The 263,103-nt window shown below is 41.9% G+C and overlaps 1 protein-coding gene and 1 pseudogene across 20 annotated transcripts; both read right to left on the reverse strand.

Annotated features, from left to right (window-relative positions):
- Positions 1 to 6,403: 6,403 nt before the first annotated feature.
- On the reverse strand, positions 6,404 to 179,712 carry AAK1 (AP2 associated kinase 1). 20 transcript variants are annotated; one of them, XM_061432868.1, is made up of 22 exons: positions 179,531 to 179,708; positions 178,844 to 179,231; positions 106,262 to 106,380; positions 86,979 to 87,087; positions 85,375 to 85,517; positions 74,664 to 74,785; positions 73,259 to 73,340; positions 72,627 to 72,759; positions 69,584 to 69,687; positions 67,833 to 67,912; positions 63,301 to 63,455; positions 61,584 to 61,873; positions 55,802 to 56,062; positions 51,524 to 51,756; positions 49,840 to 49,997; positions 48,252 to 48,356; positions 42,090 to 42,185; positions 31,246 to 31,347; positions 30,089 to 30,190; positions 28,598 to 28,708; positions 26,918 to 27,028; positions 6,404 to 16,420 (listed from the first exon to the last, which is right to left on the reverse strand). In XM_061432868.1, exons 2-22 carry the CDS (start codon positions 179,007 to 179,009, stop codon positions 15,306 to 15,308), a joined length of 3,897 nt encoding a protein of 1,298 aa, XP_061288852.1. In that variant the 5' UTR covers positions 179,010 to 179,231; positions 179,531 to 179,708; the 3' UTR covers positions 6,404 to 15,305. The 20 variants fall into 20 exon arrangements, with proteins under 20 accessions (XP_061288852.1, XP_061288853.1, XP_061288856.1 ...); XM_061432869.1 differs by having other exon boundaries at positions 51,524 to 51,753; positions 179,531 to 179,707; XM_061432885.1 differs by lacking the exon at positions 6,404 to 16,420 and adding an exon at positions 17,644 to 26,006 and having other exon boundaries at positions 179,531 to 179,711.
- Positions 179,713 to 189,507: 9,795 nt separating this feature from the next.
- Positions 189,508 to 191,995, reverse strand: LOC133256595 (small ribosomal subunit protein eS7-like; annotated as a pseudogene).
- Between the last annotated feature and the right edge of the window lie 71,108 nt (positions 191,996 to 263,103).

The following is a 263,103-nucleotide window of genomic DNA, read 5'->3' on the forward strand; positions in this document are numbered from 1 at the left end:
CAGACACGACTGAGCGACTGATCTGATCTGATCTGATCTGATGCTTGATCAGTGAAGATGTATATATTTTCTAGTCAAAAATTATATATATACTGGCACCTCCCCTACCTCTTTCGAACAGTATTCTCCGAGCTACTCAGAGGTGGTTTCTCAAGCTATAATCTTTAGTTTGGCTTGAATAAAACTCTCTTCTATTCTTATTTAGATTGTTTATTGATTATTTGCAACAACACCTGATTAAGACAGTGTATAAGCTCCAAATTCTAAACACCTCCTTGAGTTGTATTTTTCTATTAATGCCCATGTAAGTACGTGAATAAAAATCTTTTCCCTGTAATAACCTAAATGGGAAATGAATTTGACAAAGAATATATACATGTGTATGTATAACTGAATCACTTTGCCATATACCTGAAACACATAATATTGTTAATCAACTATGCTTTGTGTACAAAATCGGAAATAAATGCCAATATTAAAAATTGTTAGGTAAAACACAATCTCAAAGGGAATTGTGATATTACCACAAGGTCGTGCCATTACAGCTGGTGAATCAAATAGAAATCGCTTACATTGATTGAGCACTTACAGTGGGCCATCTTTTCTAAGCACACCTCGTAATGATCTAGATCATGGACATTTAATGTCACCATTTTACAGATGAAGAGACTGAGCCCCTTAGAAGCTCAGTAATGTTTCAAGATCATACAACTAGAAAGTGATGGACAGAGTTGTTCAGTTGCAAAGTCATGTCCAATTTTTTGCAAACCCGTGGACTGCAGCACTCCAGGCTCCTCTGTCCTCCACTATCTCCTTTTGTGAGATATGTTTTCTGGGAATCTTTGCTTTGGTGTTTTCTTTCCTGGAGTTTGCTCAAATTCATGTCCATTGACTTGGTGATGGTCTCTAACCATCTCTTCCTCTGCCACCCCCTTTCCTTTTGCCTTCAATCTTTCCCAGCATCATCAGTATCTTTTCCAATGAGTCGGCTCTTTGCATCAAGTGGCCAAAGTATAGGAGCTTCAGCATCAGTCCTTCCAATGAATATTCAAGGTTGATTTTCTTTGGAATTGGTTTGATTTCCTTGCAGTCCAAGGGGACTCTCAAGTCTTTTCTGCACCACAATTCAAAACCACCTATTCTTTGGCAGCCTTCTATATGGTCCAATTCTCATGACTACTGGAAAAACCATAGCTTTGACAATATGGACCTTTGTTGGCAAAGTGATGTCTCTGCTTTTTAATATGGTGCTTATGTTTGTCATAATTTTCCTTCCAAGGAGCAAGTGTCTTTTAATTTCATGGCTGCAGTCACTGTCCAGAGTGATTTTGGAGCCCCCCAGATAAAACCTGTCACTTCTTCCATTTTTTTCCCTTCTACTTGCCATGAAGTGATAGGACCAGGTGCAAGCCTAAGCAGTCTTTTTTTTTTTTTTTTGGCCAGACCTCACAGCATGTGGGATCTTAGTTCCACACCCTGAACAGGGATGGAACCTGTGCTCCATGCATTGGAAGGTGGGGTCTTAGCCCCTGGACTGTCAGGGAAGTCCCAGCTTAAGCAGTCTTAACCCACGTTCCTCACCACCATCCCTCAGCACCCGGTGTCCATTGTCTTTTGTCACTATTATAGGAACCATTGTTAATTTCTCTTAGAATTTTGGAGAATAATTTTAGTGTCTGGACTGGCTTCCCATTTCTGCTGTTACAAATTATTACGCACTTTAGTGGCTTAAGACAGCAAACTTTTCTCGTACAGTCTGGGGAGTCAGACGTTGACAGTCATTTTCATTGGGCCAAAGTCAATACTTGGGCCACCTGATGTGAAGAGCGGACTCATTAGAAAAGGCCCTGATGCTGGGTAAGACTGAAGGCAAGAGGAGAAAGACGACAGAGGATGAGAGGGTTGGATGGCATCACCAACTTAATGGACATAAGTTTGAGCAATCTCTGGGAGACGGTGAAGGACAGGGAAGCCTGGCTGCAGTACATGGGGTCACAAAGAGTTGGACACGACTGAGCAACTGAACAACAAAAAGTCAGGAGGGCTGGTTCCTTCCAGAGGCTCTGAGAGGAGAATCTGTTTCCATCTTTTTTTTTTTTTTTTTTACCATCTAGTGGCTACCTCTATTCTTTGGCTTCCTCTATTTTCAAAGTATCACTTCAATCCTTGTTTCTGTCATCACATCACCTTCTTCTCTAACTTCTCCTTCATCTCTAGTAAAGAATCCTCTGATTATGTTGGGCCCACCTGCATAATCCAGGATAATCTCCCCATTTTGAGATCCTTAACTTTATCGAATATGCTTAATCCCTTTTGCCAGGTAAGGTTATCATTCACAATTTCTGGGGATTAGAACATGGACATTTTGTGGGAGTGGGGAGGTATTATTTAGCCTACCACAGTGACTATTGGTTGTTTTTTTTTTAATTCACTGGTACTATAGGGTAATTCTCCTTTTCTACCCTAAAAATGTCATCTAGTATTTGTTTGATGATATTACTAATATGAGAACTGGAGGGAAAAAAACACATCCATATCAATGATATTGGAATGCAAGTTAGATATAACAAGATATGGAGAAAGCTATTAAGAGAGATAGGTCTTTTAAGAAAAAATTATAAAAAAAGACTGGGGATCAGGTATGTTTTATGGGGGAAGGAGTAATACAGCTGTACTGTGTCCTTCAATTGTGGATCATTGAAGGTCCTTATATAAAATGAAACCCCCCATTCTTTAAAATGTATCTTTTGTTCTTTACACCGTGCTTACTTTTTTTTTTCCTTTTTTTTTACTTTACAATACTATATTGGTTTTGCCATACATCAGCATGCATCTGCCATGGGTGTACACGTGTTCCCCATCCTGAACCACCCCCCAACCTCCCTCCCCATACCATCCCTCTGGGTCATCCCAGTGTACCAGCCCCAAGCTTCCTGTATCCTGCATCAAACCTGGACTGGCAATTCGTTTCTTATATGATATTATACATGTTTTAATGCCATTCTCCCAAATCATCCCCTCCCCTTCCTCTCCCACAGAGTCCAAAAGACTGCTCTATATATCTGTGCCTCTTTTGCTGTCTCGCATACAGGGTTGTCGTTACCATCTTTCTAAATTCCATATATATGCGTTAGTATACTGTATTGGTGTTTTTCTTTCTGGCTTACTTCACTCTGTATAATAGGCTCCAGTTTCATCCACCTTATTAGAACTGATTCAAATGTATTCTTTTTAATGGCTGAGTAATACTCCATTGTGTATATGTACCACTGCTTTCTTATCCATTCATCTGCTGATGGACATCTAGGTTGCTTCCACATCCTGGCTATTATAAACAGTGCTGCGATGAACATTGGGGTACACGTGTCTCTTTCCCTTCTGGTTTCCTCAGTGTGTATGCCCAGCAGTGGGATTGCTGGATCATAAGGCAGTTCTATTTCCAGTTTTTGAAGGAATCTCCACACGATTCTCCATAGTGGCTGTACTAGTTTGCATTCCCACCAACAGTGTAAGAGGGTTCCCTTTTCTCCACATCCTCTCCAGCATTTATTGCTTGTAGACTTTTGGATCACAGCCATTCTGACTGGTGTGAAATGGTACCTCATTGTGGTTTTGATTTGCATTTCTCTGATAATGAGTGATGTTGAGCATCTTTTCATGTGTTTGTTAGCCATCTGTATGTCTTCTTTGGAGAAATGTCTGTTTAGTTATTTGGCCCATTTTTTGATTGGGTTGTTTATTTTTCTGGAACTCTTAACCCACTGCAATCAGTCCCCACCACTTTACAAGAATTGCTCTTGCCAGGATCAATTGCCTCCTACTGGACAAATCCAACAAGCATTTTTGTCATTACGTCTCTCTGGCATTTAACACCTCTGCTTATCCTTGAAATGTTTTCCTCCTATAACCTTGGTGTCACCTTCTGTTTTTCTGCCTATATTTGTGGCCCGGTTTCTCTCGTGGAATTTTTTTTTTTTTTCCATTTATGCTTTAAATGTAGATATTCCCAAAGGATGTTAGAAGTGCTCTTCTCCTTACTCTACATTCTCCTTCATTGATCTCATCTATATCTAGGCATTCAAATACCACTACCACTCACTGTCAGGAGTCTAGACTTCTCTCCTGACTCATACAGTAATGACTATCTGGACAACTTCACTTTGATAGCCCCTACGTAGGCCCAGGACATTTTGAACCTCTGTAGTGGTTTCATCGAATGCTTTTTGTTTTTAAAAGATTTATTTATGGTTACACTAGGTCTTTGCTGCTGCACAGGCTTTCTCGTTGCCTCTAGCAGGGGCTACTCTCAAGCTGCGGTGCACATGCTTCTCATTTCAGTGACTTCTCTGGTTGCAGAGCATGGTCTCTAGGCGCATGGGCTTCAGTAGCTGTGGCACGTGGGCTCAGAAGTTGCGGCTCACAGGCTCTAGAGCATAGGCTCAATAGTTGTGCCCATGGGTTTAGTTGCTCCGTGGCATGTGGAATTCTCCTGGACCAGGGATCAAAACTGTGTCCCCTGCATTGGCAGGTGGATTCTTAACCACTGAACCACCATGGAAGGCCCTTATCCAATGTTTTTGAATAAAGATATTTTAATTGGGCTAATATTGATGAATTTTCATCAAGAAATTCTATAAAGCAACTCCATTAAGTCAACTCAATTCTTGGATCAATTTCCTATGCACTGAATTTCCATTTTATTGTAATTCTGTTCATTGGGATCTGGTCTTTTCTATAAGCATTTTACAATGGAAATTTATTAGTCAATTTTTGGTTCATTTCAAATTTTGCCAATAGTTTCTGCTACTGAGTTCTCCTGCGGCCACTATATCTAGTAAATTCCAACTTCCCAAATCAAAATTTCGATTTAAATTGCCATGATTTCATGCTTTCATTAATTTATGTGTAGTTTTAGCTGCTTTGAATTTTACTTAAACTGAATGATATTCACTATAAACTGAAAAAAGGCTGACAGTTTATATTTAATTTTGGTTAAGAGAAAATTGTGATCAGTTCCTCCCAGATAATGAAAGCTTTCATTAGAGTGAAAAATAAAATATGTGCTTGGGGTCAATAAGTACTGCTCAAAAACAGGATGTGGTATGGGAGATCTGGTCCTTGTATAAAACTACTAATTTCACAATACCTGACTTTAAGAATTCCACACGCAGCGATGGTATTGGCCCCAAATCTCAGCCCTAGAAAACTGGGCTGCCTTCTGAAGAAAATATCTGGAGTCCTTTTGGGCCTCTGGGCTATGAAGAAGTACTTGGTTTCCTTCCATGAAAGGTGACATAATTCAGTACAAGGAAACATAAGGGGAAAGATCTTTGCCTTCAAATCCAGAGAAACAGGTCTAAACCATCAGCTCATGGCTTTCCCCCGGATCTTACTCTGGCTCCTCCCCCTTGGATCTTGATTAGGGCACAATATAAGGGCACTTCCTTCCTGGCTGGTCTCTCACCAACCCATCTCGGGGCTGGCAAAAGTGAGTCATTAAAGGGTGAATGAATGCAATCAGAGATCACCCTGTGGGAACTGGAGCTTTTAACTCTGGCTCTGGCTCCAATTACGGCAGAGCTGACTCACCACAGGTAAACTCCATCCACTTCTGCAGAAAGCTGTGACTCCTGCATCTCAGTGGGAGTATTGCATCTGAAAGGGTTTCCCCCAGAGCACTCTGAGTCACAGGTAAGGAAGACTGTGCTTTTGGTTAACTTGAGATACGAAAAAACCATAAGAACTTCACATTGTGGAATTAGGTATATTTAAAGATAAATGAATCAGATCTTAAAATAAATCTTCAGAAAAAGTAGGCGAACTCTTGTTTTACTCATGCATCTTATACCAGAGTTCTTTGGATCCCTGAATTTTCCTTGAACACCATACCTGTGAACTCAGTCCAGTGGGTGTCAGGCTCATCAAAGCTCTGTTATTTTCTCAGATTTGGAAAGGAAACAGGAGGCAGGTTTTCCTCACAGCATGAATTTTAAATTTCTTAGGTATAATCCATTTCCACCCAAGATTTCTCTTTCTAGTTTCTTATGGTCTCTTTTTAGAGATTTTTTTTTTGAAAGCTGCATGTTGATGCAGGTCACATTCAGGTAACACATTTTAGAAGTTCACAGGAAAGTTTACATATTAGGGAGCTCTGTGATTTTCCCAGCTCAGTCCTTAGGCTCCATTATCTTATTTCATTTATGTCTCCACAAACATCCAGATGAAAAGTGGGTCTCAGGAAATAACTGCCAGCATTGGAAACCAATTCACCAACCAACCAACCAAAAGCTGTTCTTTGAAACTTAAAAATGTAGAATAAAGCTTGGTACTAAGTGAAAGACACATATGGAGCCCTTCAGTCCTAGGAAGATTTGACTTAAGGAATAATGCAAAGTGTAAATCATTTATTTTAATTAGGTCCATTTTAATAAAGTGTACAGAAGTTTACATCTCAAACAATTATCCTTAAAAACTAGCAGATACATAAGATAGACCACACGAAGGGTGCAATAACATAAATCCAAGAGTCTGCAAAAAAGAGGTATTGCAAAAACTGTTAAGATTGACTCTATAAATGTCTCTTTCCCTTTCCCATGTTCATAGTCCTTGAGATTGCATGCACATACTGTTTTCTGAGGTCTGATGACCTCAATATTCTCACAGTTGAACTGACCTCCTCATTCAGTCAACTCAAAATATAGTCAGTAAAGGGAGTTCACCTCTTCTTCCTGGAATGAGCATGGTCCTTGGCCTGTATTCCGTTTCTGTCTCCTAATAAATGACGTTAAATGTTCCCTCTGAATTTCAAAGTAACATCTTACAGGCCTCGTAGTGTTCTAGTCACTACTGCCCTCCCAATACCACACATGAACGAGGTGTTTAGGTCAAACGCTATTGAGTTTCATCCTTGTGGATGAAAAAAGCATGCTTACTGTGGAAATGAGTCTAAAGCAGCGGCTGCTTTCTCTCCCCTTCATCTAGAACAATTCCAGTTCTAGATCACAAAGTTGTAGGTAAACAGCACTGAATTTACTCATTTCAAACATCTACTGTCACCTCTTGCTATTCTTTGGATGCCTTCATCAGGAGGTCTTTAACACCATGGCAGAAAGCACGAGGATACACACATGCACACACTTCACGCACACTCCTCAAGTAGGAGTCTTTGGTTGACTCAGAGTATAACTGATTTGCCATTTCAGAAACGAAAGGTGATATCGTCTTCTCTCGCCCTCAAAGTCTCACTTTAACTGATATTGGGGAAAAAAATATTTCTGCAATTCCTTACCAAAAGGAATCACACAGATCCGTCTAACATGTATATATGGTTCTCTTATAATGCAATGTAGATAACATTGACTTGATTTCAAGAACAAAACATTGCTATTATAAACTCAAGATACTGTCACTCATATTGAGATTGCTGAGAAGTAGCTCAGACTAAATTTCTTATGGAATTACAAATTACCTTTTACAAGTTGTTCTAGAGTCCCTTCATGCATAAACCTGCCCCCGTGTCCTAGGAGAGCACGGGGCTTTTGAGTTGTGTCTCTGAAGAGTAAGGCTGGGCTTCTGCCAACCTTCCTTCTAATCCATAAGATATGGGGAAGGTGAACCATTTCATTTTTATTTAGAATTATTCCAGTGTGATATTATCACAGGCTAGGCTGAAATTTAAGAAGAAACTGTTTAGAGTAAAAAGGAAGGTAAGTAAAAATCAACATGATCCTTCAGTCTTCTCTTTCATTCCCCACTTATTGGTATGGTTATAATAGGGGAATGTCAAATGAGGAAATGAGCAAGCAAGGTAAGCCACATAGACTTGCAGCAATAGAGAAAAACCAGAAAAGACCAGGTCTGTCAGTTTAAGGATGGGATCTTAGGCATTACACTTAGGCCTGATTCTTAATGAAGGTCAAGGTGCAAATGAGGCTAGCAGGACTGTAAGTCAGACAGCAGGAGGCATCCTGGCAACTGAGACACCGTCAGTGTGAATTCCCACAACAAGGGGGAGCAGCTAAGTTGTTTTCAACAACCTAGCAAATTTATCTTACAGTGAAAGAACACAAAAACAATCCCCAACTAGATACTACTTTTTATTTTCAAGCATTTTGAAATTTTCCGTTAAGTGAACTTCACAAGTTTGCAAGTGTTCTGCTGGTTAAAACCAATCAATCAACAAACAGATAGTTGACAGTCATTTGGAAACGCTAAGAATTTAAATTACATGATTCTGTTTAAAATCTTCATGTTTACTCCAGAAGGCAAGATTGGAGGGTCAGAACTCAGGAATGGCTGTGGGCATCTAGAAGGTGCTCCTATCTCCTTAGAAGGTCTTTTTAGTGACTCTCCTATGTACCCTGCATCAGAACAATCTGGTTTCATATAAAACTGCATCTGTGTGACCTGCAGCCATTCCAAAGCTGACTGGCCTGTGTTCTCCAATTTCAAATTCAAAGACACAGCAGAGAATAACATTTTTCCTTATTAAAGGGACCCCAGGGGCCCCAACTTAAGTAGTATCCTTCCCGCTAGAGTGAGTTAGATCTCACTCTTCTCTGAATTTTCTATTTGATACAATGCATACATATTATGTAACCTACGTTTTGCCAACTTTTCATTATGGAAACAAATATAGCATGAGTGAATTTCTATTGCCAGATCACTCTGGTGATTACACCTATCTTAAAGAAACTGAAATCTGTTACTTTATGTCAGTGAAATGTCCACCAAATAGTTGAAAACATTGATGTACATGTATTCTAAAACTTACTAAATAATGGGTCAATAAGATATTGGTATTTTTCTTAAAAGTTCAAAAAGTAATCTTGGTCGCCTGGCTACACGCAGACCTAATATGGGGGTGTAAATACGTACACACCAGTCCACACATATGAAATTTTCAACTCAACAATGAGTGAGCCCAAAATGAAAAAGAATTTGTGGCCAAGATATCACTGAATCCTGTCCAGCACCTGCTGTAGCATCAAATTTTGTTCATTTTCCATTTTCCAATCTAATAAGGATTTGAAGCTAAAGGGCTCTCGGTGTAAGCCTGGTGGCTCAGCCAGTAAAGAATTCGCCTGTAATGAAGGAGATGGAAGAGACGTGGGTTCAATCCCTGGGTCGGGAATATCCCCTGGAAAAAGAAATGGCAACCCACTCTAGTATTCTTGCCTGGAGAATCTCATGGACAGAAGAGCCTGGTGGGCTCCAGTCAGGAGTCGCAAAGAGTCAGACACGACTGAGTGACTAAGCACACACCCAAGAGTGGGCCTAAGAAATAGATATGCTAAACATTTTTCACCACACGTAAGATAACTTCATTAATTCAATACTGTGTGTTAGTCGATTAACGTGGATTCTTTAAGAGTTCATCAGTGTATGCTGTAGGTCAATGTTTTATGTCTAAATATATTGTGGCTCATTGCACTCCACTGAAATGAAAGGTCACAGGTTCCTGCATTCTGTTTCATATGTGTAATGCATATAAAACAGAAAACAAACTAAACAAGGAGTGCAGCATTTTGTTCACTATATGTTTTTTCTCTTTAATGTTAGCTTGCTGTAGTTGTTGGAAACATGCATTTGCTATTTAATTCAAAGCACTCTGAGCACTCCTGATTTCTTAAAGCTAAATTTCCCAGATTTCAGGATGGCCTCTACAAAAATCTTTTATCTTTATTTTAAAAATTTTATTATTTTTTTTGCCCGCACTGTGTGGCATGAAGGAGCTTAGCTCTCCATCCAGGAATGGAACCTGTACCCACTTGCATTGGGAGCAGAGTCTCAACCACAAGACCACCAGGGAAGTCCCAAGAACACTTTATCTCTACATGATGCATTTACCCTATATGATCCAAAGATGATCAGCACAGAATCCACTAGTTATTCGCTAATAATTAATGTAATCCAATAATCCAAAAATGTTCATGCATCATTAAGGAGACAAAAGTAATTTGTATGTGTCTATATTCATTTCTTGTTCAAAAAAGGTATTTACAGAGTCTCCACCCAGCATAGGTCTCTAGCAAGAATATAAAAGAATAACCCTTTTTTAGGGTTACAAGCTCAGCTTGACAAATAATTCAATTATGTAATAAGATCACCATTTTATTGATTTCATCTTGAGAACAAAAATGATCAGGAGGGATTGATCAAAAAACCAAAGAAAAGTAATTTCACAGGGCTGTTACAAAGGTAATCCTGAGTAGTTTCAAAGGGTGAATTAGAATGACCTTCTACTTTAAGAGTTTCTAGGATGAACCTTCCTTGAATATTCCCATCTTTTTCACTTCTGAACAGTATGAAAAGGCAAAAAGATAGGACGCTGAAAGATGAACTCCCCAGGTCAGTAGGTGCCCAATATACTACTGCAGAAGAGTGGAGAAATAACTCCAAAAAGAATGAAAAGGTGGAGCCAAAGTAAAAACAACATTCAGTTGTGGACGTGACTGGTGATGAAAGTAAAGTCTGATGCTGTAAAGAGCAATACCGCATAAGAACCTGGAATGTTAGGTTCATGAATCAAGGCAAACTGGAAGCAGTCAAACAGGAGATGGCAAGAGTGAACATCGACATTTTATGAATCAGCAAACTAAAATGGACTGGAATGGGTGAATTTAACTCAGATGACCATTATATCTGCTACTGAAGGCAAGAATCCCTTAGAAGAAACGGAAGAGCCATCATAGTCAACAAAAGAGTCGGAAATGCAGTACTTGGACGCAATCTCAAAAATGACAGAATGATCTCTGTTTGTTTCCAAGGCAAACCATTCAGTATCACGGTAATCCAAGTCTATGCCCCGACCAGTAATGCTGAAGAAGCTGAAGTTGAACGGTTCTATGAAGAACTACAAGACCTTCTAGAACTAAAACCCAAAAAAGATGTCCTTTTCATTATAGGGGATTGGAATGCAAAAGTAGGAAGTCAAGAAATACCTGGAGTAACAGGCAAATTTGGCCTTGGACTACAGAATGAAGCAGGGCAAAGGCTAATAGAGTTTTGCCAAGAGAACGCACTGGTCATAGCAAACGCCCTCTTCCAACAACACAAGAGAAGACTCTGTACGTGGACATCACCAGACAGTCAATACTGAAATCAGATAGATTATATTCTTTGCAGCCAAAGATGGAGAAGCTCTATACAATCAGCAAAAACAAGACCCAGAGCTGACTGTGGCTCAGATGAACTCTTTATTGCCAAATTTGGACTTAAATTGAAGAAAGTAGGAAAAACCACTAGACCTTTTGGGTATGACCTAAATAAAATCCCTTACGATTATACAGTGGAAATGAGAAATAGATTCAAGGGATTAGATCTGAAAGAGTGCCTGAAGAACTATGGATGGAGGTTCATGACATTGTACAGGAGGCAGTGATCAAGACCATCCCCAAGAAAAAGAAATGCAAAAAGGCAAAATAGTCATCTGAGGAGGCCTTACAAATAGCTGAGAAAAGAAGAGAAGCCAAAGGCAAAGAAGACAAGGAAAGATATACCCATTTGAATGCAGAGTTCCAAAGAATAGCAAGGACAGGTAAGAAAGCCTTCCTCAGTGATCAGTGCAAAGAAATAGAGGAAAACAACAGAATGGGAAAGACTAGAGATCTCTTTAAGAACATTAGAGATACCAAGGGAACATTTCATGCAAAGATGGGCTCAATAAAGGACAGAAATGGTATGGACCTAACAGAAGATGTTAAGAAGAGGTGACAAGAATACACAGAAGAACTACACAAAAAAGATCTTCACGACCCAGATAATCATGATGGTGTGATCACTCACCTAGAGTCAGACATCCTGGAATATGAAGTCAAAGTAGACCTTAGGAAGCATCACTCTGAACAAATCTAGTGGAGGTGATGGAATTTCAGTTAAGCTATTTCAAATCCTAAAAGATGGTGCTGTTAAAGTGCTATACTCAGTATGCCAACAAATTTGGAAAATTCAGCAGAGGCCACAGGACTGGAAAAGGTCAATTTTCATTCCAATCCCAAAGAAAGGCAATGCAAAAGAATGCTCAAACTACCCCACAATGGCACTCATCTCACATGCTAGCAAAGTAATGTTCAAAATTCTCCAAGCCAGGCTTCAACAGTAAGTGAACCGTGAAATTCCAGATGTTCAAGCTGGATTTAGAAAAGGCAGAGGAACCAGAGATCAAATTGCCAACATCCATTGGATCACTGAAAAAGTGAGAGAGTTCCAGAAAAACATCTATTTCTGCTTTACTGACTATGCCAAAGCCTTTGACTGTGTGGATCACAATCAACTGTGGAAACTTCTGAAAGAGATGAGAATACCAGACAATCTGACCTGCCTCCTGAGAAATCTGTATGCAGGCCAAGAAGCAACAGTTAGAGCTGGACATGCAACAATAGACTGGTTCCAAATCGGGAAAGGAGTACGTTAAGGCTGTATATTGTCACCCTGCTTATTTAACTTATATTCAGAGTACATCATGAGAAATGCTGGACTGGATGAAGCACAAGCTGGAATCAAGATTGCTGGGAGAAATATCAATCGCCTCAGATATGCAGATGACACACTTATGGAGAAAGCAAAGAAGAATTAAAGAGCCTCTTGATGAAAGAGAAGAGTGAAAAAGATGGCTTAAAATTCAACAGTCAGAAAACTAAGATCATGTCATTTGGCTCCATCACTTCATGGCAAATAGATGAAAAAACAATGGAAACAGTGAGAGACTTTATTTTTGGGGGCTCCAAAATCACTGCAGATGGTGACTGCAGCCATGAAATTAAAAGACGCTTGCTCCTTGGAAGAAAAGTTATGACCAACCTAGACAGCATATTAAAAAGCAGAGACATTGCTTTCCCAAGAAAGGTCCGTCTAGTCAAAGCTATGGTTTTTCCAGTAGTCATGTATGGATGTGAGAGTTGGACTATAAAGAAAGCTGAGCACCAAAGAATTGATACTTTTGAATGTGGTGCTGGAGAAGACTCTTGAGAATCCCTTTGACAGCTAACCAGTCCATTCTAAAGGAAATCAGTCCTGAATATTCATTGGAAGGACTGCTGTAGAAGCTGAAACTCCAAAACTTTGGCCATCTGATGTGAAGAGCTGCCTCATTTGAAAAGACCCTGATGCTGGGAAAGATTGAAGGTGGGAGAAGGGGATGACAGAGGATGAGATGGTTGGATGTCATCACTGACTCAACAGACATGAGTTTGAGTAAACTCCGGGAGTTGGTGATGGCCAGGGAGGCCTGGCGTGCTGCAGTCCATGGGGTCACAGAGTCGGACACGACTGAGCGACTGAACTGAACTTTCACTCCTGCTCATGCAGGCTTGTGCACTGATAATGACCAAGGTAAGAATTTGGGGTGCAAATTTTCATACTCGTTAGCCAAAATCAGTCAATTAGAAAGATAATTCAACGTCCACTGTTACACAGAAAATTCAGAAATGATCATTGGGAGAAAAGCCCAGTGAACATTTAGCATCCTCAAAAGTAAAGGGGCAGCACTGCTGAAGCCTCAGTTGGAAAAACCACTGCTAGGAGCCCTGACCCACTGTCAATTATTTACCTTTTAACTTGGACAGCTGAAATAGGTGGAGACTGAACTAGAAAAAGTCTTGAGAAGTATCTGTTTATATTTTACTGTCAAGTTCCCAGAATTTCAAATTTAAAAATACGACATTTAGTCAACGTCAATCGAGTCTGGCATTCAGGCTTGATTCTCGGATGAATTTCCCATAATTCTTAAGTCATTACTCTTGGTTGGTGAGCAGCTCTTCTAACTTCTCCAGCTAATGAAGAAATCATGAACATTTACTAGGAGTCACAGGGAACTTTCAAGTTGAAACATGAAATTCTTTAGCAGAAATCTTCTCACTGAGATGTAAGTTTCAACTTAAGGCACTAATAATAATAAAGGGCATGAGAACAGTCAAGAATAACTTAGAGCTTTCCAGAAATAGAAGACATCTCAAAAACTTAAGTCAAGCACCTGTTTGACCTGCTTCACCATCCGAGGGGACAAAGAATGGAAAGGTTCTTGTGGCTGACTGGTTCAGCTCTTTTCCATTCTCCCAAACTTATTTACATCTCAGGTTTCTACTTCCTCAAGGGGCAGACGAAGGTGACAAGGATGTGGAAAAACAGAAAGCAAATCTAGTTTGTAGCCTAGTCTCATGATCAATTAATTTTGTAATGACAGCATGGAGTGCTCAGACCTAAGATTTTTTAAATTACTTGATTACTTTTTAAAATTACTTAGACCCCAAACCCAGTGGTTGTAACTGTAACAAAGGGTTCTTTTCTATTGTTCTCAGGGGAAACTGTATAAGGATAATTTTTCAAGACTTTGTAAATGAAATTTGTTAATAGCAAATTCTAAAGGAAAAAACAATCTACTTAGAAAATTCCATTCCAGCAGGATTTTCCTACTCATTCCAATAAATTAAATTTTGCCATGAGAAAAGAAGGCAATAAAAACAGGGTTCAAGGAAGTTAGGTTAGGAGAACAAATACCAGCAAATGAGTGATTGTACGCAAGGTGGGACAGGATTTACCTAAAGGAAGAATGTTTCCTGTGCAAACAGACGTGTACACACACAGCTGTGCACTCACATGAATTTTTAAAGTGTGCACGTGGGAGAAAGCTCCACATTATCAGACACCAGCACAGAGATCTCATCTGTTTGCATTTCTACAAAGGAAAGGATCTAACACACGTTACACACCCACTGACACTCAGGCATGAGGACTAGGGTGGCCTACACAGACTCAGATCCAGAGCTTTCTAAGAGTTGCTGGTTTTAGAGGAATGATTAGTATCTTCGGGATCACACTTCCTTTTGATGAGCAGAATTTTTATCTTGTGTTTCCTTCCTGAAATGTACCCTTTTCAAGAGTATGAAACCAAGTCTGGGAGGAACTCATCTTAATTCATTAGACATGACTCAGAACAGGAACTACAGGAATCAAAGTAGCAATAACATGGCCCCTTTGGGAAGTTATTTCTGGATTTACTGACAAGTAGTTTGAGATTAAAACAGTTTCTAGGCACACAAGAGAAAGCAGAATTCTGGGTGGAGGTGAAGATGGACACGCTCACCGAAAGTCAAGAAATCAATATAAACAAAAGCAATGAGCATAACTTAAGGAGTTTCAACTAAGTATCACCTCGACTGAGTTTGTTGACTCAAGAAGTTCTGCTCTGACTCATGGAACTGAAAGAGAATAATTGATATAATCTTCTCAGGAAGGCTCAGCTGGGAGTGATGTGGTGGGTATTGAGGGTAGGGTAGAGACAGAGGCCTGAGGCTCAGGCATGGTTCCTAAGGTTTCTGTTTGCCTGATTTCGAAGGAAAGGGTGCTAAAGCAAAAGGATCAGCAGCTGGCAGCTCCGTAGTCCTGGAGGCAAGGGATGTGATGGAAACGGAGCCAGCTATCGACTGCTTATTGGTTTGCGAAACAATTTTGTAGGCAGCGATGGGCTGGGCTTCTGGATTCGGCTCATCTTCCGGGCTATAGTGACGGGAATATTTGGATAAAGACTGGGGGCGGAATGGTTTGCCTGCCACGGGGCCTGAGACAGCTTCTTTCTGGGGCTGAGGTCCTTTGTTTCTGTCATTAGGATGGGCCCCAGATTCCAGGGAGGAGCCCCTGGAAGAGATGCTGTCAAGATGGTCTGCTGCTTGTACAGGATGGGAGGGGAGGTTAGACGGCTGGGCAAAGCCAGCCATGGAATACTGAGCTCGGGCAGACGGGTACACGGCTCGATCGAGGCCCGGGAGCAGAGGGATGTCATCGGTCTGACTGAGGAGACCGGGCTGCTCCTGGGCGGGGCTCTGGGCAACTGCTGACTCCTCCATGCCTTTCTTCTTGGTAAAGGGAGCTCTCAAGAACACATCCGTCTCCTCTGGCTGGGAAGGGGCCACGTTGCCCTTGGAGACAAAGGGGGCTTTGGCAAAAATGTCATCAGCGGGAATCCTTGAGCTCCGGAAGGGGGCAGTGGCGAACACATCTGGCTCACCGAGTCCATCTGCAATTGGCTGAATGAGGGCTCCGAATTGGTTCTTCCTCCCACCTTGCGAGGCCTTGGCCTGCGCAGGAGTGACCTCCGGCTGAGTGAAGGGAGTAGCTCCTCCTAGCTTCCCCTGCGGAGGCTTGCAGCTCTCATCCTCTTCTTCTGACTCCAAAAGCAGAGGGCGAGAGCCACTGCAGTCCAGCATGTCCCCCTCGAGGTCGGTCCCCTCCTCTTCGCTGCTGTGGAACGAGCTGTTGCTGGAAGGGCCATCTCGGGCCAAGTAGTCAGATTCCAAACTGTTCTGAGTTTTCGTGCCAGGTACCCGGGAGGGGTCCGGGTATAGGGGAAGGCCTTTAACACCCGTCGATTCTTTAAAGTGCTCTACAGTTATTACAGGAGAGGAAATGGGCTCTCTCTGGAGACCTAGAAAAGCACAAAATGCAGAATTAATGCACTGGTCCATTCAACGCTCTTTGGAACACTCAATGGTCAACCCGCGGCAGGAACATTGTGGGACCAAATAATGGATGTTGAAAATGGAAAAAGGAAAAACAGAACAAGAAAAGTCAGGCAAGGAAACGGCACACAAATTGGAACACAACCAATCAAGGTCTCACATTTCGGAACACGAGGAACAATGTGGAGGAAAGGAGATGAAGGTGTTAGGCACACAGACATTCAGCGTTAACTATGCAATGCTCCTGCACGCGTGGGGCCAGGCACTGACACCTGCTCTACCTGACTGGCTCTGGATGGAATGAAAAACCCAGTCCCTCATCTCCACATCTACCGTGACAGTTCTGGCTGATGCAGAGATACTGTCTGGGGACAAACTCAGTTCAGATCTGATGTGTGGTCACCTGCTCCCCACCGCCTGTGACTGAAAACTGCACCTCCCCCCCCCCCAAAAAAAGCAGCAGAGCATGGCTGCTTGATAAATACACAATTACTTGATGATTGACATCATAAACACTACTTAGAGAGTATAAGAGTGCCCCAAATATGAATGCTGAAGGCACTTTTCAAAAGGGAGACATAATCAATATCACATTTAACAGATCACCTTCAGCTGGAGTTGCCCTGGAATTTTGTTTTCAGTCTTCCAAGTTAGCAAAGATCTCCTCTGCTTAAATGTATCCGTCATAAGCTTCTTTAAGCAAAAGGAGGAAAATGCACAGGTAATTACAGAAGTATTTGCAAATGCTAATATGCTAATCGATTTCTATCTAGGTAGAGGTGCCTCAGGGTGCTCTGGCTTTCAAGATCAAACAGACAATTATCAGAATGCAAGAGAGCTTACCTTCCAAAAATATTAGCAGGTTAGAAGTATGTCATTGGGCACATGTTAGCAAGAGGGCAGGAAAAAGGCATATGTAACTAAGCAAGAAGAATCCAGAGAAAAGGGTGATTGGGGGCAGAGGTATCATGTCATCATGGGTTTCCCAACCCACCAGGGGAAGAAATTACAGGTACCATGATTTGGATTCTATAGATGATTCAGAACCTCTGTACAGAAGTAATTCAATCATCCTCTCCCCACATTACCCTCTCCCCTTCTATGCAAACCATTAGCTAGTAGAAACATCTGCTAACAATTTTCCCCTGCTAAAGTTTCTGCTTGAATTAAGCACACAGAACACAGCAGAAGCGGCATCAAAATCAATTTATTGGGAAACGAGTTAGAGACATTACATTGTAAAGTGATGTAGAGAGTGATCTGAACATTTTAGGAGATATTGTACAAAAATACTATGTTTCTCTGAATCCTGTAATTTTTTTAAGCAGTGCTTATTTTTTATTTTAGTGCTTCTTTTTAAACAGTTCTGACCTTAAGTATTGTTTTTGGAAACAAAAGTGCCCCCCCCCCCCCGACCCCTTCTCTTTTTAAAACTGTGAATGTATTTGGTAAATTCCAATTTAGAAACTCTTTAAGTTAAACTCTGTACTGGTGCCAAAAGACTTTCTGAATAGTTTTTGAAGAGGATAAATGTTTCCTTGCACTGTAACTTTAATATGTGCACCTACACGCTGATAGGAAAGCGTTAGTCAGGGAACAGGAAATAAATGGAATATCTTCTCCCTTGAAATATATGTGGAGGGACATAACTCTGACCTCTCAAGCAAGCATACTGATATTAGATCTGTCACAGTGATCCCCAGATGATGGTATCTGGGAGGAAATTCAAAATGCAGTAGGGCAGGGAAGTTTTCCAAATTTAGATCTGCTAAGCAAAGTGGTAGGAACCACCCCTTCCAAACTCCTTGAACCACTTTCTAACATAGTATCAGTTGTACGAAGTTTTTAGTTCTCAAAACTAAGGCATGGCTTCTCATCTCCGAAAACAACCCTAAGTGCCGATGCAGTTCTGTGGGAGAGCAACATATCTCTTAGGAAAGAACTGACACATTTAGTCAAGCCAATGATCAACTCTGGCCACCATATGGACCAACAATGAAAATGAGCACTAATTTGACTGGAGCTAGTGTTTGGGGGAAATTTTAATGGAATGCAGTCAAATCAAATTGTAAGCACTGCCAAGTTGCTTCAGTCGTGTCCGACTCTGTGCAACCCCATAGACGGCAGCCCACCAGGCTCCCCGTCCCTGGGATTCTCCAGGCAAGAACACTGGAGTGGGTTGCCATTTCCTTCTCCAATGCATGAAAGTGCAAAGTGAAAGGGAAGTCGCTCAGTCGTGTCTGACTCTTAGCGACCCCATGGACTGCAGCCCACCAGGCTCCTCCGTCCATGGGATTTTCCGGGCAACAGTACTGGAGTGGGGTGCCATCGCCTTCTCCAACTGTAAGCACAGACCTCCAAAAAGCAGTTACCTATAGAACGTGGGCATCTTGGATGCCTGCAGAATTAGATGACATTTTGAGAGCTGGAAGGTACCAAGTAGGGGTGCCCATATCCAGAGTTGGAGAGGCTGGAAGGGCATTCCTAGCCTATATAAACTATTTATGTTAAAAAGCGAGTTCTTGGTCGACTGTAAATCTGCCAACTCCGAGCATATTCCTATGACTTTCATAGTGAATAATAGGAAAATCATACCTAAAGTTTGCAACAACTTTTTAAAAATGTACATAGTCACAAAAATACTATAACATTAAGTTTGACGGGAGAACTAGTATCCAGTTCTTCAAAGCAAGACCAGACCTATTTGATCTCTGAGCATAAATCTGCTCTATAGGATTGGAAAAGTACATTTAAAGGATTCTCCTGAAAAGGCCCAATCTGTTAACCTTTCCATTCTTTTTAGAGGAGGTGCAGTATGACCAAGGCTCAGAGCAACTGCCCTTTGTAACTCTCCAAGCCCGGCATTCTGGAGACCAGAGACAAGCGGTGGGTATAGGGTGCGCAGACATCCACATCCCCGCAGGGAATTTTGGTAGTGGCAGCCCAAGAAACAAAGCAGTCAAGAGAAGGAGGAATTCTAAATAAGTGTAAACAGAAGACAGACATTAAATCTTGTTGGCGGTTAGAGGGTTTCATTTTTTTTTCCCCTTAATATGAATGTATTATTGTAGGAAGGGAAAACATATGTTTTCAGGGTGAATAGTCCTTATATGTGAAGATAGCCTTGTACTGTTGGAAAAACATGTTGGAAGCCGTCTGCCTGTGAGCAATGAAAGATTTACACTAACTTAACCTCAGTGTCTTGGCCCATTTCCTTTTCGAACCAATGGCTATGCATAGCAGACATCCTGTGATCATAAAACTCAAAAAGCTAGCCAGTTGTTCTTGGGGTGTGGGGTGATGGGGCGGGGTGGCTGGGCTAAACCCCAGGACCTGACCTCACAGAGTCAGGGTCTCCCTTATCAAGCATAAGGATCTTCCTTATCATGAAGTTTAAGGTGAGGAAATTTTGTTCTAATTCTCTCAAATTAAGTCATGTCTCTCTCTCTCTTTTTTGGTTTAGCACATTAAATTAAGCAAGAAGTCAAAACACACTTCTTTTTCTTGCTTTGATGTAGGGACTATGTGAGAGGTAAGGTCAAGCACACTGTTCCAACGCTTCCACTAGGGATAACTCCATTTTAGTCTATTTTGAGGCTCCAAACTACATCAATTTCAGTAAAGAGCTTATATGCTTTGAAGGAAAGACATACTCACAAGCATCTGATGATTTTGCAAAGACTCTCACCAATCCCCCCTTAATTTCCCAAGCAACTCAAAGTGCTGAATGACTTAGAATAGGTTACCCCTGGAAATTTTATCTGATGGACACAGTGAAGGCCAATGTTCCCTTAAAAAAGAAAAATCGAAATCTGAAGACTGAAATTTCAGGCTGGATCTTCCTGAGTGCCATATATCATAGGTGACCAGAATTTCACTTTCTCCCATACTATAAAGTGAAATAACAATTAGAAGAAGCATCAGAGACATACTTCTTGCCCCAAACTGGAAATTAAGACTTGGGAGTATTGGAAAACCTTCTCAGTTAATTAGCAAATAGAAAGCAAAATACATCCCTTCCCAAGAACTTCAGAAATGCAGCACCAAATGAAATCCACACTCTTTCAGAGTTGAATCAGGGAATCAGGAGATGTGCTTCAAATGCATAATTTCCATGACCTTTTGCTTAGACAATAAGATCAAGCATTTGGTTCTACCATATGCTGTGGCGTTGCACTAAAACCCATGCCTGGGAGCTAACACTGGCTAGCGATGCTGTGTCTCTCAAGCCAATGGGGCAATTAAATGAGAGAGATTTCTCCTTGGGCATAAAACTGCTGTTGCCAAGACAAAATGTTTAATTAAACTGGCCTGGGTACATCAATGATTAAATTCAAGGAGGGCAGCTGCAAATGTGTGCTCCCTTTAACAACTCCACGTCTGGTCGTATCAAATGCAGGCTCACAGGGGTTTTCATCTCCATGACCACAGGTGAAGCCAGGGTAGGCAGGACTCATTAAAACGTCCTCGGCACGTCTCTCAGATGTGTTTGCACAGCACTCGTGCACAGGTGCTTATTGTCACTCAACAATGTGTTTAAATCCTTTCTGTAAAAGTGGCTTTTCAGATCAAGAAAAGAGCAGCTATTGTAGGTTATTTATAGCTCTGAACATCATGCTCCCCGTTGAACAGATAAAAGTCTTTATTTTTCTGTATGTTTACATAAGAAATTTGTTTACAGACTTTTTTTTTATACAATACTTGCGTAGCAATGTTAAAATTTCACATTTTTTACTGTATAAGATAGCTTCATGTACCTCTGTTTGCTTTGTCTTCTTGGGGAGGACAGGAAAAAGGTCTATGGTAAATACACATATACTTGATGAGGGGGGTGTGCAACAGGGCAGAAGAGACTCCCAGGGAAAGAGTGAACTGAGGCCACTACATCAGAGTGGGAACCAAGGAGACACCTTCCATTCTAGCAACACCACCACTTCATAATTCTGCATAGATCAGCTCTGACCCAGAACCTCTCTCCCTGATCATCATGAAAGGAAACCCAAGAGAAACAAAATAGTATCATGTTACAGTTCCTTGAAATGGAGGCCATCTGGGATTCATTCTGACTCAAGAAATCCAAGCACATCCAGCTCCAGGAGCATTACTAGTGGGGAAAAGGAAAAGGCTAACTTTGTGTTGGTAAAACTACAGTCTCTTGAGAGGAGTAAAAGATAGCTTTGTAATATCTGGAGTGTTTCAGTAAAGGTACCATGTTAAATATCCATCTAACAATTTCTTTATCCAGCAGCCTCTGACTAGCTGAATTCAATACTTTGGGGGCAATCCTGTCATTTTATCTCCAAACTTTAAGTGCATGGCTACAGAATTCTGAATCTTATAGACTGAGAAAGTTAGACTCCTGGAACTACAGCTAAACATTAGCATGGGAGACTTCGTTTTGGCCCAAGTTATCTACAGGGTGTATCTTGTCAGCTGACTTCATAGGCTTCCATACCGCTGGGCTGAGGTCAACCCCAAAAGTCCCCTCCTTCCCCCAGCACTGCTGAAGGCAGAACTGTTCCCGACCTGGGGAGAAAGCTTTGTTGGTTTGAATCATTTGTCAGGGGAGCTCCCCAAAAAGATCAGAAACAACACTCAATAGTTCATCTTGAGAAAAACAAGTTCTTTTCTGGGTTTGTTCCCCTATAATTATTAGCAATCCAAATTCCATAATTCTCACTTGGGAAGAGGCAAGTCCGGTATCCAATGACATTAAACAAACTGACAATCTCTTTCAGAGGTATTATAAAACCCGTATTTTTCAATTTTCTAAGCCATACTAAAGACAGGCAAAATCACACAAGTTCCTTTATTCAGAATATTAAAGAAATTAAGACTGATTGTTGTCACAGTCCATTATAAGGTCTTCTCTGGGAATTTTCAGTGGATTATTCTTCTGACTATCTTCCATTGTAACCACTCTTCAGTGTAGGGGAGTGGTTTTGCTTTTTTGGAAACATCAAATGTTACTTAGAACCAAGACTGGTGAAAAAAGGGTAAGAGCATAGGTTCAGATGCTGAAAGAGATACTAATTAGATAATAATACAACTGATTTTCTTATACTTTTAACATAAATGGTGGCAGCATCATTAAAATAAGTATTATTTTCCCAAGTAAAACTAGATGCCTTTGAAGGGAACACTCAATTAGATGTCACAATTTTGATATGTCTGCTAAAGAAATCACTAACTATAATCATATTCACAAGTGTCCATTTAAACCTTATCTCCTCTGAGGCCTGTGTTTTCACTGGGACTTGAATTTGGTGATCTAGTTATCTGAATGCTGTAAAGGGGAAAAGAAAAATCCAATTTGTGATATTTTTTGGTTTAGTTACTATTTTGCACAGTTGGAATATATGCTTACAGTACTTGCCCATTTTAAAATAGCAGATCCTTGATTACACAGTTTACAATAATTGAAATCTGACACTGTTGGAATAGGTAGATGCATGTGTGTAATATTAAAAAAAGGAAAATCTGTCCAACATTCTGTGATGACTTAGGGGTCTCTTCAGGTAACCAAGAAGCAACCCAGGTTAGCGAAAGCCTATTGTAATTCTCTAAAATATAAATACTACTATAGTAATAGTAAGAGCTACGGAAGATAACTGAAGGACATCAGGATTATCTAAATCCTTCATAGTCCTCCTAAAGCATCAAAATAAACACTGAGAACCCTAGAATTCTATAATCTTAAAAACCATCTGGTTCAAAGTCATCACTGTAGTAAGGAGCAGTTCTAAGAAGTGAAGCTCCTGCTGAAGGCCACTTGGCCAGGGACTGGCAAAGGTCAGGAGGAGCTCCCAGGGGGCCTCTCCTGCCCGGATCTCTTCTCCCACCACCCACATCTATGAAATGAAGTGGATGAACTAGAATAATCTCTAAGGTCCCTCTTGTAGCTCAGTCTACAGTTTCAAAATTCTATCAATTATTAGCATACTATGCTCATCTCAAATAAACCCTTTTAGCTCAGGGATGGTGCTATAAACGAAAGGAGGCCCCATTTATTGAGTCACTCACATGTTTTCTTTAACAGAAAAATAGTTCTATCCTTTGAAGACTTACTCCTAAAGAACAAACTCAAGATAATTTCATGTCATTATCCCCCTCAGGCTTCCTTTCTCCACCCAGTCTCTCTGGTTTCTAGTCTGTTCATTTTTATTAACATTCTCTATTAAGCTTTACTGAGCCAGATGACTAGATAATATATCTCAATGTAATTATGGGTAATACATGAAAAGGACAATTGAGAGACAGCTAATTTCTAAACTGTACTCTTCATGGCTTCAATTACATTAGGAAGCTAGATATTTCACTGTATTTCTAACATGTATGTATGGAAAAAAATCAGATTGGGAAACACAGGCATAAAACATTATTCTTATTTAAAAATAAACTATCTCCTTCATTAGTTTACATATTCTTTCTATGTCTGGGAAAAAGTATACCATTTTGATCTTCAGTAATAATCCTGTCCATAAAAGGGCAAACCAAGTCCCATTTTCACTGTCCAGTCAAGGAGAGCTTTTCAAGCATATCTTTTTTAACTCTCAGTAGGAAGGTTGTACCTCCCTCAATTCTGGGAATGATTCGTTATCCTAACAGAGGCCTGTACGTCATGCATCTAGTTTCAGCTGGCACGGATGTACTTAAAGTCAGAAGGAAAACTGAAAACTTCTGACTTTTCCTCTGCTGCCTTTCAAAGGCTTTTGAAGCTTGACCTCTGGGGTCAAAGCTTGACCTCTAAAGTACAGTGTGTTGCAGGCTGTTGTTGCTGTTCAGCTTTCTTTTTTCCCCTTAAAGTGCAAACACGAGGAAGCAGAAACAAGAGTACTAGACAGGGAAACAAGCAGATGGACCTGGAATTTTATTGGTACAATCTGATCAGCTAAGAGGTTCCCTTTTGACCGTGGAAATGGCACTCTAGGAAGAGAACCAAATGGGGCTCTCTGTGCCCACCTCTTATCAAAGGATGATTTGATATAACTGCTTTGCATGTAAGGAAAAAAATATACTTTAGTGAGGAAGGACATGTACAGAGGGTGACCATGAGGCATGTTGTCACATCAGTGCAGGGGCCTTTATTTATTTTATGAACAATATTCTAAGGTTAGTGAGAAACTGCTTTGTTTTTTAATCTAAGAAGCCAAGGAAAACCAACTGAACATATTTCACTGGCTGTATCCTTCAGTTCAAACATCAGAGAAAGAAAGGTAAGTAGCCAGAGTCAAATTGTGCCTGGTGTGTCTGCATACTTATTTCTGATTATCTGAAAATAAACAACATGCTTATTCTACAAAGACAGAGGACCTGCTGAAAGCTTATAGCAACACACAAGTCTATTCAAAATGATTCCATATGTTACACTGTAGGGCTGCCGTGTAGTTAGTTATACAAGGGAAAGAGATCAAAACCCTGTACAGACACCTGATATCGGACTTGAAACGCCAAGTGGAAACAGAACTATTCAGTGTCTTCATTTATACACAATTTACAATATTTGATTCAAAATAAAAATCACAAGAAAAATACATCTGTTTCTGCTACAATTCCTTCCCTTCCCTCATCCACCCCCCAGTGAAAAGTCTTCTAATAAAAGGTATCATATTACCATATTGTCTTGTTTTGGTCTAATTCTGAGATCCCGGCTTGGGATAGTTAAACACTAAAAGGAATGGCAATACTTGGAATTTATATAATGTACACATTTTATCCAAGGATCTCAAGTACTTGCGGTCACGTCTCCAGATCTGAGAAATCACGGTTCAATGGAAGCCAGAATGCTGGAAGGATGCTGGGCAGGTTGCATGGGGTGTAAAATCTCTTGGCTAAGTCTATGATCAAACAAGGTCAGAGTTGGTTGGCTAGAGCTGGGCTCAATTTCTCTTTCCGGACATAAACCATCAGTCAGTTTTACCCTCTCTTAAACCACACACCCATCTCTAGGTTACTGCCTAGAGTCAAGACCAACTGAAGAAGCCATGTCCTCAGGATAATGCAGCAGGATAGAAAAGCAAAAACAGAGAAACACATTCATCAGCATCTGGCCAGAGGAGATGGGGTTGGGAGGATCGATTTGGGAGGCCATTCCTAGCAAGAATGAGACAAAGGTGTCAATTCACTAGTTTCAGTTACAGTTAAGCTTGTGGTGGAGTCGACTCCAGCGGAGGTGAAGCTCATGGCATCTAGCGCTTGATGTAAGATAATGCTATTGAAGACGGGTAATGAGAAAACACAGCAAACTAACAGGGAGGAACTGGCCAACGAGTATCTGGAGGGCCAAAGTGATTTTCTTTCCTTATCATTTCTATGGGAGAAGGCAAGGGATAGAAGATCAGGGCTAGAGGGCCCCTTATTTGCAGATTAAAAAAAAAATCATTTTCTTATAACTCCATAATGAAAATGTATATTACGGTATGAAGGTTACAGAACTGCATCTGCTACTGGGTCACGGCTACAGGTCTATGAGCTGATCCACCAGCAGCAAAGACCTGGCTAGGTTGGGAAGACTGGACTCAGAGCTCCCACTGCTGTTTCTAGAGTGCCCACCTGGAAGTGGAGAGATAGGAATTCAGTACAAAACACAGAGGGTTAAGGTTTAGATGTGCAGAATAAGCAAAGGAAAAAAAAAAAACAAATCAAAACAAAAAAATCCTGGAGAAGCAACAATTTACATTTTGAAAACTCTTACATGTTAATTCTTAAACATATAAATTAGTTGTCCACCACCTCCCACCAAAAGTTCAGGCACTGTGTGCACACCACACTGTAGGCAGGAGATCTTGCAAAGAGCATGCTATTTTCAAATGAGTATCTATTTTGCCTGAGAACTGCTGGCTGTACATAATTTCCAGATAATATCAACTCACTTCCCTGATAAAGTAAAATCAGTAATTTTTGATTTGGGGAGGAAGCAGTTATTAAGACTACTGCAATAAAAACATGCTTTAAGAATACATAGATGGTCTTATGGCAATTCAGTGCTTTATGGCATGTTCAAATAACAAAGAGGAAAAAAAGGATACTCCACAAATGTCTAAAAGATGCAAAATGGTGTCAAAGCACCATTATTAATCTCTTTGGAAAGAGTATTTATCACAGATTGTTCTAATTATGATAAAAAATGTTCAGTTCATTTTTTGATATAGATCTTCAGGTTTCCATTTACTGAAGATCACTATTTTTAGCTTGATACTTTGTAAAAACCAGCTTTTAGTCAAACTATTAAATACTTTCCTTCTCTCTAAATAAATACCACAGTCATGCTTTAAGACACCTATACTAGTATCTTCATGTGTACTTCCCTCTATCTATACTGGTCCAGCCCACAAGGATTGTTATGACCCCCAATTTCTTTCATTAAATGTTAATGCTTCCCCCCCTTTCTACATTAGGTACATTACTATTTTGAAGAGAGCTGATATCAAGCTCTTTTCTTTTCCCCAGCCTCTCTTTCTTACCTTGTGGGTTTTTGGTTATCAATACAGGAATAGGGTCAAACTCATCTTCTGCCACCTTGTCCGAGCCCTCGGGGACATCAAAACCTGAGATGAGATTACTATCTTCCGCAGCTTAACACAGAACGCAAGTACACACGCAGAAACAACAGAGGCAGAGATCAGCAAATGAGAGAACACATCAGAGCAACTGCACAGTCACTGTTGCTTTTAAAGATGAAAATGCTTATCCTCCTGCGTTGAAATAAAAGTAGTAAAGCTGGAAAACTTGAGGAAATAGAAAAAAAATGCTTTAGAGCTAGCCGTGTTAAGACTTTTATAAATGAGAAGGGAGAAGGGTTACAGGAAGAGTTCTCCCTACCTTTATATGGTCATTAAATATAGTTATTGTGAGAGATCTCTTCAACATCAGTAATTCATAAAGGCATGGGAGTTAAGTCATTTACCTTCTTCATTGAGCTAACAGAGGCTGGACTAACAACGCTGGAAAAACTCAAAACCAGAGGTAGCAGGGAGATAATTAGTTGCCCTTTAAGAAGTAACCACTGTACGAGCTAGTGCTAAGTCACTTCAGTTATGTCCGACTCTTTGCGATCCTATGGACCATAGCCTGCCATACACAGACAAAACAAAACAACATACTTCTGAAAGGCCACACTGCCCTGTGATTGGGAAAACAGAGATTTAAGGCAGAAGTTTGCTAGAAATTCTTCTCCATTCTACAAGCAAGTGCTAGCTGAGCACCCGTTTTGCAAGTGATGCTTCTCTGTAATTATGCATCACAGCTGACACACTCCTGTCAGACATAATTGGCTAAATAGGAAACTTGTCACTACACATTCTATAAAAACACAGTCATTTTAATGCTATCAAGGATAAAAACAAAAACTCAGCTATTACCATTGCAAACTAAAGGCTAACTATTTTTCAGTCATATCAGGGAGGCTTCCTTCCTACATTTCCCTCAGAAAGGACTTAACAGCTATTCCTTTTATATGTATTTGCTCCTTCTAGAAAACCACTTTCACTGTCTGAGCCCAGAAAGTTTACTGGATGCCCATGTTCTGTGTCTGCCACTCTCACAAACCACTCAATGAACAGAACTCAATTCAAGCTATTTTTCTGTCCAGCAGAAGTTCAAACCAGTATTAACACAAGGCAAAGAAATAAAAATAGTAGACTAGAGAGAGAAATATAGTAATTAATCATGACTACAAGGTTAACTAAAATTCAAACCTTTTCTGAGTTCAATCTTTGAGGACTCACTTTTGAGGAACAGTGCTTTTTTCTTTATTATAGTAATCATTACCAAAAAAACTTAAAATCTGATTAATGAAACAGTTTTAAGTTCTAAGGCCACCCAGTATCTAATCAGAGCCAGTTTGTGGACAGTCAGTCATCTCCCTGAGCTGACTACAAAGGCATGTAGCTGTGTCTTTACAAGAAAGCATGGGATATCTGCATTAGAGGTGACTGTGAGAAATCCACACCTCCACAATCTGCCATCCCAGCCTGATTAAATATTCTTAGTGAAAGGAACTTTAACACAGGGGCTAAGAGTACAAACTCGAGTTTTCCACTCAAGGAGGTGGTTAGAAAACTTCACTAGCAAAGACTTTTGTTAAGGGAAATTCTCTTCTCCTCTAAGGATACATGTGGGCTCGAGAAGAGGAAAGTGTTTACCTTTATGGGCCGGAGCAGAGATGGCTATGGGGGCAAACTCTTCCAGAAGGTCAGTAGTGGGGTTAGAAAGCAGAGAGCAATCAATCAGGGAATCTTCCCCGGTGAGAGAATCTGAGTCCAGATTAACAGCATCCCAGGTCAGTGACGGCATTAAATGGCACACACAACAATATCACAGGTTAGGTCTTAGCTTTTGAGTTATTGCATTTATATCATACATATGAGCCAAGGCGGGAGGAAGAAAACCAAAAGAAACACGTTAAGCACTCTGGATTTTCATCTATAGAAACATGTATTTCTAAACTCTTAACAGTAATATATAAATATGGAAGAATTTTTTGCTTGGAGGTTACTAGTTAAGCAAGTAAATGGTTTGGATGCCAATAAAACTTGGGCAACTCAGTTCTCAGCAAATGCTGTTTGGGAAAAAGGACTCTGCAGCTAGAGTTTCACTTAAATCTTCCCTAAAAGTTCACTGAAAACATTTATTACAGGATGAGGTATCCAAGCTGACAAGAAGTGGGTTATCCCTGGCTTATTATTAGCAGAATATGACATGATTAGACAGCACCTTCTAGAACTCAACCCGATGCCCATTCAAAACAGAATTATCTCGTCTCTTATTAGTACCCTTTAAATTTGAATTGGTCCTCTGAGCACATGACTTTGCTTTTAGTTAAGGAACAGAGGAAAGATAAAATTCAGAGTTCCAAGTATTTCAACATATGAATTGTTTCTGCAAAAGTTTTCTAGGAGAAAACAGCCAAGTAAGCACAAGAAAAAGAACTATATTGTCTCCTATCTTAATTCTTTTTTAACCTGGTTGAGTTTATTCTCATATTTCCCAGACTTCTAATTGTTTCTATTCCAAGTTGGCATAGTGGACACTTTTATCAAGGTAATTATGGACTCGACAAAATGAAGGTTAGCAAATCTCTATTTAAGGAACTGTAGTTAAGGAATTCTACTAAGAGTGAACTTTGAAATTGGGTTAAAAGCAATGACAAAACTAGGGAAGATTTCGATTTTGCCTAAAATTTAATAACAAATCATCTAGATATGATCAAACTCTGGGCTGGGAACAGAATGTTAACATACATAGCATGAGTTCCCATGGACATGACAGATACTGTTGAGAGAAAGACTGCTCAGTACCCTGGAGGAGTTAAGGGTATCCTTACAGCACAGTTCTTTCATTAAGAAACTAGAGGGAACCTGAACCAGTGAAAAAATTCTTAAGACTGAAACCAAAGAAAGCTCAGGAATCACTCTATAGAGAACACGGCCTCAAAAAGTGCTCCACTCTTTACCAAGGAAACACATCCCTCAACATCTAGAAGCTGGAGCTATAATGATGCAGAGCGTCATTGTGGGAGGAGCTAACCAGGCTGAGAAATAAATAAGCCCAGGACCACTGGCTGCAGGCGGAACGTCTGACTCAGCGCTGCTGGCACTGACCAGTCCCTGCAGCTGTAGAGACTCCTGACTGACCTGTGCGGTTCGAGGTCACAGATTCCGTCTGAGATGGAAGGCGCTGAGGCACCGGGGGCTCCAGTCCTGGTATCAGACTCTCAACAGCAACATCAGCTTTTTCTTTTGTGACAGAGCATTAAGAGAGGAGAGGAAAGGGTGAGGAAAAGGGAATCAGAAGGTTCTTGGGATGATTCTGCAAAGGCTTTCTTCTGCACTTCTCTAAAATGCCCATCTCGGGCAAGATGGAAAGCATGTTAAGATTCTTTCTTTTTCTTGATTTGAGTGTCTGGGCTTCCCTGACCAAGCAGGCACTACTGTGGTTAACCATTGTGTCTAATTTTGGTGATTCTCAGTTTTCATAAATAAATGCAGAACGGGAGCCACCCCAGCAGACCTCTTACATGTCAGAAGACATAGGCTGAAGGCACGTTAATGTCTTCCGGGAATTGTGCTTTTCTTAAGGGATAAACTTAGGGCAAACACGTTCTGTGTCTTGCAAAGGCAACTGGTCCATCCTGAGTCCCATGCCATGATGTAGCTGGAGGTACTCTTTACCATGCGACATCCCCCAGCTGGAGGCGCATCTCTCTGAAGGGTCATGGCATTTCTGAGTTCTGGGACTTCGTGCCCCATAGTACAGGGACTCCAGATATTTTATGGGTTTTGCCTGCCTTGTGGTTGGAGCACAAGAGAATGTAAAAGCAAGCAGATCAAGCCACCAGATCAAGATTCTACTCCTGGTGCTTCACCAGGGGGCAAATGTTTTCTCAGTTATTGACACTTGGCACATATGGAGGCCTTCTAAAGAAGAATCTGCTACAGGCAAAGACCACCTCAAAAAGCTTTTGCAATGAAATGTCAATTTTCCCACATTCCCCTTCATTCATAAGAAATTCACTCTAGAAATCTCAGTGTTTCAAGAAAGGCATAAATAATAGCACTCCCTTCTGCTGCAGGGAGGCAGAGAAAACACTCCTTTGGAGTGATAACAAGGGAAATCAACTAACCCTGGCTTCTGGTTCAGCAGAAGGCAATGCTTCAACACCAGGAGGCTTTTTAGCATTTCTACTCCTCTGCAGGGTTATTCAGTAGGGAACTGGTAACCAGTGGGTTGCCATTCTTGAAACAGACACACATCTCATGCACAACAGAAGACACAAAGAGAATGACTTTACCAATTACAGCATCAGAAGTGCTACCAAAAGGATCTGTCATAGGCAAGAGGTCAGGGAGCAGAAGAGAAGTGTCAGGAGATTTGAGTCCCTCAATTAGTTTTTCTAGGTTGGGCAGAGAAGTAAAGAGAAAGCAAAAATGCAATGAGATATTCAAGTAAGCCAATCATTTACCATATCCTATGCAAACATTTGAGGGATCAAAATTTTATACAGGTTCAGCGTAAAAACAAATAACTGCTAGTATCTTGTTAAAACCATGCTCTCAAAGTTTAAAAATGATTATTTCCCCAAATGAACTAGTCACTTTGTAAGGCATTCAAGATGCTGCCTTAAATTTGTTTGTTTTTAAATTTGCAGTATAATTTACACTGAATAAGAATACAAGTTACCAATTTTAAGAGTACAATTTGATGAATTTTGACAAACGTACACACAAGCACCACTGAAATAATGAAGCAGAAGGTTTCCATCACCCCAAAAAGGACCTGTGTGCCCCTCTCTGGTCAATGCCTTCCTCTGAGCCCCAGGCCCTGGCAACAACTGATCTGCATTCCGTCCTTGTAGCTTTGCTTCTTTTCTGATGTCCTTCATTTAGCATGATGCAATTGAGATTCCTCCATGTTGTGGCACATATCAGCTGTTTGTTTTACTGCTGAGTGTCACTGTATGAATGCACTTCATTTTGTTGATTCATTCATCAGCTGATGGACTTTCGGTTATTTCCAGCTTTTAGTTATTAAAAATAAAGCTGCCATAGGGATCCCTATAGCTCAAACAGTAAAGAATCTGCCTTCAGTGCAGGAGACTCGGATTTGATCCCTGGGTCAGGAAGATCCCCTGGAGAAGGGAATGGCAATCCACTCCAGTATTCTTGCCTGGAGAATCCCATGGACAGAGGAGCCTGGCGGGCTACAGTCTGTGGGGTCATAAAGAGTCAGACACGACTGAGCGACTAACAACTATTACTACTAAAGCTGCCATAAACATACACATATGAGTTTTTTGTGTTTGTATCTCCTTCTGAGCTTAGTTTTGAATCTCTCCCCTTTTTATGAACTTGCACTTAGAAATGGTTTATAGCTCACCAAGAGAAGCAATGAAACCACACCTAGGTTTAACTTCAACAATCATTTACTGTCCGCCAACTTACAGCTTGTGACACTCCCAGTACTCATTATTAAACTGTCAAATCTTATAAAATTCACTTAAGCCTGCAGGTGGATTACTTCTGATGTCTTTTGGCTAAAGAACAAAAGGACATTAGAAGCCACCAGATTTGTCACACCTGATAACTTAATGTGTGATAACATGCACACTGTTTCCTTCCAAGACAAGTCTTTATAGACAACTCTTTCAACAACTCTCTACCTTTTAAAAGTAGAGCATTAACTTGACACAAAATAATGAATCACAGATTCTTAGAGAAAGAAAGGAATTAAGAGCTCATACTTCCTTTAACTTACAGAGACTGAGTGAGACCACACAAATTCTATTACTTGCCTAAGTAAAGGCCTGTCAACAATGTCTTTTCTACCTCAGAAATAAAGTGCCATTAAAATAAAACTAAGACATCTAAGAAAAAGCAGTGACAACTGTGTGTATATAATATCTTAATCTGTATTCTTCTAGGCTATTAGGAATAGAGATAAGCAAAGATGAAACAGATATTCACTGAGGGACAGAAGCCAGATTTTAGGTGACCTGTAATTGAGATGATCTGTAACTGCACAGGTGAAACAAAATAATGGATTTTAGTGTCTAGGCAAGATAACTTGCTTTGGTACAATTAACACTGCAGAAAAAGCCATTTTTATAGGTGAAACCAATTTACCATTTTTGGAAAGTATAATATGTGGATATATTGGAATTAAATACCAGTAAGCGACATTTCTCATTGATACCTAATTTATATTGAAGGAAGGAAGGAAAGAAGAAAGCAGCCTCTGAGCAGCAGAGGACGAAACTCAGGGTTCTAACCAAGTACACGAACATAATAACATCAGCATTACTCTTGAACTACAGATGACATGGTGAGAAAAGATGTTTAAAGTTTCTTGGGCAATTTTCTGCATACTGGCAAAAGTAAGATGGTTTTCCCCCCAAATCTAATTTTTCATTATTCTGAGCACTGGCTTTGGTTTTATTCCCCCCTAACAAGGACCTTTCACGTTAAAAAAAAAAAAAAAGTGATGATCTGCTTTTTTCACTTCTAGCACTCAGACATTTGCAATCTTATGAAGTCCTGGACAAAAGGGAAAGAGCCCACATGTCTTGCTTGTCTTTCACCGGAGGCCTGTTTGTCTTGGCCTGTCCAGTGAGTGGGTGTGACTCTGGGGCTGTTCCTGAAATGGATCTCCTTACCTGTAAAATGCAGACAGCTACCCCCAACCTTTTCGTATTAGTCACTCAGACATCATCTCTAAGCCTTTCCCCACACTCTCTGTCACAGTAGCAACTTTCTGGAACACTCTGCTTTCACTTCTCTTACAGCCCTTGAAGGCAGGGAAGGTAGATTCTTAATTTCTGATCCCCAGTTCCCAGTTCCCTCTCGTCCTCTGTCACATCTCTGCCTTTTGGCTTCATTGGAGAGGTGGGGAGGACAGAGGATCGATGGCAGAAAGGCAGGTCCTTCAACAAGAATCTAATTTTTTATTAGCCATTAGCAAAAAACATGAGAGGGTAAAAGAATATGTGTGTGCATGCGTGCATATGTGTGTTTATGGTATTATATTATGGGGTGGGGGTGGGTTAAATGGCCATGTTTAAGAAGGCTTTACTGACCAAACCTCAAAGTAACAGGCTGCTCACATAGATAACCTGTATGGTCACTGCTACTTAAGAATATTCAAATATGGGAACTAGGGAAGGAGAAGCAGGGATCAGAGTTAAAACTAGGCACAAAACACGGAGTGAGAGTCCAGGCCACAGCCTGTGCAGAAACAGCTTCTTTCACTACCAGCACTCTTGCTGAGAGTGGGCAGTCCATTACTCAGTGCTATTGTAACAAAGGTTGTCGCCTGCATTTGCAGAGTTCAATGCCAAACATTCTCATTCATTATTCACAAAACCCCCTGGAGTTTGGGAATATCCATGCAGTTGAGAATGGACATCAGAGACCTTGAGAATGTGTGACCTGTCCAAGTCACAGATGGGACATGGCAGAGGCTGGACTTGACTTCAAACTTTCCTCCCCATGCTGCACAAAGGGTCTGCCTAGCTTCATTACCAGAGAAGGGGTTTTCACAGACATGGTCTCATGAACAATGGTTAAGTTATAAAAGATATGTTAACACTGGAAAGAACTTCAGATCTTATCCAATTAGCCTTCTCATTTGCAGATGAGGAAACAGCTTCAGAAACGTGAAGCCACTTGCCTAAGATCTTCTAGCAAATAAGTCACAGAATTAGCTAGGACTAGGACCCAGATCTTTACATACAGAGATTCATCCTTCTGGTTTAACTAAGGCTTCAACTGCTTTAAAGTGCACAGACTCAGGATTTGCCTGGTGGTCCAATGGTTAAGAATGTGCCCACTAATGTGGGGGACATGGTTCAATCCCTATCAGGGAACTAAGATCCCACATGCTTCAGCTAAGCCTGTGTTCTGCAACTACTGAGCCCTCGTGCTGCAACTACTGAAGCCTACACGCCTACAGCCCATGCTCTGCGACAAGAGAAGCAACTGCCACGAGAAGCCCACGCACTTCAACCAGAGAGTAGGGCCCACTCGCCACAACTAGAGAAAAAGCCTGCACAAAGCAGTGAAGATGCAGCACAGCCATAAATAAAAGTGTACAGACTCCTAGAAGATAAATTTTAAGCTGTTACTGGTCATTTCTGGTCACTGTAAATGGAGAAATTGACAAGAAATTATAAGAGAAATTAAAAGAAAGGCTACAGGAGGCTGACAGCCTCTAAACCACAGCCTAGACGCCTCCCAAGTGTATCAAGGTCTGGTTTTGATATCCCTCATTTTACAAATTATTGCCTCTCTCACATTTTTATAAAAACACTCTGAGGCTGTATATTATGACAGAGGAAAGAATAGAGAGGGTGGTGAATCTAGGAAACTGGGAAGTATTCTTTAGGATTCAAAACCTTATGACCAAGCCCCACACCACCGTATGACTTGTTGCCATCTAACAAAGAATTCTATAGTTTAACTTGAATAATGGGAAGTGGCTTCCCTGGGAGCAAAAACAAAACCCAAATTCTGGGACAGCTCATACTTGAAATGCATAGAGGCTCACACTCTATTTCCCAATTACACAAAGTGACAGACCAGTGAAACCAAGAAATAATTCATAAATTGCATTTTGCAACGATCGAATCATCCCAAGAAACATTTTACAAGAGTTTTCAATATCTTCTGTGTTAGAATCAAAAGTCCATGACTCCATCTTATTGCAGTATATGTGAAAAGCAGTGGACAATTATGGATAGAAGAAAATGATCCAGTTTTATATCAGTTCCTAGGCTGACTCTGATATTTTCAGATTCTACATGTGTGTTGGAGGGAAAGGCGAGAAAATTCCTGGATTTGAGGAGGTTATTATTTATCTACTCTGATTGTTAATACTGTACATTTTCAGCTGGAGTCTGCAAAATCCTCTCAAATAAATAAGCAACATGAAAGAGCCAAAGGGCCTGAGTTTACATTAGTTACCTAATTTTTCTAAGCATCAGTTTTCTCACCTGTAAATACAGGTTAAGAACTACTTTAAAAGGTTGTCAGGATTAAATGGGCATATTTATTAGAAATTAATGTGTGTGTGTGTTTATAAATTGAAATACTTAGCACATAAAAGAGGTGTGAGATTACAGTAGTGAAAATGGGTGAAATTCTAGAATTTTCTCAAATGCCTTGGTATGAGAATAGAATAAGCAGAATTCCTTGAATAATGTGAAGTGGGAGGTGGAGGCAGCATGTAGAGAGGAAAAACAGGTGAGGGAGGTGGGAGGGGGGTTCAGGTGGAGAGGACACACATATGCCTGTGGCCAATTCATGTCAATGTATGGCAAAAACCATCACAATAAAGTAATTATCCTCTAATTAAAACAAATAAATTGATTTTTTTTAAAGAATAACATTAAAGGTAAAAAAAAAAGAACCAGGGGACCTGGGTTCTGCACAAAGTTTGTGTGGCACTTTGGGCAAATCACTGTCTCTCTCTGGATCTAAGTCTTCCCACCAATAAAATGAAGATAAACTTAAAGATGCTATCAACCTCTAAAAGTTCAATCATACAATATGAGGGGAAAACCAGAAAGTAGGAACTGGTTGCTTAGAAGACAGATAGCTGAATGATGACACTGGAGCTCTGAACTGGTACTGACGGCAGAGAAGGACACCCGGAGGGCTCCTCAGTGACATGGGCAGGAGCTAAAATGAGTGGCCCCAAGGTGGCAGGTTTTGGGCAATGCAGAGAGCTGTTCATCCTGCAAACTCAGCTCAGACATGCCCAGCCGGGTGAACAGGGAATGAGGCTGGGGGGAATATCTAAACTTGCTTCTCATTTGAAAAAAGAACAAATTGCAATTTTTTTTTACCCTAGTATAAAAATAATATCTGTTTACTGTATAAAATTTGGGAAATATAAATAAGCTACAGGATAAAAGTTAAACTACCCCAAATTTCCCTTGTAGAGATAGCCACTGTTAAGTGTTTTTTGGGAAGATATATTTATTTTTAGCTGCCCAGGGTCTTCGTTGCTGCACAGGCTTTTTTTCTAGTTGCGGCAAGCCGGGGCTACTCTAGTTGCAGTGTGCAGGCTTCTCACTGCAGCAGTTTCTCTTGTTGCGGAGCACAGGCTCTGGGACACGTGGGCTCAGCAGTTGTGGCTCCCGGCTCTAGAGCACAGGCTCAGTAGTTGGGGCTCACAAGTTTTGTTGCTCTCCCTGACCAGGGATCAAACCAGTGTCTCTTGCATTGCAAGGCAGTCTTAACCACTGGATCACCAGAGAAGCTCCACTGTTGAGTTTTAAACAAATACTCTTTCATTCTTTTCCTATATAAACTGATTGTTCAATGAATATTTAAGCATACTCATGTCTTCATGGAGATAATCTATTAGAAAGGAACTGCTGTCAATAAGGAAGTAAAATCTCAAAGACCACGTTATCCACCCCGAGAGCTGTACTAATGATGTTCCCACAAGCAGGATCAGAGTGTGTCCATTTTCTGATCCCTTCACTAAGCATGAGGCACTGGGTTATTTCCATCTTTACCAAGCTGACAGCAGAAGCTGAGCACCTCACTGCTTTATAATTGGTATATTATATATACCAATTAAATGATAGTGAACTTTAAAAAAATATTACTTACTGATAATTCATACTTTATTTTATGAATTGTCTGCTCTTATTTTCCCGTTGGTGGTATTTTCCTATCACATTCTCAGTACTATAATCAGTTCTTTCCCAAGTCTCTAGGCTTCTCAAAAATGAGTCAGATTAAGTCCTTGGAAAAGCACTGAAATCACAGTTAAAAGACTGAGAAGGTAGACTGCTAAAGAAAAATGGATGCAGAATTAGTTAGCCTGGACAGTGGAGACCAAGACTGCTTTTGAAGGAGAGGACTGTTAGAACTTAGAAATGAAGGAAGGAGTGAAAGGGTCTTCTCTGAGCACCACCCCTCTCCTTCAAAGTAAGTCAAATGGCGTCAGGGACTAGGAGAAGAGAAGAGAAGGCAACTGCTGGAGCTGGGGGCAGGAATTCATCCATTTCAGATGTAGATCCCTCTCCTCTCAATAAAGGTTTAGTTATTGAAAACATATATCACAAAAAGGGTAATAAATTCTTCATAAACCAGTCTAAGGATAGATAATCAGAACCACTTTCTGGCATGAGACCAGGGAATACTGCAAGTTGTAAAATTTCTCTCTTAAAATCTCAAAAATGAGGATAGATATCTATTTATACAGACTAATAAGACTAAGGGCTTGCTCAGGGCCCATTCCAACCCTAATCAGAAATAGGCATGAGGAATAAAGCAGAATGAACTTAAGACAGAAGAGCCAGATGCAAGCCTCATCAAAAAAGATGATATGGCTGCTCCAGCTTTGTGGCTTTGGAAACTGTATGTCGTGTTGACTTGGGGTGTGAGCCCTGAAGTCTTGTAACAAGAGATGCTGTTTTTAGAATTTAGCCACTCTAAACAGCTCCTATCACTGAGAAACCAGGCACTAAACTGTCTGTGACATCTGCACGCTGGAATCAAAAGTCAATCTCCATGACGCATTCTAAGTCCATTTTAGAGAACTGAATCTGTGGGAAGAAAAACTTTCCAGAGTAAAGACACGCACTCTGATGTACTTTGGACCTTTTAATATCACAAGATGGCAGTAGGAAGTGAGGAAGATGCCAAGCAAATAGCTCTGAGAAGAATGCCAATCTTAACAATAAACTACTAAGGAAATGCAGCTTCTCTTGCCTGCTTGTCGAAAGAAGACAGAGGGCTGTAAGCCAAGAAGTATTTTTTTTTTAAGTTATTAATTCTAGGAAGTAGCACTCATGGGGCAACTAATGCGTTCTTGCTTAGTCTTGTGGAACACTGATGTCGAAAGCTCAGTATGAAGGGGTTGCTATAAAAATCCTTTCCTCAAACTCTGAGCACTGCTGGCAGAAATGTAAAGATGTATAGTCACTGTGGGAAACAGTATGGCAGTTCCTCAGAAAACTAAAAACCGATTTACCGTACGTCCTAGAAATTCCATTTTCGGGTACATACCCCAAAGAATCTTCAGTTTTGAAGAGACATTTGCACAGTCATGTTCACCGAAGCATTATTCACAACAGCCCAAAGACAGAAGCAAACCATGTGTCAACTGACGGATGGATGAGCAAAACACAATAGAATATTATTCAGCCTTAAGAAGAAAGGAATTTCTGACATATGCTACAATATGGATGAACCATGAGGCATTATGTCATGTGAAATGTTAGTCGCTCAGTCATGTCTAACTCTTTGCAACCCCATGGACAGTAGCCTGCCAGTCTCCTCTGTCCCTGGAATTTTTCAGGCAGGAACAGGGTTGGAGTGATTTGACTAAAACCACCTAGCTACTAAGTGGCTAGAACCAAGCTCTTACATGTTCAAATCCGTTCCTGTATTTCCCTAAACCTTAAGGTGAGCTCTCTAGTCAAAGGCCTGATTGACCTGGGATGGATGCAAAGGAGACCACTAGCTGCCTTGGGCTGTGGGCCAACAAAGAGCAGGGAGCTCAGTCACACAGAATTAGGGCCTCCCTCCCTCACTCACAAGGCAAGAGACTGCGTGACACACCCACCCATTTGTATTATCTGTAGGCTCAGAGGATATTATATGTGTAAACATTTAAAGAGCATAAAATAAATGTCAAGTCATAGACACAGTTGTCAGGAGACTGAGGTTCCATGACTCTCACCACCAGGAAGGATGAGTGTGGGAGGGGAAAGCACGTATGTAAAACCAACCAACCAATACACCTGACCAGTGTCCACCATGGGGTGGAGAGAGTGACCAACTGCTTGCTTTGAGGGGCAGGAGACAAACCCGCAGTCTGCCATGGGACCAGAGACCCTAAATTCTCAGCCCTTTCCTCACTGCAGTATTTCAAGATGCTGCGGAAGGATATGGGGACAAAGAGCTATAACTGAACGCTGAATGTGCCACAGGCTGGGCATTGAAGTAAATGAAATATTCAGACACAACAGTCACATGCCATCCTTAGCCCAAATTCCAGACAGCAGCATGAAAAGAGGGAACTGAGGATCTGCTGAGCTTAGCTACTACTTTCATCCAGGGGTTTGGCAGCTTCCTGACATGTGGGCTGTGGGCTGTTTATATCTCCTCAAACAGTGGGTAGCAGGCCTGGATGGGGGTTGGCAGAGTCACACATGGAAGGCTATGGAGCTAGGAGTCTGGGGTTCGGTGTTTGGGGACAGAAATGGAGAGTAATGGGACAGCCAAAAGCCTTTCAGCCTCAGGTTTTGTTTAATTTATTCATCTGATCTGCAAATACTCAGTGAGTGCCAGCTATGCCCAGCACTATTCCCGACACTGGCAGTACACTGGCAAATAAGACAGACAAAGTCCCTCCCTCAGGACCTGATGTTCTGGTGGGGACTGAACAAGCAAACAAGAGGCAATGAAGAAGCAAAAACAGACAATGTCACGATAGGTGCTGTGAAGAATAAAGCCAGGGAGCGTGACTGACAGTGCCCACAGGACCACATTGGGCCTCACTGAGAAGACAGCATTTAAGCTCAAGACCCAAATGTCGACTGACAAGAAGGAAAACCTTTCCAGGCAGGGTACCAGAAAGTGCAAAGGCCCTGGGGTGGGAATCAGGTCAGCTTACTGAAGGAAGAAATGAGGGGATGAATGCTCTGAGCTCAGGGCAGAGGGGCAGCCAAGGGCCAGAATCATCAGGGCCTTGTGGGTGTGGTAAGAAGCCTGGATTTTTTGCTCAGTGATTTGAGAATTCAAAGGAGTAACATGTATGATTTATGCTTTCATCCTCTGGCTTGTGCCAAGAGGCCACCCTTCCAGCTTCTGCAGTTCATGGGCTATCTGGGTAAGAACAAGGCATGAACCTGAAGGGGTATCTGCTTGAAACTGGCCTGTCTAGGCCCTGCCAGGCATACCTGAAAGATGCAACAGAGAAAAGGACCTCCATTTGACACCTTTCTTTTCATTTCTTTAACTACCCTCCCTGAGTCATTCCTTAATTATTTTAAGTATTTTTGACCTACCTCCAGGTCCAGCCAATACACAATACTACCTGATTAAGGCAAATTTCTGCTTCTTCTTAGAAGGGTCAACAAACTATCTAAAGAAATAAAAACTGTCTTGGTACCCCTAGCTGTGGGTCTGTTTTGTAAGTAGAGGATTTCCACATCACAATCCCTTCCAATTATGAAGCAATCAATCAAATAAATCCCTCTGACATTTTGAGAGAGAAGAAAAAACCAAGCAGATTCTTTTAGTTCAAGAAATCGACAGGAGTAAGAATGAGGAAAAAGAAAAACTATCAACAGCAAAATGACCTCCAGTTATTTCTAAGGGGCTGGATCTATTTGCTTTTTGAAAGGGACTGATCAAGAAGGAAAGGGCAACTTCTGTCCCTCACATCATGCGCCTCTTCCCCTAAGAGAATGAGGAGGGGAGCAAAGGGAAATCTTTGGCATCATGAACCCCAACTGGAAAGCATCCAAGCATTGTTTTGAAAGCTGTTTCAATCAGACCACGCTAACCGTTTCTTACTTTTGCAGACTGCTTACTTAAAAATCAGTACACGGCAGATTGTATGGGAGATGAGAACTACTTATCTTGATGATGAAAAGTCAAGCTCAGACAGTGGAAAGTAGTGGAACCTAGGTCTCCTGACTCATTCCCTATCAAATTTTATTATGTATTTTTATCTTATAAAAATCAAAGCACATTAGAACAAAACAGGAACAGGAAGTCACTCATAATCCAATCAGTATACTATACTATTAGGATTTTATTCCTTCCATCATGTGCTTGTAGGTTCCCCCGCACATACACTGTTTTCATCACACTGGACTATAAGTTGTTTGCAATACACAGGCCCTTTACATCACCATTAACACAGTCGAGGATATGAAACTTAACATTGGTATGATGTGGAATACAATTTGGTATAATTTGAGCTGAATTTACTGTCTTTGCTAAGGATAAGTGCCTTCCAAGTGAATTTTGTCCCTTTTATTGAGACACAGTAAAAATATACAACAGTACCTATTATTAGGTCTTGGACTGCAGGTTGTTCTCACAGTGTTTAAAACAGAACTCTCAAGAGGCCCTGTGATGTAACTTAACTTCAGTTTTATTTACCTACCTGGTGCATCAGGTACTTGAAGAGGAATGAAAGGATCAGATACACTTAGAAGAGGAAGGCTAGAATCCATAGTCTGCCCACCCTTCCTTTTTTCAGCTGGAGTTGGTTGGAGGGGAAAGAAGGGTCAAGGAGACAGGGAAAAAAGAGAAAAGCAGAAAACATCAAGTAAATCTAAATGTATTTACCATCTATTAACCCAACTCAAATTATAAAGTAAGTCTAAATTTAGAGACAGAATAAAGAGAAATGAGTGGATATAATTCAATGTAATAGCAAAATACGTATGAGATATACACTCTGGTCCTTGCAGCACAGTCTGAGATGCAGTTAATGATAAAACGAGAATAGCTGTACATCTGAAATTTCTCTTCTTCCTTAGATACTGCAGTCTAGAGTGATCCCTTTCAGAATTCCTACAGCAATACTGGCCCCATCACACATTTTGGTAGGTAAACAAACTCTATTGTGTAATCTAGAATATGTGTATAGGTACTTCTTTTGTACCCATTTCCCTCTTGAGGTCCTTTGGGGACAGAATCCTGTTCTATCACCAAATGTCTAATGTAATGCTAGGCAAACAGAGAGACAGAAAGAGATTTCTTGCCTATTGCAAAGTTAGACAAGCCCTAACCTCTGGACAACCTCTACCATACTATTGGCATTCACTTTGTATTTGGCAAACTTACAGATTTACAAAAAATCTATACACCTTAAGGAATACCAGAGCTTGAAGGGATCTCAGGATTTTCTAGCACAATTTTCTTATTTTTCAGAAGAGAAAATGAAGCCCGGAAGTTAAGAGACTAACCAGAGGTCCACCAGCAGATCCATGATCAAAACACAAGTCTCCTAGTTCCTACTTTACCATGTTGTACCTTGCATTTTAATAATCAGTTTGTTTCTGAATTAAAATCTAATCTAGCCTTTTATAAAGTGGATGTACAAAAAAGTTTTAATTTTCAAATAATTATAGAATCATAGGAAGTTGCAGTACATAGAACCCTGTGAACCAGCTTCCCCCAGTGGCGAGTTCTTATAATTGTAGTTCATTATCATTGATGCTGGTGCAATTCTGTTGATTAACCTCTATCCCATTTATGTAAATTTTCACATGTATTCATTTGTGTGTATGTGTGTGTATACACACAGTTCCTTGTAATTTGATTCTATGTATAAATTAGTCTAAATACCACAACAATAATACACAACTGTTCTATCAGACAAAAATCTTCCCTGTACACCCACTCCTTACTCTTCTCCTAATCTAATTTTGTCATTTTGAGAATATCATTAAAGTGGGCTTCTAACTAAGCTTCGTTAAAGGCTGATGGAGGAAGAGAAGGGTAAAAATCACAGCTTTTAAGTCTTTGAAATATATTAAAATGAGATACAATGAAATATATTCAAAGAAAAATAACAAACTATGAAAAAATATATATAGCATAACTCAATGGCAACCCACTCCAGTGTTCTTGCCTGGAGAATCCCACGGAAGGAGAAGCCTGCAGTCCATGGGGTTGCACAGAGTCAGACATGACTGAAGCGACTTAGTAGTAGTAGTAGCATAACTCATTTTGAAAAATGTATGTATGCATGCAGAAATAAAACTATGGACATAAATATTGTAAAACGTTAGCAATGCTTTCCTCTTGGAGTGGGGTTATGAGTTTCTTAATCTTGCTTCTTTGGGGTTTTAGCAAATGAATGTATATAATTTATCAACCAAAAACTATTTTAAAAAAAGAGGTACCATGTCAAGTTTTAATCATCTGCCCGTTTCTCCTCTAATGTCATCTGCCCGTTTCTCCTCTAATGTATGGACATAGTTTAGTAACATTTTTGCAGCTTTTACCATAAAAATGTTAATGATAACCCTTGTGTCATCCTCCCCACCTCATTGCCACATTTCCTGCTTAGCTCCTCCCTTGGTTGGTTAGAAGGTCTAAAATCAGTGAACCATCTGAGCTTGATTAGAAACCTTCCAGAAAATATTGCCACCCTGAACTTCATCAAATGGGGACATATTCATTTCTGGGACTTAGATATAATTTTCTTTCATTTGTAAAGAATGAAGATTCTTCTTCATTCACACTACAAATATGAACATAGAGAAAATACCAAATGTTCACAGAAAATGCTGCATAAACTGAGAGAAAAAGACGTTCTGTTATGTCTGCAAAAGCTTAATGTCATTGATTTATAAGATTTCTGAGATGTGTTTATGACTACAACTACTGTGCTGGGCTCTCAGGTACAAATCTCTACTCTGTCATTCTCCACCGGGGACCTTGGGCAGGTCACTCAGGCTCTTGTGGGCTGTTGTGAGGGATCACTGGAGATAAAGTGAATAAAAGCACTTACTGGGCTTAGTGTGTAGCAGGTATTCAACATATGTACACTTTTATTACAGCCCTAATTTTACTCAAATATGTGTTTTCTAATTGTTGGGCCTTTAAAAAAACTGCTATTTATAGTCTTCAAAGTAAGCATAAAGGGGAGAAGACACAAAAATAAAAGCAAAAAACAACTCTTTAAAAAAACAGTTTATACAGACAAACAACAAAACATAAGATATATAATAAGTTAGAATTAGGCATTAAAACTGGAAGTGGATGGAAAATGATTAGGAACCTTTGTCATTAACATTGACGAATCCAAGCTCCTATCCTTTGGCAGAAAGCAACTCCTTTCCTTCACTCAACAAGACTGTACCGAGCCAAGCACTGTACTAAATGCTGGGATTCAGCAACAAAGAAGACTCTCCTAGAGCTATCCACAACCCTCTTTTCCTACCCACACCATAACTGGTCATCACTGTGATGTTTCATCTCAAGGACAATGACCAATGCTTTATACATCTGGTATAGTCAAACTAAATATCCAACCCTGAGCACTTTAAGCCAGACCAAAATACCAATAAACTTAAAAATTCTACAGACCAGACAACAAAGCTAAAAATAAAAAATAACGCACAAAAAGTTTTAACTATTTAATATTTGAAGTGTACACCTTCCGAATAACTCCAATGCCTATTTCAAAATACTGAAAACATCATATGAAGACTTATGAGATACAATTAAAACTTGAGTTTTTTCTTACAAGGGAAACACACAGCTATTAGAAAGCACTCTCAATAACAGTATAATCCTCAAAAGGTGGGGTAGGGTGGGCAACTGGAAAAAGGCGACAAGGGAGTAATAAATTATGTGTGAAAAAGTCTTCCTGGAGATTACAGTCTCCCTCCCCACACTCACGCTGGTTGAAAATCTCTCTTATATTGAGAGAAAAACTCTAAATTTTTTTTTAAAGAATTAAAAAATTTACTATGTATTCTTTTTGAAATCAGCAAAGTGGGCCTAAAAAAGGGAACTGTAATCAAAAAGATAACGGCAACAGTCAAAGAATTAGAAGACAGAAAAACAGTTCTATAGAGTTATCTTTGAAAGATAATAAAACAGCAAATCTCTAGTTAGAGTTACCAAGAAAAAGAGCAACACAAATGCATACAATAAAACTGATGTATGGCAAGAAAATACTACAAAAGATTTCAATGCGCTCTTCCACCTTATTAAAAAAATTTTGAAACTATAGATGATTTTCTAGGAAAATATTACTAAATTTGCCTTATTATGAGGCAGAATACCTGAGAGAGGAAGTTCTAGAGCCAAATGTTAGGACACTAGCTGTCCTAACTCTGCTATTTACTAGCTATGCGACTCTGGGAAAGAGACTAGTCTGTACTCAGTCACCTCAACCATAACTGATATGCAGATGGCATGGCAACCTTCGAGGGTTGTTGAGAGGGTCAGATGAGACAATACTTACATAGGACAAATGACAAACTGTAGGATTGCCTACAATATATGACACATGAAGTGCTCTTACATATTAATAAGAACAAAACAAACATAGAACAATAAAAAAAAAGGACACAAACAACACAAATTCCAAAAGTAATAAAAATGGCCAGTAAACAGTGTCCTCTATCTAAAACCTCTAAGCTGGTCTGGGTAGGAAAATGAGGTGAAAATTACTCATCTATTGTTAATTGAAATAAAATTTGATTAGCATTCTTGGAAAGTGATTTGGATATAGGTATCATAAAGCCTTAAATACATATATATCTGTTGATTTAGCAAATAATCTCCTAGAAGTTATCTTAAGGAAATGGTAAAGGATATAAATAAAAACTTAGCTTCAGGAATGTTTACATGGTGAAAATTAGTAACAACCTAAGTATTCGTCAGGAGAAGGAAATGGCAACCCACTCCAGTATTCTTGCCTGGAGAACCTTGTGGACAGAGGAGCCTGGTTGGCTGCTGTCCATAGGGTCGCATAGAGTTGGACACGACTGAAGCAACTTAGCACGCATTGAAGAAGGAAATAGCAACCCTCTCCAGTGTTCTTGCCTGGAGAATCCCAGGGACAGAGGAGCCTGCTGGGCTGCCGTCTATGGGGTCGCACAGAATCAGACACGACTGAAGCGACTGAGCGGCAGCAGCAGCAAGTATTTGTCAAAAGTGATGTTAAATACAATGCTATTATTCTTCCACTAAAAATCATGTTATAGACTAATATTTATCAACATGGAAAACTAATTCCCATATAATGTACACAAAATGAATAACAAACTGGACAACAGAAAGCTCCTCCATAGTAAGAACTACCTCTGTAGTTACAGAGGCCATATTATCACAATGCAACTAAAATATATCTTAAGTAACTTTAGGGTAAAGAAATCAAAACTTAAAAATGTCCAGAAAACAAGAATAAGACAGCATTACATATTAAATATTACGGAATGACAGCCAAAGTTCTAATAAGAAATAAATTTATGAGGTTAGAAAAACTACTAACACACATAGAGAAAGCAGGAAGAAAGAATATAAAGAGTTAAAATCAGTAATTAATCAATATAATTTAAAAGATCAATTTTGAAGGATATCAGATTCCATATCCTACAAAGAACATAGTCAAAACCTTACATCCATTGCTGAGGAATTTATAACAGTAAAATGTTGACATAAAATTAACGTTTAAGAAAGAGGTACTTGGTTAAATATATTAGGATATATCCACATAAAGGAATTTTATGTAGACAATTTAAAAGTTACATTCGAGGAGTTTCTCTAATGATATAAGGGAAAAAATGCTAAATTTTTAAAATAAAAATCAGGCTTTAAAATGTGACTATAAAAATGTATGCTGGAGTCATAAACTGAGGGTGAAAATTGTGTACAAAACTGTGGACACCTGTGTGTTCATAAAGAAGAAGATCCATAACTTTCCTCAGATTCTCAAAAGATCTCTGTGACCCTAAAAGGATTAACTGCTACTGACAGACATCAAAATGGTATCCAAAATGTTATTTCTTGTGTTAATTTCTTGGGGATAAGATCATGGGGCTTTTAACTTTCTTCTCTGTACTTTCCTATAAATTACTAAATAAAACATATTGTTTATTAATAAAAGGGAAAATTAGGTTTTTACTGTTACTTCGAGAATTTTTTAAAAGTCTCATTTAAAAACACCTCTCTCGTTCGATGCACGATACTGGATGCTTGGGGCTAGTGCACTGGGACGACCCAGAGGGATGGTATGGGGAGGGAGGAGGGAGGAGGGTTCAGGATGGGGAACACATGTATACCTGTGGCGGATTCATTTTGATATTTGGCAAAACTAATACAGTTATGTAAAGTTTAAAAATAAAATAAAATTAAAAAAAAAAAAAAAAGACCTCTCTCTCTCCCTAGAAGCACAGACACACATGCACAAAAACAAGCACAGCAGAATCTCAGATATAGGACAGAACATCTAATTCTCAGAATCCTCCCAGTCATTCCAAAGAACCTAAGCAATTACAAGACAGTAACAGAGTGATGTTTCTGAAATTTAGAAATATTTGCTTAAAAACATGTCTATGGACTTGAGAGAACAAATCCTGTATATTACTGCCAGATCATTCTGACAATCTAATTCAAAGAAACTCTAGATCATTTTTCAATCCCCATCTTTTTTTAGGAAATCTTTTGAATGAAGGAAAATATGTTAACCCCAGGATCTGGGGCTCGCTGGCATGCCAGGGTCATCTGTGGACTGGAACCCAGTAGTGGGAAGGTAACAACAGTGAAGTCTTGAGTTACAGGTGTCTGCCATACTAACCAGTTCCAGCAGAAAATGAGGAAGCAGCAAAAGCATCACCTTGGGTTGGTTGAAAGCCTGGGATCAAACTCTCAGCAGAGCCTCCAAGCTTCTCAGGATACTTGCCTGGAGGGACAAAACACCACTCAGTTCATCCCAGGAGAATCCCATAATGCACACCCAGGCAGGAGGTGAAGAGCATCCTCCAAATTGACATCACTCTTGACTATTTTTACCGCAGAAAGGCAGCACCTTGGCTATTCAAAGGTCCTTATCTAGCCACTGCAGTAACTGAGAAACAGCTGAGCAAAGAAAGGAAGTCTGAAGCCCTGAAGCTTGAGCATATTACTCACAGCAGAATGCCTTCAGCCTTCACACTGAGTCCATTTATCTCTACATAATTCTAATGAGTGTGATAATCTGTTTTCCACATTAGAAGCAGTCAGGAGAGCGAGTGAGAAGAAAGATGGCAGTACTGAGATGTTATGAGGGATGGGCACAATGACAACAGCTTAATGTAAAAGCCAACAGCTGAATAACAAGAAGAGTGACAGGAAATTATTAAAAAATAGAGACAAGAATTTTAAAACTAGGGCGTCACTTAATAGAGTGCAAAATACTAATTTTCAGTAGTCCATGAAGGTGTTTCTATTTATAATCTAGAGCAATAGGTGGTATACATAATGATAGCACAAACTGACAATGAATGTCAAAGGAAATTAAATCCTATTCCCTATGAAGACTAAAAAGAAAAGGGGGCAAGAAAGCATATGGATTTTGTTGTTGTTTAGTCGCTAAGTCGTGTTCAACTCTTTTCGACCTCATGGACTGTAGCTCGCCAGGCTCCTCTGTCCATGGAATTTTCCAGGCAAGAATACTCGAGTGGGTTGCCATTTCCTTCTCCAGGGAATCTTCCCAACCCAGAGATCGAACCTGCATCTCCTGCACTGGTAGGCAGATTTTTAGCACTGAGCCACCAGGGAAGCCTATACATATTTTAAATGATGTCCATAAAATAACAAAACTAAAATGTTTGATCAAAGCTCTTATCATTCACTCTATTCTGATCATTCTTTTAGCCTGTGCTTTTGTTGACACTAATGTACTTTTTTTTGAACTGTATCATATTGGAGAATTTTTCCCAGGGTATATACTGTTGTTTTCTGGCAAGGAGGGAGAGAGAGAGAGAGAGAGAGAGAGTGAGTGTGTGTGTGTGTGTGTGTGTGTGTGTGTGTGTGTGAGAAAGAGTGTGTGTGTGTGTGTGTGTGTGTGTGTGTATGTAGGCATCCTGCCTTTCATATTAGCCGGTGGATTTGAGGGTGCTACTGTTTGGAGATGCCATCACACACCTCTAAAGAGTAAATGTACTTGACACTATCATACTGATCTCTGCTACCAAACCTGTCCTAAATGTTTCCAACTCTCCCTGCTGCTCCCACAACACAACCAGGACTTCCTGAGGACAAAAAGACTTCGGCGCTCTGGTGAAAATATAAATTGATTTGCACACATACTTCAAAGTCAAGTCTTGGGTCCAAACCTACATTTTCACAGGCATACCCCTCTAGAATTAAGGTTCAATACCCTCAAAAAGATACTGATTACTCACCTTCCCCCAGCTTGGCAAAGTCCTTGTTTAGCAGTTCTTCAGCTGTCAGTTTGGAGAAATTGTCGTCATCAAAGGGATTCCAGGTAGAACCTTCTGAAGGATTATAAACATTTTGCTGGGAGGCCCGAGGGGAGCCTGAAGGAGTGGTGGTTGCAGACCTAGGTAGGTTCCCACCCCCACGAAATAAAAAGATACATGAAGGTTTGAAAAGGGTCAATCTATTCTTCTTGTTTCAAGATTAAATTATTTTCTAAGTCTAACCAACATCTTCCACAGTATTTTTCTAAAAGGTCTTCCCGAGGCAATGGAAGTTTCCACAGATGCCCTTTCCACTGTGTGAAACAAACATCTCTCTTTCTTTTGTGATTCACTATCTCTCATTACTTCTTTAATCTCTCGCTTATTAGATTTTTGGCCTCATCTGTGAGTTCTTTCATTCAGGATCCCAAACCAACCTGTTGCTGGGCTCGTTCACCCTGTGGTGACCACTGTAACAACTGGCCCCAGAGGGGCTGAGGCCTATTCTGGCTGCCTCACATCTGTCAGGGTCCTGCATCAGTGGACACCATCACAGTTAAAGAGCAATAGAGACAGTTTCCACCATCCTGGGGCTCCTGGGTGTCATTACCTAATTTCCTCTTAAGTCTCTCTTGATGCCCTTTGCATTTAGCTAATGACTTAAAGATTTTTAACTTTAGCACATGGTTCCAAGAAAGTGGAGAAGGCAGTGGCAACCCACTCCAGTACTCTTGCCTGGAAAATCCCATGGGTGGAGGAGCCTGGTAGGCTGCAATCCATGGGGTTGCTAAGAGTCGGACACGACTGAGCGACTTCACTTTCACTTTTCACTTTCCTGCATTGGAGAAGGAAATGGCAACCGACTCCAGTATTCTTGCCTGGAGAATCCCAGGGATGGGGGAGCCTGGTGGGCTGCCGTCTATGGGGTCGCACAGAGTCAGACACGACTGAAACAACTTAGCAGCAGTAGCAACAATGACTTAAAGATTTTTAACTTTAGTACATGGTTCCAAGAAAATTGAGGGTTTGACACTGCATTTACACAACAAACACTCATTGCGATCTACTTGATGTCAGGCACAGAGCCTGTCACCAGATTTACTAAGCTTGGTTAAACCATGGTGCTTGTTACGGACGAACCTACAGGCCAGGTCAGATAGACATACAAACAAGTAATACAGTGTGAAACATGCTCAAAAGACAGTTCAGACAAAATTATATATGATACCAGAGGAAGGGTCAAAGAGAAAATAACTGTGTACATGGATCTTAACGAACAAACAAGCAGTTCCTAAGTGGAACAGAAGGAAAGTGGCAGTTCTACCAGTGTGATATAATAGGCCTTGATCTGTTAACCAGTCAGTTCAGATATTATTCCACAGAAAATGGGGAGTCAAGAAAATGTTATCGGCATGTAGAGATTTGGTCAGATCAAGAATTTAGAAAACACTCTATACGGTATGGGATGGATGAGAGACTGAAACAGTGAGGCAAGTAAAAAAATATTTTTTAAGATCGGTCTGATCTATGCACTACAGGAAAATTCAGTTTCTCATTAAACCCAGACACGCACCCCTAAACGTACATCTATACACAATTATGTACATAGCAAAAATTATACAGCAATGGCCCCCCAGCAGCCCTTGCCCACAGAAGCAGTACATACTTGGACTTATTGAGACTGGCCTCAGCTGCAGCTGCTTGGAGCAGCTGGGTTGATTTGCTGGCAGGGACCCCAAAGACTGCGCTGTGGGTCACGTCGCTGAGAATTCGCCTGTGCCCAGCACGCTGGGCTTTGGGGGATGATGGAGGAGTGAGAGATCCGAGTTTCTGCCCCTGGATGGTAGGAGGTGGGGTTGTCTGAACCTTTGGCTGTTGTCTTACTGGGGCTTGAATCTGCTAGGAAGAGAGATGAAAGTGTTCAAGAGAGGGGAGATGGGTGGGGGAGGAGAAGAAAAACAAATAAGCAGACAAGCATAACAAAAAATGCCATGTGAGAGCTAACATATGGCTCAAATGGCACAGTTTCTCAATAACACCCAGACTGTCTAGGCTTCCTTGACAATCTGAGATGCAGCCTTGAGCCTGACACCAACAGAGTACTTACCTGGTGCTTATATATACATTTCAGTCTTCATCAGCAATAATAAACAAGGTAACCATACGCAAGTCGACCCAAAGACTGCAGAAGTCATCCCTAGGTCTAAAGATCTAGAAAGTTTCCTGAAGGACAACTTTCTGCTTTCAAAATTCGTTCAGAATGCCTCCAAAGGGTAGGCTTCAAGCATTCCACTACCAGAGTCACAAGCCAACAAAGGCTCACCTCCAGCTAAAACACGATTGAGCTGAGTGAGTTCTGCTAGGAGATCCCTGACTTTCTGACAGAACACAGACTACTAGTTAGAAATAAGTGAGACAGAATTTCACTGTGATTAAGAAATGGCAGTTCTTTTTTGCTTTTGCTGTTAACACTCTGTTTCGTTGACAGGATGGGTCTTATAGGATTCTGTTTCTGCAGTGACCTCTGAGAAAATGTAAGCACGGGGGCAGTTGGATTAATCTGTCAGAATCTTCATTTTGGAAATGGCACCAAAGAACAAGGTAGAGGATACAATAAGAAAAAAATGTTAAAGCCCTTGATGATGACTGACCTAATAATATGAGATGTGGGCCTTTTTTAGAAGGAAGGCAGGATGCACAGTCACCAGAGAAAAAAAAATTGGAGGGAACATCCTTGTTCCCATGTGGTGAGTTTTTAAGCATAAGCCATGATCTACAAAGTTCCATGTCAAGAAAATGATCAAATTAAAAAGGTTAAAGAGGAACACCTAATCCTTTTCTTCCTAACTGTCAATCCAGAAATAAAGGAATTTAAGACTATTCAATGCCTCAGGGGTTGAACTATCCCTTCCCTCGTCTCTCATCTCAGACTGGAGCTGTCCCTCCATGCTGCAGGTCAGTTCCTACATTCTATGTCTTCAAAGGCTGGCCCTGGGAGAGATTCCAGAAACTAGTGTCCAGCTACTTGGGTCAGGATGCTGACAGCCTGGGGGTTTCTGTCCTTATACTGACTCAGGCTTTAATTTTACTGAGGCAAGCTATGTGCATGTAAGAGTACACAACCACTCACCAACTGAATGAATGAAATAATATAAGGTTCTAATGTTGATCAAATTAAGGTCAGAGGGTAAAGCACTTTGCATCTCTGAGGGAGAAGCAAAGTGCTCTGTGAAGCAGCCCAGAGCTCCAGCTCCACAACTTCCTCAGGGCTCCAGGAAGCAACAGCCAACTTAACTAAAGCCAGTCCCCGCAGGGACAAGAAGGGATTTAAGGACAGAACTAGATTTGTTTATTTCTTGGAGTTTAGGACATCCATTACTCTGAAAAGGGTACTTAACTGTTGAGGCCCTTTATTTTGAAGAGTCCAAACTACTCGGAGAACATTTTCCCTTCTTCTCACCTATTCTCCGCATGCCGCACACTGGAGAACACATGCTTCTGTCATGACGACACCTTATCCTACCACAGCTACCAATTCAAAGTGGCTGCAACCCATCCAGCCACATCCCACAACAGCCTTATCAAGCAGTTTTACTTCCCATCAGAATCTCAGACTAAAGACTCAAGAGGGATCTTAAGACAGCACGGATTCCAACTCCCTCGTTTTAGAGACAATAAGACCAAAGCCCCCTGAGGTTAAGTGCTTGCTCAAGGTCACAAGGTCAATTGAGGGCAAAATCCATGTCTCGACTATCGCTCAGGACTCTCTTTTTTTGCACAACGATGCTTCCTCATCCAAAAATGAGATTATAAAGGAGGAGAGAGACACGTAACACAGGGGGAGAGAAGCAAGGTGGACTCAACATGTCTATCTTGCCAAAGATTTTTTAAAAAGCAAAACTATGAAAGAAGTATAATCACATCAAGAAATATAAGAATACAGACAAGGGGAGAAAAACCACCTCAACTTCCACTCCACTACTCTAGTACAATTGTTCTTATCTTCTATTTGGTATCTTATATTTATGTCTATTTTAAGGACATACTCTTCCTGTAATTTCATCTCTCCTTTAGCATTACCCCATGAGCTTTTCCATACTGTTGTACAGACTTTTATAACCGTGACTTTTAAGGACTGCATAGTTAGGTTGTTGGAATGAGGAATGTTGCTTCCATGCCTGTGCTGATCATTAAGACTGCAGTAAACCTCTGTGGGATACGGCCACATCCCTGCTGCGAAAGGGCTGCACGGTACAATTTACATTCACTTACCTGGTTCTCTAGGTAAGTCCTATAAAGTCATGGGAAGAAGGGAAGGGTCAAGGCCAGGAAACTCTCTGGCTTCTGGCTGAAGCCCATTCTGCTCTTGTCCCTTCTCCGTACTCTTAACCAACTACCCCTGAACAAAGTGCCCAAGTATTTTTTCATTCAAAAAACATGGAGAAGGATCACAGTTCATTCCCAGAAAAGTGGATATTTTGTCCACGGTCAGCAGAGAGGGTTCCCGTGAGAAGTGTACAGTCAGTGGCAGCACTGTCATGACCCTGGATGAGCACTGCTGGTGCCCTTGAACACAGATCAGGATTCTTCAAATCTTGCCCCAGCTCTGCTGCTGTCAGTCTGTGTATCTTGGGTGATTCCCATTCTAGCCTGGACCTCAGCTTCTAATTCCATTACAGGAGGACTGGATGAGACAAAATCTCAGCTACATGATATGATAATTTTTTAAAAACTGTTTTTCCATTAGCAAGAGGAACTCTGTTACTTGTTAAAAAAACAGAGAATGGTCGTCTACCACACGCCCGCAGGAAGATCGAGCTATTTCAGAAATGAAGGTGTAAAGACACTGAGCACACATGTAGCTGAGACTCGGAGAAGACAATCTATTTATGGCGCTGCTTACTTTTGAAGGGATGTAGGTTTTCTGGTTTAAGATCGGTGACAAAACTCTATTAGAAATCAATCCTTAGAAAGACAGTTTCTTACTTTTCCTTGTTTCTCTGTTGGTTGGACTTGCCCGGGAACGATAATAGCTGTGATACTCTATCAACTGGGGATGTAAAATGCCCTTTTCCATCACTATAAAGTTTTCTATTACTGTCACTCTGTGAGTACAGAATTAAGGGCACTCATTAAAAGCCAAAGTATCATGTGCCTGAGGATATACCCGTGGAGGTGAATCAGAAGAGCGTGTAGAGGTCCTGATTCTAAACTCAGCCAATATATAGAAGTGAACATGCCCAATTTCTAAACTGACAGGATGGCTCAAATAACAGTCAGACACTCTGGTGCCCAGAGGGGCATCAGGCCACAGCAAATGGTCTCAGCAAGCAGGCTCTTGAAGGTACTGCATACTCATATGAAGTGACCAGTAATGTCATTCAAGACAAAGAATAAGCACAACACGGTCAGAACTCAGGGTTAAGGTGGGGGGCCTCCATGAACCTTCTGAGACTGGCAAGGCCACAGTGGTCACACTGCCCTCTAAAGACAGGACAGGGATTGGCTCTAAATCTACTTTGGTCTCTGACTGCTTGACACTGGCACCGGTAGACACAAAGGACAGCTCCTCCCACTGGTCTAATATTAGGGTGAGAAACAAGAAAGTTTGTCTTCTATTGATCCCACACTCCTAATTTATCCCTCTCCCCTCCTTTCCCCTTTGATAACCATAAGTTTGTTTTCCATGTCTATGAGTTTATTTATGTCCTGTAAACAAGTTCACTTGTCCATCAGCAACTTAGAATCATTTTTCTAAAACCTTAAGCTTCTATAGAATACTTCATCCTTTTCCTGGATACACTGGGAAAAGATCAAACATTTTAACCACCAGGGTGGAGAGCAGCCAAGCCTTGGTCCAGCAGCTCCCTCACCAGCTGCTGCCGCCTCTTGCCCACCCTTTCCCTAGCCCTCACTGCGGGCTCCTCTTCTGGCTGACTCTCACCGCTGGCTCCTGGGCAGGGGCTGGCGAGGCTGCTGCGGCTGGCTGTGCTTGGGGCTGCGGTGCGGCCGCTGCTGTCGTCTTCTGCTGCAAGGCAGCCTGCTGAGTCAGCAGCTGTTGCTGATGCAGGGCTGTGGCCAGCTGCTGCTGCTGCTGCTGCTGCTGGTAGAAGTTCTGTATCAGCTGCTGTTGAGAGCTTCCTTGAGATACCACGGGGAACTGAGCGATCACTGGTTGCTGGGCTGCTGGGTGTACTGCCTGAAACTGAGTAGGGGAAGGAGGCCAGGAAGGAGGAGGTGAGCAAAAGCCTGTTTCAGAACCATACTCCACAGAGGATGAAAACGCCTCAATGACAACTGAGACCAGCACGGAAGGCAAAGGCAAGGGCAGGCAGGCGTCTCGTGGCTTGGCCGGAAAACTCACGAGGGGAACCGCAGGGCACCGCGCTTAAACACAGCAGCGCCTTCCGCTGCCAGGCTCCAGCCACTGCCTACCTGCCTCCTGCACTGCAGGCTGGCCTCCAAGGGGTTTCCGTGCCTGGCCTGAGGGCATCCATCTGACTTACATCTTGTGACTCCACATGCTGCAGTGTAACAGAAGCTAACAAATGAACTCCCAGTCACAGAAGTTATCCCTCTTACAAAGGGATTTGGAAATAGCCAGGATTAAAATTCTTCCCTACATGAACTGGGTGAAGCAATGATGACACTGAAGAGAATAACCTAAATGTCAGCCCAGCTAGTAAGTCCTCTCAAGCCCTTCTGAAAATTATTTCCAAATAGCTCTCTTCATTAAACTTCCACCTTTAAATATTCAGAACACTCAGTATACTCTACTACTTAATGATATTTTGTCTCATACTAGCAGCATGGTTTCAAGTTATATTCTTTTGTAAACTTCCTAAGGATAGGAATGCTTCTCTTCTCCCCGCCGCTAAGGACTGTGTGTCAGACACAAAAACACAGCTTAAAAAATGGCCTACTGATGCACAAAAATCAGGATCTTAGTTTTGAAATCCCAAATATTGTTAGTTATAAAATTAACTGGGAAGATACTGTTTGTCTACTTGGGCAAAGTTAAAAGAGTTAGCAAAAAAGGCAGATGTCAATAAATAGCTTGCTTACAACAGCAAAACGCTAGAAACAACCAAATGTCTGTCAACAGGGAGTGACCAGATAAACTACGCTAGACAGCCTTAGGAACACTCTCAAGTTGTAAAGAGAAATGACGGATACCTCTATATGCGGGATGGAAGGAACAGAATACTGCAGACTGAATTTTGAAACTATGCAAACGTTTTAAATTCTCACAAAACAAAATTAAAACAAAATTACAAAGTAACAACTAAAAAGCAAAACAAAGCAAACAAACTTGTATATCACATAAAAATATAAATCAACTAAGAATTATGTTAATGTTGTTAGGAATCAAGATTTCCAGATGAGACAAATACAAATAGAAAAGCCAAGAAGTTAAAAATCCTGTAATTACAAATCTGCTTTAGAAATATAAATTCGAATTCATGATATACATTTTATTAAGAAAAAACCCAAATACATGCCCTAACTGTTCACTGAAAAGGTCTAAAAATAATAACCAACCTATTAGCAAATGGATATGCCTAGAAAGGGAAATAGCTGAGGAAAAAGTGGAAGCAGTGACAGATTTTATTTTCTTGGGCTCCAAAATCAATACAGATGGTGACTGCAGCCATGAAATTAAAGGATGTTTGTTCCTTGGAAGAAAAGCTATGACAAACCTAGACAGTGTATTAAAAAGCAGAGACCCATAAGACTGTTCTATACATCAGTGTCTCTTTTGCTGTCTCGTACACAGGGTTATTGTTACCATCTTTCTAAATTCCATATATATGCGTTAGAATACTGTATTTATGTTTGGGAGAGGGTGGGAAGATTTGGGAGAATGACATTGTAACATGTAAAATATCATGTAAGAAACGAGTTGCCAGTCCAGCTTCGATGCACGATACTGGATGCTTGGGGCTAGTGCACTGGGACGACCCAGAGGGATGGTATGGGGAGGGAGGAGGGAGGAGGGTTCAGGATGGGGAACACATGTATACCTGTGGTGGATTCATTTTGATGTTTCGCAAAACTAATACAATTATGTAAAGTTTAAAAATAAAATAAAATTAAAAAAAAAAAAATAAATAAAGAGTAAATGCAGATGGCCCATAGGCCCATGAAAAGATGCTCAAAATAGCTAGTCATTAGGGAAATGCAAATCTAAAGCACAATTAGATATTACCTCACACCTGTCCAAACAGCTATCATCAAAAAGAACACAAGTAACAAATGTTAGCAAGGATGTGGAGAAAAGGGAACTCTGTTACAGTGTTGGTGGGAATATAAGTAGGTGCAGCCACTGTGGAAAATAGTATGGAGTTTCTCCAAAAGATAAAAACAATTACCATATGACTCAGCAATCCCATGCCTGGGTAAATATCTGAAAAAAAAATACAGTAATTCAAAAAGATACATGTAACTCAATGTTGCAGCACTACTTACAGTTGCCAACATATGGAAACAACCTATGTGTCTATCAACAGTTGAATGGCTAAAGAAGATGTGATATATATATATACAATTGAATACTAATCAGCCATAAAACGAATGAAATTTTACCATTTGCTCCAACATGGATGGGAGAAGGCAATGGCACCCCACTCCAGTACTCTTGCCTGGAAAATCCCATGGATGGAGGAGCCTAGTAGGCTGCAGTCCATGGGGTCGCTGAGAGTTGGACACAACTGAGCGACTTCCCTTTCACTTTTCACTTTCATGCATTGGAGAAGGAAATGGCAACCCACTCCAGTGTTCTTGCCTGGAGAATCCCAGGGACAGGGGAGCCTGGTGGGCTGCCGTCTATGGGGTCGCACAAAGTCGGACACGACTGAAGTGACTTAGCAGCAGCCAACGTGGATGAACTTGGAATGCATTATGCTAAGTGAAGTAAGTCAGACCAAGACAGATGAATACCATGTGATATTACTTATACATGGAATCTAAAATATGCAACAAACTAAAATATATAACAAAAAAGAAACAGACACACAGATATAGACAACAAGCTACTGGTTACCAGTGAGGAGGTGGGGAGGGACAATATAGAGGTGGTAGAGAGCAGGAGGTACAAACTATTGATTTTAAGATAGGTTACAATGATGTATTGTACAACATGGGGGATATAGCCAATATTTTGTAATAACTGTAAATGCTCTGTAGCCTTTAAAATTTGTAAAAAATAAAATCATAATATGTTCAAGGCAAGGGATATGGTGGTAAATAAAATGAACAACAGTCCAAAAAAAAAAAATAATAAAAATAAAAAGCAGAGACCCTTTGCCAACAAAGATCTATACAGTCAAACCTATGGTCTTTCCTTCAGTCATGTATGGATGATAGAGTTGGACCGTAAAGAAAGTTGAGTGCTGAAGAACTGATGCTTTCAAACCGTGGTGCTGGAGAAGATTCTTGAGAGTCATGTGAACTGCAAGGAGCTCAAACCAGTCAATCCTAAAGGAAATCAACCCTGAATATTCATTGGAGGGACTGATGCTGAGGCTGAAGCTCCAATATTTTGTCCACCTTATGTGAAGAGCTGACTCATTGGAAAAGACCCTGATGCTGGGAAAGATTGAAGGCAAAAGGAGAAGGGCATGACAGAGGATAAGATGGTTAGATAGCATCACCGAGTCAATGGATATGAGTTTGAGCAAATTCTGGGAGACAGTGAAGAACAGGGAAGTCTGGCATGGCTGCAGTCCATGGGGTTGCAAAGAATCGGACATGACTTAGTGACTGACCAACAACAACAAATCCCTAGCAGCAAGACTGTGGTCTCTAAATACCATTTCCATGAAAGGGAAACAGCTCTTTAGAGAAATGGCTGACTCCAGGTCAAGGGAAGAATGATCCTGGAACAGCCTGTTACATCAAATAATAAAGGCATATTAAAGCTTCCTGGAGTCAGAGCCAAAGGACCCAGGAGCCAATTTGAAGAGACTTTCACTGGCCAAACCTGGGACAGTTAGAACAAATTTTTTAATAGTAATGTACGGAAACATATCAAATATATTGGGTTGGCCAAAAAGTTCATTTGGGTTTTTCTGTAACTTCCTACAGAAAAATATGAATGAACTTTTTGGCCAAGCCAATATTAAGATGCATGAATTCATAGTGATACTAAGAGCAAACAAAATCTTCATTGTTCACCTTTGGATGGTACCAGGAACAAACTCATTATTCTGAAAACTGGGAAACACAGGGAAAGAGTCATGCATTTTTTTCTGCCTTTTCTGTACAAACAGTACCTCAGGATAAGCAAATACTTGATGAAAAAGTTCTTTACAGAAAAATTCCATCCCCTAAATGAAGATAAAATGCTAGAGTATCAGCACATTATAACCTCTAAGGAATTAAGGGACTTAGGAAACAAACTGAAGGCGAATATTAAGTGACTGGATCACACAAGACAACACCAAATACACTGATTGATCTTAATATTAATAAAATAGAGGACAACCAAACTGCAGTTCTGCTTTCCACAGTTTCAGTTACCCATGGTGATCAACGATATGAAAATATTAAATGGAAAATTCCAGAAATAAGCAATCCGTAAGTTTTAAATTGCATGCTGTTCTGGGCAGCGTGATGAAACCTTGCACCATCCCTTGCACCTGCCTAGGATCTCCAACCATTGACATCATCTGCTCCAGACACCCAACCGTCAACATGGCTCCATGATCCAGGATCCCCTGAAGCATATGATCCTCCCTCTGACCCATGGTTAGAAGATCAACAGTAGCCTAAAGTTATGTCACAAAGTCCATGTCATTCACCTTACTTCACATCATCAAGTAAGCAAGAATATTTTGAGAGAGACTACATTCACATACTTTTTATTACAGTATATTATATTGCTATATTTTATTATTAGCTGTTACGTTAATCTCTTACTGTGCCTAACTTATAAATTAAACATTGTCATAGGTATGTATGTATAGGAAAAAACATATTATATATTGGGCTGGTACTAGCTATGGTTTCAGGCATCCACTGCAGGTCTTAGAACGTATCCCCCACAGATAAGGTGAGACTACTGTATGTCTCCTGATGTGATGTAACCCGAAGAACAAAGAACTATCATCCTGAAGCAAATATTGAGAGGCCTCAAGAAATTACCAGTTTACACAGGCGGTGGTGGGACATATTAAACAGCACCATGGGGCTGCTATCCACCAAATTCAGGATGTGGGAAATTCCACAGTACAAATGACCCAGGTTCTTAAAAAAAAAGGGGGGGGAGGGGAGCTAAAGGAGGAAAAAAAAGAAGAGAAAGGCACCTATAGATAAAAGGGGACATAAAAATGTATGATTAAAAAACGTGAAAAAATATACAAACCAATTTAAATTAAGACACATCAGAAAGAATTAAACACTACTGGATGATAAGAAATAGCTGTTTTTTTGGCTCAGTTTGAGAACAGTGTCATGTCAGGAAAAAAGAATCAAAATTGAGCCCTGAAAAACCAGCTCTCTTGCTGAGGGTCCTCAACAAGGTGCAGAATTCCCCATGGCCTGAGAAGAAGAGGGGGAGAGGTGCGAGTGATTCAGCGAGGGCTCCACTATATCAGGCTTCAGTGTCTACCTGTGTGTGACAACGGTTTGTCATGGCTCTGTCTTTCCAGGGCTTCTCAAGGAAGACCCCTGTGCCTAGTGGACCTTGTCACAGATCAAAGTGAGGGTCAGATTTACCACCTTACCTGTGGAGCCTGGGCCTGCTGTTGTGGCTGCTGGTAGAACGTGCCCGCTGGCTGCTGTGCGGGCGGCGCTGTCTGCTGCTGCTGCTGCTGCTTGAGGAAGAGTTGCTGCTGGTGCTGGGGCGTGGCCTGGGCCTGGGTGGGCAGAGCCTGGGCCGGTGCGGAAGGCGGCTGCTGTGAGGTGGGCGGAGCCTGAGGCTGCTTGGGCTGAGACTGTGGTAGGGGTTGACTGGGTGGGGGCTGGGTTTTTGGTTGAGGAACACTGGCTAAAAGACCAGGCTGATTGCTGGATCCTGCAAAGAGAATAAACTCCATATAAGGGCTCAAAACTTTGAAACTCTTGCCAAAGCAATAAAGAAGGGGTGATCCGTGGAGAGATAAATCCCATGACCCATGGGCTCCTCACTGTTCTTGCACCTGCAAGTCTCTTCCTTCTTGCCAAACAATGTGCCTCATATTTTTCAAAACACGGTTCATTAACAGGGTTCAAGACCTGTCTCCAGAAAGTCCTCCCTATTCGCCGTCCCATTTAGTTAATCACCCCTTTAGTCAGCACCCTGAAAATCTACATATTCAACTGGCCTTTGATGCGACCATACATAAACACAATCTTTGTCAGCCTGCTGCAGCACAAAAGCATTCTTTGCTGGTTTACATGTATGTTTCACAACCCCAGTCTGCATGTCTGATTGTTAGTAAAGCAGCTTCCTGGAGAGTGATAGCTGTGTTCAGTTACTTATAATTTGGATCAATCCTCTTCACAAAAATAAACTCAGTCAGCTCATCAGAAACAGAATGTCAAAACATGAAGAGGTGAGAGATACCTCAAGAGACACAGCATTAAAGAAATAATTCGTCCGTGTCAAAAAAAAGTTTTGTTTTTTTTTTAAAATATGAAGTACATGAAATAGAGAGGCAGGTATGGGATGAATGGACCACGGGCTTCCCAGGTGGTGCTAGTAGTAAAGAACCCACCTGCCAATGCAGGAGATGTAAGATGGCTCAATCCCATAAAATCAGGGCCAAGACTAGAAAAAGTAGAGATAACAGGCTTCAGTGGCCTTGGAGATCCACTGGAGAACTCAGTGACAGCCTTCCCTTTTGCTGGTCACTTAATGTACAATTTCAATGGCAGCTCACCTCTTGTTCCTCAAGGAAAACCTTTATTCCTTTTTAAAAAAAAAAATTCTTTTTTGATGTGAACTATTTTTAAAGTCTTTATTGAATTTGTTATAATATTATTACTGTTTTATGTTTTGGATTTTTGGCTGCAAGGCATATGGAATCTTAGCCCCCTGGCCAAGAATCAAACTTGTAGGCACTCCCTACATTGGAAGGTGAAGTCTTAACCAGTGGACCACCAGGAAAGTCCCAAAGTGTAAAAGTGAAAAGTGTTAGTTGATCAGTCGTGTCCAACTCTTTGCGATCCCATGGACTATAGCCCTTGGGGGTCCTCTGTCCATTGAATTCTTCAGGCATGAATACTGGAGTGGGTAGCCATTCCCTTCTCCAGGGGATCGTCCCAACTCAGGGATCAAACCCAGGTCTCCCATATTGCAGGCAGATTATTTACAGTCTAAGCCACCAGGGAAGTCCCAAGGAAAACCATTATTCTTTATGTGCCTCTAGATTTCATTCCAGGAAAAACCAGGTTTCCCAAGGCTTCTCTGTCCAGGATAACAGAGAGGTGTTCCACGTTTCAAACAGTCTTGTCACTGACCTACGGCCTGAGGCGGGGGCTGAACTGTGGCCCTCTTCCGAGGGGTCAGGGCTGGTTGGATGGGGAGGATTCCTGGGTTGGGCTGAGTCTGCCCAGCTTTAGGCCTCTGGCGGGGTGCAATTGACGTCTCTGTAGTGGGAATGGGATCTGTCAGTCTAGAAAAAGAAAAGGAGGGGAAAAAAAGAAGATTCCAGTTAAAGTATGGGAAAATGGAGAAGGGGTAGACAGAGTATATAATGGATAAGCTTTCATCTCCACATTTACCGAAACCACCCAGATTCACTTAATTGACATTTCCCAAAGGATATTTCACAGGATGTTATATTACTATGTGTTATGGAAAAAAAAAAGTGGGCAAATAAGTTTTAACATATTGATCAAAATACACCAAGCAGATTTCTGACTAGCAGAACATTTATGTGTGAATGTGCATAGAAAACCTCAAAGAGACCATTATATAGAATGCAGTGTTTCTCAAAGCTTTTTTGATCTTGGGACCATCTTGCCTAATATATTAGTTAACCAGAAGTTCCTAGAATATACTTTGGTGATGATGCAAAAAGGGGTTTAAAGTAGGTGGTTTTCAGATGCAGAGGGACTCAAAATTGATTAGCACTAGCTGTCAAAATGGTCTCTTGATAATAAAAAGCATCAACTGAGTTAATCCAATAAGGCAACTAAAAGGAACAAGTAAGTAACTCAAGACACAGGATGTGGGGAGTCTGACAGGAGCTCCATTTCTTTCAGTACACATATTGCCTTTTTTCATAGTAACAACAATTTTTAGCTGGGCATAGGGTCACCCATAGTAAAAATCTCATTGCCCAGTCTCACATGTAATCAGGTATGGCCATGCATCTAAGTTCTGTTTATATCCCTAATGGGATATATACAGATTGTTATGGAGCAGTTTCTGGAAACTTTAAGAAACTCCATGCATGCTCTTTGTCTTTCTTCTTTGGCTATTCCTTGATCCTACTGCTTGGAAGAGGGATGGCCACAACTGCCATATCAGTCCATGAGGGCATGGCCACAACCACAAGGATGGTAGAGTGATGAGCTTAAAGCAGCCTGGGTACCTGACGGCTTTGTCTAACAGAACTCTGTACCAGCCCTGGACTACTTTGAGAAAGAGAGAAAAAAAATCTACCTTATATAAGCCACTGTCATTTGCACTTTCTGGAACTCACTGCCAGACCTAATCCAAGTAAGTACAGAGTGTGGTCAGCTTGCTCTCTGTAATAGTGCTGCCACTCAGGTGGTAGCTTCCTTTGATTCTGAGCAGTTCAGGCAGCTGGCTGCTACCTAACTCAGGTCACAGCGACTGTTCTTTGCAAATACACTTCTGGGAGTTACAGCCGAGATGAAGGCCAAAATAAACAAGCTTCGTGAATATTTCGAAAATATGTCTGGCACAGTCTCCATAAAATTCAAAATAGGAAGTCAGGCAGAGCTGGTTCTTCCTCATGACATACCTCCAAGACAGGTCCATTCCAGACCCTGAGGCTTTTCACTAGCTTCTTGCTTTCATGCTGGGGGCGGGGCGGGGTGGGGGAAGAACTGGTAATACAAAAGCTACCACACTGGGGGAGGCTATGATCTGGAGAAGGAATCAGGGAGGAAAACGGGATAGATGTTGGGGAAGAGGAGAAAGGGGTATGAAAGATCAAGTTCAGGGTGAGGGAGGTAAACAGGCTTCTGTAGAAAACCAAATGCCAAGAACTTCTGTATTGGTCTTCTAAGGGCAATATTTTTTACAATCAATGGAATTTGGAGTCAGAGAAAACTCTACTTCAACTCTCATGCTTGTGCACAGCCGCCAACTCTTTGCAACCCACCAGGCTCCTCTGACAACGGGACTTTTTTTTTTCCAGGCAAGAATGCTGGAATGGGTTGCTACCTCCTTCTCCAGGGGATCTTCCTGACCCAGGGACCGAACCTGTGTCTCCGAGCTCCCCACTAACTAACTGCGACAACAGGCGTGGCATCGAACCTCTTGGCCTGGGGTCCCTTATGTATACAGTGGTGTGTGTGTGCTAAGTTACTTCAGTTGTGTCGGACTCTTTGAGACCCCATGGACTGAAGCTTGCCAGGTCCCTCTCTCCAGCGGCTACTCCAGGCAAGAATACTGGGCTGCCATTTCCTCCTCCAGGCATACAGTGGTGAAAATAATGCCTACATTATGAGGCAGATGTGAACACCAAATGTATCAACAACTGTAAAACCATTCCAGAAACTGAAGAGTGCTCAAAATGTCAATTTGCATGGATCTCAATATGTTGTACGAAGATACAGTCTTGAAGACAGGAGATCTGGCTCTATACTGCCTTGTGTGATCCTGGGCAAACCACTGCGTGTGTGGAGGAGAAAGAGTGAGGATGCTGGAGCTGTGGGTCTTTCACTAACCACATACTGACTGACGACCTGGGCAACTGACGTATACGTCTCACTTTCCATATCTTCACTTGTAAAGTGAGACCAGCAACAACCTCACAGGTTTGTCTGAAGGGCTGAAGGTCACTTGACATATGTAAAGTACCCAGTATGGTATCTGGTGTATATGATGCCTCCATGAATAGGGCTACTTTAAAAATAAAGTTTGAAAGAAAAACCCACCTCTTAGCACTAGGGAGTGAATATGATCATGGAAATGAAATCATAGCATATTATATATTGGACAATGTAGACCCAAATCTCTTGGCTCTAAGATTTGCATATTCTTTCAGCATTACTGAGGTCATACAAAACAATAGTTTGGGCATCATGGAGTTTACAAAAGTTTGACAGTCACAGGTAGATTCGATGTTCATGTCTGCCTCATGATGTAGGTATCATGTTCTCCATTTTACACAACAGAGTACCACTCAAATGTCAGCGGGTGATAGAATTCTTACAAATGATTATGCTTTAGTGGGAACGGATCTCTGTGTAGCCTCTGTACATACCATACCTGAGCCGAGTACAAGATTACCATAAGACCAAAATCAGCCCCAAAAGCAACTCCCAAAAGTGAACATGGCAGACTCACTTAAGATATAAACAAGCTGCAAACAAACATCATGGAAGCAGTTAGCTAAGTTTGTTAAAAACCAGTCTTATTATTTTACTACTACCTCTGGAATAGCCCCAGGCATTTTATAAATGTTCAAGAATTTTTTAAAACATAGAAGTTTAAAAGATACTATTCTATTAAAATTCACACATCTCCACCTAGGGTGCTTTGTTTGTTTTTATATCATTTTATTCATTTTTGGCTGTGCTGGGTCTTCGCTGCTGCTTGGGCTTTCTCTAGTTGCAGCGAGCGAGGGCTATTCTTCATAGCGGAGCGCGGGCTTCTCACTGCACTGGCTTCTCTTGTTGCGGTTCATGGGCTCTAGGGCATGTGGGTTTCAGTAGTTGAGGCTCGCGGGCCCAAGAGCACAGGCTCAGGAGTTGTGGGTGCATGGCCTTAGTTGCTGCAAGGCATGTGGGATCTTCCTGGACCAGGGATCGAACCCATGTCTCCTGCTGATTCTTTACCACTGAGCCACCAGGGAAGTCCCAATAGGGTGCTTTGTTGATACAGTCTGTGCTAAGGTGCCTTGCCATGGGAGTATGGTAGGAAAGTGGGATACAAACATTTTTCCAGACCACCATGAGAACCTACCATTCGGAAGGCATGGCAGCCATTAGGATGTGCCTTGCAGACCTTCGACTACAAGGGTGTAAAAGACCAAGAACCGAAACTGAAATCCACTAGTGCTCCTGAAATCCACTGCACTGTGTGCTCTGAGGCCACGCTTCCCAGAGGCTGCTCTCAGCCTTCATGTCCTAGCCACAGGGTTATTAAGCCAGGCCCATTCCTACAAGACAGGATTCCCTGATGATGCACCTTCCTTACATTGTATGGCAGGCAGTCCACGTCACTTCGAACCAATCTTCAACTCCCCATCTCTGGGTCACTCCCTCACTGTTGGGAGGCTCTCTGATGGCTCTCCCAGCGTCCTTGGCACCCTCTCTATTTTCTCTCACAGGGGCATTTCCCCTAATAAAATCTTAGCTTCTTAACTCTTCCCTTGGCCAGCTTCTTAGAATATGGATTAGTTAAGATCCACAGGCTTTTTTGCTCTTCACAACTCAAATGCTTTTGACCTGTCCTTGCCCAATGTGGCTACAGCCACAGAAAGTAAGAATTCCTGGAGATTAAGGTGGTGGACCAGGCTATGCAAAGGCCAGGACATGAGTTTAGGACAGACTTGTACTAGCAATGTTTAAGATCTGCTGTTGCCCTGTTCTGAATTATCTGCACCTATTCCCATGCAAAGGGAACAGCCACAGGGCTCTTGATTCTCTTTCAGATGTAGATCACTGTATTTTATTGTATTCCAACTGGCAGTCCCAAAGAACAGTTTCTGCCTGGGGGAGACAGAGCTTCCTTTCCTGTTCTGTGCAGCCTCTGCCCTGGCAGTGGAAGAATCAAGAAACACTAGGCGCCCTCCCCTACTACTGGAGCAACAAGCAGTAGGATACTTGCTCACTCAGGCATTTCTTACCTGGCCTTTGGCTGGGTCTTCTTTGCAGCTGCCTCACTGGCTTTCACTGGTTCAGGGAGCTTTGTAGGAATGGGAGAGTTCTAGAGAATTGAAAGAAAATTTTAAAAGGATATCACAGACTTTTTAAAAAAATTGAGATGTAACTGACATACACTCAATTAGCTTCAGGTATACAATAGCATTGATTTGATGTTTGCAAATATCACAAAATAATCACCACAATCTTTGTCTAGTTAATATCTATCATGTGGTTATAAATTTTTTTTTTCTGGTGATGAGAACTTTTAAGATTTACTCTCTTGGCAACCTTCAAATGCAATACAGTATTATTAAGTAAGTATAGTCACCATGCTACACATTACATCCCCAGGACTTACTTATTTTATACCTGGAAGTCTGTCCCTTTTGACTCCCTTCTATTTTGGCCCACTTCCAAAACTTACTTTTTAAAAACAAGTTACCAATCTGAATGCTTGCAATTCTAATCCACGTTATTTAACATCATGAGTGAGAAAGTGAGACAGCAAAAGATATCATATCGTGTTAGGTTAGTGCTCAGTATCCCGTTTTAATCTGAGAAACCTGAACTATGGAAAACTGGTCATGAAAGTAGCTTTTAGGAGGCGCCTCCATTTCATTCAAGCTTTCGGGTGTGGGGGAGGGTGATTCTGCTAGGAAATTTCTCCTCATTTCTCTCCCACCTCACAAACATTCTTCTCCCAAGGGAAAGAGTAGCTTACTTGACTGATAAGACTGGAAGAGAAAAGGGAGCTAGCCTGGCCACCCTCCCCTCCCCTCCTTTATGAAAGAACATGTCCCTCAGGAATAAGGGACACTGCTCAGTCATGCAGAGCTAATGGTAGGGATGCTGACTGGTCAAGCCACACTCTCTGACTCAGTTTTATTCGTAATGAAACCAATATGCTGAGCTCCATCTGAATGATTCCCACGTCTGATTCCAAATGTGGCAGTGAAGGACAAGTGTTATTTATTAGCAGCTTCAAACCCTAGTAGTGACATCAGAAGTTCACCACTGGAGAAACTGGCAAGACAATTTCCAAGCAGAAATTACTTATTACCGTGTCTATTAGTAAAATACTCAACAAAGTTGGATCATACTATGACATGAGAAATATACCAAGTCTGTCAAAAGCATGCCTGCAAGCACTGTACTCAGAAAACTGAGTGTAGAGTTTAGGATGACTACGAGCAGAAAACCTTCTGATGGCTGCAAAGTGTGTGGGGAGGGTAGAAGAAAAGCGTGTGGGGTACAGACTGGTCAGCAACAGAAGCAACATCGGGAAAGCTCCACTACAACGAAGGAGCAAAGGGACAACAGGCTCACGTTCCACCAAGCGCAGGGGCGAGTCCAGGGCCTCGCCTTTGGAAAGCAGCCTGCCTAACCCCCTCTAGGTAAATACATGGGCCAGTGACTCTCAGGGAAGTATGACTGCTGACAGGGTAAGGCTGGTCAATCTTCACCCAAAGTGTTCAACTCAATTCCTAGGGTGCTTGGGTGTACGTGTGCTTAGATGTATGTATGTGTAATTGCCTCAGTTTTATAATTAAATTCTATGGGAAAGCTGGATTCTATTTAAAGCAACTGCTTCATAGTTAGCTTTGTTTGAATGCCCCTTACTAGAGAAAGCAAGGAACACTTACATTCATTTTAAACAGCTGACTATTACCCCAGGAACACTAAAGGACAATTCAATCATGTTTACTTCCCCTAAAAAGTACCTCTCACATACCTGTACATTTGGAATTGGGCATTCTTTCTTGAGTAGTTTAAATGAGAAGTAGGAAACCTGGTAAATATCCGGCCTTTTGTCAGGGTCTGGTTCCAACATGTACCCTAAGATAAACAGACATGAATTTGTTTAATGATACCCGAAGAGTTATTACATTAGCTAAGAGGCATAATTTCTCTATTACCAAAATTCTGTTGTTTTAAAATTACTTCTCAGAAAAGTCAGAGAGTGCAATTAGCCCTCTTCCTCCCCTCTCAGAAAGGGAAGCTCTGACTTTCCTAAAATTTTAAATATCCACAAGAAAATAATGCTTTTGAATTGTAACAAAAATACTTTAAGTTCAAGTTCTGTGCACTGCACAACAGGGACTCAAGTTCTCAATGTGGAAGTTAACACATTCATCTTCTGGTTCCTAGGAAATTCTGGCCTCCTTCTTTCATACTGTCAGCTAAACAAATGATTGTTCTTGATAATTATAACCTAAACTCAAATTTCAAGAGTGTACTTATCATTCTTTTGTTGGAGGTATTAGCTGGTTTCCCATCTAAAAGAAATTGCAAGATAACAATACATCTCTACTTTTATCGTGATCTATAGATCATGTGTCTGTCTCCGGTCTTTTAAACTTCTGCCCTTTCTGACGCTAGAAAAATCCCCGGGGGAAAAAAAAATATTGAGAAGACACACACACACACACACACACATACATACAAACAGTAATGTGAGGCAATGTATTGCTTAAGTAATCAAATGAATGGTTTGGACACTAAGTTGAGAAAAGACTGATGAGGCTGCATCCTGGTGAAGGGCTTTGCAGAAGAGGCAGGAGCTGAGCTAGTCCTTGAAGGCAGGAAAAAAATTTAGTGAGTCAAGGGAAACACAGAAACAAAGAATTCCAGGTAAGAAAACAGTCTGAGAAAAAATGGACTGGGAGAAAGGCAAGAGAACACTTTGTTGCAAGGAACAGATGAGCCAAGAGGACAGGACAGAGGTTTCCTCATCAGAGAATAAAGGGAAATAAGGTGGGGAGAACGAAGCCAGAATACGCGGGACCATTGACAAGCACGAGGTTTAACTGAATAGGGACATGATAGGGTGGCATTTTATAAGATTAATCTAATAGTGAAGAGTCCCTTGGACTGCAAGGAGATCCAACCAGTCCATTCTGAAGGAGATCAGCCCTGGGATTTCTTTGGAAGGAATGATGCTAAAGCTGAAACTCCAGTACTTTGGCCACCTCATGCGAAGAGTTGACTCATTGGAAAAGACTCTGATGCTGGAAGGGATGGGGGGCAGGAGGAGAAGGGGACGACAGAGGATGAGATGGCTGGATGGCATCACTGACTCGATGGACGTGAGTCTGAGTGAACTCCAGGAGTTGGTGAGGGACAGGGAGGCCTGGCGTGCTGCGATTCATGGGGTCACAAAGAGTCAGACACGACTGAGCGACTGATCTGATCTGATCTGATCTGAGGGTGTGCTGGACAGACGGAAGGAGGGGAGAGGCTGGCCAGTTTACCAGTACATGCATGAGCTGACAAGGTTGGAATGTATTATGGTGGCAGTGATGAGAACAGAGAGAATGTCATGAAAACAGGAGAAACTTCAGAGAAAGCATCAATGCTACCACTTAGGAAATGACTGACTCCCTTTTATTCTTGCTGGCCAGATCCAAAGAAAACGTCACATTTCAGTCATCTAGGCTTGGATGGTGACACCCCTGACAGAAACTGAAAAGCGGGGGAACCTTGTGTTGGAAGTGAAAGGGTATGCGGGGGGGAATGATGGAAATGTATGAGTGAGGGTGACAACGGGCTCTTCCAATAGTTTGTAAAGTGAAATAGATCAGAGTGTAGGAAAGATGTCATATTATACACATTCATAGAGTTGTTTTTCCTAATACAAATTTGTTGCACAAAAGTAAAAAAAAAAATTTATCAAAAAATACTACCATTCTAGCAACAAATTTGGCCGTTTTTTTGCATATTTCTTTCCAAGCTCATTTATAAAGCTGCCATTTTAGCACAGATATAATGCTTTACCCCCGAAAGCAACCCAACAACCATTAAATACCATACTCCGTTTCTTCAAATATTGCCCCTACTTTTGTATTAATAAACAGAAGAGATTAATTGATAAAACTAGTATAACGGAACAGGTGGTCACTTAGAAGCTAAAACTATCTTAACTTGGGTACAATACCTATCCTTTTTGAGGTACTGTTTCCTTGTTTGTAAAATAGGGATAATAATATTTACTATATACGGTTTTAAGAATTAAATGAGGTACAAGTAGGCCTTCCACAAATGTCAGATGCTCCACTCACACTGGCTTCATCTGTTTTCTCCAGTGCATCCCCATTTAGGATTTACAGTCTGTGATTGTTAAATGTAGATACTGAACGTCTTGACCAAAGTAAAAATATAATAAAAATTTGTTACTTCAGCATTCCAGTACAAGGGTTTGAGTAAAGCTTACTTACTCTGCCATCTGATTAATGAACATTAGTTCATATGCTTACTATGAAGGTACAAAAGAGTGAGGAATCTTAAAATCTTTTAAAACATTTAAATGCCTCTTATCGAAATCCAGTGATGAACCTAAATGAGAGAAAAAACTAGTTCCACTGAGGTATAGTCTCAATTATGAATTCACTTCAGCCAATGCATTGCCATCATTTTAATTTGAGTTGCTTCCAGTTTTGCAAAGACAAATTTCTTATCACTTGATCTGAGTCAGCTGGACTCCTTTGGTACCGGAGCTTTCACACAGACTGCAAGAGAACAGAGCAATGCTCTGCAATGCTCAAAGCCCAGTAAGGATTTCTGCTTGGGTGGCCGGCCCAGGTGGGAAACCAAGCGGCAAAAAGACTCACAACTCTAACTCAACACCGTTACATGATCTTTGAGCAACCAATCATTATCAATTGATTTCTTTATTTTTCCATCCAACTTATCACTCATGGAATCTAACCCCTTTATCTTCCATTCCATTTCTAGAGATCAGAAGTAAAAATGTGAAACCAGAACCTTAAAATACTTACTAATTAGGCAGTGCATGTCTTGGGAATATCGAGAGTTATCAGGAATTGTGAAGTTTCCATCACAAATTGCCACTTGACTCTCCCCAAATGGCAAAGTGAAGTAACATAATTTATACAACAAACATCCGAGAGCCTGAAAAAATAAGAGAAGCAGAGTGCTATTAGAGGTTTATTTACCATAACTGAAAATGGGATTACTGAGAGATACTGGCACCATCCACATTTACTAGCCGATCTAAACACTAGGCATTATTAACCTATTTGAAACTTGAATTTAGAACCCAATATCACTATTTACCTGCCATTATTTCTACCATCATTACCCAATTGTGCTTCAAAAGAGAACAAGTATTCAGCTGGTTCTGCCCTTAAGAACTAGTAACACATGTGAAGACCACCTAAGTAATGGGCAGGTGACCCGAATAACTTTCCCAGAGGTCTGAAGTCATTGTCTTCGACAGGCTTCAAGAAGCAGTGGCTGATCACCTCGAGGCAAGAATAACCCTGAGGGGTAAGTAGACAGGGATGCGGTACAGTGGCTTCTCTGGCTAAGGCACTGTCTGGATTAGGCTGGGGAGTTTACAGCCAAGACTACTGACATCTGAGATGCAGATAGCTTTGTTGACACCTACCCAAATGTCTGCCTTCGTCGTGATGACCTTGCCACTGTACAGGTTGACCATCTCTGGTGCGCGATAGGACAGCGTTGTGTACCTACAATCAAGAGATTCATTTTTTTGTTAAATATGTCAATGCTATAATTAAAAACCAGGGGTAGCAGAATTACTTTTTAAAGAATATATGTATCAGTACAGTCAAGTTCCCTGGGAGCACTCAGGAGAAGAGAGGACGGGACGTTAGTGCTGGTGGGATGAAGAGCTGTCTTTGGCACACACCACACCCTTGAAGTGCCATCCTCTCACTCTAAGAGCAGGTGGACGCAGACACTAAGGCTTTAAATAAACCCTAAAAGCAACTTTCCATGGGTCCTTAAATAACAAAATTGTCTCCTATAAATCCTTATTGTCTGACACTATATTTGGCTGGTTTGTTTTTTAAAATATACAGTAATCCCCTTAGATGCGGCTCGACACAGAGATGTGACGCTGGCTGGGACACTCAGGATAGAAAATGGGCCCTGGCTAGGCAGGAAGTGGGCCCGGAGCTGGATGGGTCTTTGCTGATGGAATAGGGCTGAGACAACAGCTTTTCTCTCTTCTCTGGCTCAAGAAAAGAGAAGTAGAAGTTCATCTTCAAAGTGAGAGTTAGTGTTACCAAGCCTGCAATTTGTGCTGCTTGAGCCTCTAGAGCCCAGAGGGCTCTGTGGCTTAGATGCCCACCAGGGCCTTGGACCAGAAGCCCTCCTGCCCCAGGCTGGGTTGCCAAGGGTGAAGCAGGAAAGGATCAGGATATGGGCGCACTCTACACTGCTGATTTTTAGCAGTAACAGTCAGCGCTGCTGCCTCTGAAAAATTTAACACTCTGGACAACAGGGGAAAACAGCCCAGGTTCTTACTGGAGTAACAAATCTAAACAAGCTGTTTCTCATGTAAGTCAGTGATTCAATGTCTGTAGAGACTTTAATAGCCCTACTCACCATTAATTCCACTAAATTGCAGGTTAGCTCCTTATGAGCAGGAAAAAAATATACAGCAATTTAGGGTTCAGTAAAAAGCACAACCGACTGACTGGTAATGTCACAGCTGCTGTGATCCCACTGAAAGACATCACAGTACTTCCATGGTGTGTGAACCTTTTTAAGGGCTCTGGGATAAAAATCAAAAGATCTATGTACCACAGGACCATTGATAAAGTGCTATAAAATTCCTTCGTTTTAGTCCACCGATCAATGATTGTGAATCCCCTCCCTATCCTCCACCTAAAAATCAAGCAACCCAACTGCTAATATGATGTTCTGAAATGAGGGACAACTGACTGGCACCACTGTCTTTTCACCATGACCCTCTCAATCATAAGCTGAAAGTAAAACTGTTGATCTGATAAGGATAAAACTCCGAGAAAGGAGGAAAAGCTTACTTCTTAATCTCATCTTCTACTGCATTGACTCCTTCTGTTTGTGGATTCTGGAATTTGTTGGTAGCACTTCCAAAGTCACACAGGACATAGTGGCCTCGGTCATGCAAGAGAATATTCTCAACCTGAAAAACATTGTGCAACCGCCCATTCCAAGATATTGTTTAATACTGGTTTGAAAATTTGGTGTACATTACACATAAAGGTTTTATTTCTGATAATCTCATCAACATGCATAGGAAAGTTATTCTCCTCCAAGTATATCAACAGGGGTCATTCCAAGTGAAATAAAAAGAGATGCACAGTAACAGAGGAAAATGAGAGTGGGGAGCGGAGTGCTGAAGAGGAAATTCCACAGTGGGAAAGCCAAGAGTTCCATTTTTCTGGATTTCTAGCCACACTTCTCACCTCTGCAGAAACAGCCCTCCTACAGTACTTTCAAGACCGTATCTTTTCTCCTGCCTTTTTTTCAGTCTAGAATGCTTCCGATGATCACCAGCTCCTTACCCAGCTATCAAAATCCCATTCATCTTTCAAAAGTGAAAGGGAAACTGTTAGTTGCTCAGTCATGTTCGACTCTTTGCAACCCCAAGGACTAAAAACCCGCCAAGCTTCTCTGTCCATGGGATTCTCCAGGCAAGAATATGGGAGTTGGTAGCAATCCCCTTCTCCAGGGGATCTTCCCAACCCAAGGATTGAACCTGGGTCTCCCACACTGCAGACAGACTGTTTACTGTCTGAACCACTCTAGTTCAAATGCCACTTCTTCCTTGAAGCCGTCCTCAGAAAAATGTCACCCTTTCCCTACATTCCTTCAGTACTTGGTTCTTCCTGATATCAGTGATTTCACTTAGACCTTCTAAACATACATATCAATTTGTTTACCATGGTAGGTAAGGATTTTCTGAATTAATAAATATTTGCTATATTTTAGTTATTTCTCAAAGTGATTAAAGGCCTGTGGGCAAATGCACAGTTCTCCTGTGAAAGTACCATCCTTCTATTTTTGTAGATGTATTCTCTGGGCAGTGAGTTAGGAGTTCTGGGTAGGAGGGAGCTTCCAAAGACCAGAACCTAGAGAAATTCTTGGTGTCAAAGGATTCTGCCAAAGATATAACAATTCCAAAACATGGGCACTACCGTACTCAAGATGCATTAATTTTTGGCAGAGGTGAATTGAGCTGACTGGTGTTCTGGAGGACAGACCTGGCTATGTGTGGGCAGTAAAATGGTAGCCAAAAAATCTTGTTAGGTCAATAAGTCCGTGGCCTCCATTGTCTTTTGTCTTCAGCCTTCCAAAGACTGATCACCTTTGGAAAACAAAGGTAAGAGTAGACTAGAAGCTCCTTAAGGACAAGCACAGATATTTGTCATCTTCTCTACCAATGCCTAACATGATGCTTGGAATAGAAAACGTTTGTTGAATGGAATAAAGTGAAAAAGAGAAATACATATGACACACTGTGTGTGTGTGTGTGTGTGTGAGAGAGAGAGAGAGAGAGAGAAAGAGAGAGAGAGAAGCTGTCGGAAATAAGACAGGAGCCACCAAATACCCAGGCCCCGACTACTAGTGGTTCTTTTAAAAATATCTTCCCAACTATGATGTCTCCTGTTTCTATACTTTAATTTTTCTAGGATTATAGATTATAAAAATTATAGTCTGCATTTTATAAATATAATACCTAAAGTCTTTAAAAACTGACTCTACAGTTTATTATTCCTTATTCCAACTGAGTGTCACTCACGATATATTATTGTGAGAGGCTCTGCCACTGTTGCTGTTGATTCGTGCTCCTCAGAATTCGTCTGTGGGAAGCCTTAAGAGGCCTGAGTTTAGGTCTATTATTCTTCCAGGAATAACCTACTTATGCACCTGGGGCACTAATAACCTACAATCACTTCACAAAATTGTAGGCACTACAGTTTTGACCTTGGGGTTTTAGCCCTTCAGGCAGTGTGAACTATGACCATAAACTTGGGCGGACATGCTGTTGTGGTTAAGAATTCTTAGGAGAGACTTGTTCCCCAAAGACAAGACTGAATCAGGCAAATATTTCTACCATCTACAGCTTTTTATAATGCTCATCAGTTTAATCTATTTACACAAAGTGAAACAGTCAAGCTATCCTGAACGCATACTCACTTCAGGAATCTAAAGTAACTCCAACAAGGCAACACTAATATTTCCAGTGGAATTTAGAGGTTTTAAAAAGAATAGCTACTATTTACTGACTGACTGTCTCATCGCTTTACATGGATTATCTCATTCAATCCTTACAGTAACAATATAACAATAATCCCCGTTATACAGACAGAGAAAGTGAGGCTCACAGTGATTAAGCAAGGAAGTGCACCTAGGCAATCCAACTCTAGAGAAGGACAGGTAATTGCCTTTCTGCCAGGGCAGGGGGCAGAATAATTACCCAAAGCCCCCCATTCCCACCCTCCTACCTGGTAGGGATGACTACACTCACCCAGTGTCCTGGCTACAAGCGTAAGGACAGGGGTTTCTTAATTCTTTAAGCTCAGAAATGCCCCTATAATAGGAATCCAGTCAATGAGGAACCAAATGTCCAAACAATAGTCAGGCTGATTTGCTCAATGTCTCCTAAGCATTTCCTACAATGACTAGTTTGTCTTTTTATTCAACTGCTCCCTCTCTGCTAGTCAACTCCTAGCCATTCTTCAAGGCCTTGCTCAAGTCATAACTCCTCAGGAAAACATTCCCTGGCCACCCTACAAAAATCTACAGAACTTGCTACGGCTAGAAAGGATTGACAAAGTGAGACCTGGCCAAACCAAGCAATGCCCATAGGTTACCTGGCCTCTTGTCTATGGCTGTTGTTTTGCTCCAACAGCAGAGTCAAGCAGTTGAGACAGAGCCTATACAGCTGACAAGCCTCAAATATTTATTCTTTGGCCCTTTGAAGAGAAATTGCCACCTCTGGTCTTTACACACATAAGGGACCTCTAACTCCTTTATTCACTGTCTGTCAGCAACAACCCTCCTTGTTGGCCTCTGCCACCCTACAGGGATCAAGTGAAACCATGTTTCTCCCATTGGATATGAGTAGTCCCTTCCCAAATCAGATGCTATACTTCTAATCCTAGAATATACAATCTAGAAAATTGAAAAGCCAACTCATATCAAAACACAAACAAGGTCATTCTAGGGACCAAAATCTCTGTTGGGAAAGGGAAGAAAACTGAGTAGGCAAGGGACAGAATAAAGATGATGCACAATGAGGCTTTGTTTTTGTTTTCTACCCAGACCTTAAAAACTTGGTTTGTATTTCTGGTTAGTTTGACTGATAGAACTCAGGAATTATGCTACATTTAACCTGGTCCCCACCCTGCCTTCCTCCTTCCCACAAAGATACCACTGTACAGAACTATATTCATAGGAAAACCAGAAGAAATTAACGGTGTGTTCAAAAACAGACAAGAGAACCAGAGATATCAATGGAGTGAAAGCCTGAGAAATATCAAAGAACTATCGATGCAGATGAGAAAAGTAATCCCTGCTTTGGCCACCGTGAAATTCTGCGGGGAGGATCAGGTGAGATTACGGAGGTGAAATCGCCTGGCAGCAGCCACAGCTCCACCCCCTCGCCATCTGTCCCTGTGACCTGTGACACTAGTTAGTGACAACCTCCAAGCTCAGGCGGCTGCTGCCCTCCATCAGCAACAGCACCGTCACTAACAAAACACTTAGCACAGAGCACAATGTGTGGCAACCACACTGGACTTGGGGTTCAGAAGACCACGGGGACTATTTTAGATGTTTGGCCTTGAATAAACCTTTAAACCTCTTTGGGCAGGTTTCTTATCTGTAAAGTAAAGCTGGTAATAATTCTATTATTGTTCTTATGAAACAAGGAAGAGAATGACCATGAAAGCACACTGCAAGTCTCCCTGGACACATGTAAGATCATTCCTTTATTAGAGAAATACATTTGAACTCCTACTACTGCCTATTATGTGCCAAGTACTTTTCTAAGTTCCACAAATAAGGCTGTGACTGGAGCTTAGGGTCCAGCTGATGATTTAAAAAAAAAAAAAGTGTATTTGCCTGGTACTGATAAACATTGTGGGGAAAAAAACCCCAGCAGGTTAAATATATGTCAGTTAAGACGGATGCCACTGTAAACAGCACATTCAGGAAAGGTCACTCTGGTGAGGGGAGCCACCATGAACAATCTGGGGGATGAGCATTCTCATTAGAGACCGGCCAGCAGGAAGGCACGGTGGTGAGAGCACCTGTAGGGAGACTGAAGGAGACCGAAGCAGAGACAGGCCTCTGTGGCTGGGGCAGCACAGTCCTAGGGATTGGAAACTAAAGACGTGGGACCGGACACACTATGGGCTAGCACTCTCAAGAATGACGAGACGAGATAATGCTGGGCCTTGGAGAAAGGGCAAGACGCAGGTTAAGTGGAACCAAGAACAGGAAGGCATGGGGGGGTGAGAGTAATAAAATGGTGTCAGCAACTAGTAGCACTTAACATGTGGGGCCCAACCCTGCCCCACGTACTTCCTGACATTCTTCCAAGGCCTCACTGTCCCACTTGATACGTGGGAGAACGGAGTGCAGGCAGAGGTCACAAGGCTGTGGGGGCAAGATTTGGGCTCAGGCTGCCACACCGCCGGGACTGCACCCTCCCCGGCTGCACTGATGTGCAGAAAGGAGACGATGAGGGCAGGTACGACTCTGCAAGTGTGAGATGACCAGGGCCGAGAGGGATTCAATGAGGAAGGTCGATAACCAATTGGAGGTTCATACACCAGCTTCCGGAAGCTTCAGAGAACCTGCGTGGTGACTTTGTTTTTGGCCAGGTCCTTTAGGAAGTCAGGTGAATGCTGGTTACCTTCGCTCACAACCTCCCATCTAGAAGCTTGTTGAGCGTTCAAGCTACTGACCTTATTCCGCAATCAGCCTGAGAGGATTATTAAAGCTGTCACTCCCGAACTCTGCTCAGAGCTTCAGCTAAAATGTCTAGAAAGCCACCTCCTTCTGACCTCTTCATCTTGATATTATCCCAAACAAAACAGCATCCAGGCATTCAGCCACAGAGTTTATTACCACTAGAAATTGTGGAGCACTAGGTGAATGCAGGTTTTCCAACCTGTGATTCAAAAATAGGACAAGAATCTTCATGCTACTGTACTTCATGAGATCCAAAACCTCTTTTCTGACAGATGAGGAGACATTCATGACTTTTTCAACCTAGAATGTACTTACTAAGTCTTATTCCTTTTATCCCCCTTCTTAAATGCTTGGGCAAACGGCATGGTAAAATATAGCAAAAACCAAACAAACAGAAAACACACTGAGGGTCAAAAGCCTTGGCCTTTGTTCTGGTTTGATCAATGAGTTTGCTGTGCAGGTCACAGCCTTTCTGAGCAGAGGATTCCCTGTTGGTAAAAGGAAAGCGCTGACTTACGTGACCTTCCCAGGAACATAATTCTATTATTTGCAATGAAGACCTCTGTCAGTCCTCAGAGAGACAATTTTTAAAAAGGGAGGAAATAATGAAAATGTAAAATAATGTATTTGAGGAGAAACATTCAGTAAAGACTAGAACTTCTGTTTTGGTTATTTTTCAGAACATATGCTGCTTAAGGACAGGGACTGCTGTCAGCTTATTTCCTCTCCGGAATTTGAAAGAAAGACCAAAAAAAAAAAAGAAAGAAAGAAAAGACCACACACGTGGTGGGCAGGGCAAGAGGGGCCTTCTGAGTTCCCCACAGGTGGCACTGGCTCAGCACCCTCGTCCACAGCTGGCCTGGTCTGTGCTCCTTCCTGTGTCCCACGGACTTATTCCCAAGGGCGCCTCCTTATCATGTGGTAACTCGGGTCACACAGAAACAAGAGAGACCAGCCACGGGCACGTTCTCTGACCAAGAGGAGAACAAAGAATTTCTTGGCTCTGGCCACCGCTAGGACCTTGCTGGCTGGTACCAGCCATGATAGGGAGCGCAGAGAGGCCGAGGCCTTGTGACGCAATGACAGAGCCAGGGCAGCAGGAGGTCCAGGGGACTTCTCACTCCCGCCTAGCAAGCTGGCACTGCAGCAGGCAGATGTGACTGCCCGCCAAGCACATAGCAGTAGAAATCAACAGAATCTAATAGGCCAGCAAAAGCGTCCAGATGGCACCTAGATTTGGGGAGTTTGGGAAAGCATTAAAAAAAAAAAACACAAAAAGACAGGTAGGAGTCAATGACTAAAATCAACAGCAACAGGACTCCTCTAGACCAATCACAGGGGCCCCTGTGTACGTTTTGTTTCCAAGGTCAAGGAGAAGAGGAAACAAAGTCTCCCAAACCACAAGTGGCAAACCAGTGGCATACCCAGTAGTCTTCAGTACTGACTGAACACAATTACTGTGCTCCTAGACTGGAGTGACGGGTGACAGAGGGGCAAGGGCCAGGGCCTAAGGCAGGCTGGGAAGACAGTGAAGCAGCCACTCACTCATGGCCCGGCCTCACCCTCAGAGCCCAGTGTGCTCCCAGGTCCTCTGCTCAGACATCTCACAGGCTGCTCAGAGCAGTCAGGAAAGAGTCTGGGCTCTGGCTGCTTGAGACCAACCACCTACTGTGTCCCCAGGTAAGATGCTGAACTCTGCCTCAGGTTCCCGTCATGGGCAATCTTCTCCGCCACCTCACAGCAGCACCACGGGGCACTAGTATGCTGGCCACACAGAAATTGGGCAGGTGCTATTTATGGGTGTGAAGTGATGATCATTTAGGCCTTGTTTAGTCCAATAAATGTTGGAAAAGTGACAATGAAGGAAGACTTTGTTTAAAACGTACGAGTAGCACTCTCTAAAACAAGGCTCTGTAGCCCCCTTGGCCTCTTCCCTGCTCTCACCTCCCTGGGTGTCTGCTCAGAATTTTCTGAGCCAAGGATGTGCCTGCGCACTGATGCGCATGTTCTCCTTTAGCCCCACCCAGGCCCTAACAAGGCTGGTGCTGTTGTCTCTGCTGCACAGACAAGGAAGCTGAGGCTCTGAGGCCAAGTGATGGGAGGAACAACCCAGGAGCCTGAGGGTCTAGGAGAACACGAGGTCAGGGAAAAGTCACAAAGGAGTCAAAGACTACAGGGAGGAGAGCAAGACGGGGATGGAAACAGGAGGAGAACAAGTCGGAGATGGAAACACGTCCTGTGCATCTGGAAATATGAAGGATGCTTATTACCCACAGAGCTTACAACTCGGTTGGTACCAGTTACATGGCTACAGAACCAGAGTTCTCATATGAAATCGAACCCCATCTGATGTGGAGGGGTGGAATGGGACTCTGGAGGGACCCAAGCTCATACAGGTCACAGAAGTAGTGTTGATACAGCCAGGCCATACTTCTCCAACCCTTTTCTTGGCCCCTCATAAACTGTTCTTCAAGATAAGTGGCAGGGACAAAGATCAGGTCCTAAAATGTTGGTACTCCTGCTACTGCTAAGTCGTTTCAGTCGTGTCCGACTCTGTGTGACCCCATAGACGGCTGCCCACTAGGCTCCCCCATCCCTGGGATTCTCCAGGCAAGAATACTGGAGTGGGTTGCCATTTCCTTCTCCAATGCATGAAAGTGAAAACTGAAAGTGAAGTCGCTCAGTCATGTCCGACTCTTACCAACCCCATGGACTGCAGCCTACGAGGCTTCTCCGTCCATGGGATTTTCCAGGCAAGAGTACTGGAGTGGGGTGCCATTGCCTTCTCCGAAAATATTGGTACCATTGCTTATTTTGAAATATACACTAACAGGCCCAAGAATTTCACTCAATGTTAAAACAACTAGGAAAAAAGTGTCATCACCTGAAACTAACACAACACTGTAAATCAAGTGTATTTAAAAAAAAAGGAGTGTCATTACATTCTTAGAGAAGTGGCCTACAGTCACTCTGGCCTGCTTTGTAACTAGCCAGGTACCAGGCCCTTACCCACCTCCTCATCTTCAAACACCTTCTTGTTCCCTCCCCTCGGCAGTCCTTAGGCCCTGCTCTCTGCCTGAAATACTCTTCAGCCTCTCTGTGACCACCCATATCCCACCAGTCTTTCAAAATTCAACATTTCCAGAATATCCCAATCACCACTGCCAGATCTCATTATCTGACCACATACTAAGAGACTTTGTATTTCACTTCTTTAAGTTTCAGTTCCAAATATTTCACTTATATGCTCTCACCAATACTTTTACATTATGAGCGTAGGGACCATGTTGTATCTGCACTGTCCTCACAGAATTATGTTTTGTATGATGTGAGGCTCACAATATTCACGGACGTATACTCGTTCTGTCAGAAAAGGGGCTGACTGTGAGCTGAGGTGCACCGGAGAAGGCTGTCTTAGGCATTTGGAGACTTTGCACTCAACAGGACAGAAAAATAAAATAGGGCAAAATCATGAGCTAGTGTGAAGAAACTGGAACCTTGTAAGTTGCTGGCAGGATGTAAAATAGTGCAGTTCCTTTGGAAAATAGGCTGGCAGTTCCTCAAAAAGTTAGAGTATCCATTGCTACTGCTAAGTCACTTCAGTCGTGTCCGACTCTACTCGACCCCATAGACGGAAGCCCACCAGGCTTCCCCGTCCCTGGGATTCTCCAGACAAGAACACTGGAGTGGGTTGCCATTTCCTTCTCCAATGCATGAAAGTGAAAAGTGAAAGTGAAGTCGCTCAGTCGTGTCCGACCCTCAGCAACCCCATGGACTGCAGCCTTCCAGGCTCCTCCATCCATGGGATTTTCCGGGCAAGAATACTGGAGTGGGGTGCCATTGCCTTCTCTGAGAGTATCCATATGACCCAGCAATTCCTCTCCAAGGTGTGTACCCAAGAGAACTGAAACTATGCGCTCACGTGAAACCTAGTACATGAATGTTCACAACAGCCTGAGTCACAACAGCTACAGCAGAAACAACTCAGATGTCCACTAACTGAGGAATTAACAAAATGTGATATGTCCGCACAATGGGATGTTGTCACAAGAAGAAGGCAGTACTGACATACGCTACAACATACATGAACCTGGAAAACACTGCTTGTGAAAGAGGTCACATACCATACAAGCCCATTTAGGTGAAATGTCTGGAATAAGCAACAGAAAGTAGACTGGTGGTTGGCAGGGCTAAGGGAAGAATAAGAAGTGACCCCTAATGGGTACAGGCTTTTGGGGGTGGTGGTGATGAAACTTTTGATGAAGCTTTTGTGGGTGGTGGTGAGGGGAGATGAAATTTTCTGGAATTAGACAACGGTAATGGTTGCACACCCTTGTAAATATACTAAAACCCACCAACATGTACATTCTAAAGGAGTAAATTTTATGGTATGTGAATTATACCTTAATTAAACTAAAAACCATCCTCATAACAGAAAAGCTAGTATGCTATTGTGATCCTCAAACTTTGAAATATACAAAAACCAACTGGGGTGCCTAAGATAAAAACTCCCAGGCTTCCCTGGTACCATCACAAACACTGTGGCCCGGAAGATTCAGTGGGGACCTAGCAGCCCGCATTTAACAAGCATGGGAGGGGATGATGATGTAAATGTTAGCCATGAAGCATGTTTCAGGAAACATAAGTATAATCAAAAGAAATTGCAATTTAGAATCAGAAGAGCTGGATTCAAATTCTGGTACTCCTCCTTCCCAGTTATACGACCTTAGTTAAGTCACATAACCTCTCTGCTCCTAAGTTTCACTGACCATAAAATGTTAACAGGACAGTCTCTCACCCAAGAGACAGTGCGCATGCAGTGTCAGAGTACACGGCACACAGTCAGTGCTCCAAAGATGCTAGTGAACCCTGACCAGGTGCCAATTCCATTCAACAAACGTCATCAAGTGATACAGTCTGAAAGGTCCAGTGCAAGGGAACAGTAATTCAGTTCAGTCACTCAGTCATGTCCGACTCTTTGCGACCCCATGAATTGCAGCACGCCAGGCCTCCCTGTCCATCACCAACTCCTGGAGTTCACCCAAACTCACGTGCATCGAGTTGGTGATGCCATCCAGCCATCTCATCCTCTGGCGTCCCCTTCTCCTCCTGCCCCCAATCCCTCCCAGCATCAGAGTCTTTTCTTAGCAGGACAAAATTTTTAAATTATCAATTAATGGATTTTACAAAATATAAAATAGACTTTAAAGACTAGGCACTGCTGTTTACAAACTTTAAATTAGCATATTACTACTCTTCATGACTCTAAAACAGTGAATTTTGGAGTTTATTAGGAAAAATAACAAAGATGTGTTCAGGCATATGGCAATTATAAAGAACTTCTGAAAGCTACTTAATAATAAAATTGATACTATATTGAACTGTATGAGCATGCATGCTAAGCTGCTTCACTTGGGTCTGACTCTTTGTCACCCTATGGACCGTAGCCCCTCAGGCTCCTCTGTCCATGGGATTCTCTAGGCAAGAGTACTGAAGTGGGTTGCCATGTCCTCCTCCAGGGATCATCCCTCCACCCAGGGACCCAACTTGCATCTCTTATGTCTCCTGCATTGGCAGGCAGGTTCTTTACCACTAGTACCACTTGGGAAGCTCTATTATACTGTACTGTTCTGCTATTTTTTTCTCTGTGCTTTCTCTCCCCAAGCAGAATGTCAACTCATAATTTGGTACCAAGCCTGACACTTTTCCCATACCCTCATAACATTTACCCCACTCCTGGAGCAGGTAGAAAATACTCTGTAAGAAAGCTTCAGGGTGATCTGTTACCTTCAGGTCACGGTGGATAATAGGAGTTTTGCACTGATGCAGGCGGGCGACAGCTTCACAGGTGTCACAAAATATCTGGAGTACTTCATTTTCTGTAAAACCTGTTTGCAGGCGCTGGTTCATTAGGTTGACCACTTGGCCTCCTGAAAGGGGTGCAGAGCAGAGGAAAGGTAATAAACATTCAGCCCCTTCACTTATTCAAGAGAATGAATGGCTGTCCACAGAGGAGCAATCTGGATTCGGCTAATTACTGGCTGAGCCAGGATTAAACCCCAGTATCTTGATTCCCAGCCTGCGACCTGTTTTCTACTGCTTCAAAACAGTTTCTTCATTTTATAAAGCAGCTCAGATGTGAGCTGCCCTCATTCTGTCTTCAAGATTAGCAGCAGAACTGACAACATGGTCCTGGCTCTGGTTGCCTGGTTATACTGTCCCTGTTGTGCATCAGATGGGGCCACAGGTTCAACTTGCTGTACCTTTTAGTAAGAATCAGATTGCACAATAGACCCCAGGAGGAGGAAGAAGACAGTTTGATAGCCTGTACTTTAGGAACAGCTTGGTCTCTCTGGCTTTACTGCCTGCTGCCTGGCCTGCAGAAATGCTACATCAACACTTAACCCCTAGGACTGAAAGACTGATGACCTCGCTTAGAAAATTACCCAGCTCCCTGGATTCTCCTACTACCTCATCTGTGAACATTTAACTGTCCAAAAAGGAATGGCCAGGAGGAAACAATGCGGTACTATTTTATAAAGTCAGGCTAACAGCTGTTACAGTAAAGGCTGGAATTATTGGTTAACATCATGTTTTTAGGATTAGCAACATATTTAATTTATGGACAGTGTCTTGAAAGGCAAGGACAATGTTAGTGGAACCAAGGGTGATTACAAAACTGGGCACCAAACAGTGAAAAAGCGACCCAAGAATGTAAGTGGCAGCTGCTAAGACCCAAAAAGCTGAACCTCCAAACAACAGCTGTATGAAATACAGTCAACTCTGAATACATTCATGCTCCAGCCTGGGTTTCCCAAGATAAATACTGCTCAAAATGCTAAGCTTTCAACTACTTAACTACTGTTAACAGCAGCATGATTTGAATGGAGCCTTATTGGCAATCCAAACTGGAGCAAGAAGAGGAGGGTCATTTCCATTAGACAAAAAGGATTCTTTCCCTCCCAATGCAAGGATGGTGGTGTGGGTGGAGAAGAGAACACACGAGTGAGGGAAGCTGAATTGTTTCTTTAGTCCATCTGGAATCGGGTCTTTATTATGTGCCTTCATCATTTGCTTTAAAGCATCACAAAGAACACATTCATTCTCATCCTCATACATCCACATTCACGTACAAGCACCAAACCTCCCAAAACCTAACAAAATTAGAGTTCTGTATTATCCACCAGTATTTGTGCCACTGATCTTTGACATTGTAAGACTAACCAAGAAGTCACAGGAGGCTCTGTCTCTCTCAGCCTCTTTGTCTTCCCATCCTTACAACCAGAACAACATACATTAGAGTACAGTTCCTGTTAACTGCAATGACCCCACCCCCTTGACAATCAAAGTCCTAGAGAAATGAAAGCGTACAATCTGGCTCATGTACTTACCCCTGCAGAAGTCCATCAGGATGAGAACTTCCCACACATCACCGCTACTCACACTATTGATACTGGAGTCAATGTAACCCACGATGTTCTTATGCCCCGACAGGTCCCTCTGTAAAGAGTTGAGAAATAAATGATTCGTTACAGACACCAATAGAGACAGAACGAGCCAGGTTTTTCCATTAGCACAGACAACTTAAATACACAGACCAACATTGACAGTGAGCAGAGGTCAGACTAAGAAACAGGGTCAAGAGAACATTTCCACTGGTCTCTGAGAGTCATGGCCATATCTTCAATAGCAATTCTACAATCCAACTAAACCATAATGCTCTCCTGAGTTCAGTTCAGTTGCTCAGTCTTGTCTGACTCTTTGAGACCCCAGGGACCTCAGCATGCCAGGCCTCCCTGTCCATCACCAACTCCCAGAGTTTACTCAAACTCATGTCCATTGAGTTGGTGATCCCATTCAGCCGTCTCATCTTCTGTCATCCTCTTCTCCTCCTGCCTTCAATCTTTCCCAGCATCAGGGTCTTTTCCAATGAGTCAGTTCTTCACATCACATAGCCAAAGTATTGGAGTTTCAGCTTCAGCATCAGTCCTTCCAATGAATATTCAGGACTGATTTCCTTTAGGATGGACTGGTTGGATCTCCTTGCAGTCCAAGGAACTCTCAAGAGTTTTCTCCAAAACCACAGTTCAAAAGCATCAATTCTTCAGTGCTCAGCTTTCTTTATGGTCCAACTCTCACATCCATACATGACTACTGGAAAAACAACAGCCTTGATTAGATGGACCTTCGTTGGCAAAGTAATGCCTCTGCTTTTAATATGCTGTCTAGGTTGGTCATAACTTTCCTTCCAAGGAGTAAGCGTCTTTTGATTTCATGGCTGCAGTCACCATCTGCAGTGATTTTGGAGCTCAACATTCTCTTGAACTAGATTCTAAAACCAAATGGTCACAGGCTGCCTACTTGCTCAGGGCATCAGTCTTCCCTATAAGCCAGAAGCAAAGACTCTCATCTCTAGAAACACTGCAGAGGGGCTTAGAGGACAGCACAGTACAAACTATTTAAATATGTGAATTTTTAATTCAGAAAAATGAAACTGATCATTTTTTTCCCCGGTTGTAAGAACAACAAGTGAATTCAATTTGACTTTCAAACTATTCATACTGTTTTTCTCTCTTTAGGAAATATACGAAAAGAATAACTGCTTTTTAAAGTTTTGGAGGGACTACAATGGCAAGCATTTTGCTCACAATTAAGCCTTTCAAGCCAACCAACTGGGATAGAAGATGGGTTGTTTCCAGCTCTCTGGTTAGAACAGCATATCTCAGGGCTGCTGAGAATTAATGTTTCAACGAGTACATATTGAGCACTTCTCATGTTTCAGGACCCATTCAGACACTGGAAGTTGCCTCATCCCTTGGTATGGTTACTTCAATATCCATAGAGGCAAACCTTCCTGAAAATGATGTTCAAAATCCAAGGTCAGTGAGCAAAAACTGAGCAAGCTGGGTAATAGAATTTATGCACAAATACAAAGTAAGGCCCTATTTTTAAACTAGTTTTAATAAATTGTTTTACTTCTGTTTAATAAAAATACATGGGAGGGAGGAGGCGAGAAACATGTGGTTCTGTAAGAGTTACCACAAATTTGGCAATTAGAACCATGAGAATAGTAACCCCCACCACACTGACTGGAGACCTCAGCTGTTCCAAGTGATAAAGTCTCTTTTAACGGGAAAGTACATACCAAAACAAGAGGAGGCTTCACAGTATCAAACTAACACACCTGAACTCTGAGCATACAAATGAAAATTTCTTAGCACTTTCCTTGGAGTGAAGGAGTAAGAATGACTACTGCCTCAGAAAGGTAGAGCAAAGGTAGAAATGGGTCCGCTTCTACTGGCAATGGGGAAATCACTGGAGATCTAGACAAGAACAGTTTCAGAGAAGGAATAAAATGAAAGAACAATGGAGCTGGACTTGCAAAGAACAGGAGTGGCGTACGTAGAACCAGTGACTAAGGATGACTCTTTCCGAACATTTTGAGCCGAAAAGGAGCAGCACTGAGGGAAAGGAAAGGGTGGGAGAGGACTGAGCACTGGAGAGTGGCAGGAGCCAGGAGAGACAAGCTTTAAGATACAGAAGAGGATGGGGATAACTGATGCAACAAGGTCCTCTGAGTAGAAAGGGTCAGGATTAGGAACACTGTTAAAGGAACTGGTCTTTCAAAGGCATTTCTTTCCTGGCAAACAGGAAGGAAATAAGGATGGATATGCATATTGGTTTAAGGCTGAGGGAAAAAGGGAATTTGAGGGAGTTCAGATCCATTGTTCCGTTTTGGGGTAGAATGCAAGATTATCTTCCAAGCGTTAGGGAATGAGAAAGAAGCCTGATGAGAGAAATAAAAGGATTCGAGCAACTGCTCTGGATAATTGACAAGGGAGATGATGAGACAGAAAAGCAGCCGCTGGAACTGAAGTTTCTCTAAACAGAAAGTGATTTCAGGGCTCATGTTTTAGAGGACTGTGCTTCTCCCTGCTTCTCAGTCTTATCAACTCTTCTAGAACTTGTTTCCATTTACACAGTGCTAGAAGTAGGAACATGTAGACAGAATTTCTTTGAAACTAAAATGGAGCAGAAGATTCTGTTCTCCAAATGTTCACAGAAGGGAATGAAAGACTAATGTTTCTGTATTTAACTGTTTGGGAAAATAAAAATTAGCAAACTCACCTCTGAGTTTCTCTCACCCCAAGAGGAATAATTAAGAATCTGGAAGGAAAATAAAAAGCAACTGATAGAGCCAAGAGGAGGTCAAGAGCTATTAGAGGACACACACTGGATAATCAATATCTGTAGATGGCATCTCAGAACAGTATGCCATGACGCTGGATGATTGGTCCAAGGCCAAATTCCCATTCACCATGTCTTCTGCAAAGATCTAGAGATACGTTCAAGTAGAAAAGACCATCTCTTTGGAGGGAGACGATGGCATTTTACTTTTAATGGCTTGGAGTCCAGAAACATCTCAGATTTTAGAGTAAAATGTCACTGGTTTGTATGTGATAGAGAAGATCTGTTTGATTGGCTGGGAAATGTAGAAAAAGGTCAAGAAGAAATCTTACTACAAGTTGAGATAGGCTCACATTCAGGGTCCAAGTGACAGCACTTCTCAACAGCAACAGGTGAGAGGATATCCAAGCTTTCCCTGGCTTGAGTTAAAAGATCAGCCCCACACTTACAGGAGAGATCTGGGCTGGAACCCACAGGGGAGGCACCTCAGTTACTACCTGTTTACTCAGGAAAAGGCAAGGTATAGGAAGATGCTCTGATGTCCTCGGTTACTACTATTATTTGGAGTATTGAGATAAAAGTCTACTTGCTAAGTCAAAATCTGATTTTCAGGGGAGTGGTGAATGTTCGGCTAAACTATAATCAGCTTATATATTACATTAAATCATGGAAGCGGTGATAAGTCTAACGACACTGTATTGTCATTCTAAACTATTTTCATTTATTTATTTGGCTGCATGGGGTCTTAGTTGTTGCACTCTGATCTTTGTTGTGTTATGTGTCCCATCTTTCAAGGCCACACAAAGACACTCTAGTCGTGGCAAGCAGGCTCAGCAGTCGCAGTGCATGGGCTCAGCTGCTCCATGGTATGTGGGATCTTAGTTCCCCGACCAAAAATCAAACCTGTGTCCCCTGCATTGGAAGGCAGATTCGTAACCACTGGACCACCAGGGAAGTCCCTAAACTTTAAATTAACATTAAACCACACTGATAAACATTATTAGAAGACCTACTTTATTGAATATGTTAGGGGAAGCACACTGACTGAAACCGCCCACCCTGGCCAGGCCCTTTAGTAACCATTCACATGAGTTGTTTTATGACAGGAGATCCTGGTAAAGAATACGGAACTAATAAGCCACCACCAACTGGAAGAGTTCGGGAAAGGTCAAAAGGAGACACCATATGTCCGTCCACTTCCCGGAATCCCTCTCGCTAGCATCCATCTTGGCTGGGTGATGCGAGCGCCACCAGGAAAGACTCTGAATTAGAATAACTGGCCAAAGACAACCCGGAAACCAATCCATCACCATAAAACCCGAGACTGCGAGCCACGTGGCAGAGCAGTTCTCCTGAGTTCCCTTATCCTACTGCTCTCCACCCAGGTGCCCTGTCCCAATAAAATCTCTTGCCTTGTCAGTACATGTGTCTCCTCGGACAATTCATTTCCGAGTGTTAGACAAGAGCCCAGTTTCAGGCCCTGGAAGGGGTCCCCCTTCCTGCAACAAATAGATATGTAAAGTGTTTGTAGTTAACTTAGTAACTTTCATAGTTAAATGCTTGAAGTGATGACAAACTTTTTTCATAAACACACACAAACACTACCATTGGAAAATAAGGCCTTCTACCGGATCCTACAGATGATCAGAAACTTTATCTGTGGTCCTAATTAATGGTCATTCATTGGAAGGGCTGATGCTGAAGCTGAAACTCCAAAACTCTGGCCACCTGATGCGAAGAACTGACTCATCTGAAAAGACCCTGATACTGGGAAAGATTGAAGGCAGGAGAAGGGGACAACAGAGGAAAAGACGGCTGGATGGCATCACCGACTCGATGGACATGAGTGTGAGCAAGCTCCGGGAGCTGGTGATGGATAGGGAAGCCTGACGTGCTGCAGTCCATGAGGACACAAAGAGTGGGACATGACTGAGTGACTGAACTGAATTAATGGTGCTTGTAATGCAGAACAGCATTCTATCCCGAGCTTCAAATTTTCTGCAGCAGGAAATTCCTACTAAGAATCTTAAAGCCTTACAAGAGAACAGAGGCCTCAATTCCTAAGTACATCTATAAAAACCTTCATTTTTATGTTCAAGAAAACAAAGAAGACAGCATTCTAAGTAGCATATCAATAATGTCACTCACCTCAAAATAGTCAAGTGAGTATGGTATGTAACTAACTCCCTTATGTATCTTTTGCTCAGACCACTCTTCCTTGGAACATCAGCATGACAAATTCCTGCAAATTCCTGATGCTGATAGTGCTTGCATTTGCATACAATAAGCTTCCAAAGAGGTGTATTTACCCAAATAGTCAATGATTTCTTATTTTATGACACAGCACTATTGCTGCCAACTTCTAGCATTGCACTGTGATTTCACCAACAGTTTGAACCAAAGTTAGCTTCTTTCCCAAAGTTGCTTTGTAAAAGTCTTCTGTCTTACTATTCCTCTCCCACTCCTCTTCTCTATAACTCTAAATTTTCTCTGTACCTATTCTCTATAACTCTAAATTTCCTTTATAACTATAATTCACAAGCAAACAAAAACTATCAAATCCGGTGCAATAGTGAAAAGAAACGCTTTGAGATCAGGACTAGCGCTGGAGTTTCTACTGAAGGCTGTCGTATCTGAGGCCCTTGTGGATTTCTACCACATGAGTCCCAGATATAATCCTGCCTACACTTACATTTATGCTCCCTTTTCCAAGTCTTACTCGTTAACTAATCCTGTATTTACAGAACAGATCTTTAAAGTCACTTAGAGTCTGATTCTAGAGTCATGCTGCTCAGACTTTAATGAGCAAGTGAATTACTTGGGGGCTGGGGGGTGGGGTGGGGTAGGGTTGGGGGGCTTCTGTTTGAAAACAGATCCTAATCCAGTAGCTTTGGGATAGAGACTAGGGTGTTTCTGGTCAGTGGCACCTAAAGTGCCAAAGATCTAGGGCAGTACTCCTCAAAATGTGGTCCAAAACATTTTCTGAGTAGAAACAAGTTCATAAGGAGATAAGAAGCTTGCTCCAGGACATAAATCAATCTGCTCACTAAGATGACTTTCTTTTCCTAGTGAGACTCCACCCATGAGGGAAGCAGTTCATTGATTTATGTTCTAGGACAAGATCTTCGTGAAGCATACATTGATCGACAACTGATTTTTGACAATGATGCCAAGACTCAGTGAGGAAGAGGACAGTGTTTTTCACAAACTGGTGCTGGGACAACTGACCATCTATATGCAAAAGAATGAAGTTGGATACCTATCTCACACCATAAACCTCACAACTCCTCAAAATGGAACTAAGGAGAACCGTGCAGGGCACGTTCCCCCAAGTATAAAACCAAGCAGTTAATGATTAGGACAATAGAGTCACAGACTCAGTGTCTGATGCACACTCCTGAGTTGATTTATAAATACTATAACTGCAACCAGAGGAAAAAAAAACTAACTGCATGATGAACCAGACTGTGTCCATGACATAAGCTGCTCCATCTTGAGCAGCACTGAATCTATGTTTAGCACAATTCTAAGAACAGGCCTCAAGAGAATGGGATTAACATCATTGCTTGTAACAATCTGAATCATTCTGGGCATTAAAGTAATTGTAGCTTGCTCTGCCTGTCTATATAAGTAGGCAACTAAAACTGTCAGCAAAGAAATGCTGATATCTTCCATTCTGAGAATATGGTTCCCTATGTCAATTTCTTCTACAAAGAAGTTATAGAAGATGAACCTTTGCCCCTGCTGCTGCTGCTAAGTCGCTTCAGTCGTGTCCGACTCTGTGAGACCCCAGGGACGGCAGCCCACCAGGCTCCCCCGTCCCTTGGATTCTCCAGGCAAGAACACTGGAGTGGGTTTGCCCCTAATTCCACAGAAATGGAATGACGTTGCACCGTAGGGAACTGAGGGCAGCTCTTTTGCTCCTTTCCGGTTTGCTCATTTCTCTTTCCCTCCAACTTTGAAATAAACTAATTAACCTGTTGATTCTTTTCCCAGGTAAAAAAAAAAATAATTAAGTAGTTAAAGAATGACTAGCTCTCTATCCCCAACAGCCCCCTTAGCAGTCTTGCTCGCAGATCACATGCCAAGATAACATCTGAAGAGTCAGCGGCCTGCATACAATGGAGAAAGATGCAGAACCCAACCTCCTGCCTTAATGATTCACTGAGATTCTCCCTCCTTCCCCCACCTTCCATCTCCTGCTTTATGAACTGTCATGGTTGACCAGAACCTTCAGAGTTGGTCTCAGGACATATTCTCCCCAGACTGGCCACCTTCTCCTGAGACTGTCAGCTTTTCTGATTAAAGCACTTTGCTTTTCTTCTTTGAAAATACTTATTTATTTGGCTGTGCCGGGTCTTAGTTGCAGCATGCAGGCTCTTTTAGTTGAGGCATGGGGATCTAGGCATGTTTGATCCCAGGGATCAAACCCGGGACTCTTTCACTGGGTGTACAGTCTTAGCCACTGGACCACCAGGGAAGTCCTTAAAACACCTTTCCTTTCTATTGACATTTGCTTCTCAATTATTTGCTTTTGAGCATTGAGCAGCCAAACCTGAATTTAGTAACAAAAGTGGACCACAAATCTAAAAAATTCCTCAAAGAAAATACATGTGCAAATCTTCATGATGTTGGGTTAGTCAGTGATTCTTAGATTTTGACACCTAAAGCATAAGCAATCAAAGAAAAAACAGATAAACTTCATTTCATCAAAATTAAAAACTTTTGTGCTTCAAAGGATACTATCAAGAAAGTAAAAAGACAGTGCAAAGAATGGAATAAAAACTTGCAAATCATTCATCTGATAAGGTGCCAGTTCAGTTCAATTCAGTCACTCAGTCATGTCCGACTCTGCGACCCCATGAACTGCACCACGCCAGGCCTCCCTGTCCATCACCAACTCCTGGAGTTCACTCAAACTCACGTCCATCGAGCCGGTGATGCCATCCAGCCATCTCATCTTCTGTCGTCCCCTTCTCCTCCTGCCCCCAATCCCTCCCAGCATCAGAGTCTTTTCCAATGAGTCAACTCTTCGCAGGAGGTGGCCAAAGTACTGGAGTTTCAGCTTTAGCATCATTCCTTCCAAAGAAATCCCAGAGCTAATCTCCTTTAGAATGAACTGGTTGGATCTCCTTGCAGTCCAAGGGACTCTCAAGAGTCTTCTCCAACACCACAGTTCAAAAGCATCAAATCTCTGGTGCTCAGCTTTCTTCACAGTCCAACTCTCACATCCATACATGACCACTGGAAAAACCATAGCCTTGACTAGACGGACCTTTGTTAGCAAAGTAATGTCTCTGCTTTTGAATATGCTATCTAGGTTGGTCATAACTTTCCTTCCAAGGAGTGTCTTTTAATTTCATGGCTGCAATCATCATCTACAGTGATTTTGGAGCCCCAAAAAAATAAAGTCTGACACTGTTTCCACTGTTTCCCCATCTATTTCCCATGAAGTGATGGGACCAGGTGCCATTATCTTAGTCTTCTGAATGTTGAGCTTTAAGCCAACTTTTTCACTCTCCTCTTTCACTTTCATCAAGAGGCTTTTTAGTTCCTCTTCACTTTCTGCCATAAGGGTGGTGTCATCTGCATATCTGAGGTTATTGGTATTTCTCCCAGAAATCTTGATTCCAGCTTGTGCTTCTTCCAGCCCAGCGATTCCCATGATGTACTCTGCATAGAAGTTAAATAAGCAGGGTGACAATATACAGCCTTGACGTACTCATTTTCCTATTTGGAACCCGTCTGTTGTTCCATGTTCTAACTGTTCTAACATGTTCTAACAGTTCCAACTGTTGCTTCCTGACCTGCATATAGGTTTCTCAAGAGGCAGGTCAGGCGGTCTGGTATTCCCACCTCTTTCAGAATTTTCCACAGTTTATTGTGATCCACACACTCAAAGGCTTTGGCATAGTCAATAAAGCAGAAAGAGATGTTTTTCTGGAACTCTCTTGCTTTTTCAATGATCCAGCGGATGTTGGCAATTTGGTCTCTGGTTCCTCTGCCTTTTCTAAAACCAGCTTGAACATCTTGAAGTTCATGGTTCACGTATTGCTGAAGCCTGGCTTGGAGAATTTTGAGCATTACTTTACTAGCATGTGAGATAAGTGCAATTGTGCGGTAGTTTGAGCATTCTTTGGCATTGCCTTTCTTTGGGATTGGAATGAAAACTGACCTTTTCCAGTCCTGTGGCCACTGCTGAGTTTTCCACATTTGCTGGCATATTGAGTGCAGCACTTTCACAGCATCATCTTTCAGGATTTGAAATAGCTCCACCGGAATTCCATCACCTCCACTAGCTTTGTTCATAGGGATGCTTTCTAAGGCCCACTGGACTTCACATTCCAGGATGTCTGGCTAAGGGTCTAGTATCCATTTTATACAGATGACTCTTATCAAAGAGCATATGATAAGAACAAGGAAAGATGCTAAACACCATTAATTACTAGGGAAATGCAAAGCAAAATTATAAGATTATCACTTCATAACAACTAGAATGGCTGTAATAAAACACAGAAACAATAAAAAGTGTCAATAAGGATATAGAGGTTGGAACCTGCATACATTTCCAGTAGGAATGTAAACAGTGGTGCTTCTATGGAAAATAGTTTGGCATTTTCTGAAAAAGTAAAGTTACCATTTTGCCTTGTAATTTTACCCCTAAGTATATATCCAAGAGAAATGAAACATTATGTTCACAAAAGCTTGTACACAGATGTCGGTAACAGCATTATTCATAATAGTCAAAGAGTGAAAAAAACCCAGCTGTCCATCAGAATAAACAAAATGTGGTATATCCATATAAAGGATTCCCAGGTGGCTCAGTGATAAGAACCCGCCTACCAATACAGGAGATGCAGGAGACATGGGTTCAACCCTTTGGCTGGAGAGATCCCCTGGAGGAGGAAATGACAACCCACTCTAGTATCCTTGTGGGATAAAATCCCATGGATAGAGGTGCCTGATGGGTTACAGCCCATGGGATTGCCAAGAGTCAGACACGACTGAGCGATTGATCGTGCATGCACGCATACCCATAAAATGGAACATCACACAGTCACGGTAAGGAATAAAGTACTGAAACACTACAACATGGATAAACTTTGAAAACATTAAGCTAAGTGAGAGATGTCAGACACAAGATCTTATTGTATGAGCCCTTTTATAAGAAATATGCAGAATAAGTAACAGAAAGCAGATTAATGGCTGCCAAGGACTGGGGGCAGGTGGAATGGAGAGTGACTGCTAGTGGGTGTGGGGTTTCCTTTCAGGGCGATGGGAAAAAAAAATTCTGGAATTTGATAAATGGTGATGGGTGAATGATATTGTAAGTAAAAAAGTCCCTAAGTTATACTTAAATTATATTTATATTTAAAAGGATGAATCTCAATTTACAAAGAAAAGTAGTATGACAAGATGGGAAAAAATAAAATATACAAGGGGGTAAAGAAAAAGAAAATAAGATCTTTTGACTAGCACTGATCTAAAGCAGTCAGGCAGTCCATGCATGAATCCCTGCTCTAGCCTTTTGACCAGAAATTTTCCTAGATTAAGGTGACTTTCTTGGGCCTTCAGCCCATCTGCAGACAGCCATTGCTGTTGATCTTCTTTCAGTTCAGTTCAGTTCATTTGCTCAGTTGTGTCCAACTCTTTGCAACCCCATGAATTGCAGCACGCCAGGCCTCCCTGTCCATCACCAACTCCCGGAGTTTACCCAAACTCATGCCCATTGAGTCGGTGATGCCATCCAGCCATCTCATCCTCTGTCGTCCCTTTCTCCTCCTGCCCCAAATCCCTCCCAGCATCAGGGTCTTTTCCAATGAGTCAACTCTTTGTATGCGGTGGCCAAAGTATTGGAGTTTCAGCTTCATCATCAGTCCTTCCAATGAACACCCAGGACTTATCTCCTTTAGGATGGACTGGTTGGATCTTCTTGCGGTCCAAGGGACTCTCAAGAGTCTTCTCCAACACTTCTTTACAGCCAGCTAAAAACTTCCACCATCTGATTCTAGACTGTCTTCTTCAGAACAAAAAGAACAAGCTGCATCTATTTTTTCACTTTCCAAACAACTGAAATATTATTTAGACTTATTATTATTGAAATATTATTATTTAGAAAAAAATTAGCAGTTTTTTTCTTCTCTAGGTTAAACAGACCCACTTCCTTTGACATGGTTTTTAGTCACACCACCATTTTGGCTGCTCCCACACTTAAACACTTCATTTTGTCTATATCCTTTCTGTAAGACTGGCCCCAGGGAATGAATGAAACATGCAGGCCTGGTCTGACTCATGAAAAGCTGACCAGCACTGTCACTCTCTATTAATTCCATTAATGTAACTAAAAATTATATTCCTTTTGGGGGGCATCCACATCATGCTATACAATCATATCAAGTTAACTGACCACTAAAACTTTTAAGTCGTTTTCTATTTGTGCTGCTTTTAATCTCTACCTTCCCAGAACTGTGCTTGTAAGGTTGATTAGAACAAAAAAACCCCAAGTATATGACCTTACCTTGCTATTTCATCTCATTATAATCAGTCCATTGCTCCAATTTTAAGGATAATTTTGATCCTAGTTCTATCATCCAATGCAGTTATTATATTGTCCAACTTTATACTTGGCACACAATTAATAGATATGTCTTCTACTTCTTTAGAGTAGAAGCTATTTATTAAATGTAAAACAACAAAGTTAATGGTAAGCTGCAGTGCTTTTTTCTTAGAAAGTTCCCTCCAAACTAGTAGCACATCACTGATCAGAGACCATTACAAACAGTAGCAATTACACTCAGTATCCAGCCTAGACTCTCCATCTTGCTCACAGATCTCTGGTGAATGCTTTTATTCAAATGACACAGTCCACAGTCACTGGATCTATGGCACTCCCATGAGCTCCCTATCCAAAAACCTTCCCAAAGGAGGACATGATGGTGATAGCTTGTCCTTACTCAACCTGAAGGCTCTTTGGATCCTTTCTTACTCATCTAAGTGACTATAAAACAGCTTAAAATTTAATTAAAAAATGAGTAACACATTAACTTCAAAAACCAAAACATAGCAGACAAGTATTTTCAAATCCAGTCCCCATCTCCTTCAGGGAACCCTCCCCTTTCTCTCCCTTCTTCCCTTCTGCCATTCCTCTTTCTCTTCCATCCTTCCAGTGTTTTCTCAAGCAAATTTAAATGATATGTATTATATACACATATAACTCAGAGAGGTAGGGCTGAGCGTCTATTGGACAGAAGTTGGAGTCTGCTGCTGCTGCTGCTAAGTCGCTTCAGTTGTGTCCGACTCTGTGCGACCCCAGAGACGGCAGCCCACCATGCTCCCCCGTCCCTGGGATTCTCCAGGCAAGAACACTGGAGTGGGTTGCCATTTCCTTCTCCAATGCCTGAAAGTGAAAAGTGAAAGTGAAGTCGCTCAGTCGTATCCGACTCTTCGCGACCCCCTGGACTGCAGCCTACCAGGCTCCTCCGTCCATGGGATTTTCAAGGCAAGAGTACTGGAGCGGGATGCCATTGCCTTCTCCGGTTAAAAATATTGCACAGGACTTTTGATTAACAGTAGTAGCAAATTGTTTCAAAAGTTGAATACGTGTATTTATCTCTGCTTCCTTCAAAAGCCTTACTAAATGATGTAAAGTATTTATTTTTAGAAATGAATGAAGTAATTTATTTTTGGCTGCACTGGGTCTTCGTAGTTGCGAGTGAGCTTTCTCTAGCTGCAGTGTGTGGGCTTCTCATTGCAGTGGCTTCTCTAGTTGTGGAACATGAGCTCTAGAGTGCATGGGCTTCAGTGGTCGTGGCCCCCAGGCTCTAGAGCGCATGGGCTTCAGTGGTCATGGCCCCTGGGCTCTAGAGCACACAGGCTTCAGTGGTCATGGCTCCCAGGCTCTAGAGAGCACGGCCTTCAGTGGTTGTGACCCCCAGGCTCTAGAGCGCATGGGCTTCAGTGGTCATGGCTCCCAGGCTCTAGAGTGCACGGGCTTTAGTGGTCGTGGCCCCCGGGCTCTAGAGAGCACTGGCTTCAGTGGTTGTGGCCCCCAGGCTCTAGAGCGCATGGGCTTCAGTGGTCGTGGCCCCCGGGCTCTAGAGAGCATGGGCTTCAGTGGTCGTGGCTCCCGGGCTCTAGAGCACACAGGCTTCAGTGGTCATGGCTCCCGGGCTCTAGAGAGCACAGGCTTCAGTGGTTGTGGCCCCCAGGCTCTAGAGTGCATGGGCTTCAGTGGTCGTGGCCCCTGGGCTCTAAAAAGCACAGGCTTCAGTGGTCGTGGCTCCTGGGCTCTAGAACACACAGGCTTCAGTGGTCATGGCTCCCAGGCTCTAGAGAGCATGGGCTTCAGTGGTTGTGGCCCCCAGGCTCTAGAGCACATGGGCTTCAGTGGTCGTGGCCCCTGGGCTCTAGAGAGCACTGGCTTCAGTGGTTGTGGCCCCCAGGCTCTAGAGTGCATGGGCTTCAGTGGTTGTGGCTCACGGGCTTAGCTGCTCCACAGTATGTGGAATCTTCCCAGACCAGGGATGGAACCTCTGTCCCCTGCATTGGCAGGTGGATTCCTATCCACGGTACCATCAGGGAAGTCCAAGTGTTTAATTTTTAAAAAGGCATAAACAGAAGACTTCTGCTTCTGGGAAGGTGAAGTAGATGTACTTTTTCATTTCCTCCTGCTAAGTACACTTATTTTGTACATAAAACTGAATTTAAAATAATTGACTTAATAACAAAAGTCTGAAATGCTGAGTAGAAAGCAGACTGAATAGGAACTTTGGGGCCCAAGGAACAACACAGTGGTGAGCTGCCTGGGTTTTCTTTTTGCCGTATGTTTCCCCGACTGAAAATTGAAGAAGCCAGCAAACTGAAACCACCAATGGGTGCAGACCTAAAAAGTCTGCCCTCTCCAGACAGACCCAGAAAAGGGGCAACCCAGTAAGACAGAACTCATAGAAACTAACTGCTCTATGCCAGCCAAAAGCCATGGAAAAAACCGACAGCCCTGACCCAGCCATGCCAGTAAAGACCAAATGGAGAGCCTAGACTTCCAACCTCACTAGTCTGCAACAAATCCCTCCAACCTTCCCTTCCGGGTAGGCAGTGTCAGGAGAGGGCTGAGTCAGGACCTTCAGCTCTGAGGTGCTAGGAGAGGAGGCCAAGCAGAGAGTCAAGACTTCCACAAACACCAAGTAGTAACAAGGTCAACTCCCACCACCACGGTATCCACTGAAGCCATAGAGGGGATAGCAGCAAGGCACTCCCACTTCCCGGCCAGGGAAGGATCGGTGCAAGCCTAACAGGAAACTAGAACTTTTACCTCAATCCAGTAATAATGAGAAGCACTTTCTGGGGTGAAAACAGAGGCCCCACAGGAAACCTGAACTTCTACCTCCACCTAGTAGTAACAAGAGGGCTCTTTTCAAGTCCCATCAATCCTCCGCCAGAGCAGAAGAAACCAGGCAGAACAAGAGGTTGACAGACGATTCAGAAGCTCATAGCACAATATGAAAGTGTTGATATTGTCTGTCATACCAAGAACTAGGAAGATCTCAAGCCACATCTATTGACAAGACAGCAGTCGATAGATGCCAAAATGAAGGTGACCAGGAAGACAGATTTGGGCTTCTCTGATAGCTCAGTTGGTAAAGAATCCACCTGCAATGCAGGAGACCCTGGTTCGATTCCTGGGTTGGGAAGATCCCCAGGAGAAGGGAAAGGCTACCCACTCCAGTACTCTGGCCTGGAGAATTCCATGAACTGTATAGTCCATGGGGTCACAAAGAGTCGGACACGACTGAGTGACTTTCACTTCAAAAAGACAGAATCATCCAGTTATATTAAGCAGTTATGACAAAAGTGCTTAAACCAGCAATTAAGGACATGCTTGAAACAAATGAACAAACAGAAAGCCTCAGCAAAGAAACAAGAAGTGTCATCAAAAACCCAGAAAACCTAAAGAACCACCAAATGGAAATTTTAGAACTGAAAAATGCAATAACCAAAGCAAAAAGCACAATGGATGGGCCCATCAGCAGAATGGAAGGGAGACAGCAAAGAATCAGTGAACTGAAAGATGAAACAACAGGAATTACCCAGTATGAACCAAAGATAGCAAACAGATTGAAGGGGGAAAAAAAGGACAAAATTAATATGCCTAAGAACAAACTGATATAAATAAATGATTGAGTAAATAATTAAATGAGGGAGATGTGCAGTAAGGTTAGAAAAGGAAGTTAAAGAGAAACATATCAGAAAGGAAAAAATAAAACTGCCTCTATTTGTCAATGACATGGTGGCGTACATAGAAAATCCTAAAGATTGGAGAAAAAATTCATAGAACCAGTAAACAAGGTCAGCAAGGTTACAAGATACAAAATAAACACAGAAAAATCAACTGATTTTCTACATCCTAGCAGTAAAAATATGAGCACTGGAATTAATTATCCCATACCATTTATACTCACTCAAAACAAAATCCAAAACCAAGGTATAAATCTCAGAACACATACAAGGCCTGTATGCTGAAAACTACACAATGTTGATGAAAGAAATCAAAGATGTAAATAAATGGAGAGAGGTGCCATATTCATTTACTGGAATACTAAACAGAGAAAAGATGTCATTTCTCCCCAAATTGATATACCAGTTTAATGAAATTACAGCAGAACATTCTGCAGATATAGATAAGATTATTCTAAAATTTATGTGAAAAGACAAAAGAATGAGAATAATTAAGAAATAATTTTCAGAAAAAAAAGAAGTAGGAGGAATCAGTCTGATTTCAAGATTTATTATAAAGCTATAGTAATCAAGGCTGCATGGTGCTGGTGGATGAACAGACACAGAGATTAATGGAATAGAACAGAAAATAGAGAAATGTCTGGAGATCAACCCTCACAAATAAGCTCAACTGATTTTTTACAAGAATACTCAAAGAAGGAAAGATCACCTTTTCAACAAATGAACACCCACAAACAATAAAATAAACTTCACCCTAAGTCTCAAGCCTTAAAGTTAACTCAAAATGGCTCACAGACTTAAATGCAAAATGTAAACACTTACGAAAAGAGTAAATAAATAAAATCTTCAGGACTGAGAGCCAGGCAGAGTTCTTAGAAGTTACACCAAAAACACAATCCCCCAAAGGAAAAACTAATAAACTGGACTTCATCAAAATCCCAAACAAAACAAAACCAAAAAGAAGGGTCTTAGAAATTAAAAAGCCTGATATATAAAAAAATGCAACAGTTTGGTTGAATACAAAGTTGAGAAAATTTGCTGGAAAGTAGAAGGATAAGACAAAGAAATGAAAAATAGAAGGAAGAAAACAAAAAGTCAGAAAATCAGTTCAGGAGAACTAACATCCAAATACTAGTAGTAAAGGAAGACAGAAAAGGAAACCATCAAATGAGACCAACTGAAATTCTCCCCACACAAGGATATGAGTTTGTAGATTAAATGAGACCACCAAACAACAAACATAATAAATTAAAAAATGCATCCACCAAGATATATCATCAATTTTGTAACACTGTAAGCAAAGAATTTACAAATTTCTAGGGAGAGAAAATGGGTCACAGCCAAAGGACAAGGTATTAGAATGACTTTGGATTTCCCAAACTCAACAATGAAGCTAAAACACAGTACAGCAATGCTTTCAATATCTCAATGATACTATTTCCAATCCAGACTTTTACATGCAAACTACCACATGTGTGAATGTAAAACAAAGATACTTCCAGACCTGCAAGTTATCAAAAACTGACCTACAGTACATCAGGAAGCTCCTGGAGGACGAGTTCCACCAAAAGGAGAAAGCAGAGCGAAAAGAGGAGGCGACAAATCTGACAAGAAAGAGAAGCAAAAAGAATGGCTAGAAAATCCCAAGATAAGACAGTAAACTGTCCTAGAGAGCAACCAACTCAGATTTCATCAAGTCTGAAGACTGACAGAGATCTCCTCAGGATGATAAAACAGAACATGTTCAGAAGTATTTTTAAAAGGATTTAAACAACTTGGGGGAGAGTTTGAAATTGTGCAAAAGCACACAGAAAACTGAGATTTAAAAAACCTAAAAAACAAAAAAAAGACAATGATTAATTCCAGTGGGGAGAAAAAAAAGAAAGGAATAGTCATCATAGTCCACTTAGAAGATTCGGCAAAAACAATGTTTTCTTACATAATAATGTAAAAACTAATATTAACATAAATGACAGATTGCCAAACTTATGGCTATTTTGGAAGAATAGAAGTGAGAATAATGAAAGTATTTGGAGGGAAGGGCATGTAGGGATGAAAGAACGCCAACTTTTTACTTTGCATAGTACATATCGCCTAAAATGGACGGGGAGGGGAGAACAACTAGCAACATCAGCTTGTTACTTAGAAATATATCAAAAGAACCCACTAAAAGTGGTGGCCTCGGGGACCTTGCAATGGCACAGGAGGACCCCTCAGGGAACTGCTTGATGTTTTTTGTAATAAGCTTACTCCAATTATTTGAGTGTTCAAGTTTTGGAAAAATATAAACTAAAAAATCAAATTCTCATTGCTAATACATGGCTGCCGCAGAATGTGAACCATATAATTTAATTCCAAATCAGGTCCATTAATTTATGAGCTCCTAAGGGGCCCACGACTTCTTAGTTGCTTTACTCCAACACCTGCCTACCACAAAATAAGCCCTCCAACCTCGTTTCTGAATGAGTGGGAGAAAGTTAAAGAGTGAGATTAACTCTAACACCTGAAAATGAATGAGAAAGGCATTTTGGGCAGAGGAGAGAGCAGAAGCGAAGAGGGGAAGTGGAGTGTGAGAGCTGAGCAAGGAAAAGGGGCGGTGGGGGTGGAGGAACACCATCCAGGAAACACTGGGTGGAGAAAGGGAAACACAGCAGCGTGGCTGTTGGGAGCCAAGTGGCGGGCAGCGGGAGGACACTGGCGCCTGAGGACAGATCCACACGGCCCTGACTATATGTCTATCAGCCTTGGGGGTTTTTTTGCTTGCTTTGCAATGATGACAGCAACATTTATTTCTGTCAACAGTTTCTTCCCAAATAGTTTCAGCTTTATGGAATCTACATATCACCAGGCTCTCTAAAGTCCTGAGCTGTACCACTTGTTACTCTACAAGCAGCCACTGAAAGGGCAGTCGCGCAATGGCAAGCAAAGCCTGGGGGATCCCCACGTTGCCACTCACCCATTTTCTGGACCTCTTTCTTAATGCGCTTACCAGGAGCATTAAAATGCAGGGTACAAAGGAGCCATCACCCCTAGGTGACATGTGCGTCTGCTACAATCATTATTCATATATTCATTTCATCCAAAGTTTAACTAGTTCCTTTATGTTAGGCAATGTACTGGAATACAAAGTCTCTGGTTTCAAATAACTTACTTTCTAAATTACTTATAAAATAACATAAGAAACATAACTGACACAAACAAAAGTACTGAGGAAACACAAAGGCATAATAAAGGACTACCCAAATTTCTTAAATGTGTAATGTCGAACAGAAGTGAAAGAAAGCGAACACTCCAACAAACTCCCATATACACATCACCCTGCTGGCCTGCTGGTGCAATAATCAATTCATTGCCAATCTTGTTTCTCTTCTAAACCCACTCATTTGATTTCAAGAAATCACATTATTTCATCCACAAATATTTCATCAAATATCTAACAGATGGGGTCTCTTTCTTTAAACACAAGAAGAACCTAAATCCTGAAAACTGAGGATTTATGAAGTGAGATATAATTAATATATAAAAGGCACAGATTTTAAGGTGCCCAACTGAGGTCTGACAATTGTGCAGCCATAACCACTACCCAAAACAGGATACAGAACAATGTCCGTGGCCCAGAAAGTTCCCATATACCCCTTCCTAGTGAATTTCTCACAATCAGATAGCCACTTTCTGATCTCTATTACCATGGGTCACTTTTGCTTATTCTTAACCTTTTATAAATGGAATCAGAGTATGTATGCATAAACATTTCTAGGCAAAAAAAAAAAAAGAAAGAAAAAGGAGAAGCATTCTGGGGGGAAGGATGACATGGACAAAATACAAAGATGTGGAAGACTACATCATCATTCACAGAATGATGAAGGACTTGAGAGGGTTGAAAACTAGGACTGGTAGCTGATAGATGATAAGACTACAAGAAGAGATTCGTTGGCAACCTCAGATCTCTGTAACTATTAATAATTCTGGGAACCAAGCTGTTAAGTATGTTTTTCCCAGTGCCTCAAACTATTTCTCTGACCTGAAAACTGGTCAGTTCTCTCAATATGCTTCTACTCCTCAACTCTCCAGCTGAGAATGACTGAGGCAGGAGCAACACCCTATGTCCCTTGGCTGTTCACTCCCATCTTGGGTGAGGCCTCACTGTCATCTCAGGGAAGGAAAGAAGCACCCCCCGGGGCTTTCTTATGAAAGGGCATAGTCCCTCCCCAACATTTGAACAAGTGAGCCCAAGTCTGATGGGCAACCTTACCATTATCTGGATTTCTCTCTTGCACACCTGGAGATCATGCTCGTTGTTGACAAACATGCGTTTCAAGGCACATTTCATTCCATTGCTCGTCCTCACCAGAAACACGATGGCAAATCCACCTGGGAGAGAAACACACACACAAGCTCTTGTAAGTCATGTTGTAGAAGTCAGTCGAATGACCATGAGGCTGCAGGCTGCTGATGTCACTGCTAATGGTTCTGATGCCATCGTCAGCTAGGCCTAGGGCTGGTCTGGCACAAAATGCATTCTTAAGAGTCTGGGACTCAGAGGTATCGTTTGTGGGATAGGGTAGCAAGAATCAGAAAAACTGTTCCTGAACTATCTAAAACAAAACAAAACAGAACAATAATAGATAAACAGATGAATGAAAAGATGAAAAAAAAGAACCAACTACATTCCAACTGCTCTCCTGGGCACTCTGTCGTCGTGAAGTCGTGAAGTCACTCAGTTGTGTCCGACTCTCTGTGATCCCATGGACTGTAGCCCACCAGGCTCCTCCATCCATGGAATTTTCCAGGCAAGAGTACTGGAGTGGGTTGCCATTTCCTTCTCCAAGGGATCTTCCCAACCCAGGGATCGAACCTGGGTATCCCACATTGCGGGCAGACGCGTTACCGTCTGAGCCACCAGGGAATCACTCTCCTGGGCTCTCTGAGCTCTTGTTAATTCATACCACAATCCTATGAAGCCAGGTGATATTCTTCCCTGTAAGACAATTACTCTCTGAAGAAAACAGAGGCTTAAAGAGATTAGATTCAACCAAGGACTTCTTTAAAAGGAAAAAAAAAAACACCTAAGTCCAATACTTAAACAGAGAGGCTTGGAAATTATTTCAAAAACCGTTTTAAGATAGTTGGCAATCAATTTCGAGAATCTCCTTCCCTTCCTTTCTTCTCATCCCTCCTCACCTCATCCCCTGACTAATCAACAATACACTTGGAGGATTACTTCTGCCCTCCCTACTTCATGGGCTGTTGAGAAGACACAGACACAGTTAGGAAAGAGCTACTCTACACAGCAGCCACCAGGGAAGCACGATGATTACTGGGCAGATTTTTTTAATGTCTGCTCTAACCCTTCTCTAAAACACAGTTCATAATTCATTAAAAGAGATTACTATAACTCTAAAAGGAATCCTTCAATGCTCTAAACTGGTTATACTTTGGTGTTCCACAAATTCTTAGAACCCCTAACCTTGACCTCACTCTTCAAACACTGTCAGAGGCCTTCAGTGCCACTGTTAAAAAGAGTTTGGGTAGATAAGGTGCAGCAAAGCTATCAAAGGTGAAGCTTTGGGATAAGCAGCAGTTACATCAGACTTAGTCTATCTGCCTGCTCACACACCTGCATTAACTTAGCTTGTACTACCCTGCACATTGACCCTGGGTACTGAAAAAAACTGCTAGGCTGTTCTTTGCTGAGCTACTAGGGAAGCCCTCTTTGCATGGAGGTGATGACTAATTGGATGGAGCTGAACACAGAGAGAAGTCAGCAGTACAGGAACTTGAGCTGGGGTTATGGCATAGTCCTGGGGTGAGACAGGGCCATTAGTAGTGATTATAGAGACCTCAGGCCTGTGATATAAGACCCGGGTCCCAACCATTCCACTCGAAATCCTTGAAGACCCAGCAGCCCTCCAGCAGCTGTCTGTCGATGTTCTCAGTATTTCCTGTTGTATCTTTATAATAACTGTTCTTTTTCAGATTAACTTGAGTAGGATTCTGTTCCATGCAACCAAAGAGAACCTTAATCATGCAGCATTGTTGCATTTTTTCATAAAGCACACACATAATTCTGTGTTAAAAAAATTTTGAACAGACTCAAATGTTCCAAATGTGCGTTTTGATAATGATTTAGCAGAGACTGCAAGTTTGTGTATTTCCTGTCATGGTGCTCTTCAGTACTCAGATAAACACTACAGTTTACCATCCAGTCTTTCATTTCAGCTGTCATCTCTCTAATTTTTGTACCTCAATAACATTTTTCATTTTCTTATAATAAAGTCCACTCACACTGCTCAACTGTCGATTTAATTCTACAATTTTGAGTACTTACCATAAAAGATTTTTAAAACCCTAGCATGCATCGACAATAGATAGAAGTCTAACACACATGCAAAAGAACGCAATTCTAAGATGCATATTTTTACATTTTAATTTTTAGGATCAGAATTTTCTTCTAATAAATATGTACATTTAATGCAGTACTATTTGTCTTCCCTTTCCCCCTCAAAAGCCATTAAATTCATGATGTCTCTTATAAGCAATTAAACTTGGAGAAAATAATAGTATTAATATAAATGATAAATTATACAATTTCCACGCATAATCATAATTGTTGTGTGAACAATACAGGTAGGTATTTCTTTTACAGATTTTGAATTTCTCTTTAAATCACAGAACTGCAGACTTTGCACCAGCCATGCTTCTGTGCTGTGCTCAGTTGCTCATTCATGTCTGACTCTCTGCAACCCCATGGAAGCCCGCCAGGCTTCTCTGTCCATGGGATTTTCCCAGCAAGAATACTGGAGTGGGTTGCCATTTCCTTCTTCAAGCAGTGCTGCTACAGAGTGTTAAGTCCTAGCATTTTGCTTTATGGGGGAGGAACCACATTTTTAGGACCCAATGGCTAGTTGTGGGCAGAACCTGGACCAGTGTTATTGTCCTAATTATCTAAAAAGTGTTCTTTCCACTTAGTGAAAACTGCAATACTCATTTAGATCACAAGGAGACACGTGACAGCGCTGCAGAACGGAAGCTGGGAATGACCAGTTCCTACGGTTCTGACATGTGGCACCACCAAAGGGCAAGGTGAGCCTGGAGGAGCAGGCTGGTGATGTGGCAATTCGAGATAACTGCCACCAGGTGGGAGCAGTGCAGCTTTCTTCACCAGGTAGCCAGATGACATTTCCAGACAGGACTAGAGAATCAGTTCCAAGGCCTATGGCAGGATCCAGTCAAGCGTAACTGGTTGAGAAATGCCAGCCCAGACTCTCAAAATCTGTGACCAACATTAATCTACAGACAAAGAAATGAGCCGCTAGGCTTCCCACAAACAGAACCACGTTTTAGGCATCTATGCCTATTAAGGGGCTTATCTGCAGGCACGTGCTGCATGCTAAGTTGCTTCAGTCGTGTCTGACCCTTGAAGACCCTAAGAACTGTAGCCCGCCAGGTTCCTCTGTCCATGGGATTTCCCAGGTAAGACCACTGGAGTGGGTTGCCATGACCTCCTCCAGGGAATCTTGCCAACCCAGGGATCAAACCTGCATCTTTTATGTCTCCTGCATTGGCAGGTGGGTTCTTTACCACTAGCGCCACATGGGCACTTGCAGGTAAGAAGCATTTAAATCACGGCTTAAAAACTAAAACAGAAATAATATTGTAACAAGGACAATAAAGACTTAAAAAAATGATCCACATTAAAAAAAAAATCTTGAAAAAGAAAAAATCAAAGCCTGATAGGATTTGTCAGTTTAAAGATGTTAGTCACTTTCACCACATGGCTGACTAAGAGGAGTGTAAATTTCAGGTAGAGCGCAAACAGCACGAATCTTCTTCACCACAGGCCCACATCTGCCACGCGTATCAGGGTGAGAAGAGGCTCGGCCACAGCTGAAGAGGGTATGGGGATTACAGAAGGCAGCTATCAGGCTTCAAGAGAGGTGCTTACCTAAGACTGAGTTGCATCCCTACATCTTGATTAAATGGAAAAATCTAAAGCTGAGCTGGGGAGAGTTTGCACAGAGGGAAGAAAAGCTAACATTCAGCAGAGCCTGTGCCAGTCTGCCCACTGGAGCCTGTGCCAATCGCTCTGCCTACTGGCATTTTTTAAAACACTAAGATAATGTTCAGGATTTTGCTGAAATCCATTTCTTAGGAAAATTCATGGATGTATTGAATTGTAACAGGAAAAAGGATCTGACCCATTATGTGAGGTAAGGGAAAGAGGCAGGACAGGATAACTTTGACAGACTCACTTTTACCAATTCATTTTAAATCCAAAAATATTTTTATTTCCACAAAGAAACATGCTTTCTCCCACTTTCCCTAAAATACACAGTACTCTTGGCCTCACTTTCTCCCTCTAATTTCTGATGATGCAGATGGGTACTTTCCACTCACTATATGAATTAGAGGTTTTGTGTTTGGTTCCCCTCTGTATCTTCATGCCCAAGAACAGTGCCTGACACATAGTGAGTCCTCAAAAATGAATTAGCTTTCCTCTTAATGAGGAGAGATTAGAAAAGACTACAGAGAGTGGTGGAGATTGTGGAAAACCAAAGTATATGGTCCATGTAAAGGAGCAGCTTCTATACAACTCAAGTTAATTATTGCCCTGTCACAATGCAAGAGATGAGAGACTCGGGTTAGATCCCTGGGTGGGGAATATCCCCTGGAGAAGGAAATGGCAACCCACTCCAGTATTCTTGCCTGAAAAATCCCATGGACAGAGGAGCCTGGTGGGCTACAGTCCATGGGGTCTCTAACAGCTGGACAGGACTGAGCAACTGAGCACACACGCAGAGAGAAATATGGACCCTGTTCTAATACCAACACTTGGTTTTATTGGTCTTCCTATTTTAGCCATTCTGTTGAGTGTGTAGTGATATTTAATTGTGATTTTAATTTGCATTTCCCAATAGATCGCTTATCTTTCAACTTCAGGATTACCTGCTTCCTACCACTGTCCTGATAAAAGGCTTTAATGAGCACAGTATCAACGAGTCACCAATGAAATTACTGAGATAACTTGGACTTCTACCTCTCAGGCAAAGATGACAGAAATGGCTATCTATCTCTGAGGGAAAAAAGGAAAGTGAGAATTTGTAATACATGAAAGAAAAAGTGAAAGTGTAGTCGCCCAGTCGTGTCCAACTATTTGTGACCCCCTGGACTCTAGCCTGCCGGGCTCCTCTGTCCATGGGATTCCTCAGGCAGGAATACTGGAGTGGGTTGCCATTCCCTTCTCCAGGGGATCTTCCCGATCCAGAGATTGAACCTAGGTCTTCGGCACTGCAGGCAGATTCTTTATCATCTGAGCCACCAGGGAAGCCCTTTGTAATACAAAGAGAGGGGATTATATAATTGCTAAAATCTTGTTCAACTTTAACATCAACAGGAGATCATGGTCATCAACATCATTATCTGGACTGAAATCTTTTAAACAGAACCTTCTCAAGGAGCCTGATCATGCTATTCAACACTGGCAATGGGGCTTTTGAAGTAACTGTAGTACAGCTCCTGGCTTTATCTAAAATAAGCAATCATGCTAGGTGGTACCAGGCCCTGGGGGCTCTTCTGAATGAATTAAGACACCAGTGACTCCACTTAGCAAGGAGGAGTGAGGGATGGGGAGGGAAGGTGAGTGAGAAGAGAAGGAAAGCACCAAACTGATGATCTGAGCAGTGATATGCACAGAGATAGGGAACAGCTGGGCAGACAATGAGAATGATTAGACCGTGAAACAAAGAAGCCCATCATGGTGCTGAGGCAGGGTTTCTGGATTTGCTGCCAAAGAGGTTTTTGGTGGGTATTTAGCAATCGAGCCTGGAGTCTGGGTTACCAACATCTGCGGCTTGCTTATTTCCTGAAGGTAAAAGGAAACTTCATTTCCTATCATGGGTCCCATCCACACCTTGAGGAATGGCTTCCACTTGTGTGAGAGGAAAGGAAACAGAAACCAGAGCCAGAGGAAACTACAATGAGGGAAACTTCACCCAGACCCACACTCTGCTCACGTCCTCCACTTCTCCACCCTACACGTTCTGTGTTTCTCTTTCTAAATAAGGTTTAACCCAATGACTGCTATTTACTTAATGCAGTTTCTCTTGGAACTAACAGAAAGCTAGCATAAAATAAAACAGCTTTCTGAAGCTTCACTGAAGAATCAGACAGAGAGAGGACTTCCCTGGTGGCACAGTGGATAAGAATCCGCCTGCCAGTGCAGGGGAGTCAGGTTCAATCTCTGGTCTAGGAGGATTCCATATGCCTCCAAAGAGCTGAGCCCACGCCACAACTACTGAAGACCACGTGCCTAGAGCCTGTGCCCCACAACAAGGGAAGCTACCGAAATGAGAAGTCCACCCTCCGCCCCTGAAGAGTAGCGCCTTACCCCAAAACTAGAGAAAGCCCACACACTGCCATGAAGATCCAGCGCAGCCAAAAATTAATTAACAAATAATAATCAGAGAGCGAATCCAGTTAAAGTGGTATTAACCCAGGAGATATAAAAGAAAGGACAACACTGGATAAGTTACTGGATCTCTTTGGTCTCCATTTCCTCAACTGCAGAAATTAAGACCAAATTAGTGGTATTTAAATGAATGGGTCCCTCGGAGACTTAGGATTACAGGAGATGCTGCAGTGGCTCTACATACAGCTTCCTTTTATCTGCTGAATATTCATTCTGAAAAAAGGGGGGAAACTCTGCTTTAAAGGAGAAAAAACCCAAAGAATATTCCATATCCCTATATAAAGGTAAGGAGTACAGCACTGTGAGTCACACAAACAGCCTTTACCTACAAGCCTACCACTGACACATATGTGCACAGGCAGCTACAGAGGTGGGAGTGGGGGCAGGGCCACCAGATCCACTCTATACTGAGACCATGGAGTATTCCTGTGGAGTCCAGCAGGTTAGGTTCAAACCCTGGCTCAGGAAAGCCACGGTCTCCCTGAGGCCCCATCCTTCCACCTTTCAAGGTCGGCTGAGATTCACCTCTTAGCTTTGGGGAGGACCGAATGACAGGCGAGACACCATCATATCCATAGGAGGGACATGATGATACAGGTTGTCTGGCCTTACCTCCTCCCCACCCAAATCCTCTGTATTTATGGTAGATACCAGTGGTATCTAAATGAATGTCATTCAAGTTTTAAATCTGGAGTATCTTCTTGAGATAAAGGGCATAAACTCAAATACCTACAGGGGCCAGACAGACCATCTAAAGCAGGGAGATAGTGCAGGCATAACAAAGTGTTCAGAGGGAGCCTGCTGATGGGAGATCATGAGCAGGGGCGGACCCAGGCAAACCAGAAAGGGCACACCCCGTTCATGAGGCGGTGGCTTCTCAGTGAAGGCCAGCTGTTGCCATGGAGGAATGTGGACTGAGGGCTGCCAAGTTTTTTGATTTCCAAAAGAAGCTCGATTTTTAGGAGAAATCTCCTGATTTCCAAATCCTGGCTACAACTGTAGAAAAGCTCTTCACCCCTGTGCAAGTCAAGGAAACCCATTTCCAGGCTAGGACTGAACGAGACAGCCCAACTTCAACTTTTACGAGAGTCCTGTGAAGTAGCGGGACATGTATGACCAACTCTACTTGACCAGCTGGGCAACTGAGGCACAGAGAAAAGCCCAAGTGGCTTCCCAGTGCTGCCACCTAGAGGAAGGGCCAGAGGGCGGCAATCCAGGCACACCAATTCCTGGCCCTGACTTTGTCCACTCTCCTTCGCTGCTGACTTTCCCTCCCCACAGCAGACCCTACAGGACACCTCCGTTACCAGGGAAGGTATGGGAAAAGACATGGTGAAAGGCAAGGGACCTGCCCAGGGCTTGGCCTCCCTCGCCGGCCTGGTGGGAGGGAGAACTTGGGTGCAGTGTCTGTGAGTTCCCGCAGGGAGTGACAACCAAGAGGCTGACAAACACCCATCCACAACTGATTCACATTTTGCCAAAAGTTTCAGAAGGAATAAAAGTTTTCTAAACTCTATAACAGATGGCAAGGAGCACAGCAAAGATTCTGCAGGAGAAAAGGTCAATCAGCAGCATTTGTTCAACACTGATTTCAGTGGGGACTTGGGGTTTGTTTTTTTAACGTCAATCTCGCCTAACTCGCCTCAAATTAAAAATCGCCATGTGCCAGCTTCCTTCTGGGGAACGTGTCAAAGCAGTCCCTGCCCCAGGCAGAAAGAACACCCAGATGGGGGATGACTGGGGTTTCTCAACCTCCTCTCTCCCCATTGGGAGCTGTGGGCACAGTCAGACACTGGCAAACTCTGACAGTGCTCCAGAAACATCAACAGAACCCAATCACAGCCACAGCCCAGGTTGAACACGGGGCAGCTGGCAGCTGGCTCTTCCTTTCTAGGACTGTAACAACTGGGGAACATCTGCAGTTCGGGGGTTCTCTCTAGGCAAAATTCTCCTCCATCCCCCAAAAACTACCAGAGAAGGTACCTGCCTGTGTGGAACAAAAGGTCAGAGTTTAAGAAATTAGGAGGAGGGATAGTTGAGTTTGGGATGAACATGTACACACTGCTACATCTAAAACAGATAACCAACAAGGACCTACTGTATATAGCACAGGGAGCTCTGCTCAACGTTATGTGACAGCCTGGATGGGAGGGGAGTTTTGGGGAGAATGGATACATGTATATATATGGCTGAGTCCCTTTGCTGCTCACCTGAAACGATCACCACATTGTTACTTGGCTATTCTGCAATGTAAAATGACAAGTTTAAAAAAGAAAGAAAGAAAGCAGGTTGGCTCACACATAGCAGAGGCTTGTGAATTACTGCACGTAAAACCAGAGCACACTGGGCCTGGACTGTCACCATCGGAGATCGACCAGACAAGGGCCTTTCCCAGAGCCACCCAGCCGTCTTGTCGGAACTGTTTCCATGGCATTAGCTGTCTAGCAAATGCAGAAATGGTGAGAGACATCAGCAGGGCCGAGGTCTTGGTTCATTGATATCCTCAGGTCATGCTGAGCCATTTTCTCTTCTCTATACTACAAGCCAGGGTGATCTTATAAAAACAGAAATTGAGTATCATTCTCCTGTTTGAAAATCCACGTGGCTTCTGGCCCTCCTTAGAAGGAAACTCCAAAGGCTGACATGGCCCGCAAAGCACCCCATGATATGATGTGAGATCTCTCTCTCCAGCCTCATTCACATCATAGCCTCTCACTGCTCACTCTGTTCCAGCCATGATTGCCTGTTTTCTTCCCACATGTTGCTTGTGCTCCACGCTACCTAAAGACGGCTATGCATATCCCTCCCTCTGCCCTATTCACCTCATTCCTGGCCTAAGCAGCTCCCACAAGCCATCCTTCATGTTTCAGGCTCGATGTCATCTCCCTGATGAACCTCCCCTGACTGCCCCAGTCCCCACTCCCTTCCTCTTCTGATCAGGTTACATACCTTATTATACACACACCCTCCTCTTTTCCTTGTGAAGGTATCAGGAGCATAATTCAATACTTAGGTAGCTAATTCCTGGTTTGATGGCTTCTTTCCCTGAACCCTGTAAACTGCACAAGGACAAAGATGACAACTATCTCACTGTGGCCTGTGTCATGAAGCACAGTGCCCGCTGCATAAGCAGTCCTCAGGTGTCTGCCCAGCACCCTAAGGATACCAACAAAAACAAGCAAACAAAACCAAAAAGCCCACACCACACCAAACTGAGACACACTACACAGTGCCAGCTTTTCAGGAGGTTAGAATCTAGCAAGGGGAAGAAGGGACACATTTTGAGAAGGTCCGTGGGTGATGAGGCAGCCCATCCACAGAGCAAAACCAGAGTGCACAGCCCAGCACAACGATGGGTCCTCTGAGACAAAGCCCACTGGATGGTATTCTGGGGTAACGAGTACAGGTGCAATCTCTACAGAAACCTCTGCACTGTCAGAGTGCCACTTGTTCCATGAGTGATTCCTTCTTTTAAAAAGAACACTTGAGCTGAAAAGAAAAACCCTCTTCAGTTGAGAAGGAAAAGAAATCAAAACCCCCGTGCCCACTGCTGCCTCATCCCTCAGCTGAAGAGGTGAAGAGCCTCTTGGGCAGGAACTGTCTCGCCCCCGCCCTCCCTCAAGCCATCGGTGCCAGCTGTCTTCTAGTAAATGGTGTGCAAACCTGGAGAGCAGCTGGGACCGGCCAGAGGGCGCAGAATCTGTGCCCAGGTTTGTCAGCCCCCACCACAGACACCCAAGCCTCAGCTCGAATCATTTCCACCAACACTTTGTTTTTAATACTTGTTTTATTGTTGGCTGCCTTGGGTCTCAGCTGCAGCGTGCAGGCTCTTCACTGCAGGGCGCAGACTCTAGAGCCTGTGGGCTCTGTAGTTAGCGGTACAGGAGCTCTCTAGTCAAGACATGTGGGCTTAGCGGCTCTGAGGCATATGGGATTTTAGTTCCCCAACCAGGGATCAAACCAGCATCCCCTGCATTGCAAGGAGGATTCTTAACCACTGGACCACCAGGGAGGTCCCTCCACCAACACTCCATGTGTGTTACTCGCCCACTTTCTCCAAAGAACTGCGAAGTCAAAGTTTGGCTGACATTCTTTTAGCTTCCAACTGTTAATTCCAGAGCATTCCATTCTAACTTCATGCTTCAAAGCTTACTTCAGTTTCTGCATTTTGTGCTTTCAGAGTAAGATCAGGTTAACCAGCTCTGTTTCAGAAAGAGCATTTTCTATTGTGGTGATTTGAGCTCAGCAGCCAGGCTAAGCTGTGTCTTTTGTTCTCCTGGGACAGGCACTGACATCAAAGGTACATAATAGAAGAGTTTTCAATTCTTTGGTTTCATTAGAACTGATTTTCAAACACATCTGCTTTGTCCAGGTCACCCTAATCTCCTCGACCCTCCTGGTTATGAGGGAGACAAGTCCCCAACCTGGAAAGCAGGGTGACATTCTCTCAGCTCCCAACAGTTAATCACAGCCCATTCCAACTTCATTTCATGCTAAAGCCTTTTTTCTGAAGTTCAGGATGTCTGACTGGACTGCCCATCACCGTCCACCAGCTCCCAGGTCTTGGACCCCTTCCCCAGTACCTGTGCACCAGCTCCCAATCTCCTTACCACCCCAACTCTCACCATTACCCAAGTCTTAACAATTCTATCCCTTAAATCTCTCTGGAATTCACACTGTTCTTTCACCCCTGACACTCCTTCATACGCTTCTCTTTTCCTATCGGAACTAAAATAGAGTTCTTAGTGTCATGCCTTGGATCTCTTTCCAGTCTTAAATTCGTATCTAAAAACTCCTCCCTCTTAAAAGGATTCATTAACTTCCCCAAGTCAGAATAAAGACCAACTTCCTGAACGCAGCAGTATGCTAAGAATCTTTATATTTTCCCCCATTTTGAAGAATTTCAAACACACAGCAAAATCAAAAAGATCATACTTTCATATGGTGAACCTCCCTATGCTCACCACCTAGAGTACAAATTGTTAACATTTTGCTACACTTATTTTATCACATATTTATCATCTGTCTATGTAATCATCAACTCATATTTTTGATGCATTTCCAAGAAAGGTATAGACCTTGGTGCACTTCACCCTAAACACTTCAGCATATCTTTAACTACTATTCAGAATTTACAGTTCTTTTGGAGGGGCTGGGTAGAAATAAAATCTACTTACAGAGAAATGTATAAATCTTAAGTATATTATTGGATACGTGTTGATGAATGCACAGTCAAGTAACCCAAACCCCTAACAAGATATAAAACCTTTCAATCACAGAAAGTTCTCTCAACCCCTTCCCAGATAATCCCACCCTCGTATCCCCCATAGATGCAATCTACTTCTAGTTTTATCAACTTTAAACCTTCATATAAATGGAATCATACTGTATGTGCTTTTTTGTGTAAGGATCTCTTATTTAACATAATAAATTTTATATTGGTACCAATAAAGTTTATATTGGTATCAGTAGTTCGTTGCTCTTATTGTTGACCCATGTATCTTTTCTCTTACTGATCGACATCTGGGTTATTTCAAATGTGGAGCTATTATGAACAAAACTCTAAACGCATTCTTTTACAAGTCTTTTTGTGTCATATGCTTTTATTTTTCTTGGGTAAATACCTAATGGTAACCCACTCCAGTATTCTCGCCTGGAGAATCCCATGGACAGAGGAGCCTGGCAGGCTACAGTCCACGGGGTCGCAAGAATCGCACACAAGTTAGCGACTAAAACAAATAAGAGTACAAGCGCTACACCACTGAGTGGGTGTACGTTTAGTTTTAGAAGAAACTGCCAGACCTTTTCCCAAAGTGGTTGTACCACTCTACACTCCCACCAACAAAATATGCTCTAGACCTTGATAACCTGAGTACTTCCTGTCTTCGCCCAGAATCTATCTTCCCATGCTCTCTCCTCTACCACCAAGCTTTCAGAACTAGAACTTTTTTGCTGCATGTCATTCCCTCTGCAGAGAACATTCTGACCCAATCCTCTGCTAGATAAAAGGAGTTTAACATTGCTAAAATAACACCTCTTCCATGAAGTCTTCCCTTTCCCTGATAATTGCCCCCCTGGCTTTCTTTCCCTTTTTTTTTAAAATTAGAGGATAATTACTTTATCCCCCTGGCTTTCATTATCACACATTTGGCCTGTACTTTTACTGCTGCACTCAGCACAGTGTGTTGTGACCTCCTGTGACATGCTCATCTCCCTAGGAGACAGGCTAAAGCAAAGAAGGAACCACTCTTTCTGCCTTGGCAGAAAGACCTGTTATGTCACCATAGTACTTTATTATATACTATATGATACTTTGTATTTCTTCATAAAGTATACTATGTATACTTTAAGGCTATCATTAAACAGGGCTCTTAGGACTTTGAATACTATGCAAGTGTATGAACAACATTCCACATTATTCTCTAGGTGGGGCACTTGAAAAATGAGTCACCAAAGAAAATTAAAATGGCAAGAAGAGCTTCTTGTTTCTCCTGGAGTCCTCAGGGCTAGCACGGTGTTCGGTACGTTTGCTGCTGCTGTTCTTGTTGAGTCACTAAGTCGTGTTCGACTCTTTTGCGAGCCTCTGTCTGTGGGATTTTCCAGGCAAGAATACTGGAGTGGGTTGCCATTTCCTTCTCCAGAGGATCTTCCTGACCCAGGGATCGAACCTGCATCTCCTACACTGGCAGGTGGATTCTTTACCACTAGCCACCAGGGAAGCCCATCTTGGTACACAATAGATGATTAATAGATATTTCATAAATTAATAGCAATGTGAGAATGCTACTTCCCTGCTGACAATACTCCTCTAGCCCCAACCACCTACAAGATGAAATCCTACCCTTAATGTAGCAGACGAGGCCCATGAGAGTCTGGAGCCCACACAGAGCTGAGGGACTGGACGGTGTCCCCTAGTGCCTCGGTGCTTTTTGCTCATGTTCTGTATCTGGAATGCCTGCCTTCTCTTTAATTAGTAAACGAGTAGCTGTTAGTCCAAGTGCAACTCAAACCTGAGCTCCTATGTGAACTTTGACCTAACAGAATGCCCATCCCTGCCTTATTTTCTAACCCTGATTATATCTCACTTGTCTGCAAACCAGTCTTTGAGGACTATAATCTTTCACTCACAGGGCAAAGATTTTACTTTATTTTTATTCACTGTAGGAAACACATTGGCCTAGCTTACCACATGCTCTACCCCATGCTGAAATGATGGTCAGATACATTACATCAGATGGCTGCCTCCTCCTGGCCATCACTACCCAGACCAGGATCAGGCAGCAGCCACACACTCTCTCTTGAGAATCTGAGTACCAACTTAGGAACTGGAATCAAGACAGTGTGGGACAACCATGCGGACCAGGCTGGTAGCTACTGTCAGTCATATCCATGCTCACAAATAATCAGAGAAGAATGTTTTGTCAAAAAAAAAAAAAAAGGGCAAGACATCAGAGCAGACACTTGGAAGAAGCTGCAATTCGAGACTATGAGGCTCCAAGAGGAGGGAGATGGGCAGAGACACCTGATAACTTTCCAGTACTCACAAAATCCAGCTTCACTTCCTGCTGTTGGGTTCTGGAAGGTTCCTTTATATTTATTCAATGCATTCCTTTTGACTTACTCTAATTTGAATTAAATTTCTGTTCCTTGCAACCCAATGACCCTAAGACACCTTGCACCAATATGTTTATAAAATACATAAGCTCTGATACAATCTAAATTTTAATAATTTTAACCATACAGTTTCCTTTAATAGAAAACATCCAGAACAGAGTATTAAAAATTATACTTGAAGAGTGAGAATTCTTAAATTAAAAACTAGATTTAGAGATTTCCTTGGTGATCCAGTAAGACTCCATGCTCCACTGCAGAGGGCCTGGGTTCGATTCCTGGTCAAGGAACTAGTCCCACATGCCGCAACAAGAGTTCATATGCTGCAACTAAGACCAACACAGTGAAATAAATAAATACTTTAAAAAACAAACAAAAAACTAGATTTACATGAAAACAGAAGCTGCATTAACATACAAAGCTCTAAGTAAGAAAATGATGAAAATCCATCTGGGAAAGGGCAGATACAGGGCGCCTGAACAAGGGAGATGGTCTGTGCTGCAGCCTTCCTTGGGCTCAGAGACCAAGGAAGTTGGGGAGTTGGGGAGATAAGACCCCCCAGCACTCAAAGCACTCATTACTTGGGGAGGCCGAGGAGATGGTTTTTACCAGAGATCATCAGAAAGCAATCATAAAGAAGAGGATTTAGTTCTCAGACGGAGTGGGGTCCTCAGACTGACAGGGTGGAGTCGTTCACATTAAGTGAAAGAAGAGCCCAGCCATGGACCACCCTGGGGAGGCCTGTCAAGAAGGTTAAGTCTCTGCAGGGCCCTGGAGGACCCGGCACCACACAATGCACTGAATCTACGTGGGGAAACTTCCTCTACCTTTGGTGTAAAGCCAGGGTTGAGATTAAGGTGAGTGGAGTGAGATACTTGCTATAGGCACAAAAAGACAAAGTCAGTATTGATGATTTTGTTCCTTCTGCCTCAGGCTGCAGTACAGCTGGGTACATGCATGCCCAGTCACTTCAGTCGTGTCTGACTCTGTGTGACCCCATGGACTGTAGCCTGCCACGTTCCTCTGTCCATGGGATTCTCCAGGCAAGAATACTGGACTGGGCTGCCATGCCCTCCTCCAGGGGATCTTCCTGATCCAAGGATCTTGTCTCCTGAGTTTCTTGCGTTGGCAGGCAGGTTCTTTACCACTAGTGCCACCTACAGCTAGGTACAGCACTATTAAACTGATACCGGTTTTATTTTAAAATATTTATTTATTTGGCTGCATCAGGTCTTAGTTTCAGCATGCAGGATATTTCGTCATGGCACATGGATTCTCTAGTTGCAGCGTGGGCTCAGTAGTTAGGGCACTCATACTCAGTTGCCCTGCAGCATGCGGGATCTTAGTTCCCTAACCAGGGATCGAACCCACGTCCCCTAGATTGCAAGGCGGATTCTTAACCATTGGACTACCAGGGAAGTCCCTCTTGTATTCATTTTTATCTTTTAAATATTACATTAAAACACTGCTGTTGACAACTAAGTTTTTGGGTGCTCTCTTCAGTTCCGCACTGAGGTGAGTGTCTCACCCTAGCTCTGGCCCAACATGAAAATGCTGTCTGTACATTAGAGAAATCTGCCCGGGCACCATACTGTCCTTCCCTTCTGCCCCAGGGAAGACCTGAGAGCTCAAGACATTCCTCAGCGGGAAAAGAGAAACTTGGTGAGGGACTCCAAAGGAAGTGGGAGCTGGGAAACCCAGCAGAGAAACAGAGCTGTGGAGTCAGTTTCTGGCTCTCAGTGGGAACTACAGTGATGCTGTTAAGTTCCAGGGATGGCCAGCTCCCGAGCTCCTTGGCCACAGCTGAGATCAAACTAGACCTAGGAGCCAAACAACATAAAGAAACCAAGCTTCACTGAAGCAGAGACCAAGTCTGAACAGTCCAGACACCAAAATAGCATAAGCTTATCAATTAGATCAATAATGAGTACCAGCTAAAACAGAACAGAGCAATACGGGTTAGGGAGAAAGAGGAGTCTTCTAATAATCAGGGTCTTGGGGGCATCTCATCAAAGGGTTGAAGGAAAAGGCTATGGGGTCAGTGCAGAGCAGCCAGAAGCCTAGGGGGAAAATACCTGAAGCTTAACTAGGAAAGTGCTCACTCACTTGGGAGCCTGGACAGACACCAGGAGAAACCAAGGTGTCACAGGGTTCTAAGATGTTTATGCCCAACAAAGAAGGGAGAGAGATCTGAAGAACAGATCCAGCCAAACGGGAAGTAAGAGTTCTGGATACCACCCAAGCATCCAGTTCTGTTAAGGCTACAGTTCAAATAAAGTTGAGGGGAGGGAAAAAATGAGAGCTGAGTATTCCCCAAGCTATATCAAACAGTCTGAGTTAGGCAGCCATACCTCCTGGTAGGAACGTCAGCTGGAATTGCTTGGAAAGAGACATGGAAACATGTATAAAAAGCCCAATAGATCTTTTGACTCCAAAATTTCACTTCTGGGAATCTATCCTAGGGAAATATTCTGAAATATTCACAAACTGTGTACAAAAATGCTCAAGATGAAAAAAATTAAAGCATGAAAAATGGAAATTACTTAGATGTCCAATAAGAAAAGATTTGGTTTAAAAAAATGAAAGCTTGTTCATATAAGAGAATACTACATAGCCATTAAAATACTGAACATTTTTAATGTTAAAATGTGCACAATATATTCAATAAAAAGAATAAGATACAAAGTTCTGAGTTTATTAAGAACAGCTATGTAAAAATGCATATCTGTTGTGAACAGACTAGAAGAAAATACAACAAACAAAATGCGATGATTAAAAATATGCAAAAAATTTTCTAAGACTGAGTTACCTGGGAGAAATGACATTATAGATGATTACTTTCTTCCTTATCCTTTTATTTTCCCGATTTTCACTAATGACCATATATTACCTTTCTTAAATTATTAAAAGAAAAAAACAAAACAAAACACACTTTTTGTTGTTTATTTTTAAAGAAAAACCTGTGCTCCAAAACCTGGGAGGCATATTACAAAGGTATTTCCATTCCTAAAACAACCAGGAAGGAGCACAGCAAAATCGACCAATGAATGAAAATCCATGGGGACAAAATTTCTTCTGCCCCTGGGGTAAAACCAGGACTGGGACTGGGATGAGGAGAGTGAGGCAACAGCCTGGGGCATGAAATTTATACAAGTGCTCAAAAACTCAATTATCAAGATACATAGCATTTTAATGTATTTTTAAGTGCAAATAATGGCCAAAAAAATCCAGAATGAAAAAAATTTCAATTTTAAATAAAGACAGGATCAGTATTGATTTTTTGTTTTGTCTTAGACTCCAGTATGGCTGGGCACAGGGCTGTTACTGATCCTGTCTTTACTTTAAATTCTGGTATTTTGTTGATCCTGACTGGCTAATTGCCTAGGATTTCCCGACCCTCCATGATGGTCAGGGCAGTGAGGTGGAGCAGTCCCTGAGTGCTCCGATGGCGGTACTAGGTGGGAACCAAAGAAGAAAGATGACGGCCTTGAGAGGGTAAGTAAGTGGTCTTGAGAGGAATCTAGAAGGCCCCATGAACTCTTCCAGGTTTCCCCAGACCACGAGTCTAGCTCGACTTCTCTTTTCACTGACTTTTCATGATTAAAATATATGACTGACACCAACCATAAAAGGAGCATTTAGTCCTTAACAAAGTACTATTTTTAAATATTTATATGTTGGCAATTATGCTTGAGTTTCATTGCGATACAAACAAATGATACACACACAAACATTCAAAAAGTGAATGCCGGTGAATTATAAAAATCAGCTCAATTAACCATGCTTATGAAAAGTTCTTCAAGGCCTGAGTTCACTTGGTGACAGACAGGCACACAGACCTAGAAAACAATGACCTCTGAGTTCAAAAACTCAAGTCATTCACTGACCAGAGGCATCACCACCCTACACAGCTGGCTAAAAAACTTCTCTGTTGTTAACACCAATGTCATCAAAATATGAAGAGAGAGAAACACACATACAATAAAACACGCCACAGCATTAGGGCCACGTGGCCTATGCTCCATCTACCTTTGCATCTTCCATCTACTTGACAGCACATCTGTTTAGGACACATGCAAAAATAGCACGATCGAGATTCAGCTCTGTGCCAGGCATCTTTGCACGCACCCACTAATTGCATCCTCATGACAACCCTGTGAGGCAGTATTATTATACTCGCCTATCTGATGGGGAACCACAGGCTCACTCTCTAAGCAGGAGAACCTCAATAGCCTAGGCATGTGCCCTGTGCCCTGGATGTGTGCCTAGCAGGCCCATTTCCTAAAGCCCACCTACACAGCATGCTTCTGAAGTCTCCTCCAAAGACTTCCCTGGTGGGCCAGGGGCTAAGACTCTGGGCTCCCAAAGCAGGGGCCCTGGGTTCAATCCCTGGTCAGGGAACTAGATCCCATACGCCACAACTAAGAGTTTGCATGCTGCAGCTAAAGATCCCACATGCTGTGACTAAGACCTGGCAGAGCCAAGTACATAAATAAATACTAAAAATAAATAAATAAATAAAGTCTCCTCCAGCACACTCTTCTGTGATTTTCCCATCCAAATATCCATCATCCGTTCAGAGACTCAAGTCCCGTTTTACCAATAAGGAAAGTGAGACAGAACAAAGCAACGAATCTAGTGAACTTTTCACTCTGACCTTTGGTACCACCCAGTTAGAAGTGGGTTGCTGTGCTGGCCTGAGGAACCAGGCTGCTCTGTAAAACACTGCACTCCCCTGCAACGAGGGAGAAATGGTACCCTCGTGTTAACTCTTCCTACCCGGTTCCATTCTAGGTGACCCCCCCAACCCCGTGACAGGGAAAGCTGAGCGACAATATGGGAGAGCGCCAAGTAACTCCTGGGGCGTCAGTTTTCAGCACATCTTCTACCTTTCAGCAAAGTGGAGGAGATCATTTCCCAGACCTGCCTGCAGGACCAAACTGAGGGAAGGATTTCAGCTACAAGGCTTGAGTTACAGTTGCTCCATGCTGGCCCTAATCCCTATTCTCTTGCCCTTTGCAGTAACCCCAACAGCAGAAGGCAGTCTGCAATCTACATCATGGCAGAAAGGAGACCAGGTACTGGCAAGAGACCTCCCTTGACCAGCCCCCGCTACATCCATCCCCAGGGCGGGTGTAAGGGACCCCCCCCCAAGCAGTGGCACATTTTGATGGGGCTTACATTTTACGTCAGAGCGGCAGTGGGGCTGGAGGAGATGACATTCATATGCTTAAATTCAAAGTCTTTTCACCATCCTCGGTTTATCTCTTTGACCTTCATCTTCACTAAAGTGCCTTGGGAAATTTCGGGCACTGGGGAAACGTGGTCTTCGCCAGAGGGGAAGGCCTGTGTGAAGGAGGAGGAAGGAGAACTCATCGCACTTGCCTCCCACGACCACGGCTGGAAAAGGAACGCGGAACCTTACCTCTCAGTGTTCAAGCAGTAATTAATCACCTCAAGTCCAGGGTTTGGGACCAAGTGAAAAACAGTTAGCAGAAGACAAAATCCGACCAAAGTTTACGTGAGCAAGATATGTGATGGAGGTGTGGGAACTGTTTTCAGGAAAATTCTAAACAGAAAGATGCCTCTAGGCTTTTCTCTGGATGCTGAATATTAAGAGATGCTGTCTGGGCTGAGCCTACTTCATTGTAATTAGTGATTCAATCCTAGGAAACCTGAGCGTCCACTGCTGAGCACAACGACAACCTGGCTCAGACAAGAGTTCAAAGGCACTGAGATCCTATTCCCCAGTACAACACCTTCTCCTCATGCCCACAGATCTATAGAGTACAACTACCCACTTTTGTTTCTAAAATTACTCTCAGGGTCAAAAGCATCATTTAAGAAAATCTCAACCCCCAAAGCCGTCATCTCCCTTCCACCATCCTTTCCTACCACAGTTCTCAAGTCCTAAAAAATCCTGAATCCACCCCGAGTCCCTCAACTTTCACAGCCCTCTCTCTCTTCTAAGTTCTCTGGATCAGTCCCATCCTTGCCTCCATCCCCCTCCTGTCTCCAGAGACCATCACTCCCGCTTTAAGGACTTCATTCCAGTAATGATCCCTCCTCTCTTATATTTTCAGTTGATTCTCTCTACCGCCTCTCTCCTACCAATATTTAAACATGTTCCAAGTCTCTCTGATATTGGAAAGAAAAAAAAGAAAAAAACATCTCTTCACCTTTTTCTTGATCCAAATGGCTACCAGCCCTTTCCTCCCCTTCCTTCACAACCAAATATTATCAATTACCGATACTCTTCTCTCCTTCCATATTCTACCTCCCAGTCATTCAGAAAGTGAAAATGTGAAAGTGAAAGTCGCTCAGTCGTGTCCAACTCTTTGGGACCCCATGGACTGTATAGCCCATGGAATTCTCCAGGCCAGAATACTGGAGTGGGCAGCCTCTCCCTTCTCCAGGGGATCTTCCCAACCCAGGGATTGAACCCAGGTCTCCCACATTGCAGGCAGATTTTTTTTTTTTACCAGCTGAGACATAAGGGAAGCCCGAGAATACTGGAGTGGGTAGCCTATCCCTTCTCCAGTGGATCTTCCTGACCCATGAATTGAACCGGGGTCTCTTGCATTGCAGGCAGATTCTTTACCAACCGAGGTATGAGGGAAGCCAGTCGTTCAGAAACCTCCTGTAATCTGGTTTCTGCCCTCTCCAAGGCCTGCTCTGCACATCACTAGTTTTCAGATGCTATCTCACCTGACCACCACGCGTACTTTTCATCAGCGACAGTCTTAAATCAAGAGCTTTCCCTCTGGGCTTCCAAAGAAAAGGACACAGCATGCTCAGTTCTTCTATCTCTGTCCACTTCTTAATCTCCTTTAGAGTGCCTCATCTTCTTCCTGTTCTTAAATGCCAGTGTTTCCAGGGTTCAGTCCTGAGTCATCTCTGTTCACTCTATAAATGCTCTCGAAGCAAGTTTACCCTTTAAGCATTTCAGTATCCTTTAATTATATTCACAAGATTAACTCTCCCTAGACGTCCAGACCCATATTCGACTTTCTCAATTAACCTGATAGACATTACCACTTTTAATTTTGACAAGTACTCCAAACTCAAGATGTTTAACTGAAATCAAACCCCATATGTCCCTCCCACTCGTCTCAAGCCTCCTGTCCCATGTTTCCTATTATCATGAATTCAAACTCCAGCTCCCACACCTCCTATCTTCAACAACTCCCTCTCCCCAATATCCAACTAATTACTAGAGTGCATTGATTTTTCTCCATCTCTCTCAAATCTGCTTACTTCTTCCCATTTTCACTGCCATTGCCTTCTTTCAAATTCTCCTCATTTTCTTCCTAGGACACAATTTCTTAGTAGACTTTCAGAATACAGTTTTGGGGAGTCTGCTTGATTCAGTGATTCACCTGTCTCCAGACACTCCCTTTCCCCCACCAGGCATGTTTTACTAATACCATCAGCCTCATCTTTGCCAGAATTGATGGGACCAGTAAGGATATCTGGCTCAAGCTTGGGCCAATCAGTTTCTCGCCCTCAGAAACGTGGAATTTGGTGTAAGTCCATGTAGGCAACTTAAACTGTGACAAGTTCAAGTGGGAGCTGGACAGTAGCCATATTGAGCCACATGGATGAACAAACAGGGAAAGTCCACCCACAGAGAGGAAGAGAAAACCAAAGCAAGAGCAGAGGTATGAGAGAGACAGAGACACCCGCCGACCAAGAGCCTTCTTGTTCCTCCTCTCAGACCCTCCCCACAGCCAGCAGCGCTCCTGCTCCCAAGTTCCCTGAGAAAGCTCCCCCCACCATATCTTTTGAACATTATCCTTTTGTGTTTCAGCTAGTTTACATAGGTATCTACTATGTGCCTATAAAAGTCTTGATCAACACATTTGGAGCAACTTACTTCTCTTCACTGGGTCTCAGGTTCCCTCACCTATAAAACTGGAAGACTGAATTAGAGGAACTTCGTGAAGGCAGTAAATAAGTATTAATGCATAACAGCTTTCAGGCAGAGTATGTGTCATTACTGTATTCAGTGTACACATAAAACGATGGTCACCACTTGCCTGAGGACAAGGACAGTCAAATGTATATTTTAGGATTGTGTTTTTAAAGAATCAAGCTTTATTAAAAGATGCTGAGTTTTAAAACAAATAAAAATAGCCTATTTTAACTCCAAGTATTTTATTCATGTCAATTTTCAACCCATTTACCATAAGTGTACATTTTAAAATTACTTCCTTTGTTAAAGTCCTGAATTAAAACATTTCTCTGCAGTTTAGTAGCTCTCATTTGGCACTCCACAGGTGGGCCAGTCAATTTTCAGATGGGCCATTTCTGAACATGTTTAGAGAATGACCTTCACTATTCACTCTCATATTATTGCAGAAAAAAAAATAGATTCACTTTACAATGCCGCACTGAATGCAGTGCACTGTTTTTAAAAAAATCTTTGGTCCTCTTAGCAGGCTCTGGATAAATTCATATGTCACTTATTAAGTATCCAATATACCAAGTACATATTACATCCCTGATAAAGTACTTGGTAAACATAAGCTAAATGCTGATAGAGTCTGATTCAGTAGGTGTGGGTAGGGTCCTGGGATCTTTTTTTTTTTTTTTTTAAGCTTCCCAAAAATATAGATCACAGGCCAGTGTGGGGACCCCTGCCCTAGGATCAGGGACATTTCAAATCTTTCTGAAGTAAAAAGGGCAGTATACTAAGAATACTTAAATAGAATCAGAGTATCTCTTTGTATGAAAACCTGGGTGTGTGACTAAATTAAGCAAAGCCCTACCAGTAGTCTAGGGGTGAGAGAGGAGGTCAGGAAGTTTGGCCACGCTGGCTGTCTTTGTCCAGGGGAGGAAGCTAATGACTCTGCAAATTCCTACTCTTCTAAAAAGGTCTGCCACTGGAGAAAACAAAATATACCATAATCCAGATGTTAGATGACTACGCAAGATCCAATGCAGAGACACTTCTTTGCCAGATGTCAGCTCAATCTGAAGTGTGCATGCCAGCAAGGACGAGAAAAGGACAGAGGCTATCTCAAGGTTGTTTCAGAAACATGGGCCGATAAGAAGTGGTGACCAAAGAGAAAAGAAGAGGCAGGTTCAGTGAGGAAACAAGACTTCCTGTTCCAAAGTCTTTGCAACCTCATGGGAAAAGAATGCTGATGTCCAGAACCTTAAAACTCTTCGCTGCTGCTCTGAAGGCCCTGCTGGAAGTTAAGACACCAGTTAACACACCACACAATGCCTGGAGAGTTACATCCATGAGTTGTGCAATTACACACCCATCTAATCATATGTCACTGCCACAGAACTGCTGACAACATATCAAATAAATCTCTACATGAGCGATACCAAGGGACAACAGAAAGAAAAGGGCCAGAAGTCAGGAGACCTACTCTAGTCCAAGTTTCACAAAGGACAAGCTATGACCTTCAGTAAGTCACTCCACTCTTCTGGGCCTCTGTTTTCTTATCTGTAAAATAAGTGTGGCATCAGATTAAAGAATTAGAAAAATTTCTGACTTTTGGAGCTGGGCGTCTGTCATATTTTGGTGATTCTTTAGGGACAGGAAACATACCAAACAACCTCCTAAATTCTATGCAGGGATTCTGAATGATCAGTTCTTTAAAAGACAACACTGCTTTCATACTGGAAGGTAGTGGATGAGCAGCAGAAAAAAATAAAAGAAGCTCTCTGACAGGAGGGAGTACGAGTTAGAATTGGCAAAACATTATTTCTTCTGGGATGTTTGCTAAAATCACTTGCTCATTTTCCCGACACAGGCACACTTTCAAAACCCGAGAGCAAAGAGATTTTCTGTTAAAGATTCTTCTAAAGGGTGTTTAAAAGGTTTGATATTTTCATTGAAAGTCACTCCTTGTATGTTTAGTGGACGGCGTGTCAGCATCCTTCTGGCTCTCAACCTCATGGCTGACAGTGCGAAGACTCCTTTCCAGCTAAGCACAAAACCCACAGCAGCTCTAAAGACACACTACCCTCACCTGTCACTTGCCCGCCAGTTGCAGGAATTTTTCATCTGATTCCAAGCTCTGAGTCCCTTCAGAGGCAACTCATCCAAGTCCCTAAGCACAGTGCCTTACATTCAAATTCTACATTGCCCTAGCCCCATTTTTTTTTCATAGTTCCTGAATTTAGTATTTTCATCCATGATGCAAACTACCCATTGAAAAAAAAAAAACAGTAGACTTTTCATTCCTTATCCTGCATGGAAAAAAAGATCTCAGTTATTTCTCCAGGTACACTTGGAGTTTCTGGCCTTGTTATGACGGTCACCTTCACCTGGCTGTGTGTGTGTATGTGTGTGCTCGGTTGTGTTTCACTCTGCAATCCTAAGGACTATAGCCCGCCAGATTCCTCTGTCCATAGGATTCTCCAGGCAAGGATACCAGAGTGGGCTGCCATTTCCTATTCCAGGGAATCTTCCTGACCAAGGGCCTGAACCTGCGTCTCTTGTGTTTCCTGCGTCGATGGGCGGGTTCCTTACCATCGTGCCACTTGGGAAGCCTTCACCTGGCTACCTCTCCTCTAATACACAGAGCCTCTTCTACAGAATAATTAACCTTCTATCACTGATCTCTATGGTAAGGCGTAATAAATGCTTAGTAACCCTCAAAAACTGCTTCATCCCCCTTCTCCACAACCTACCAATCTCCTTCAAGAAAGGCAGTAGTGTTTCCAATGTCATTTACCTACACCACACACACACACACACCCCAGACACACACACACACACACACCCCAGCTCCCTTAACAATCTAGAATCCTCCTCAAAAAACATAATCAGGGAATCCTAACCAGGCAGGCGTGACTCCTAAGCAGATGGCAGGCCTCATAATTAGGTCATTACATAATTCCTCTTCTCCAACCAGCGTCTCCACACTTCCCTCAAAGATCCTGCACTGAAGTGCTTTATGCTGTGCTTATTTCCACTGGAATTTGCTCTTGAGAACACAGTATAGTAATACCGTGTTTTGACAGAAGCAAGGAAAGAGGGTAAGAGAGAGTGGGAGAAGTCAGAGTCAGAAGTTGCTTTCAGCTTCAGTTCTGAGTAGTTCAGACTTGTATGGTAACCTCTCTTGGTGCCTTGGTTTCCCACCCTGCCACATAGATTCTCGCCCATCCCTGGCTGCCTCAGTTCCCTTACAGGACCCACACATAAATGTTCTTATCATGTGATTCGATTTCTACAGGCTACTCCACCACATTTACGTGTCATGTCAGGCTCTCAACAACTCTTCACTGAGCTAATAAAGACTGCCCAAGGAGGATCCACATGCACGCGAGCAGCTGCTGCCCTCAGTCAGATCCCAGGTTGGCAACAAATCAGGTCTGGTCTTGCATTTCCCCCAACCTCCACCTCCAGGCCCCCAGAGATCTCATTTTCAGCCCCTCCACCCCACTCCCAATGCAGCTTTCTACTCCGGTTTTGCTTCTCCTTGAGTTATCTATGCTCCAAAAATCACTGCTGCCTTCGCCCAACAGCAAAACTGCCATTCTTACTGATCAGTTGGTTTGGGGGGAACCTGGGGTTTCATAGCTGGTATTCGTATGGATAGTCTACAATTTGCAAAAGTCATTCAGAGAGATGTTCTCATTTCCTCATTACAATAAACCTGAATTATCATTTTGTACATTCAGAAACTGAAGCCCAGTTTCTGATATTACCAAAAGTACTATCAAAAAAGGAAGGCATATAAAAATTGAAGCTATCTCTTAAGATTTAAAGAAAAGACTATTCTACTAAAAAGGAGAGATTAGTGATCTCCAGTTGACATGACGTACAATGGGAGGTATTTCTGAGCTGGAGGTCCACCCCGCCCCCTTCCACTTCTGGCTCCCCAAGAACCTTAGCTTAGCATTTATGCTTTGGTCACCCTGAGTTTTCCAAGCCCTGACACTGGCCTGGGACAGTGGCTGTGTTGGCACCTGGTTTCCATGTGTTGGCCTAGAGACTCCGTGCCTACCCTCACACCTCACTTCTCAGACTATGACCCCTACGCTCCCATCTCTGGAGTCATGTGTCAGGTCCTATATTTCTCCTGGACTGCGTTTTTTTTTTTTTTTTAAGGCTTCTTTTTTTAAGTTAAAAAATTTTTTCTTTTTTTTTTTAATTTTGATTGCGCTGGTGTGCAGGACTTCGTCTAGCTCTGGTGGCAGGCTTCTCCTGCTGTGGAACACAGGCTCTAGAGCACGTGGGCTCAGCAGCTGCAGCGCACTGGCTTCTCTAGTTGAAGTGGGCAGGTTTAGTTGCTCCAGGGCACGTGGGATCTTAAGCTCCTGGACCAGGGATCTAACCAGTGTCCCCTGCATTAGAGGGCGGAGTCTTAACCACCAGACCACCAGGGAAGTCCCTCTCCTGGATTGTTAAATCAAAGCCCTGATTTCTAAAACCTACTGAGGAGATCAGAAATCAAATTTAAGAATCACTTATTTAAAAAGTAGGTTTCAATTAAATCAAAAGGTTTACATATGCTATGGCATGTGGTACAAGGAAAAGGACATGACCTTTAGGTCAGAAGTTTCTATGACTAAATTTCTAGCAACAAAACTTACTTGTTTATGTAACCTCAAGAAAGTTATTATGTCTATTTTGTAGACCAGTCATCTTTCTCCCCCAAACTATTAGGAAGCATTAAAGAAAAAAGTATTTGAAAAAGGGCCTAGCACAGTGCTAGGCACACACAGGCCTCCTCCTTCCCTTCTCAGTGACTGGAGGGACATGCTCCCTGCCCTCTGCTGCATTCACTGCCCTGAGGGGTCTGGGAAAAACTCCAGAAAATATGCAGCCCACAAAAAGACTGTAGGATGAATCACAGGACTGTGAACTAATCAGGAAGCACGGAAAAGAGATCAGGGTGTCCACCAGAAGGGTAGGTTTTGTCCAAGCACTGGGTTTTGAAAATAACTGTTCTTCAGCTTTTCAGGCCTTTTCCAGGTGAGATGCTTAAAAACGAACTGAGAACAAAGCAGTCAACTGAAAAGCTGTGGGCCTGTGAACCTAAGGCAAAATGGGTGGCTGAATACCAGGCTGGTAATGAGGCAGAAAGGCAGGCAGGAGACTTCTGGAGCTGGGAAGCCAGGGGCTTGAAAGCCACTTACCGCAGTGTTAACAGGAACCGTGTACACAGCTTGGAGGATCTGAGAGAGGGCCTGGCCATGATTATATTCCGAAGGCTTTATAACACTGATGAAGTTGGGAAATCGGGGTTCCAACTGTGGCGTTGCATTAACCAACTATGTAGCCTTTGCCTAAAATCACTTCAAAGGCAGGGAAAACATTTTCTCTTTGCATATTCTGAATCACCTGGAATAACAAACGGTCAGTGCAGGGCAAGTGCTGGACTGAATGAAAGGACTATCTGGCTTCTGAGTTCTCTGGGCCTCAGTTTCCTCTCTAAGAGTGTCGGAAATATCTCCAGGGCCTTCGGGGCACACATCCGTTCCACTGGGACAGTTTCTCAATTCTAGTAGCACATCTGAATCATCTCAGAAGCCCCAGACCACATCAGAACCCACCGAGATTCAAAATCCTCGAGATGGTGGGTTTGTATTTGCTTTCTTTTTTTTTTTCCCCAGCCTCCACAGGTTGACAGCTGGCAGTGAGAACTAATACACAGGCTTTCAAATGCAGCGCTTTTTATGAAACAAGGGAATTGAGGCTGAGTCCCTGCCTATCCCTGCCTTTCTGCAGAAATCAGCAGCTTCATTTTCTAAAGCAAGCCTATCTTCTAAAGAGCATGGCTCTGGAGTTAGATCTGGGTTCAAAGCCCAGGTCAAACACTTTACAGTCATGTGATCTCAGCTCATTTATAAGATGAACCATCAGCTACTCCACAGATATGTCCTGAATATCACATGAGGTAGCATCCTGCAACGCCTGGCACACACATCTAACCTCTGAGGCGGTCGACAAGCATTCACCTCATCTCCCCTCACCCCTACTGTCCATTAAGTGGGTGTCTGACACCACCTGCAGCCCTCAGCAACACTCTGGCTAACAGGAACTTTTGCTGATATAAAATTTGCTCCTTTTTTTAGTATTTGTCAGGAGCAATGGCTTCTCCATCCCTTACATTAAGAGAAGAGACTAAATCCACCCTCTTCTTAAACTAATGAGTCTCTATATCACAAGGGTTTGTTGTCAGCAAGATGGTTTCAGATGAGGCAAGTATCCAGAAATCTGACCTCCTGAGTGGTCAAGGCAAGGCCCAGTCCTGGGTGCCTGTGGCATCTGAGCGTATGTGACAGCATCCCTGGTGCTCAACTGTGTGACTTTGTGACGCCTAAATTCTGCCGTTTGAGACTTGCTGCCACAGCTCCATGCTTTTTTTCCATGTAGGTTTTTATGGTTTCCATTAAACAAGCTGCTTTCTAGTGAGTTCTTCTACATTATTTATTTTTATCAAATGGCATATCTGATCTGTGGATCAAGGTTTACTATTGTTAGGACTATCCTAGAACATTATGTGGGAGAATATTTTATAAAGAGCTCGATCTGGATCCTCCAATGGAATCAATGAAAGAACCGCTACTAAAAAGTCAGCCTCTGATTTTCAAAAGCACTTTCATCACTTTTTAGATGTCTTTCAAAAAAGGTGGAATCAGTCTTGAGAGCCATGCAAACAATATGCTCATAATGCACACGTGGGGTCAGTCTTCTTCCTTTAGCCTAATCATAACCATCGTTAGCGTCATCTGGGTTAAGGGTCAGAGTACAGATGAGAAACCAGGGCTTTCACTGAGCAACTTTGGTCAGAGCTGGGGAGGGGGTGGGGGAGCACAGATGTGCCAGATTGGACAGAACTTCACTAGTCCTTAGACCAGGCAACAAGTTAACACTAGGTAGAAATGCATCAGAGTTGGGAAATAAATCAAGTAGAGCTCAGACAAACAGCAGACTGCATGCCGGACAGAGTGGAGAATACAATTATTAGACTGTGAAGCTAGCTAGTGGTCAAGCACTGAGGTACAAAGTCAAGACTTAGAAAGAAGATGAGCAAAGAAAGGAAACCTAGGGGATATGAACAGGGGAGATGCAATATTCCAACTAAAAGAAGGTAAAGGACTGTTGGGTCTGAGGAGTTAAGCGTCCTTGAAGCAGAGAGTAATCTCGAGTTATGACTGGCCCCAAGCACTCAGGGACAGATAACAGAGCAACTGGACTAGGCTGTTCAAACACAGGACGTTTGTAGCTCCGAGTCTGTTTCAAGGCAGCTTCCATTTTACCCCATAGAAGAAAGGCACGCAACAACATGAAAAGAAAACATGCTCTAAATGGTTCAGATAAGGTAATCTACAGAAGCTAGCTCTGTGAGGCCAGGGAAATAAGTCAAAAAGCTCTCTATGACTCTGCTCAGTGCATGGGGCAACCAACAAAGAAGGTCAGACATGCAGAAGAGCTGGGGGCTTCATTCCCCATTCCCTGAAAGAAACTAAAAGCAAGGCTCCGCCCTCTTACACCAGCCGGTCATTCTCTGCAGTTTCCATCCTGGACAAGGTATACTAACTTCCAGGTCACTTCAGTGCAAACTGGAGCCTCTCTCTTAAACACCCAGTTTCAGATGGTCTTAACACAAAGCCCTATCAGGGACTTCCCTGGTGGCCCAGTGGTTAAGAATCCACTTTGCTCACAGAAATATTAATATGTCTCATTATAATTATGTATAATTTTCCTTTGCCCCTATATTTCTTCTGATTTTTGTTTAATGCATCTTTGTTTCCTTGTTGTTAGGTGTCCAATGGTGTATGATGTCTATCTTCTTTGTGAATTGTATCTTTTATCATTTAAAAAAAATGGGCTTCCCTGGTGGCTTAGATGGTAAAGAATCTGCCTGCAATGTGGGAGACCTGGGTTCAATCCCTGGGTTGGGAAGATCCCCTGGAGGAGGACATGGCAACCCACCCTAGTATTCTTGCCTGGAGAATCCCCATGGACAGAGGAGCCTGGCAGGTTACAGTCCATGGGGTTGCAAAGAGTCGGACATGACTGAGCAAGTGACTAAGCACATCATTAAAAATATTCATCTTTGTTTCATTTAAAATAAATAAATAAAAGAATCCACCTTGCAATGCAAGGGACACAGGTTTGATCCTTGGTCCAAGAGCCGCAACTACTGAAGCTCACGTGCCTAGAGCCCATGCTCTACAACAAAAGAAGCCCGCACACCGTCAAGAAGAGTAGCCCCCGCCCGTGGCAACCAGAGAAAGCCCCACATGCCGCAACGAAGACCTAGTGCAGCCAAACAATTTTAAAATAAACCTATAAAAAAATTGCTCTATCAATAACAGCAGAAATGCTAAGGATTAAAGCAGGGAACATTTAAGGCCTAGAAGAGGAAACAGCACACATTCCAAGAAGGCTATGGAGAGAAACTGCTATATGCTGAGTCTCTATATCCACCCCCAAGGTTGCTGTTCCGCAGTGCCTGTCCTTCCTGGAGGACAGAGCAGGGCAGGAGTGATTCAGCATAAGCCATCCCCGCTAACCTTGTTCACAGTCAACCTAATACAGCAGGCTTAAATGTCTCTACATTTTAACTGGCAACATTGAGATTTTTCACATTGCAAATACAACATAAATTCAAAACAGTTTTTAGGCTTGCATGATTTCTCTATTTAGAAATCCCAACACCTAATGGGTACTATGCTTAACCACCCATTAACTGGATAACACTGAGAAGTTTCGACTTCTCGAAAGCTTTCTTTTCACAGTTGTAAAAGGGGAATAACTATCTTTCCTAAAACTTTAAAGTTAGTGGGAAGATCAAATGAGATAAAGCATAAAAGAGATTTAACATAATATAAAAATGTGATGTCTTTTCCAAGCCCTATGCCTACCTTCCTGAAAAAACACTTAGAATTTTGTTGGAGAGATAAGATATGAAACAATACGGCAAAAATCTAAGTCCATGGAAAAACAAATGTTAGCTGAAATTGGTAGGAAAAGTTTCTTGGGACAAATGCAACTCTGGATGGATTCCGAAGGACTGGTGATTTGGAAAGGCAAATCCACTTTGCAGGTCCAGATTTTATAGTGCAATTACTTAAGCTGTAGTTAGAAAATTTATAGTTAGGAAGTTAACATTATTAATATCATTGTAATTTTATTACTCTCAATGACTTTGAGAAATAGGTAGCTTTAAAGCATAAAGTAGATAAAGAACTCAATTCAAAAGGTCACAGCAGCAAAGCAAAAAATGAAGTCCAATTTAGTACCCTATGTTACCTGGCTCAATTAGGGCATGAAATAATTGGAAATCAATCAAAATTAGTAGGGTCTACTGATCATCCACAACATCACTTTGCTTCCACGTAAGAGATTTTGTCAAGTGCCAACAAAGTATAGAAGTACCATTCCTACAACTCACGGTGAATTTGGACAGGAAAAATAAGACCACATTTAATAAAGAAGTCTCTGGAAATGACTTACAAATAACTTTTTTTCTGGAACCAAGAGTGTTAAAACCAGTTCTGTATTTCAAACCACAACGACCACAGACTGTCGGTGTTGTTATTCAGTCACCCAGTTGTGTCTGACTCTCTGAGACCCCACGGACTGCAGCACACTAGGCTTCCCTGTCCCTCACCATCTCCTGAAGTTTGCCCAAGTTCAAATCCATTGCATCGGTGAACAGACAGTCTAATGGAGCTCCAAGGGGAAAGTTGGGGCAAGATATTATCAAGGGATCTGCTGACAGTCTTCCTAACATTTTATTAATAACTCCCAGTTACCTGCTCCTGGTTCCCCTACTCCACAGAGGGGTCAATAAGAGAAGATGAGGAAGTGAGGCAGAGGACCAGAGTGACTGCTGAACATAACAATTATTGGTGATTTTAATACTCCTTTCTCAGTAACTGATAGACCAAGTAAACAGGAAAGCAATAAAGAAGATTTGAACACCAAAGAACAAACCTGACCTAAGTGACATTATAAGGACACTCCATTTAACAACAGCAGAATATATTCTTTTCAAGCACCCACAGAAGACCAAGATTTGCCATAGTCTAAGCCATAAAACAATTCTTAATAAACTTAAAAGGATTTAAATCAAAGTATGTTCTCTGACTATAGTGATCTTAAATGGAACTAAATTAGAAATCAATAACAGAAAGATCTCTGGGGAAATCTGCAAATATTTGGAAACTAAATGAAACACTTCTAAATAACCCACGGGTCAAATGACAGTCAAAAGGGAAATTAGAAAGTATTCGGAGCTCAATGAAAATGAAAACATAACATGCCACTAAAATTTTGATAGGTTGCTTTTGGTTTGGATGAAATTATTCCAAATTTCATCTAGGGAAAAAAAAAGATGCACTAGAATACTGGAACAGTCAAGATGAGGGTGGGGGCAGTTTGAATGGATGATGGAGAAGCTGGCTCTACTAGACATCAAAATTTTAAAACATATAATTTAGATATAAAATTATAAAATGTTTTTGTTATAAGAACAAAGGGAAAAATGCAAAGACCTCAAGAATATGCAAGAATTCAACATATATGTGCATACTTTGCTCTACGGTACTTAACAAATATTGCCTTTTTATAAAAATTGAAGGTGTGTTGCAATCCTACATTAAGCAAATCTATTGGTGCCATTTTTCCAACAGCATTTGTTCACTTCACATGTGTAAGTCACATTTTGGTAATTCTCACAATATTTTAATTTTTTTTCTTTATTGTATTTGTTATGGCGGTCTGTGATCAGTGATCTGTGATGTTGCTACTATGATTTACTAAAGGCTCAGACGATGGTTAGCATTTTTTTTAAATAATGAAATATTTTAAATTAAGGTATATGCATTTTAAAGACATAATGCTATTGCACATTCAATATACCATAGTATAGTTATAAACATAATTTTTACATATATAGGGAAACCAAAAAATCTGTAAATCAACCGATTACAACATGTGCTTTATTGTGATGCTCTAGAACTGAACCTGAGTTATCTCTGAGCTATGCCTGTACTGGAATAATTCAATAAAAATTGTTGCTAACTAGTCATTTGGGGGAAAAAACTCAATTCCCTCTATCATCCAAATACCAAATTAATTCTATGTTGACCAATTAGGAGTCACAAACTCAAATGCCCATAAGGATCATGTTGGTAAAATGAAACATTCACATCTAAATATGTGGGGCATGAGACAACTGGGAGTTGTGGGGCATGAGACAACTGGGAGTTGTGAGGAATGAAACAAATTAGACGATACATGTCTTTACTGAAAGGTACTTAAATTCCAACTGTTAAAAACACCATGCTGAGGGAAAAACAACCCAAAAAATCCACCTCTTGTAGCAGGTGAAATGCAGCTGATTAGATAAAAATGTTTGCAATTTCTGATTTAAATGAAAACACTAAAACTATAAAACTACTAAAAGAAAACTAGTAACCAAAGGTGGGGAAGGTTTTCTACAAATATAATATGAAAGGAGTAACCAAAAATTTTACTGATTTTCCTTCATTAAAATTTGAAACTTTCCTGTGGTAAACAAAACCCACAAAATAGGTTAAAGATGACTGAATTTGAAAGTTTTACCATAAAAAAGGTACACAAAAATAAAAAATCAGCACAGTCCTATCCTGAGATTCACCCACCTGGGTTTTAAGAATCACTCATTTAACACTCTTCAAATTATGAGGACTGGTTTAGATCTTGCGTACTCCATGGATAGATGTCTTAAGACAACAGTTACCACGCTTGTGCACTGAATAGTCAATGTGTTATGTTCTTTGTTAGTTTATAAACAGTAACAATCTCATGCATCACATTCTCTAAAAATATATTTTTTTTGGTCAATGGCTTCTTTAGCTTTTACTGCTTTTTTTTTGGATTAAAAATTGAATTACATAAATGTAGATTTAAAAGAATTATAATATCAAATATTGATCAGAATACAGTGAAAGGGGTACTTAAGGTGACAGAAGTGCAGTCTAACAACATACATAGGAAGCCTTTAGAAAGTACATATCTGTTAATCCAATAATTCTCCAGGAACTTTATCCTCATGAAATGTGGAGGAATGTATATTTAAAGAGGCTATATGCAGAGTTAATAATAACTGAAATTGGAAACCTATATATACAATAGGGAATTTGATTAACTGGAACAGGTATATCCATGCACCCTAAAAAATGAACATCCATACTCATATATGGGAAAATACTCACATTATATTGTTGAATTTTTTAAAAGCAGCCTTCACAATGTGAATACAGTTAAGACTACTTAACTGTAGACTTAAAAGTAGTTAAGAGGGTAAATTTTATATTATAGGTTTTTTACTACAATTTTTTAAATTGAAAAAAAGGAGGGGAAGCAGGCTTCATGTTCTCACACAAAAATTTGGCATAAACACAAATCATATATTTCTTATATTATAGAAATATGTATTTTTATTTATACATGGGAAAGAGCTAGGGAGCTAAATAACAATATGCCAAGGGTAGTTAAATCTATTTTGTTGTTCAGATGCTCAGTTGTGTCCAACTCTTTGCTACCCCATGGACTACAGCACTCCAGGCTTCCCTGTCCTTCACTCTCTCCTGGAGTTTGCTCAAACTCATGTCCACTGAGGCGGTGATGCCATCCAACCATTTCATCCTCTGTCACCCTCTTCTCCTCCTGCCTTCAATCTTTCCCAGCATCAGGGTCTTTTCCAATAAATCAGCTCTTTGCATCAGGTGGCCAAAGTACTGGAGCTTTTAATCTACAGGTCCTAAGATATGGACTATTTTTTATATATTTTTTCTTTGTTTCTGAATATTTACAATGAACGTGAATTAGCTGTAGTAAAGGTTTTCAAGATAAGTTGACTCACATCTTGATGTTCCCAAATTGTATCAATACACTAGATAAAATTCCACCTTTTATTGTTAACTAGTGAAGTCACTGCAAATACCAACCATGTGTTGCTTACTCAACACTGGGGTGCCCTTGGAAACTACAGGCATATATAACACTACTTTCCCCACTCACTAAGCAACTCCAGACAGCAATGCTTTTAACTCTTCTGTCAGATTTCATGCTTTTTGTCTTTACTCAGTGGCTCCTTTTATCTCTCACTACTGTTAGGATGGTGTCTTTCTCTGTTTTAATTTATTGCTTTTAAAGGAGCTGTAACCAAAAGTGCCAGGAGCACATTAATTTAAAAAAGAGAAAAACAATTAAAAGGCTGAAGGAGGTCACAGAGTCTATCCCATGGCACAAATGAGAACAGCCATTTTTATGAAACATTTTTGCTGCCCAAAAAGTTTTCTCTGGGAAAGGGAGGTGGGGTGGGGGTATATTTCAAAATTCCAATGTGTTTAAGCCATTCAACTGCTCTCCACCACGACAAACATACCCAGTGACATTTACAGACCAGACATATGCCCCTGGACTCAACGAGGGCAAGCTGGAGCCGGAGCATCCTGCTGGCTGTGTAACTCCTGAGGGGTAAGAGCTATGCCTCCACGGTGTCCCTTGGCAACAAAGTCCAAATCTGAGCGAGAGTCAGGTTATTGTGGAGATAGACTTTAATTTATTAATGTGTTTATACATGAATGTATATCAAAGTCACTGATTTAAAATCCAGTGTTTTATATTTAACAACATGACATCATTGCAAAGAGCTGTGCTTTCAGGGTTACGGCTGTCAGGAATGTGCTGAATAAGAGGGACATGACCACGTCCAATTACTATCATATCTCATCTCCCTGAGGTCTCATGGACAGAAGTCACAGCTTTCCCCAGAAGGATGCTGGTGAGGTCAGAAACGTAGAAATATTGAGAAACAGTGCACTACAAAAGGGCAAGGTAAGCCTGTTGAATAAGGGAGTAGGGAAGAGCAGCTTCCCTGAACCCACACTGACCCAAAGAGGCGAACTTCCTGTGTTACAACTTGCCATCTAACTTCTAGTTCAACGAAAAAACTACAAGGCACTGTAACCAAAGACCAGAAGCAGACACATGGCTGTTAGGAATGCCTGCAGACCAGCACCGAGACAGCTATCATGTGCTTAGCTAACACTCCTGGAGGCAGAAGTTTTCCTAAGGAAAGTCCAGCCATTCTGCCTAACCATCCTCTCAGCTTCTGGTTGAAACATTTACTAGAAAGGGTGTGCTGAGGCTGCACATTCTTACCTGTGTGCCTTTCCTCATGATATCCCTGCCAATCCAGCAATCAAGGCTCATTTTCCCCAAAAGTCTTGATTTTTTTTTTTTTGCTTTATTCATTCTTGTTTCTTTAATTTCTATAGCATCTAACTGTAAAAACTGGCAATTGATTACATACCACCTAGTATTTTAAAAATTTCTTCCATTATGCCTAATTCTGGGCTCTAACATACACAAACTGGCTTCTGTGACTCATGGAACTGCTGCCTTAGCACAGCAAAGGATCCGTAACTGGGGCTCAGGGGATTAGATTAGATGGGCCTGGTAGCCAGAAGCAATGCTTGCTCACAAGTGATACAACACAAAGGGAGTTTACTCTGGCCTCTGACAGACAGCATCTTAATCAGAACCAACGATAAGGGCCAAAGAAAAAAAACCGAGCCACAGGCCAAAGACCCAAAGAGCACTTGTGACCAGAATAAACTGGCTGGATCTTGAGCCCTGGATGACCAAACCAGGAGCCCAAAGGTTACAAGTTACAGGAAATACCTATTCTCAAGAGTGTAACTACAGTTAAATTAACATAACTTAAAAACAAACCCAAAGACCACAGGCAGTGGTTTAAAAAAAAAATGTGGCTGATCTGCCTAATAGACAGTGTCCCTTTCTGTTGCTTCACTTTAGCTCCAAGGGGAGGAAAAATCTGTATTCACTTTGAGCATCCTTGCCTCAAAAGACATGATGTGTGCTAAAATTAGTGAAAGTTTGATGAGGAACAGGATATTTATAGAGTCAAAGTATTTTCCTACAAAATACTTATTAATTGCAAAGTCAAAAATAGTAACTTTACAGTACAGAAGCCTGGCAGATACCATTTGACTAGGTGATTAATCACCAGTGACAGGGCAAATAGATGTCACATGCCTCTTGATACATGCACTGAGAAGGGTACAACATCACTGTGGTAGTCCACCCAGAACACATGACCTGTGTCTAATCACAGGAAAATCAGACTCCCTAAACTAAGGGACATCCTACAAAAATGAACCGGTCTGTACTCTTTTTAACATGTCAAGGTCATGAGAAAGCAAGATTAAGAATTTATTCCAGATTAAAGGAGATTTAAGAGACATGACAACAAGTACAATGTTTGACTCCAGTTTCCACTGGACTGGGAAAAAATGTTTTTCTTTTGCTATAAAGAACACTGGTGGGACAATTGGTAAAACATGAACAAATAATTTGAATGTTACATCAAAATTAATCCCCTGATTTTGACAACTGTACAGTGGTTTGGGTTTTTTTTTTTTTTTAAGGAAATACACACTGAAGTACTTAGAGGAAAAAAGACGTTTTATCTGTAACTGTCAAATCGTTCAGGAAAAACAAAGTGTATACAGATAGAATGAATAGCAAATGGAGAAATGTTAGCCTTTGGTGAATTTGGGAAAGGGTTTACAGGAATTTTTGTACTGTTTCCATAACTCTGAATTATTTCAAAATTTAAAATGTTAAACAAACAAACAGAAAGACAAGACGAGTTAAAGATCAGGCCTTTCGGCCTGAAGATCTAGGATTCTAAAACCAGCCTTTCTGCTTTGATATGACCTGCAATGATAAGCATGGATTTGAGAGCCATGCAGATCTGGTTTCAAATCAGTAAGCCATGATCAAACTAAGTTCACAATAAATGATATTTATTATTTCAAAATTTTAAGAAACCAAAAATATGGAAGGTTTTCATAGTTATTTTATAAGAGCAAGTAAGCAATTTTATGGAGCAAGAAGGAACAGCCCTAATATTCAATACAGATTATTCCATTTATGAATAAAGATACAGAGATACTTGATGAAATGTTAGCAAATTGAATCTGGTAGTATGGTAAAAGAATAACAGATCACTGCAAAATCAAGTTAGTTCAGAAAAACAGGGGCAGATGAATGGATGAATATCAAGAAATCAATTAAAATAATGCACCAGTTACAAAAGTCAAAAAAATTATAAATTCAATAAAGAAATATTTTCAATAGCTGAACACCTCCCTGATATTTCAGTGTTTATTTTTCCAGTGGGACATTTATAACTTTTCTATTATAAAAGCAATTATGATTATTATGAAAAGTTTCAAATAACGCAAAAGTGGGTAGAGTGAAAAGTTTCCTGAATAGTCCACGATAAGTAAGACTGACTTACTGGAGTAAGTCTTTCCAGTTTGTGAAAGTATATTTTAGGTAGATAGATAGGAAGCCAGTGAGCAAAAAGAGAGAAAATGCCATTCCGAGAACCCCAATCTGAGAAGGCAGGCTTCTGTCCCCACCAGTTACTCTATCAGTAACTGTGCTCTTGAACAGCACACCACGGACAAAAACGATCCACAGCAGAGTCTCCCTTTCTACTGTGAGTCACTTGAAAAAAGTTCTCATTACATATAAAGAAGCTCTCCTCATTACTCAGATACTACCCATCCTCAGAATCAATGGTTTAAAGACAGGAGGGGATTTCCCTATTGGCCCAGTGGTTAGGACTCCACCTGCCAATGCAGGGGGGCAGGGGTTCGATCTCTGGTCCGGGAAGACCCACGTTCCTCAGGGCAACTAAGCCCGTGTGCCACAACTACGGAGCCTGTGCGCCTAGAGCCCGAGCTCCACAAGAGACGCCACTGCAATGAGAAGCCTGCACAGCATCACTGGAGAGTAGCCCCTGCTGGCTGCAAAGAGAGAAGTCCTCACGCAACAATGACGACCCAGTGCAGCCATAAATCAATAGGGATGGAAGGATAAAAAAATAAAGAGATTTTAAAAGAGAGAAGATTTACATATGAAATTTTAAAGATGGGAAAATTAGAAGAATAAGGCAATCCTGGGCAGAAGAGCCCAGGTTTAAATCATCATTACCATCACCATCACCCGCTTTGAAATTACACAGTATAAAATGCATGTTATTCAGCGTTCAGTTCAGTCGCTCAGTCATGTCCAACTCTTTGCGACCCCATGAACTGCAGCACACCAGGCCTCCCTGTCCATCACCAACTGCCGGAGTTCACCCAAACCCATGTCCAATGAGTCGGTGATGCCATCCAACCATCTCATTCTCTGTTGTCCCCTTCTCCTCCTGCCCTCAATCTTTCCCAGCATCAGGGTCTTTTCAAATGAGTTAGCTCTTCGCATCAGGTGGCCAAAGTACTGGAGTTTTAGCTTCAGTATCAGTCCTTCCAATGAACACCCAGGACTGATCTCCTTTAGGATAGACTGGTTGGATCTCCTTGCAGTCCAAGGAACTCTCAAGAGTCTTCTCCATACACTTGTATTTAAATTCTCTGGTGTTTCAGGGGGTTGGTAATAGTTTTTCAGAACTCAAGACAATATCACTCAAGTAAGTAATGGACAGAAAAGAGAAGTGGGAGGCTCCCTTGCTGGTGCTACTCTCTATGCTGGAAACCGAGGCATTTTCCAATAATAAAGGGCACAGAATCCAACAGGCAGGGCATCCATTCCCAATTCGGAAGAACTTGTCCTGCAAAAGATAAAGAGCCTTCCGAAACCAGGGACGTTAAAGAGTCTGATGTCATCCCTTCAGAACAACCAGAGCTCAAGGTTACGGTAACCCGACTCCCCAGTATTATTTTGACCAACTTCATAAAAACAAAAGCTGCCTTTGATGCATTTCAATGCCCGGCCACCTCACCAGAGAATCAGATATTAAAAATTAATCAGGCTAGCAAGGCAACACTCAATGTCAGGCAGCTCTGCATATGAGATGGAGCTCTATCATCTTTTGTAGCCATGAACCTCTACAATTTAGATCATGGCCTAGTCCTCCTGCTGTGTCTAATTCTGGTTGGTCAGCTCTGCTCTGGTTAGCTGGCCCTAACCCACCTTCTTTGCTTCCTGCCTTACTGCAGTACCCGTGGACAATCTTCACACCATAGCGAAGTCCCAGCCATCACCTCTATTCTGAAACAAACATCGACAAGACTGGGATTTCACTAGACGGGGAAGGAAGAGAGGAACATTCAGGCCAAGGCACAGACTTCAAAAGCATGCTGAAAATGGATGACTGAGGAAGGGCCAAGTGGTCCAGCGGATGCAGCTTTCCTAGAGTGTCTAGCACTAGGCTCTGTCTCTCCTGAGCTCCACACACCACCTGCACACCAGGCTCCCCATATGGCGTTCTTCAGATTCCTGAAACCTAACATAGGATGGCCAAAACCTTTCTCCTCCTACACTCTAAATGTTGGCTAATAGAGCCACCATGCATTCAGTCAAGCTTAAAACCTCAGTCATCTCAGATTCTTCCCTCTCTGTCTAGACATGCTGTCCAAATACATCAACAATTTGCATCAATACTATTCCAAAGTGGTCTTGATCCATTCCCCACTCTCATTCCTACTGCCACTAATCTCAGCTGTATCTTTCACCTGGACTATTGCAGAACTGTGGTGTAGGTGACCCAAACTCGGTCAGCTCAATTGCTGCATCACTATGAAGCTTTTCCCAGCCCCCACAGTTTGTCTCCACCTCCCACCCCTGCTTTCCTTGCTCGCACAGTGCTTTGTACCCATCTCCACCACTACAAAACCTGCACACAGTATGATCATTACATAGAACATGTCTGTCTCCTCCACTCAAAAACAAAATTCTCAGGCTTCCCTGGTGGCTCAGTGGTGAAGAGGTCTGCCTGCCAGTGCAGGAAACACGGGTGCAATCCCTGGTCCGGGAAGATCCCACATGCCATGGAGCAACTCAGCCCATGAACCACAGCATGTGCTCTAGAGCCTGGGAGCAACGACTCCTGAAGCCGTGCACCCTGGAGCCTCTGCTCCACCGCAACAAGAGGCCTGCACACTGCGGCTGGAGAGTAGCCCCCACTGACCACAGCTAGAGAAGAGCCCGCACAGCAGTGAAGACCCAGCACAGCCATAAATAAATAAACATTTTAAAAAAACAACAAAATTCTCAAGTGTAATCGCCATATTTGATAACTTGCCAAGCATCTTATAAAGTATCTGAACATGGCAGTTCACAATAAAATAGTTTACAAATTAAAATCCTAAGAAGTTGCCCTGCTCTAGCCTCTCCTTCACAAAATTTTCCTTCTTATACTTTTTTCTGTTTATTTTGAAATAATTACAGATTCATAAGAAGTTAAAAAAACAGTACAAAGAAGATCCATGTACCCTTTGTCCAGTTTCCCCCAATGGTAGTATCTTACCCAACTCGAGTACAATATCAAAACCAGGAAACTGACATTGGCACAGTCTTTGGACCTTACTCAGATTTTACCTATTTTACATGCACATGTATGTGTGTGCATGCAGGTATAGCTCTATGCAAGCTTATCACATGTCTAGACTCGCGCAAGCCCACCTCAATCAACATACAGAACCGCTTCTCCCTTGTGCTGCCTCTTTACAGTTAACTCACCCTCCCCCCTACTTTTTCCCTATCCCCCACCACCCTAACTCTTGGCAACCACTAATGTGTTTTCCATCTGTGTGTGTGTGTGTGTGTGTGTGTGTGTGTGTGTTGCTCAGTTGTGTCCAACTCTGCAACCCCACAGACTGTAGCCTACCAGGCTCCTCTGTCCATGAAATTCTCCAGGCAAGAATACTGGAGTATGTAACCTTTCCCTTCTCCAGGGATCAAATGTTCCCAACCCAAGGATCGAACCCAGGTCTCCTGCATTGGCAGGCAGATTCTTTACCATCTGAGCCACCAGAGATGCCCTCCATCTCTATAACAGACTTAACAGCATCCCACTGCAGCCAACAGAATGAAATTCACAGATCTCAGCATGGCATTCAAGGCCTTCATGATGTGGTCTGGACCGACCGCTCCAGCTCGCTCCTCACCTCTACCCTACTGAACCCACTATTCCAGCAATATAAGACAACTCACCACTCTCAGAACATGTTTGCACTTTCCTGCCTTTGCATCTTTGCTTGTGTTGTTCCTATAACTATTATAGTCCCTCCCTGGTTTTCCACTCGGAAAAAACATCTTCAAAGCCTCAGCTCAAATATCATATTTATAAAAAGCTCTTCCTGACCTCTAACATCCCCAAGGAATTGGTTTTTCTCTTCTCTGTGATCCCATTCTTACAACATTCAGATCACAGAATTGTGATGTACCCACATCTTCTACATTTTGCCATGATCTAAGGGAACACAGGGATATATATATATATATATTATTCTCTTCTGTCTTCACAAGACCCAGTGGTTTGACTCAATAGCCTTTCACAAATCCTTCCTTTGTGCTATCTGTCACTAGCTGCACTAAGTGCTAGAAATGCAAAAATAAATATACTCATAAGGGGCTTATGAGCTGGCACGTCAGTGCCCACCTCACTGAAGACACACAACAGAAACTTCCTGAATGAATGAATGCTGAAAATCTGTGGATCCCTTGAAGACATTTCTAAGACTTAATGATCTAGAGTAGACATACACCATCCATGATCCTGATGCTGCTGAGTGATCCATCATTGATCATTCAACAAGAGGTCACTGAGCGACTACTATATGTTAGGTATTTTTCTAGAGATAAGAATAATATAGGGGAGCTCTCTTTTCTTTAACCCAATCTATCAGGCCAGTCTCTGGCATCATCAAGGGTGTGGGTATAGCAGAGACAAGCCAGGACCACTCAGCAGGAGTGTTGTACAGAAAGGATGGCAAGCCTCTTAATTTCATCAATGGAGTTGGTAAAGAGAACGTCTACCTTACAGGACACCTAGGTAAGATAGAAACAGGAGGATAGGTATCTCCTGCCCCTGGTTTTCTTTAAAATAAGCCAAGGGAAAATAAAAATAGACAAAAACCTGCATCTGAGCCGAAAATCAGGAAGGACGCCATCCCACCGGCCCAAAACTTTGAGGAATTTCCATTAGATATTCTTTCTCTAAAGAAGCAGTGTGTTCTGGCAATCAATGTAGGACCAGCAAAACACATAAAAGGAGGGGGCAGCACACAGAGAACTGCTACAACACAGGCCAAGGCCCACAGCAGACGGCCTCCCGCTGAGCCCCGGACAGGCGCCACCCCACCCACCCCCGCCCAGGCCGCCTGCCTGGCAGAAGGAGTGCCACCAAGGGCTGGGCCTAGGCACAGGCAGTCCCAGTGCAAAGGCAGCCAACCTAAAATCTCCCCTGTTCCTTTACTTGGGCATGGAAAAGTTAAAATAGATACTTATAGATATCTCTGTAAGAATCCCTCTCTCATGAGATTATGGAGATGGCTGCAAAACTCTATTCAGAATAAGATTTAAGGAATCAACGTAACTATGATACTCATGTTATTTAAAAAAGGGATTTCTAAACCAGAAAAGATTGAATGGAAATTAAAACTCTGAATGCCGACTGAAATAGTAATGGAGAAAAGGAATAGTAAATTGAGGGTTATAGAAGAATCAAATTAGTAAAGTAAAACTTAAAATCCTCAAGAACTCAGAATAGAAGTTTAAAAAGATAAAAATAAAGCAGGGATTAATTTTTAAAGTACAGGATAGACGGGACACCCCTGGTGGTCCAGTGGCTAAAACCCCAAGTTCCCAATGGAGGGGCCCAGGCTTGATCCTTGGTCAGGGAACTAGATCCCACTAGTTCCCTTGGTCAGGGAACTTAGATGCCCTGACTAAGAGTTTGCAAGCTGCAACTAAAAAGATCCCACATGCTGGAAATAATCCCAGTGCCACCAAATAGGTTTTTTTTTATTTTTTTTTAATTAAATTACAAGATAGAGAAAAAGGTATAGCAAGTTTATAGCTTGAGCTTATCAAAACACTGCCAATAAATTCAGCAAAGTTGCAGGACACAAAATCAACATGCAAAACTCAGCTGCATTCCTGTACACAAAAAATACAATCCAAAAGGTATATTAAAACAATCCCACTTATGACAGCATCAAAAAGAACAAAATATTTAGGAATAAACTAAACCAAAGGGGGTGAAAGACTTGGATGCTGAAAACCACAGTACTAACAATTCTAAAAGAAATCAGAAACGACATAAGTAAAAATGGAGAGACATCCGTGTACGTGAACTGGAAGGCTTAATGTTATTAAGGTGTCAATGCTACCCAAAGCCATCTAGATTTAATGTAAACTCTATCATAATCCCAATAAAACAGAAAAATCCTCCCTAAAATTCATATGAAATCTCAAGAGATCCTGAATAGACAAAACAGTCTTAACAAAGAACAGAGTTGGAGGTCTCACACTTTCTGATTTCAAACTTAGAACAAAACTATGGTAATTAAAACAATGTGATACTGGCATAAAGAGACATATTGACCAATGGATACAAGACAGAGCCCAGAAATAAACCCTCACATATGGAGTCAAATAATTTTTCAACAAGGGTGTCAAGTCAATTCAAGGGGGAAAGGGAAGTCTTTTCAACAAATGGTGTTGGGAAAACTAGTATTCATATGACAAAAAATGAGGGCCCTCAACTTATAACATATACAAAAATTAACTAAAAATGAAACAAAGATCTAAACGTGAAGAGCTAAAATCAAAGGCTAAAACCAAAAGCCAACCCAAAGAATGGGAGAAAATATTTGTAAATCATATAACTGATAAGACACTAAAATCCAGAATATATAAATTCTGCAATTCAGTGATAACAACAAAAAAACCCATTTAAAATGGTCTATTTACAAATAGACACACGGCTTGAACAGACATCTTTCGAAAGAAGATACACAAATGATTAATAAGCACATGAAGTGATCCTCATTATCACTAGTCATTTGGGAAATGCAAATCAAAACCATAACGACATACCACTTCGCACTCAGTGGTGGTGGTGGTGCTGGAGGTTTAGTTGCTAAGTCGTGTCCGACTTTCGATCTCATGGACTGCAGCCCACCAGACTCCTCTGTAGATGGGATTCTCCAGGCACTCAGTAGGATGGCCATTATAAAACCCACATACACACACAGAGAGAAAGAGAATAAATACGGGCAAGAAAGTGGACAAACCTAACCCTTGTGCACTGCTGGTAGGAATGTAAAATGGTGTAAACTGAGGTAATAGTGCATACCAACACTTCACAGGGCTGTTGAGAAAAACGAGATGATTCCAACAAAGCACTCTCCACATAAGCTCTAAAAGTTAGCTCTTAATATTATTATGAAGATGACGATGAGGATGGCACAGCTGACCAGCAGGCATCTGACCAGAAAAAGGACTGTATTTCTGAATCACTATCATTTTTGCGTGGTATTTTATTGATAAAGTCCTTTCTGTTCTCTTAAGGGCCCTTACCCCCTTCACCATTCAACCCTTCTAGGACTGAACTACATGCTGTATAATTTTTACCCAGCAAATCTCAATGATGCCCAAGGAAGCAAGACAGTCACTGGAAAAATTACTAACTAGTATATTCATACTAAAATGGAAGATATGACCTAGTTTAATTAAAAGCACCTCAAGGAACCTCCCTAGTGGTACAGTGGATAAGAATATGCCTGCCAATGCAGGGGACACAGGTTTGATTTCTGGTCCGAGAAGATGCCACATGCCACGGAGCAACTAAGCCTGTGCGCCACAACTCCTAAAGCCTGTGTGCTGCAACTACTGAAGCCCGTGTACCCTAGAGCCGGTGCTCCGCAGCAAGAGAAGCCACCGCAGTGAGAAGCCTGTGCACCGCAAGGAAGAGTGGCCCCCTTCGCTTTAACTAGAGAAAACCCCTACACGGCAACAAAGACCCAGTGCACCAAACATAATAAATTAAAATTAAAAATAAATTAAAAGCACCTCAAGGAATACCTCTAAACTCAGCAAAGATTCCAGAGTCTCTCTGTCCTTCACCCTACCTACGATGTCAACTGTGTAGATCTGCCAGTGTTTCTCTAGGCTTCCCTGCTGGCTCAGACAGTAAAGAATCTGCCTGCAATGCAAGAGACCCAGGTTCAATCCCTGGGTCAGGAAGATCCCCTGGAGAAAGACATGGCAACCCACTCCAGTATTTGTGCCTGGAGAATTCCATGGACAGAGGAGCCTGGCAGGCTACAGTCCATGGGGTTGCAAAGATTCAGACACGACTGAGCAACTAACACACAGTATTATTTGAGAAGTGCTGATTGGGCTTTTACGTCCTTCAGAAGTATTCTTATCCACTGGGGGGATCTCCATTTTAACAAAGTAATTTAACCACTGATAATGGCTTAGAGGAGGGCATGGCAACCCACTCCAGTATTCTTGCCTAGAGAATCCCATGGACAGAGGAGTCCGGGGGGCTACAGTCCGTGGGCTCACAAAGAGTCAGACACAACTGATCAATTAACACTACACTACTACTATGATGGCTTAAGCTCTAGATCTGGCAGGAAATCAAGAAAAGTCCAATGAAAGTAGGTGATTCAAGGTCTCAGGAGGCCTATCTTCTCCCCAAGTCCAATAATAATAGGTGCTCTTGGCAAGGAAAAGCAGACACAAGCATTTGAAGGTATATGCTTTGTGCAGTCCCAATGCCTCTGAGAATCACATCCCAAAGCATGTGGCCAAATATCAAAAGCCTAGCAAGGAGAAAGGTCAAAGGGAAAAGGTCACTGCTGGGCTCTGGCACCATCATCGGCTGAGTCAGCTCAGATGACAAGCAACAGAGAGTTACTTGATAAATATTAAGATTACTAAAATACACACTTCTGCTTCATTTACTGTCCATGATGGGGATAAAACAGTACCACAGGAAAGCAAAGCACTGAAGAGAAAGCATCTAGAAGGAAGGAGAGAAGGAAGTAAAGGGGCTTATGGAAGGAAAACCAACAGGGCATTATACGGGAACAAGTTAGACAGAGATGAGATAACGTCTCATCAACTATCTCTGGTGAAACCAGGCCTGGTCAGGCCACCTCAGTCCTCTCCCTGTGGAGCTAGCAATTCAATCCAAGAGCTTCCAGGGAGAGTGACAGCAATACCGCAGGTGCCCATGTAAGGGGTTCAGCCAAGCTACTCTCCATAGCACCTCGTTTCCTTTCCCTGCCAGGTAAAAAAAAGGTTTTCGTGTAACTCCAGCTTCTTGTCTCCTCCACCCTGGCAGTGACCTGAGTGACAGCCCAGGTCCTAACCCCAGAAACCTGTAAATGTGACCTTATTTGGAAAAAAGGACTTTGCAGATGTAATTAAGTTAAGGATCTCAAAATGAGGTCATCCTGCATTATACTGGTACACCTGAAATCCAATGACAAGTGTCCTCAGACCAAGACACTCACAGGAGAGACACAAAATGAGGAGGAGACTGTCACGTGAAGACAGGGGTAGAGATTGGAGTGATGTAATCACAAGTCAAGGTGCCATCAGGGGCTGCAAGAAGGAAGGAAGGATTCTCCTGACAGCCGCTGGACGGAGTGTGGCCCGGCTAACACCCTAGTTTCAGACTCCTGCCCTCCAAAATCATGAGCAGATAAATCTTCATCATTGTAAGCCGCCCAGTTTATGGTCATTTGTCACAGCAGACCTAAGAAAATAATACGACCTCAAACCACGGCAGGAAAAACAAATAAACAAACACTCTGTGATACTCCTTCTTCGTGGGCACTTTCAAAAACCTTTCTTCCAGGGAATCTTCACTTACACAGTCTAACCAAGGCAACATCACATCCACCGGTGGTGTGCTTTCCAAGTGGACTTGGACCTCTGCTTAGCCCTCATTTCAGGGGCTTCAGAGAGAAAAGGGCTCTGCAGTTCAGTCCTGCTCGGCATCCAGCCCACCTATCCCACCTCATCTCACTCAGGCTCTGATCCTTACAGATGACACAGATGGACAGCGGGGTATGTGATTTTGCTTCTGAACTAATTTGAAAGGAAATATACTCGTCCTACCTGTATGACTCAAAAGATAAGGGCAGATCACAATGCAAGATGTTTAACCAGCAGCTTGGGGCGTTTGCCTGGGGAGTTTCTAAAGGAACGTGACACGCAGGATGTCCCAGTGGATACGGGGCAGGGACAGGTGCCACAGTACCAGTCCTCTCCTCCCCACTGCTGGGTCTTGGATTTCTCTTCGTTTATTTTTACCCTGTGTCTTTGAAACTATGAACTTGCTGCCTTTATATGAAAGAACTAAACATACACAGACACACACACACCACACAAACACACACCCGGACATCAAGAAACTGTGACAGTCAATTCTGCTCAACAGCTACCCCCTCTCCTCTCTGCTAAATCCCTTCCAGGACTTGACAACTAAGTGGTAGGAGTTCAAAAATGTCTGCCTCTCCAGGGCCTGCTCATCACAGTCCAGGCAGTGCTTTCAACAGTGTCCTTATGAGTAGGGTCTCAAAGTATACTTGGTGAGTGACCAGTCTGCATATCAGACAGTAAAATACTACCATGGTAAATTTCATGTTATGCACATCTTTTACCACAATGAAAAAAAGTTTTCATTTTGTTGAAAACCACACTGAGATACTACTTTGTACCTACCAGGATGACTACTATCAAAAATTAAAAATAAAAAAACAAGTATTGCCAAAGATGTGGAGAAACTGGAAGCTTCATACTGTGCTGTTGGGAATTAAAAATAATTCAATCTAGGGCTTCCCTGGTGGCTCAGAACTAATGAAGAGTCTGCTTGCCAATGTAGGAGATGCGAGTTCAATCCCTGGTCTAGGAGGATCCCACATTGCTGTGGAGCAACTAAGCCCATCAACTACCGAGACTGTGCTCTCGAGCCCGGGAGTCGCAACTACTGAGTTCATGTGCCACAACTACCGAAGCCCGTGTGCCCTAGAGCCCGTGCTCTGCGACAACAGAAGCCACCGCAATGGGAAGCCTGAGCACTGCAACTGGAGAGTAGCCCCTGTTTGCTGCAACTAGAGAAAAGTCTGCACAACAATGAAGACTCAGTGCAGCCAAAAAATAAAATTATAAAAAAAAAAAAAAAGTTTAGCCTCAAAAAGCTAAACAGAGTTACCATATAACCCAGAGATTACACTCCGGAGTATGTACCCAAAAAAGCTGAAAAAGAATTTTGCTTTTAAAACCAAAACTTGTACACAAATGTTCACAGCTACATTCTTCACAATACCCACAAGTGGAAAACAACCCACATATCCAGTGATGGGTAAATGGATAATGGAATACTATTCAGCCAGAAGTGGAATGGAGCACTGACATATGCCACAACATGAATGATCCTCAAAAATATTAGGCCCAGTGAAAGAAACCAGCCACAAAAGACAATCATATACTGTATGAATCCATTTATGTGAAACACCCAGAATAGGTAAATCCATAGAAACAGAAAGCAAATTGGTAGTCCCAGGGGCTAGGGAAGGAGGAGATGGGGAGTAACTGCTTAACGGGTACACGTTTCCTTTTGGGATGATGAAAATGTTTTGGAACAAGACAGAGGTGATGGCTGCACATTATAAATGTACTAAATGCAAATGAACTATTCACTTAAAAATTACATTATGTGAATTTCACCTCAATTGAAAAAAACTTCCCTGGTGGCTCAGATGGTAAAGAATTCACCTGCAACGCAGGAGACCTGAGTTCAACCTGGTCATGAAGATCCTCTGGAGAAGAGAGTGGCTACTCACTCCAGTATTCTTGCCTGGAGAATTCCATGGACAGAGGAGCCTGGAGGGCTACAGTCCATGGGGTCTCAGAGTCGAACATGACTGGGCAACTTAGCACAAAGAAACCCAACACTGTCATTAGGGTTCAAAGAATACATATAGAACATTTTTAATGACTTAACTAATCATCAGGGTCTAAATCAGGGTTTCTCAACCTGAACACAATTAACTTGGGGCTGTATCATTAATTCTCTGTAGTGAGGGGCGGTCCTGTGTACTGTAGGGCGTTCAGCAGCATCCCTGGCCAATACTCATTTGATGCCAATAACACACAGTCCACAGGGTTGCAAAGAGTCGGACACAACTGAGAGACTGAACAACAACACACACACACACCCCCCTCACTGAATTGTGACAACGAATACTATCTCCAGACACTGTTAAACATCCCTTGGTGGGCAAAATCGCCCCCAATTAAGAGTCACTGGTCCACATGAAAAAAGGGCTCTCCCAGCACTTACTAAGAATCTGTTCTTTTTCAATCCCTGTCAGCCTGACAGGATGACTCACTGTTTCCTGCCAACCCTACCAGCCACAAATGACCTATCTATGAACTTCTGGCACCTGATTATATGTCCTGTCTTCTACTTCCAATTCCCCCAAACCACTCACAAGGGCCCTGGCTAGGCTGCTTTCTGCCTGCCAGGCCAGAGCTTATCCAGTACCCTTCACCTAGTCCCCAGCACATGGCTCCATGTCTCCATTAGCACCCAAGAGACAGAAGGACATTCTGAAGTCACAGGTCAAGGAAAAAGCCAACCTACCAGTTTTACAAGTAGGACAGAGACTTCCTGTGCCCAGGTGCACATTCCCTAATCTCAGCAGCTAATTAAAGAACAAGAGAAGTCCTCCACATCAGTCCACCCCAAACAGAGAGACAGCTGAAATGACAGGCTGAAAGTCCCTAGTCCTAGAAGATATGACTACACTTTCAAGAACTTTGATGAGTTGTAACTTTGGGGAACACAATCCATTCAGGCTCAGTTGCCTTGACATTAATCTTTCACAAAGCTCCCAAACCTTGAGGAGAGAAATGGATCCTACTTCCATCTGAACCTATATAGCTTGGACAGGTCATTTAATCCTCTGGGCATAGGTTTCTCCTTTGCAGGGTATGTGAGTTAGGCTGTTTGAATTCTAAATTTAATGCACTATTTCAATACCTACTTACTGTATCTACTTATAAATATTAAGATCATACATAAACATAAGCAGAAACCTAAGAGAAGGCAATGGCACCCACTCCAGTACTCTTGCCTGGAAAATCACATGGACGGAGGAGCCTGGTGGGCTACAGTCAATGGGGTCGCTAAGAGTCGAACACGACTGAGCGACTTCACTTTCACTTTTTACTTTCATGCACTGGAGAAGGAAATGGCAACCCACTCCAGTGTTCTTGCCTGGAGAATCCCAGGGACGAGGGAGCCTGATGGGCTGCCATCTATGGGGTCGCACAGAGTTGGACACGACTGAAGCGACTTAGCGGCAGCAGCAGCAGCAAGCATGCCCTTAAGGAGTGCAAGTTGGGTTGGAGGCAGGTAAAAAAATAACTTAGAAGGCCCAGAGAGGGAAGGAGAGGGGACAGAGAGAGAGACAATAAGACAGAACAAAAACTAAAGAGGTACGTGCCAAGTGCCTTCGAATGTGTGAGAGATCAAACATCAAGAGCAAGTAATCATGTGTAAAAAAAAAGTCAACAGACACTGCCCACAGCCCCTCCATTGGTGCAGCAGGGGAAGTGAGGAGCTGAAGTACTAGGGGTATGGAGGAGGCAGCATTTAATGGGGGCTTCCCAGATACTATTTTGGTTCTTGAATAACGGGAAATATGCAAGATACCACTTCTAACTCACAGACTGAGCAATTTTGCTGACACAGTCAGACGTTTTCCTTTATGTAAAAGCTGAGTAAAAACTCGGGGACGTATTCCTTCATTATTTAGCAACCCCCGAGGTAAAGGGATTTCCTAAGAGTAGAGCAGTGTGACAAAAGAGAACAAAAGAGACAACCAGCCTGACCAGGAGGGTTGTTAAGGGTAAAGGTGAGCAGAAACCCCTAGCAACAAAATGCAAAAGGCACATTTTGAGGATGTCTGCACAGTGACCATATGAGGTCTCCTGTCTTGTTCTTTTCAAAGCCAAGACCCAAGGGAGAATTTAAAATATATATATTTATGTTTATGTACTTAAATATATGATATATCATACGTAAATATATAGGCAAATATAAGTAAAAAGAAAGTTTATTACTTCTAATAAGAGAAAACACAAAGATGTCAAAAACTGTAAATTACACAAAAACAACAATTTAGCTTCATAATCTGGCCAAAGATATAGCATCCAAATTGCCCTGCCTGCTCTTGAGCCAGTCAACATCGCTTGCATCACCAGTCTGCTGATGCCAGATTTTCCTACACCTCAAGATCTTCAGGGCAGGAGACCACGTTTTTAACTTGTTCCCCTCAGCTGATTCCAGATCATTACTCCCACCATCCACCCTCATGTAAGGTGTCTGTCCCTCTGAGCTCAGCCACCTGGCTCAGGCGGCTTCCACCCTACCTTGCCTTTGTCCCTCCACCCTCCAACTCAGTTTCCAACATTCACTGAGGCCTTTGGCACCCGAGCTTCCTCTCATCACAACTCCTGCCATCATACTGGGCAGTTTCACAATCTACGAGGATGACTTATTCCTATACTTCTGCCTCCAGATGTCTTCAGGACTATGATCTTTGGTTCTCAACCACCTACACACATGGCCACACCCCAGACCTTACCAACACAAACCTTAAGTGACAACTGTTCACTTTCTGACACACTCTCCAAGCCTCCAGCTTCTCGTGCCTTCACTCTGGGCTGAACTGTTCTTCAAACTCAAATATCTTCCAGCTCTCTTTCATTTTCTCCCAAACAGCTCTCTCCTCACCCCCATTCTAGCTCCATGGTTGATAATCTAGACCACTCTTTCGACTCTCTGCACCCCTGGCCTCCTAAAATATCTAAATCTGAAAGTATTAGCCGCTCAGTCGTGTCTGACTCTTTGTGACCCCATGGACTGTAGTCCACCAAGCTCCTGTGTCCACGAAATTTTCCAGGCAAGAATACTGGAGTGGGTTGCCATTTCCTTCTCCAGGATCTTCCCAACCCAGGGACTGAACCCAGGTCTCCTGCACTGTAGGCAGATTCTTTACTATCTGAGCCACCAGGGAATATTAAAGGCTTTATCTAAACCTGGGTCAGTGCTAAATCCACCTATTCTGCCCCTAACCCTAGGCTCCTGAGTTCCAGCAGAGAAAAACCATGCAGTCTTGCAAAGTGGCATCATTATTCACTCACTGTCTTCATCCTGAGTCCTACAGTTGTCCTTGGACAACTCCCTCTCCCACTCTTCTCAGTGACTAACCCAAACCCTCAGCTGCCTCCTCGCCCCCATCCTCACCACAACCCTCAAAAGACAATCCTGCTTCCTCATTCCATAAAACCGAGACCATCTGCCCCGACTACCTTTAAATTCCTATCTCCCCATATATTTCCAGTCCTCCCACGACAAGCTTAACACTATCCATGTTGATTCATTTATCTCCTCCTGTCTCAGAGGGTAAAATGTCCTCCTTTTCCAAGGATCGCCCTTGATCCCATTCATTCATTCATTCATTCACCCATTTAGTCAACAAATATTTTCTGAGTGTTCTAGGCCTGTGAACAAAACATACAAGCTCAGGAAGCTTACATTACATAAAGTTAGCTTTATTACACAAAGAAGGGATACAATTAATTATAGAGCATATCAGAAGCAGAGAAGAGGAAAGGGAAGAGCTAGGGGAGGGAGAGCTTACAATCTTTAAGAGAAGGATCAGAGACGGACTCTGCAAAGGAGACATTTAAGCAAAACAGGCAAGGGACAGCAAGCTTTGGAGCTACTAGAGAAGAATATAGTAGGCAGAGGGGAAAGCACAAAAGCCCCAAGGGAGATGCATGAGTGTCTCCTACTTTAAGGAACTACAAGGAGGCCAGTGTGGACAGAGTGCAACAACCAAAGAGGAGCGTAGAACACAGACAGAAGAGAAGTCGTCGTGGGCCAGAACGTAGCACTTTCTAGACCCACATCAGAGTCTGCAGTTTTACTTGCAGTGAGATGGGGAGTCATTGGATGGTTCCCGACAAAGAATTAACAGGAAATGACTTGCATTTTAAAGGATCCCTCTGGCTACTGTGCTGAGAGCGGGCTGAAGAGGCTTGGGTAGAAGCAGAGGAACTGGAGAAGAAATAGCCAGTGTAATCCATGCCAACAAAAGCTGGGCCCAGGGAAACAGCAGAGGAGGAAGTGAGAAGTGGCTGGATTTTGAATCCACTGTAAATGTAGAGCAAACAGGATTTTCTAATAAACCGGATGAGAAGTAAGAGGGTTTTGGCCTGAAACTATAGAAAGACTGATCGGATGGCTGAAAGAAAGGTTTCTGGCCTGAGTAACTGAAAGAAGGGAGCTGCAAGGCAGAAAGATGAAGGTCTGTCTCCTCCAGTCTCCTTGGGAACCTCATTCCGTTAGACGACTGCCTTCACTCTTGTTTTAATCTCTCTCTGTGTCTCCAGATGCCTTCCTATCAGCTTATTAACATGCCCAAGCATCACTTGATCCTGTGCGCATATGATCTCTCCTCTCCTCTCCTATTCACATTGCTTAAAAAAAGAGTCGAGACTTGGTGCTGCTATCCACCAGCTCACCACTCTTCTAAAATTGCTCGTGAGGAGGCCAGTGCCATTCCTTTGTCCAATCCAGAGGCCACTCTCCGGTCTTTATAATACTGGACCATTCGGGGGCAATTGATCCTCTTTATTCCTACTTTTTAACTCTGTAGGGTGCCTGGTGCATGAGACACTGCAGTACTGATTCTCCTCATACTTCTGGATATTCTTCCTGTTTCTTAAAGCTTTCCTTACTAAACTTGCCCTTAAATGTTGCTAAAACTCAGGACTTCCCTGGCAGTCCAGTGATTAAGACTCTGAGCTTCCAACGCAGGGGGCCAGGGTTTGATTACTGGTCAGGGAACTAAGATTCCACACGCTGTGCTGTACAGCCAAAAAAGTGTTTACAATGTAGTTAAAACTGAACTCCGTTCTCAGCTCATTGCTCTTCTTACTCTTGACTTTTCAAACTTGAGTACAAGTGTCTCTGCATGAACAGCCCCAAACAAATCAGTTTCACAATATTCAACTTCCTTAAGCTATTCTTTACTAAAAATGACTTGCCCAAGTTCCCCCAAGCCCATATTCCACTTTACCATAAATAAATAACTTTTGTAAAAGACACACCATTCAGCCAATTCTCACTGCATCTCCCAGGGGGTGAAAAACAAAAACCAAAGCTCTGTGTATAAACTCAGGGTTTCCTGTATTTCTCTGACATATACTTCTGCTAAGGATGAAGCATGGTATTAGAAATGTGATATGTTGGTCCATGTTGGGATGGTATGAATTCAGGTGTATAAGAGAGTGGTAAGATGAAAGAATTTTAACAGATCCTAAGTGAGATGTTGGAAGAAAAGCTATGACCAACCTAGACAGCATATTAAAAAGCAGACACATTACTTTGCCAACAAAGGTCCATCTAGTCAAGGCTATGGTTTTTCCAATAGTCATGTATGGATGTGAGAGTTGGGCTATAAAGAAAGCTGAGCATCACAGAATTAATGCCTATGAACCGTGGTGTTGGAGAAGACTCTTGAAGAGTCCCATGAACTGCAAGGAGATCCAATCAGTCCATCCTAAAGGAAATCAGTCCTGAATATTCATTGGAAGCACTGATGCTGAAGCTGAAACTCCAATACTTTAGCCACCTGATGTGAAGAACTGACTCATTTTTGATGCTGGGAAAGATTGAAGGCAGGAGGAGAAGGGGACGACAGAAGATGAGATGGTTGGATGGCTCACTGATTCAATGGACATGAGTTTAAGTAAGTTCCGGGAGTTAGTGGTAGGAAGGGCATGCTGCAGTGCATGGGGTCACAAAGACTTCGACACACTGAGCAACTGACCTGAACTGAAGTGAGACAAGCAGAAGCCCCAACAGAAGTCCAGCTTAGACCCCAGTCAACCTACGGAATCGTGAGACATAATGAAGTGTTGTTTTAAGCCACTAGGTTGTAGGGTAGTTTGTTATACAGCACTAGGTAACCCAAACACACCAAAACTGATCAAGTCAAGCTCATTCTCTTCCCTCATTAAATTTGAGTCTTCTTTCCTCTTTCAACCTTCCTCTCTTCCTGAATAATATAGCTCAGTCAGTGCCACTTCTGTCTTAGGTACCTGAGCTCTCATACTAGAAACATGATATCATTCTTGATTCCATCTCTCCTTCAATCTCTAAACCCATCCAATCAAGCACCAAGTCCTGATGACACGGCTTCCTACATATTTGTCTCTACTCTTCTCTGTTCCAATCGCCACTCTGCCACTCGAACCCTCACTGCTTTTCACCTGGATCATGGCAACAGCCTCCTAAATGTTCTAAACTGCTCCCTCCTGTCATCCTCCACAAATATAACCACGTTGCAAATCTGATCATGCCATCCCTTTCTAAAAACACTGCGTGGCTTCTCTATTGCTCAAAGATAAACTTCAAATTCACAAAGTCTCTGTGAAACAGGCTCTTTCTCCTCAGGCCTTTTCAAGTACGACTGCAGACAAAAATCATAAAGACTGACATATTTGACTGCACAAAAATTTAAAATATCTGCAAAAGCCCCACCTTAACAGAAGGTAAATTATAAAATAGAAAAACAAAAATCTGATACACACACACACACGATCACTATCTTAAATAGGTAAAGCGCTTCTATAAATCATTAAGATGAGAGCCCTAATAGAAAGGAATAAAGAAACATAAAAAATTCACCACAAAAGATATATAAAGGAAGAAGGAAGGAAGAAAAATGAAAGAAGAAAGAAAGGAAAGGGGAGGAAGGAAGAAAAAGAAAGGAAGAAAGAAAACATGTCCAACTTCATAAAAAGATACAGTTCTGGTGGAAGTATATATTGGTTTAATCTTTCTAGAGGCTATTTCATAATAGGTACCAAAAGCTAAAACATGCATATCTTTTGATCCAGCCATTTCACATTAAGAAATTTATTCTAAGCAAGTAATAGAACAAGTACCCAAAGGCTTTAAAAACATCCTCATTGCGGATGTTTTGTAATAGCTATAAATAACCTAAATGTCTAATAGGAGATTAACTAAATAAATCACAAAACATTCACACAATGGACTAAAACTGTTGATGCCTACATTTAACACAAAAGACAAGATATATTGCTAAGTATATTGCAAACTACAGATGATGATGTAAAGCATATTCTTATTCTTAAAAAAAGAGAAACAAGTCTGGAAGATACACACCAAAACGTTAACAAAGGTAACCTATGGGATTACGGGTAATATTTACTCTTTTTATCTGGCTTTATCTTCTGATTATTCTACTATACTATGGATTAATTTGTTCTAAGAAACTTTTAAATACTTCTGGATTGCTTTCTTCCATATGTCCCAAAGATTATACATGGAACTAGCATTCATTTCATTCTTTCCAGTCTTCCAGGTCCAACCCCAAATACCATATGAGGGTCTCCAGCAGGGCTCTTATTGAGATATAAACAGATAAAGGATTGAACAGTGGGTTATAATCCTGGAACCATCTCTGTGGTTTCAAATAAGCCAAAAGTGAATGACTACAATCGTATTCTAATGGTGCCTGAAATACTGCCTTCCACAGAAGTGTGGAGAAGGGGCTGAGAAGGCAGCAAGAGAAAGGATAGTAGATGAAAAGGAAAATGGAAGAGCGAAGGCCCTACGGCATTGACAATTTTTCAGGCAAAAGATTCTAAATACGTTGTATTAATAATAAGTATCAAATGGTAACTCGTTATCTCTTTAGAACTCAACATTTCTAGAACAGACATAAAAAAGTGGTTTCTGTGCCAACAAGAGACCTGAAGCCCATGCTCAGCAGCTCATGTACTTTAATTAAATTTTAGACCCTCAAAGGCTCTTTATTGTTACACAAGGTTCTAACAAGCTTAGTCACCTAGTTTCAAAGTCCACAGCAGACTAAAAGCGGCAAATTAGAGAGGCACTAATTCAGGAAGACACTCTGGTAGCAGTAAGAAGTGACAGGTGACAATCTTTTAAGAAAGGAACCAGAAAACACCGAAAAGCACAACATGAAATTCAAAAAGCCTAGCAACCCAGGGCCAATTTATTCAGGAGCAAATTGTCTCGCCCATATCATGCAAAGGCCCTAACAGATCTGTAACAAAACAAGAACATTCTAATAACAATGCATTTGAGAAATAAGAGAACAGGAAGATGTTAGAGAAAGCAAATTCACCATCATCTCGTTCTCATTTTACAGACAAGAACCTGATGATGGACAGAGCTGGGAAGCCTTTTGTCCAGAATCCAGGGCATGGTGGTCACCAGACAGGTTCAGATCAAGGGTACTTTCCGCCTATATTATGCTGCCTCTGTGGTATATAATTCTTTTAATTTTTATTTGTTTATTTTTGGCTGCACAGGGTCTTCGTTGCTTTGCATGGGCTCTAATTGTGGCGCGCCGGCTTCTCATTGTGATGGCTTCTCTTGTTGCGGACCACAGGCTCTAGGCGAGCGAGCTTCAGCAGTTGTAGCACGAGGGCTCAGCAGTTTTGGCTTGCAGGCTCTAGAGCGCTGGTTCAGCAGTTGTGGCACAAGGGCTCAGCTGCTCCTAGGCACGTGGGATCTTTTGGGACCAGGGATCAAACCTGTGTCCCCTGCACCAGCAGGCAGATTCTTACTCACTGCACCACCAGGGAAGCCCAGTGGCATATAATTTAGAAGACAGAAAATACATAATGCATTTCAGAAAAAGCCCAATTCAAAATCGTGCATTTTTCAGAACTGATAAAACATTCAGGGGTCAGGACAACACGTATTCTTATTTTGAGTCATCTCAAATGGGCTCTCCATATGACCAGGCCATTCTTCTACTTATTCTCAGTCCTTCTCTCCATAAACCTAGGAAACTCCTCCATATCCTTCTTTCCTCTCTTGAACCCCCAACTCAACTCCCATCCCACATCATCCAAGAGAAAACAGAAGCCATGAGGCAAGAACTCCCTCAACTTGCCAAACCTCACCAATTCCTTCTCCTGCACCCCCATTCTTACTTCTCTTCCTTCCAGGTCAGTGAATAAAGTGCTCTTTCTCCTCTTCAAGGTCATCTGTTCCATAAAAGTCCATGATTCCATCCATGACCTGCCATCACCTCCTCAGCCCTATTTCAATAGTAACCGTCCCGTACTACATTTCCAACTTCCTCCCTAGTGGCCACTTCTTTTCCACTTAATGTACTCAAGACTCTTCCACCACTTAATGATAATAAATTCCTCCTGACTCAGCATCCCCCTCACTTCCCATTCACTCATTTCACTCCCACCTAGATTCCACTCCATCACTCCACTTAGAATGTTCTTAACAAAGCTCATGAATGATCCCCGTATTTTCAAATCCAAGAGATGCTCTTCCATCCTCGTCCTGGGTGACCTTTCTGCTTTCTTACACCCTGATGTATCCACACCCTTCTTACTTTTAAATCTACTTAGTATTCATTTCCCTCACTCACTCTCTCCCAGTTCTCCATCCATATCCTCAGCCATTCCTTCTGCCTCCTCCATGTGCTCACTCATTCATTCAGCTGGTTTTCATCTGAGCTTTTAGATGTACCAGGCCCTAGCCAGGCACTGGGGACAGAGCAGCAAACAAGTCAGTCAAGGGCTCTGCTTTCATGGAGGTGAAATTCTAGTGGGGAGGAGATAAACAACGAGCAAGAAAAATCAGCTGACATGTGCTACCTGGCAAATTAAAACATGATGGGTTCCTTATAATGGATGGTCAAGAAAGGCCTGAGATGAGATTTAAATGAGTGCCTATCTATGTTCCAAAAGTTACACACAGGGATTAGTTTTAGGCACCACCTCTCCAGACTTAATTTACAACTGAACTGCTTGTGCCATATTTATGAAACTTTCAAAGGCCATATCCTCTTTGACAGATATAAAAATCGCATGTCCTCTCCCCACCTCAACCCCTTGCATCTACAATTTGACTCTTTAGAGGGTAAAACCACCACTCCCCACTCTCACTGAGGTTCCCTTCTTTCCTGGCTGGACTGGGCATTTCCAAATTATACATTCCCTTCCTATCTGCCCCTTGCCCCTATGCTCACTACCCTGCACACACGTTGAGAGTCACTGTCTAATTTATTGAAGGCCAACAACTACACAGGGCTTCCCTTGTGGCTCAGCTGATAAAGAATTCACCTGCAATGCGGGAGACCTGGGTTCAATCCCTGGGTTGGGAAGATTCCCCTGGAGAACGGAATGGCTACCCACTTCAGTATTCTGGCCTGGAGAATTTCATGGACTGTATGTTCATGGAGTCACAAAGAGTCGGACACAACTGAGCGACTTTCACTTCATTTCACTTCTACAACTACACAAGCTAGAAAATTAATGCATGCCTTGCTTAAAGATAAATTCCAGTAATATCTGAGTTTTTGATACTTGACCTAACCTTAGTTTTAGAGTTCCTTTATAAAGTTAAGATATTTATACCTCACAGCTCTACTTTTGAGACTGACAGTATTAGGTACCCATAATAGAATCCAATCAACAAAGAGAGATTTACATGATTTTCTGGAAGATGTCCTATTTTGCTTTGTATTTTGTTGTTTTTCAACTTCACTGAAAAACTAGAAGATTTCTTATGATTGTAATGAGGTTCCAAATACAGAACTATTTTTTTTTATTAAAAGAGGGATAAAGGAGGTCTATACCTCTCAAATCTAGTTCTAGTGCCTGCCCAGTGAATTATTCTCCAATACCCACCCTTGCACTGTTCAAATTTAAGAGTTCTTAATTGCATACAAAATAAATCTAAGGTTTATATCCTGCCTCCTAAGAACTATCTATCTTACACTAGAAAGTAGATATAACTGAAGAAACAGCAAAATAAAAGTGTGAGATTACAGGCCCAAAGAGTCAACAGAGCCAGCAAGACTGACAGGCACTGGAGGACAGAAGGAAGGAATGTCCATCTGACAGCTGCAGTGAGTACTGAGGTGAGGCAGGACAAAGGATCCGTGGATTAAGGTAGGTGGGTGGGCTGGGAAGGGGATCTCAGATGCAGGGGACACCATCAGTAGAGCATTGGAAACAGCTAAATCCATGGTTCATGGGAGATGAGTGGGAGCACAGGCCTGAATGAAACAGGAGACCTGTGTTAGAGCACAAAGATGTGAAGGTGGACGTGCGCCTGGAGGGCAGGCATTCCTCTGGCAGAGAGACCCAGGATACTAACAACAACCTGACAGGCTGGGGGAGTTAGCTGAACACACATGGCTTTTAAGTGGGGAAAAAAATAAAATAAAATCTGAATTTCTCCTCTCATTCATCCTGGGGTTTTGTAGATACTGTGAAAAATTTAGATATATAGATATAGAAGATACAGATATCTACCTATAAATATTATCTATTCATTTATCACCAAGACTCTAGCTCCACCAGGTTTTACACAGCAAACCAAATACTGCTTGATAAAAACAAAATTCATGCACCTAAATACTAAGAGTTACTGTTTGCAGACTGACTACATGCTAGACACTATGTTAGGTGCTCTACAGAATTTCATCCATTCTTACAACCACCCAGGGTGTTATCTGCATTTTGTAAATGACAAGCCAGGATCTTAATAAATTCCCCACCATCACAGGGATGGGGCCAGGATTCAAGCCAAGGACTGCCCACCTCCAGTACCCATGCTTTTAAACTAACTCTGAAAAGTCCTCTAAGAAGAACACCATGGTGCTCCCCTTGATCTAGGCAGTCAAGGAGCAAAGACAGAACTGAACATCAGGTTTTCCTCAATCTTTACTGAGCTACACCTTCTGGTAAAAACAGGGTTTTCCATAGCCGAAAGGTCAGAAAGAATTATTTCTTCCAACACTGTCCACTCCCCCACCACCAAGATTCCAGGGATTCTAAAAAACAGTAGAGGACAAAGGTCTGTGAAACAGGGCTAGGAGGCTACCCCCAGGGGAAATTAAACAAGTCTAACAAACCTGTAAGATAATCAGCACTTCCTGAACCAAGAAGATTCACTGACCAGGGTAAATGAGTCAAGGATACTAGCAGGAGACTTGCCACCTCTGTAAAGCTGGGAGGCCCCTCTTCTTTCTTCCTGTCCCTGAAGGGTAATAAAGTCTCCATTTTGTTCTCAAATTCATGCTCAGTTCCAGAAGGACAATAATCTTTCTCTCACTCTAAAGGTCCTAGTACAATAGCTATAAGCGTCCTTAAAAACAGGCGCCAAACAATTACATGGCATTATACTGCTTTCTCCAGGACTCAAGCCCCAGATGAAAGGCATCATTATTTAAGATCATTATAATTACAAATGATAATCCAACATCAATGCTATGCTTGGCCTTTTATTACAATAATATAGGGATGCCATGAACTCTTTCATCTAACAATCTCTTGGCTCTTCAGAAATCATAAATGACACAGCTTCAACTGGCATGGCCTTCCATTGGCTGCCAAAGTTAACTCAGAGCCCAAGGAGAAAAATGGCCAGATCAAGCTGATTCACTCACAGCACATCTCAAATGAAACTCCAAGTTTTTACTCTTTTAACTTTGTTCCAACTTGGGGACTCGCCCTCTGTCAAGGCTCAAGTCTCAGGCAGAAGGATTCCTCTTTCCTAACAATTGTTCATAACTCAACAGAAGAACTGAGACTGCTTAAAGTACATAATAGACTAATGCCATAAAGCTAATAAGGAGGTATTAGGGGAAACACACTGACTGAAACCGCCCACCTTAACCAGGCACCATAGTAACCATCTGCATGAATTATTTTACGACAGGAGGTCCTGGTAGGGAACACTGAACTAGTAAGCCACAACCAACAGGAAGAGCTCAGGAAAGGTCAAAAGGAGAGGCCATGTGTCCTACCACCTCCCAGAATCCTTTTCACTGGCATCCATCTTGGCTGGGCAATGGGTGCGCCACCAGGAAGGACCCTGAGTCAAAGAGATTGGCCAAAGACAACCCGGAAACTAACCCCATCGGCATCAGACCCAAGACTAAGAGCCACATGACACAGCAGTTCTCCTGGTTCCCTTGCCCTCTTGCTCTCCACCCAGGCATCCCTTTCCAATAGAGGCTCTTGCTTTGTCAGCATGTGTGTCTCATTGGACAATTCATTTCCAAGTGTTAGACAAGAGCCCCCTTTCAGGTCCTGGAAGGGGTCCCCCTTCCTGCAACAGAGGGAGAAAGTAGGCACAAAATCTTGAAGGCAGTATAGCCTCAAAGTGCTAATATCCATTATTCCTGAGTGATTCAAAATCACATAGAATAAAAAAGTTTTGCTTTGGGTGTACACACGGAACATATGATTTATCTATGTAAAAAACTTTGTTCCTCAAAAGAGACTAAAAATGTTGCAACACTTACTTCAACTTTACTAAGAATATAATGTACAAAGGTGCAGAACTAGATGTGTTCCCTAAAACAAGGTTCCTCAAAGACGGAGTCCCAGAGAAAAGACTCAAGAACAATGACACTCCAGAAAACCTCGTCTAACCACTTCAGTCCTCACTGCTCCCTTTCCCTCAGCCACCCAGAATTTAGAGACTACACCACACACTCCAGCATTTCAGTAGCTATTGTCTTGTGGGGTGCACTCGTTTCCCGTGTGTTGGTCACGTCAACTGGGAGGGCAGGATCTGAGGCTTCCATTACTTCTCTGCCACAGCATTTCTAACAGAGCTGGGAGAAAATACACTTAGTAAACCTTGCTCCTCCTGGCTGGCAGGGCTAGCTGTGTCTCATGCACTCTGTGTTACACCCACAGCCTCTCACTTCATGATCACAGCAACCCAACAGAGAGAGAAGGACATTTACTACAAACCAGGAAGCAGAGGCTCACGATGGTTCAACAACTACCTCAAAGCCAGATGGATAAGCAGTGTAAGTGGAGGAACTTGAACCCAAGATCATTAGCTGCAAGTATTAGACTCTTCATGAAAATTCTTCCTCGTACAAAGGATTATCGATATCTTCTCTCATAACATTCTGACCTTTATTATCCCTTCCCAACTGAACCTTGTTTTGAGTAATTCAAGTCAGAAAGTGCTTCAACCCCATTTTGGGGTTGCTCAGATATGGGAATTTGGGGAGAATTTTTTTGAGCTCATAATTCACAAATAGTCAGTAGACAGCATTGTTACAATCCCCTCAGCCAGGACCCACACAGACCTGCCATTCTACCTCTGCTGGTGTGTTTGTTGGTTTATTCTGGAAGTAGTTGTTTTACACAGAAAATTACATAGAGACTTTTAACCATAGTAAGTTAAGAAAGATTGCTGGCTTGCTGATTCTGAGAAAATGAATTTAAAAATTAAGTGACATGCCTGAGTCACACAGCAAACTAGACCCTTCTAAGCTGAGCTGACTCCTCTCTTTCCCGACACTGACCAGCATATCATGCTGAAGACCTTGACACTGCTGACTTCTGGGGTTGGATAATTCTCTGTTGAGGGTAGGGGGTCAAGTGCATGGTGGGATGTTTAGCAGTACCCCTGGCCCATACTCACTAGATGCCAGGATTACCCCGTCCTGTGACAATCAAAGGGGGCTTCCCCCGTGGCTCAGCATAAAGAATCCACCTGCAATGCAGGAGCCACAGGAGATACGGGTTTGATCCCCAGGTCGGGAAGATTCCCTGGAGGAGGGCATGGCAACGCACTCCAGTATTCTTGCCTAGAGAATCCCCATGGACCGAGGAGCCTGGCGGGCTACAGTTCATAGGGCTGCAAAGAGTCAGACATGACTGAAGCGACTGAACACGCACCCACACATGTGACAATCAAAAATGTCTCCAGACATTGCTAATTGTCGCAGGGACGGGGTGGGGAGGGGGGGGTGTGTGTAATCACCCTTGCTCCACTGCTCTAGACCAGTGGTCTTCAGAGGTACAACAATCCACTGGGTTTAGAAAGAAAACATGAGAATATTTATAGTAACTGTCATCTTAAAAAACAAGATTAAAAAAAAAAAAGACAAGACCTCATCTTTACTAATAGTTAATACAAAATCCATCTCTAGCACTCCCATTGAGTCCAAATGGCAGTCACACACCTCAGAGAAATACGACAGGATCCTGGGGGAAGAAGGAAGCTCCGCAGCAGAGGCTGAGATGCACCGTCCATATGCTTAGTTAAGTGCCTTTACTGATTACATTTGTTTTAAATGGATTAGCCCTCATAAAACAAACAAGAGGATTAAAAAGATTCCTGAGAGAAACCTTCGATAAAAGATAACACAAGCATACATGAGCAACAAGACAATGTTCCGGGCATCCTCCTCATTAGTCACACGACAATGCAGAAACCACCACAGTCTAATAAAACATGACAAGATTCACCCATACCTGACTGAGGTGACTTCAAGTATGGATCTGCATCCACTATCGTAAGTGATGCACCTCATTTTAAGTATATACTGTGCCTTCAGAGTCCAGCCAACAATAGCAGGACGTGACATAAATAAACAGACAGACATAAATGCAGGGACAGACTGTTTGTAAACCGACAGTGCTATTCTATTAAAAAAGTTTATGAGACTGTTTCTCTAAACCAACACTGCCCACTACAACTTTGAGATGACATTTTCTGCATCTGTGCTGTTCAAAACTGTAGGCAGTAGCCACGTGCAGCTACTAAGCAAGTGAAAAGTGGTCTGATGAACTAAATTTGTATTTTATTTCAGATCATTTAAATTTTAATAGCCACATGCGGCTAGCGGCTACTTCATTGGCCCACAGTCCGGAACCACTAGTCCTGGACCGCACAGTCGTGGACCACCGTTGCCTCAAAACACCCAGCTCGCAGTGAGCAGTGCACTTTTCCTGCTTTTGTATCTTTGGCCGTGTTACTCTTTCTGCCTAGAATGTTCTGTTGACCCTGTCCATCTAGCAATAAGTTCTTATTTTTGAAGACACATTTCAAGTATCACCCTTCGTTAGCTTTCCCTGACTTCTTTTCACCCAAAAATCAATGGTCCCCCATGTCTGTCCCCCTGGCCCTGTTCACCCTTTATCTTAGCATTGAGAGCTATTTGTTCGTGTGTCTGAAGTTCTGTGAGTGTGAGGTCCTCAAGGCAGAACCGTGTCTTATTTAATCACTGCATGATATCCAGCACAGAGTGGGTGCTCAGGGACGATTACTGAACCAACAAACCCAGGTCTCCCAATCACCCCGCAGGGCTCCCACCACCACACCGAACACACCGGAAGATGGCTCCAGAAAAGGAGGCTCAAGGCCACGCTTTGCTACTTCAAGTGCTGGATGCTACTTCAATAGACAATTCCATTCCTATGATTATCACTGTTTGGCTCCTGCAGATGCAGATGTCACAGAGATTTCTTAAGCATCCATCCTTTGAAGAGGACAAGATGAAGGTGCACAGTCAGTCCCCTTTCTGAAGTGTCAACTTTCAAAGACGGCAAGTTAAAATGACTGCTCTGATGCAGGAGTGTGTTTTCATGTGTACTTTATTAGTATTTACTGAGCTTTTCTTGTGTACTCTACCCGCAGTTTTAGCTCCTGAGGTATAAGTATAGCCTCCTCCCAGACCCTCCTACTCAGAACCCATGGGAAACTGATTCTCTCTCTTCACAACCTCTCATTAAGTGAGCCTGACTTTGTTAGAAAGACCAAAGGAAAGGCTTTGAGCATGCAATGGCTTATTCTGGATTTCATTTCTGAATTCTAGATTTGGCTATATTTAGCAAAGCTATAACCGTCATCATGCCTGAAGCCAGGAAGAAGACACCATTCACAAACCACCCCCTGAAAATCTGCAGTTGCCACTAAAAGACCAGACTTCCCAGCAGGCAAAGGCATCTGAAGTGGGAGGGGTCAAATTGGTGATTGCGTCAAGAGAAGACCTCACAGGCTTCTAGCCAACCTCCCAGCCTGCCACTGAAGCTCTCTGTGACCTGATTTCCTTTTCTTTTCTCTCCAACACACCTGCTCTGGTCAAACATGCTCCTTTTCTCCCCTGTCCATTCCTTCCTGTAACACTGGTCATCTCACTCCCCTACCTGCTTCAGCTTCAAGCTTCTTGCATCTATTTGAAGCTTCAGGACCTCTCTTCCCCAGACACCAGCCACCTCCTCGCCCCACTACTGGCAAAGGGCTGAGGCATAGAAGGAAGCACTGCCTACTGGACAGCTAGGCAACAGTTACTCGGACGGCCCAGGGCCACTGGGGAAAGCGAGCAGCCAGCGCAGCCAGGGAGAAATGGAAAAGAATTTCCTTCTACCACATTGTATCCTTCTTTCCTTGATTCTGGAAGGGAAACTTGTACCAACCAAAATGACACCACCAGACTAGTTAGTATTCCCAGAACTCACCACACTGTCTCCCCACCCCACACTTTCGCACACGCTATTCTTTCTGCTTGGAAAGGCTTGGGTAACCCTCATTGGGAACCTCTGGGTAATTTACATTCCTGTTTAAATGACACTTCATCTGGAAACCCTCCACCCCAGGGCCTTTCTCCTTTATCATCTCATAACATCTTTTTACCATCTACTCTATATCCAGGACCATGCTAAGTACTGGACACTTATCTTAGGATTATTCATTGGTTTATAGCAAACCCGTCAATCCTAAAGGAAATCAACCCTGAATAACCACTGGAAGAACTGGAGCTGAAGCTCCAATACTTTGACCACCTGATGCGAAGAGCTGACTCACTGGAAAAGACCCTGACGCTGGGAAAGACTGATGGCAGAAGAAGGGGACAATAGAGGATGATATGGTTGGATGGCATTACCAACTCAATGGACATGAATTTAAGCAAACTCAGGAAAGTAGAGGACAGGGACGCCTCGCCCGCTGCAGTCCATGGGGTCACAAAGAGTAAGACATGACTTACTGACTGAACAACAACAATGAGCTCCTTAAGAGCCAGGCCCAAGTTCCATTCATCCTCTAGCTTTGGAATCTAATACAGTGCCTGATACAGAGAAGGCACTGACATTCCCTAAATGAATACATGCCTGCATCATTCTGATACTGCTAATACATATTTCTGACATACACATATATAGATACACACACATTTGTTGGTTTAGCTGGTTTCAAATGTATTTTTTAAATGTCACTACTTTGCATTGTAAGTAGGAGAAACTGTCAATGTTTACTGCCACAGAGACTTAACTGGGTAGTTCTCATTAACCCTAGACCTGAATTCTTTTAGTGGAGGTCAAAATACTGTCCTGAGGGCCCCCTGGTCCACCTTATATAAACCTACGCAGTTCTGGAATGTTGTTTTGGACACAGCAGATAGTCAACGTTTACCTGTGTCTGGAGCTTAGATGTAAAGCCTCATTTAGCCAAGGAGGTGTGATAAAAGCATAGCTTCTCAGACCTCCTTTGAGCATTGCTCCACTTTTCCCACTGAGCTTGTTCTGGAAGCTTAAACCAGATCTTCCCTTGACATCCCATGCCTGTTACCTCAGACATGTTTTAGTATCTCATCATGGTATCTTTCCTGAGGAAGCTAGAGAAACAATATCCAACCCTGAGCCAGCCAAGACAAAGCCAGATCCTCTGAACTGGTGATGGAGACCCTTCACTTCCCCAGACAACCCCCCTAGGACTAGTCAGTGAGACAGGGTGAGCAGGGCTGAAGCCACTGATCTTCCGCTCCAGCAGCTTGTCCTTGGGGTTCCTGCGATTCCCCCCAATAAAGGACAGACCAAACCGACATGAGAGAAAGAGGGATGGTCAGTGGGAATAGGTGGTAACAGGGTCTGTGCTTGAAGTCCACCACATCACCCCTCCCTGAACTACCCGGCCACTGCCCTGGGCACCTGATGTACGACTCTCGTCGGCCTGAGACACCCCTGGCTAGGATGGGTGGCTAGGTCAGCACCTGGAGCCTCAAAGGAGCATGGCTACCCCAAACATCTCTTGATCCCTTAAGGAGCCATGAGGCCTCTGCAAAGAACATTTGGCTCTGCCCACACTGGGGGGGGCGGTGGGGGGGAGTAGCTGCAGTCAAGCTAGCCTTCACATTGCCCCTACTCCTCCTTAACTATCTGCCTATATGGCTGAAAAATAATAGCTCCCAAATATTGAACATCTGAAAAATGTTGAGTAATTTACATATGTCGCTTCATTTAATCTTCAAGACTGCTCCCTAGGGCAGTGGCTCTGAAACTTCAGCTTGCAGCAGAATCTCTTCAGGAACTTGTTAAAACCCCACAGCCACACAGCCTCTGCGGTGAGGCCCGAATTTGCATTTCTAACAAGCTCCTGACCCAGGTGCCACACTTTGACTACCACTGTCAGAGAGATCGAAGACAGGCTGGAAATGTCTTACCCAAGGTTTTACAGCTGGTCGAGAACACATCCAGAATTTGAACCTGGATCTGCCTGATTCCTTGGAGAAGGTGATGGCACCCCACTCCAGTACTCTTGCCTGGAAAATCCCATGGATGGAGGAGCCTGGTAGGCTGCAGTCCATGGGGTTGCAAAGAGTCGGACACGACTGAGCGAATTCACTTTCAGTTTTCACTTTCATGCACTGGAGAAGGAAATGGCAACCCACTCCAGTGTTCTCGACTGGAGAATCCCAGGACAGGGGAGCCTGTTGGGCTGCCGTCTATGGGGTCGCACAGAGTCGGACGTGACTGAAGCGACTTAGCAGCTGCAGCAGCAGCTGCCTGATTCCTTGGGGGCTTCCCTGATAGCTCAGTTGGTAAAGAATCTACCTGCAATGCAGGAGACCGTGGTTCGATTCCTCGGTCGGGAAGATCGACTGGAGAAGGGACAGGCTACCCACTCTAGTATTGCCAGGCTTCCCTTGCGGTTCAGCTGATAAAGAATCCGCCTGCAGTGCAGGAGACCTAGTTTCAATCCCTGGGTTGGGAAGATCTCCTGGAGAAGGGCAAGGCTACCCACTCCAGTATTCTGGCCTGGAGAATTCCACGGACTGTATAGTCCATGGGCTCCCAAAGAGCTGGACACAACTAAGCGACTTTCACTTTCACTGCCTGATTCCACAGACAGCGCTGGTAAACACCTCACTGTAGGAGTGAAAGTCTGCCTTTGTCTTGTTTTCCTAAATTCACTGACAGCTCCTTAAAGGCAGGCATTACACTTTAAACCTCCCTGTATCCTCCTTCTCAGACCCTAGTAGTACCTTTGTACTTGGTGGGTACTTCACAGGCACTTTGTATACTGGCTCCTCCATAGCTATATACATGTGTGTGTGTGTCACTCAGTCGTGTCCAACTCTTTGTGAATCCATGAACTGTAGCCTGCCAAGCTCCTCTGTCCATGGAACTCTCCAGGCAAGAATACTGGGGTTGGTTTCCATTTTCTCCTCCAGGGTATCTTCCTGACCCAGGGATCAAATTTGTGTCTCTTTATGCCTCCTGCAATGGCAGGAGGGTTCTTTACCACTAGCCCCACCTGGGAAGCCCAAATAGTAGTGATTTTGCATTGGCTGGGAATCAAACCAGGGCCTCCTACATGGCAGGCAAGAATTCTACCACTGACCCACCAATGCTTAGCACCAATTCTCCAGGCAAGAATAATGGAGGGGGTGGCATGCCCTCCTCCAGGCAACCTTCCTGACCCAGGGATCAAATTTGTGTCTCTTTATGCCTCCTGCAATGGCAGGAGGGTTCTTTACCACTAGTGCCACCTGGGAAGCCCAATAGATTTCTAAGAGCCACAAATTCAAATTCAATCAGAGTCAAAGAACATAAAGAGGGCAACACTGCCAAACCAAGTTTTCCATGGCCCTCCCTCTTGCTACTCTGAGTGTCTGTGCTGACACTGAACCTGGATAATTCCAACTCATCCTTCAGTCAGTCACTTCCTGCAGCAAGCAATTCTTGGCACTCTAAAACTGCACCCTAAGTTAATTTCCATGATGGCTCATATCGCTTGATTTTAACTGGCTGTTTTCCATCTCTCAAAGTAGTATGTAAATCCTAGCATCTAGTTTTAAATTATATTCCCCAGAACCTAGCACAGTGCCTGGTACATCGCAGACACTCTATCACTGTTTGTTGAATGAATGAATGAACACGGAGCTGCAAGCTCTTAGTTCCATTTAAAAATAAAAGGGCATGATGTACAGTTCTCAGGGATGAATTCTGGGGAAGAAAAGGGCAGCAGAGATGGAAAATTTGCCTTTTCTCTTCCCCATCAACTCAGACTCTGAGAAGTGGCACCACTTAGGGTTACCTCCTCTCTAACGAGACAACATCCTAGCTGAACAAAATGTTTCTGGGCTATAACGAGACAACATCCTAGCTGAACAAAATGTTTCTGGGCTATAAGGTCAGCAAAGGCTGTTGAGAGGGAAGGAAGGAGCTTGGTGCCCCCTCATTCCTCCCAATTTCTCTCTCACAGACACACTTCTCCATTTCTCCATCCCACTGCGGGCCAGGGCTCTGGCACAGGGATGAGACAGATCAGATTCAAGGGTGCGGAGCTGGCAGCGGGCACAGAAGCATCTCCCATCCTGCACCAAAGCCCACAAGGAAGGATCCAAAGGGATAGTGACTCAGACCCCGGATCAAGTCCAGCTAGAGCAGCACTGAGAATGGAAAAGCGAGTCAATTTCATAAGGACATCCACTGCCAGATGTTTTTTTTAAGACACTGTTTTTAAAGTAAAGACTTCAGCCATAAGCCCAGAAAACTGGGCTGATACAAGCTGAGAGCCTGACACAGCTTCTTCCTCCTCCAAGCCCACCAGCAGCAACACTCACCGTGACAGGCAGTTCCCAGGCCCGGGTCAGGACCCTTGCTCCAACCTTAGCTTGCAAAAAGGCTCCTTCCCCAGCAACTGAACTGTTCCCCCACCATGCTGCAGTAATACAGGCCTCCCCTTCCCCCATCCCTTGTCAGCCGATAAAACAACCTACAGCAGGTTAGCCCCATCCAATTAGTTTGAATAGCTTCATGCCAAGGAAATTGCTGCTTTTATTAAAAATAAAAGCACACTCGGCAGGCAATGGGCTGTGAAAAGTATGAGTCTGGCATAATTATGAAGGTCAAGGTTAAGGTTACCAAAAGAGACATGCAATAATTTCCAGAAAGCCTGGGGGATAAAGATATATACCTACATGTCTGTAGATATAGAGGAACACACATGTAGGGAATTTACATAGTAGATCTATATAACATCCTCTCCAACAGAGAAAAAGCAAAAATCAGATGCCACTCACAAGTAATTCTTTTGGCAAAACACTCACACACCCCAAAATCAAAAGACAAGAATAGGAAGAAGGGCCCACTGGACCGATTTCAAAATAACCACATTCATTCCATGTAATTTCTGTTATCCGAACTGTATCCTGGGGACCTGATTACAGTTAGGTCAGGAAACAAACCTAGTCAAACCCACCAAGTGCCTTGGCTCTTGGAAAAACACATTCTGATTCCCTGAAAACCCTCTCTTCCTTCTAAGCCCTGCTCAAGGGAGAGGGAAAGTTGGGTGGGAGGAGAAACCCTCTTAAAGGTTCTCCAACCCCACCCTGCAGCCCTCACATCAGTATTTCAAGTTTTAGGAGCATCACAAGCCCCACACCCTACATCTGATGTGAAGCTTTGCACTTTCACACATACGTTTTTCTCGTCTGATCCTCACAATTCCATGAGGCAGGCAAGAACTGTCCCGTCAATTTTTTTTTTTTTTTAAATAAAAGGCCACCGAGGTAAACAATTTCTGGCAAACTCCCCCCACCCCATAAAGCCCTGTCACTCTGAAATCCCCGTTTCAAATTTCTCAAGGACAAGGATTCACAGGGAGGGAGAAGGATGGGTGAACTGGGCAAAAGCCATTCATACATTCAACAACTGGAAACCAGAGTCTTGCTGCATCAGCACAAGATTTTAATTTACGGCGCACCGAAAGAGTCCCACCATACCTTCCGCCAGCACCTCGTCCACAGTGACCTGCTGTCGCCCAATGCCAAAGACCCTTCCGATGTAGCCGCTGCCCAGGCCCGAGGTGCTGCCCCCTCCTCCGCTGGAGCCGGAGCCCAGGCCAGAGCCACCCTGCTCTCGCCTGGAGTCGAAAAACTTCTTCATCATGCGAAAAGGAAGCAGGAAAGCAAAATACCGACGGTTTCTGGATTTTTTTTTTTTTTTAAACAAGAGATCCAAGGAGATTTCTTCTCGGATTTCAGCTCGGAGAGGAGCCACCCGAATCCGGCCGTGGGGGTGGGGGCTGAGGGAGGATGCCTATAGGAATATGCGTGTCAATCGCGCGGCGGTCCCCTCCTCCTCAAGAGAGCGATTCGTGTAAGTTTAAACCTGCGATGACAGAGGGAGAGAAAGAGGATGAATCAGTAACACACTTAAAAATTCAACTGCTGAGTCCTAGGGGGAGCAGAAGCCACCATCCTGGGGAAACGCTTCATGAATTTTCCTAGAGAGAAAAACCCTGGGGCTGAAAACGCATCCCCGGCCCCAGAACCCAGGACTCCCGTGCCCTGGGCTCTGAAAAAGGAGGAATTCGGGCCGCCCCGGGCAGCGCTGACCCAGCGGGCAATGCCTCCCCTCCTCCCCGGTCTCCCTGCCGCCCCGCGAGGCAGCATCCCGGCGGCACCCACTTGAGATGGCTCGGCGGCCGGCGCCCAGCTACCAGCCCCGCAACATTGTCACGGCCGCCGGGCCGGCCTGCGACGCGGAGAGGAGGAGGCGCTGCAGCGAGAGCCGGGGCCGCATTCGGCGCCCGCCCGCCCGCCAGCTGATCCCCGGAGCGCCCGGCGGAGACTGACCCGCCGCCCCTCCCCCGCGCGCGCTCCCGCCCGGCTCCATCCACCCAACCAGGAAGTGAACCGCCGCCGGAAGTGCCTTCCCGAGCGGCAGGGCCAGGGGCTGAGGCCCCTGGCGGCCTCCACTCTGTCACCAAGAATGAGAACGCGTTGTCGGAGAGAAGGGGAGTCGGGAAACCGGGTCTCAGTGCGGAGAGAGTTTTGGAAAAGAACGTTGATATTGCCCGATCCGTAGAGCACCATGGGAAAGGTAGTTCGCTGCAGCCTAGCGGCTGGACTACAACTCCCAGAATGCCCTGGAGGAGCGAGAGAGGCGGCTGCGGTGGCCTTCTCCGCCACGGAGGTGGTTAGCGGGGTGGTGCATTTGTGGGATTTGGTTATTTAAACACATCCGGTAAAGAAACTGCCAGGGACTAGGGTTTCCACCCTGCTGCATGTTCCACCCTTCTGGAGCCATCTTATTTGTGACTTGACCTCCCTGCACAAGGGATTCTGGGGATTGTGGTTTCCAAACGGATCGAGGCTGACACCTGAAGGACGCCGCTTAGCCGCTTAGCCCCTAGCGGGTCCTGCGGGGCTTACCGACGTCACCTGGACAGAGGTGGAAGACCGAGGGCGATCGGGAAATTTTCGCTGGCCGTTGGTGCCTGGCCACACCTCAAAGCTAACCCTAACATAAATAAAACCAGAGCCCTTCCTCCTCCCAACTTCAAAAGCAGCTTTTGCTCACAGATGTTGAGAACAGGCTCAGCGGTCAGCTTTGAGCTAGGCACTGTGAAAACCCTTAATAAGACGGTGCCTTTTCAGGAAATTTGCAGGCGAGACTCAAACTGAGAAACTTAGAGAGCGTATGTGCGGAGCAAATCGTAGGCTACCAGGAGACCCAAACCCTTGGCTCGACCCCAAACTTCGGGGCTTGTCTGACGGTGATCCTTAATTCTTCCACCTTTTCTGATGCTGTGGTTTTGCCTGACCTTCATTTAACCCCCGCCCACACGAGAACTCTAGACTGACTGTTATATCTTTCCTCTTCAATATTCCCGTTTTGATGCTTATTTTTACCCTGATAACGCCCGAGTGCGCAGAATGGAGGTGGACAGTGTGGTTTCCGTCTGCCAAAGGCAGAAGATTTGGACCCTTCTTGGTACCCTTCTCTATCCCTAGATTTCCAGATAGATGATGCTGACAGTAGTGCCAAATCCTTTCGCATCCCCGCTCCCCAGATCCATGATTTTTCAAATCCTGAATATAAGTTATTTCTCACCTCCACTTGCTCCCTATTTCTGAGACAGCCCTTTTGGCTTGTAAATTAGTCCTAGAATTTTTTCTGCAGGCATTTGAAGAGAGTAGAAAAAGGTGCTCCAGGGCGGGGCGACGGGCGGGTGGTGAGGTTAGGGGGATGGTGTTCTTGGTTTCTCTTAAGTAAAATTTAAATTTTAAATTGAACTGTGACTGAATTGACAGAGGTTTCTGCTGCTTCCTCTTCCTCCTCCTCCTCTTTTTTCTCCTCCCTCTTTTCTTTCTCCCTGTTGTCCTCCTCTTTTTTGTTCATCGTGTTTCAAGTAGTATCGTAGTTAAACTATCAGTTAAACTTCCTGTGTAGAGACAGCATCTTTTCTTCCGGAGGGAGTCGATGTTGTCACCTCAGTTCACAAATCCGCGCAGCCACCTCCAGGGCAGAACGCAGCACCTGCTAAGACAGCCCCTGGAAACAAACCCAAGGGAGGCATGTTCTCTGCACTTTCCTTAAAAGGCTAGATTTTTTCCCAAGGAGGTTTGGAATAGGTCTTGAAATAGATGGGAGAGCTAATTTGAATTAGATTCATTGACCTCCATCTTTCTCTGCACCTACTGATCTTGGCTTTTTTAAAGACCTGTTGGGTCCTAGAATCTGTTGCTATCTCAGTTTTTACTTTCCTAGACATTCCTGTTAACCAGACTAGGCCAGAATTCAGCAGATCCCCAGTCTTACTTCTAAGATACAAAAATGTGTTTTTATCTTGTAGAATTAAGGTAGCTAACTTGTATTCATTGAGCGTTCATCTGGATGCTTTGATCAGAATCTGAGGGAGGAAGTTTTACAAAGAAGAAAAAGAAGAAAAAAACAGAAGACTAGATTTTTTTGTCTTCCATTCTCTTGGAGACTAATGGCAGTTATACTGACAAAACCACAATTTTTAATGTTTTACATGTATTAAGTTAGTGAATTCTCATAACAACACTATGAAATAAGGTACTATTGTTAGTTTCACTTTATAGATGGGGCACTGAAGCATAGAGATAAGTGACTTGCCCAAAGTCACACAAATAGTAACTGGCAAAACCAGGACTCAAATCCAAACATTTTAGCTGCAGAACCCAGTGCTTAGCTAGCAACACCATACTGCCTACTTAAAGTAAGAAGCAAATCTATAAGCAGCATGGGACCAGGAGACAGGAAACCTCTACCACTCCATAGCTGTGCCCCTGACCACTTAGAACTCTGGACCTATTTTCGCAGCCAAAAAGCAATAGCTCTCTTACAACGCTTAGTAATTCTCTAGTTCTTAGTGCAAGGTAATCAGATCAACCACTGTAATCTCAAGATTCCTAGCACACTTACAGAAGTATGATTTGTCCAGCCTGGCCTTGCATTTCTATTCAACTTTTCAAGTATATTGTCACCTCTACTCAGAATCAGGTAACAGTCATCTACTTATCTCCTTGAACATCCAATATGATCGTTTATATAGAATGTGTCCTTACCAGTATTTAAATAAACCAAATAATCGAATTCAAATTAAATGTGACACAGAAAACAATCTGATGAGGGTGGAAAGATTGTTTTGAGGTATTATAGACCATTTTGAACTTGCTCTAAGAGATACTAATGAGAAATGTCCAATTGAAAGGAAAAGGAGGGACTACCTAGCTGGTCCAGTGGTTAAGAATCAGCTTTGCAATTCAGGGGATACAAGTTTGATTCCAATTGGGGGAATTAAGGATCCCAGATGCCTCAGAGCAACTACTGAGCCCATGAGTCCCTGGGCCACAAAGAAAGATCCCACGTGATGCAATGAAGATCCCACATTCTACAACTAAAGACCCAAGCAGCCCAATAAATATATGAATTGTTTAAAAAAGGGAAAAGAAACTGATATTTACTATGTATCTTCCACATGCTAATTGCTGAATTAGGCACTTAACACATTACGTTATTTAATCCTTATAGATGCAGATCTGCACCTCTGCAAAGTAGATACTATTATCTATTATATCAAAGTAGATACTATTCTATCAATACTATTTTCCCGAATTTTATAAATGAACTATGAAAATTTTATTAGTAGCAGAGGAATGCACATGGTTTGTTGGGTTTGGAGAAAATAATTTGGCCTGTGATATGGCTAAACCATGTCACAGTAAAACCCAGTTATGGCCAATGTGTGGTTAATTCCTTACAGGAAGTCAAAGAGAAGGGGACCAACATTATTTAAGGACATTAACTAAGGCCTGCACTGCAGTGGATATTTAATCATATCATGCAGCCTTCACAAGACACTTATCAACGTGGAAGCAGGCTGACTGGGGTTAAAGTATGTCAACTGTGGCTACACACAGCCTGGTAAGGGCAGAACCAGAATTACAATCTGACTGACCTCAAACCCAGTCATTTTCTGGACACCATATAACCATTCTATGTGGCCAGCTTTTAGTCTGATGGAACTTATTAGAAATGCAAATTATCAGGCCCCACCCAGATCTTTTGAATAGGAGGGAGGGGCAGAGGTGGCAGTCTCTTTGCACCACCCATCCTGGTGATTCTGATACATTTTCAAGTTTGAGAACCCTTGTTCAGCAGAAGGGACAGAGTAACAACCACGTATTTTCTTCAAAAAGATTTCTTGGTTTTTGGTTTTGTTTTCTGAGTAGAAAAGTAATTATATAATCATCAAAGACAGTATGAAGAATAGAAGTCAACTCAGAATAAAATCACTCAGAGATATTTACTACTGACTTTTTTTTTTTTTTTTGCATTCGCTGTTTTTATAAAGCTCAAATTTACAAGAATCTCTCAACATTTTCCAGTCCAGTGCTCTATTGTAGATCTAAGACCCCTTCTCCCTTCATTTGCCCCATAAATCTTTCAACTACGCCGTCTGCTGTGTCCTGCTACTTACTGTTACTACAGCACTTTGGATGTACATTTGGCCCCCTATATTTGAGGGTTGCACACTGGAGGATTAAACCAAGTACAGACGGAAAATATTCAGAAAAGAAAATTATATAAAGTTCCAGAAAGCAAAACTTGAATGTACCTTGGCCAGCAGCTATTTACATACATAGTATTTACCTTGTATTAGGTATTTTAAGTAATTTAGAGATGATCTAAAGTATATGGGAAAGACTAGAGAAGGCAATGGCACCCCACTCCAGTACTCTTGCCTGGAAAATCCCATGGATGGAGGAGCCTGGTAGGCTGCAGTCCATGGGGTCGATAAGAGTCAGACACGATTCAGCGACTTCACTTTCACTTTCGACTTTCACACATTGGAGGAGGAAATGGCAACCCATTCCAGTGTTCTTGCCTGGAGAATCCCATGGACGGAGAAGCCTGGTAGGCTGCAGTCCATGGGGTCGCACAGAGTCGGACACGACTGAAGTGATTTAGCAGCAGCAGCAGCAGCAGCAGCAGCAGAGATCTCTTCAAGAAAATTAGAGATACCAAGGGAACATTTCATGCAAAGATGGGCTTGATAAAGGACAGAAATGGTAGGGACCTAACAGAAGCAGAAGATATTAAGAAGAGGTGGCAAGAATACACAGAAGAACTGTACAAAAAAGATCTTCACGACCCAAATAATCACGGTGTGATCACCCACACTCACCCAGAGTCAGACATCCTGAAATGTAAAGTCAAGTGGGCTTTAGGAAGCATCCCTACAAACAAAGCTAGTGGAGGTGATAGAATTCCAGTTGAGCTATTCCAAATCCTCAAAGATGATGCTGTGAAAGTGCTGTACTGAATATGTCAGCAAATTTGGAAAAGTCAGTAGTGACCACAGGACTGGAAAAGGTCAGTTTTCATTCCAATCCCAAAGAAAGGCAATGCCAAAGAATGCTCAAACTACCACACAATTGCACTCATCTCACACACTAGTAAAGTAATGCTCAAAATTCTTCCAGCCAGGCTTCAGCTATTAATACATGAACCATGAACTTCCAGATGTTCAAGCTGGTTTTAGAAAAGGCAGAGGAACCAGAGATCAAAGTGCCAACATCTGCTGGGTCATCAAAAAAGCAAGAGAATTCCAGGAAAACATCTATTTCTGCTTTATTGACTATGCCAAAGCCTTTGACTGTGTGGATCACAATAAACTGTGGAAAATTCTTTAAGAGATGGGAATACCAGACCACCTGACCTGCCTCTTAAGAAACCTATATGCAGGTCAGGAAGCAACAGTTAGAACTGGACATGGAAAAACAGACTGGTTCCAAATAGGAAAAGGAGCACATCAAGGCTGTATATTGTCACCCTGCTTATTTAACTTCTATGCAGAGTACATCATGAGAAATGCTGGGCTGGAAGAAGCATAAGCTGGAATCAAGATTGCCGGGAGAATTATCAATAACCTCAGATATGCAGATGACACCATCCTTATGGCAGAAAGTCAAGAGGAACTAAAGAGCCTCTTGATGAAAGTGAAAGTGGAGAGTGAAAACGTTGGCTTAAAGCTCAACATTCAGAAAACGAAGATCATGGCATCCGGTCCCATCACTTCATAGCAAATAGATGGGGAAACAGTGGACACGGTGGCTGACTTTATTTTTCTAGGCTCCAAAATCACTGTAGATGGTGACTGCAGCCATGAAATTAAAAGACACTTACTCCTTGGAAGGAAAGTTATGAACAACCTAGACAGCATATTAAAAAGCAGAGACATTACTTTGCCAACAAAGGTCTGTCTAGTCAAGGCTATGGTTTTTCCAGTGGTCATATATGGATGTGAGAGTTGGACTGTGAAGAAAGCTGAGTGCCAGAGAATTGATGCTTTGGAACTGTGGTGTTGGAGAAGGCTCTTGAGAGTCCCTTGGACAGCAAGGAGATCCAACCAGTTCATTCTAAAGGAGATCAGTCCTGGGTGTTCATTGGAAGGACTGATGTTGAAGCTGAAACTCCAATACTTTGGCCACCTGATGTGAAGAGCTGACTCATTTGAAAAGGCCCTGATGCTGGGAAAGATTGAGGGCAGGAGGAGAAGGGGACGACAGAGGATGAGATGGTTGGATGGCATCACGGACTCAATGGACATGGGTTTGGGTGGACTCTGGGAGTTGATGATAGACAGGGAGGCCTGGCGTGCTGTGGTTCATGGGGTTGCAAAGAGTCGGACACGACTGAGCAACTGAACTGAACTGAAAGTATATGGGAGGATATGCATAGGTTATGTGCAAATACTATGACATTTCATATAAGAGACTTGAGCACTGGCAGATTTTTGGTATCTGAGAGGGTTCCTGGAACCCACCCACCTCGGATTCTGAGGGATGACTATACCTCCATCTATAGCCCATATCAATTTGTACTGTCATTATTGGTTTACATTCATCTTTCTTTCCTTAGCAACCGACTCCCACACATATATAGTGAAGTGAAAGTTGTTCAGTCCTGTCCAACTCTTTGCGACCCCATGGACTATATAGTCCATGGAATTCTCCGGGCCAGAATACTGGAGTGGTAGCCTTTCTCTTCTCCAGGGGATCCTCTCAACCCAGGGATTGAACCTAGGTCTTCCACCTTGCAGGCAGATTATTTACTGTCTGAGCCACCAGGGAAGCCCTGGTGATAACATAGTGAGTGCTCAGTAAATACTTTGAACAAATGAATTTGTAATTTAATGAAAAATAAAATAAATTAGCTGAAACATATGCAATCCTTCTTATTAGATTGATGATTCCTAATTAGTTTGAACTCTAAAAGTCTGATTAAGCATAGAAATGTTCTTTTAGCAGAATTCCTTCATCACAGATGTTGTTAGATCTGAAAGTCCAAGTTTGATACCAGTGAATCTCAAGGGATTAATAAAGTATATATTAATATATAATATATTAATAAAATATAAGAGTCCTCTTAGATAACATGAAAAGCAGCTGAAACATGTTCTAGGTCTCTCGTATTTCCCCTTCTCCTGTATTTTCATGTCATTAATTAAACTTAATTAATTAAGTTTACCTTGGAATTCTCATCCTTCTCCAGCAACTACCATTTTTCTGTACCTCTTTCCAGCAAAATACCTCAATGCAATTGTCTATTCTTGCTGTCTCTACCAATTCTCCACGTTACCATGTCCAATAGACAGCTCTCAGTCCTCATCTTCTGTTAAAATTCAATTTATTTAAACAACAAGGAGATAACAGTTCATTCTTTCTGTCTCCTACCCCTCCCATCTTTGGAAATCATCACCCCGTTCTGTGCATCTAAGAGATATATACATATATGTGTGAAAGTGAAGTCGTTCAGTCACGTCCAACTCTTTGCGACCCTGTGGATAGTGTAGCCCTCCAGGCTCCTCCGTCCATGGGATTCTCCAGGCAAGAATACTGAAGTGGGTTGCCATTTCCTTCTCCAGGGGATCTTCCCGACCCAGGGATCGAACCCAGGTCTCCCACATTTCAGGCAGACGCTTTAACCTCTGAGCCACGAGGGAAGCCCTACACATATGTGTGACAGAGATCAAACAGTATTTGTCTTTCTCTGTCTGACTTACTTCACTTAGCATAATGCCCTTGAGGTCCATTCACATTGTGACATGTGGCAAGATTTCCTTCTTTTTATGGTTGATTAATATTCCATTGTATATATATACCATAATTTATCAGTTCATCTATCAACGAACACAGGTTGTTTACATAGCTTGGCTATTGTAAATAATGCTGCAATGTACAAGGAGGTGCATATATCTTTTTGAATCAGTGTTTCTTTTATTTTCTACAGATTAAATACCAGAAAGTGGAATTGCTGGATCATATGGTAGTTCTAATTTTAATTTTTTTGAGGAAACTGCATACTGCTTTCCATAGTGGCTATCTATTACATTTTGATAGGTTGGGATGGTGATCATTGTTTTCATTGTCATTGTTTAGTAGTTGTTGTTTGGTCCCTAAGTTGTGTCCAGCGGTTTTGTAACCCCATGGCCTGTGTAGCCCACCAGGCTCCTCTGTCCATGGGCTTATTTAAGTCGTTGTTGTTGTTTAGTCACTTAGTGTCTTTGTGAGCTCATGGACTGCAGCATGCCAGGTTTCCCTGTCTTTCACCATCTCTCAGAGCTTGCTCAAACGCATGTCCAATGAGTTGGTGATGCCATTCAACCATCTCATCCTCTGTCATCCCCTTCTCCTCCTGCCTTCAATCTTTCCCAACATGGGGGTCCTTTCTAATGAGTCGGTTCCTCGCATCAGGTGGCCAAAGTATTGGAGCTTCAGCTTCAGCATCAGTCCTTTCAGTGAATATTCAGGGTTGATTTCCTTTAGGATTGACTGATTTGATCTCCTTGTAGCCCAAGGGACTCTCAAGAGGCTTCTCCAAAGTCAGTGAAGACTTTTTCAAAGACTTTCTTTGATAAAAAACTCTCCTTGACCAAACTTGAATCAGTACCTTGCAGTCCTTTTTTTTTCAACTAGACTTTGACCTTGTGCTCTGTCCTTGGCCCAACTAGTTTTAGCAAAAATTCTGATGAGTCAGTTTAGTGAAAAATCCCCCAGCCTTGATATTACTCTGAATATCTGGTCAAATTCCTTATCCTTCACTCCCAACATCTTATCACCTTAAGCTGCCTTAAGGCAAGAATCCTGTTGAGTCTTATCAGCAAGAATCCTCCCAGCCTTAATGCTTCCTCTAGTAATTTTCCATCCACTGATCCCCACCCTGCTCCTTAACTTATCCTGGTTGGTTTGGATTTGAGCTTTGTCTCTCTCCCGTACCGGACTTCCGTGGTGGCTCAGACGGTAAAGTGTCTGCCTGGAATGCAGGTTCGATCCCTAGGTCGGGAAGATCCCGTGGAAAAGGAAATGGCAACCCACTCCAGTACTCTTGCCTGGAAAATCCCATGGGCGGAGGAGCCTGGTAGGCTGCAGTCCATGGGGTCGCTAGAAGTCGGACACAACTGAGCGACTTCACTTTCACTTTTCACTTTCATGCATTGGAGAAGGAAATGGCAACCCACTCCAGTGTTCTTGCCTGGAGAATCCCAGGGACAGGGGAGCCTGGTAGGCTGCTGTCTCTGGGGTCACACAGAGTCGGACACGACTGAAGCGACTTAGCAGCAGCAGCAGCAGAGTCCGTTTCTTTAAAACTAGGCTGGTCAGATTTTCCCAGAGAAGATACTTCTAATATCCTGCCTGGTGGGTGAAGACCTGGTCACCTGTGTTGGAGGATCCAGTTGGGAGAGATACCTAAAGGAAGCAGTGTGCACCATACAACCATCCCCTAATCTTCTCAGCTTCAGTGCTGTACTTTGGCTTTTCGATTTACCGTGTATTTTCCAGAGAAGAAACCCTTTGTTTCACCCTTTTCAGATATAAAACTCCAGTCTTTTTCCAGAGTTGGAGGGGACAGTCACCTGGTCACTCAGTGTGGGGGAGAGAATCAAACTACTTCTTTAAGGTATTTTATGGGTTGTTAGGAGGAGCTAATGGACACCTAGCCAGATGTCTTCTTAAACTGGGACTCAGTGCTTTCATTTTCACTGCAATGGACACATTAAAGAATTGAACTAAGATGTACTTGCTATAATCGACATAAAACATAAATTGAGGTTTCTGAAATAGTCAAGGAGAGCAGTATGAGAGTCCCATCCTTACTGAGTCACTTACTCTTTTTTTTTTAATTGTGAATGTTTTAATTAGTCATTTTTGTTTACAACTGAAAGTCTGGGCATTCAAAATTAACATCCTTGCCCATGAGCTTCTTATAGATACCAGAAAATGTTTCAACTTTGTGTTTCACATTGTCTGCTGTGCTTCATCCAAATGAGCCTTTAGGAGCTGGCTGCCATCCAGTTTGACTTGGATTATCTTGCCCATAATCTCACTTGGGAAAAACCAAGTCATCCAGGATCCCATTGTGCCCAGCTGTTAAAGCGCAGCTCCTGAGATATTTTTGCTTATTTTTTGGTACAGCTTTTTTGAGTTGGCTTAGGTAGAATTCTCCTCTGGACCCTAAAGACAACATGCTTCCCATTGAACTTTTTCTCCAGTTCACGTACTAACTGGACTTGGGTTTTCTGAAAAGATTTCAGTTGAGGAATGGGAACAAAGATTGTAATAGCTTACTAGCCACCACCAACTTCATTTTCTCGGCTCCTGTTGTATTCAGCTTCCTTAGTGGAGCCCTGAGTTCCAAGTTGATCTCAAACTCATGGAGAGCCTGGGAGCTGCCAGATTCCAACTCCTGCTTCTTGCCATTGGGCTTCACAGTCTTAGTGCTCAGAACTGAAAGAAAATGAAAGTGAAGTCGCTCAGTCAGGTCCGACTCGTTGTGACTCCATGGACTGTAGCCCACCAGGCTTCTCCATCCATGGGGTTTTCCAGGCAAGAATCCTGGAGTGGGTTGCCACTTCCTTCTCCAGGGGATCTTCCCCACCCAGGGATCAAACCCAGGTCTCTTGCATTGCAGGCATACGCTTTACCCTCTGAGTCACCAGGGAAGCTCAGAACTGAACATGGCCTAATCCTTTCTTAAGAGGCCAACACTCATTTGCCTGGCCAACACCTGGCCTGAAAAGAGCATGGCATGGTTTGTTTGTTTGGCTGGTTGGTTGGTTTTGCTGGGTCTTCAGTGCTGCTTGGGCCTTTCTCTAGTTGTAGAGAGTGGAGCTACTATCTGTTTCAGTGCACAGGCTTCTCATTGCAGTGACTTCTCTTGTTGCAAAGCACAGGCTCTAGGCTCTAGGCATGTGGGCTTCAGTAGCTGCAGCATTCAAGTTCAGTTGTTGAGACGTATCCTTGAGATCTTTTTGCCATCAGTCCATAACCTCTTGGTTGGATTTTGATTTTAGGTTTGTGATCTGTGTCTAGGGAACAACAGAAAGCTATATCTCATTCACACAGGCATTAACTCTAGGACTCTGGTCTCAGAACTTCAGCTCTGATTGCCTGAGCGAACATTCAAACACTCACAGTTAGGATGTCCTCCTAGAGGTCTTATTCTGACTCTTTAGAATTATGATGCTTAGGGTGTGTGCTCTATAGATGAGTACCAGCCCATTGACTGGTCCATGGTGAGATAAGTGCAGAAATTAAGAATAAACATTTATACTATATAAATTACATATAATTTACAGAATATTTGAGACACTTTGGAAATGAAAAGGGGGATATGATTCTGCACCTCCAGTTCCAATGTGTGGGCTTTTTCCACTCACCACCTATTCACTGACACTAGTTAAGTGTCCTACAATTTTACTCAATTTTACTCTGACATTTACTCCTTGGAGATAGCATCAAATCCCACAAGTTAAGGACTCAGTCCTACAAGACTGAAACCCCTGTTTCTGATGCCAATCACAAGTTCAGGTCATCACATATGCTTCTGACTGACTGGTTATGAATCAAAGGTTTAAGTGACCCCACTCTTTGGGTTCCATTAATTTGCTAGAGCAGATCATAGAACTCAGAGAAACATTTTGCTTATTAGCTTATCAGTTTATTATAAAAGAATATAACTCAGGAACAGTCAGATGAAAGAGACACACAGGGCAAAATATGTGGGAAGGGGCTCAGAGCATCCATGCCCTCTCTTAGAGCATCATCCACTCTCACACCATTGTCTTACAGCTGGCTATTCACCAACTTAGAACCCCAGGTTTTGAGTTTTTATGGAGGCTTCATTACATAGGCATGGTTGATTGAATCATTGGCCACTGGCAATCATTCAACTTGCAACCTCCTTCCCTGATCCCCTTCCAAGAAGTGGGTAGGGAAGGGGACAGGGTGACTGAAATTTCCAATCCTCCAATCACACAATTGTTTCCTCTGATAACAAGCCCTCATCCTTAGGAATTTTCCAAAAGTCACTTCATTAATATAAACTCAGATATGGTTGAAAGGGACTTATTGTGATTATCAAGACACTTCTTTTGTCTTCTCTTTTAGGAAATTCCAATGGTTTTAGGAGTTCTGTGCCAGAAACAGGGATGCAGACCAAGTATATATTTCTTATTATAAATCACAGCATCATAAGGGACTTCTAATAATTATGCCAGAACAACAGATATTACCTGGACTGTCAGGCAAAGAGGAACATATGGTCACCTCCTCCATAGGTCTCTCTGGTGGTAGAGCCCTGTGGTACGCCTTTCAAATGACCTCCTGAGCCTCTCTTTTCCTAGGTGTAGTAGTAGTAGTTTAGTCACTACCCTAATTTCCAAATTCCAGGCCCCATGCCCCTGCCCTGATAAGATAGCCCAGCAATTATAGTTTTGCCCACCACTTCCTAAACCATTCTTGGAAATTGGCTTATAATTGGACATGCTGTCTTGCCTACTTGCCCCATTCTGAGACTTCCTTCCCGTGACTGTCTTCCCCCAAGAGGGTATTTCTGAGAGCAGGCTTCAGTCTTCAGCCGTACCACAATGAGGAGTCATAAAATATGATTCATGGTCATGATAATTAAATAAACTACTGAGTGCAGCAGTAGCTTCAATTCATTAGAAACTTCAGAGTTTAAGTGCTTCTTGGCAAATATTTTCTAAATAGTCCTGGTAGATTTAACAAGAAGTCAGAGATTAGACAATGGGAAAAATCAACAGTTTTTCAGCCAACCCTCTGCTAGGAGCATCTGTGAAATATCATGCATTTCTTGGGAATTATTATAGTAGTCTTCAAATGTTTTCACTAACATAATCACTAAGTTCATTTTTAAAAACCCTATATTCCTTCATACATTTTAAAGCTGACATATAAGAATTTTCATCACAAGTCCAAATAATTACAAAGGATATAATTTATGCCATCTTATAAATACTGTAATTTAAAAATGAAACTATTCCATCACTCCTTTTAATGTATAGAATGCAGACAAACTACCATATATTTAATAGAATATAAATACTCACCATCATCCATTTAAAAATACTCTAACTTCTTCTACAACAACTAAGAATTTCACAACTATTCTTTTTTCTTCTAGAATGCATATTTCTAATTCCCCCACAGAAGCTTATCCTATAGTAATAAATGCTTGGTTTTTTTAATTGATTGGATCATTTTATTTCTTCACACTAAAAACTAATTAATTTTTAGTTTTTAATTTCCTATAAGTATAAATTTCTAAGTGTTTAAATAATTTCTTCTGGTTGACAATTAGCAGCTTTATACAACTAATTAAAACAATATAAATGTAACACAAATTTTGATAAATTGACAAAAAGTAGAAATATATTGGGAATGCATTTTTTTTCAGTTATTTATCAATCTTTAAGGCAGGGAATACATTTTTTAATTGATGTATAATTGATTTACAATGTTGTGTTAGTTTCAGGTAAATAGCAAAATGATTCACCATATATTTTATATATATATAATACATGTGTGTGTTATACAGTTGTTCCTTATTATTTATTTTACATCTAGCAGTTTGTATCTGTTAACCCCAAACTCCTAATTTATCCTTTCCCCCCACCTTTCTCCTTTAGTAACCTAAGATTGTTTTCTATGTCTGAATATGTTTCTATTTTGCAATTAAGTTCATTTGTATACTTTTTTTTAAGATTCCACATATAAGTGATATTGTATGATACTTGTCTTTCTCTGACTTTATTCGCTTGGTATGATAATCTCTAGGTACAACCATGTTGTTGTAAATGGCATGATTTCATTCTTTTTTATGGCTAGGTAATATTCCACTGGGGCTTCCCAGGTGGCTCAGTGATAAACAATCCTCTTGCCAAGCAGCAGACATGGGTTCCATCACTGGGTCAGAAAGATCCCCTGGAGAAGGAGGTGGCAATCCACTCCAGTATTCCTGCCTAGGAAATCCCATGGACAGAGGAGCTTGGTGGGCTACAGTCCATGAGGTCACAAAGAGTCAGACATGACTTAGCAACTAAACGACAACAATATTCCATTATTTGTGTGGGTATATACATATGCATCACATCTTCTTTATCCATTCATCCACAGGTGGACACTTAGTTTGCTTCCAAGTCTTGACAATTATAAATAGTGCTGCTATGAATATCAGTGTACACATATCTTTTTGAATTATAGTTTTTATCTTTTCTGAGTAGATGCCCAATACTGTGATTGCTGGATCATATGGTAACTCTATTTTTAGTGTTTTAAGGAACTGCCATACTGTTCTCCTTAGTGGTTGCACCAATTTACAGGAAATGCATTTCTTTACAAGATGAATAGGGCTTTTAAATTTTTAGTGCATTAATCCCATCAATTCTATGTCTAGTTTTTATTTTTATAGATGTAAACACTGGGAAAATTTGTTCAGTACATACCCAGATGGGACTTGAAGTTTCCTTCAGCAGAACCACTTATTTCCTTGCATGCCTGACATATAAGCCCCTTCAAAAATGGTATGGGATCTAGTCTCAAAAACTACTTTGAACGATATATCAACTTTAACTTGATTCATCTTTTAAAAATCTTATCAAAAGCAAAAAAAAAAAAGAAAAGAAAACTGAGCGACTGAGCATACACACACACATACACACACACAAAGATTTAACACACGACTACTATTCTTTCCCTTAGAGCCACCTAGTTTAACCCAATATTTTCAAGACAGGTTGAAAAAATAAAAATAATGTTAATTTCAAAGCACTCTTTCCAATATAATATTTCTTAATAAAATTCTATTTTTATAATCTGATTTAAATATACTTTTGCCAAAACTATGGAGATAGATTTTACTCATTTAATTTGTAAATTCATTTAACTTAAGTACTTCTTGTAATCTAAATAGTAAACTCACTCTTCTTGGTCAAAGCAACCACGTAAATCACACTTACTTTGTGAGAAAAGTCTGGCTTCTTTTTCCCCCCTTAACTTTATTTACAATACATATACAGTATGTGTTTATATGTTTCAAGAAAGATTACAAAGCATTTGGAGGTAAATTATAGATAGTATCTGGAACATTACTGAAAACAATTGAGATTAAAACACTATAGATCTAATATAATTGGCCTTTTCCCTTTTTATAGTATAAAACAAGATGAAAAGAATATACTATTTCTTTATTATTTATTTTGGAATAATGAGCTAGCATGTGTAGCTGAAGTTACAAAAAAGTTATTTATTAAATGAGCATGAAAAAAACATTGCATGCTTTTTGCTAAATATGTGTGGCATGTATCAAATACAGATGTTTGGCTTCTCATGTTAAGAATCATGTATAAAAATCAGAAATAGCCCTGATAACGTTTTAGTTATTATGTTCAAACTTTCCTTGTGTATCTAATAAAAAAGAAAGGTACTGCTAAAACTAATTGGCCTGGCAGCTGACATCTACTTTTAGTTTTTGTTTTTATTCAGTTTTAGAAAATATTAAATAATTAGATTAAATAAGATAAAGATTGACTATAGCTGCTTTATAAAATATATTTTAACATATTGATTCACACTGAATTTTAAACAATTAAAATCTTCATCTAAAATGATATATCGTAGTCTCAGAAAACAGACAAATTATGTTGGAGTTGTACTGCTTATTCAGTTTGAACATGCTTTTCTTTCCAGCCAAGATATTCTAAGGATGACTATTAAGAGTTTCCTAAAAGAATTGCTTGTATTTTAAAAAGCTGCTTATAGACTTCAATATTTTTCACCAATGCTTTCTTTGCTTTCCCCTCATGAGACTCCTCCTAAAAAATGTTGTATCCTATGTTACTCAGTTATAAAAAAAGAACACATTTCAGTCAGTCCTAATGAGGTGGATGAACCTAGAGCCTATTATAGAGTGAAGTAAGTCAGAAAGAGAAAGACAAATATTGTATATTATTTGCATATGGGATGCATGCATATGGAATCTAGAAAGATGGTACTGATGATCTTATTTGCAGGGCAGCAGTGGACACACAGACATAGAGAGCAGGCTTGTGGACACAGTGGAGGAAGGAGAGGGCGGGAGGAATTGAGAGAGTAGCATGGAAACATATACATCACCATATGTAGAATAGATATCCAGTGGGAATTTGCTGTGTGACACAGGGAGCTCAACCTGGTGCTCTGTGACAATCTAGAGGATGGGATGGAGAGGGGGATAGGAGTGGGGGTTCAGGAGGAAGGGGACATATGTACACCTGTGGCTGATTCATGTTGATGTATGGGAGAAACCAACTCAATATTGTAAAGCAAATATCCTCCAACTAAAAAATATTTAAAAAATGATGCATCTTTGATAATCGTCGAAGAATAGAAGAGGCAAAGTCATTAAATGAAAATTGTCATTCCTCCCCTACATTCACACTGACTTAGATCTATCCCAATGGGAACAAAATATTCCATTTCTAACCCCGAGCTTTACCTTCAACAGAAATAACTATAACATACAAAGACTTAGAGCATGCATTTGGTAACTACCAACAAAATTCTGTAAAGCAATTATTCTTCAATTAAAAAAATAGATAAATTTTAAAAAGTAATAAGATGTTTCCCAAACCAGTTGTTTCCCATAGTCCTTTTGTTTGGCTCTCTGGGAGATTTCACACAGTGAGGTAAATGACGACACCTATGCCTTCCATTTGTAAAGTGGGAGAAAGACTATTGTAAAAGTGCAGGTAGAGAGTTAGCACATACCTTTACCACAGGCAGGTCGATTTTAAGACACAACTCATATGAAAATGGAAAAATCTTGAATTAATGTTCCTAAAATTGTAAGTCCACATTCCCTTTGGCTTATAATTTATGTCTTCTCCTATTGAATTACTATACAGTGAAGATTCTTTTGTTGTTGATGTTGTTGTTAATATTTATTTATTTGACTGCATCCAGGCCTAATTGCAGCACACAGGATCTTTGCTGCATCATGCAGGATCTTTTGTTGTGGCGCACGGACTCTAGTTGTGGTACATGGGCTCCAAAAGTTGTGGAGTGCAGGCTCAGTTGCTCCAGGGCATATGGGATCTTAATTTCCCGGCCAGGGATCAATCCCACACCCCAATCCCATGGACAGAGGAGCCTGGACGTCTACAATCCATGGGGTTGCAACTGTGTTCGTGCCTGGAGAATCCCAGGGACGGGGTAGCCTGGTGGGCTGCCGTCTATGGGGTCGCACAGAGTCGGACACGACTGAAGCGACTTAGCAGTAGCAGCAGAATGACTGTCAGTTCACTTCTTTTTCTTTTTTTAAATTTATTTTTAGTTGGATGATAATTGCTTTACAATGTTGTGTTGGTTTCTGCCGTACACCAGTGTGAATCAGCCATTCGTGTACATGTATCCCTTCCCTCTTGAACCTACCTCCCATCCCCCCCATCCTACCCCTCTAGGTTGTCACGGAACACCAGGTTGAGCTCTCTATGTTATATAGCAACTTCCCACTAGCTATCTATTTTACATACAGTAATGTATATGTTTCCATGCTACTCTCTCAATTTGTGCCACCCTCTCCTTCCCCTGCTGTGTCTACAAGACTGTTCTCTATGTCTGCGCCTCTATTCCTGCCCTGCAAATAGGTTCATCAGTACCATTTTTCTATATTCCATGCATGCATGCATGCTCAGTTGCTCAGTAGTCCAACTCTTTGCAACCCCATGGACTGTAGCCCTCTAGGCTCCTTTGTCCATGGAATTTTCCAGGCAAGAATACTGGAGTGGATTGCCGTTTCCTCCACCAGCTAATTTCCATATATATGCATTTTCTCTTTCTGACTTACTTCACTCAGTTACAAGCTCTAGGTTCATCCACATCAGTTCAACTGACTCAAATTTGTTCCTTTTAATGGCTGAGTAATATTCCATTGTATATATGTACCACAACTTCTTTATCCATTCATCTGTCAATGTACATTTAGGTTGCTTCCATGTCCTGGCTATTGCAAAGAGTGCTGCAGTGAACATTGGGGTACATTTGTCTTTTTGAATTATGGTTTTCTCAGGGTATATGCTCAGTAGTGAGATTCCTGGGTCATATGATAGTTTTATTCCTTGTTTTTTAAGAAATTTCCATACTGTTCTCCATAGTGTCTGTATCAACTTCCATTCCCACCAACAGTGGAAGAGGGTTCCGTTTTCTCCACACCTTGGCAGGCAAAGTTTTGACTACTGAACCACTGAGAAAGTCCCTGCATAGTGAACATCCCACATTTTCCCCTCTCCCTCTGGTCCCTAACTTTTCTGCAGTACTTACGCTACTAAGACATTTTTCAAAAGTTAAAAAAGTAATAGGTTAAAAAGCAATAGTATTTATAATGGAACAATTCCCATTACAAATACTTAGAAATGCTGGATAAAATATAGGTAAAAGTCTTTAAAAATATAGGTGAGCTTGAAAGAGAGAAGTCTGCAAATAATAAGAAAGGAAGCAGGTGTTGAAATCTGAGGGAAAAGATTCCAGCCACTATTGCAAATGAGTAGTGGGGGAGTTAGAGGGAACTACCTAAGTTAGGGACTTGGATTTTAAGGCATATGCAAAAAATAGAGGACAGGGATCAGGACCAGAATAGAGGACATGTCCTGGACCAGGAAAGGAAACCAGAACAGAAATCTCTCTGAGAGGCTGAAACTGCCAAAGGGTAGCACCCTCAGTGAAAGGATAGTAGAAGAAAATCTGCTCAGCAGCACAGAGAGGTAACAAGGAAATCCATATTCCTTTGCCCATACACTGACCAAGGAAAAATGTTTTCACTGGAACATTGAAAACTCAGGCCTGCTTCTCACAGCAGTTTTGACTTTGACTTAACACTACCTTGGAAGTTCAGCAATCCCTAAGTTAAGAAATTAACATAAAAATTGACCCTGGGCCAATGGAAAACCCTGAGGCACTTACAGAAGCAAATGTAACATCCTGAAGGGATGATACTTCACCTAAGGGCACATGAGGTTCTCATGGAATAAAGCCAATCCAGGCAAAATAGAGTTTTTATAATAAAAGAGGATGAAATACACAAAAAAGAAATCAAACAGGAGCTCACTCAGAAGACTAAAGCAGAATTAGAGCCCTAAATTTCTGAAATATTAGACTGATAATCTAGAAAAGAATATAAAATGAATATGCCTAAAATAATCAGACATGAAAGAAATGTTTTTAAACCCCTGCTTGTTGGCATCTGTTAACATTGCACTGGCCTAGGTAAGCTACGTGGCCAAACCCACAGTTAGAGGAGGAGGGGACTACAGAGTTACACGGCAAAGGCTGTGAAGACAGAGAGTCCTTACTGGGGGGCATTAACAGAACACAAAATTGTGTTTATTATTGTTTTGTTGTTGTTGTTATTTAGTCATGCCTTTGGCCACCTGATGCGAAGAGCCGACTCACTAGAAAAGACCCTGATGCTGGGAAGGACAGAAGGCAGGAGGAGAAGGGCACCACAGAGGATGAGATGGTTGGATGGCATCACCAACTCAATGGACATGAGTTTGAGCAAGCTCCAGGAGATGATGAAGGACAGGGAGGCCTGGCGTGCTGCAAACCTTGGAGTTGCAAAGAGTCGGCAACCACAACACAACAACAATTTGTGTCTGACTCCGCGACCCCATGGACTGTAGCCCGCCGGGCTCATCAGTCCATGGGATTCTCCAGGCAAGAATACTGGAGTGGGTAGCCATTTCTTTCTCCAGGGGATCTTGCCAACTTAGGGATGTTTATCTGTTTAATAAACTTCATATAGTTCATTTCATCTTCAATTGTCACTCCTTCTCTTAAAGTAAAATTTATTCTATTGTTATAAGAAACATATAAGAAACAAATCAGAATAGACAAGCAAAATGAATGTAAAGAAATATGATAATGACCCTCACAGAGACAACCACTCGATGAATAGTCTTCTCAATTTTTGTCTGTCTCTACCTCTGTATATGTATGTATGATTATGTCTAGATTGGTTGTGGAATTATTTTAAAATTATATAATATAAAAATTAATTTAGAACAGCTATTTGGTCTCAATGAAAAGTCATGTTTCACAGAATGATATATAAAATTCATCTGCACATGGAAAATCCTTGTTTTCAGGCACAGACTTTTACACTATATGCAGCTTTCATCTTTTGAATGAGATGCCTCTTTAGCAATTGTATCTGCTGGTTTTCATGTGGTCACTGATATTACTACATGCCTTGTGGGATGATAAATGTTTACATTTTATGAAGTTATATGTTTATCATACATTTTCTTGAGAAATTAAAAATATTGAATTTTTTTTAAACACGCACTTTTTTTTCCTTTGAACTTATTTTTGTTAAAGATCTTATTGCGCAGTGTTACAAGTGTTACCAAACAATAGCATAAATAAACAATAATATATTATCATCGTGCAAAGAATGGCAAAACCTTTGTGACAAGCGTGGCCAATCTACTTTCAATACACTCTATTGCAGCACTGTTCAGTCTCTATTTCCTGCACATAATTCACATAATCTAACCTGGAATTTCCCAGGTTTCCTACTGACTGGTGGCCTAGCAGGCCTGGCACCGTTGTGTGGTATGCCAGATAGTCCTCAGGGACTGCCACATCTAATACTTCCCCACCACCCCCCAAGGTCACACAGAGTTCACTGTCCTGACCTGATTTTATCAGTAAGTACCCAGCATGTTGTTCTTGAAAGAAAATTCACAGCTACCATGCCTCCGGAAAGGATTGGGAAAAGAGTTAACCAGATTATTGCTTGTTATATTTAATTTTAACCGTGAGTTGCAGTGAGAATTCTTTTCGCTGCTGATGCATCACACACACTAGAGCTGGCAGAAACTGAAGTGCAAAGTGTGGTGGTGGCGGTTTAATTGCTGAGTTGTGTCTGACTCTTTTGCAACCCCATGGACTGAAGCCGCCAGGCTCCTCTGTCCATGGGATTTCCCAGGCAAGAATACTGGAGTGGGTTGCCATTTCCTTCTCCAGGGATCTTCCCGACCCAGGGCTTGAACCCACGTCTCCTGCATTGGCAGTAGGATTCTTTACCACTGAACTACCAAGGAAGTCCCAAAGTAGAAACTCATGAGTTTACCAAACTCATTCTAGCATATTGTGAAGCAATTATTAATAATAGTACGTGGTTTTAAAAAGTGACAAATCTGAGACAAATGTCAAAATGGATTGCAGTTGGACCACAGTAAACCTGAAGCACTGTTGTCCTAATTATAAAGCTGGTAATTAAGACAATGCATTGTGGGCACAATGATAGATAAATAGACCATTGGCAGAATAGTCCAACTGACCAAAGGATAAATGGAAACTTGATACATTATTGACCTGTAAGGAAAGACTATTTCATCCTGGGAAATCTGGTTATCTATGTGGAAAAACATAAAAGTAGAGTGGACCTTTACCTTACACCAATCATAAAAATTCAACTCAGAATTGACTTAAGTGTGAAGGGCAACTGTATAAAATATTTAGAAAAAAATGAGTGCAAGAGCTTTATGACTTTGAGGTGAGAAAGATTCTTTAAATGAAACACACAAAAAATAAGCCTTTAGGAAACAAGATTGATAAGCTTAATGACATTAATATCGATGACTTTTGCTCATAAAAAATAGCATAAAGAGAGTAAAAAGAGAAGCTACAAACTCAATTAAAATATCTGCAATTCAAGTAACAGAAGTTTAGGATCCAGATAAGAAAAGAACTCCTATGAATCAACTAGAGAAATACAACACAATAGAAAAATGCAGAAAAAGACATGACATGACATTTAACAGGACAAAAAATGTGAATTTCAATCAGTCCACAAAAAGATGATTGATCTCGTTTATAATCAGGGACATGCAATATGAAACCATAGTAAAATATTATTTATCACAGCTATCAGATTGGTACAAAATTAAAATGTCAGAAACTGTCAGGTGTTGATGAAGATGTGGAGCAGTTAGAAGTTTCATTCACTGTTTTTGAGATTGCGCAAGTTTGAGGAACAGTTTGGTATTTTCTGTTAAAGATGCACAAAATAACCACGCAGTGATTCATTCTTATGTGTATACATTCTAGAGAAAATTTTGCACGTGTGACCAGAAACAAGTGGAAAATGATCTTCAGATCAGATCAGATCAGATCAGTCGCTCAGTCGTGTCCAACTCTTTGAGACCCCATGAATCACATCACCCCAGGCCTCCCTGTCCATCACCAACTCCTGGAGTTCACTGAGACTCACGTCCATCGAGTCAGTGATGCCATCCAGCCATCTGACCCTCTGTCATCCCCTTCTCCTCTTGCCCTCAATCCCTCCCAGCATTAGAGTCTTTTCCAATGAGTCAACTCTTCACATGAGGTGGCCAAAATACTGGAGTTTCAGCTTTAGCATCATTCCTTCCAAAGAAATCCAGGGCTGATCTCCTTCAGAATGGACTGGTTGGATCTCCTTGCAGTCCAAGGGACTCTCAAGAGTCTTCTCCAACACCACAGTTCAAAAGCATCAATTCTTCGGCGCTCAGCCTTCTTCACAGTCCAACTCTCACATCCATACACGACCACAGGAATAACCATAGCCTTGACTAGACGGACCTTTGTTGGCAAAGTAATGTCTCTGCTTTTTAATATGCTATCTAGGTTGGTCATAACTTTCCTTCCAAGGAGTAAGCGTCTTTTAATTTCATGGCTGCAGTCACCATCTGCAGTGATTTTGGAGCCCCAAAAATAAAGTCTGACACTGTTTCCACTGTTTCCCCATTTCCCATGAAGTGATGGGATCAGATGCCATGATCTTCGTTTTCTGAATGTTGAGCTTTAAGCCAACTTTTTCACTTTCCTCTTTCACTTTCATCAAGAGGCTCTTTAGTTCTTCTTCACTTTCTGCCATAAGGATGGTGTCATCTGCATATCTGAGGTTATTGATATTTCTCCTGGCAATCTTGATTCTAGCTTATGCTCCTTCCAGTCCAGCGTTTCTCATGATGTACTCTGCATAGAAGTTAAATAAGCAGGGTGACAATATACAGCCTTGAGGTACTCCTTTTCGTATTTGGAACCAGTCTGTTGTTCCATGTCCAGTTCTAACTGTTGCTTCCTGACCTGCATAGAAATTTCTCAAGAGGCAGGTCAGGTGGCCTGGTATTCCCATCTCTTTCAGAATTTTCCACAGTTGATTGTGATCCACACAGTCAAAGGCTTTGGCATAGTCAATAAAGCAGAAATAGATGTTTTTCCGGAACTCTCTTGCTTTTTCCATGATCCAGCGGATGTTGGCACTTTGATCTCTGGTTCCTCTGCCTTTTCTAAAACCAGCTTGAACATCAGGAAGTTCATGGTTCACATATTGCTGAAGCCTGGCTTGGAGAATTTTGAGCATTACTTTACTAGCATGTGAGATGAGTGCAATTGTGCGGTAGTTTGAGCATTCTTTGGCATTGCCTTTCTTTGGGATTGGAATGAAAACTGACCTTTTCCAGTCCTGTGGCCACTGCTGAGTTTTCCACGTTTGCTGGCAGATTGAGTGCAGCACTTTCACAGCAGCATCTTTCAGGATTTGGAATAGCTCAACTGGAATTCCATCACCTCCACTAGCTTTGTTTGTAGTGATGCTTTCTAAGGCCCACTTGATTTCACATTCCAGGATGTCTGGCTCTAGGTCAGTGATCACACCATCGTGATTATCTGGGTCATGAAGATCTTTTTTGTACAGTTCTTCTGTGTATTCTTGCCATCTCTTCTTAATATCTTCTGCTTCTGTTAGGTCCATACCATTTCTGTCCTTAATCGAGCCCATCTTTGCATGAAATGTTCCTTTGGTATCTCTGATTTTCTTGAAGAGATCTCTAGTCTTTCCCATTCTGTTGTTTTCCTCTATTTCTTTGCATTGATCGCTGAAGAAAGCTTTCTTATCTCTTCTTGCTATTCTTTGGAACTATGCATTCAGATGTTTATATCTTTCCTTTTCTCCTTTGCTTTTCGCCTCTCTTCTTTCACAGCTATTTGTAAGGCCTCCCCAGACAGCCATTTTGCTTTTTTGCATTTCTTTTCCATGGGGATGGTCTTGATCCCTGTCTCCTGTACAATGTCACAAACCTCATTCCATAGTTCATCAGGCACTCTATCTATCAGATCTAGGCCCTTAAATCTATTTCTCACTTCCACTGTATAATCATAAGGGACTTGATTTAGATCATACCTGAATGGTATAGTGGTTTTCCCTACTTTCTTCAATTTAAGTCTGAATTTGGCAATAAGGAGTTCATGGTCTGAGCCACAGTCAGCTCCTGGTCTTGTTTTTGCTGACTGTATAGAGCTTCTCCATCTTTGGCTGCAAAGAATATAATCAATCTGATTTCGGTCTTAAAGCATTGTTTTTAATAGCAAATAAAATGTTTTGCGGAAACCAACACAATACTGTAAAACAATTATCCTTTAATTAAAAATAAATAAATTTTTAAAATCACATTATGAACAAAGCAATTAGAAACTTACAGATTGGAGATCAATTGTGGAATATTCATGAACTGCAGTTACATGGATCAAAATTGTTGAATGTAAAACATATTACTGAGTGAAAAAAAATTCTCTAAGAAATAAAGAACAGTTTAATTTCATTTATATAAATACACACATTTCAAAAACTGCAAAATGAAACAGTATTTTTGTGATAATCTATAGAAATAGTATAAAAGCATGCCAGTGAATGACAACACCACTTTCAGAATAATAGTTACCCCTGAAGGAAACAGCAACCCACTCCAGTACTCTTGCCTTGAAAATCCCATGGATGGAGGAGCTTGGTGTAGGCTACTATCCGTGGGGTCGCAAAGAGTCGGGCACGACTGAGCGACTTCACTTTCACTTTCACTTGAGGACAGAGGGCTTCTCTGGTGGCTCAGACAGTAAAGAATCTGCCTGCAATGCACGAGACCCAGATTTAATCCCTAGGTAGGGAAGATCCCCTGGCAAAGGGAATGGATACCCTCTCCAGTATTCTTGCCCAGAAAATCCCTTGGACAGAGGATCCTGGCAGGTTACAGTCCATGGGGTCGCAAAGAGTTGGCACAATGAGTCGGACACAACTGAGCAACTAACACTTTCACCTTCCCTTTGAGGGAAGGAAATGGATTGGGGAAGAAATTCATGTTCCAACCATGTTATTACTTTATTTCTTTTTAAAAAACCTGAAACATTTAAAAAAGACTGAAACATTTATGGAGATGTGGGATGAAGCTGGTGGTAAATATATGGTACTCAGTATATTATTTTCTTTTTTCTATATGATCAGTTGGCATACATAATAAATCTTTTCAGAAACAATAAAAAATGCAAAGGAGAAACTCACTGATCCCTGCCTTCCTGGTGGGAGCTGACTTCTCTACGTTTTCCCCCTTTGCTCAGCTGGCCTAGCCTCAATCATGGCTGTGGGCGGCAAGGCTTCTGCTGCGGTTCTTCCTCCCTGCAGACTGAAGCACTCACGCAAACAGGAGACTGCACTGAACCTGGCCCATGCCAATGTTCCTTGCTCTGTGTCATCCCTAAGGTTAGCCAGTAGAGCTATGGGGCCAGAGGAGGGGACACTGGATCCCTTCACACACTCCCCTAGCCAGCTTTCTACTATGGTTCTCATACTGAGCCCGGCACAAAGAAGGCGTCCAAGACATGTTTGTTGAATCGACCTGAGAAATTGTCAGCACATCAGTGAGCTGCTGGTAGGACATGAAAACAGTTACGTGGTGATGTGGTGTGTGCCAGCATCTGTTGTGTTCCCTAGTACGGTCAGCACTCTAGCTAACATTCTCTGGGAACTCTGGCCCATTTGCAGAAAGCCGACAGCAGGTATTCAAAAATTTTAGGATTTGGGCTTAATTTCGGATAAGCAGGATAATCTGGGCTCTGTGCCAAGGAGAAACAGATTCTGCTGTCTTTTTCTGCCTTTTCAACATCTCAAGTTCTTATACCATCCACCCATATACAACTTTCTTCTTTAGAAAGTCATCTGAGAAACGCAAAAAGCACCATCTCACTCTTTTCTATTTCTATTCTGATGTGTAACCAATGGGAACCAATTGTGATAGAAATGGAGGATTATGAATTGATAAGAGCACTCTATTTCCATTTGTTTTTGTTCCTGGGCAAAATAATGAAGGAAAATGTACCGGATGCGTAGAAGTATAATGTACATTTTCTGGGTCAGCCTTTCTATAGGGGTACTCAATTATTTCTGTGTCTTTTTTCAGAGAGGAAAAAATATGCTTTCCACATTTAAATTGGTTGGACTTGGGAAAAGTTTTTATGGGAATGATTTTCTAGGAACATTGAGATACAAAATAATATCAGCCCTTTTTCCTCTACTTTATTAATCTGTGAATTTAATATCTATTTTCTGCTATCCTCTTACAAACAAAAACTATGTGTTCTCCAACTTGATAACACTATTGATAATTTTTTTCAAAAGATCACATTGCAAAAAGTATATCACTCTAAAAGTAAGCCATTTTTCTTTTCCTATGTTCTTACTTTCCAGTCTTATTCTACACAAAGGCATTCTTTTTACATAGTGAATCACAGCACATAGATTTGTATTCTGCTATTTCATTTAGGGTATAATATGACTTCAAAATAAAATGGCACATGAGTCTCATGACTTTATAATCATGCTGATATATATTATCACATATACATTCACATAAAATAGGTAAAGTTTTGTATATTTTAAAGTATCTCTATGCATTTTATTGTATGTGAATGTTATGTGCGCACTTTCAGTTGTGTCCTACTCTTTGCAACCCCATGGACTGTAGCCCACCAGGCACCTCTGTTCATTGACTTGTCCAAGCAAGAGTATTAGAGTGGGTTGCCATTTCCTCTTCCAGGGGATGTAAATAAATGTCACCTCCATGTAAGAAACATTTGAACTTTAAAAAAAATTTTTATTGATTTATTGATTTATTTTTGGCTGCACTGGGTCTTCATTGCTATGCATGGGCTTTCTCTAGTTGCAGAGAGCAGGTGCCACTCTTTGATGTAGGCATGGGGCCTCAGCAGTTGAGACATGTGGGCTCTAGAGTTTGGGGGCATATGGGATCTTCCCAGACCAGAGATCAAACCCTCGTCCCCTGCATTGGCAGGTGGATTTTTTTTCTTCTTGTTTATTTAATTTCTTTAGCTTTGGCTGTGCTGGGTCTTCATTGCTGCAAGTAGGCTGTCTCTAGTTGTGGTGAGTGGGGGCTACTCTCTAGTTGAGGTGTTCAGGCTTCTCATTGTGGTGGCTTCTCCTGTTGCAGAGCACAGGCCCTTGAGCAGAGCTCAGTAGTTGTGGTGCTCAAGCTTAGTGGCCCCGAGACATGTGGAATCTTCCCCAACCAGGAATGGAATCCACGAACCCTGCACTGACAGGAGGGTTCTTAACCACTGAACCAGTGGGCAAGTCCGGCAGCTGGATTCTTAACGGACCATCAGGGAAGTCCCTGATTTGGATTTTTTAAAGTTGGCTCTTTCAAACTAGCAGAGCTCTCAACCAAGATAGAGAAGAAATTTACTTAGGGCTTAAAACCAAACAAAGTTGAGTTACCTATTTGAGTCAAATCACAAAGTTAAAAAGTAGAATGGTGGTTACCAGGAGCTGGGAGTAGGGGAGATTGGGGAGTTACTGTTTAACAGGAGTCCCTGTTGGGGAAGAGAAAAAGGTCTGGAGATGGATGGTGGTGATGGTTGTATAAAAATGTGAATGTACTTACAGCCACTGAACTTAAAAATTATTAAAATGGTAAATTTTGTTTGTGTATTTTTGCCACAAAAAAATGCTTTAAAAGATGAAACAGTAAACTAAATGTTTACTAAACTAACATTTAGTTTACTAACATTTACTGCCTCAAATTTGTTTTGAAATGTGACTATTTGTAAATAATAAATACATTAATGTTAAAATGCATTGGGTTTCAGAATAGTAGGTTCAGAAACAAATGAATAAAGGAATTTTGCCTTAAAAGGAAATTAAAATGAAACTTAACAGGTGTGATTTGTAGATTCAGGGGAAATGAAGAAGACTTTGAAGCTATGGGAGACCCAGATGATTGGTGATTAGTTAACTCATCCAAAGTCTGTCTTAGTCCATTCAGGCTGTTATAACAAAATACCAGAGACTGGGTGACTTACAAACAGCAGATACTGATTTCTCATAGTCCTGGAGGCTGGAAGTCAGAGATCAGGGTACCAGAGCGGTTGGGTGAGGACCCTGTTTTTGGTCCGTTTTCTTGTATTGTCAAATGGCAGAAGTGAGTAGGGAGCTCTGTGCATTCTCTTTTATAAGGGCACTAATCCCATTCATCAGGGCTCCACTATCATGACCTAATCACCTCCCAAAGCCCTCACTTCCAGATACCAACACACTGGATGTTAGGATTTCAACGTATGAATTTAGGAAGGACACAAACATCCATTCTGTAGCAAAGTCTCACACTTAGAAATGACAGAGACACGTAAAACCCGTGATTTTTACTAAACTGGAAAAAAAGATTAAGGTTTTCAATTCTCCTATGGATCTGGATTTTTAAGTGTTATGTTTTAAATGTCACATAGGATTTGAAGTTGTTTTAAAATTTATTAAATATGTATTGTTGTTGTTCATTCGCTCAGTCTTATCCGATTCTCTGTGACCCCATAGATGGCAGCACACCAGGCCTCCTTGTCTGTCACAACTCCTGGAGCTTGCTTAAACTCATGTCGATTGAGTTGATGATGCCATCCAATCATCTCATCCTCTGTCACCCCCTTCTCCTCCTGCCCTCAATTTTTCCCAGCATCAGGGTCTTTTCCAATGAGTCAGCTTTTCACATTAGATGACCAAAGTACTGGAGTTTCAGCTTCAGCATCAGTCCTTCCAATGAATATTCAGGGTTGATTTCCTTTAAGATTGGTTTGATCTCCTTGCTGTCCAAGGGACTCTCAAGAGTCCCAGCACCACAGTTAGAAAGCATCAATTAGCTTCAATGTTTTAAAGAAAATTATTTCTCTGGTTATAAAAGTATATATGGTCTTTGTAGAAAATTTGGAAAATAAAATATATAAAGATTAAAAATCACCTATATCCCCACCCCAAATAAATACTTGTTAATATTTTGGTGTACTTTTTTCTAGGCTATTTCTTAAACACATAGTTGAAATTGCTATACAAAATTTCTTTGTCCTTTTTTCATTTAGTATTACAATATATGTCCTTAGTTATTAAAGATTCTTCATAAATTAATTTTACATGTCGTTAGGATATTCTGACTTATGGTTGCATCATAATTTGCTTAAATATTCTTTTACTGTTGGACATTTAGGCTATTTCCATTTTTGTTATCAGTAATATAGTGACCTTCCTCATATAAAGGTTTTGTCTGCATTTTAAGTTATTATTTAAGAAAAAGTTCTATAAGTAGGTTTACTAGGTAAAGATTATAAATATTTTTAAGATTCTTGGTTTATGTTACTGCTTTGCTTTTTGAAAAGTTATTATGAATTTATACTTTCAACAGAAATATGTTATCACCACTGGAGTACAAATAAGGCCTAATATTCATTAGGCTCTAGTTTTTAACTGGATACTAAGGTTCTTTGGAAGGAATGATGCTAAAGCTGAAACTCCAGTGCTTTGGCCACCTCATGCGAAGAGTTGACTCATTGGAAAAGACTCTGATGCTGGGAGGGATTGGGGGCAGGAGGAAAGGGGGGATGACAGAGGATGAGATGGCTGGATGGCATCACCAACTTGATGGACATGAGTTTGAGTATACTCCAGGAATTGGTGATGGACAGGGAGGCCTGGCATGCTGCAGTTCATGGGGTCGCAAAGAGTCAGACACAACTGAGTGACTGAACTGAACTGAACTGAAGGTCTCCCTGGACACTCACAGACAAGTCTGTGTCAGTCTCTTGTGGGGTCACTGCTCCTTTCTCCTGGGTCCTGGTATGCTCAAAGTTTGTTGGTGCCCTCCAAGAGTCTGTTTCCCCAGTCCTATGTAAGTTTGTAAGAAAGGCAAAGGAAAAAAGGGAAGATATACCCATTTGAATGCAGAGTTACAAAGAATAGCAAGGAGAGATAAGAAAGCCTTCCTCAGTGATCAATTCAAAAAAATAGAGGAAAACAATAGAATGGGAAAGACTAGAGATCTCTTCAAGAAAACTAGAGATATCAAGGGAACATTTCATGCAAAGATGGGCTCGATTAAGGACAGAAATGGTATGGACCTAACAGAAGCAGAAGATATTAAGAAGAGGTGGCAAGAATACACAGAAGACCTATACAAAAAAGATCTTCATGACCCAGATAATCATGATGGTGTGATCACTGACCTAGAGTCAGATATCCTGGAATGTGAAGTCAAGTGGGCCTTACGAAGCATCACTATGAACAAAGCTAGTGGAGGTAATGGAATTCCAGTTGAGCTATTTCAAATCCTTAAAGATGGTGCTGTGAAAGTGTTACACTCAATATGCCAGCAAATTTGGAAAACTCAGTAGTGGCCACAGGGCGGGAAAAGGTCAGTTTTCATTCCAATCCCAAAGAAAGGCAATGCCAAAGAATGCTCAAACTACTGCACAATTGTACTCATCTCACAAGCTAGTAAAGTAATGCTCAAAATTCTCCAAGCCAGGCTTCAACCGTACGTGAACCATGAACTTCCAGATGTTCAAGCTGGATGTTTCTGCTAGAAAAGGCAGAGAAACCAGAAATCAAATTGCCAACATCCTTTGGATCATTGAAAAAGCAAGAAAGTTCCAGAAAAACATCTACTTCTGCTTTATTGACTATGGCAAAGCCTTTGACTGTGTGAATCACAACAAAACTGTGGAAAATTCTTCAAGAGATAGGAATATCAGACCACTTGACCTGCCTCCTGAGAAATTTCTATGCAGGTCATGAAGCAACAGTTAGAATTGGACATGGAACAACAGACTGGTTCCAAATAAGGAAAGGAGTGCATCAAGGCTGTGTATTGTCACCCTGCTTATTTAACTTATATGCAGAGTACATCATGAGAAACGCTGGACTGGAAGAAGCATAAGCTGGAATCAAGATGGCCAGGAGAAATATCAATAACCTCAGACATGCAGATGACACCACCCTTATGGCAGAAAGCGAAGAAGAACTTAAGAGCCTCTTGATGAAAGTGAAAGAGGAGACTGAAAAAGTTGGCTTAAAACCCAACATTTAGAAAATTAAGATCATGGCATCTGGTCCCATCACTTCATGCAAATAGATGGGGAAACAGTGACAGATTTTATTTTTTTGGGCTCCAAAATCACTGCAGTTGGTGATTGCAGCCATGAAATTAAAAGATGCTTGCTTTCTGGAAGAAAAGTTATGACCAACATAGACATACTAAGACCAACATAGCATACTAAGAAGCAGAGATGTTACTTTGCCAATAAAGGTCCACCTAGTCAAAGCTATGGTTTCTCCAATAGTCATGTACGGATGTGAGAGTTGGACTATAAAGAAAGCTAAGTGCCGAAAAATTGATGCTTTTGAACTGTGGTGTTGGAGAAGATGCTTGAGAGTCCTTTGGACAGCAAAGAGATCCAATCAGTCCATCCTAAAGTAGATCAGTCCTGAATATTCATTGGAAGGACTGATGCTGAAGCTGAAACTCCAATACTTTGGCCACCTGATGCGAAGACCTGACTCATTTGAAAAGACCCTGTGCTGGGAAAGATTGAAGGCAAGAGGAGAAGGGGATGACAGAGGATGAGATGGTTGGATGGCATCACCGACTCAATGGACATGAGTTTGAGTAAACTCCGGGAGTTGATGATGGACAGGGAGGCCTGGTGTGCTGCAGTCCATGGGTCACAAAGAGTCGGATATGGCTGAGTGACAACTGAACTGAAGGTCTCCCTGGTGACTCAGTGGTAAAGAATCTCCTGCCAATATAGGTATGTGAATTCGGTCCCTGTGTATGTTCTGTGGTTTCTGACTCTTTGTGATCCCATGGGCCATAACCTCCCCAGGCTGCTTTGTCCATGGAATTTTCCAAGCAGGAATACTGGACTGGGTTGCCATTTCCTCCTCCAGGGGATCTTCCCAACCCAAGGATCAAACCCAGGTCTCTTGTGTCTCTGCATTGGCAGGCAGATTCTTTACCAACTGCACCGTAGATCACCTGGAGAAGCAAATGGCAACCCATTCCAGTATTCTTGCCTGGGAAATCCCACGGACAGAGAAGCTTTGTAGGTGACAGTCCATGGCTTTGCAAAAGAGTTAGACATGACTTAGTGACTAAACAAACTCATTACTTAGTATGTATTAACTCAGCATTAAAATCTTTTAAATTATTGGTGAAAAAGTGGCCTATTGTTTTAATTTCATGTATTTATAATTAGTGATATTGAGCTCTATTTTATTTTTTAATTTTCTTTGTGAGATTTTACATTTCTATGTTGTTAAATCTACTGAGTTGTACTTCATGATTCCTTTTTTCTTTAAAACATTTAATTGCATTAATGGCTCAGTAATAAATAAGATACATTTTACAAGTCTATAACACTCACTGCATTTATAATATTTCAGGCTTTTGCAGGAGGAACAACCAAACCAGATTCTTGTGCGAATATGTTACTTAACATAACTCTATATTCTTTACATAACTGTTCTTTTGAAGCTTAAAAAAGCTCTTTCTCAACAACCTATATTTTCATCCATATGGAATCGACTAACTATATGTAACAAACAAAATGAAATGAAGAACTATAGAGTCCTTAAAAGTCATACCATATACCTATATTTGGTGACACATAAAGATGTTAGTGACATTATTGAGCAGGAAGGAAGAACACAATGCAGCAAGTACAAAACATGCCACTCCTGTAAAATTAAACATACATATGCGCAGAAAAATGTCTGAAGTGACTACCAAAATTCTGTCAATGTTTATTTCTGGCTCATGAAACTTCAGTGGATTTTTATTATTTTCTTTGTGCTTTTCTGATCGGTTTCAATATTTTGCAATGAGCATGTATCATTTTTACTAAAACAACTGACATTTTTAAAAGCATGAGCAAAACTTTTTTAACATATAAAAGAACAATAATATTTGTCTATTTTTTCCTACTCTTTAATCAAATGTTTACACACATGAACAGCATTTAACATTTGTGCAATTTCCAGAAAAGTATATATATATGTACATATATTTCAATGTATGGGTTAAATATACATGCTTATCAGTGAATATGTTTTACAGGAACCTTGGGACTTCTAAATACTGGATAATTCCTAATGAAAAGAACTCTTAAGTGAACTGTTCTTCTAATCTGCAGACCTTCCTAATACATAACTTTCTAGATGATGTCATACAAACCTCTTCCTGCATCTGGGACTGTTTCCAGTGGCTACATGTGGGAGCTTCCCGTTTTTGTTCTAAGTGAGTGATATTTACTGGAAATGGAGGTTCACTAACAAGATCTCAGTTCAGATAGCTTTGTGGGGACAGGAAAAAGTGATCGTGAGATGGCTTTGGCCAAAAACTTTTACTTTCTCCCTTGTCATTATCTTGTTTTGATAGGTTGACTTGATTTTGTTTTGAAATTACCTCTTGTAAAAAACCTAAGAGGAATGATATGGGCTATCTTCCTCCTTCTCCACTCCTACCAAAGTTCCCAACTTAAACTTTTCTTCCCTTTCCCCCCCTACATACCCACATACTGACTTCAACTGCAGAGAGTGGGAGGAGACAGCCAAGAACCCGTAGACAGCATGGCTGGACATTTTACTGCTCTCTGCTCTTAGATCTGGAAGGGACTTACAACAATATTTAGATGTGAACACAAAAGGCAAAGGGATTTTTCAAGATTGTACAGCTGATTGGTAGTAGAACAAAACACAAAACCCAGGCTTCATATCTCTTAGTTTAGGGCCCTTGAGTTAAAACTCATAAACACTGTTTTCATTTTTTGGAACTGTGTATAAGGGTAACTTAAAGAGTTCCAGATAAAAGTTCCAGGTTGTTCTTGCTGAATAACAGGACTTGGTTATATTAATAGTTTTTTTTTTTTAATAATAAAGATCAACTAAATAAAATTAAAGAAAAAAGCTCCCAAATGTACTGAGTTCTTCCATATTTGCAGTTCCCCTTGATTGTAATTTTGTAATATCAGAACTATCTACAGTGTTTTACTAAAATACTTTAAGATGAAAAATTCTCAAGGCCAAATTAATCAAAAATTTAAAGATTAATATACATCATGCTATACGTGAGGAGGTAGGGAGACTGTTGCGAATTCAGATAATGATATGATGTCATAGCTTATGAAACGTCAGGAATCTCATCATTTATCTATCCTACCATCAAATTGTCATTACGTGTGCTAGAATATTTGTGGGACACATTTATTAGTATCAGAAAAGCTAAAGCTCCCAATATGCTCAAGTTATTCTAAAATGTTCTGTTACGGCTGTCATTTTAGTAAAGTTTGATGGCTAACATCAAGTAAAGGACAGGATGTTCATCTTGGGACCACTGCCAACGGGGGATATGAAGGAAAGAGCTTTTCCATTTTCTTTGTTTCTGATTTTCGTGGCAGAGACCATTTCTTCTCCACATCGAGGGTGTGAGATGAAGAGAAGCAGCCAAATGAAGGAACCTTGGCAAGGGAAGATGGAAGCCCCAGATAGAGTGATGAAATGTGATAAAGTCCAGAGCTGCTCCAAGCGATTTCAAATTCCCAGTTCAGAGAAATAATACCTTAGAGCCTTGAGAAAAACTTTGTATGGGATCACCAGACAATTGTCAGTGACTTGTGGGACATCATTAAGAGAGATACAGCAGTGGGATGTCTTAATTTTTAAAAAGAAGGCAGCGCCAGAAAAATTGTAGACCATAATCTGTGACTTCAATCTCAGGCAGAATTCTAGAACCCATACTAGAGTAACAGTCTCAAGTACAAGGTGAAGAAGTAATGGAATCAGAATGAATTTACTCAGAATCAGCCAAGGCTGACAACCTCCTTCCCTCTTTGACAGGTTTACCCACCCAGTAGTTTGGGAAACTCCTTGTAGAGAGAGTATTTCAACATCGGTTAGACATCTAATGAGGATTTTCATGATATTCTTCCAGACAAGATGGGGAAATATGAACTGGACTCTGGTGTTCTTTTTTTTTTTTTTTCTTTTTATCTTTTGTCTGTACCTCATGGCTTGTGGGATCTTAGTTCCCCTACCAGGGATCAAATCTGAGCCCCCTGCATTGGCAGCATGGAGTCTTAACTACTGGACCTCCAAGGACATCCCATGGCATTCTTGATGATAATTAGTAAACCAGTAGATTATATGCAGAAGGTGCTGACTAGCAAATTGATATCAAACTGCAAGGAAGCATATAATGATGAGTCCTAGGGTTGTGTCCCTCTTCCCTTCACAAATGCTTTCAGAATAAATACACAAAAAGTATGCTCATTAAATTTATAGGTGACCTGAAGTTGGAGGTATAATGAATACTTGGATGATAGAATCAATGAACCGAATCTAAAAGGATGCAATTTGAAAGCTATTAATGTAAGGTCTGATGAACTAACTTGTATCAATAAGAATGGGTTATACTTCTTTAGCAGAAGCTAGGAGCCTTAGCCCAATCTGAGTCAGAAGAAGTCAGAAGTTGCCAAAAATAACTAAGATTTTAGGTTGCATCTAGGATGGCACCCCACTCCAGTACTCTTGCCTGGAAAATCCCATGGACTGAGGAACCTGGTAGGCTACAGTCCATGGGGGCTGCAAAGACTGAGCAACGTCACTTTCACTTAGGAGTGCTGTGGTGAAATGTCACAACTAGCACTCTGGAGGAAAAAAACACCTTGATTTATAGCACCTGCCAATTTCTGTAGTGTGAATGCTCCCACCATGGCCAATTTCAAACTATCAGCACGGTCTTACTTCCCGTTTGGAAGACATTTGCAGCAGCACACCAGTGTGTGTGCGTGTGCTCAGTCGCTTCAGTTGTGTCCAACTCTTTGAGACCCTATGGACTGTAGCCCACCAGGCTCCTCTGTTCATGGGATTCTCCAGGCAAGAATACTGGAGTGGGTTGCCATGCCCTTCTCCAGGGGATCTTCCTGCCATGGATTGAACCCATGTCTCTTGTGTCTCATGCGTTGGTAGGTGGGTTCTTTACCACTAGTGCCATCTGGGAAGCCCAGAGCATGCCAGTACATGATGGTGTTTCCACCACACAAATGAGATCAATGTAAATAACCTCAAGAGAAGAGATAATAGTAATATGGAGTAAAATTATTAGGAAGTGATAAGTTTTAAGTATTTTCACTTCTGTTTATTATAACATATTTGATTTTAAGTTTATGTAATTTAACTTTTAATTATGGATGCTTATAACAACTGGCCCACAGAATTCTTAGAAATTGAGCACTCAGTTCTTGGGACTTTGTGTATCCAGGCTCCAGCCCAGGGTAACAAAAAAAATGAGGGAACTGGAATAAGGGAGGTGATAGCCCTGTTCTCTGCAGTTGGAAGGCCACACCCAGATCACTTCATTCCAGGGCAGAACAAATTTACAAGTCAAACTGTTCTGAGAGGAAAGCAGAGCAGCCAGGATGGCAGGAAACCAAAGTCCTGGGTGTACAGAACAGTGGACAGAATTAGAGCTGGAGCTCAAAAGGTCTTCGTGAGGGATTAGGACAAAAGGGCCAGGTGAATGCTGGTTTTCAAACATTTGAGAGGCTATTGTGTGAGGAAGGGCGGGTCCTATAATCTACAGGTGGCAGAGATACAGGGAGATGAATTTTCTGCTCAGGATAAGAAAGAATTTTCAAAGCTGTCACAAGTGGAATGGGCTGAGGGTAATCCTGCAAAATGTGGGCAACAATATTTAGGAACAATGTAGAGGTGATTCAAGCCTCAGAGGAGGGAATAGCGTCCCCTCCAAGTCTCAGTTCAGTTCAGTCTCTCAGTCGTGTCCGACTCTTTGCGACCCCATGAGTCACAGCACGCCAGGCCTCCCTGTCATCACCAACTCCCAGAGTTCACCCAAACTCATGTGCATCGAGTTGGTGATGCCATCCAGCCATCTCATCCTCTGTCATCCCCTTCTCCTCCAGCTCCCAATCCCTCCCAGCATCCGGGTATTTTCCAATGAGTCAACTCTTCTCATGAGGTGGCCAAAGTACTGGATTTTCAGCTTTAGCATCAGTCCTTCCAATGAACACCCAGGACTGGTCTCCTTTAGGATGGACTGATTGGATCTCCTTGCAGTCCAAGGGACTCTCAAGAGCCTTCTCCAACATCTCAGTTCAAAAGTATCAATTCTTCGGCGCTCAGCTTTCTTCATAGTCCAACTCTCACATCCATACATGACCACAGGAAAAACCATAGCCTTGACTAGACGGACCTTTGTCGGCAAAGTAATGTGTCTGCTTTTGAATACGCTATCTAGGTTGGTCATAACTTTCCTTCCAAGGAGGAAGCGTCTTTTAATTTCATGGCTGCAATCACCATCTGCAGTGATTTTGGAGCCCAAAAAAATAAAGTCTGACACTGTTTCCACTGTTTCCCCATCTATTTCCCATGAAGTGATGGGACCAGATGCCATAATCTTCGTTTTCTGAATGTTGAGCTTTAAGCCAACTTTTTCACTCTCCTCTTTCACTTTCATCAAGAGGCTTTTTAGTTCCTCTTCACTTTCTGCCATAAGGGTGGTGTCTGCTGCTAAGTTGCTTCAGTCGTGTCCGACTCTGTGCAACCCCATAGAGAGCAGCCCACCAGGCTCTGCCATCCCTGGGATTCTCCAGGCAAGAACACTGGAGTGGGTTGCCATTTCCTCCTCCAGTGCCTAAAACTGAAAAGTGAAAGCGAAGTTGCTCAGTCGATGTCTGACTCTTTGCGACCCCAAGGATTGCAGCCTACCAGGCTCCTCAGTCCATGTGATTTTCCAGGCAAGAGTACTGGGTTGGGTTGCCATTGCCTTCTACGAGTTCCTAAATTTTGATGCACCACTCTTCCCAGGTCACACTAGTGGTAAAGAACCCATCTGCCAATGCGGGAGACGCAAGAAGCATGAGTTTGATCCCTGGGTTGGGAAGATCCCCTGGAGTATGAAAAAGCAACCCACTCCAGCATTCTTGCCTGGAGAATTCATGGACAGTGGAGCCTGATGGGCTACAGTCCATGGGGTCACAAGAGTTGGACATGACTGGATCAACTGAGCATGCATGCGTACAGGGTGCACTTGATAAAGTTCTGTTTTTTTTTTTAAACTTTTTGTTTTGTATTGAGATATAGAGGATTAACAATGTTATGATAGTTTCAGGTGAGTAGCAAAGGGATTCAGCCATACATATACATGTATCCATTCTCTCCCAAACTTCCCTCCCATCTAGGCTGCCACATAAAATTGAGCAGAGTTCCCTGTGCTATACAGTAGGTCCTTGTTGGTTATCCATTTTAAATATGGCAGTGTACATGTTGATACCAAATTCCCTAATTGTCCCTTCTTCCCATCCTCCTCCCTGGTAACCCTAAATTTATTCTCTAAGTCTGTGAGTCTCTTTCTGCTTTGTAAGTAAGTCATTTGTATCATTTTTTTTTTTTTTTTAGATTCCACATATAAGGGATGTCATACAGTATTTCTCCCTCTCTGTCTGACTTACTTCACTTAGTATGACAATTTCTAAGTCCTTCCATGTTGCTTCATTATTTTATTCTTTTTAATGGCTGGGTAATATTCCATTTTATATATGTACCACATCTTCTTTATCCATTCCTCTGTCGATGGACATTTAGGCTGCTGCCATGTCTTGGCTATTGTAAATAGTGCTGCAGTAAATATTGGGATGTATGTATTGTTTCAGATATGTTTTCCCCTGGATATGTGCCCAGGAGTGGGACTGCAGGGTAGCTCTACTTTTAGTCGAAAAAGTTTTTTTATTAAGGAAAAAAAAATTTAAGTAAAAAGAATCATCACCTCACCAAGTTTCTATAATTATCAATTGTGTCTAATCTTGTATCATCTATACACCTACCCTGGATCACTGTGAAACACATTCATGACTTCATCTCACTGCATCTATAATGACTGCAGTATTTATCTCTAAGATATAAGGACTCTTTGAAAATATACCCACAGTATTTTCATCACACTTAAGAAATTAATTCTGATTCCCTAAAATCATCTAATATCCAGTCAGCATTTAAATTTTCCCAGCTGTTTCATACATTTTAAAATTTGAATTTGCACAAATCAAGATCTATCTAAGGTCCACACACTGCAATTGGTTGATGTGTTTCTTAAGTTTCTTTTAATTGTAGGTTTTACCTTTACGTTATTTTTTCTCCCTGGCAGTTTATTTGCTGAGAATGCTGAGTCACTTGTCTTGTAGAATTTCCCAGTCTGGATTTTTCTGACTACTTTATTATGATGTGTTCAACATGTTCCTCTGTCCCCTACATTTCCTGTGATCAAATCTATGTTTGATTTTGTGCGGTATTGTGTATTTCTCATTAGGAAGCAAAGAATGTCTGGCTCTCTTTTTGCTGTGTTAGCAGCCACTAATAAGTCCATTAAATATTAGGAGTTTCAAATGGTGATGTTCTATCATTCTTTCCTCATTTATTAGCTGGAATACTTCTCTAAAGAGAAATATCTCTCAATTATTTGTACTCTGAAGTACAGATTATACAAGAAATATAAAATAAACGCCTAATTATTCATTAATTTTCAAAATAATGAATTGGTTCCCTAGCATCTGCTGAATTTGACCGGTGAGATGTTTGATTTTGTTTTGAGTATCATTATGAACTCATGGTTTTTTTATGTATTTCAATCCATTTCCATTACTATTACTATTAATATTCATTTGTGCCATATTTGGCCAGTAGGAGTTTATTCAGGTTGGCTTCTGAGTCTTTTTTACATGATCCTGGTAATTTTCCTATTTTCTAGTGTAAGATTCCTTGTATTCCAATCTCAGCTCATGAATTTTCAGCCTCAGATATGGAATCAGTCATTACCTCAAGGACCCTGATTCCTTTTAATGGGCAGTGAAATTTAGAGACAATAGTCTGGCCTCTAGGGTTCTTAGGCTACTGGGTTGATCAGTTTCTAGGCCATCTCAGTAGAAAGAGTTAGGAAATACTCCTAGTCTTTAAAAATAGCTATGTCATGAGTTCAAATGACATTTTCAAACAAGACTACAGGACATTTCTTTATTTCTTTTTTTTGACTGCACTGCACTGCATATGGGATCTCAGTTGTCCGACCAGGGATCAAACCTGTGCCCCTTGCAGTGGAAGCACAGAGCCTTAACCACTGAATCTTCTGGGAATTCCCAGGGTGTTTTCTAATTTCACCAATGTTACATTTGTATTTTCTTTCTCTCTTATCAAAAATCCCAATCTTCAAAGACATCAACACAAATTGCTTTATTTTACAATAGACATGCAACTGTCTTAGAAGAATTGTTCTAATACTTCCACCCATAATATGATTACTGGAATCCATTTTTTTTTTTTTTGATTACTGGAATCCATTATGTAGTTATTTTTGTTTTTAAAGTATATCATAACAAAGAAAATCAAATTAAAGTCACTTGAAATAATTTCTTTCTGTGTTGTTACTTCTCCAACTACATTTTAGTTTATTTGTTTCATTTTGGTTTTAATATTTCTTAAAAAATGATGAAAAAAATTTTAATGAAATTGTGTGAAATGTTTACCGGCTTCTGAAGTCAAATCCTCAAACCAGGCATATTCAGATGACAGTGTTGTCTTCTCCAGTCCCCTCTACCTGATCCTTTTCCCCAAAAGAGATAATTTAAAAACAAACAAAGAAACAAAAAGTTTTATGGTTTATTCTTTTATTTAAAAAAGAAAATAAAGTATTTTTGTGTATTGAAGTCTCCCTTTTTAGATAAAACAATGGTATCACATAGATTCTGTTCCTACCTTGCCTTGTTTTCTCTAACCCTATATTTGCAGACTTGTTTCACGTAGTCCTCATCGATTTTTACAGCTGTGTTGTACTCTGTTGTGTGGATTGAACATAATGTGACTTGGATGTTAGACATTCATGAAAATAAAAATTTAAAGCCTTATAACTCCAGTACTTTGGCCACCTCATGCAAAGAGTTGACTCATTGGAAAAGACTCTGATGCTGGGAGGGATTGGGGGCAGGAGGAGAAGTGGACGACAGAGGATGAGATGGCTGGATGGCATCACCGACTCAATGGACGTGAGTTTGGGTGAACTCTGGGAGTTGGTGATGGACAGGGAGGCCTGGCATGCTGCGATTCATGGGGTCACAAAGAGTTGGACACGACTGAGTGACTGAACTGAACTGAACATTGATCATGATCAACAGAGAAAAAGTTTAGGCACCTCTCAAATGTTCCCTCAGCTCCTCTCTCCCCTCTACTTAGGACCTTGCTCTGTTTGCCTAGTTCCTATACCCTTACCCCTGGGGCCCCCTCTCTAGCCTTAGCAAATGGCCAGTATTTCTCAATTTTCTCAGGTTTCTAAATTAGCTCTTTTTCATCCGTCCTCTTAAAACGCTGCTTCTTCTTCTTCTTTTTTTTTTAGGTGACAGTGCATGCCAAAGAGTTCACTTAAAAATAACTCCTGCAAAAGCTTTACCTCCTAATGAGTCACCTCTCTGAAGTAACCTGAGGCCCTGACTTCAAATGCACATATATCAAGGCATTGCTGGTTGCTTTATTAAGCACCATGTTTCAGTTGATAGCAGTTTAGGGCTGTCTATAAAACAAACAAAGCAATTCATAATCAAAATGTATCTTGGGACCTCATTGGGAAGAAACACACTGAAATAATTGATAAATAAGAATAATGATAAGTCATTGGTACATATGAATGCTGGGAATGGAGACTGTGGCAGCAGTTTTCCTTATAGATTTTTATGACTACATTATCACGATGTGTTTTATATTTTAATACTCCCTCTAATATTTCTTATGTGGTTACCAGAAATACAAATTTTACAAATACTCTAGCCAGGAGAACAATCACTTGCACCATAATCTTTCTGGTACAGTCTTTGCACTGAAAAACAGATGCCCCACTTAAGACGGAATGAAGGTAAGAGTTTATAGATAGAAGATAAAAAGGAAGCAGATTCAAAAGTACAGGCTCAGGACTTCCCTGGTGGCGCAGTGGTTAAGACTTTGCCTTTTGGTGCAGAGGCTGCAGGTTTGGTCCCTGATTGAGGAGCTAAATCCCACAGGCTTCTCAGCCCAAAAAGCAAAACATAAAACAGAAACAATATTGTAACAAATTCAATAAAAATTTTAAAAAAGGTCCATATCAAAAAATCTTAAAAAAAATAAAATCAATCAAAACAAACAAAATTGTAGGCTCAAAGGTCAAATATTGAGAAGCTGCAGTAATTATACACACACACACACAAACACAAGCTGTTTGTCACAATGAGCCACTAAAGCTTCGAAACTGCTACAGAAACCCAGGGAGCAGTGGAGCACAGCCGGAAAAAGCCTGGGACGTGAGGTTCTAGAGCAGTCCTGCCGAGCCGTCCAGACGTCACGTGAGAAGAAATGTCTGCAGAATCGAACCACTTGCAGGATCAGAGCTGTTTGGCCACTGTTCCTGGCCTTCCTAGCATATGTAGACTTTGAAGGGGTGTGGGTTAGTTGTTGTTGTTTAGAAACTAAGTCGTGTCTGACTCTTTGCGACATCTTGGACTGTAGCCCTCCAGGCTCCTCTGTCCGTGGGATTTCTCAGGCAAGAATACTGGAGTGGGTTGCCATTTCCTTCTCCAGGGGATCTTCCTGACCCAGGGATCAAACCCATGTCTCCTCTATTGGCAGGCGAATTCTTTACCATTGAGCCACCTGGGAAGCCCTGTGGGATTATTTAGTATTCAGTGATTTATCTTTCTTGAGGAAACTTCAGAATATTACCTAAATTCTAGAAAGCTATAAATACTCTGCTGTAAGGAGACTTAACATATCCAACTCTGATTTGGGGCATGATGATTTGCATTATACAATTTATTAAAATTTATTGAAACTTTATAAAGTCAAGGAATTTACACCTAGAGTGTCTCTAAAAATTTTAGTGCTTTAGATCTCTATGTATTTATAAGTGCTGTGCACTTAGCTTGGAATTCCCTTTCCTTGAATTTTCACATCCTAACAAATCTCTGCTCACTCTTTAAGACCCAACTTCATGTCCTATAGCACTAAGTATATATCTCTTGTAACAATATGTTGTATTATCATTATCTGTTTCTTACTTGTTTTCTACTGAACTGTGAGTTCTTTTGAAAGAGGAGCCTATTCTGCATACTTCAGTGCCTGGCATAAAAGACCCAATGTTTATTAAGTGATCTTAGAGACCAATGGCACCCCACTCCAGTACTCTTGCCTGGAAAATCCCATGGGCGGAGGAGCCTGGTAGGCTGCAGTCCATGGGGTTGTTAAGAGTCAGACACAACTGAGCTACTTCACTTTCACTTTTCACTTTCATGCACTGGAGAAGGAAATGGCAACCCACTCCAGTGTTCTTGCCTGGAGAATCCCAGGGACGGGGGAGCCTGGTGGGCTGCCGTCTATGGGGTCGCACAGAGTCGGACACGACTGATGTGACTTAGCAGTAGAGACCAACAACCCAACCCCTCTCCCTGGAGAAGGAAACGGCAACTCACTCCAGTATTCTTGCCTGGAGAATCCCATGGACAGAGGAATCTGGCAGGCTACAGTCCATAGGGTTGCAAGAGTCGGACATGACTTAGCAACTAAACCACCACCACCACCACCACCCAACCCCTCTAAGTATAAGAAACTGAGGCCCAAAGTGTTTCTTTAAATTCAGTTAAACAGCAAGCCTGTGCTGATTATTTACTATGTACCTAGCTCTGTGTAAGGCTAAATGTCTTTAGTGTATTATATATGTGATTCAGAGTGCAATTTCCACTTATCCAGAGAGCAAAAGATAAACACTGGTACCTCATGTGTTCTCAAAGAAAGATTAAATTATGCTCAGAATGAATTTACATAAATTAATGTTATTATATTCTTAGTGAGTATCCCCCAAATATACTACCTACAGAATGTTAACTTAATTGTGAGTCTCTGTGTGCGTTTGCAATAAATGTTGAATGCCTAACTCAATTTGGTAAACATTAAGTTAAATAGTTTCTTCCCTGAAATTTCAATACACTTAACAGTGCTTAGTTAAATCTCTGAGAAAAGCATCTAATATGAGGTGTTTCCCAGATTCATATGATAAGTGAAACTCCCTCTGTTGTTGCATTTATTAACATACACCAGAAATGGTATTCTGAAAAACACATAGCGAGTTGGGAAATGAAGTGGTGCTTTGAAAAGGGCTCATCCACGTTTAGTGAGGACGTTCAAGAAAAACAGGAGCCTAAGGGTGGCCGGTGAATTTCTAGTGTTGGGAGGTACCTGGAAGGGGAGAAGGGAAGGTTTGGAGGAGAGGCAGTGGCCAGGAGACTAGGAAGGTAGTAGGTTGCTATCCAGGGACTGAGAGTGGGGAGCAAGCTTGTAAGCTTGTGTCCATCTCTTTGCAACCTGTGGACTATATTGCCAGCCTGCCAGGCTCCTCTGTCCATGGAATTTTCCAGGCAAGAATACTGAAGCAGGTTGCCATTTCTTCTGCCAGGGGATCTTCCTGACCCAGGGATTGAACACAGGTCTCCAGTGTCAGGTGGATTCTTAGCCACTGAGCTACCTTGGAAGCCCCAAGAGAGAAAGGGGAGAGGGACCACAAACAGACATTTGAGCGATCTTTTCACTAAGCTGTATGAGGCACTTGGGGCGCAAGCAAACCGGCAATTGAGCAAGAGGTAAAATGTATTTACCAAGGGAGTGAAGAACACTTTTGCGGGAACATGCAGCTGTCTGGGGACTCCAGAGGACATGGCACCCCACCTACAGTTCCCCGAGGCCTGCCACACATCCTGGCCACAGTGCCTGTGGGCGCCGGAGAGGTAGGAAATGAAGTGGACACAAAGTAGGTGACTGGATGGCTTCATCCACTACTGTGAAACTCATCCCCAGAGGACTCATGGGCATCAGGAGTGCTGAATTTAACAAGCAGCTGTAGCAATGGGAAACAAAAGTAGATGGACCAAGAGCCAGGGAATAGGACCGGCTACAGAATTTGCAAGGCCCAGGGCAAAATTAAAATGTAGATCCTTTGTTTTAAAATTAAAGATTTCATGATGGTGTCAGCAACACCCTACAAGGATTCTCTGGAGTGTGGAGCCCTGGCAACTACATTGGTTGCCCATCCGTGAAGCCGGCATTGTTTGAGTTCTCAGTAGTCCTATGGCCCATTTGAATGCCCTGGCTGGTGTGAGCTACAGAAACCAGGTTACACACTTGTCATATAAAGGATAGATCCCCTCTCTCAATATACTTGCTATCATGGAAACCCTGATTACTAGTCATTCTGGCTAAGCTTGACTTTGCTCTAAGATAAATCTATGTACACATTAAGTTTCAGGAACACATTTAGTGCCAAAATCCAGGCGCATCCAAGCTATTACCATATGTAGTTCTTACACCACAAACAACCTTCTTTCTTCTCATGCCAAGAAGAAAGAGAGATAAGCAGCCGCACAGCAGAAACGGATAAACTCCGACTTTGTCCTGGAGTTAAACACCAGTGTTTAGTTGGTGCTGAGGCAGCACTCAGCACCCGTGCTGAGTTCTCTCAAAGTGAAAAACAAACTTAGGTGGAAAGTCCGGGTCAGCAATGTCTTTTGCTATTTTTGGAGCCGGGGGAGAAAAAGAAAGTTGTGGGAAGCGTTGGCGCAAACAACGCAGAACAGCACACCATGAGTGTGAAATAAAACAACACCCGCCAGCTCTTCTCGGTGACTAGATGGTAAGACACCTGGTGAAGGAGAAACCGCCCGGGGAGAGCTAGTGTCTGCTCACCGGGGAGCCTCTGGCCTCCCAAGCATTAGAAGGAAAGCATGAGTCACCACATGCTGTAGGGTTCATCTACAGACCCACAGCAGTCCTACCTCTGAGATAATTCTAAATGTCCATTTGGGGGAACAGTGACTACATGAGGATTCTCTTCACAAGGAAGGCTTTTGAAGCTGAAAAAACTTCCCTGCAAGCCTCTCCACAATCTTTCTCCTCTGTGGCCTCCTTCCACTGGCCACTCCCCTATGTTTGTCCACAGGGAGTTCTGATTCCTCAAGGAGGACAGGCTGAGTGGGTCAAGTCATGTAGGGCAGCGAGTGGGGTACTACGACAGCAAAGAAGGACTTCTGGATGGCCTGGGCCCCGGAGTGCCGTGCTCAGTCGCTCAGTCGTGTCTGACTCTCTGCTACTCCACAGGCTGTAGCCCGCCAGGCTCCTCAGTCCATGGGCTTTTCCAGGCAAGAATACTGGAGTGGTTGCCATTTCCTCCTCCAGGAAATCTTCCCAACCCAGGGATCGAACCTTCGTCTTCTGCATTGCCAGCGAATTCTTTTCCACTGAGCCACCAAGGAAGCTCTCTGGGCCCCGGGGGGGTGATACCTATAGAGATGATGGCTCCTCAGGACAGACTGAGTTGTGCACTTTGACCAGGTGGAGCAGGGAGACCTGGGAGGTGAGCAAGAGTGAACTACTATTGCCTCCACAATACAGATGAAAAAACTGAGGCTCAGGCAGGTTAAGAGAAGTAGTTGTGCTAGGAATCAATTCTTGTCCTTGTTCCTCTAAGACTCACATCTTTTCTGCCCCATCAAGCTTTATCCCTGCTTCTCAGGACTATGATATAAATCACAAATGCTCTCTGAAAGGGGTGTCTTTGAGTTTGATTTCACTTAAGAGGGAAAAGAAGAGGTGTTTACCTAAACACAATAAAAATAGGTTGATATTTATAGTTTGAAACATTGAGTAAAAGAAGCAACATCCTTCAGCACAAAATAAGAGGATAAGGAGAGAAAACAGGGGGAAAAGCTAAACAACAAAGCTTGGGAAATATACTATGCTAATATCTTAAAGAGCTAGTAAATCAAAGGAAAGATTCAGGGGAGGGATAGATAACTGAGATATACACGGTGAGGGCAGAAGAGGGCCTGATGTTCTTTGCCAAGTACCAGCATCAGTGGTGAGAACTCAGGGATAGGGGATAGGGGTCAGGGGTCTAGAGTTCATCTGCATTTAATGGATGAGAACACTGGACCTAAGTTAGTGGCCAAGCTGGAAGTTGGGGCTGAACTTTGCTCTCTCTCTCTCTCTCTCTGGCGCAAGTGTTCAGGGCTCTTCTCTCTACTTGATCCCACTCTGAGACAGAAGTAAAAGGATCCTTCATGAAGACATGGAAAACCATCTGAAAAGTTAGAGGATGCTCACATAGTGAGAACCTGGGGCTTGGCACTTGCAATGGACAAGATACCCTAAACACTGAGGGCTCCTGTGTTCAGGAAATACATGAAAGAGGTGCTGCAAATGAAGGATTCAGGACTACGGTTTTGAGACTTTCAAAACAAAAGCATCACTTGCAACCAAGAAAATTTTATTTTTCAAATAGGTACTGAACTTTCAGTTCATGCTCTGCATGTGCCAAGTGAAAGGAGAGTTATGGAAAGTGTGAGGCAGCACTTCCAAAGATATCTCAATGCTGTGTGTAATAGCCACAGACTCAGTGGTTTTGTGTTTAGACAGGGAACACCTAAGGGGAATGGAAGGAGAGAAGAATGAAAGAAAGGCAAAAATAATGTTTAATGTTATGATTTTAAACTTTGTCTATTAAAAAGGATGGTTAGCTACTATGTCCGAATGGAGCTATATTTGTAAACCATACTCCAAGGTTCACAGCCTTTGAGCACAAAAGATTCCATTTCCTTTAAACTTAGAAAAAATTAAAATGAATACATGCAAATTGGAGGAAAAAAATCCAAGCACTACAAAAAGATTTAAAATTAAATTTTACTCTCACCACTTTCAAGACTACTCCTCTCCCCACTATTAGCAATTCATTTAGAATTTCAGAAAAATATGTTATGGTTATATAAAAGTTAGGGTAAACATATCACATACACGTGCAACACACACATTTCTTAAAATTTATACACACGGGCCAAATCATACACACTCTGTGAAACTCTACTACCTTGATTATGTAATAATATAATCTTAGAGATCAACCTGAAACACAGCAGGATCCTGCAGTGTTTTCCCAGGGACAGACCCCTGTGGCCCCTGCTTCTTATTTGTAGAAAAGTTTTAACCTCTTTGGCCTTCCTCTTGTTCCAAAGACAGATTTAACCAGAGAAGTGAGAAAATGCAGAAACAAAGGTGAGCAGTTGAGCCAAACAAAATAATAATAGTTTAGCCATAAAACAAAACCAAGGACCTTTAGTTCCCCCTCAAAAACTATAGATAATATCCTGAGCCATATCCCTGACTTGTTTTGCAGATCCTAAAATCCCCACCATGTGGAGGAAGTTAACTGCCTGCTGACCATCAGCAAGCAGGTCCCCAGACCAGTTAGAAACAGAGGGCTGATGATTGAGATTCCATGTTACTGCACCATCAACCAGTAAGAGAAATGGACACAGACTGATCATGCAACCCTCTGAACCCCTCCCTCACACTGTCTTTAAAAACCCTTCCTTGAAAGCCATGTAGGAGTTCTGGTCTTTTGAGCACAAGGTGCCTGTTCTTGATTGGTGCCTGCAATAAATGCTGCACTTTTCTTCACCACAACCTGTGTCAGTGGATCGCCTAAGCTATGCATAGCGTGTAAGGATTCAAGTTCAATTTGATGACAAACCCACCTCTTCAAAATTCCTGCAGGATTGAATGCTGTATGGATATGCCATAATTTATTTAACCAATTTACTATTGCTGGGCATTTACATTGTTTGAAATTTTTGCCTTTACAATAGAAATGAACGCACTTGACATATTTTTGCTCCTCTAACCTAGGGTAAATATTTGGAAGTGGAATTTCTGGGTCAAGGGGTAGGTATTCTTTCCCTATTTTTTCATCATGATAAAGTACCCACAACATGGAGTACATCATCTTAACCATTTTAAAAAATATTGATTTTTATTATTTATTTGGCTGTGCCGAGTCTTAGTTGTGGCATGAGGATCTTCTAGTAGTCGCTGGCAGTCTCTTAGTTGTGGCATGTAGTATCTAGCTCCCTGACCAGGGATGGAACCTGGGGCCCCCTGCATTAGAAGTGTGCAGTCTTAGCCACTGGACCACCAGGGAAGTCCCCCATCTTAACCATTTTACATGTACAGTTCAACAGTATCAAGTACATTCATACTGTTGTGCAACCATCACCATCATCTATTTTCAGAACTCTTTTCATCTGGCAAAACTGAGACTCTACCCATTAAACAGCACTTTCTCGTTCCTCCCTCCCCATAGCTCTTGGCAACCACCATTCTACTTTCTGTCTCTATGATTTTGACTACTCTAGAAGTAATAGGGGTGGAATAGGTGGGTGCCTATTAGCACCAGTATTAGGGGTCCTGCTCCGCCAACAGTCAGCCTCATAGTGGCCACTGTGGCAGAAAGTGGAGTGAGGGGCAGGGCTGGCAGGTGAGCTGGGGGCCCAGGGACAGGCTGAGGGCTGTGTCCTGCAGAACTCTGGAGCCCTTGCCACAGCCGCCCACTGGCTGGGCCCAGGCCTTGAAGCAACAGGACCTCTCTCCTATCCCCACCTCTGCCACCTAATGGCAGCAGCATTTTCCATGGATCGTGGGTGGTGGAATCCTCAGCAACTGGAGTGTATGGACGCTGCCATTAAGATAACAGCTTCAACCAGCCTCAGTCTCCCCATTCAAGTTCCAAAAATTAATACAGTTGAGATGGGTTGTCTACTTCTAGGAGATGGCCAGAGGTCAGGGTGCAGTTGCAAGGGCATTGGACATTGTGACTTCAGGTCCACATCTGTGGTTGGGGCTATTCTCAAAGAGGGGCAATTGTGAGCTGGGAATTAACCTGATTGGTATTTACTACAACATATATTCCCGTTGCTCCTATGGAAATGATTCTCCCCAGTTTCATTGAAAAGCCTGAGGGCCAGCCGGGTCCTGGGCACCTGACTCCCTCACTGAAGATGGCTGGGTGGGGTCTGGGGACCTGGCACTGAGCGTGCCACCAGTTGAGGTCTGTCTCCTTGGCTGGATCTGGGCACTGGCAGGAGGACCCAGACTGGGTCCTGGATGAACACGCCTGGGCAGGAACCCCTTCTCTTAGCCAGGACCTGGATCTCAGAAGGTGAAAGTTGAGCCTTGGGACCTTGCTCTTTTTCATCAGAACAGAGAATAACATTTGTTTTGGTGAGGTTTACAGGAACTTGGTAACCTTTCCATGACCTACCTCAAGAACAAAGGATCTGACACCAAGTTGCTGTTCAGTTGCTCAGTCATGTCTGACTCTTTGCGACCCCATGGACTGCAGCACACCAGGCTTCTCTGTTCTTTACCATCTCCCGGAGCTTCCTCAAACTCATGTCCATTGAGTCAGTGATGCTATCCAACCATCTCGTCCTCTGTTGTCCCCTTCTCCTCCTGTCTTCAATCTTTCCCTTCATCACAGTCTTTTCTAATGAGTCAGCTCTTTGCATTTAGGTGGCCAAAGTATTGGAGCTTTGGCTTCAGCAACAACTAAACCACACCTCTGCTTCACCTTTCCTATAAAAGTGCTCTGCTGAAGGCTTTTGGGGAGTTTGGGGTTTTTGAGGCATGAGCCACTTGTCTCCTTGCATGGCCCTGCAGTAAACCTTTCTCTTCTCCAAACTCTGGTTTTTTGGTATTGTTTGGCCTCATTGTGCGTTGAGCACACAGACTTGCAATAGATAACATCTGCTAAGTCACTTCAGTCGTGTCCGACTCTGTGCGTCCCCAGAGACGGCAGCCCACCATGCTTCCCCGTCCCTGGGGTTCTCCAGGCAAGAACACTAGAGTGGGTTGCCATTTCCTTCTCCAATGCATGATAGTAAAAAGTGAAAGTGAAGTTGCTCAGTCATATCCGACTCTTATCGACCCCATGGACTGCAGCCTACGAGGCTCCTCCATCCATGGGATTTTCCAGGCAAGAGTACTGGAGTGGGGTGTCATTGCCTTCTCCAAATAGATAACATAGGTACCTCCAAAAAATGGCATGATACAGTATTTCTTTCACTTAGCATAATGTCCTCAAGGTTTATCCATGTTGTAACATACGTCAGAATTTTCTTCCTTTTTTTAGAATGAATAATTTTCCATTGTATGTTGTATGTGTGCTGTGTGTGTTTGCTTATGGAACATTTGGAAACTATTTATTTAATGTCTCAGTTGTTGACAAGCATAAAAATGAAAGCCTTTTTTCTTTAAAAATTTATTGGCATATAGTTGATTTGTAGTTGTTGTGTGAGTTTCAGGTGTACAGCAAAGTGATTTGCTTATGCATATATTTATTCTTTTTCAGATTCTTTTCTCACGTAGGTTATCACAGAATGTTGAGTAGAGTTCCCTATACTACACAGTACGTCCTTGTTTGTTCATCCCAAGCTCCTGATTTATCCCTCTCCCTTCACATTTATTTTTTGGTTATGATAAGTTTGTTTTTGATGTTTGTAAGTCTGTTTCTGTATTGTAAATAACTTCATTTATATCTTCTTTTAGAAATTAGATTCCACATCAGATCAGATCAGATCAGATCAGTCGCTCAGTTGTGTCCGACTCCTTGCGACCCCATGAATCGCAGCACACCAGGCCTCCCTGTCCATCACCAACTCCCGGAGTTCACTCAGACTCACGTCCATCGAGTCAGTGATGCCATCCAGCCATCTCATCCTCTGCCGTCCCCTTCTCCTCCTGCCCCCAATCCCTCCCAGCATCAGAGTCTTTTCCAATGAGTCAACTCTTCGCATGAGGTGGCCAAATTACTATAAATTATATTATGTGATATTTGTCTTTCTCTGACTTACTTCACTTTAGTATAATAATCTCCAGGTCCATTCATGTTGCTGCAAATGACATTATTTCCTTCTTCTTGCTAGCTGAGTAAGTCCACTGTGCATACGTACCACATCTTCTTTATCCACTCCTCCGTCAGTGGGCATTTAGGGTGCTTCCACGTCTTGGTTACTGTAAATAGTGCTGCAGTGAACATTGGGCGCGTTGTCTTTTTGGATTATGGTTTTCTCTGAATATATGCCCAGGAGTGGGATTGCAGGATTGTATGGTAGCTCTATTTTTTGTTTAGCTTTTTTTTTTTTTTTTTAAGAACCTCCATCCTGTTCTCCATAGTGGCTGTACCAATTTACATTCCCACAAACAATGTAGGCAGATTGCCTTTTCTTCACATCCTCTCCATCATTTATTGTTTGTGGGTTTTTTGATGATGGCCATTCTGACTGTGTGAGGTGATACCTCATTGTAGTTTTGACTTGCATTTCTCTGGTAATTAATGATGTTGAGCATCTTTTCCTGTGCTTTTTGGCCATCTCTATGTCTTCATTGAAGAAATGTTTATTTAGATCACTTGCCCTTTTTTTGATTGAGTTGTTTATTTTTTTTGACATGAAGCTGCATGAGCTGTTTATATCTTTTGGAAATTTATCCTTTGTTGGTCACTTTACTTGCAAATATTTTATACCTTTCTGTGGGTTGTCTTTTTGTTTTGTTTATGGTTTCCTTTGCTGGGCAGATGATTTTAAGTTTAAATAGGCAGCATTTGTTTATTTTTGTTTTTATTTCCATTACTATAGGAGGTGGATCAAAAAAAAATTGCTGTGATTATTGTGTGTGTGTTTAACATGTTGACAGATACTCTGAAACTGTCACACCTCTTCCCATGTTTTTGCTCGGTGGAAAATGACATCCCATTATGGCTTCCCTTTGCTTGTGTGAGTAAGGCTGATCATTTTTTCACTCGTTTATTGACTGCTTTGTTTCCTTTTCATTGTTCTGCCTGTTGATGTCTTCACCCACTTTTTTCTTTTAGGTTGTCATTTTCTTAGGAATTTGTATGAACTCTATAAATTAAGGAATTAGCCCATTTAATATTTTATGCTGCAAATATCTGTACCCAGTTTATCTTTTTGCTTTGTACTTCATACATTTTTTTGCAATCTATTGTTTAATTTTTTATTACAGAAAAATCAAACATATAAAAGAGTAGAGAGAAGAGTATCCCACGGACTCATTACCAAGCTGCACCTCTACCCCAAGTTATTTTGAAGCAAATCCCATACATCTTATCATTTCATCCACATGTGTTTCAATAAAGTAGAAGTGAAGTCGCTCAGTCGTTCCCGACTCTTTGCGACCCCATGGATAGTAGTCTGCACCAAGCTCCTCCGTCCATGGGATTTTCAAGGCAAGAGTACTGGAGTGGGTTGCCATTTCCTTCTCCAGGGAATCTTCCCAACCCAGGGATCGAACCCAGGTCTCTCACATTGTAGACAGGCGCTTTACCATCTAAGCCACCAGGGAAGTCCCGTGTTTCAATATGTGTCTCTAAATACAGGAAAAAGTTTTCTTTTAAGTTTTATTTATTTTTGGTCGTACTAGGTCTTTGCTGTGGAGCACAGACTCTTCGTTGCTGCTCCAGGACTTTCTCTAGTTGCTGCCAGCTGGGGCTACTCTCCAGTTGCGGTGGGCGGGCTTCTCAATGTGGTGACTTCTCTTGCTGTGGAGCCTGGGCTTTAGGGCGAGCAGGCTTCGGTAGCTGCTGCACACGGGCTCAGTAGCTGCAGCTCTTGGGCTACAAAGTGCAGGCTCAGTAGTTGTGGTACATGGGCTTAGTTTCCCCAAGGCATAAGGAGTGTTCCAGATCGGGGATTGAACTGTGTCCCCTGCATTGCAAGGCAGATTCTTAACCACTGGACCACATGGGAAGCCCCCTCAAAATCCTTTAAAAACATAATATGGCATTTTAAATATAATAACTGCTAATTTCTATACAAATGGATCAGTTATTTCCCATTTGACTTCTGGGTTTCCTGCGATGCTTAGACATGTATTGATTTCAAAATTACAAATAAATTCACTCGTGTTTTCTTCTAGTAATTTTTTCAGTCAATAAAAAACATTTATTAAGATTAAAATAATTTTCTAGGGCATGCAGAGTCCACAAGTCCTGCGAAGAAGCAGAGTGACAGAGTGCTGCTGCTAAATCGCTTCAGTCATGTCCGACTCTGTGCGACCCCATAGACAGCAGCCCACCAAGCTCCGCGGTCCCTGGGATTCTCCAGGCAAGAACACTGGAGTGGGTTGCCATTTCTTTCTCCAATGCATGAAAGTGAAAAGAGAAAGTGAAGTCGCTTAGTTGTGTCCAACTCTTAGCGATCCCATGGACTGCAGCCCACCAGGCTCCTCCATCCATGGGATTTTCCAGGCAAGAGTACTGGAGTGGGGTGCCATTGCCTTCTCCAAGAGTGACAGAGTAATCAGAGCCAAAAGAGATAGTTTCTTTTGCTCCCTTTCTTGGTATAAAACATTTACTTCTGAAAAACACCCTTCCAGACCCAGCTCCACTGTACCTGATCTCTCTACTTGGGTCAGAGGCTTTCCTGGACTCTCCAGTCTCTGGGTTTTTTTTCATTTTCTTCTACTTTTGTTCTTAAGGAAGAGTGTTATTGAAATATAATTCACATACCATAAAATTGACTCTTGTAAAGTGTGCAAGTGGTTTTTAGTATTTTCACAGTTGTATAGTCATTGCCACTATCTAATTTTACAAATGTTTCATCATCTGGAAAGAAACCTCGTATCTAGTTATCAGTCACTCCCCATTACCCTGGCCTCCGGCCCCAGGCAAAAACCACTTTCTTTCTTTCTTTCTTTCTCTATGGATTCCCAGGACATTTCACATAATGTAACCATACAAAAAGTGACCTTTTGTATCTGGCTTCTTTACTACTAGTGCCTTTAGAGTTTCATTTTAACATTTTACCTTACATCCCTTCTGGAATTTACTTTGATGAAAGAAGTGGAGTTATACAGCTTGAATTTCCTCCCTCCCCAAACTAGTCCCAACACTTTAAAAAATAATCTATCTTTCCTCTCGTGAATTGGAAATGTCACCATTACCATTTACTAAAACCAAGTGTATCTTAGTCTGTTCTGAATTCTCTATTTTATTCCATTGGTCTCTCTACATTCTTTTCTGGAACCAAACTATTTTTAATTCTTGTAACTTCAAAATGCATTAGAATATTTAATCTGACTTCCCTCTACAATACCTTTCTGTTCAGATATTTTCCTGTTTATTCCTACAAATGAACCCAGTAACATTTTTTAATGTTTAATTTTTTTTACATTTTGATTGAGATCACATTCAGTTTGTAGATTAATTTAGCAAGAATTAATATCCTTTAATAGAGATTTTTATATTCTTTTTATACAGGTCCTATTTCTGGTTACATTTATTTTCAGTTATGTTGTTGGTAGTGTTGCTATTATAAATGTGATCTTTTCGTACATTTTATTTTCTTACCATTTGCCAATTTTGTACAGTAATTGTAAAAAAAAAAAAAGTAGCTGACCACTTTAATAAATTTACTTATAATTTCTCTATCAGTCAACTTTCGCTGCATGACAAACCATTCCAAAACATAGTTGTTTAAAGAATCTGCCTGTCAGTGCAGGAGACACGAGTTTGATCCCTAGTCTGGGAAGATCCCACATGCCACGGGGCAACTGAGGCCATTAACCACAACTGTTGAGCCTGTGTTCTAGAGCCCATGCTCTGCAACAAGAGAAGCCATTGCAATGAGAAGCCTGTGTACTGCAGCTAGAGAAAAGCTCGAGCAGCAACAAAGATCCAGCACAGCCAAAATTAAATAAATAAATATATTAAAAAAAAATCTGTTCATAAGACAGTAAGACTTTGTGGGTTTTGTGTTGATTTGTTTTGTTAGTTTAATAAAGAATCAATTTTGCTAAATGGTATTTCAGTATCTATTGAGATGATTATATTGCTTTTCTCCTTTGATTTAATATAATAAGTAGCATATTGATAAAAATTCTAATAATGAATCATATTTTCATTTCTGGCATGAGTCTCATTTGACTGAAGTGTGCTTTTTGTTACAGCCGGTAGAAAAATTGTGTGTCTATGAATCTGCCTGGGGCTTCCCAGGTGGCTCAGTGGTAAAGTATATGCCTGTCAATGCAGGAGCCGCAGGAGATGCAGGAGATGGGTTGAGAAGATCCCCTGGAGGAGGAAATGGCTGCCAACTCCAGTATTCTTGCTGGGACAATCTCATGGACAGAGGAGCCTGGTGGGCTGTAGTCCACAGGGTTGCAAAAGTTGGACACGACTGAGCAGGAGCAGGAGCATGGATCTGCCTAAACTGGACATTTCGTATAAATGGAATTGTACCATACAGTCATATCTCATTTTACTGTGCTTCACAGATGTCGCGTGTGTGCTTATTTTTTTTTACTTTAAAGGTCTCTACCAGCCCTGCATTGAGCAAATCTATTGATGTCATCATTCCAACAGCAGTATTTCCTAATTAATGTTTTTTAAATGTTTAATTGCTTTTATAGACATAATGCAGTTTCACACTTATTAGACTACAGTGCAGTAAACATAATTTTTATATGCATTGGGAAATAAAAAAATTTCAGTGACTTGCTTCATTGTGGTTTGCAACCAAACCTGCAGTATCTCCAGGTATGCCTGTATGTGGCCTTTTGTGTACGGCTTCTTTCACTAAGCATGTTTTCAAGATTTCTCCATGTTATATCATGTATCAGTACAACATTCCTTTTTTATGGCTGAATAATAGCCCACTATATGGCTATACCACACATAAATGCTTTTGTAGCATCTACCAAGTTCATGCTCAAATCATCCTTCTTTATTTTGCTTTTCTAGTGAATTACATTCTTGATACTGCAATGTTGAAATATCCTTTCAATTCTGGGTCACAGTAATTATTCTTTAATGAATTGCAAGATTCAATTTGCTAGTATTTTGTTTAGAATCTTGGTATTTTTTATAAATGAGTTTGTATTTCTTTTGCTTTTTAATTTATTTCTGGTAAAAGAGTTTCTCTAGCACAGGAAGAATTGGATAAGATGGGAAATACTTGTTCTTAAAAGTTTGATAGAATCTAGTCATAGAATCACAGGATCTGGTTTCTTTTAGCAAGTCATCTTCTATGGGTATTGGTTTATTCAATTTAATAGTATTTTTTATATGACTATACCACTAAGTAGTAATGTATGGATGTGAGAGTTGGACTATAAAGAAAGCTGAGCACCGAAGAATTGATGCTTTTGAACTGTGGTGTTGGAGAAGACTCTTGAGAGTCCCTTGGATTGCAAGTAGATCAAACCAGTCCATCCTAAAGGAAATCAGTCCTGAATGTTCATTGGAAGGACTGATGCTGAAGCTGAAACTCCAATACTTTGGCCACCTGATGTGAAGAGCTGACTCATTTGAAAAGACTCTGATGCTGGGAAAGATTGAGGGCAGGAGAAGGGGACGACAGAGGATTAGATGGTTGGATGGCATCACTGACTCAGTGGACATGGATTTGGGTAGACTCAGGGAGTTGATGATGGACAAGGAGGTCTGGCATGCTGCAGTTCATGGGGTCACAAAGAGTCAAACACGATTGAGTGACTGAACTAAACTAAAACCACTAAGTATGCCAATAAAGTAATAGTATTTTGTTGTATGAATTTGTTTAATCATTCTTCTATTGATGGACTTTGAGGGAGTTTACAGTTGGAGATGATTACAAATAGAGCTGCTTATGAACTTAAAAAGATATGTTATTGGATATGTCTTTTTAAAAATGTGTGCACATATTTTTGTTATATTCTTATATATAACAAGTATATATAAGAATATATAAGGGTATATTCTTATATATGGCACTTCTGGGTAAAAAGTTATATGTACCCTCAACTTTATTAAATACTATAAAATTTTCCAAAACGTTGTAGTAATCTGCACTCCTTCAGGACCACATAAAAGTATCTGTTATCCACATCCTTATCAACACTTGGTAATGTTGGTCTTTTAATTTTAGCCATTCTAGTGGGTATAAAATGATGTCTGGTTATAGTTTTTATCTGCATTTCGCTGATTATTAGTGATTTTAAGTATCTTTTCATATGTCTTTGTCCATTTGATATCCTTTTTTTCTCTTTTCCCCCAGAAGCATCTGTTCAATGCTCCCATTTTTCCTTTGTGTTGACTGTCATTTTCTTACTGGTTTGTAGGCTTTCTTTATGTATTTCATACATGAACCCTTTGTAGGTTATAGGTGCTACAAATATTTTCTCCATTTTCTGTATCTTTTAGTAAAGAGGAGTTCTTAATACTGATGTTAAATTAATCTCAAATTTATTAATCTTTTTCTTTACGATCAGTTCTTTTTGTCTCCTATCTTAAAAGTCTTGCCAGGGACTTCCCTGGTGGCTCAGTGGATGAGAATCTGCCTGCCGGTGCTGGAGACATGGGTTCAATCCCTGGTCCAGGAAGATTCTACACGCTGTGGAGTAACTAAGCTCAAGAGCCGCAACCACTGAACCTGTGCGCTAGAGTCCGGGAGCCACAATTACTGAGCCCACGCACCTGGAGCCTGTGCTCTGCAACACAGAAGGTACCTCAAGGAGGAGCCTGCACACTGCAGTGAAGCATAGCCCCTGCTCGCCGCAACTAGAGAAAGCCCATGCAAAGCAACAAAGACGCAGCACGGCCAAAAATAAACAAAAATTTTTTAAAGCCTTTCCTTACCTTTAATGAGGCTTTAAATTGTAATGTATTTAATACTCAAATGATCATTTTCTTTATGATTAGTGCTTAAATAATCTTTCCTTGTCTTGCAATCATGAAGTTTTTCTTCCTCTAGAAGCTTTATTCAGCCTTTTACATTTTAGTCTATGATACATCTAAAATGAATTTTTATATATAATGTGAGGTAAGAGTCAAGCTTCTCCCCATAATTTATTCAATTTTCCTAAGGCTGTTTATTGAAAAGATTATCTTTTCTTTAATGCTTTGCAGTGTCTCTTTTGTCATAAATAAAATATCTACATATTCATTGATCTTCTTATGGATTCATACTTTATTTCATTGGTCAGTATGCCTATATTTGTGCCAAAATAATTTCTAATAGATGTAAATATATAATAGGGGAAGTTCTCCCACTTTACTTTTCTTCAGGATTTTGTGAGTTATTCTAGGTCCTTTGTATTTCCATATTATCAAGTTTCAGAAAAAAAATTGGTTAGATTTTTTTGGCTACCAAATTTTTTTTAAACCCTCTATTTGATCTTCTGAATAATCATTTGAATATTATTTCTTGGGTTCAGGGATTACTCATCAGAAAACATACATCATGTGCCTGTCTTTGGTAAAGTAACTGATTGGGCTCAAAAATATTTCTGATATGAGCTGAATCACTAAACTTCACAAAATATGTTTTCTTAGGAAACTGCCTTCTTATGAGGGCCCATCCCTGCAGAGCAGCTTAAATCCCTTTCTCTCAATAAACCCAGGAGTAATTGTCCTCTCCTTCCAGTCTTCAGAGGATAACATAAATAGCTGCAGAACTAGAAATATTGAAAATGAATAAAAGAAAGTGAAGTCGCTCAGTTGTGTCTGACTCTTTTCGACTCCATGGACTGTAGCCCACCAGGCTTCTCCATCCATGGGATTTTCCAGGCAAGAATACTGGAATGGGTTGCTACTGCCTTCTCCAGGGGATCTTCCGCACCCAGGGATTGAACCCATGTCTCCTGCCTTGCAGGCAGATGCCTTACACTCTGAGCCACCAGGGAAGCTCTCATGAATAAAAGGACACAAATTATTTTCAGGATAAGACTTTACAGGCACAAGCCGTAGCTACAAAGTTCTTATTCAAAGTCTGACAGTTCTCAGTCCAGAGACTTATTTACTTAGGTTCTCAATTCTTTCCTCCATTTCCTCATTTCACCCTATTCTTCTATTCTTGCCTCCAGTATTTTCTTCAACTCAAGACTTTTCTCTTTAACAGCCTTCATTGCTTGCCCTCCAGCTCTCTGTATCTGTGTATTGCCAGGAGCACAAAGGCTCTATCTTCTAAATATTAAAGGCATGCCTGATTTCTCAAGATTATCTCCCCAAGTCAGTGAACAAAAGTATAAGAGCTGTTATGTATTTGAGAGTACATACCTGGGAAGCAGTTCCCCAGAAAGCTAAATGACAGCTTTTTGCTAACTTCACAGTTCTGAGTCCCATTTTAAACAGGAGTAAAAAACTGTCTGAAGTTCAAAGGCAAAGCTGGAATTACAGTTCAAATATTTTGGGGGGTCTGTTACGCTATTAACTAACTCATTTGGTTTTTGTATGTGTGCTAAGTCACTTCAGTTCAGTCGCTCAGTTGTGTCCGACTCTTTGGGACAGCATGCCAGGCCTCCCTGTCCATCACCATCTCCCGGAGTTCACTCAAACTCACGTCCATTGAGTCGGTGATGCCAACCAGCCATCTCATCCTCTGTCGTCCCCTTCTCCTCCTGCCCCCAATCCCTCCCAGCATCAAAGTCTTTTCCAATGAGTCAACTCTTCGCATGAGGTGGCCAAAGTACTGGAGTTTCAGCTTCAGCATCATTCGTGTCCAACTATTTGCAACTGTATGGACCATAGCCCGCCAGGCTGCTCTGTCCATGGGATTTCCTAGGCAAGAATACTGGAATGCGTTGCCATGCCCTCCTCCAGGCGATCTTCCCAAGCCAGGGATCGAACCCCGCATCTCCTGTGGTTTCTGCTTTGCAGGCAGATTCTTTACTGCTGAGCCACTGGGGAAGCCCTCACTTGTTTTTTAACGGTATCACAAATCATGCTGCAGTCTAGGTGAGCATATAAAGGAAGCACCAACCACAGTGTTAACCATTTACTTCTTTATGAAAATTCTTTTTTTTAACTAAGGCTTCTTTCTGTATCAATCTTGAAAAGAACAGAAAACCGTAGAGAATTTAAACACCAGCCATAATCTTACCACTCAGAGTTGTACCCTTATTATTTTGGCATATACTTCCAAGCTTTCTTAATGCATAGCTGATATGATACATAATTTTATTTTCTGCCTAAAATTACATAAAAAGCAGGTTTCCATGTCTTTATATTTTTAGTGTTAATAAATGACTGAAATATTCCTTTGATTGTAACTTCTTTCCAATTTCATCACAATTGTAAATAACATTGAAGTGAAAAACCTCATGTAAGACTTTTTGAATTTTTATTTGTTTCCATAGGCAAAACATGTATCTGATAAAGAACTTATAATCCAGAATTTTGAGGGGCTTGCCACACAACTTGCAGAACCTTAGTTCCCTGACCAAGGATTGAACCCAGACAATGGCACTGAAATCACCAAATCCTAACCACAGGACTGCCAGGGAATTTCCTATCCAGAATATTTAAAGAACTCTTAGAAATCAACAAAAAAACCCAAACAATCCATTTTTTAAAAATTGAAGAGTGGTTGATATATAATATATGTTGCAGGTCTACAGTATTCATACTTTTTAAAGGTTATATTCCATTTATAGTATTAAAAAACATTGGCCAAATTCCAAGTTGTACAATATATGCTTATAGCTTATTTTATACCTAGTATTTTGTACCTAATTCCTTGCCCTGATACTGCCCCTCCCTCCTTCCCTCTCCCTACTGTGACCACTAATTTATTCTCTATGTCTGTGGGTCTGCTTCTCTTTTGTTATATTCACTAGTTTGTTGTATTTTTTAGATTCTGCATATACATGACATCATACAGATTTGTCATTTTCTGTCTGACTTATTTCACTTAGTATAAAACCCTCCACATCCATCCATGTTGCTATAAATGGCAAAATTTCATTTTTTAATGACTGAGTAGTATTCCATTGTGTGTGTGTGTATACTATTAAATGAATAAAAAAGATGTGGTATATATACACATTTAATTGTCAATGGACATTTATATTCCTTCCATATCTTGGCAGTTGTAGATAATGCTGCTATGAACATTGGGGTGCATGTATCTTTTTGAGTTAGTGTTTTTGTTTTTTTCAGATATATATCCAGGAATGGAATTGCCAGGTCATATAGTAATTCTATTTCTATTTTTAATTTTTTTGAAAAGCCTTCATACTGTTTTCCACAGTGGCTATACCAATTTCCATTCTCACCAATAGTGTATAAGGGCTCCCTTTTCTCCACATCCTTGTCAACGTTTGTTATTTGCCTTCTTTATGTTTAATTGAAATATAGTTGATTTACAATGTCATGTTAATTTCAGGTTTACCACACAGTTATTCAGATATACATATATATATATATACACACAAATATATTTTTTCAGATTCTTTTTCCTTACAGGTCATTATAAAATACTGAGTAGAGTTCTCTGTGTTACACAGTAGTTCCTTGTTGGCTATCAATTTTATATATAGTAGTATGTATATGTTAATCCTAAATTGCTAATTTATCCCTTCCCTACCCTTTGGTGATAAGTTTGTTTTCTGTGTCTGTGAGTCTCTTTCTGTTTTGTAAATAAGTTCATTCGTGTCATATTTTAGATTCCACATATGATGTTGATATCACAAGATATTAATTTGTCTCTCTCTGTTTACTTCACTTAGTGGCTTACTTCACTTAGTATGTTAATCTCTAAGTCAATCCATGCTGCTATGAATGGCATTATTTCATTCTTTTTTTTTTTTTGGCTGAGTAATATTCCTTTGGATACATATACCACATCTTCTTTATCCATTCATCTGTCATGGACATTTAGGTTGCTTCCAAGCACTGGCTATTATAAACAGTGCTTCAATAAACACTGTATCTTTTTTGTGTATGTATCTTTTTTGGATTACGGTTTTCTCTGGATATATGTCCAGGCATGGATTGCAGGATAATACAGTAACTCTATTTCTAGTTTTTTTAGGATCTCCATACTGTTCTCCATAGTGGCTGTACCAATTTACATTCCAATCTACAATGTAGGAGGGCTCCTTTTTCTCCACACCCTCTCCAGCAGTTATTGTTTGCAGACTTTTTGATGATGGCTCTTCTGAGCAGGGGGGTTTCCCAGGTGGCGCTAGTGGTAAACAACCTGCCTGCCGATGCAGGAGATGTAAGAGATGCAGGTTCAATTCCTGGGTCGGTAAAATCCCCTGAGTAGGAAATAGCAACCCACTCCAGTATTCTTGCCTGGAAAATTCCACGGGACAGAGGAGCGTGGCGGGCTATGGTCTATGGGGCCGCAGAGTCAGACACGACTGAGTGTGCACCTAAATACATGCACAGACACACATTCTGACCCGAGGGAGGGGATACCTCATTGTTGTTTCATTTTGCATTTCTCTAAGAATTAGTGATGTTGAGCATGTATTCATGTGCTTGTTGGCCATCTATATGTCTTCTTTGGAAAAATGCCTTTTTAGATCTTGTCCCCTGTTTTTGATTAGGTCTTTTGTTTTTTGATATTGAGTTGTATGAGCTGTTTCTATACTTTGGAAATTGCATCCCTATCAGTCACGTCATTTGCAAATATTTTCTCCCATTCGGTGGGTTTTCTTTCATTTTGTGTATGGTTTCCTTTCCTGTGTTTATTTATATTCTTTTTGATGATAGCCATCCTGACAGGCAAACAGCCTAATTTTTAAATGAGAAAAGAATGTGGAAAATTTACCTAAGAAGGTATCCTCAAGACAAATAAGCACATGAAAATATACTTAGCAACATGATCTATCTGGGAAACACAAATTAAAAGGACAGTAAGGTAATACTACACATCTACTTCTAAAATTTTTTTAATTGACATTGCAAAGTGTTGGCAATGATAAGGAGCAACTGGAGTCCTCATATTTTGCTGGTGGGAATAAAAATAATGCAACCCCTTTGTAAAATAGTTTATCAGTGTTTCAAAAACTTAAATTACACTTACCATACAACTCAGCAATTTGCTTTCTAGAAATGAAATAAAATTCTACACCCACGAGAAGGGAAAATATATGTCCACATAGAGGTCTGTATGTGAATATTCATAGCACTTAATTCATAATAACCCAAAACAAAACAATGCCAATGTTTATCGACTGGTAAACAGACAGTTGTGATACATCTATACAATGCAGTATTTCTCAACAGTAAAAATGAGTGAGTTATTGATACATGCAATGTCGGGAACCAGCATGGGAGTTCCCACCCATGACAAAGGTCATGCGGAGAGGATCTGACATGCAAAGGCGAATCAGAACTCGAGAGGCCCCCTGGAATTGCCCGAGTATCTACCCCAGAACCAAAATCTGTCTGTTTTACTATTTCACGACTTTCACCAACTCTTCTGACATTAATGGAGGGCTATCCCCGACCACCTTTCTCTGAAGAAAATCAACTTAGAGCTCTAGTTAATAAGTCTCCTGGGCATAATAGGAGTGTTTCAATTCAAACCCCTCTGATGACTTTCTAGCTTGCCTGGCAGGTTTGTTCAGACTCCTGCAGCTACACATGTGATTGTTCACAGCCTCCCAACCACGAGAGGCACGGGAAACTTAAGATATTCTAACAATTCAGAGCTACTCAGAGAGTTAAAATTGTTAGAATAGAACTAGTAGAGGATTTCTTTGTTGAGCTAATGCTTGCTGCCAAGTTTCCATATCCCTTACCTACTGTGTCCCTGGGAGTGTATTGATTAATATAGTTGGTATATAGAAATGTAAGTAGTAACTTTAATGTTAGTAACCTTGGACCCTTGAGTTAATTCTTTTCTTGTTATAACCCACCACACTTTTGCCCTATAGGAATGCAACTTTATCTAATGCTTTCTGAGGGTGGCGCCTGACTTTAGAATAACCACCTTTAGAGAAAATAAGTTTTCTGATTGACTAACCATTATTCAGAAGAAAGGGTCATAAAATGTTAACAGAAGATGATGTAAATCACCTAAAGCCTTTGCATATGATAAGTTTGCAGAAAGAAAGCCTGGCTTCAATACAGAGTCAGGGACTGCTGACCTTGCATGACTCTACACCCCCTATTATCCTCTATGCACAACTTAAGGTATAAAAGCTACTTTGGAAAATAAATTTGTGGACCTTGTTCAACAGGCTTGCTCTCCCTGTGTCGGTCCTGCTTCCTTTTCCCTCCTTTTCTTTTCTGTTCTTCCTTCAGGATGACTAATCTGGAGCGCGGGGGCCCTTTGAGACTACTTATTTGCCCGGGCTTCTAAGACCCACTCGAGAAGGTGCCTAAGGTGGGGCACCTTCAGCGATTTGAGAGGGCGCCTGCAGCCTCCGTGGTCAGCGCAAACCTGATGTCACAGGTTTTATTGGCTTTCTGCGTAAACCAGTTAGTTCAAGCCTCTGTCTCTTTCTCCTTTTATCTATCCTTTCGCCAATGCCGTCCTCCCGAGGGAATCCCTGGATCCAACTGGGGCTGGATCCCGGTAAGGCAACAATATAGATAAATATGCTAAGACAAGAAGCCAGACACAAAAGACTACTATATGATTGTATTCATATGACATTCTAGAAAAGGCAAAACTACAGTGATAGGAAGGAAACTTTTTGAGGCAGTGGAAAAGTCTTGATTGTAGTAATGGTTACGTGACTACGTACATTTGTTCAAAGGCATTAGATTTTATACTTAAAACGGTGAATTTTCATTGTATGTAAATTATATCTCAGTAAGCATATTTTTAAATAAGGAAGGATTCTGAGGGTTTTTTGTTTGTTTGTTTGTTTTAAACTTGGGCAGCTGACCTGAAGTAGAACCTGAGAACAGATGGGGAAATTTAGACAGAGAAGTAGGACTTGAGGGATGTGGAGGATGGTGTCAGGATAATGACTTCTGGATTTGGATGTGTTAATGAGGTTGAGTTAATGAGGGCACAGACAGAGCAAAGAAACATCAAAAAGAGAAGGGGGAGAAATAAACTCATACGCAGTAAAAAGAAGAAAGAGCATAAAATTGAGGAAAGGAAAGAGTTGACTTTTGTACATAGGCTTTTTTTTATTATTATTATATTGCCTGCTTTTGTCTCATCTTAATTTCTTTTTTTTCCCTTTTGTCTTTCCTTTTTCAGGGGTTGGGCAGAGTGGAGAGCCTTACACACCACGTGTAATCATTCCGAAGTCTCCCTCTACACAGACCACACACATGTACACACACACACACACACACACACACACACACACACACACTCCAATAACACAACTAAATGAGAACAATGGGTGCGAAAAGTAAAGCAAGAAAAACCAAGAAGGCAAAGATGTTTGGTCCCGGCACTAACATGCACTGGTAGGGAGGGTTTATTGTTGGTTCTTCACATTCTACGGAGAGAAGCCACAGAAAAGTGCCAGGTTATTTGCCTTGAGTTTAAACAGCTGAATAGAAACAGAGCCTTAATAACTCCATTAGGACCTGGGCCAAGGACTTTTCCTTTGGGTTTGTTGTGAATAATTAAAGGTTAATGATGGTATTTTTCTTTCAGCCTGGGGGAGGCACCAAGCCAGTCATGATCCTAATTGAATCCAAGTGGGAAACTCCAGAAACTTCCAGTCACAAATTTGCAATGGTTCTGGGCCCGTTAATCTGTATTCACAAAAAGCAATGAGGCTGTATTTTATCCATCTTATGGATGAAGAAATCAAAATTCAGAAAAGCCGTGGAATTTACTTACTCCCTCGTTAAAAAGACTGAAGGACAGATGTTCAGAGCAGTTGGCATTTTGTTCTTAGAAGAGGCAGACGAGCTTCTTGGGTGTTGTGGCGTGGGTTCTGCGTGAGTCGTCAGGATAGCACCGAGACCCTACCCACCTGCTGTGGACCAGGCTTGTGACTGCTATCACACATGGTAGCAGAGGCTCAACACAAGGAGAGGGTAGGAGTCTCTGAGATCTTCTGAAAGAGCCGATGAGCAGAGCAGCCTGACTTCTGCCCCAAGTACATAACAAGATGCTTCTCACTCCAACTTTATTTTATACAACATCACACAGCTAGAGAGTGTGTGAGCTGGGGTGTGAACCCAAATTCTAACTGCAAAGACCTGCTCTCAGCCATCATACCCTTCTGCTTCCTATTTTTCTCTGAAATTTCCAGTATAGGTATTATTATGAGGTAAAAAAGAAAAAGGAAGAGAGGAAGGAAGAAAAGGAGGAGGAAGGAAGAGTGAAACAGGGGGTGTCTTCTATTTCCATTTTCCATGTGTTTCCATAAAGAACCTTCAGTCTGCTTTTTAGAGGAGAACACTATCTCCCAAGCCATATGCTGGAATGATGAGATTGGGAGAAAGGTCACTCTTACACACAGCAATAAGTGTTTAGTAATTGGTTTTGGGGGTGGGGGAAGAACCCTGACCTTCAGCTTGGGCCAGTTTCCATGGTGTAAACACCTCCAGCCTGGCTGATTTCAAGCTACTGAAATAAGACCAACCCGTTTGCAAAATTCCTGAAAACTGAACATTCACTTCCCATGAGCTGTTATGTGGCTCCAGCACATCAACACCCACATAAAATGGTTGTGGGGGCCTCAGTCCCCTACTGTTAACAGACCCCAGAATTCCTCTGTCCTTCCATTCCTTTGACTTCTTTCTGAAAGGCATTTCCTGTTTCCTTGGGGCACCTAACTCTTTAAGGAGTTTGGGACTTGGAGAAGTTCAGCATCCCCTCCCTCCCTATCCCCCACACACTACATGCACAATTAAAGAAAAGAAAGAAATGTTGTGTCTCAGCAGCTTCTGCTTTCTACCATATAGCACAGACTTCATCTGATGAAGGAACACAAAGGCCAGGCTACCTCCCTTGAACAGAAGGAAAATTCTAATATAGTAGATAGCATGCACAAAGCCCATAGAAACTTCACTCTCTGCTTCCCTGTCCTCCACAAGAAAAGGACAAGGACAGTCTTCATTCTGCACCTCTGTCCTAAGTGACCTCTCGCAAGCTTTGTGAGACTCCAGCCTGATCTCTGAGCACATTTCTGACTTCCCTCTTTTGGAAGCTCTTCTCCTGCCAGGTCTGCCATCCCACGAGCCCTGGATCTTTCCCATCTGTTGAGGCTGGGCTCTGGGCTAGGGGTCAGGGCAGATACGTGAGGGCATCATGAATGGCAGCCCTATCCAGAGCCCACGGAATGGGAGTTGAATTCCTCTGAAGGAGGGCAGTATACTGTTTCGAGAAGGAAGGAAGGATGACGTGCAGACCAAAGGCATCTACCACAGGACTTCAGATATAAATGAGTTGATAGAATACAAGCATCTACTTCCAATAATCAAAGCCCAAGAAGGGATGCCCAAGAAGATCAGACAGTGGGCTTCAGTGAGAGAATGTGAATGAGACCTGTCAAAGCACTGTAAAGCTTTCTTCAGGGCGGGTATCCAGGTACAAACCCAGTTCACCCAGCCTGCTGTTCACAGTGTGACCACCGCTGGGCCCACAGCTACCCCTGGAGATACAGGCTTTTCCAAACATCAGCACTGTTTCCTGGGACCCAAGCAGGGTTGAAAGACTGGCTGGGATGCCAGTGAACTTGTGTTGTCCCCTCGGTTCCCAAGCATGGAAGTGTGCTTACGCTGGACCAGATCCCTGGGCTGGGACCTAATTTGTGGTGAGATGCCCTAGAATGAAACTATGGCCTGAGCCCAACTAATAGCCAGGCACCGAAGTCCAGAGGTAATTGAGTCAGTTGGTAGGACGCTGGGCCAGCTCCAGGTCTGAGGGCAAAACCACAGCGGGTTTCTCCTTGGATTTCTCGGGGCTTGTTCACAGCGCCTCCTGCTGACCATTTCTCGTTAACCTTTCGTCTTCTGGCGTGTGTGCGAGCTAAGCCGCTTGAGTCGTGTCCGACTCTGTGCGACCCCATGGACTGTAGCCTACCAGGCTCCTCTGTCCATGGAGTTTCCCAGGCAAGAATCCTGGAGTGGGTTGCCATTTCCTTCTGGATCCCTGGTCAGTTCTGTTCATGAAACCTCATCCAGGCCCCTAGGATGACACAGTGAAGTCAAATAATAAATGTCAAGAAGCCCTGGAGAACCAAAAAAGCAAGACTACATAAATGCAACGGATCGTAATTGTAAAGCCAAGACTGGGACAGACAGAACTAAATTCTTCCCTTGTCTTCAAAATTTGCCTTATCATGCATACCTTTTCAGTAGTAAATTATTTCAGTGAACAGAAATTAATTGTAATGGATTGAACTGTTTTCCCCCAAATGTATATGGTGAAGTCCCAACCTCCATTACTTCAGAATGTGACTCTATGGAGAGACAGAACCTTCAAAGCGGGAGTGAGGTTTAGATGGCATCATTAGGGTGGGCTCTAATTCAGTAGGGCTGGTGTCCTTACAAGAAGGAGAAATTAGGATGCATTAATAGATATGCAGATGACACCACCCTTATGGCAGAAAGTGAAGAGGAACTCAAAAGCCTCTTGATGAAAGTGAAAGTGGAGAGTGAAAAAGTTGGCTTAAAGCTCAACATTCAGAAAACTAAGATCATGGCATCCGGTCCCATCACTTCATGGGAAATAGATGGAGAAACAGTGGAAACAGTGTCAGACTTTATTTTTTGGGCTCCAAAATCACTACAGATGGTGACTGTGGCCATGAAATTAAAAGACGCTTACTCCTTGGAAGGAAAGTTATGACCAACCTAGATAGCATATTAAAAAGCAGAGACATTACCTTGCCAACAAAGGTCCGTCTAGTCAAGGCTATGGTTTTTCAAGTGGTCATGTATGGATGTGAGAGTTGGACTGTGAAGAAGGCTGAGCGCTGAAGAATTGATGCTTTTGAACTGTGGTGTTGGAGAAGACTCTTGAGAGACCCTTGGACTGCAAGGAGATCCAACCAGTCCATTCTGAAGGAGATCAGTCCTGGGATTTCTTTGGAAGGAATGATGCTAAAGCTGAAAATCCAGTACTTTGGCCACCTCATGTGAAGAGTTGACTCATTGGAAAAGACCCTGATGCCGGGAGGGATTGGGGGCAGGAGGAGAAGGGGACGACAGAGGATGAGATGCCTGGATGGCATCACTGACTCGATGGACGTGAGTCTCAGTGAACTCCGGGAGTTGGTGATGGACAGGGAGGCCTGGCATGCTGCGATTCGTGGGGTTGCAAAGAGTTGGACACGACTGAGTGACTGAACTGAACTGAATAGACACAAACATGGGGAAACAGTGGAAACAGTGACAAATTATTTTGGGGGGCTCCAAAATCACTGCAGATGGTGACTGCAGCCATGAAATTAAAAGGTACTTACTCCTTGGAACAAAAATTATGACCAACCTAGACAGCATATTAAAAAGCAGAGACATTACTTTGCCAACAAAGGTCTGTCTGCTGCTGCTGCTGCTGTCTAGTCAAAGCTATGGTTTTTCCTGTGGTCATTATGGATGCGAGAGTTGGACTATAAAGAAAGCTGAGCACAGAAGAACTGATGCTTTTGAACTGTGATGTTGGAGAAGACTCCTGAGAGTCTCTTGGACTGCAAGAAGATCCAACCAGTTCATCCTAAAGGAGATCAGTCCTGAATATTCATTGGAAGGACTGATATTGAAGCTCAAACTCCAATACTTTGGCCACCTGATGCAAAGAATTGACTCATTTGAAAAGACTCTGATGTTGGGAAAGATTGAAGTTGGGAAGAGAATGGGACAACAGAGGATGAGACGGTTGGATGGCATCACTGACTCAATGGACATGAGTTTGAGTGAACTCTGGGAGTTGGTGATGGACAGGGAGGCCTGGCGTGCTGCAGTCCATGGGGTCACAAAGAGTTGGACATGACTGAGCGACTGAACTGAACTGAATAGACACAGAGGGAAGACAGTCATCTACAAGCCAAAGAAAGTTCTTAAGATTAAATCAATCTTGCTAATGTCTTGGTATCAGACTTCTAGCCTCCAGAATTGTAAGAAAATTCTCTGTTGTTCTAGTCACCTCGTCTGTGGTTGTTGAGCTGCATCCCACAGGCTTGTAAGCCCTGTATTTACCCGGCCTCAAGACCAAAGAAAGAGCCTGGAGTCAGCAACAAAGACAACAATGGTTTAATGGATAGGGAGATCTTATACGTCCGAAACAAGGTCCTGGAGGGAAATCCTATGGTGTGTGGCAGATGGTGGGCAGGACGTGGCAGCAGTCTTTGATCCCAGGGGAAGAGGGAGATTGGGAGGAAGTGACATCAAGTTGGCTCATTGGTTGCCAGGGAAACCAGCAGAGGGGTGCACCTCTCACCACTTCTTTGATAAACTATCCTAGTGGAGATCCTCTGAGCTGAAGGTTAGAATAATCACTAGCTGGCACCAGAGGCAAGTACACATGTGCCTACTAATTCAGTTCAGTTCAGCAGTCACTAAGTCGTGTCCGACTCTCTGAGACCCCATGACTGCAGCATGCTAGGTTCCTCTGTCCTCCACTATCTCTCAGAGTTTGCTCAAATTCATATCCATTGAGTCGGTGATGCTTCTAACCATGTCATCCTATGCCACCCCTTTCTCCTTTTGTCTTCAATCTTTCCCAGCTTCAGGGTCTTTTCCAGTGAGTCGGTTCTTCACATCAAGTGGCCAAAGTACTGGAGTTTCAGCTTCAGCATCATACCTTCCAATGAATAGTCAGGGTTGATTTTCTTTAGGATTGACTGGTTTGATCTCCTTGCAGTCCAAGGGGCTCTCAAGAGTCTTCTCCAGCAACACCTACTGATTAGGCTCTATGATTAAGAGGGAAGTGAGAAGAGTGTAGGTAGGTAAAGCAGACACTGGTAGAGCAGGGGATGCACAGAGAGCAATAGAAAAGCCATCTTTGGTGGCCCAACCATACAGTGGTACTTGTTTAGACAGTGCTAGCAAACCGATATATCAGTCTATGATACACTTGAGCCTTGCTAGTATAGCTAAGTTTTACTGTACCTAAAATCCCTGCCTCAGGAACTCATGATCTAGAAGGAAAAGATAAGCAAATATAATCAATTATTATGAGTGTTATTAATAATGCTACCTACTGTATGTAGGATACTTTGTTTATGTTGTCTTTAATCCTCACAACAAGACCAAAATATTACACAGATGAAAAGTAAAGGCACAGAAAGGTTTAAAATTTTCTCAAGGTCATAGAGTTATTATCAAGCCAATAATTTAATCCATGTTCATCTGACTCAAAATTCTGTTCTGTCCCCCACTAAGCCCACTGTTTCTACACAGAAGATAGTGGAACATGAACAGAGCAGGAGGGAAGGTGAGAAGATGATCATAATAGACATTAGTGGTCTAGTCTATTTTCCTAATAACAGCACCTTCTCTTTCATTGGAGAATGGCTCTCCATCAAAGGGAGTACTCATCCTCCTTCCCCAGGTACAGAGGGATCGTCCAAGGCCTGATCAGTCATAACTTATCCCTCCATCCACAGGTCAATGACCAGTCATGTGTCTTCAGCCAAGCTAATCTTAGTCTTTCCCATAATTTAAAAAAACTATTTATTTCTATTATTTTTCACTGTGCTGGGTCTTTGTTGTTGAACAGGCTTTTCTGTAGCTGCTGCGAGCAGGGTCTGCTCTCTAGCTGTGGTCACAGGCCTCTCCTTGCGGTGGATTTTCTTGAGCGTGGGCTGCAGGGTGCTTGGTCTTCAGTTGTTGCGGCTCGCAGGATCTAGAGCACAGGCTCAATAATTGTGGTGCGTGGGCTTAGTTGCTCTGAGGCATGTGGAATCTTCCTGACCCAGGGATAGAACCCATGTCTCCTGCCTTTGACAGGTTGATTCTTTACCACTGAGCCACCAGGGAAGCCCTCCCATAATTTTTATAAGCTGAAACCAGGAGAAAGAAATTTTTGCTCTCCCTTGGGATGTCCAAACTGTGTTTAAGTCTGGAGCATCCTGTGACATTTTCCCCAAGCAACAGAAAATGAGATCAACTTCTAACAAGAAGCCAAAATGTGTGTGGAGTGTGTATGTGTGTGTGTACACAGAGACAGACAGTTAACAGCATCATTCAAGTGTCTGGATCCAGCCATTCCTGAAGCCAACTCCAACCAGTCATCATTTATCTGAGTTATGCCATCCCTCTTTCACTAAAGCTAGTTTGTGGTGGGTTTCTGTCACTTAAAATTGAGTCTTGAGAAATACAATATTTGTAAAAACAAAACAAAAACCTTCATAGATGAGGTAACTCAGGAAAGAAGGGACTCACCAGAAGACAAGAAGGCAAGAGAAATAGAGGCTGAGGTGCAGTTACATTTGAGGAACTGCAGGCAGCTCAGTGTGGCTGGGGCTGAGATACGTGGAGGGTAGACAGATGGACAAGAGTCACACCAGTGAAGGCCTTAGTGCCCTGCTTAACATTTGTTTATTTGGCTGTATCAGGTCTGAGTGCAGCACACTGGGTCTTCAATCTTTGTTGCTGCATGTGGAATCTTTTTAGCTGCGGCATGTGAACGCTTGGTTACGTCATGTGGGACCTAGTTCCCTGACTAGGGATTGAACCCCAGCCCTCTGCATTGAAAGCGTGTAGTCTTAGCCACTGGACCATGAGAGAAGTCCCAATAATTTGGCCTTGTATGAGGTCGACATGGAGCCACCCAGGAGTTTTAAGCAGTGGTATGGACACGACTGAGCGACTGATCTGATCTGATGATGTGATCAGGTTTAAGCTTCAGAAGGTCACTCAGGAAATAAATCTAAGAGAACACAACAGGGGGCAGTTATAACAGGAGGCTGGGCCAAGAATCCAGGAGAGAGGTCAGGGTGGAAAACGACTCCCAATGTCTCGGGTTTGCCATTGGCTGGAGGGAAGTGCAAGGACAAAAATACATGCATTTTGGTCACTACAAGGTTGAAGTATGTGTCAGACATTGAAGTGGTATTGTCCAGTGTGTATATTAAAAAGATGCTTGAATCAGAGACTTTTAAAAAGTTTCTTTGAGTCTTTGACCCAACTATTTACTACATGCCTACTACTGCAAGCACTGTGCTGAGAAGACTACAGTCAAATCCGTGCTGCCCCAGGATTATACTCCAGAGAAGACAAAACAGATAATAAAAACGTAGACAAATAAAGAAACAAGGAAGTGTCTGGTAAACAACACAGCAATGTGTAATAGAGGTGGATGTGGAGTGGGGGCTTCATTGGTTTAGGTGGTCAGCTGCTAGGAAGTACGGAAGTCCTGAGGGTGAAGGAGGCAGCCACAAGATGAATGGTCTCAAATCAATGCAAATATGAGCATGCCCTTTAAAAAAAATCCACCTATTTTGTAGATTTGCCTTCTTTGCCTGGCTGTGCCCTCAAGGTTGGCCATTGTGTGGCAAGAGGCTTCAGGGCAAAAAACAGACTGGTGCTCAGGAAGTTCCCATCAATGTTTCCTCATTTACCCAATGCCTTTCATCCCCCATTTCTAAAGCCCATCCTGGCATCTGCTCTGTATTTGGCAGGCCTGGCTCGTTGGCACAAGTGGGTTGTATTTGATCATTATTCCTGAATCATAAATGAGGGCTACAAAAGCCAAGGTACAAAGGGCATCAGCAAAATTATTTGTGAGTCAAAGGATCTTACTTTGAATTAAACCAGAAATACCTGATGTCTGTGCTGTGCTGTGCTGTGCTTAGTCATTCAATCATGTCTGACTCTGCAACCCCATGGACTGTAGCCTGCCAGGCTCCTCTATCCATGGGTATTCTCCAGGCAAGAATACTGGAGTGGGTTGCCATGCCGTCTTCCAGAGGATCTTCCCAACCCAGAGACTGAACCCATGTCTCCTGCACTGCAGGTAGATTCTTTTCCATCTGAGGCACTGGGGAAGCTCATGAATACTGGAGTAGGTAGCCTATCCTTTCTCCAGGGGATCTTCCCGACCCAGGAATTGAACTGGGGTCTCCTGCATTGCAGGCAGATTCTTTACCAGCTGAGCTACCAGGGAAGCCCTACCTGATGTCCAGCCCTTTCTTTTTCTGGACTCTCTATCAATGTATCTATTACAATGGTTTCCTCTTTGAATCTAAGCATCTAAACACTTAATTTCTCTTCAAGGAGTTTGAAGTAAGTTACTTTATCGTGTCTACTCCAGGTCCGCTACTCAAGCCAATCAGCGTTTCTACTCAAGCCAATTCTCTTTTTCTTTTGACATGTTCACACTGCTTTATTTATTTATTTTCTTTATTTTTGGCTAGGCTGAGTCTTCAGTGCTACACGTGGACTTTCTCTAGTTGTGGGGAGCAGGGACTACTCTAGTTGTGGTGTTCAGGCTTCTCATTGCAGTGGCTTTTCTTGTTACAGAGCACAGGCTCTAGGCACATGGGATTTGTAGTTGCAACCTGCTGGCTATAGAGTGAGGGCGTCAGTAGCTGTGGCAGGCAGGCTCAGTAGTGGTGGTGCACAGGCTTAGTTACTCTGTGGTATGTGGGAGCTTCCCGGACCAGGAATTGCACTGTCCCTTGCAATGACAGGCAGATTCCTATCCACAGCACCACCTGGAAAGTCTTCCTCAGAACATTCTGTAAATTGAAGTGCTATGTAAAATTCAAAATACAAGTTGTTTCCTTTTTAAGGGGTCCTTGTATAATGGCACAAAATTCAGGAAGTAGTTAAGGTAAATTCCTGTGTTTCTAGGTTGCCCAGGCAAGAATTTGATAGAAAAGGATTGGTTTCCTCCAAAGTTAGGAAGTTCAGGTTGCCAGCTGGAGGGCTGACTGTTTGGGGTAGTGAGGAAATGATGGTATTACCTTGGAAACCTGGTCAGTAAAATACACAATTTCTCTTTCTTGAGAAAATGTTTATGCAAACTAAAGAGGATTGGCATGAGATTATTTTGAGTGGAGTTTAAGTGTAAGATAATTATCCTCCAATTAAAAATAAATACAATTTTTAAAATTTTTTAGAAAAGGAAAAGAATCTTCATAAGCACAAGTTATCATTTGTGTAAAGAATACATTATCATTTCTATTTTATGTGCAAAAGCTAAAGGATGTTCAAGTACTATGTATTACATACTAATAGTTTTTTAAATTAATATTGTTCTCATATTTCTGGCATGCCAATAATTATTTGACATTATTTGTGTTTCCCTAAGTGAACAAAATTGGTTTCAGAAATAAAAATTTTTTTAAAAAGATAAAAATCAGGCAGCCTTACAGACTTGTGGCTATGTCTATGTGAAGAGGATGGTGAATCTTCTTGGCAAAAACAAGAGGTATAAAACAAGATAAAAGTATTTAAAAATGAAGTGTTAGGGCTCTGGAAATTGACCACAGGCAGAAAACAAATTGAGAAACATTTATCCTTGAAAAATTGCTAGACTTTCAGATATGAGCAGTGGAAGTCTATAGTTGTAATACTTATCTATTGCTATGTAACAAATTACTCCAAAATGTAGGGGCTTAAAACAACAAGCATTTATCATCTCATAGTTTCCATACATCGGGAATGCAGGAGTGGCATAGCTGGGTACCTCTGGTCTCTCATGCAGTTGTGGTCAAGCTGTTGGCAGGGCTGCAGTCTTACCTGAAGACTCAACTAAGAGAGGATCCGCTTTCATGCTGACTCAGGTGGCAGCTGGCTGGCCTCAGTCCCTTGCTGGCTATTGGCTGGAAGCCTTTGCTCAGCATATGAAGTTCTCCACAGGGCTACCTCACCTCATTGCACCTAGCTTACCCTGGAATGAGTGATCTGAGGGAGGAAGAAGGAGAGCACCAAGATGAAAGCTGCAGTCTTTTTTATTCAGCATATACATTTTACTAATTATGCAACTTTTTTAGAGAAGAGGTGAAATTCTCATCTTTGTTTAGAAGCATCAAAGGATTTAATAACTTACTTCCTGGTTTAAGAAAAGCATACCTGTAAACTAACATATGCAGCCCAGTTCGAATCAAGAGTAGCTTAGAAGGCATTTCTGCTGGGCAAAAGTCCCAAGCATTTAAATCCTGTCTCTCACTGCATACGTCTCCCAAATGTCTTCTTAATTTTTTTCATAAGATTCACATAATATAAAAGTAACCATTAACTATTTTATTTTATGGTTGTTGAAATATTTATTTATTTTTATCAAAGTCCATTTGATTTATAATATTATATTAGCTTCAGGTATACAACATAGTGATTCAATGTTTTTGTAGATTGTACCCCATTTAAAGTATAAAATATTTGCTGTATTATTGTGCTGTTACACAGTAATATGAACCCCTTAGTCCCCCATGCCATCTAGCCCCTCCTCCCATCACAGTGTGTTTCTGTTTTATTATATTCATTTGTTTGTTTGTTTTTTAGCTCCTGTATGTAAGTGACAACATACAGTATTGGTCTTTCTCTGATGTTGAGCATCTTTTCATGTGCCTGTTGGCCATCTGTATCCTCTTTGGAAAAATGTCTATTCGGGTCTTCTGCCCATTTTGTAACTGAGTTTTTCATTTTCTGGATATTGAGTTGTATGAGCTGTTCATATATTTTGGATATATGATGCCATCTGCAAGTAGTTTCTTCCATTCAATAGGTTGTCTTTTTATTTTGTTGATGGCTTCCTTTGCTATGCAAAAGCTTTTATTAATAAGTTTAATCGGGTCCCATTTGTTTATTTTTCTTTTGTTTCCTTTACCTTAGGAGATAGAGCCAATAAAAAAATATTGAATACTGATGTCAAAGAATGTTCTGCCTGTTTACTTTTATGAATTTTATGGGTTCAGGTTTTGCATTTGGTCTTTAACTCATTCTGAGTTTATTTTTGTTTATGATGTGAGGAAATGTTCTAATTTTATTCTTTTACATGTAGTTGTCCTATTTTTCCAGTACCACTTATTGAAGAGATTATCTATTCCCCATGGGATATTTTTGCTGCCTCTCTTATATACTAGTTGAACATTTTTGTGTGGATTTATTTCTGGGCTCTTTATTCTGTTCCATACAATGGGGTATTATTCAGCCATAAAAACAGATGAAGTAATGATACATGCTACAACCTTGAAAACACTATGCTATGTGAAAGAAGCTAGAAAAAAAAAGGCTACATATTATATGATTGCATTTATATGAAATGTCTAGAATGAGCAAATCCATGGAGACAGTAAATAAATTAGTGGTTCAGGGGGTGGACAGAGGTAGGAATGGGGGGTTGACTGCTAATGAGATTGGGGTGTCTTTTGGGAGATGATGGAAACGCTTTGGAATCGGATAGCAGGAGTGGGTGTACAACCTTCGACTATACTAAAAACTACTTCATTGTACAACTTAAGAGGGTAAATGTTATGGTATGTGAACTATATATCAATTTAAAAATTTAAGTTTTTCACTTCAGAAGACATCATTAATAAAACAATTAAGATGTAGATTAGGAGAAAATATCTGCAAATCATATATCTGATAATGGACTTGTATATAGAGCACAAAAAGAACTCTTATAACTTAATCAAACAGTCTAATTAAAAATAATAGGCAAAAGACTTGAGCAGAGATTTCATCAAAGAAAATATTCAAATGGCTAATAACTCCGTGCAGAGATGCTAACTTCCATTAATCATTAGGGAAATGCCAATTAATACTCCAGAGAATCCCACTACAGACTCACTAGAATGTCTATAAGCCAAAAAGACGGAATATGAAAAGTGTTGAGATTATGAAGAAATAGGAACCCTCATACATCGCTGGTGAAAATGTAAACTGAGAGATACTTTGGAAAAACGTGGCAGTTTCTTAAATTAAATATACTTACAACATAGCAATTCCAAACTTTTATGTATGTATCCATGAGAAATGAAAATACATATCTACATGAATACTTGCTCACAAGTGTTCAAAGTGGCACTATTCTTAAGAGGCCCAGATCAGAAATGATCCAAATGCTCACCAATTAGTGAAGAGACAAACAGTTGTGTTGTATCTACACAATGTAACAGTTACCAGCAATAAAAAGAACAAATTATTGGTGGATGCGAAAAAAAAAATGGATTAACTTCAAAAACATTATGCTAAGGAAAAGAGACTCTGTATTGGAGTTTTCTTACGGAAAGATGTAACAGAAAAACCCAGCGAACTTTTTGGCCAACCCCAATACTATGTAATTCCATTTACATGAAATTTCTAGATATGGCAGAACCATAGAGGGAGAAAGCAGATCAGTGTTTGCCTGGAGCTGAAGGCAGAAGTAGGGACTGACTGCAGGTGGGCAGGAGGGGAGTTGTGGCATGACTGTTGTTGCTGTTCAGTCACTAAGAAGCGGCTTACTCTTCTGCAAGCCCATGGACTATAGCCTGCCAGGCTCCTCTGTCCGTGGGATTTCCCAGGCAAGAACACTGGAGAGGGTTGTCTGGCATGTTGTTGTTGTTCAGTCACCAGGCTCCTCTGTACTGAGTCAGCAATACTGTTCAACCATCTCATCATCTGCCGCCCCCTTCTCCTCTTGCCTTCAATCTTTCCCAGCATCAGGGTCCTTACCAATGAGCCAGCTCTTTGCATCAAGCCGTCAAAGAATTGAAGTTTCGGCTTCAGCATCTGTTCTTCCAAAGAATATTCAGGGTTGATTTCCTTTAGAATTGATTGGTGTGATCTCCTTGCAGTCCAAGGGGCTCCCAAGAGTCTTCTCCAGCACCACAGTTCAGAAGCATCAATTCTTCGGCGCTCAGCTTTCTTTATAGTCCAACACTCACATCCATACATGACTACTGGAAAAACCATAGCTTTGACTAGACAGACCTTTGTCAGCAAGGTGATGTCTCTGCTTTTTAATACACTGTCAGGTTAGTCATAGATTTTCTTCAGAGGAGAAAATGTCTTTTCATTTCATGGCTGCAGTCACTCTCTGCAGTGATTTTGGAGCCAAAGAAAAGAAAATCTTCCACTGCTTCCACTTTTTCCCCTTCTGTTTGCCATGAAGTGTTGGGACCAGATGCCATTCTTAGTTTTCAAAAAACTTAGATTTTTGAATGTTAAGTTTTAAACCAGCTTTTTCACTTTCCTCTTTCACCCTCATCAACAGGCTGTTTAGTTTCTCTTCCTTTTCTGCCATTAGAATGGTACCATATGCAAATCTGAGGTTGCAGATATTTTTCCCGGCAATCTTCATTCTGGCTCATGATTCATTCAGCCTGGCGTTTTGCATGATGTACTCTGCATATAAGTTAAACAAGCAGGATGACAATATACAGTCTTGTCATACTTCTTTCCTAATTTTGAACCAGATTGTTGTTCCACGTCCAGTTTTAACTGTTGCTTCTTTACCAACAACTAAATAGTGACAACTAGCCTAATGACTAACTCTTGAGTCCTTTTCATTCCAAATTTCACATCTCAAGGGTTGCCAATAAGATGTTATTCCAAAAACAGAGCTCTGCTGTGGTAAACTGCTATGGTAAAGCACTTTCTAGCAGGAAGTTTTATGGATATACAGCCTACGTTAATATACAGATTTCTCAGGAAGCTGTCGGTCTGGTATTCCCATCTCTTTAAAAAATTTCCAAACTTTGTTGTGATCCACACAGTCAAAGCCTTTAGTGTAAATCAATGAAACAAAAGTAGATATTTTTCTGAAACTTGCTTGCTTTCTCCATGATCCAACGACTGTTAGCAATTTGATTTCAAGTTCCTCTGTCTCTTTGAAACCTAGCTTGTACATCTGGAAGTTCTTGATTCATGTACTGCTTAAGCCTAGCTTGAAAGATTTTGAACATAACCTTGCTAGAACATGAAATGAGTGCAATTGTATGGTAGTTTGAACATTTTTGGCATTGCCCTTCTTTGGGATTGGAATGAAAACTGACTTTTTCCAGTCCTGTGGCCACTGCTGAGTTTTCCAAATTTGCTGGCATATTGAGTGTAGCACTTTAACAGTATCATTTTTTAGGATTTTAAATAGCTCAGCTGGAATTCCATCACCTCCACTAGTTTTGTTCATAATTATGCTTCCTAAGGCCCATTTAACTTCACACTCCAGGATGTCCACCATTATGGTTATCCAGGACATTAAGACATTTTTTTGTATAGTTCTTCTGTGTATTCTTGCCACCTCTGATTAATCACTTCTGCTTCTGTTAGGTCTTTGCCATTTCTGTCCTTTATTGTGCCTATCTTTGCATGAAATTTTCCCTTAGTATCTCTAATTTTCTTGAAGAGATCTCTAGCTTTTCCCATTCTATTGTTTTCCTCTATTTCCTTGCATTGTTAACTTAAGAAGGCTTTCTCGTCTCTCCTTGCTACTCCCTGGAACTCTGCATTCAGTTGGGTATATCTTTCCCTTTCTCCTTTGCCTTTCTCTTCTCTTCCTTCCTCAGCTCTTTGTAAAGTCTCCTCAGACAACCACTTTGCCTTCTTGTTTTTCTCTTTTGAGATGATCCTCTTCATGGATCACAGCTTTGTCATGGCAAGGGAGCTTGCATAACTTAATGAAGCTATGAGCCATGCCATGCAGGGCCACCCAAGACAAATGGGTCACAGTGAAGAGTTCTGACAAAACATGGTCCACTGGATGAGAAAAGGCAACCTGCTCTAGTATTCTTGCCAGGAGAACCCCATGAGCAGTATGAGAAGGCAAGAAGATATGACACTGGAAGATAAGTCCCTCAGCTTGGAAGGTGTCCAATATGCTACTGGGGAAGAGCAGAAGGCAATTACTAATAGCTCCAGAAAGAATGAAGAGGCTGGACCAAACCTGAAATGATGCTCAGTTGTGAATATGTCTGGTGGTGAGACAAAAGTCCAGTGCTGTAAAGAATAATATTGCATAGGAACTTGGAATATTAGGTTCATGAATCAAGGTAAATTGGATGTGACAAAGCAGGAGATGGCGAGATTAAGCATCGACATCTTAGAAATCAGTGAACTAAAATGGACGGGAATGGGCGAATTTAATTCAGATGACCATTGTATCTACTACTGTGGTCAAGAATCCCTTAGAAGAAATGGAGTAGCCCTCATAGTCAACAAAAGAGTGCTAAGTGCAACACTTGGGTGCAGCCTCAAAAATGACAAAAAAGATCTTGGTTCGTTTCCAAGGCAAACCATTCAACATCACAATAATCCAAGTCTATGCCCCAACCACTGACACTGAAGAAGTTGAAGTTGAGCAGTTCTATGAAGACCTACAACACCTAGAACTAACTCCAAAAAAAGATGTCCTTTTCATCATAGGAGATTGGAATGCAAAAGTAGGAAGTCAAGGCTTACCTTGAAAAACTGGCAAGTTTGGCCTTAGAGTACAAAATGAAGCAGGGCAAAAGCTAACAGAGTTTTGCCAAGACAGCACATTAGTCATAGCAAACACCCTTTTCCAACAACTCAACAGATGATTCTACACATGGACATCACCAGATGGTCAATACCAAATCATTTTGATTATATTCTTTGCAGCCAAAGATGGAGAAGCTCTATACAGTCAGCAAAAACAAGACGTGGAGCTGACTGTGGCTCAGATCAGGAGCTCCTTATTGCAAAATTCAGGCTCAAATTGAAAAAAGTGGTGAGAACCACTAGACCATTCAGGTATAACCTAAATCAAATCCCTTATGATTATATAGTGGAGGTGGGGAATAGATTCAAGGGATTAGATCTGGTAGACAGAGTGCCTGAGGAACTATGGATAGAGGTTTGGCATGATAGAGGTGTTCTAAACTGGATTGTGGTAATGGTTGCATAACAGTATAAATTTACTTAAAATCAATGAACTATTAACCAAAAAAAAATTTTTTTTTTTAAATACAAAGAACTGCACACAAGGAAACTTTGGGATAAGGTAATTTTCTTTTTTTTTGGCTTGGAAGGTAGGTAGCTATTTAATAATAATTTCTGCCCATATATATATTTCTCAAAACTCTGATTTATTCCATTTACTGTATACATGTCATACTTTAATTCTTAAAAGTTTAAAATAAAAATTTAACAATTTAGATAATTTAAGCAATTCATTGATAAAAAAAATCAGGGTGAAATTTAATGTCTTGCTGATGTCTGCTGGGTCTAATCTGTGGTATTAATATTTTTTTTCTATAGAGTCCTAAGAGAAGAGTTAGAGGAGGAACAAAGATAATGGATTTGAGAATGACACTGAGTCATTGGCCACTCCTAGAGAAAATTGGGAAGTAGGCTAGGTGCCTTTAAGGAAGCTCCCTGCTCATGTGCTTCCCTCCTTTGGAATATCTTGTTCCCTGTGGCCTCTCTCCACCAAAGCCCTGCCTCAACATCGGGTAGCCTGGGCCCTCATGATGCCCTGGACTGGTACCTCGTCTGATTGACTCATCTCTGGAGATGCCTAAACTCTGAAATGCCTGGACCTCTACAGTGCATGCCCTTGGGGCCTGGCCTTCTTCCAGGGGACAGGAAAGCTAAGAAACTTACACGATGTATGGGATCCAGTCTTCTAGGGAGAAAGCTGGAATGAAAAAGAGCCGTTTTAATGGTGGAAAGTCTGGCTGGGGGCTGCCCTCACGGGAACACTGGGCTGTGTGTCTAGCTGGGTCTGGCACA

The sequence above is a fragment of the Bos javanicus genome, chromosome 11 (assembly GCF_032452875.1).
Source record: "Bos javanicus breed banteng chromosome 11, ARS-OSU_banteng_1.0, whole genome shotgun sequence".
In the NCBI taxonomy this organism is placed as follows: Eukaryota; Metazoa; Chordata; class Mammalia; order Artiodactyla; family Bovidae; genus Bos; species Bos javanicus.

Excerpts from the sequence above, each read along its gene's own strand:
- AAK1 (XM_061432868.1), bottom strand. The coding sequence starts at position 179,009 with ATGATGAAGAAGTTTTTCGACTCCAGGCGAGAGCAGGGTGGCTCTGGC. Across the intron at positions 85,518-86,978 it reads CCTGATGGACTTCTGCAGGG|GAGGCCAAGTGGTCAACCTA; the intron begins GTAAGTACATGA and ends CACCCCTTTCAG. Across the intron at positions 73,341-74,663 it reads GTAGAAGATGAGATTAAGAA|GTACACAACGCTGTCCTATC; the intron begins GTAAGCTTTTCC and ends TCTTGATTGTAG.